Raw genomic sequence first — 221,720 nt, forward strand, 5'->3', positions numbered from 1 at the left:
TCAGCATTCTTATCCATAAATATCTTATTTAATTGACTACCAGATGCTCTTTTACTAAATCATTGCAATTTTCACACTCTCTTGTGAAACCGAGGACAATTTATTTATTTGCTCTTAATCTTCCGTAAGATCTCATTTTTTTGTTTGCTAGAGACTTTTCTTAAATTTTTATATATTTTTTTAAACTCTATGATCTCCTTGAGTATCATTTAAATAAAGTGAGCCAGGAAAAGCTGATGGTACAAAGACCAGGGATACACATTTGAGGTTTTCAACAAGAGATGTGAAAGAACATTTTTAAACAGCAAGTGGTGAAGAGGAGGTTTTGTGGCACAATGGGTAACATCCCTGTCTTTGAGCTAAAAGCTCTGGGTTTGAGTTCCACCCCAGGACTTGATAGCCGAGGAAAGTGTGTTCATAACTCAGTCAAACAGGTTGAGGATCAACCTGCAAATCCTTCCAAACACACCAGTGGCTGATAGTCAGGGAAGGAGAGGCTTTTAGTTAGCCACACTTGATGTGGAGTGGCACCCTTCAAGCTATAAACCACTGGCAACAGACTGGCGACCTGTTCTGGGAATTACTAACTATAGAAGCAGATGAATGTCTGCCTTAGTGCAGCACCAGGTGCAGAAAAAGAATTGGAAGTGGTAATGACCTGGAACTTGCTGCCCCCAGGTTGATGGAAGTGGAAACAATCAACGATTCCAAAACGAAATTGGATTGGAATTTGAAGAAAATTTGTAGAGCTACAGGAATTGAGGAAGGAATTGGGACTGACTGCATTGCACTGATGTGGCGTTGCCAGCGTTGCACTGGGGTAAACACAGTGAGAAGTCTGACAACACCAGGCTAGAGTCCAACCAATTTATTTGATAGTAAACTCACAAGCTTTCAGGGTTTGCCCTTTGTCAGGTGAATGGAGAGGGCAAACCCCGAAAGCTTGAGTTTACTATCAAATAAATTGGTTGGACTTAAACCTGGTGTTGTTAGACTTCTTACTGCATTGCACTGCACAGAGCAGACATGGATTAAATGGGCTGAATGGCCTCTTGTTTTACCATAAATGACTGTTTGACTTTTTTGCAGCCAACTAAACTCTTTCAATATTCTATCTCATCTGTTTTATTTTCCCTTTATACTCTACTTCAGTCATTAGCCCTCGAATTTTAATGTGCATGTTTTCTTTTAAGTCTCACTTGAGCTTCTCTGCTCATCCAAGGAACCTCATGCTTCACCAGCTTGAACTTCTCTCATTATTAATTCACTGCCTTCCTTGGTGGCACTTTTTTTCCAATTTATCTAGATTATTTGTCTTATTCTGCTGGAAATTTTATTTTTCAGTCAAGTGCTTTTATTTTTGATCACTCTATCTCGCTTTCAATTTTCTCATAAAATGAACCTAATTATGCTGTGATTGAACTGCTAATGACATCTCTCGTCTTGGTCTATGTTGTGATCTGTGCTTGTTAAGTTGTTAACCTTCAGACTTTGCTAAGTCAATCCTCTTGATGAAACAATATGTTCAAAGAAAGACAGTGAACTTTTTAAAAAGTCAAAAATTGAGTCATGGCTATTTTTACATATATTGTCTTGTGTTTTGCCAATTCATGTAACATTAGCTTTCAATTTAGAATGTAGTTTAGAATAAGCTCTTAAAACATAATTACTGCTGAAAATAAATATTAAAAGAGATTGTGGCTCAAAACTGGTAGCTTCTCTCAAGGCTTTCAGGCTGTTTAGCATAACTGTGGACCCTGAAGATAGTTTTTCTGATTTTAAGGATATTGATCTCTGTCAGTTATGATTTACATATTATAATACTTAGCAAGTGAAAATACCAGAAGTGACCCAGAAAGCATAATGCCCAAGAGGGTCAGTAAATCATGTGCAATGCTGAGTGTTAATCAAGGACTCTTAACAGCCAAGGTTTTAAAACATATATAATTGCTAGTCTCACAAGACTCCAATTGAGTTAACCATTTACCTAAATATGAGGTACTGTAAAGGTACTATGCAATTAGTTCAGCCAATATTTTTTGTGCCTTCATTTTAGAAATGATTGCAGGTTAACATAAAATACATTTTTCAATTCCAATATGTTCATTTAAGTTCCCATATTTTAATGAGCAGCACAGGGAATACAGATAAAAGCAAAATACTGTGGATGCTGAAATCTGAAACCAAAACAGAAAACGTTTCAAATCAGGATCATCCAAACTTGAAACGTTGGCTCTATTCTCTCTCCACAGATGCTGTCAGACCTGCTGAGATTTCCTGTGACAGTGAGTACAGATCTGGAAGACCACCTTAATAATTTACAATCCCATTCATCTCAACAATCTCAAGTGATTTCAATACTTCTCCTTCCATGGTCCTACCAAAAGTTTATTCTGTGCTCATGTAAAAAAAATCCTCAAATTATTCTTTCTCTTTATATCAAGGTTTAACCTGAAATTAGTGTTCGGGATTCACCCCTTAATCCTCTTTTCATGCTGCTTCTTCAATTTCAATCTTTAATGGCATAAAAGCTCAAACGTAAGCATTTCCTTTCTGCAGATACCCACATTCTTCCTCCCACAAACTACCCACCCAACCAAAAGCTTTCTCCCAGGGTGAAGAGTCAGGGGGCATAGGTTTCAGGTGTGAGGAGATGTATGAGGCAATTTGTTTTACACAGAGAGTAGTGGATGCCTGGAACTCACTGCTGGGGGAGATAGTGGAAGCAGATACGGCAGTGACTTTTAAGGGGCGTCTGGACAAATACATGAATAGGAGGGGAATGGAGGGATATGGTCCCTGGAAGGGTAGGGGGTTTTAGTTCAGATGGGCATCATAATTGCTGTAGGCTTGGAGGGCCAAAGGGCCTGTTCCTGTGCTGTAATTTTCTTTGTTTTTCGTAAACTAATCAAGTGCCCTGAGCAAACTCTAGGATCTGGTGCAGCTTCCTGGATAGGCCATATCATTTTAACGTTGGGGAAAATATGGTACTAGATTTGCCTGTCTGCCATGCATGGTCACCCAGATCAATAATTTATAGCTAAAAGGCCTCATGTGCCTGGAATCAGCTACTGTGATAAAAAGAACCAAGACGAGCTAAAACTTCCCTTTGTGTCTTCCCCAGGGCACCTGCGATTCCTCTGCTTCATGGGGAAATCGGAAAAAGAGTCTTGATCCAAAGCTTTCCCAGGCAGCCCTTCACAGGAACTGTCAAATATGGGAAAATTAAGCTTCTGCTACATTTGACTATCACCACTGATCTTCTGCCTACTATACTTTAAAGTTTATTTATTAGTGTCACAAGTAAGGCTCACATTAACACTGCAATGAAGTTACTGTGAAAATCCCCTAGTTGTCACACTCCGACACCTGTTCGGGTACACCGAGGGGGAATTTAGCATCGCCAATGCACCTATCCAGCACATCTTTCAAACTTTGAGGAAACCGGATTACCCGAAAGACATACAGATACAGGGGGAATGTGCAGATTTTGCACAGATAGTGACCCAAGGTTGGAATTGAACCTGGGTCCCTGGCGCTGTGAGGCAGCTGTGCTAACCACTGTGCACTGTCACTCACCGGGAGAAGCCACAAAGCTAAAACCATTACCATCAAACCAGGACGTCAACCCTGGTTCAATGGAGAGTGCAGGAGCAGCACCTGGCATACCTAAAAATGAGGTGTTAACCTGGTGAAGCTACCAAACAGGATTACTTACATGCCAAATGGCAAAAACAGCAAGTGATAGATAGAGTAAGCAATCCTACAACCAACGGAGCAGATCCAAGCTCTGCAGTCCTTCCACATCCGGTCATGGATGGTGATGGACAATCAAACAACTTACTGGAGGAGGAGGCTCCACAAATATCCCCATCCTCAATGATGGAGGAGCCCAGCACATCAGTGCAAAAGATAAGCAGCAATCTTTATCCACAAATGCCGAGTGGATGATCCATCTTGGCCTCCTCCAGTGGCCCCCAGTATCTCAGATGCCAGTCTCCAGCCGATTTGATTCACTTTACATGATGTCAAGAAACGGTTGGAGGCACTGGATACTGCAAAGGCAACGGGCCCTGAAAATATCCCGGCAATAGTACTGAAGATTTGTACTCCAGCACTTGCTGCTCCCCTAGCCAAGCTCTTCCAGTACAGTTACAACACTACCCAGCAATGTGGAAAATTGCCCAGGTATGTCCTGTACACAAAAAGCAGGACAAATTCAACCCAGCCAATTACTGCCCAATCAGTAAAGTGATGGAAGAGGTCATCAACAGTGCTATTAAGCAGCATCTGCTCAGCAATAACCTGCTCAGTGACGCCCAGTTTGGGTTTCGCCAGAGTCACTCAGCACCTGACTTCAAATATGGACCAAACAGTTAAATTCCAGAGGTGAGGTGAGAGTTTCAGCCCTTGACTTCAAGGCCGCATTCGACTGAGTGTGGCATCAAGGAGCCCTGGTGAAACTGGACTCAATGGGTATCAACGGACAAACTCTTTGTTGGTTGGAGTCATACCTGGTACATAGGAAGATGGTTGTGGTTGTGGAGGGTCAGTCATCTCAGCTCCAGGACATCTCTGCAGGAGTCGCTCAGGGTAGAGTCCTAGACCCAACAATCTTCAGCTGCTTCATCCATGACTTTCTCTCTATCATAAGGTCAGAAGTGGGGACGTTCGCTGATGATTGCACAAGTTCACCACCATCTGCGACTCCTCAGATACTGAAGCAGTCCATATTCAAATACAACAAGAACTGGACAATATCCAGGCTTGGGCTGACAAGTGGCAAGTAACATTCACATCACACAAATGCCAAGCAATGGCCATCAACAATAAGAGACACTCTAACCACTGCCCCTTAACATTCAATGGTGGAATCATCACTGAATCCCCCACTGTCAACATCCTTGGAATTACCATTGGCCAGAAACTCAACTGGACTCACCCATGTAACTACAATGGCTACAAGAGCAGGTCAGAGGCTAGGAATACTGTGGTGAATACCTCATCTCCCAAAGTCTATTCACCATCTACAAGGCACAAGTCAGGAGTGTGATGGAATACTCCCCATTTGCCTGAATGGGTGCAGCACCAACAACATTCAAGAAGGTTGACACCATCCAGGACAAAGCAGCCCGCTTGATTGGCACCGCATCTACAAACATACAAATTCTGCACCACCGATGCTCAGTAGCAGCAGTGTGTCCAATCTACAAGATGCACTGCAGCAATTCACCAAATACCCTTAGACAGCACCTTCCAAACCCATGACACTTCCATCTAGAACAAGGGTCTCAAACGATGGCCCACAGGCCACATCCAGCCTGCAGCGGGCCACATCTGGATTGGAGCTTGGAGACTGCTGATCTCGAAGGACAAGGGCAGCAGATAAATGGGAACACTACCACCTGCAAGTTCCTCTCCAAGCTACTCACCATCCTGACTTGGAAACACATCACCTTTCCTTCGCAGTTGCAGGGTCAAAATCATGGAATGCCCTCCCTAATGGCATTGTGGGTCAACCCACAGCACATGGACTGCAGCAATTCAAGGCCATGGCTCATCACCACCTTCTCAAGGGCAACTAAGGATGAGCAATAAATGCCAGCCAACCAGCGACACACATGTCCAATGAATGAAAAATAGGAGATCTCAATGGAATTAAGGTCAAGATCTGAAGTAGCAGGTCTCCAGATTTTCATCCATGTGTCTGGGTTTGTGTAGATTCCACATTCTAATTACTTCGTACAAAATGCTTGCCCCGGCCTTTCCCTTTTAATTCTTTTCATGATTTTCTTAAATTTGAGCCCCCTTGTTGCTGCCTTAGCAATCAGCGGAACCGTCTATCACTTCTTACCAGATCATAACCTTTCATAACCTTTAAATGCCATTTTCACTTCAATTCCTATTTAGGAGTGTATTATTTATTCAGTTGGCGCATTTACGTGATGATTCCTTAATCTAGTCATATCTTGAAAGAAAATTGAAACTGTTCCATGCTGAACAGTCACACTAAACAATTAGAGTGTTTAATTTCTACCTACCTGACATTGGGCTGCAAAAGACACGCTTTAGTTGGGGATTGTAACTTTCCTTTATTCAGGCAAGCTGAAGATACCGGCTAATAATAATGCTGAACTTCACATTTTGGGATTTTTTAAAACTTGTTAAGGTTTGAAACGTTGGGTGGAATTTTTCACTAATACCATCAACAGAAATCATAGCAAGCGTGTGCGCAAAATTTAGAGTTTTGGTGGAAGGAAATTAATTTGGAATTTTGTTCTCCCAAATTTGATGGTGGGTTAAAGGCAGTGTGACCACTGTCCCCACACCACCCCACTCCCCGCCCCACCACACTGTGATACCATCCTGTGATTCCTCTTCCCCTTCCCCCTAGTCAAATTTGCACAAATTACATGAATGTATCAGAGCACAAAGAGCTAACTGAACACAAGCTGTTAAATTTAGGATGGTCGTGATGTGGAGGTGCCGGTGTTGGACTGGGGTAAACACAGTAAGAAGTCCAACAGGTTTATTTGGTAGCAAACGCCACTAGCTTTCAGAGACCTTCTGCTTCGTCCGGTGAGTGAGAGCTCTGTTCACAAACAGGGCAAATAAAGGCACAAACTCAATTTACAGAATAATGATTGGAACGTGAGTCTTTACAGCTAATCAAGTCTTAAAGGTACGGGCAATGTGAGTGGAGTGACCATTAAGCACAGGTTAAAGAGATGTGTATTGTCTTAGTTAGTGAGATTTTGCAAGTCCAGGCAAGTCGTGGGGGTTACAGATAGTGTGACATGACCCCAAGATTCCGGTTGAGACTGTCCTCATGTCTGCGTAACTTGGCTATTAAGTTCCGCACACGTGAGGACAGCCTCAATTGGGATCTTGGGTTCATGTCACACTATCTGTAACCCCCACGACTTGCCTGGATTTGCAAAATCTCACTAATTGTCCTATCTGGAGACAGTACACATCTCTTTAACTTGTGCTTAATGCTCTCTCCACTCATAATGTCTGTACCTTTAAGACTTGATTAGCTGTAAAGACTTGCATTCCAATCATTACTTTGTAAATTGAGTTTGTGTTTTTATATGCCCTGTTTGTGAACAGAACTCCCACTCGCCTGACAAAGGAGCAGTGCTCTGAAAGCTAGTGGCGTTTGCTACCAAATAAACCTGTTGGACTTTAACCTGGTGTTGTGAGACTTCTTACTAAACTTAGCATGGCACAGTGGTTCGCACTGCTGCCTCATAATGCCAGAGACCCGGGTTCAATTCCCCGCTTGGGTTACTGTCTGTGTGGAGTTTGCATGTCCTCCCCGTGTCTGTGGGTTTTCTCCGAGTCCAAAAATGTGCTAATTAGGTGGATTAGCCATGATAAATTGCCCTTTAGTGTCAGGGGGACTAACCAGGGTAAGTGCATGGGGTTACGAGGATAGGTTGAGGTGGGATTGTGGTTGATGCTGATGCACTGGGCCGAGTGGCCTCCTTCTACACAGTAGGGATTCTATGTGACTTTCCCACTGATCTATGTTGAGCATCATATTTGCATTTACTTGCATATTATGAAAGCTCATTTAAAGGCCAACTTGTGGCATTATATTCCCCCTCCTAATAAATTGTTCTGCTAGGGGGGATATCAGAGGAAAGGGGGAGACCAAAGCAGGCCTAGGAGTAGTGTAAGGATGGAGGGGTCAGAAAAGACAGAGGACTGGCTGGGGTGAGGGATTGCAGTGGAACATTCATGGGAAAGAGGAAGAAGATAAAGGCAGAGGCATGACTTTGAGAATAGTTGGTGGAACACAGGAGGCAAGGGGTAAGATAGGCAGCACTAGGGGTTGGTCAATAAATAGAGTTTACTTATGAAAATCTGTCCTGGTGCAAAGAAGAGTAAGAGAATGTCTTACAGCCGAGACTACATTGTCAGAGGCATATTGAACACTCCTCTAGGCTGGGGATATACTTTCAGAGGCATATTGAACAGACTGACCTGGGGCTAAGGCCACACTGTTGGGAGGATATTGTAAGAAATCTCACAACACCATGTTAAAATCCAACAAGTTTATTCAGTAGCACAAGCTTTCGGAGCACTGCCCCTTCATCAGGTGAGTGGGAGTTGTGTTCACAAGCAGGTCATATACAGACACAAACTCAATTTATAAGATAATGGTGGGACTATGAGTCTTTACAGGTAATCAAGTCTTAAAGGTACAGACGTGAGTGGAGAGAGGGTTAAGCACAGGTTAAAGAGATGTGTATTGTCTCCAGCCAGGACAGTTAGTGAGATTTTGCAAGCCCAGGCAAGTCGTGTGACATGAACCCAAGACCCCGGTTGAGGCCATCTTCATGTTTGGCTATCAGTTTCTGCTCAGCAATTCTGCGTTATTGGGTATCGTGAAGGCCACCTTGGAGAATGCTTGCCCAAAGATCAGAGGCTGAATGCCTCTGACTGCTGAAGTGTTCCCCAACAGGAAGAGAACACTCCTGCCTGGTGATTGTTGAGTGGTGTTTGTTCATCCTTTGGGGAATCATCTGTTGATGTATAGTTCAAAGGCTTTTTGGGGGATGCTAATCATGCCTTTCACATGGAAAGGATCCTCATTAGCTCTGCAGCCTGCTTTTCATGGGATAAGAACATCCTTAGCTCCAAGGTGCCCCTCCAGTTTTGGCTCTCCCCTGCCAATTATGGGTGATCTTGTCCCAAATAAAGACAGATGGATTGACTGTAACCACAACGGATGAAAGAGCATTTCAGGATCATACAGCTGTATGAAGTTAGAGAAAAGAAATGGAACTAACTAGATCACTCGAGAGAAAGCTAGCATGGACATGATGAATGACCTCCTTCTGTACTGTTATGACTATATCTTGCCGTTCTTCCAAAAGTATTGATGCTTATCCCCATAGATAGTAAATATATTAGACATGTAAAAAAAAAACATTGGTTTCTGCAAATCTTTGTTCTCTGCCTCATCTGGGTTCTTGTTGTCTTGAATACTAGGTCTGGAGCAAGTTGGACAAATACCCCTTGCTCCTTTTTGATATAGTGTCTTTAATTCACACTCCAGCTCAGTGGAGTGTAAGAACAGAATGCATAAAGTACTAAAGGTGGCAATGCAGGTTAAGAAAGAGGTTAAAAAAGAGGATTGAATTACTCTCCTTAGGGAAAGTTGAAAGGAGGTTGAATAGAGATGTTCAAAATCATGATGGATCTAGACTGAGTGGAGAGCAAAGAACTGTTCCCATTATTGGAAGGGTTATGAACAAGAGGACACTGATTCAAAGTGATTCCAGAAGGAGCAATGGCAACGTGAGAAAAAAATATCTTTAAGCAACAAGTTGTTATGATCAAAAATACAATAGCCTTAAAGTGTTAAGGCTTTCAATGGGAAAATAGATAAGCAAAATTGCAGGGCTTTGGGAAAAGGCTAGGGAAGTAGCACTCACAAAATTGCCCTTGCAGCAAGCTAGCATGGACTCAACAAACTTTCCTGTGCCATAACCATTTGATGATTCTACCTTTGTCTCAATCAATTCTGGAAAAAAAAGCATGTTGAAGCTTTTTGTCTTGCACTAATCAGGACACTTTTGCAAGAATACCGAGATAAGAGGGAACAGCATGAGAAGAAAGTGCTGATTGGTTGGCAACCAGAATCTGATTGGTAGAGGCATTATCATGGAGAATGCACCAGGTGACTTACAGCTAACTGCCAAGCATAGTTTGACATTTAAACCAGGCAGTTTGATCCTGTAGCCCAAGACCCTGGGGAATGAATCAGCGAATATCTGTCACTTATTTGGTTTTGCTGAAACAGGCACAATGGCCAGAACTCTACCACCTCACCCGCCATTTAATCAGTGCGGACGAGGGTCTGACAATACAGATCTCAATTGATCTCGGGCAAGAATTTCTGGTCTCACCCAAGCAAGGCCATAAAATCCCGTCCATGATACGTACAAATTCTTTCTGTCTGCAAAGAACAGGTGTCTATGTATTAATGTATGTAGCTTCCAGTACACGCAACTGTGCCACACTGCAAGCCTGATTAACAATCTGAATTTGGTTGTCGGCATAATTCTTAGCACAGAGGATTATTTAGCAAATGTTGTCCAATCACAGAATCGCATCTAATGTTGGACATGGTTTTGAATTTCACAAGCTCAGGCTGGTTGGATATGGTCTGTACTTTGTCCATTGTGAACAGCGGCTGGGACATGCTGTTTGATACGACGCACTGATCTTTGGGACGTACAGCCTACATATCTAGCATCACGCTAGCTCTGAAAGTCACATTACTAATGTACGTGATAGGCAGAACACCTTTTTGGCTTCACAGCAGCCCCCAGTAAGTGGTGAATGCCACTCACATTTGCTATTACATAGTCACCTGTTGCTCAAAGTTTTGAGATACCTTAACCTTCCAAGGTTATCTGAGGTAGACTGGGCACTTTTTGGGGCTAAAAGTGACAGCCTTCAGCCCATTCATGGGTTTGAGTAATACTCCATGTGAAATGATCTGCAGCCATTATTCTGCCAGATGCCTTTGATGTGCCCTATGTCATCATCAAGCTTGCATGTTGAACAAATGACTCAGGCCCTATTTACCAATAAGGCCAATCTATCAGCTTGTGAAACAGTAAGAGTCCCAATGTATGCACTGACCAAGTTCTATACTACTAAATGACTATTTGTCTAGATTATTTCTTTTATATTGTTTTAAGTTTTTCTTAAAACCAAAGTATTTTTTCCTAAATAAAAAACACCAAAAATTTTGGATAAACATTTTGAATACTTCTGCCTTAAGTTTAAACCAGCCTTTCAGGCATAGGAAGCAAAAAACCCTTTCTGTCTGTGCACCAAATTCTCACTCTAACCAAATTCACTATTTTTACATTGCCTACGCTGCACTCCATTCACAACCTCTGCACGCATTCCAAAAGAAAGGGCTCAGTATTTCTAGGATGGTAATCATGATGCCAACTTTCTATGTGCATGTCACTGGTATCTATATTACTCCCATTGGTCGAATTAAGTTAAACTGGTGTCACTACTGCGGTTATGAAATAAACAAGAAAGCTAAAATTTACTGCTGTATTAAAATGAAGTCTAGGATCCCTCATGAGCCTCAGTGCTATAAAACGTCATAAATTTAAAGCTGTACAAAAATTTGAGTCAAAAAGTATCATCACTTGTGAGAGAATAAAAACCTTTCTTTTTCCACACATCAGCTCTTTAAATACTTTAAACATTTATTAAATGTTTAAACTTTGATGAGATTACAGCTGACAAATTTTACTATCAACGACAGCAGCAAGACATGCCCTAGGAACGTAACAAGACAATGGCTACATTTTTTTCATGCCATTAAAGTCTACACCAAAGAAAACATGTTAAAAAAGTACAAAATTTTTATTGGACTAAACACACAAGATATAAAAGCCTCAAAAAAATATGATGAGAAGCTCAGATTTGCATGACGGGCAATTTACAACCGTAAAACAGAAGAGCGCTTTTCCCTGTATCATATCTGCATATTTGCAGCCTGGTTGAAAATGTCACTTATGTTACCTGCTGGTAAAATGCAGAACCTGTCTGGAATTGAACTCCTTAGAGTATTCATTGATGTTGCTAATATAACTGATGTCATGGTGCTGCTAAACACTCCAGCCTGCTTCACCCAACTCCCAACATTCCTCCTCTCTTGAGTCCCACTCAGCCACAGTTTTTAAAAATACAGCAATTCACCAAAGTTTTGTTTAAATAGGAACACTCGGGTTCCAATTGAAAGGCCCGTCACATAATTAGGGCATCGGTTAATTAAAATAAAAATTATAAAGGAGAGCTTTCTGCTACTGTGTGAAGTCCAGGGCAGTTAATTAACTAAAGCTGCAACAGATCTCACACAAAAATCAAAGGGTATGGACAAAGACAAGTAATAACAAATAATGAACAATGGACTTCTATCTGTGCTGGACTGGGTATGATAGGTAGAATAATGTATGCTGTGTGTAATTAATTCCCTGGTATATTGCTACATTATTTTTTTAAAAATGGGGAATATACTCCAGGTGTGGGCACTTGCTTATTTAAAGTAAAACATTTTGGAATTCTAAAGTTGAGAACAAGTAAAATACAAAAATATAAAATAAATAAAAGCAAATTACTGTGGATGCTGGAAGCTGAAACCAAAAGAGAAAACGCTGGAAAATCTCAGTAGGTCTGGCAGCATCTGTAAGGAGAGAAAAGAACTGATGTTTCAAGTCCAGGTGACCTTCTGTCAAAGCTTTGACAAAGGGTCATCTGGACTCGAAGTGTCAGCTCTACAAATATATAATCTTCATCTATTCGGCACCAAATCCCCCCAGTTGATGGAATCCAATTTTATCATTAATTAGGGAAAAAAAGACATCTCGAGTAAAGTCCTGTGTAAGGCTGGCTGCAATTCCACTCTAATTTCAATTAAAGTTACAGGGTCACCGCTAACCAGATTGTCCAGGATAACCAAATGGATCTGGAAGCTACAGTTTAAAAACAAAACAAAATTCAGGTAATTCTCGGAGGCTGATTGACACTTACAAAAACGAAAAGGGCCTTATCAATGCTTTCTTGACAAAACTGCTCTGAAAATATTGGTGTTCTGATTCCGTTGCTTGGAGAAGCTTGCACTATGCAGCAGATGAGAAACCTCCAAATCTTCATTTTAAAAGATTGAATTTAACAAAATCCATGGCAGGGGTTCCCCCAGGCAGTGGAGATGGTGGCAGGATTTTCCAGTGTTGCCGCAGTCAATGGCAATTTGCGTTGCTCACTGACGATACTGCTGGGGAACCCACACGCCAATGACAACCTGCCTCTGCCACCAAAACCCCACCACGGGCTCTGTGTGTGTGTGGGGCGGGGGGAGACGAAAAGCCCCAGCCTTTGCGTCTGCGGATTTTTCAATCTGTTACATTACACTCTCTGTTGTTACTTTACCACCTAGATTTCTGCTCTTTTTTAAACTCAGCAATGAGAATCCTACAGCAAGAGACACTTTCCCACCTAGTTCAGCACCAAATACTCCGAAAGTGCAACTGAGTGAATTAGATGCCGAGTTGGTCTTCCTCTAATTTCTATGACTGTGTGCTTTTATCCCAGCTTGGAGAAGTATCTCCTACCACATCAATGTGCTGTTCCATTTATCACCACGTGGCACTAATTAGAAATCGCAGTCATCTGACTGGAATTGTCAATTTAATGCCAATTAGAAGAGACCACTCAGAACTGCACTTAAAATCATAGAATGTCTATGGTACAGAATGAGGTGATTTGGCCCACTGAACCTGCACTGACTCTCCAATAAAGCATCTTACTCATGCCCTCGCCCTATCCCTGTAACCGTGCGCATTTGCCATGGCTGATCCAACCAGCCAGCAAATCTTTAGACTCTGGGAGAAAACTGCAGCACTCAGAAGAAACCCAGGTAGACATGGGGAGAACATGCAAACTCCACACAGACAGCCACCCAAGGCCGGAATTGAACTCGGGTCCCTGCAGCTGTGCTAATTTCACCTAGGACTTTTACAGGTAACAAAGAAAACCGGCAAATCCATCAGTGCAGGCTACACTTGAACATGGCCTCACCAGTGCTGAGAAAGCATGTTGGAAACCCCCCGCACCCCAACCTTTCCAGTACTCTATCAAAGCTGGGAGAAAAACAGCATTTGAATCAGGCATGATGCTCCTCAGTGCACTGTCTTCCACTTACTAACATAAAAGAGCACTCTATAAGGTAAGTTAACAATATGGCAGCACCCTTTACAGAGTAAATATATCTTGGTTCTTTTGCAGGTAGTCATGGTCTACCATGAAATCGTTATTGTGTCTCCCCACCTCCCCCCCCCCCTCCCCACCCTCACAGTATGGATTCACGGTGCTTATTAGAAGTTTACAACAGAGAAAAAAATAGCTTTACTGGACATAGGGTAAAGCCACATTACCATTCCATCAATCTAGGCATAGTAAATAGTCTCACAATGCCAGGTTAAAGTCCAACAGGATCTTGTGAGACTACTTACTGTGCCTACCCTGTCCAACTCCAGCAACTCCACATCATCAATCTAGAAAAGACCTCGGACTCACTTAGGAGTGGGAATCAACAATTACAATTGGCTCCCTGTGGAAATTAGATAAGACAAAGAAATTGCTGCAGCAAAGCAATCTTGTCAGACTTGATAGGAATTTAGTCAAACCAATCTATTGTTAAAAGTTTTGTCAGTCATTAAAGAAACCCCCAAACTGCACAACTGGAAGATAAATCAAGACATTAGTTAAACAAGAAGAAAATTACCACCTTATAGTCATTTCATTTCCTATTGTCTATCAAACTTGATTCTTAGAATAGGACTTTTCTAAACAAAATATTGACTTTACCAGGCCAAGCCAAATATTAAGGTTTACTCTTCAGCAGAGAAAGGCTATCAGGAACATTTCTACCATTCGTGAAAGCTCGGTTTTGCAGGATTCAAGTGCGCTCTGAAAAATATCAGTCTTAACTGCGGTATTTTAAATCTGCCCCTTTAACCTTTGTTTCTCAACCTTTGGCAGTGCAATTTTCAAAACCTTGTATTATTGTTCAACATTACTGGCTATTTAAACAAATAGCATTAGCTGTATTTCTGAACTTCCACCACTGGGTGCCACCATAATCCTGTAAGAGCCCCTAGAGGGAGCAAGTAGTTCCTACAATAAATCCAAACAAAAGGTGTTCAAGATTTTTTTTGGGGACATTTGAGTGCATTTGATGGAGTTTTGCATGCCACATATAAAATATTCAATTAATATTATGCTGGCACAGTGGTTAGCATTGCTGCCTCACAGTGCCAGTGACCTGGGTTCAATTCCAGCCTTGGGCGGGGGTCTGTGTGGAGTTTGCACGTTCTCCCTTTGTTCTCTGGGTTGCTCTCGTTTCCTCTCACAGTCCAAAAGCGTGCAGGTTTGGTGGATTGATCAAGGTAAATACTGGGATTATGGTCATGGGAGGGTGGTACGATGCTCTTTTGGAGAATCGGTGCAGACTCAGTGGGCCAAATGGCCTCTTTCTGCACTGTAGGATCCTAATGCTCTATGGTCTATGTAGCTCAAGCTATTGGACTGGCTGGATGATTGGTCTGCAATGGTGCTTCATGGTCTTCTCCACTTCTAAGCAAACAGACAGATCCTGGGTGCTCTGGTTTAGTGAGAATTTTTCTGACAGTGAGTCAGTAAATTTAAGAATGGCCATTTGAAAATGTAAGCTGCATGTGATCCATACACTATTGTTCTGGACACAATCGTCTAATGCAATATCTCCATTATATCTGATTTCCAAGATGTAATTTTCTTCTGGGTGACTTGATTTGAAGGTTATTGGTGTGAGTCTAGTTCAGTTCATGCTGCCTGTGTAAACACATCAGGGACTTGGTAAGATGCTGTAAGAAAACATTATAAGGGCACCAGGGAAAACAAACAGAATGTGGACTAATTATCCGGCAATACAATAGCACTCTGCCAAATTCGTATGGCTGTAGTTCAATTCCTATAACTTATAAAAACCAAAGTCTGAAATGGCAACCAGTTTCTGTTTATTAATCCAGGTTTACAATTATCCTATTTCTGCATTGGACAAAAAAAGTCACCTCTCAGACACCTACTCATTAGCACACACGTGCGAATACTCACATGAACATACATACACGCGCACACACACGCGCACACACACACACAAACGTACATACACCAGCAAGCAAACCAATTTCCCTCAGGCCTTCACGGTTAATTCCAAGGAGACCAGCACTTGTCAACCTTTTAAAAAATAAATACTCAGTTGCCTATAAACATTCATGGTTTTCAGACTTGAACACAAACACACACATACCTATTGGGGGTGGGGCGGGGGGGTAATTTTCCTGAAACCTTTTTTTTCCTTCAATCAATGCACCACATATTTGAACATCTAATCAAGTTATCAAAGTACAATGATGATGCAATATACATCCGTTTAATTTGGTCCATCTGATGCGAACTCCTATTCAAAAAAGACAAGTGTTCAGATAAAGCAGCTTAAGGTGAGTAAACAACATTTCAACAAAATCTGGTTAATTGAAATTCAATTCCCCTGTTTTTTTTTCTATAAATAAACTCAAAGAATACCATTAATTTTTCAAGGCTCAAGACCAATTCACTACATGGTGACCAAACGTAAGCAAGGTTTGTGATGACAAGAAAACTCCGTTTTGTCGCATTTTTTAAAAAAATGAATATATATTTCAACTGTACAAAAAAAAGTATGCTTCTTCAAAGTGTTGAGTTTTTCTTTTAATCAAAACGACAGCTTAGAAGAGACGCTGGCCATGACAACAGATCCAGTCTGTACAGGTTAAGGTGTCTGAGAGGTTAACATGATGTTCCAGTAAAAGCTGCAACAGGGATGAAGTTTGTCCCAGTCAAAGTGGTCCCTCCTGTTTGAAGTCACCTCCACTGTTTGTTAACTGAATGTCATTCTGAGAGAACTGCGCCTCATTTTTCTGACGCGCACAACCGCTTGGATTTTATGAAGGCCATGCCATGTGTCCGCATGTGTGTGTTCAAGGCAGCTTCACTTTCAAAAGTTTTGGAGCAAACTTTGCATTTTTTGTCCGCCAGCATCATTTCCGCCTGACTGTCCTCCAGGCTCATTTTGCTATCTGCCGGGTTCTCCTCCCTGGCCCCGTTTTGTCTGGCGACTTGCTGGGCATTTTTCATCTTGTGGACAATGAACAAATGTCTGGTTAGAGACTGGAGGGAGGTATAACAGAGGCCGCACTCCCTGCACTGGAAGGTTGAGCCGTCAGTCTTATGCTGGGGTAGGTGTTCCTGGAACTGAGTTACATTCTCTGTGGTGAAGCCACACACGGCACACTTGTTGAGTTTGATGACGTTGATTTTCAGCTTCTTCAAAGGCTGCGTGATGGCCCCTCTGGGAGGAGGTCGAAGTTCCACCACCGCATCCTCCAACTTCCTCTTCGGTGGTGACGGCATCTGCGGGAGACAACAAGGTTCCAAGTAAAATACGTCTTGCCAATCTCAGGAAAATTCCAGTAGCATTGCATTTCTCACCACTAAAGAAACTGCATCTCTTCAGAATCTACAATGGGTTTTAAATTGCATATTTTAAAGTAAAGTTTAATTATTAGTCACAAGCAAGGCTTACGTTAACACTGCAATGAAGTTACTAAGTAATTGCCCTTGTCGCAACACTTCGGCGCCTGTTCGGGTCAACGCACCTAACCAGCACGTCTTTCAGACTGTGGAAGGAAACCGGAGCACCCGGAGGAAACCCGCACACACACGGGGAGAACATGCGAACTCCACACAGACAGTGACCCAAGCCGGGAATCGAACCTGGGTCCCTGATGCTGTGAGGTAGCATTGCTAACCACTGTGCCATCCATGTTTTGTCTTGCATATTAGCGATTGGTACAATACAAAATCAAACTAAGATTTGGCAATGATAATAAGAATATATCTTAACGGAGGGATTCAAGCATTTGCAATGCCAAATAGTGACAACATACCTCTCGTGGTTTGTAACCATTGGCTGAACCCAATATTGAAAACAATCCATGCTATGGGCAGCACAGTAGCACAATGGTTAGCACTGCTGCTTCACAGCTCCAGGGACCTGGGTTCAATTCCCAGCTTGGGCCACTGTCTGTGTGGAGTTTGCACATTCTCCTCGTGTCTGCATGGGTTTCCTCTGGGTGCTCCGGTTTCCTCCCACACTCCAAAGATGTGCTGGTTAAGTTGACTGGCCATACTAAAATTGCCCCTTAGATGCTTAGGTTAGAGGGATTAGTGGGTAAAATATGTAGGGATATGGGGTCGGTGCAGACTCGATGGGCCAAAGGGCCTCTTTCTGCACTGTAGGGTTCTATGATTCTATTACTCATGTAAGAGGTACTATTATGTTTGTCAGGACTGCAGATTCTGTGTATCTTCTTTCACCCCACAGTTTTTCTATTGAAAGGGCTAAGGGTGGTAAATTTGTGCTCAGATACTGGAAAATGGAACACATGTTTAATTCATTAATCAAGTATTCTCTGATCTCTCATGCTAGCCTTCGTTTCTTTCTTTGGTAAAAATTCTCTGGCCGGTCACGCGAGCGTGTTTCTCTGGTCCCACTGTAGTGAGGGAGGTTTGGTTAATCGTCAAATTCTTCATCCTTGCTTGTAGCAGGGCATGAACCACTGGAGAATTCAAGCCATTGTCTCCCCTGGTGCAGCACAGGGGAGTTTCCACCCACCTGCTTGATGCATGTTGGACCTCTGAGAGTTTCCTAGGATCAGCCTAATTTGCTATTTTCAAGAAGGTTCCTGATTGAACTCCCACCTACCCATGTGAGTGTGCATGTGACAGCGGGGAGGCAGCGGGCCGGAGAATTGCTGCAGGCTTCAGTAGCTGTGGTAACACAGCAGAATGGGCTATCTGGCACGAGGCACAGGGGAAACAACTTGTGCCGTAACTTTTTTTTTATTAATCGAGGACTAACGTCAGAAATCTCCGACCTTGTTCACGGCTGGGATTATCTGGTGCCGCTGCAGTGAATGGAGTTTTGGCTGAATACCGAATTCTCCGTTCTCACTGGCAGCGTCGGTGGGACAAACTAAATCAGCCAATCCTGTCCTGAAGCCGAAAACCAATTACCCTGTAATCAATTCTGCTCTTGGAGACGGGGGGTGAATTGTAAAATTTTGATCTTTGCCAAGATACTATAGCAAGGAAGGGAAACTTCCATTGCCATTCTCAAGTCCTACAACTGCCAGGAATCGGTGGCAATCAAAATAATGGCTCTTTTATGGCCCTTTAATAGTGCAATTAAACCAAAAATGTGTTTGATCTGTTGCAGAATGAGGAACACTTGACTTCAGCTGTCTTTGCATCTTTTCTACATCTGGGAAAGCGAGTATTAGAGCGTTTTTACATTATCCCTGCAGTCATGTCCGAACTTCTGAAAGATAGGGTCAGGATGTTATCAACCAGGGCTGAAGACAAAAAGGTCTGCATTTTTTTGTGATGAGGAACCAAACACACACACTATAACACAAAATCATTGTGGTGTGACGGATTGGAAATTGTAGAACTTTTATGATCTGTAGTGAAATGCAAATGCTTCTCGGTCACTTCTAATGGGTAAAATTGTTCACGACTTCAAGTGGGTAGGAACATTAACTTTCCTTTTTAGTCCATCAAGAACGTGGACCAATGCAATTGTACAAAATCACCAAAGTGTCCTCTATATTTCAATGTCAGTTTTTCATGCAGTTTATACATGTAACCCACAGGCTGAAAGTCCATACTAACAACGCAGCACGACTGGGCTGGTTTATGCATATCACAGACAGGGAAGCTTCAGTGAGGGGGCAAGGTGTCACCACCCATGAGGTAAGGTTGCCATCTGAAAAATCTCCGTTCATCGCCTGTGAAGACAAGGTGATTCAGCCCCAGGTCATTCAAATCCATTAACGTGAGGAGTTCAGGATACCGCTCTTCCTTAGTTCCTCGGTATTTTTTCTCAAATTTGATTTTTAATTCAATTCACAATTTACAATGATAAGCAAAGATCAGATTCAACTATCCAATGCAATGAAATACAAATCACAGGCACAGGAAGCACTTCATTTTGGTTGGTAACAGACCATAAATTTCTGCATTTTAGTCATTTTATCTCGCCTCTCCACCCAGCACCATGGGTTTATTTACTTAAGGGTGGCAGTCAAGATGCAGAAAGCCTAGCAACCTATCCACCAGTCTCACAATTCAGCAAGTCCCCAGGTTCAATCGCTTATCCCCACTGAACTGATTGATCTTGACTGATTCAGTGGGACGATGCTGCAGCCACGAACCAACACATTCAAGTTTGATACCACACTGTGGGACTGAATAAGGGTGGCCATACTGTCCAGCAGTATATCAACCCTCTCTCACAAATTTAATAACCTCTAGGCCCATCACTGCCCCATGTGCAGAAGAATCATAGAATCCCTACAGATGCAGAAGGAGGCCATTCAGCCCACCAAGTCTGCACTGAACATAATCCCACCCAGGCCCTATTCCCATAAGCCCACATATTTACCTCCTGACACTAGGGTCACTCAACCAACTGTGGGAGGAAACATGAGCACCCAGAGGAAACCCACTCAGGCATGGGGAGAATGTGCAGACTCCACACAGTGACCCAAGCTGGGAACCGAACCCAGCTCTCTGGCACTGTGAGGCAGCAGTGCTAACCACTATGCCAATGCACAGGATCGTCTTAAATTGAGAGGAGGGTCTCAGGGTGTTAAGAACATAAGAACATAAGAAATAGGAGCAGGAGTAGGCCATCTGGCCCTTCGAGCCTGCCCCGCCATTCAATAAGATCATGGCTGATCTGTCGTGGCTCAGTTCCACTTTCCCGCCCTCTCCCCATAACCCTTAATCCCCTCTCTTATCAAAAACCCATCAACCCGCTTCTTAAAAGTATTTAGCGAGGCAGCCTCCACCACTTCAACGGGCAGAGAATTCCAGAGATTCACCACCCTTTGAGTGAAGAAGTTCCTCCTCAACTCCGTTCTAAACCGCCCCCCCTTTATCTTGAGGCTGTGCCCCCTAGTCCTACTGTCTTTTTTGAGCGGGAAGAGTCTCTCCACCTCTATCCTATCCATCCCATTCATCATCTTATACGTCTCAATGAGATCTCCCCTCATTCTTCTAAACTCTAACGAGTACAAGCCTAGTTTATTCAGCCTCTCCTCATAGCTCAACCCCCTCAACTCCGGTATCAGCCTAGTAAACCTCCTCTGCACTCCCTCCAAGGCCAAAATATCCTTGCGCAGGTGCGGCGCCCAAAACTGCACACAGTACTCCAGCTGCGGCCTCACCAATGCCCTATACAGCTGCAGCAAGACCTCCCTACTTTTATATTCAATCCCCCTCGCTATGAAGGCCAGCATCCCATTCGCCTTCCTGATCACCTGCTGCACCTGCAAGCTGGGTTTTTGCGACTCGTGCACAAGGACCCCGAGGTCCCTCTGCACCGTCACCTGCTGCAGTTTTTTGCCCTGTAAGTAATAGTCCTTCCTACCATTATTCCTACCAAAGTGGACCACCTCACACTTGCCAACATTAAATTCCATTTGCCATTTCCTGGCCCATTCGCCCAGCCTATCTAGATCCTTCTGCAGACTCTCCACACCCTCCGAACAATTTGCCATAACAATCTTGGGCTAACGCACTCTTGCACACAAGAGAGCACTGTGCATCCACAGCAACAGCTGATGCAATATTGACCACCTCACCCCAGCCTGGCACAGGCTCCCATTCCCACCCTACTCTGGGTTTTTGGCCCCCTGTTTGCTTCCTCTTTGCTCTTATTCAGCTTCTTTGCTTCAATGTCATGGAGAACGTTGAATGGGTTGGATTGATCATTGTGCATCTAAGCAGCTTGGTGGTACAGTGGTTAGCACTGCTGCCTCACAGCACCAGGGACCCGGGTTCAATTCCCAGCTTGGGTCACTGTTGGTGTGGAGTTTGCACATTCTCCCCGAGTCTGCGTGCATTTCCTCCAGGTGCTCCGATTTCCTCCCATAGTCCAAAGGTGTGCGGTGTTAGGTGGATTGGGCAATGCTAAATTGGCCCTTAGTGTCACGGGGACTAATGGATAGGGTTATGGGGGTAGGGCCTGGGTGCGGCTGTTGTCTGTGCAGACTCGATGGACTGAATACCCTCCTCCTGCACTGTAGGGATTCTGTGGTTCTAAAGTTATGGCTACACGTGGAGCTGAAAGCCTACTCCAAGCCGGCAGCAGGACCGACCAGAGCAACTCCCTGATCCACCTCCATTGAGAGGTTCCCTCCCTCCTGCCCTTGCTGCTCCTCCAATCATTGATTCTGTCTCTGCAAAAGCAGGAAGTAATTATAGGGAGAACATATGTTGACAGGAAGGCAGATTATTATCTGAATGGCTATAATTTAAGAGAGGGGAATGTGCAACAAGACCTGGGTGTCAAAGGATATGGGGGAAGGCAAGATCGAGTTGGATGATCAGCCATGATCATCATGAATGGTGGAGCAGGTTCAAAGGGACGAATGATTTCCTCCTACTCTTATTTTCTATCAATGTTTCCAAGTATGATAGGAGCCCTCAGTCCTCAGAGTTAATCATGAGCAGGGAATGGGACACAATACCTAATCACTCACCTTGTTTTCTTCTTTCTTTGGGGATTCCACATTTGTCGTCTCCGTCATTTGTGCCACATCTGGATTTTTAATGCCATGCATGAGTCGAATGTGTTTCTCTAGCATAAACCGTTTGGTAAATGTGCGTTTCGAATCTGGGCAGTTCCTGGAAATAAGCAGACATGGGCACGTAAGCAAGATGGATAGCACAGCAAATTGACCAATCTCTGTCTCATCATTGGCACGCTCAGTTTCTAGACAAATAACAGAGAAAATTGTCCTCATTAACCATTGGAGACTTGATGTAATGATTCTAACTTGATCTTTTGGCCACACAAGCAGTTCTGATCACTTGATCATTAACAACGTTACAGCCCTTGAGTGGGTGCAGACAGTAATAAGATATAGGCAGCTCTGACAAAGGGTCAGCCAGACTCGAAACATTGGCTCTAGTCTCTCTCCATAGATGCTGTCAGACCTGTTGAGATTTTCCAGCATTTTCTGTTTTCGTTTCAGTAATAAGATACCTTTGATTTGCCTCCTTTGGATGATGGAAACTTCAAGATGACATAACAAAATATTCAAGACAAAATAAAGGTCGAACCAAATTTCTAAAGACAAATTGATCACAATGGTGCAGAATTCCAATAATAGGGACACAAGTTAAAAGTCAGGAAGTTAGGAGCAAAGATACTTTTCCATCTAAAAGGTAACAAAATTGTGGAATACATTATAAAACAGGTTAGATAAGTACTTTTGATAAACAGTTTGATGCATTCCCGGAGAGGAAAGGAATGGAGAGATTTTTAAAACAGGAACTTGAGATCGGTCATAAAAATGCATAAATTCCACCATCCACTTCCAGTATCAGCCCTTCACCTTCGCTACCTCATATGGTCTCTTAATTTCATTCAGTATACATCAGGTTGGATTGCATAATGAATGTTGAATGTAGTCGCACTATGTGCATTAAGTGTGGGACATTTTATTAGTATCAAGTATAATTTTAACAACATGTACATGGACATAACTGTGGGGATATGTGCGTGGGGGGAGGGAGGTCTTGTGTCCAACCTCTTGTTCTGGGCCACGCAATACATCTCAGGCAGAGGTGAAGTGGTTTTCCATTATCAGTAATGATTCTTCGATATGAAGATACCTGGATCATCAATCCTTTGTGATCTAATGACATTGCATCCAATTCACACGATGTTTTTTATGCCATGCCAGCGGTCAAAACAGCAAGGAAGAGAGTGGCCGAAGGTCTGAAAAGTTTTTGCGAAAAGGAATTATGTAATTAGAGCACTTAGAAACCGTAATGCTGCTTGGCCATTTCAAAACGGTGAAAGAATTAAGACTTCAGGCCAACAGAAAGATTAGTTAGTTTTGTTTACCTTCTTTTACTGTTAAAAATGGTGGACCAATGCATTTGTGTCAAATCATCAAGGTGACCTCAACATCATGCACTGCAGCTGGTGTGTGTAATAGAGGACAAAGTCCATTCCAACAACAGCTTGTGACCTTTTTAAACAATGTACGTGTGACGCAAAGCAAAGAACTGTTGCCCGATGTGACCCCATTTTAACTCGGCACTGCCTTCTCAACAGCAATTAGTAATGGGCATCAACCTTGCCCAGGGATACCCTTATCCCATTGACAAATATATTTTAAAAGCTCTTAAAAATTAATGTGATCCCAGACGCCAGCAAAAACAAGGGATAAAGCAGCACTGCCACATTCTGAACATAATTATTAAAGTTTGTATATCACATAATGTATTGCATGAATATGAAAGTCTTTTTAAAGAATTTCTAAAAAATGTTACTATCTAATTAAGTTATAGCAGCAGTGGGTGGGAACCAGAACAGCAGGCCAATAAGTGTAGGGTCTGGGGAGAAGGCGAGAGTGAGATAAACATAGTGCGGAGGAAGAGCAGGCAGAGGGAAGTTGCAGGGCTCGGCTGGACTGGAGGTCTGGAGTGCATTTGCTTCAATTCAAGGGGTGTAACGGGTAAGACAGATGAACTGAGAGCCTGGATTACTGCATGGAATTATGATGGATGTTATTGCAATTACGGAGACATGGTTAAAGGAGGGACAGGACCGGCAGCTTAAAATTCCTGGATATTGTTGTTTTAAACAGGAGAGAAAGGGAAATAAATGGAGAGTGGGAGTTGTATGCTGATTAGAGAGCACATTCACAGCTGTGTTGAGGGAGGACACATTGGAGGGATCTTGTAGTGAGGCATTACGGGTGGAGCTCAGGAATAGGAAGGGTGAAATCATGATGTTAGGAATCATAGAGTCATAGAGGTTTACAGCATGGAAACAGGCCCTTTGGCCCAACTTGTCCACACCGCCCTTTTTTTTAAAACTCCAGCTAATCTCAGTTGCCTGCATTTGGCCCATATCCCTCCAAACACATTATAGCCATGTAACTATCTAAATGCTTATTAAAAGACAAAACTGTACCCACCTCTACTACTACCTCTGGCACCTTGTCCCAAACCAGTGCGAGTTCAGAGAGTGAAACTAACTCCTGTTCCCAATCACAGGACAATGTGTCTTCAGAGTGAAAATGACTCCCATTCCAAACCCGAGACAGTGTCAGTTCCGAGGGTGAAACTAACTCCCGTTCCCAAATCCAGGATAGGGTGAGTTCAGAGAGTGAAACTAATTCCCGTTCCCAATCCCAGGACAATGTGAGTTCAGAAAGTGAAATAACTCCTGTTCCCAAACCCGGGACAGTGTGAGTTCAGACAGGGAAACTAATTCCCATTCCAACCTAGGACAGTGCAAATTCACAGTGAAACTAACTCCCGTTCCAAATCTAGGACAGTGTGAGTTCAGAAAGTGAAATTAATTCCCATTCCCAAACCTGAGACAGTGCAAGTTCAGAGAGTGAAACTAACTCCTGATCCTAAACCTGGGACAGTGTGAGTTCTGAGAGTGAAACTAACTCCAGTTCCCAAACTTGTGGCAGTGCAGGTTCAGAAAGTGGAACTAACTCCTGTTCCCAAATCCGGTACAGTGCAAGTTCAGAAACTGAAACTAACCCCCGTTCCCAATCCCGGGACAGTGTGAGTTCAACGATTGAAAGTAACTCCCATTCCCAATTTCCAGTACAGTGCGAGTTCAGAGAGTGAAACTAACTCCTGTTCCCAATCCCAGGACAGTGCGAGTTCTGAGAGTGAAACTAACTCCTGTTACCAAACTTGGGACAGTGCGAGTTCATAAAGTGAAACTAACTCCTGTTCCCAAGCCTGGGAATGTGTGAGTTCAGAGTGAAACTAACTCCCATTCCCAAATCCAGGACAGTGTGAGTTCAGAGAGTGAAACTAACTCCCATTCCCAATCGGGACATTATGAGTTCAGAAAGTGAAATAACACTAGTTCCCAAACCCAGGGCAGTGCATGTTCAGAAAGTGAAATTAACTCCCGTCCACAATCCCAGACAGTGCAAGTTCGGAGAGTGAACCTAACTCCTATTCCCAAAACCGGGACAGTACAAGTTCAGGGAGTGAAAATAACTCGCATTCCCAAATCCAGGTAGTGTGAGTTCAGAGAGTGAAACTAACTCCCGTACCCAACCCCAGGACAATGTTGGTTCAGAAAGTGAAATAACTCCCCTTCCCAATCTCGGACAGTGTGAATTCAGAGAGTGAAACTAACACCCGTTCCCAAACCTGGGACAGTGTGAGTTCAAACAAGGAAACTAACTCCCATTCCATCCTAGGACAGCGCGAGTTCAGAGTGAAACTAACTCCCCTTCCAAATCTGGGACAGTGTGAGCTCAGAAAGTGAAACTAATTCCTGTTCCCAAACCTGAGACAGTGTGAGTTCAGAGAGTGAAACTAACTCCCATTCCCAATTTCTGGTACAGTGCGAGTTCAGAGAGTGAAACTAACTCCCGGACTGACAGAACTGACTTGGTCATAGAAGACAGAGAGTTAACGGTGGAAGGGAGTTTTTGGCATCTGTAGATAGTGGTGTTCATAGGGATCAGTGCTGGAACCTCTATTGTTTGTAATATATATAAATGATCAGGAAAAAAAATGTGGGTGGTATGATTAGTAAACTCGGGGATGACATGAAAATTGGTGGAGTTGCTGATGGTGCTGGGGATTGTCAAAAGATACAACAGGATGTTGATAGATTAGAGACTTGGGCACAGAAACAGCAGACTTAGTTTAATCTGGATAAATGCAAGGTGATGCATGTTGGAGGGTCAAATTTTAGGTGTGGATTACACTGTAAATGGCAGAATTCTTAGGAACATTAGCACGCAGAGGAATCTGGGTATGCAGGTCCACAGTTCCCTAAAAGTGGCATTCCAGGATTTAGCTGCTTCATAAGAACATAAGAACATAAGAAATAGGAGCAGGAGTAGGCCATCTGGCCCTTCGAGCCTGCCCCGCCATTCAATAAGATCATGGCTGATCTGTCGTGGCTCAGTTCCACTTTCCCGCCCTCTCCCCATAACCCTTAATCCCCTCTCTTATCAAAAACCCATCAACCCGCTTCTTAAAAATATTTAGCGAGGCAGCCTCCACCACTTCAACGGGCATAGAATTCCAGAGATTCACCACCCTTTGAGTGAAGAAGTTCCTCCTCAACTCCGTTCTGAACCGCCCCCCCTTTATCTTGAGGCTGTGCCCCCTAGTCCTACTGTCTTTTTTGAGCGGGAAGAGTCTTTCCACCTCTATCCTATCCATCCCATTCATCATCTTATACGTCTCAATGAGATCTCCCCTCATTCTTCTAAACTCTAACGAGTACAAGCCTAGTTTATTCAGCCTCTCCTCATAGCTCAACCCCCTCAACTCCGGTATCAGCCTAGTAAACCTCCTCTGCACTCCCTCCAGGGCCAAAATATCCTTGCGCAGGTGCGGCGCCCAAAACTGCACACAGTACTCCAGCTGCGGCCTCACCAATGCCCTATACAGCTGCAGCAAGACCTCCCTACTTTTATATTCAATCCCCCTCGCTATGAAGGCCAGCATCCCATTCGCCTTCCTGACCACCTGCTGCACTTGCAGGCTGGGTTTTTGCGACTCATGCACAAGGACCCCGAGGTCCCTCTGCACCGTCGCCTGCTGCAGTTTTTCGCCACGTAAGTAATAGTCCTTCCTACCATTCTTCCTACCAAAGTGGACCACCTCACACTTGCCAACATTAAATTCCATTTGCCATTTCCTGGCCCATTCGCCCAGCCTATCTAGATCCTTCTGCAGACTCTCCACACCCTCCGCACAATTTGCCTTTCCCCCAATCTTAGTGTCATCAGCAAATTTCGACACCCTACACTCGGTTCCCTCCTCCAGATCATCTATATAAATGGTAAATAGCTGAGGCCCCAGCACCGACCCCTGGGGCACCCCACTAGTCACCAACCGCCAATCCGAATAGCACCCATTGACCCCCACTCTCTGCCTCCTATTTGACAACCAATCCTCTATCCACGCTAACACCCTACCCCCAACTCCATGTCCTCTGACCTTCTGCAGTAACCTCTTGTGAGGTACCTTATCAAACGCCTTCTGAAAATCCAGAAAGACCACATCCACCGGCTCTCCTCTATCCACCGCCCTAGACACATCCTCATAGAACTCCAGTAAATTTGTCAGACACGACTTCCCTTTAATGAAACCGTGTTGCGTCTGCCCTATCAAGCAATTCCCTTCAAGATGCCTCGCAATTTCCTCCTTAATGACGGATTCTAACATTTTACCTACCACAGACGTTAAACTAACCGGCCTGTAATTCCCCGCCTTTTGCCTGGCACCCTTCTTAAACAACGGCGTAACATTAGCCGTTTTCCAATCCTCCGGCACTTCCCCGGAATCCAGCGACGTCTGGAAAATAACCACCAAGGCATCCACTATCACCTCCGCCATTTCTTTCAGAACCCTCGGATGCATTCCATCCGGTCCTGGGGACTTGTCCACAATCAGCCCCTCCAGTCTGTCGCGCACCACCTCTCTAGTAACAGTAATGTCATTAAGACCCTCCAGTCCTACCACCTTTCCATCGCTAACACCCGGCAAATTATTCACGTCCTCCTCCGTGAAGACAGAAACAAAAAAGTTATTCAAGACCTTAGCCATATCCCCATCCCCTACCACTAGGTCCCCTTTCTCATCCTCTAAAGGACCAACGTTCACCCTAGCCAGCCTCTTCCTTTTTATATATTTATAAAAACTCTTGCTATCCTTTTTTATATTAAGCGCTAGCCCAGCTTCATAGCTTCTTCTACCCTCCTTTATCAACTTTTTTGTCAATCTTTGTTGACATTTAAACCTTTCCCAATCCTCTTCTCGCCCACTGCTCTTAGCTACTCTAAATTCCTCCGCTTTTAATTTAACACTTTCCTTCACCTCCTTCGTTATCCACGGCTTATTACCTCTCTTCCTACTGTCCTTTTTAACCATCGGAATAAATTTCTGCTGAGCACCAAGAAAGATCTCCTTAAAGATCCTCCACTGCTCCTCAGCAGACCTACCTTCCAACGCGCTCCCCCAGTCCACATTCGCCAATTCTTCTCTCATCCTACCATACTCCCCTCTATTCAAACAAAGGACACGTGTCCGGGAACCCACTTTCTCCTCCTCCATCTGCAACAGAAACTCCACCATACAATGATCACTCTCTCCAAGAGGATCCTTCACCTCAAGGTCCCTAATTCTACCCGCCTCATTACATAGCACCAGATCCAAGATAGCTCGCTCCCTCGTCGGCTCCAACACACACTGTTCCAGGAAACTATCCCGGCAGCATTCCAAGAACTCCTCCTCGAGCCCACCTCGTCCAACATGGGTCGACCAATCAATATGCAGATTGAAATCCCCCATAACTACTGCCGTCCCATTCCTGCACGCCGCACTTATTTGCGCGTTAACAGCCCGCCCCACCTCCAGATCATTATTCGGGGGCCTATAGACGACACCCACCAGCGTCTTCCTCCCTTTGCTGTTCCTAATCTCCACCCACAACGATTCCACTTTCTGCTCTTTGGCTCCGATATCATCCCTTGCTACCACCTTGATGCTGTCCTTAATCAGCAGAGCTACGCCACCCCCTCTTTCCTCCTGCCTATCCTTCCTAAACACTTGATAGCCCTGTACATTCATCTCCCAGTCCCTGTCACCTTGCAGCCACGTCTCTGTAATGGCCACCAGATCGTATCCATTTGTGTCGATCTGCGCCACCAGCTCATCCACTTTATTCCGAATGCTTCGTGCATTCAGATAAAGCGCTTTCATCCCAGCCTTCTTCTGGACCCTATTTGCCATAACGCCACCACTTGGGACATCCTCAGCCTCTTCCCTTACCTGTACCCTATCCTTAACTGTAGACCTCCTAACATCACCTACCCTCGCACCCTCCCCCCCCCTAATTAGTTTAAAGCCCTGTCTACAGTCCTCTTTACTCGATTCGCCAGCACTCTGGTCCCAGCACGATTCAGACCAACCCCATCCCGCCCGAACAAGTCCCACCTACCCCAATACTGGTGCCAATGCCCCATAAATTCGATCCCATTCCTCCCACACCAATCTCTGAGCCACCCATTCACTTCCTTTATCCTGTCAACCCTACGCCCGTCTGCACTCGGTTCAGGCAGTAGCCCAGAGAAGACCACCTTGTCGGTTCTACTTTTTAATTCCATTCCCAGCTTCTCATACTCCCTCCCCAGATCCTCAGTCCGCACTTTGCCTACGTCGCTGGCACCCACATGTACCACCACAACTGGGTTCTCACCCTCCCACTCCAGATTCCTCTGCAGCCCAGCTGCGACATCCTGTACCCGAGCACCAGGCAGACAACACACCCTTCTGTGCACTTTGTCATTGTGACAAAGGACAGTGTCAATACCCTTCACCCCACTATCTCCAATCACTACTACGTTCCTTTTCCCCTTCTCTTTGCCTATGTCCTGCTGCATCACTGTACCGTGTGCAGTTTGCTCACCAACCTCACCTGCCTCGTCCTCTTCCAGAGTGGAAGCAAGAACCTCAAACCTGTTATGCAGATTAAGAGGCTGAGGCCTCCGCTCCTCACCCCCCTTCCTCCTCCCAGCAGCCCCCTTTTGTTCCTGACCCTTAGATTTAGACAGTCTAGAGGGGGTGGATGTCACTTGCACCCCATTGACAATGGCACCCTCTCTCCCCCTGATGAGCCTCAGTGTCTGTAGCTCAGAGGCCAGCTCATCCACCTTGAGCTGGAGCTCCTCCAGCAACCTGCACTTACTGCAGACATGGTCACTGGGAAGGACCCTGGGGTCCACCAGTTCCCACATCATACAGGAACCGCACATCACATGCCCCTCCATTATTCAATATAATTTGTTGTGGGAAAAAATTTTTTCCTTGTTTCTTGCTGTAGTAGTTTTGAAAAAAAAATTTTTTTTTTTCCTTGTTCTTTCAACCTGGCCTTTTTACCTTCAAGCCCTTTTTGATATTAAGCCCTAATAGCTCACTCTGCTTCCCTCTCACTCCGCTGCCCGCTCCGACGCTGCCCGCTATCTACACCAGGCCTCCTTTTAAACTTGGCGCTGATTTAAAGCTGATGGGCCACAACTGCCTGATAATCACTCCCTCACAATTCTTAAAGCAGTAAATACAATAAGTAAATGCTTTAAACAGTTCTACAAAGAACAAAGTGCTTTAAACTTATTTTAAACAGGTTTTTAACAGGTAAAGTCTTAGCTTTCTCTCTGATGCTCCTTCCTCGTCTGCTCCAGGTGAGATAGAATTCATCTAGGTAGAACTCAGGAACAGGAGCGGTGCAATCACATCATTGGGATTATACTGTAAACCTCCCAACAGCCAGTGTGAAGTGGAGGAACTGATATGTCAGCGGATTAAGGGAAGGTGTATAAACAATAGGGTTGTTGTGATGGGCAATTTTAATTTCCCCAACATGGAGTAGAATTCCTTTAGTGCCAGGGGCTTAGACAGGGCAGTTTGTTCAATGTGTCCCAGAGTGCTCCTTGAGGCAGTATGTAGATATTCCAACCTGGAAGGGGCTGTCTTAGACCTGCTTCTGGGAAACAAGGTGATTGCTGTCTCAATGAGAGACCATTTTGGAAATAGTGATTCCAAATCTTTAGTTTCAAGATACTTGTGGAAAAGGATAGTAGTAGTCCCAGAGTGAAGGTACTAAACTGGGGGAAGGCTAACTCCCACAGTATTAGGCAGGAGCTAAGGAATGTAGACTGGGGGTGACTGAGGGTAAGTCCACATCTGATATGTGGGAGACTTTCAAAAAGTCAGTTGTTAACAATTCAGGACAAGTATGTTCCTGTAAAAATGAAGGATAAAGATAGCATGATTTGGGGAACTCTGGATGACCAGACAGATTGTGAGCTTACTGAAAAAGAAGAAGGAAGAATACAAAATTTCAGGAAATTGAAAATGGATAAGGCTCTTGAGGGATACAAAGATAGCAGGAAAGAGCTTAAACAGAGACTTAGGAGGGCAAAAAGAGGCCATGAAGTGTCCTTGGCAGGCAGGATTAAGGAGAATCCCAAGGCTTTTTATGCTTATATAAGGAGGAAGAGGGTAACTAAGAAAAGGGTGGGTCCACTCAAGGACAGTTAAGTGAACACACGTGTGGAGCCAGATGAGGTGGATGAGGTCCTTAACAAGTACTTTGCATCAGTATTCACAAGGGAAAACATAAGAACATAAGAAATAGGAGCAGGAGTAGGCCATCTAGCCCCTCGAGCCTGCCCCACCATTCAATAAGATCATGGCTGATCTGAAGTGGATCAGTTCCACTTTCCCGCTTTCTCCCCATAACCCTTAATTCTCTCACCTACCAAAAACCTATCTACCTGTGTCTTAAATATATTTAACGGGCAGAGAATTCCAGAGACTCACCACCCTTTGAGTGAAGAAGTTCCTCCTCAACTCCGTTCTAAACTGCTCCCCCCTTATCTTGAGGCTGTGCCCTCTAATCCTGCTGTCCTTTCTGAGTGGGAAGAATCTCTCAACCTCTACCCTATCCATCCCCTTCATTATCTTATATGTCTCTATAAGATCCCCCCTCATCCTTCTAAACTCCAACGAGTACAGACCCAGTCTATTCAGCCTCCCTTCATAGTCCAACCCCCTCATCTCCGGTATCAGCCTAGTGAACCTCCTCTGCACTCCCTCCAAGGCCAAAATATCCTTACGCAAGTGCGGCGACCAAAACTGCACACAGTACTCCAGCTGCGGCCTCACCAGTGCCTTGTACACTTGCAACAAGACCTCCCTGCTTTTATATTCTATCCCCCTCACTATAAAGGCCAGCATCCCATTCGCCTTCTTGATCACCTGCTGCACCTGCAGACTGCGTTTTTGTGACTCATGCACAAGGACCCCCAGGTCCCTCTGCACCGTAGCATGCTGCAGCTTTTCGCCCTTTAAATAGTAATCCCTCCTACTATTATTCCTGCCAAAGTGGATAACCTCACACTTGCTAACATTGTATTCCATCTGCCAGGTCCTCGCCCACTCGCTCAGCCTACCTAGATCCCTCTGCAGACTTTCCACACCCTCCGCACAATTTGCTTTTCCACTTATCTTCGTGTCATCAGCAAATTTCGACACCCTACATTCAGCCCCCTCCTCCAGATCATCTATATAAATGGTAAATAGCTGAGGCCCCAGCACCGATCCCTGGGGCACTCCACTAGTCACCAACCGCTAATCCGAATAGCACCCATTGATACCAACTCTCTGCCTCCTATTAGACAGCCAACTCCTACCATATCTTTAATACCCGGCAAACTATTCGCGTCCTCCTCCGTGAAGACCGAGGCAAAAAACTTATTTAAGGCCTCAACCATTTCCTCATCCCCCACCACTAAATCCCTCCTCTCATCCTCTAAGGGTCCAACATTCACTCTAGCCAGCCTCCTCCTCTTTATATATTTGTAAAAACTCTTACTGTCCTTTTTTATATTTAGTGCTAGTTTAGCTTCATAGTCTATCCTTCCTTTCTTTATCAACTTCTTAGTCAATCTTTGTTGATTTTTAAACCTCTCCCAATCTTCTACTCACCCACTACTTTTAGGATGTGGTGGATGATGAGTGCAGAAAGGAGGATGGTGACATTCTAGGTAATGTTGGGATAAAAAGGGAGGAGGTGTTGGAGGTTCTGAAAAACATTAAGATGGACAGGTCCTCAGGGCCAGATACGGTCTATCCCGGAATACTGAGAGAGGTGAGGAAAGAATTTGCTGAGGCCTTGGCTGAAGTCTTTGTATCCTCTTTATCATGGGCAAGGTATCAGAGGATTGGAGAGTAGTTAATATTGTTCCTCTGTTTAAGAAGGGCAGAAGAGACATTCCAGGAAATTACAGGCCTGTGAGATTTACATCAGTGGTGGGGAAATTATTGGAGAAGATTTTTAGGCACAGGATGTACTCACATCTGGAAAAGGTTTATTTGAAATAGACAGCATGGTTTTGTGAAGGGAAGGCCTTGACTCACAAACTTGATTAAGTTATTTGAGGAAGAGGCAAGAAAAATTGACCAGGGTAGGGTAGGGCAGTGGGTGTTGTATACATGGACTTTAATAAAGCCTTCGATAAGGTTCCTCATGGCTGGCAGATACAGAAGGTGAAGTCATATGGAATCAGAGGTGAGCTGATAAGGTGGATACAAAAATGGCTTGGGCATACAAAGCAGAGAGTAGCAGTGAAAGAGTACCTTTCTAACCGGAGCTCTGTGACAAGCAGTGTTCCACAAGGATCAGTGCTGGGGCATCTGTTGTTTGTAATATATATAAATGACATGGCAGAAAATATAGGTGGTCTGATTAGTAAATTTGCAGATGATTCAAAATTTGGGGGTGTAGCGAATAGTGAGGAGGATTGTCAGAGGATACAGCAGCATATAAATCAGCTGGAGACCTGGGCCGAAAGATGGCAGATGGGATTTATCCTGGACAAATGTGAGGCGATGTAATTTGGGAGATCTACTGCAGAAGACAAGTATACAGTAAATGGTGGAGCCCTTAGAAATATTGGCATACAGAGGGATCTAGGCATGCAGATCCACAGTTCCCTGAAGTTGGCAGCTCAGGTGGACAAGGTGGGCAAGAAGGTGTGTGGCATGCTGTCATTCATTGGTCAGGGTGTTGAGTATAGGAATTGGAAAATCATGTTGTAGCTGTATAAGACTTTGGTTAGGCCACATTTGGAGTATTATGTACAATTCTGGTCACCACACTACCAGAAGGATGTTGATGCGTTGGAAAGGGTGCAGATGGGATTTACCAGCATGTTGCCCAAGCTTCAATTATTTTCATTGGAGCGTCAGAGGATGAGGGAGGACCTGATAGAGATTTACAAGATTATGACAGTCTTGGATAGAGTGGATAGTCAGTCTTTTTCCCAGCATCGAAGGGTCAATTACTCGGGGACATAGGTTGAAGGGCCTGTTCCTGTGCTGCACTGTTCTTTGTTCTCTTTACATTGCAAGGTTGAAGGCACATGTGACCAACAGCAGGTGGCTATTGGGGAAAAAAATTAAAAGGGCACAATTCCGTTATCCAAAAGTCAGAACTTCTCATCCCTAAAACTGCCTAAATGCAAACAGAAGACGGAGCTCCTACTCTCCGCCTGGAGAGCATGCTGAAAATAGCACACAATTGTCCTTACTTAGAGATAAGTACCATTTATTGTGCTGGTACTGTCATTGAACCTATTTAGTGTGTACACTGTCCTTGTCGATAACACTTCCATTTCTTTATCCAGAGGTGAGCAGCAATTATTGTGATAATACTGGCATTAAATCCAATTAGGCTGCCGACTATGCCAACAAATCTTTAAAACATGAGAGGCCATCAAGTGCTCATACTCCTGCTCTGTTCATGGAAGCATGCTACTGTTTGATGTGATCATAAGTTTTAGTTAAGAATAATTACAATATTGATAACATTTAGTGATAACATGGGTGGTTAGGGGAAAATAACTTTTTTTTATTCATTCACAGGATGATGGCATCATTGGCTGAGCCAGCATTTATTGCCCATCCCTAATTGCCCTTGAAATGAATGGTATGTTAAGTCATTTCAGAGGGCACTTTCTTAAACCAAGTTGCTATGGCTCTGGAACCACATGTAGGCCAGACCGGGTAAGAACAGGAGATTTCCTTCCCTAAAGGGCATTAGTGAGCCAGATGAGTTTTTCCGACAATCGACAATGGTTTCATGGTCATCAGTAGATTCTTGATTCTAGATATTTTTTATTGAATACACATTTCACCATCTGCTGTGGTGGGATTCGAACCCGGGTCCCAAGGACATTAGTTGAATCTCTGGATTAATAGTCTAGTGATAATACCACTTATGGCCATCACCTCCCCAAATTGCATTTTTGGGGTGCCTCAACAGCACAGCCTCTGGAGCAGTATAGAATCACTGACAGAAACTTCTGGTTTTCCGTGTAATTCTGCCCACATGCAGAGTCCAGGGGCCAGATTTTAAAGGCAGGATTTGGGAACTGACAGCTGGATGAATTCTGGGTCCTGACCCTAAAGTTAAAGTTCACTTATTTATAGTTACGAGTAAGGCTTACATTAAAATGAAGCAAAGAAGTTACTATGAAATTCCCCCAGTCGCCACATTCCGGCGCCTGTTCAGGCCAATCCACCTAACCTGCACATCTTTCGGACTGTGGGAGGTAACTAGAGCACCCGGAGGAAAACCACACAGACACAGGGAGAACATGCAAGCTCCATACAGACAGTGGAATCGAACATTGGTCCCTGATGCTGTAGGGCAGCTGTGCTAACCACAGTGCCACCGTGCCACCCTGAACCTTAACTGCCATGGTTAATACCACTTTTAATTGTAAATGGGCTAACTGGGTTGGTGGTGAACTCAAAAGAAGCAGGAATTGCCTACTTAGCAGTAATAGCAAAGGAAAGCAGCAGTTACGATGGAGACTGGCACAGTCTTGTCAAGTACAACAGACAAGTCATTAGAAGGCTAGGTGCTGGAGTATACAGGAAAGGGGCTACGTAAACATAGAAAGAGGTACAGTGCTGGACCCGGGACTAGTTAGCACAACAAAATTCAATCTTTTGTCAAATCACCTTTCCAATACGCCCAGAACAATGTGCGTTCTCATCAGACAAGCCCTTTAACAAGCTTCTTATGGAGCTTAATGGGACGTTAATTGCAAGCAAGTAGATTTTCTGTTTCTTCCCCATGCCAGCCCTGAGAAAATTCCAAACTGTCCCAGAGGCATGGGGACCTGGGACAAACTCTGGGACCATGATTTTCAAATTGTGCCAGCACTGTGTCCTCACCCCAGGTATTGTGGCCTCAGTATTTGCTGCCAGATTCAGTGGAATAATGACGATGAATGGTGGCAGTTTCAAATCATTATCATTGTAACAACCTGACCAATATTCAGAAATGATTTACTCCAGGATTGCACAGCTCATTTGGAGAGCAATGGAACGGAACAACAATGAATGTTCTCTATGAACGGTATGCTGCCTGCATAGCGTGCAAGAAACAATACTTTATACTGTTTCTAAAACATGTGACAATAATAAATCAAATCAAATCAAAGAATTAAATCCATAGAATCCCCACAGTGCAGAAAGACCATTCAGCCCATTGAGCCTGCCCCTACAACAATCCCACCCAGGTCCTGTCCCCATAACCCCACATATTTACCCAGCTAATCCCCCTGAAACTAAGAGGCAATTTGGCATGACCAATGAACCTAACCCGCACAACTTTGGAGTGTCAGAGAAAACCAAAGCACCCAGAGGAAGTCTACACAGACACGGCGAGAACGTGCAGCATCCACACAGACAGACACCACAAGCCAGAATCGAACCCTGGTCCCTGATACTGTGAGGCAGCAGTGCTAATCACAGTGCCACAACAGTGGCCCCATGCAACTGAAAATCTGGTTTCATTTCTGAGCACTGCTTCATTCTCAGAACTCAGTATTGATCCTTCAATACATTGTCCTGTGGAGATGCACAAAGATGATTAAATGGATTTTTGCTACTTCCTTAGATGACGCCAGAAAGACAAACACAAAGTGTGTTACCTTGAGTCAGTCCTACACAATGCATCGTGACAAAACCAACAACTTGGAAACAATGTCTACCCTTTCTGTTCTGATTCTTCTTATTCTGCCTGCACGTTCCTGAATAAGGGTCATCGACCTGAAATGTTAATTCTGTTTCTCTCTCTCCGGGGGGTGCCATCTGACCTGCTGAGTATTTCCATCATTTCCTGCTTTTATTCCTATCCTGCCTTTGGGGTCAGAAATGACGAGATGAATGAGAAAAAAAGAAGCAAAGATAAATTTATAGCCAAATGGTGGCAAAAACAAAAGTGTGCTCAGAACTTTAGGTCATTTAGGTGATAGTGAGCAGCATGGTGGCACAGTGGTTAGCACAGCTGCCTCGCAGCATCAGAGACCCGGGTTCGGTTCCCGGCTCGGGTCGCTGTCTGTGTGCAATTTGCACATTCTCCCCATGTCTGCGTGGGTTTTGTCCGGGTGCTCCAGTTTCTTCCCACAATCTGGAAGAAATGCTGGTTAGGTGCATTGACCTGAACAGCCACCAGAGTGTGGTGACTCAGGGAATTTCACAGTAACTTCATTGCAGTGTTAATGTAAGCCTTACTTGTGACAAATAAATAAAACTTTAAATAAACAATCTGTTTAATAGGGGAAGTTCATGTTGTTCAAATGACACAAGGATGATCGAAAAGTCTGAATTCAGTCAGTTAAATGGTATTTCTTCATTAATATAGTGTAATAGCATGGTGAATATGGACAGGTCACTTTTCGAAGCCTCCAAAAATGGTGTTTTAGCAATATGCCAGCTATAAAAGTAAATGAATGGCATCGGTATGGGTGGTCTTTGTCATTCGCCACGTGGGTTGATAAGATAATGCCCACGCACTTTTATAACGCAGTCCAAAAGCCTGCTACATCCCTTGAGATTGTGATAAGTAAATAATCTCTTATTTGTGAAGAGGCTGACTACTAATGCAAGTTCATCATGTCGTGGCTGAAATGCAACTTGGCTTAAATGGCAAGTATATTCAAAAACCTGAGTTTGAGGGGCTGGAAAATGGGGTTGCCTTATACGTCACCATATATTTAACACAGCATGAAAACTGAGAGTCAATGTTCAACAGCTTTGTGACAGAGAGCCTTCCAATAAACATTGAGAATCTGGTGAAGAGTGACACACATTCCTCTGTTGTCAGGTGTAGATGGCTCATGCCCTCACTGACAGTGCCAAATGTCAAAATGCAGACTTCTGATACATGAAACAACCTAACACAATGGGAAACGTACATCGCTGGAATGTTGTGCAAATTAAACTACCAGTGTGCAATGATTTTACTTCCAAATAGAAACGATTTGAAGGACAACTTAATTCATCTTGTGCAATTATGCAGGACCAACCGTTCTCAAGGTTTGCTTTGCACAAAGGGCCAATCAGCAGTGTCTAATCAAATCTGAATTATTTAGTAGAATATTAGGGCTGATTTGGAAGGCTGAGGCATTGTACATTGGAGCAGAAAGGACTACAGATAATTAATAGAAGATTTTTTAAATGATGAAATGTTTCATCAGAGACTATTTCTTCTCATCGGTGACTAAATGACGAGGAATAATCCACTCCAAATTTTCACTTGGGAGTGGGCAGTGAGGTGAGGGAGACTCTTTTCACAGAGAGAGTTGTTGGGGAATGATTTGCCATGGCAAATAGCTGAAGGAAGCACCATGTTTGGCCATAGGTTGTAGTTGAAATAAGGATCATTCTCTCGCTTATGGTAATATTTGATAATTACTTTAAACAAATGAATTTGATGGATTGAGGAAGTCGTTATGGAAATGCGTATGAAATCCTGGGTTTCATAAATATACATGTCAAATCTAAATGTAAAAAGGTAACAGTGAACTTAGACAAATCATTGGTTAGGTTGCAATTATATTATGCCCGATTTCAAACACATCATTTTCAGAAGGATGTCAAGATTATGGAGATGTTGCAGAAGATAGTTATTACGAAAGAAAGATAGGTGTATGTTATGTGAGACAAACTAGGATTCTTTCTATTCCAATTGGGAAAATTATTAAGAAATCTCAGAGTGGTTCAAAATTATCAGGGGCTTTCATAAGATAAATAGCAAAATATTATTTTCTACTAAATAATAAAAAGGAAGAAGTTGTCTTACATAGTTACAGCTGTACCAGAAACAATGATATCATAGTAAATAGTAAATATTTCAATGAGTAAATACCGAAAACTAAAAACTTAAGAAAGAGGTTTAAAGTTTATTTATTAGTGTCACAAGTAGTCTTACTTTAACGCTGCAGTGAAGTTACTGGGAAAATCCCCTAGTCACCATACTATGGCACCTGTTCGGGTCCATGATTTCTTTCCTGTTTTCCTCATATCATTCCTATAGCCTTTTGCTAGGTCCTCTATCGTCTGTTTGTCTTTTGCCCTCGGATATCATATCACTCCAAAACTGCCCTTTTATAAACTGAAACATGTAGGTCGGAATTCTCTGTCCTCAACCACAGCTGGGATTCTCTGGTCCTGCAGCAGTTAATAGAGTTTTGGCTGAGCGCCAAATTCTCCGTTCTCGCTGGCAGCAGTGGTGGGGCGAACGTGATCAGAGAATCCTGGCCGGGGCACTTGTTACAAGTGTATAGCGTGCACTGGACTACTTCCGTTCTTAACTTTTGCACTTGCTGGCTGGTCAGTGATAAACTGCACTGTATATATATATATATATATATATATATGCTGGCACTGCTCGGAATTGTTTTGGCAAATACCTTTTAATAACTAAAAATGATTGCAGTCATTTAAAAATGGATGGTGCAATACTATGTAAATAATTTATCAAGATCCATGGCAGTTAGCTATTAAAGTCTCGAAAGAACAGAGTGTTTATTATTTATGGTTAATTGAACTCAATTACTTCATTTCTCTCTGATCAATAAATCAAATCACAAAGACACAAAAAAAAATAAACGGACGCAGCACAAAATGTGGGTGCACAATGACATTTGGATCAGTAGGAGAGTTTTCTAGTGAATTATTCCAGTAAATGTTCCAGTTAGATTTTGGACCCCATCCCAAAATTTATGGACATGTTTCCCACCAGTGGCAGGTGGCGCGTTTTTTGCTAGCGGCAGGATTCCTTGGTCCTGCCACTGTCAATGGAAATTCCTATCGATGTCACCCCATGGGAAATCCGTGAGCGGGGGTATGCTGCCGGCAGGACTGGAGAATCCCATCGGCGTGAACGAGAATTCTGGTCTTTGTTGCTTGCCCACGCCAAAAGTCTGTTCACACAATCAAAATGGCGTGTCCTACGAGCAGAAACCTGCAACCATTGTACTTGCTATGAGTGCGACAGTGTGACACAGGACAACTATCTTTTCATGATGAAGGGAAGGCACATGTTTTTCTGTCTAATCAAAACACAGTGATGTGCCGTTACAATCGGGCTACGAGTAATCAAATGGATTTATTTAGTACAACTCCACTGAAACAATATGAGAGATACAATACTTCAAATGAAAATAAATGCATCCTGTCCATGAAGGACAAAATACTCTTTTCTGGGACAGATCACTGAGATGAGGTTTTTGGATGCCCTTAATGGTTCATTGATTTATGTGAGCAACATGATTCTTATGTTGGCTCAAGTGCAAGGGTCAGTTCCAGAAACTAAACTAAATATATCTGTACTATACGTGCTAAGCCAAGAGGCTTTTGAATAAAAAGCTATCAATCAAGTTCAAGCCCACAGACATGGGCGTTCATATTGCAAATTAAACGTTCATAATATGCAGGATTTCTCAATGCTTCCAGCCTGAACCTGACTCACTTCTTAATCTTGTCTAGTGTTTGCTGAGCTCCAATATTTGATCCTTCCCACTATTAGAAACAGCTAATTTCCTAAGACTTATGAGAATTTTAAAAACATTCTGTAGACTGCAGAGGATTGACAGGTAGCACCTGCTCACAGGAGGACTGCTCCCTCCTCCTCTCATCACATTTTCACATGACTGCAAGTCCCAACTGAAAGGGGAGCAGAATGTCCATCTACTGCATCTCAGCTGACCAAGCTGATAGGGGCTGCCTGTCTTGCTTTTCTAAATTGTGACAAACCCATCTACGGGTCAGAATTTTTCAGGGGTGAACACTTTCACTTTATTTATCCATAGCTTTTAATTGGGAGGAAGTGAATAGTTCAACTTTGAACATCTGATAGACCCAGGCACCTAAGGATTAAAGTGTCACCTTATACAGGCCTTATCCCAAAGCCTGTCAATCTCAACTCTTCCAGACTCTCTCCTACCACTTCCGTTTATTCATCACCACTTACATTCCCTTAACCTAGCTTCTTCTGGATCCACATCTGGAGACCCAACCTCTGAAAGTCACTACAATGGCACTCTTGAACCCTGCTGTACTTAACCTTTGACCTTTCTTTCACCACAGACTTTGATTTGCTTTTCAACTCCAGCAAACCCTCCATTTTGCAACAACATTAATTTCCTCTGTTACATAGGTGTCCAGATCATCAACAACCTGTTCTGATCCCCCCATGCCAACACTATAGTTAAGAAAGCCCACCAACATCTGTACTTTCTCAGAAGACTAAGGAAATTTGGCAGGTCAGCTACGACTCTCACCAACTTTTACAGATGTACCATAGAAAGCATTCTTTCTGTTTGTATCACAGCTTGGTACGGTTCCTGCTCTGCAAAAGACTGCAATGAACTACAAAAGGTTGTGAATGTAGCCCAATCTATCACGCAAACTAGCCCCCCCAACCATTGAGTCTGTCTATTCTTCCCACTGCCTCAGCAAAGCAGCCAGCGTAACTAAGGACCCCACGTACCCAGGACCTTTTCTTTTCCACCTTCTCCTGTCAAGAAAAGAATACAAAAGTATGAGGTCATGTGCCATCTGACTCAAAAACAGCTTCTTCCATGCTGCCATCAGACTTTTGAATGGACCTACCTTGCATTAAGTTTATCTTTCTCTACACCCTAGCTATGACTGTAACACTATATTCTGCACTCTCTCATTTCCTTCTCTATGACTGGTATGCTTTGTCTGTATAGCACGCAAGAAACAAATTCTTTTCACTGTATGCTAATGCATGTGACAATAATAAATCAAATCAAATCAAATACAGCCCCAACCTTTGCTCCCTCCAGTTTCTGGACAGTAAACTGGAAAATGCCTCACACCAACATCCATCCCCAGATCTCTAGGAGGGCTTTACTCTCCTCTACAATGCAGTTCATAGAATCATCATAAAAGTCATAGAATCTCTACAGTGCAGAAGGAGGCCATTCGGCCCACCAAATTTGCATCAACAACAATCCCACCCTTGGCCCTTTCCCCACAACCCCACACATTTACCCCACTAATCACACTGAGCTATGCATCCCAGGACATTAAGGGGCAATTAAGCATATCCAATCAACCTAACCTGCACATCTTTGGACTGTGGAAGGAAATAGAGCACCCGGAGGAAACCCACGCTGACAGGGCGAGAATGTGCAAACACAACACAGATAGTGACCCAAGCCAGGAATCGAACCCAGGTCCCTGGAGTTGTGAGGCAGCAGCGCTAACTACTGTGCCACCCAAAAGATTAATTACTCCAGGACCACTAAGTAGGGTAAAGCTCATCCAAGCTCTTTTTCTCTTCTATGAGTATTCTGCTTAAGCTGTTCATGTCTCCTCCTTCTGCCCTCAATTGATGAAATATGAGTAATTTATGGATTTCTTCAGCTCTAAGAAAGGGACCACCCGATCAGCACACTTCACAACTGTACTTACCAGCATGTGTACACTTTCCTGATTCCTTTATGCTTGATGCGATTGTGCCGACAGAGACTGTGCGAAGAGCTGAAGGATTTCTCACACTGGCGACATGGGTGCTTCTTCATTTGCTGTTATCAAAAGGAAATATCGCACCATCGTAAGCATTGTTATCCATTTTCCTTATAAACTGAGTAAGAGGCAAGCCAACCTTTTGAGCAGAGCACCAGCATTTTCAAAGGTAGAAACAAGCATTCAACAGTGTAAGTACCAACACATAACCTAACCAATGGTCATAACTGGGGAGACAGTGGCAAGAAATCAGAGGCTTAGGCTGATGCTCAGCTGAGTTCAAATTCCCCCATGGTAGGTGGCGGAATTTAAAATTCAATGAAATGCAAAGATGGTCTCAGTAACTGTGACCATAGTAACTACCATTGATTACTGTAAAACCCCATCTGGTTCACTAATAACCCTAAGGGAAGAAATCTGCTGTCCTTACCTGGTCTGGCGTCCATGTATCTCCAGACCCACAGCAATTTGGCTCATTCTTAGCTGTTCTCTGAAATATTCCCAATATTTTAACCCTCCCAAAGTATTGGCCGGAATTTTACCGGCATGCCAGCCCCGATTCCGGGGGGGGGGGGGGGCTTGGCTCAGAGAACGGCATTCTCCGTTGGCCTCGGGTGGGATCAGGCGAAACGTGGGCAGACATGCCGGTAAAATTCCGCCCACTGTTTCTTCTTCTCCCTTAGCTGCACAAAATTTCCTAACTGAGGGAGTCAAGGAAAAATCTAATCCAAGACCTTGGCTAATGCCACTTAGAGATTTATTAAATCGTTTCTCTGAGCAAAGCCATTATCAGGCAACCTGTTACATGTTCTAGTCCCCAGCATCTCAGATGCCAGTCTCCAGCCAATTTAATTCACTCCACATGATATCAAGAAACAGTTGGAGGCACTGGACACTGCAAAGGCAATGGGCCCTGATAACATTCTAGCAATAGTACGAAAGACTTGTGCTCCAGAACTTGCCGCTCCCCTAGCCAAACTCTTCCAGTACAGTTACAACACTGGTCTCTACCCAACAATGTGGAAAATTGCCCAGGTACGTTCAGTACACAAAAAGCAGGACAAATCCAACCCAGCCAATTACCAAATGACCTTGATCATCAGTAAAGTCATCGACAGTGCTAGCAAGCAGCACCCGCTCAGCATTAACCTGCTCAGTGACGCCCAGTTTGGGTTTCGCCAGAGTCACCCAGCTCCTGACCTCATTACAGCCTTGGTTCAAACATGGACAAAAAGAGTTGAATTCCAGAGGTGAGGTGGGATTGACAGCCGTTGACATCAAGACCGCATTTGACCAAGTGAACAAAGAACAGTACAGCACAGGAACAGACCCTTCGTCTCTCCAAGCCTGCGCCGATCATGTTTACCTACCTAAACCAACCACTTATATTCCTCAATTCCCTGTTTGTTCATATACTATGATGTGGATGTGCTGGCGTTGGACTGGGGTAAACACAGTAAAAAGTCTGACAACACCAGGTTTTAGTCCAACTGATTTATTTGATAGTAAACGCACAAGCTTTCGGGTTAGTCCCTTCGTCAGGTGAATGGAGAGTTCTGGCCTCAGACAAAGCATATAAAGCACAGACAGTTTACAGATTACTGATCAGAATGCGAATCTTTACACCTAACCTGCTGTTCAAGTCTTGAAGTGGCTGACAATGTGAGTGGAAGGAGCACTGATCACAGGTTAAAGAGATGTGTATTGTCTCCAGACAGTACAGTGAGTGAGGTTTTGCAAACCCAGGCAAGTGTTGGGGGTTACAGATAGTGCGACATGAACCCAAGATCCTTGTTGAGACCGTCCTCATGTTCCACACACATGGACTGCAGTGATTCAAGAAGGCGGCTCACCACCACCTTCTCAAAGGCAATCAGGGATGAGCAATAAAATGCTGGCCAGCCAGCGATGCCTATGTCCTACAAATAAATAAAAACAAGTTTAAACTTTTTTCATTAGTGTCACAAGTAGGGTTACATTAATACTGCATTGAAGTTATTGTGATAAACCCCTAGTCGCCACACTCCGGCACCTGTTCGGGTACATTGAGGGAAGACTTAGCATGGCCAATGCATCTAGCCAATATGTCTTTGGACTGTGGGAGGAAACCAGAGCAACCAGAGGAAACCCATGCAGACACGGGGAAAATGTGCAGACTCAGCACAGACAGTGACCAAGCCAGGAATCGAACCTGGGTCTCTGGACTCTGAGGCAGCAGTGCTAACCACTGTGTCACCAATTTGTACAATTCAAGAGGAAGCTTAGGATTTTTGTATGCTATGTATCTTTCCAGTAGAATATTGTAGAGTTCAGCCCATTGTGCCCATGAATGGCCTCATCTGTGCTGTACTGTCCTTTGATTCGTTGCGGTGAATTTTCCCATTCCAGGAATCGTAGCGGGCAAGGGACGGACCATGGAAAGGATCGTTGACCTCAGGCGGGATTTTCCGGTTTCAGGGCGAGCACGGCCGGAAAATCCTGTCTTTTACGTCATGTTGGAGCCCAGACTCCTCTCATCAGAAAAATAATTAAAGTCATCGCGGAACTATGGAACATGGCAGGGCAGGTTTCCATTAGGGGTAGGAAATCTGACTCTTTTTAAAACTGGCAAGGAATATCATACATGTATTTTCTTTATTTGGGGAAGTTCTTTAGTGAAAGAGCGTTTCAAAGATTTTCTGTCTCCTTGAAGGGCTTTGAAACCCCAAATAATAAAACAGCACATAAAACACTCTCGCCACCTAATAACATTTTTCAAAGTATGGTACAGAAAAATTAATTTGTGTTAACTAATAAATCAGAAATACAAGCTTACTGACAAACAGAACTAAGCTAATAGAAGTATTAATGTGGAGAAAATACTGCATCTATGTCAGGGTTGTTAACAAGATATTCCACATCTACCACAAGCACATATAAACAAGGTTTGGGGAGTTGCTGGGGTGGGGGACAGTATGTGGGGTGATAGGTCAGATAGCAGGTTTCCTTCCTATGGCAAGAGGAAGTAAAATAATTTTTAAAAAAGATGTATTTTTCTTAAATTGGTATTCTTCACCCCACGTCATTAGGATTTGACAGGGTAGACTCAGAAACAATGTTCCCAGTGATGGGGTAGTCCAGAACTAGGAGTCATAGTTTGAGGATAAGGGGGTAAACCACTTAAGACTGAGGTGAGGAAAAATTTCCTCACCCAGAGAGTGGTAAATTCACTGCCACAGAAAGTAGTTGAGGCCAAAATGTTGTCTGATTTCAAGAAGAAATTGGAAATAGCTCTTGAGGCTGAAGGGATCAAGGTAAATGGGGGAGGGGGGAATTGATTTTGATGATCAACCATGATCAAAATGAATGGCGGAGCAGACACGAAGGGCCGAATGGCCTAGTCTGCTTCCAATTTCTATGTTTCCATGTTTAATTGCTTCATTTTCACCATGTTAGGTAACATGCCCCAAGAATTCCACTTGGTTTGCGCAGCCTTCCTCAACTTGAACACTTAGCGCCAACACAAAATTTCAATTACAACCAGAAGTAGTTGCCCACAACTGACAGATGAATAGTCCACTCATTTGAGAGGAATGTGATACAACTGAAGAAGTGATGAACTTAGTGTCAACAGCAAATAAAAACTAACTGCTGCTGTGCATTAATAACCAAGATAATGATGTGCTCCAAAAGCAGAAACATAAGGTGGCAGACTAATAGATCCACCTACATACTGATGATATGTGGGTGCTTGGAAACCAAACAGCACAGTAATTACTCGTTGCTGAAAATCCAATAAGAAAGTGAAATCTGTGACCAGTTCCCTTAAATTTACTAATTATTGCGGTGAAACATTTGTGCTGACAAAAGCACCATCTGATTTGCTCTACCAATAAATTCACCTAAAATTTCTCCAAACTTTGTGAGTTTCCTGAAGGCTAACTAGGAAACGGGAAGATTATGAGCTCAAGTACCATGCAAATTGGAAAGATTCCAGGTTCATTCTTGCTGTGTTCATAATCAAATAATAGCCAAAGAGATGATGCAGCATTACAGTGGGTCTCCTCAGTGCCACTGAGCAAGAGAGGGGAAATACTGGCCTCGGATCTTGCATCTGAGCAACATGAAGTGCTCCCTGCTTAAAGGTGTGTCTTAGTGAACAGCGGGCAACGTTAACCAGGCGGCTGGATTCACTGTCTACGCTCACAGAATAACATAGAATCCCTACAGTGCAGAAGGAGACCTTTCAGCCCATCAAGTCTGCACCAATTCACTGACAGAATATCTTACCACCCTATCCCCGTTGTCCCACACATTTACCATGGCTATTATTCTAATCTACACATCTCGGGACAACGAGGGGCAACTTCGCATGGCCAATCCACCTAAGCTGCACATCTTTGGAGTGGGGGAGGAAACCGGAGCACTTGGAGGAAACCCACACAGACACAGACAGAATGTGCAAACTCCACATAGACAGTCATCCAAGGCCAGAATTGAAACTGGGTCCCTGCAGACTTGAGGCAACAGTGCTAACCAGTGCACCTCCCGTTCATATGTAGAGCAATCTCAAGTCTTGTGAAAGTGTACTTGCATATAAATAACCACATTCAAAGTGAAGGGCATTGGGAAGGCAAGAACAGGAGTAGACCATTCAGCCCATCAAGCCCATAATACCCTCTATTATGGAGAGACAGTGACACAGTGGAAGAGTGCACCCCAATTTCATTCCAAAACGGCCCAGCATTAATTAAGAACATAAGAACATAAGAAACAGGAGCAGGAGTAGGCCAACTAGCCCTTCGAGCCTGCCCCGCCATTCAATAAGATCATGGCTGATCTGTCGTGGCTCAGTTCCACTTTCCCGCCCTCTCCCCATAACCCTTAATCCCCTCTCTTATCAAAAACCCATCAACCCGCGTCTTAAAAATTTTTTTTATCGCCTCCACCACTTCAACGGGCAGAGAATTCCAGAGATTCACCACCCTTTGAGTGAAGAAGTTCCTCCTCAACTCCGTTCTAAACCGCCCCCCCTTTATCTTGAGGCTGTGCCCCCTAGTCCTACTGTCCTTTCTGAGCGGGAAGAGTCTCTCCACCTCTATCCTATCCATCCCATTCATCATCTTATACGTCTCAATGAGATCTCCCCTCATTCTTCTAAACTCTAACGAGTACAAGCCTAATTTATTCAGCCTCTCCTCATAGCTCAACCCCCTCAACTCCAGCATCAGCCTAGTAAACCTCCTCTGCACTCCCTCCAAGGCCAAAATATCCTTGCGTAAGTACGGCGCCCAAAACTGCACACAGTACTCCAGTTGCGGCCTCACCAATGCCCTATACAGCTGCAGCCAGACCTCCCTACTTTTATATTCAATCCCCCTTGCTATGGAGGCCAGCATCCCATTAGCCTTCCTGACCACCTGCTGCACCTGCAGGCTGGGTTTTTGCGACTCATGCACAAGGACCCCGAGGTCCCTCTGCACCGTCGCCTGCTGCAGTTTTTTGCCACGTAAGTAATAATCCTTCCTACCATTATTCCTACCAAAGTGGACCACCTCGCACTTGCCAACATTAAATTCCATTTGCCATTTGCTGGCCCATTCGCCCAGCCTATCTAGATCCTTCTGTAGACTCTCACCACCCTCCGCGCAATTTGCCTTTCCACCAATTTTGGTGTCATCAGCAAAGATTAGTTTAACGAGATGGGAGTTGGGGGAATGTTTCAGTGCCACTTGTGCGCTAATTCACCAAAATACTCTTCAATCAAGGTCAGGTGTTGAAAAGTTATAAGGAATAATCATTTTACGGCAAGCACAGTTGAGTGTACTTGCTTTCCAATTTCAGTTTGAAAGAAGAGAGAGCAAATAAACTAAGCAATTGGCATGAAGCTATGAGTGGCCATTGAGGGTGGCTAGAGAGAACATGAACAGTATGAGGGGCCAGTGGGAGCAGTTGGAGAGGCAGATGTTGACATGGAGAATATGAGGGACCATTGGGGGTGGATGAGGGTATGAGTTGGCATGGAGAAGGCATGGGGAGTGTGTGGGAATGTGGGAGGTGAGGAGGTGAGGGCTAGTTTCACTGATGTTATTGTAACTGTGATGAAGACCTACAGCACCAAGGTGGACCTTTTAAACAGCCTGCCTCTATATCCGGCTGCCACTGTGGCTGCCTCTACACTGCTTGAAACACCATAGGCCCCAATCCCACTAACAACTGCCACTCTGAAACCAAATTCCCGCTATGCAGGAACTTTCTCCTAAGGTGGGTGCACCGTACCAGGAAATTTCCCAACTCCTGCTGGCCATCTCAAGAATGAAAATTCAGCCCCATATCTTCTTATGTAGCTCAGTGTGATACTTTGTTTGATAATATGCCTGGGAAGTGCCTTGGGATGTTTTATTAAGTTAGAGGTGCAATGTAAATATATGGTCTGCATAAAAATGTCAGCACAAAAAGGGAGGCTGGAAGCAGTAGGGAAAGGCCAGGAGGGAGAGCAGTGTAAAGGAGATTGGAAGGGTGGGCAATACAAAGGGGAGGATGAGAAAGGGAACGGATGGAGGCAGTGTAAAGGAGGAAGCTGGTGGTGGTGTCAGTGTAAAGGAAGAGATCGGCAGCATGGGGACCCTACAAACACTGTCAATCACGGTATAATTACAAAAGCAGAAAAGTAATGTTGGCGATGTATAGAGCTTTGGTGAGGCCACAGCTAGAGTACTGTGTGCCGTTCTGGTCTCCACATTATAAGGAGAATGTGATTACACTTGAGAGGTTGCAGAGGAGATTCGCCAGGATGCTGCCTGGGAGGGAGCATTTAAGTAATGAAGAGAAGTTGGATAGACTTGGTTTGTTTTCATTGGAGCAGAGAAGACTGAGTGACGACCTGATCGAGGTGTACAAGATTATGAGGGACATGGACACACTGGATAAGGGGCAGCTATTCCCCATAACTGAAGAGTCAGTCATAAGGGGACATAGGTTCAAGTTGAGGTTTGAGAGGATGTGAGGGAAAACCTTTTTACCCAGAAGGTGGCGACTGCCTGGAATGCGCTCCCTGGGAGGATGGTAGAAGCTGGTTACCTCAAATAATTTAAAAAGTACCTGCTTGAGCACTTGGCAGGTCATAACATTCAAGGCTATGGACTAAGTGCTGGGGGATGGGATTAGGTGCGAGTTCAGGTGTTTCTCGTGTGTCATTTCAGATGGGCCGAAGTGCCTCTTCGACACTGTATGATTCTATGACCCATCTCTCTGATTCCTCTAAGTCACTCACCGTCCTGACTTTGAACTATATCTTTGTTCCTTCATTGTTGCTAGGTGAAAATCCTGGAACTCTTACCCTAACAGCACTGCAAGCGCACATATAGCACATGGATTGCAGCGATTCAAGAAGGCAGCTCACTACTACCTTCTCAAGAGCCCTAGAGAGAGCAATAGTGCTGGCCTAGTCAGCAAAGCCCACATCCCACAAATGAATTAAAAATGCAATCCCTTTGAACCATGCAAGGGGAAAAAAGTTGCAAAATGACGCCACAGTTCAAGGAGTATCAGCAGTTGAGTACACTGGTAAACTCGTGATTTAATTTTAATTCAATTCAAATTAATCAATTGTATGGAAAGATGCGAAAAAAATAATTAGTTTAAAGACTAAAACCAATTGGATAATTTATCATATAATTACAATTGGTGTTCAATTAATTAATCAGATCTAGGGGATAAAGTTAAAATTAAACAAGGATAGATAGTAATAGTAAATGATTCAAATTTTACAATAAATTTAAACATTTCCTCCCTACAAAATAAAGGCAGCATGAGGAAAACAGTTGACAGCTAAGGAACTCAGAGAATTTAGTTTAATCTTAAATGTGAAGTGAAACATTTTGGTAGAAAGAACAACAAGAGACAATATTAAATAAGGGTTGAAATGCTAAAAGGGGTGTAGAAGCCGAGAGCATTTGCAGACATTTGCACACAAATCACTGCTGGTGGCAGGACAGGTTGAGAAATTGGATAATAAAGCATAAGGGATCCTCAGTTTTATAAACCAAGGCATAGAAAACAAAAGCAAGGAAGTTTTATGATAAATCAGTATAAAACTTGGCCTCAACTGCAGTATTATGTTAACTTCTGGTCCCCTTATTTGCAAAAGGATATATTGGCCTTGGATGGAGTGCAGATACTGGAGATGAGGGGGTTAGCTTATGAGGAGAGATTGAGTAAATTGGGCCTGTACTCGTTAGAGTTTAGAAGGCTGAGGGGGGATCTTATAGAGCCATGTAAGATAATGAAGGGGCTATATCGGGTAGAGGCAGAGAGATTATTTCCACTTAGAAAGGAAACAAAAACTAGGGGACACAGCCTCAAAATAAGGGGGAGTCAATTTAGAACAGAGTTGAGGAGGAACTTCTTCTCTCAGAGGGTAGTGAATCTCTGGAATTCACTGCCCATTGAAGCAGTGGAGGCTACCTCGTTAAATGCGTTTAAGTCACAGGCAGATAGATTTCTGATCAATAAGGGAATTGAGGGTTACGGGGAGCAGGCGGGTAAGTGGAACTGAACCACTATCAGATCAGTCACGATCTTATTGAATGGTGGGGCAGGCTCGAGGGGCTAGATGGCCTACTCCCGCTCCTATTTCTTATGTTCTACACACCACACATTTGGAAGGATTTGAAGAACACTAAGATGGGGTGCAAAAAGGATTTTCAAGCATGGTTCTGGGAATGAGGGACTTTGGTTTAGCAGATAAATTGGAGAAACTGGTTCCTCTGGTTCTTGATCCCTCTGCCAATGGATCAGTTCTTCTCTAACTCTGTCCAGACCCCTCATGACTTTGAGCACCTCTGTCAAATCTCCTCTCAACCTTCAGGGACTACAGTTATGTGAATAGATTGAAATTATGGGCAGCATGGTGGCACTGTGGTTAGCACTGCTGCCTCACAGTGCCAGCAACCTGGGTTCGATTCCCGGCTTGGGTCACTGTCAGTACAGAGTCTGCACATTCTCCCCATGTCTGCATGGGCTTCCTCCAGGTGCTCCAGTTTCCTCCCACAGTGGGAAAGATGTGCTGTTTAGGTGCATTGGCCATGCTAAATTCTCCCTTGATGTACCCAAACATGCGCTGGAATACACAGTAACTTCATCGCAGTGTTAATGCAAGCTACTTGTGACAATAATAAATAAACTTAAACTTGTTCTCCTTGAAAGTGGACAAGGTTAAGAGGATGCAACCATTGCTGATAAGAAACATTTGACATAAGGTTGGGGGATGGGGGCAGGGGGGTGGTGATGGGAGCTGCAATGCAAAGGAAAGGAGGAATAAGAAGTAAACATTCCACCACTCATTGAAACCATAGCAGATCTGTATCTTAACACCATTTACCCAACTTGATTCTTTAACCCATAATGCTCTGGGAGGAATACAGACAAAGGAGGGAACTTATTCTTCTTGTAGTTTTTAAGTTGTTTCATTCTTTTCCTGTTCTCACCCAGCTAGATGGTTACTGGCTCTCAAACAAGCTCGCCATGGAAAGGAAACTAAACCACATCCATTTTCAAATCAAAGGTCAAAGCACAAGAAGTGAGGACATTTCCTCCAGACCCCTTGCCCTCCACGATTCTGATCCAAAAAAAATCACGCAGTGTTCTAATTAACAAGGGATATTGTCGACCTGGTGGGTCAACCCAAAAAATATTGTCTGCTGTTTTCATTTTTTTGTGTGTTTGTTAGTTAATAAAGTATTGGAAATAGGAGTGGAAAGTGTTGTTCGACTGTTCAGGGCAATTGGGTGGCAGGAGTTAAGAACATAAGAACATAAGAAATAGGAGCAGGAGTAGGCCATCTAGCCCTTCGAGCCTGCCCCGCCATTCAATAAGATCATGGCTGATCTGTTGTGGCTCAGTTCCACTTTCCCGCCCTCTCCCCATAACCCTTAATCCCCTCTCTTATCAAGAACCCATCAACCCGCTTCTTAAAAATATTTAGCGAGGCAGCCTCCACCACTTCAACGGGCAGAGAATTCCAGAGATTCACCACCCTTTGAGTGAAGAAGTTCCTCCTCAACTCCGTTCTAAACCGCCTCCCCTTTATCTTGAGGCTGTGCCCCCTAGTCCTACTGTCTTTTTTGAGCGGGAAGAGTCTCTCCACCTCTATCCTATCCATCCCATTCATCATCTTATACGTCTCAATGAGATCTCCCCTCATTCTTCTAAACTCTAACGAGTACAAGCCTAGTTTATTCAGCCTCTCCTCATAGCTCAATCCCCTCAACTCCGGTATCAGCCTAGTAAACCTCCTCTGCACTCCCTCCAGGGCCAAAATATCCTTGCGCAGGGAGGGAGTTGGGAGGGAGGTCATCTAATGAAATGTCTAGGACTACATCAACTTAACTATCCCTAACCAACTATCAACATTTACATTGTACATCCAGATACTGCAGACTTTATTGGAATGCCACAAAAGAAGACCAAGCTAAACTTCATGCAGTGTATTTGGTAAGAAGCTAGGCTCAGTAAGTTCTATTAAATGGAAGAAAAGATTTAAAACGTGGCACACAAAATGATTTACCAGCCCTTCGCAAGCCACATTTAACTGTAGTCCTTGAGGGAATGTAATAATTTTTATCAAAAATATTAACTTTCTAAAACATAAAGCTGAAAGGATGTAGGTAATGTTCTCACCATTTATTGACTTGAGCTGCCTCTTAATCAGGTTTTTAGTCATTATTTGATGCTGCAGCAAGAATCAAAAACTTGCCAATGCTTGGTTACCCAATGAGACAACCTTCCCAACTGAGGCCAGTTCCTGAGCTGGGAAAACCTGTGGTAGCAGCACGTGTTGGTGACAACATCATGAAACCATCAAACACATGGAGGGCCTGCTGACTGCTGGTGAGAACAGCAATGGCCCAGAGGATAGGGCTTGTGGCAAAAATTGGATTTGGGGTCCATTGTCATATTCCTGGCCAGTCCCGCCGGTGTCGAGTGGGTTCCTACTGATAGCAGGCGGCAACCTGACAATTACACAAATCCGTGGATTGTAAAACAATTACCGGGTTTGAAGGTCTATTCTCTGGTATGTCGCCATTCACCCTTGTGGTCCAAAGTGTCAAGCCTTGGTGCCAGTGCCAGGGTGCCACAGACCAGTGCACCCACTGGCATTACCAAAGTGTGGGCCTAATAGGATTCTGAGTGAGGAAGGGGGGCTGAGTGGAGAGCGGGGAGGAGTGGGAGGGGGTGAGTTTGGGGGTGGGACACCGTCATACCTGCTTGTTGTGGGGGGAGGGAGGGGTGACCTGTTATTTGTGGGTTGTGGGGGGGGAGGCTGCCCCTCTTTGGTAAGGGGGTTGGAGATGCTCCCCTGGTCACTATTCCAATTTTAGGGGCGGGGGACCAGTTTCCGAGCATGGAAATCAGGGTGCCCTTTTTCTGAACAACAGAGCAGGCCAGTAGCTTTCCCGGATGCACTTATTTGCATCTATCAGGTGGGTATATCCCAACTAATAAACATTGCCAACACTGGCAGGAAACTCTCCCATTTTCCCGCTGACATGGTCACTTAGCCTCAATTCAGGAGAATTTCAGCCCATGTTCTTTATAGTTACATCATGACACCAATACACAGGGAAAAGTGTCACATCCAGTCTGCAAATGCTCAAAATGCAGGAGCAGCACAATTAGTTCATTCTCCCAAAATGTACACAGCAACAATAGAAATCTGCTTTGGTGATGATTTTCATGAGAACTCAGCACTGTTCAATTGAACTGAAAAAAAAAGGCTTGAAAGGTGACAAACTTAAAAATATTCCATTTTCTAAATTCTCAGATGTGATTGTGGTTGGCAAGGCCCAGTGAAGATGCTGGTGAACCTTCTTAAATCACTGCCAGCAGTGATACAATTGTGTGGCTCGCTACGCTTCAGTGAGAATCTCCCCAGGCTCCAAAATAATGTGGCTGAAATGCGAACTCAGTTTCACTGGCCCTCCCAGCAGGAATCTCACCGGTTTTCCCGCTGGGGACAACATTTAAAAGTGTTCTGGGAGAATTGCCCCCAGTGTTTTTGATGTGGTTTCTTGTCTGTTGGCACGGAGAATTTTCACAGTAACTTCATTGCAGTGTTAATGTAAGCTTTACCTGTGACTAATAAATAAACTTGAACTTTAACTGTTTACAAACTTGCTAAGTGCTTGAAAGATTTCAGCTTCTTTTCCCTTGGGCTTTTAGGTTTTCCAATGATTTTTACACAATTCCTATCTGCTGTTGCACAACCTCTGAGAACTTGATACTTAGGACTATGTGGTCAGAACATTGGATACAGGAGTTGGGACATCTTGTTGAAGTTATACGAGACATTGGTAATGCCACATTTGGAATACTGTGCGCAATTCTGGTCACCCTATTATAAAAAGGATATTATTAAACTAGAAGGAGTGCAGAAAAGATTTACTATGGTGCTACCGGGACTTGATGGATTGAGTTATAAGGAGAGGCTGAATAGACTGGGACTTTTTTCTCTGGAGCGTAGGAGGCTGAGGGGTGATCTTATAGAGGTCTATCAAATAATGAGGGGCACAGATCAGCTAGACTGTCAATATCTTTTCCCAAAGGTAGGGGAATCTAAAACTAGAGGGCATAGGTTTAAGTGAGAGGGGACAGATTCAAAAGTATCCAGAGGAGCAATTTTTTCACACAGAGGGCGGTGAGTGTCTGGAACAAGTTGCCAGAGGTAGTAGTAGAGGCGGGTACAATTTTGTCTTTTAAAAAGCATTTAGACAGTTACATGGGTAAGATGGGTATAGAGAAATAGGGGCCAAATGCGGGCAATTGGGATTAGCTTAGGGGTTTAAAAAAAAAGGCAGCATGGACAAGTTGGGCCAGAGGGCTTGTTTCCATGCTGTAAACATCTATGACTCTATGTGGTGATGGAGGATACTTGGGGGCATTGAGGTGGCACAAGGAATGTGAAATGGCACAGGGGAATTAAGGTGGTATGGGGATCGGTGGGAAGGGCGAGGGGCAAAGTTTATTTGGCTTTTAAATGATGTTGAGAGTTGGGCTGCTGTGGTGGAGAACCAAAGTAGGCATTCTAACTAGCCCGCCTGCGTATTCACACTCCTTACTCTATTGCAAAAAGCAGTGACCCAACCCATGTGAAAAAAATCCCTTGTAAAGTCACACATGGGTCAGGCATTGCATTTTCCAAGCTGTGAAATTGCACAGGTCCAGGGCTCAGATGCAAATTTGGCTTAAACTTTTTATTTCTTTTTTTTTTAAACTGAATTCAAATTTTCTGACTTCCATATTGGAATTCTAATTCACATCCTTTAGACTATTAGTCCAGGCCTTCAGATCACTGATCCAGTAATGATAATGTTGTAAGTTTTTTTAAAATATCATTTACATGCATATTAACATAGCTCTTTTGTGTGAACCCCAGTTGCGCTGTTTCATTATGCAAACATTGTTGTTAATATGCTGCGATAAAGTAAAGTAAAAGTTTAATTATTAGTCACAAGTAGGTTTATATTCACACTGCAATGAAGTTACTGTGAAAATCTGTTATTGTGATAATGCCAACAAAAGGGAATTTATGGCCCTACTACTAGTAAGCCATTAACCAAATCCTGCAAGTGCCAGGAAAGATGCAGGAAACTCTCAGCAGGTCAGACAACATCTGTGGACATAACTGAAAAGTCAGCATTTATGGTTTGATACAAAATCTCCTTCAATTTTGATCAAGAACTTGTCTTTTCACTCTGAGACACTGCTTTGTCTGGCTATGGCTTCTGGAAGTTTCTATTTTACTGCATATCGCATTTCATTTAGAGACAACTATCACAAACGACAAAAACTACATTTCAGATTTTGGGTTTCAACACCCACACCTTTTTTCGCTCTGTCAAGATACCCTTTGATCTTCTGTGTATCTCTAGTGTTTTCTGTTGTAATTCAGACTTCTAATAATTGCTATTATAAGTATGAGCTCTAGTGAAGGGTAATATCTGAAGTGTGGCTTTGTTTCTTTTCTCTGGAAGATTGTGCTAGTTTTACTAGTTCCTTTTAAGTGACCAGTGTAAAACTGGCAGAGTGAGAAAAATTAAGAGGAAGAAGCTACATAGATGAAGGTCATCCTGACACTAAAGATTGGCTCTATTCTCTCTCCCACAGATGCTGTCAGGTCTGCTGAGATTTTCCAGCATTTTCTGTTTGTGTTGTGTGGAATAATAGGAAAAGCAGGGACAAAACATAGGCCAGCAATTTGACAAAGTTAAATTAATATCTGACTCAAGATCCACAATATTCACTACTGCAGAAAGATGTTAAAACATTTCTCAATTCTTCTGAACTTCAACTCTTCAGAATTTCCAAATTCCAAACAAAAAAGAAAAATGTCGAAATCCCAAAGAAAAAAAAATTAATTCCCAGCAACGAACGGTCTTCAATATTTAAATTAAAATATTCCAAGACCTGTGATATTCTGTATTACAACTTATTTGTGATTCAACTTAATAAACTATTGGAACAATAATAACTTGCTTTTATTTTAATCAATGCTAATGCGGTCAGTGCTTCTCTGAATGTTCCCAGTTGTCAGCTTGACTCATGTGGCAGAAATCCAGAGCATGACTCAGAAAGTTATCAATTCAAGCCCTACTCCAGGACATAATCTAATTTGAAACTTCAGTGTTAGACAGAGAGTGGACTGGCTTTCAAAGATGCTGCTTCTCTGCTGAGATGTCAAACTGAGACCCCGCCTGCTGGTTTACATGGCCATAGAAAATCTCACAGCGCTATTCAAAACAAAATTAGTAATTTCATGGTATCTCGGGCAACCAGCACCAGCAAGTTAATTGATCACCTGAGCTCCAGTTTTAACCAGGAATGGAAACTGGGCAGGTGGAGCGCAGGCTCCAAACAGTTTCTACCTAAAGTGGCAATCAGTGAATCACCTGAATGAGGTAGGTACTTTAGATACTGGCCAATAGGCTCCTTTCAAAATAGAGGCAGTCGCATCATTGGTATTAACTGTGAGACCATTACCGTCCGAATAATACCAGACAAAGGCACTCAAAATTAACCTTTTTGTGTCAAGAAGAGAGTTCTTGACGTCAGCCCAAAATTTACTTTTCATTCCTTTGTTTAAAATGGAAGCAGAGATAACCCAGCAAATTATAGGCCGGTGAACCTGATGTCAGTCATGGGGAAGCTTTTGGAGAAGATACCGAGGGACAGGATAAATGCACATTTGAAAGAAAATGGACTAGTTAGTGGCAAGCAGCAAGGTTTTGTACAGGAAAGGTCATGTCTCACCACTTGATTGAGTATTTTGAAGAGGTGACAACAATAATTGATGAGGGAAGGGCTAGGATATAGTTTATGTGGACTTTAGTGACGCATTTGACAGGATCCTACGTGGCAGACTGGTACAAAAACTAAAATCACATGGGATTCAGAGTGGGTGGGTTAGATGGATACAGAACTGGCTTGGTTATAGGACACACAGAGCGGCAGAAGAGTGTTTTTCAGAGTGAACATCTGTAGCCAGTGGTTCTGCAGGGATCAGTGCTGGGACCGCTATTGTTTGTAGTATACATAATTGATTCGGAGGAAAATGTAGGCCGTCTAATTAGTAAGTTTGCAAATGACACAAAGAATGGTGGAGTTGCTGATAATGCCAGGGATTATCGCAGGATATAAATAAGTTGGAGGCATGGGCTCAGAAATGGAAGATGGAGTTTAATCCAAACAAATGCGAGGTGGTGCATCTGGGAGGATCAAATTTAGGTGCGAATTATATTGTAAATGGCAGAACCCTTAGGAACATTAACATAGAGGGATTTGGGCGCACATGTCCACAGTTCCCTAACAGTGGCAATACAGGTGGCTAAGGGGATTAAGATGACATATGGCATGCCTGCCTTCATCAGCCTTTATTGAGTGCAAGAGTTAGGAAATCATGTTGCAGTTTAGAGGGATTATTTAATCATTTGTCCCCAAGATTCTTTGGGTCTGCGAAATTGCTGCCTGATTCCCATGTTATTTGGTTCATACCTTTCCATGGTCCTTCTTCATGTGAGAAATGTAGTCCTCTCGTTCAGGAAACCATTCCTCGCAGTCTTGACACATCCAACCAGGGTTATTTGCTTTTGATCGGCTCCCAGTTTTTCTCATAACCACCGAAGGTTTCTTCCCAAGCCGGTCAGTGCCATTAACAGCATTCCCATCAGTTTTGTTTTGTCCTGATGTAGTTACAGGCTTAGTAACCAATGGCTGCTGGGGCCCCAGATTGGGAGGACCCTCAATGCTCTTGAGCGTGCCATGCATAGACTGAAAAATGAAAGAATGAGGGATGTTGGTCACCATCATTACATTCAATCCTTCGGAAAAGATTTTTAAGCAGAAGTCGTTTAAAGTTAAAACATTTTAACATTCACTCATTGAAACCACAACTCCATGTCAAGAAAAACTGTCTCTGGTTCAAAACAACTAATGATCCAATATAGAGAATGAAAACTCAGACAAATTTAACAAGTTTTTTTTATTCATTAATTAGACATGGGTGTCGTTGGCCGGCCAGCATTTATTGCCCATCCCCTAGCTGTCCTTGTACTGAATGGCTTGCTAGGCCACTTCAGAGGGCACTTGAAAGTCAGCCACATTGCTGTGGCGCTGGAGTCACACATAAGCCAGACCAGATAAGGGTGGCAGACTTGAATTTCCTTCCCTAAAAGACATTAGGGCAGCACGGTGGTTAGCACTGCTGCCTCATAGTGCCAGAGACCTGGGTTCGATTCCTGGCTTCAGCTACCATCTGTGCAGATTCTGCACATTCTCACTGTGTCTGCGTGCATTTCCACTGGGGGCTCCAGTTTCCTTCCATGAAAGATGTGCTGGTTCGGTGCATTCACCATGCTAAATTCTGTCTCAGTGTACCCAAACAGGTGCTGGAATGTGGCAATTAGGGGATTTTCACACTAACTTCATTGCCGTGTTAATGTAAACCTACTTGTGACTAATAAGTAAACAAACTTTAACTTTAGTTAACCTAAGGCAAAGAGAGTCACGGTTAACATTCTGACCCTTACACCTGTCACCCTTAGTCAACATTCACTCTGTTAATTAGCACTTATGGTGATGGCCTAGTGGTATTATTCTCAGCTAATGTTCTGGGAACCCAGGTTCAAATCCCGCCATGGCAGATGGTGGAATCTGAATTCAATAAAGGACATCTGGAATTAAGAATCCACTGATGACCGTGAATCCATTGTCGATTGTCAGAAAAATCCATCTGGCTCACTAATACCCCCTAGGGAAGGAAATCTGCTGTCCTTACCTGGTTTGGCCTACATGTGACTTCAGAGCCACAGCAGTGTAGCTGATTCTCAACTGCCCTCCAAGGGCAACTAGGGATGGACAATAAATGCTGGCCAGCCAGCGATACCCATGTCCTACGAAAATATTATAACACGACCGACTACAATGTACCTTAATGTGTTCCACCATGAGCTGCTTCTGTGCATACAACAATGCACAATCCGGACACTTGAAGACTGAAACTTTCTGTTTGGCAACATGTTGATCAAAGTGGCTGCATAGCAAGGTTTGCTGGGTAAAGACTGTGTCGCACATGGAGCATTTATAGATAATTCTAAAAACAGGGAGAAAGTTAGCACATTTTAAACAACTTAAAGACCTGGGGCAGTATGTGCAGTCATTTTACGTCCACTTCTTGTGAAACAAGAATTATTAGATATTTTTACCAGCTACAGATTGGAAACAGTATTTTACAGCCTGTTCTGCTCTTTAATCCAATTGTCGAATTGCTCTGCTGACCATACCAGCCAAAAGCTACATTCAAATGAGACTAAACTTTGGGAAGAAAAGCCTTTTAAAATCTTGTGACTTTGCCGCATACAGCAGCCCTACAATGAACTGCATCAGCAATGAATCAAACTTTATTTATTTCCGCTTATCAAATTTCCATCTAAATCTGGTCCTTGCTTGGCAAACATGATACTTCTTTCCTGCTGCTTTCTGGGTTATTTAGTTTAAGTAACTACAGTCCCAGGTCACTAACACTCTGATGGTAGCCAATACACATAATTTAGTCTCAATAGCCCAGAGTCCAATTTAATTTCTTGGTGTTCAGCTTTTACTTTGAATGTTATCAACAATCAAGAGAAGCACTGGATGCATTTGAGTGAATGTTGAATGAACATTTATCTAAAGAATCTATACAGTGTAGAAGGAGGCCATTTGGCCCATCAAGTCTGCACCAACCACAATCCCATTCAGGCCCTATTCCCATAATCCCACATATTTACCCTGCTAATCCCCTGACACTAGGGTCAATTTAGCATGGCCAATCAACATAACCTACACATTTTTGGACTGTGGGAGGAAACTGGAGTACCCAGAGAAAAGCCACGCAGACACGGAGAGAACATGCAAACTCCGCACACAGGAACCCAAGACAAGAATTGAACCTGCGTCCTCGGCGCTGTGAGGCAGTATTGCTAACCACTATCACACTGTGCCGCCCAATGGATTATACAATTAAAGCTGATTAAGCAAGATAACGTGGGTGAAAAGTTTACCTTGCCGCCTGGTCAGGAAATAGTAAATTTGCCAGTCACCAATAAATTGGCTGCCTGAGCTACAAGCAACTACACTTTAAAAATATTGCCTTGGCTGTGAAACACTCTGAGGTCATGAGTGATTCCATATAAATGGAGATTCCTCTTTTCCTGATGGAACTTATCAAGGGAAGGTGTCCATTCAAAAATAATATGCAATCAGCTCTCAATAGTCTTAACATTGTTTCATGTTTCAGTCAATTATGTCACAAAGGACATATGCTGAAAAACACAGGTCTTAATTCCTAACCAAGAAACAAACCTCAGCTCAAAAACTTTGGCCCCTCCAGTAACAAACTATTTTCAATATTACACACCGCTGATCCCAAACAAAACAAAAGAATGAAAATTTACATAAACACTTTTCCAAATTTCTTCATTCATAAGCAAACACATCAAAGAAAACCATAATATGAGAACAGCTCTAAAACCCAAGACCACAAACCGTTCTAATTGCTTTAATCTGAGGATCTATTTATTTCGAATTTTCATGTGTCATTGGCAACACGTTTCCTGGGACCGACAACTTAAACAGACATTTAAATTACCATTCTGGCTTTAGATCTTAGATTCAATAAAAATTAGAGTGGTGGGGGGGAGCAAAAACAGTTGTGGATATTTTAAACCGCAGACACCTTGGCATGGACATTCCCGTCTCGATCGCCGAGGAATGGGAAATTCCCACACAAAGTCAACAGACCAATGTCTGCTCTATCCCATCAAAATTTCCATCCTGCCTGCAATGTTCTCACCACGGATGGGACTGGAAAAACCCAGCCACTGACCAAAAAAATGCACTGATTCAGTTTAAGAGCAAATCTTTGTTTTCCAGCGTTCAAAAACACTGGCAGCCAAATTCAAGCCCAATTCAAATTGAATGCACTAATGTAATTGTCAATAGCAAGTCACCAAACCTCTCCAATTTTTATTTCAATTCAGATATGCTATCACCCTTTTCACTTTATCACTAAAAAGTCAATATCTACCCTGGTTAAACTCTTTTAAGGGGAGTGAGCAGCCACGATTTTTATTTCAATTCACCTAGCTATAAAAATTCCAGGAGTGATAATTTTACTTGCTAAAGAAAGAACATAAGAACATAAGAAATGGGAGCAGAAGTAGGCCATCTGGCCCTTCGAGCCTGCCCCGCCATTCAATAAGATCATGGCTGATCTGTCGTGGCTCAGTTCCACTTTCCCGCCCTCTCCCCATAACCCTTAATCCCTTCTCTTATCAAAAACAGTTTGTTGTATGTGACACTCAAATAAATGCTTTATTTTACATAAATATCCAACATTTGGGAGTGGTTTTAGATCATAGACTCAGGAGAGGTATCAGTGAGATGTTTCACTCAAGAGTGATAGAATCATAGAACCCTACAGTGCAGAAAGAGGCCCTTCAGCCCACCGAGTCTGCACTGAACACAATCCTATCCAGGACCTACCCCCATATCCCTACATATTATACCCACTAATCCCTCTAACCTACGCATCCCTAGACACTAAGGGGCAATTTCTTAGCATGGCCAATCAACCTAACCCGCATATCTTTGGAGTGCAGGAGGAAACCGGAGTACCCAGAGGAAACCCATACAGACATGAGGAGAATGTGCAAACTCCACACAGACAGTGACCGGAGTCAGGAATCGAACCCAGGACCCTAGAGCTGTGAAGCAGCAGTGCTAACCACTGTGCTACCGTGCCACCCTGATGGGGAAGGAGAGATCAATGCACACTTACGTATGAGGTTTATGGACAATTGAAGCTTGCCAATGAATTGCCTGCTCTATTTCTCGAGATTATTTTTTTCAAGCATTGAAGGAGAGAAAGGATCAACGTGCAAGAGTTCAGCAAGAAACTAACATATAGGGATCGTAGTAGCAAAGTAGGTGGAGAAGGGTAAGAGTACTGCGAGTGTTTTCAGGAGAATTTCTTTCAGCAGTATGTTTCAATCGAATGAGGAAGGAGGGCACGGAAACTTGGTAAAGTCGGGCGTGAGGAGAGCAGCGAGATCCACTTGCCTCCACCCAGACTCCCACTTTACCAAGGCCCGAACATGGCCACAATCAGGACTGCGCCCGAAAAGGGGGCAACAGCCATTTAAATGCATTTGGACACATTTAAATGGACTTAACGGGCTGCTTAACTGGAGAGTGTGGGCGGTGGGGTGCGGATGGGTCCGACGGCTCTCTGCTTGAGATCGGTTTGGGGGGGTGGGGATTAGGGTTAGGGTCCGCTGCCACTCTGCCTGAGATCAGTGAGGTGGAAGGGTGGGGGTCCACTATCACTCTGTCCGAGATCGGTTTGATGGCGGTGGTTTGTTTCAGACTCCAGCATCCGCAGTATTTTGCGTTCATCTTAAAAAGAAAGGCGGGTTAGGTTGGGCTGTTCTCCTTGGAACATTGAGGTTGAGTGGTGAGAGGAACATAATCAAGGTGTACAAAATTATGAGGGACATAAATATGGCAGATAGGAAGAAATGTCTCCTCTTCGTAGAGGAATCAATAACCAGGAGCACAGAATTACAAAAAGGGGCAGGAGAGATAGAGGGGATTTGAGGAACAACTTCTCCACCCAGAAGGTGGTGGGAATCTTGAGCACCCCATTCAGTAAGTCATGGAAAAATGCTGAGTAAAAATGTCTGTTCCAGAAACATCTCAGAGGAACATCCTCTTCTGCACAAGTATGACACACTGTAATCACGTTAGTTTTTTCTTTGTAAGCTTAGGTTAACCAATCTCGGTCTTCTCCAGTGCCACATTCCCTCGGTGAGGCACGAGACAGATAAGTTCATAGCTAAGCTCCAGCTGTTCATGTAACCTTTCAGAACAAGATTGTTAATTTAGATAATCTCTGATGTGATTTTCTCTGCATGATATTCCCACTGCAAACTGAATTAAGGTTGCTTAAATTCTATTCACATAAGATTCTTAGACAACAATGACATTTTGACATAATAGAAGTGCTTTCTCTCAGTGAGAATTATTTTTATCTATAATCCAGTGGCAGGCATGCTTACACAACTTACTTAGCTTCTCCTATTTTGATGCCTGGGTGCTGTGTGTAGGCATGTGAATGAGTACTTGGTGCTGACTTGAAAGCCATGGGGCAGATAGGACATTTATAGAAGATCTCACAGTGAGCACCTTGGATATGAGACTTGAGCGCTGCAAGGTCAGCATAGACAACGCCGCAGTGTATACAACTGCAAGAAAAAGAAAATCAGTCAGAAATAACCTACACAGAACATCCTTACAGCAAGCTGAAAATGAATTCTTGTACGTAAACAGTTCAAGTCTTGAATTTTCCCATGCATTTATTCACGTTATGATGTGGGTATGCCGGCGTTGGACTGGCGTAAACACAGTAAAAAGTCTGACAACACCAGGTTTTAGTCCAACCTATTTATTTGATAATATTCTCACTAGCTTTCGAGGGGACAGCCTGTTCGTCAGGTGAATGGAGAGTTCTGGCCTCAGACAGAGCATATAAAGCACAGACAGTTTAGAGATTAATTAGATCAGTAATCTCTAAACTGTCTGTGCTTTATATGCTCTGTCTGAGGCCAGAACTCTCCATTCACCTGACGAAGAGGCTGTCCCCTCGAAAGCTAGTGAGAATATTATCAAATAAATAGGTTGGACTAAAACCTGGTGTTGTCAGACTTTTTACTTTATTCACGTTGCCAGAGGTATGGTTCAAAGCCATTTCCCATTGGGATTTTTTTATTTTCACTCTTGGGTTGTGGGCATCGCAGGCTAGGCCAGCACTTATTGCTCATCCTCTAAGAGTCAACCACATTGCTGTGGATCTGGAGTCACAAGTAGGCCAGGTCAGGTAAGGACGGCAGATTTCCTTCCCTAAAGGACATTCGTGACCCAGGTGGGTTTTTACGACAGTTGACAATGGTTTCATGGTTCGATTTTTAGTTGAATTCAAATGCCACCATCTGTCAAGGTGGGAGTTGAACCTGGGTCTCTGGATTACTAGTCCAACAACAATACCACTATGCCACAGTCTCCCCTCTGCTGGCAATTTCTCTTATCTCATTTTCTCCTCCCTCATTTTGTGCCAGATTCTGAGCTAGATTCAAAATTGAAGGAGATTTGCAATCAACACGTTATCCCAGTTACCCAATCGAATAGGAGCGATAGATTGGCGGACTGGACAACAGTACAAGAGGGATAAATTAAAAGGCAAAATAAACAGCGAATTTCAACCTCAGGTAGGTTAATTTTTTAGAAATACAGTCACTACGGTTGTCAACTGTGATTAAATGTCTCCCTGGAGACTTCATCACATGACTTGCCCTTGCATTCCAGCCATTTTGTCAGGCAACACTTCCACCCTCGTGATGTGCAGCCTTCCTCTGTCAACTGGAATGTAAAAAGACTCATTACCCAACTGGATGGTGTTTGTCAGCCAAAGTGTCCTTTTCCTCGCCAACCCCACCTCCCCCCCCCCCCCCCCCCCCCCCCCCGCAACCCCCACCATTTTATGTCTGGTTACAGCAATCTTTAAAGAAAATTTTAAAATAACAACTTTTTTTACTCCAGGATTGCACACAGCAGTATCCTGGAAATCCATAGGATGGGGATTGATCTTCAATTCCCGGAGACTTTAGCCCAATCCCAACTCTAACTAGTATTAAACTAACTAACTAGCACAAACACACAACTGACCGGTATCCAACTTTACGGGTGTAGTGCAGGCAATTCCTGGTGACGTGAGTCTGAAAGTGAGAGGACCTGCATATCGCTCCACATTCCGGACATGTGTATGGAGATTTGTGTTGATGTATTCGTAAGTGCGAGGAAAAACTGCACTTGTTGGGAAGTAACATCTGGCATATCTGACATGTCTGTATTGTGGATAACACACAAACATTTGCAATTAATAACATAATATGCCCGCCACATGACAGATCATGGCAAATCACAAGAACAACAACTTGCAACTATATATTGCCCTTACATGAGAAATAGGAGCAGGAGTAGGCCACCTAGCCCTTCGAGCCTGCCCTGCCATTCAATAAGATCATGGCTGATCTGAAGTGGCTCAGTTCCACTTTCCCGCTTTCTCCCCATGACCCTTAATTCCCTTGCCTACCAAAAACCTATCTGCCCGTGTCTTAAATATGTTTAGCGAGGTAGCCTCCTCCACTTCAATGGGCAGAGAATTCCAGAGATTCATCACCCTTTGAGTGAAGAAGTTCCTCCTCAACTCCGTTCTAAACTGCTCCCCCCTTATCTTGAGGCTGTGCCCTCTAGTCCTCTAGCCCTTATAGAAAAGCTTCCAAAAGAGCTTCACAGCACAGTGGCACACCCTGCCGCCTCACTGAGCCAGGGATCTGGGTTCAATTCCGGCCTCAGGTGAGTATGTGGAGTTTGCACACTCACCCCACATCTGCATGGGTTTCCTCCAGGTGCTCCGGTTTCCTCCCACAGTCCAAAGATGTGCAGGGTTAGATGGATTGGCCATGCTAAATTACCCCTTAGTGTCCAAAAACATGTAAATTAGATGGATTAAACTTGGGGAGTGTGTACAGGGATAGGGCAGGGTGGTAGGCCTGGGTAAGTTACTCTGTCACTGAGTCAGTGAGAATTGATGGGCCGAATGGCCTCTTCTACCCTGTAGGGATTCTATGATCCTATGATTCACGGATGCTAACCTAGAGAAGGAGCTATTGAGATGGATGACCAAATGCTTGGTCAAAGGGTGGAGTTTAAAGCGGGTGCCTGAAAGAAGGGGAGGCAAGGAAAATAAGGGAGAACATTTCAAACAATAGGCCTGAGAAGATTGAGGGCACAGCCAGCCCGAATAGTGGAGCAGAGGGAAGGGGAATGCACGAGGCTAGAATCAGAGGAGTGACTTATGGGAGGAATGTTGCAGAGCATGGATAGAGGATAGAGATAAAACAAGGCAATGATGGGAGTTAAATTTTTTTTTAAAATGAGAATTTTAAAGATGAGGCTTTAGGGAGGGGAGCGGAAATTAATAGAACCAACACAGATCAGGAAGAACAGTGGATGTGCAGAACATGTGATTTAGGATGAGAAAAAGTTGGCAGAGCATGGAGGATGGGGTGCCTGCTCAAAATTACTGAGTCAGGATAAAATCATGAAAAGGAATTTTAGCAGCCAATAGGTGAGGTGGAAAGAGGTGGGCAGTATTACAGGGGTTTAAATAACTAGCCTTTATAATAATAGAGGAGATGGCACCTGAATCGCAACTCTGGGCAAAGAAAATACTGATGTTGAAAACAGCCTAGTTTACGCAGAGCCTCTAGCTGACAAAGGGAATTGAATCTCTATCAAGTGTACTTATGGCAAGGACTGAACATAATGCCTTGATATTCTTTCTCTGCATCCTAGCTGTGACTGAAACATTACATTCTGCACTCTCTCCTTTCCTTCTGTATAAAAATTGTATGCTTTGTCTCTATTGTGCACAAGAAACACTACTTTTCACTGCATACTAATACACTTGACAATAATAAACCAAATCAAAGTTTTACTGGAGGAAACCAAAGCTCATTGAAGACTGCATGTCAGTCAAAATGCAATTGAGGGGTCAAACAAAGCTGAATGTCATCAGCATACATGTGGAACCTAATTCCCTGTTATGTGAGGAATAGAAGAGGGCTAAGGACAGATCCCTGAGCACTGCACACTACAGGAGTGGATATAGATAGACTGGAAAATTGAGTGGAGAAATGGCAGATGGAATTTAATCCAGATAAATGCGAAGTGATGCATTTTGGTAGGACTAATGTAGGGGAGAGCTATACAATAAATGGCAGAACCAAAAGTATAGACACACTGAGGAACCTGGGTGTGCAAGTCCACAGATCCTTGAAGGTAGCAGCGCAGGTGGAGAAGGTGGTGAAGAAGGCACATGGCATGCTTGCCTTTATAGGACGAGGTATAGAGTATAAAAATTGGCGTCTGATGTTACAGCTGTATAGAATGTTGTTTTGGCCACATTTGGAGTACTGCGTCCAGTCCTGGTCTCCACACTATCAGAAGGATGTGGAGCCTTTGGAGAGAATGCAGAGGAGGTTTACCAGGATGTTGCCTGGTATGGAGGGTCTTAGCTATGAGGAGAGATTGGGTAAACTGGGGTTGTTCTCCCTGGAAAGACGGAGAATGAGGGGAGACCTAATAGAGGTGTATAAAATTATGAGGGGTATGGATAGGGTGAACAGTGGGAAGCCTTTTCCCAGGTCAGAGGTGACAAACACAAGGGGTCACAGGTTCAAGGTGCAGGGGGCGAGGTTTAACTCAGATATCAGACGGATGTATTTTACACAGAGGGTGGTGGGGGCCTGGAATGCACTGCCAAGCAGGGTGGTGGAGGCAGACACGCTGGGATCGTTTAAGACTTATCTGGATAGTCACATGAGCAGACTGGGAATGGAGGGATACAGAAGAATGGACCAATGAGCGGCGCAGACTTGGAGGGCTGAAGGGCCTGTTTCCTGTGCTATATTGTTCTTTGTTCTTTGGAAAGTGAAGTAATTTTTAGTTACTAACCACTGAAAACAGGTATAGTAATCATGATGTGCATTTTAATTGTGCTTGTTACTTCTGATGCAGACAGTTCAAAACTCTGTGCCGTTTACTCAGCAGTTCAGCACTAAGTGAACTATGAAGTGGCTGCGCATTATAATAGACAGCCCAAGTGAGTTTAAGATTAGCACCACTTAAAGCTAGCCTGGAGCCCAGGGAGCAGGATCCTGGCGGCAGTAGGTGCTGGAAGTGGCTATGGAAGAGAGACTAATAGCATAACAGTGAAGGGAGTAGGCTCCAAGGTTCTTTCACACTGAACTGGAGGCCTTGGTGGAGAAGAGGAGAGATGTCAAATATTTACAGGGGGGCCAAGAGACCCTCTGCAGAGACAACGAATAGGCAGTGGCATCAGATAGCTATCATGATAAATATCACCCATCGTGCCCCAAGGACCTGGGTGCAGAACCACAAGACGTTTAATGGTGTCACACAAGTAGTCAAGGTCAGTGAGTTTATCTTTTAAATGCAATTTCCTCACAACTGAGCTATTATTCTCAGAGTGCTCAATTCACCACACTGCCATTACTCACCCACCAACAATCAATCACAACTCATACCTCGTAGCCTTACAGACTTACAATGCTGTCACTTCACACCTACATCTTATAGCTCATACACAATGCCAGCTATTTAACGTCACCAACTACATTATGCAACCTTACTGAAACATTTCTCTCCCTCATGCAGGACCAAGTGCTGTGTAACCAGAACTGGCAGAATCAAGCCAGTGGGAGACAGGCATGGATGTATGTCCTCAATGCTATGCAGTGGCAGCAGTGTGTACCATCTACAAGATGCAAATGGCCTCCTGTAAGATTCTTTGACTCTTTGCTGTAGTGCTTCAACACCTGAGATTTTAAATTTAAAGACAGTCTGATTTGAATTTGACTTGATTTGTTATTGTGTATTAACATACAGTGATAAAGTATTGTTTCTTGTGCGCTATACAGACAAGCATAGCATTCATAAAGAAGGAAACGAGAGAGTGCAGAATGTAATGTTACAGTCATAGCTAGGGTGGGGAGAAAGATCAACTTAATGTCCATTCAAAAGTCTGACAGCAGCAGGGAAGAAACTAGTCTCGAGTCGGTTGGTACATGACCTCAGCAGCAGGAAGTGTACACAGAATCAATGGATGGGAGGCTGGTTTGCGTGATGGATTGGGCTACATTCACAACCTTTTGTAGTTCCTTGCAATCTTGGGCAGAACAGAAGCCATACCAAGCTGCGAAAGAACCAGAAAGAATGCTTTCTATGGTGCAACTCTAAAAGTTGGTGAGAGTTGAAGCTGACATGCCAAATTTCCTTAGTTTTTTGAGAAAGCGGAGGCGTTGGTGGGCTTTCTTAACTATAAGCTTTCTTAACTTCAGCATGGAGGGGGCCAGGTCAGGTTTTGGTAATCTGGACACCTAAAAACTTGAAGCACTCGACCCTTTTTACTTCTTCCCCGTTGATGTAGACAGGGGACATGTCCTCCTCTATGCTTCCTGAAGTCAATGACAATCTCCTTCGCTTTGTTGACATTAAGGGAGAGATGATTGTCGTCACTCCAGTTCCCCAGATTCTCTATCTCATTCCTATCTCATCATTGTTTAGATCCGACCCACTACGGTGGTATCGTCAGCAAACTTGAAAAGTTGTTCTCAAGAACTTTCCACACGGGAATTTCACAGTAACTTCATTGCAGTGTTAATGTAAGCCTTACTTGTGACTAATAAATAAACTTTACTTTACTTGAACCATGGAATGTCAGCTCCCTTCTTTCTGGAGTGAGGACGTTACAATCGATTACTGCATCATGTGAACAGTTTCTGAAATATGTAATTTATTTTTGTGATTGGATTTCATTGGGCACAGTAAATGTCATTTACTATACAACTTACACATTAATCGATACATCAAAAATCCTTCCTGATCATCTGGGGTGAAACAATTGCAAATTGAGCTACATTAGATAATTGTGCACAGAACATGCATTTCACATGTCTGGTTATCTTGGAGCTGAAATTCTAACCAAAAAAAAACCATTTCAAAGTCATAAAATTGTTACAAGTACTTCATTTTTTTGGGAATCCCTTGCTTAAAAGAAGTTAATAGAGATGTTTTAAATTGTTTTTGTCTTGGCATTCGATAGTCAACACTATAGCACAGTGGTTAGCACTGCTGCTTCACACCTCCAGGGACCTGGGTTCGATTCCCAGCTTGAGTTTGCACATTCTCCTCGTGTCTGTGTGGGTTTCCTTTGGGTGCTCCGGTTTCCTCCCAGAGTCCAAAGATGTGCAGGTTAGGTTGATTGGCTGTGCTAAAATTGCCCCTTAGTGCCCTGAGATGCATAGGTTAGAGAGATTAGCAGGTAAATATATAGTGATATGGGAATAATGCCTGGGTGCGATAGTGGTTGGTGCAGACTCGATGGGCCAAATGGCCACTTCCTGCACTGTAGGGTTTCTATGATTCTATGACACCAGAACATTTGTGAACATGGCTTTGAGTTAACACAATCTTCTAACAACTCACGCGTATCTTGGATCTATTGACTAATAATTCTCAATGCTGTGGTATGGGAGGGAGCTCAAGAAACTTAGATTCATACCTTTCAAAACTCCTGGGTTCATGCATGCTCCACAACTATCTCCTGTCCTGCCATTAGCTTTTAGATTGCTCAAAGCTACTTTCAGCTTGTCTACAAGGCAACTTCATCACTGGACATCAAACTTTTAACTTTGGTCTCTCACAATATGTGGTTCCTTACCTCTGCTAAAGACCAGAATATGGGTCCACTAATCGCTGCCATGCCAACGTAATTAAATTCCCTCTAGACCCATTTATGTTTACAGTTTGGCTCTTGCTGCAGACCAAAGTCCAATCACACCTACTGCCTTATTTTTCTCTTGATGATTCTCTTTTCCTTCTTGGGACCCAGGCATGATACTTTTCATTTCTGCTCTCCCGTCTTCATTCTTCCTTTATTTCTCTTTCTCTCCCCAAATTTCTTTCTACAATTTCATTCGGGATCATCACTTCTTTCCCTGCTTCTGTTTCCTTTCTGGGACATGTGCAATTTGATGCTTTTAGTTTAAACCAAGTCTCCCCTTGCCTCTAGTCTGGGAATGGACACTTTTAAAATTGCTGTTTATTCGAACAAGCACAAATTATATTAAGAAAATGAGATGCTGCAAACTCCGCAATATTTTTTCTCTCCTCCTTCATTCAATGTTGCATTACAACTGCTTTCTTCTTGGAGATTGTCAACTAATGGCCACTTAAGGACTCAGTTTTCAGCCTGGTGGGAGGAGTTCAGGGGCTGGGTGAGAAGCCTGGAACGTGAACTTGCTCAGGCCTAGAAGAGGTATGGGGGGGAAGAGGGGACCAATCGGGGTCCATCATCAGCCTCCTTTCAATGTTTGGCTCCCTTCCCCTGCCTTCTCCACCGACACCCCTACCACATGGGCCTCAGCTCCTCTTTCTGCCCTCAGTCTCTCAGGGCTTCCATGTGGCCAAATTGGCAATCCTAGTTGCATTTCTAATTTGTAAAATAAAACAGCAAGAATATCCTGAAAAATGCTAAGTAAACTCAGTAGGTCTAGCAGCACCAGAGGAGGGAAAAATACAGTTAATGTTCCGAGTCTGTCGGAATTTTCTTCAGAGCTGAAGAAAGGGAAAAATATGATGGATTGTGTTTGGAAAGTGGAGAGGGGGTGGCACGGTGGAGAAGGTGAAGCAGAGTAGAAAGTTATGGATAAGTCGGAGCTAAGGAGAACTTGACAACGAAGTCATGGACACAAGACAAAGGGAGTGTTAACAGACTCAAAATGTTTATTCTGTTTCTCCTACAGATGCTGCCAGAACTGCTAAACTTATCCAGCATTTTATTTTGGACTTCCAGTTTCCTCAGTATTTTGCTTTTATGATATGGAGTAGGTAACATTGTTGACTTGCGATTGCAACATTCATTGCATGTGTACAAGACTTCAGACTTTGTACGCATTTGTTAGTAGAATGGCAAGAAGAAAAAGAGAGTCTGAGTTTTTAAAAATATAATTGAGCGCTCTACTTCTATGGTTACTGAATGGTGTTGGACCTTTCTAAGGTAAATGAAATAAATTTACCTTTATTGTGTGCGTGCGTTTGTTTGTAAGACATTTTCTATTAAAATGAGTGATGTAGCCACATCTGTAGCTAGTTAGTGATTTCTCCTGGATAAGATTGCAACCTCTGTTGATTTTGTGATCTGTCCATGTCCTTTCTGAACATTAAGGGACTCAGCATTCACCCTGTTTTGTCAATATCCAGGTAAAATTAATAACTGCTTGAGTTTCACATTTTTGGTGCAATCTTAACTCCTTCGCTACATTTGAGATCCACCACATAAAATTACCTTCCACTCATATATTCAGACCGCACAACAGTCTCCATAAAGTTTCCCAATGTTAGATGTATTTCTTTCTAATTACAGTGGGAGAAAACAATAAGGATGTTTTTTCTGTCGTACAGATACTCCTGGGTTACAGGGAACATAGAAACACAAAGAGATTTTTCAAATCTGCCAAAGGGCAACTGGCTTATGGATTCACTATCACAGGAGGTTGTGGAGGCCAAGTCACTGCTGAATATATTTAAGAAAGAAATAGGTAAGATTTCTAGACTCAAAGGGCCAATTTTACCATCGCCTTGCACCCATTTTTTGGTGGTGAAAACTTGGTAAAATCGGGTTTGAGGCAAGTAGCGTGATCCACGCCCTCTCCCCCTTTACCAAGGCCGGAAAACGTCCGTGATCAGGACTGCATTTAAAATGACTTAATGGGCTACACGCCCAACCTTATCGGCACTTCCCCTTTACCAGCTCGTTCGCCTATCCAGAATCAGGGCTCCACAAAAATCCAACTCAGGCGCTCCAGATAGTGAGGAAATAAGTGCCGAACATCTGAAGGCTCTATACTTGAGATCTGGTGGGAGGGTGGGAATGGAGGAATGAGTTTGCTGCGACTCTGCCTGAGATCAGTGAGGGGGAGGGGTCTGCGATCGGTCTGATAAGAGGATCAGTAATGTTTAGGAGTGGGACAATGTCTGTGGGAGCCAGGGGGAGGCATTATCCAGCCTGGGAGCAATGTGGCAGGGGAACTGCATTCTATCTTTTTTTAGCACATGCACAGTTGAAGGCGCTGATCAGAGCTATAGGGTTTTGGGCACATTAAGCCCTGTCCACAAGCTTGTTCAGTGCAATTTGGAATCGTTGACAGTTTTGCAGGCAGAGTGTGCATGGGAGCACCTCAGAACAGGTCTAAAAGTCGGATCTGAAGCATTCCAAGTTTCAAGTCCGCCCAGCACTTGGAATCTAAATGGTAAAATAGAGCCCAAAGTGTCAAGTGGTATGAGGAGAAAGTGGAAAGTATGGTGTTGAAATAGAAGATCATCTATGATCATATTGAGTGGAGGAGCAAGTTCAAAGAGCCAAATGGCCAACTCCTGCTTCCATTTTCTATGTTTGTATGAAACCACAGTGGTACAGGGTCCAGGTAATGGTGTAATATGGAAGGAACACCCAGGGTCAGAAAAAACAGTCAATTTTAACTCGTGAAGCTAACAGAGAGCGGGCTGAAAATGGTGTTGATAGCCTTAATGCCTCCTCAATGCTGCCCATCAGTGTCTTGCCAGTTTTACAGGAGACAATCACTGAACACATCAAGGGCCTGCCTATTCAGGTAACTGACCTTCTTTGGCATGGAAGTTGGGCTCCTATGATGTGCAAGTTGCCACATTAGGCTAGAACTGATGGGGGCATGTGCGATGCACTCACCCAACAGTGGGTTTCATTGGTGAAAAGACCAAAGGGGCCCTAGAAAGGTCGTTTTTAATTATTGTTGTGGGATTAGGAGAAGCGGGTCCTGATCCCTGAAATATAATCTGGGCACAGCTGCTCCAGCCTCTCAACTGACCACCCCCTTGACCACTCCACCCATCCTTGATTCCCTTCAGCACACAGTCCTTTAAACATTTTGCTTGGAAGATCACAAGCAGCAGTTGCCACAGAACAAGGCCTGCATGGGGCCTTCCCGGCTGCTGTTGGTGCAGTTTAGCACGAGCCTTGCCTACTGCCCGTTGAGCCAAGAGTTTGGCAAACCTTCTATTCTGGCTTCTTCCACATCCTTGTTTTCTTTTACTCCACCCTAGGCGCCGTGCCTTACGCTGCCTGGACTCTAAACCACCTGAGTCCCAAGCTGCCTGGACCCCAAGCCGCGGATTTCTCTCCCTAATCCGCTCCACCTCATTCTTTTCAACTGAGACGTTCCTTCAAAGCTGCCTTTTCACCAACTTTTGATGGTCAGTCCAACAGTCTCCTTTTTGGTCTGAGTGCCACACTTTCTCTGATAATGTCTCGTGAAGGTATTTTTTTTAAACACATGTTAAAGCTACTGTACAAATCTAAGTTTTTGTTGGTGTTATTTTGATTTAAATCAGGCCGGAGTGTCAATATGACTCCATTCCTTCATCCTGGGTCAGATAGGCTGCCAGTGTGTTCGGATAGTCAGCCACCCATAATAAGTTAATACTACTCCCAGCACGTGACATTTCACCCCCGGTAAACTGCGCTTTGGGCCAACATTAAACTCTCGAGGTTAAACACCAGCAGCTGTCGTGGCTTAGTATAAATACGCAAGGCTGGCTTACAAGCTCCTGGAGCGCTGCTCGCAACAGCCTGGTGCATCAAATAAACGAAGCCTAGATGTGGCATGGGGGGTGGGGGGGTGTTGACAAAAATCAGCAATTCTTATGGAGCTACCATACTCTAGTAGCAATGGCTACCATGACAACACTGCTCAGATCACAGGAATAAAGATTTACAAAAAGAATATCACAGGGCAGTTAAGTGCACTTCTCAGTATGGTACATAGCAAGACAAAGCAGAAAATTTTTACTTCAATTCCTCATTGTCTAATCCCAGCTGAGATGGTGATAAGCTTCCTATACATCAAATAAACAGAGTGATAACCCTATCAGGATATAAAACTTCCAAACAGTGGGTTGTGCAAAATAACCCATTATCGTTTCTGTCAGAATTACAAATGATTGGGAATAAGCAATGAGGGCGAAGTTTAACTGGCAGAAGCTGAACCTGAAGTAGCTTTTAAGATGTCACCTGCACTCTTGTTATTTTACAGCTTCCTACTCTGCATTGTTTATAATTTCAAAAATATTGCATCAATAAAGGAGCAGACCTGAGCTAAGATCTTCTGTGAATTGAGGACTTATTGTAATATCATCACAACAGAATACCAAGGAGAATAATTCACAACATCGTGAAATACAGGAATCGTGTCGAGGATCTAAACCTTTATAAAACACCTGTTCAGCCTCAGCTGTGGTACTCTGTCCCATTCTGGGTGGCATGCTTTTCAAAGGATGGCAATGTCTTGACAAAGATGCAGAGCAGATCATAGAATCATAGGTTCCCTACAGCGCAGGAGGCAGTCTTTTGGTCCATCAAATTTGCACCAATCCCACCCAGGCCCTACTCCCTTAACCCATGAATTTAACTTGCTAGTCCCCCTAAAACTAAAGGGCAATTTACCACGGCCAATCAACCTAACTTGCAGATCTTTGGCATGTGGGAGAAAACCGGAGCACTCGGAGAAACCAACACAGGCACAGAGAGAACTGGAAAACTCCACCCAACCACCCAAGGCTAGAATTGAACCATGGTCCCTGGAGCTGTGAGGTAGCAGTGCTAACCAATGTGCCACCGCGCTGCCCGTGTGAGGGACTTCAGTTACGTGCACGGGCTAGAGAAGCCGAGATTGTTCTCTTAAGAACAAAGGTGGTGATGGGGAGATTTAATAGAGACATTCAAAATCATGAAATGCTTTGATAGAATACATAAAGAGAAACTGTTTCCCAGTGGGTTAGCAGCCAGAGGGTGTAGGTTTAATTAAGATTATTTAAAACAAAAGAGGTGAGATTAGAATTATTATTTTTCAAACATAACTAAGTTATTGTGATTTGAAATACACTTGCCTCAAAGGGTTGCAATAGTAACTTACAAATGGGAATTGGATGAACACTTACAGCTGTGAAAATGGCAGCATTATCAGTCCGACCCACCCATTTTCACTTGCCAACATGAAAAAATTCACCAAGATCAACAGGAAGTTTGCTTTTGATGAGACACTAATGTAGGGGTCAGTTAGCTCATTGATTAGAAGGCAGGTTTGTGATGTAGAGTGACATCAGCAATGCGGATTCATTTCCTGTGTCAACTGAGGTTATTCATGAAGGACCTGACTTCTCAACTTTGCCCTTCACCTGAGGTGTGGTGACCTTCACGTTAAATCACTACCAGCCTACGGTCGTTTTGGGACTATAGAATTATTCAGTGCAGAAAAGACCTTTCGGCCCATCGAGTCTGCACCCAACACACAAGAAACACCTGACCTCCCAATTAATCCCAATTACCTGCACTTGAATATTATGATGTGGCAAGTGCTCATCCAGTGACTTCTTAAATAATGTGAGACAATTTGCCTCCAACACTCTCCCGGGCAATTCATTCCAGACTATCACCACCCTCTGAGTAAAAAAAGTCTTCCTCATATCCACCCTAAACCTCCTGCCCCTCACCTCAAAACTATATCTTCTCATGACTGACCCTTCAATTCAGGGAAACAGCTGCTCCTTATTCACTCTGTCCGTGCCTCTCATAATCTTGTACGCCTCAAATTGGGCCAAAAGGCCTGTTTCCATGCTGTAAACTTCCGTGACCCTGATTAGGTCACCCCTCAGTCTTCTTTGCTCCAACAAAAACAACCCAAGCCTATTCAACCTCTCTTCATAACATAAATATTCCATCCTAAGCAGCAGCCTGGGCAATCTCCTCTGCACCCTCTCCAGTGCAATCACATCCTTCCAATAATGTGGCGACCAGAACCACACACAGTACTGTAGCTGTGTCCTCACCAAAGTTCTCCATACTCCAACGTGAGGTCCCAGCTTTTGTAATATGTCTTGATTGATAAAGGCAAGTGTCCCATATGCCTTTTTTACCATCTGACTAACATGCCCTTCCGCTTTCAGAGATCTGTGGACAAGCACGCCAACGTCCCTTTATTCCTCCGATCTTCCTAGTGTCATGTGACTATGGCGACTTGCCCTTTTAGCTGACATCTCGTTCCAAGCTGGAGAGATTCAGCCAGTTCCTCTTCATTTGCAGCCACTTACGTGTTGAAAATCTAACAACGCAGTTGCAATAGCTACATAAAGCTTGCTTATAAACCAACACTCCTGTTGCCCATACTTATGATGGCTTGTGCCGAGCTGATCTGGTTGCGCGAGTGGCAGAGATGAGGGTTCCAGCCTGCTGTCCTGTATGGTGTCAGCTATGGCATTACGTATCAATAATTGCATTTTAGATAAGCCCATGGACCACCTGGAAGACTCTCACTGAACACTGGTGGCCTCCAGATCACACTTTGGAGAAGCACTTATTTAAACTCTGTCCTTTAACATGTTACAAACTAGCATCACATCCCTTTCAATTTGATTTGATTTATTGTTGTCACATGTATTGATACATGGTGAAAAGTATTGTTTCTTGCGCACTGTACAAAGCAAACCATTCATGGTGTACACAGGGGAGAAGGAAAGGAGAGGCTGCAGGATATGGTGTTACAGTCACAATTATCTCCACTGAAAAGTGATTCCGTTCTACACCTATTGATAAACCCGCAGCCCCTGAAGCTTGCTCTTCTTCTTAATTCCTTATTAATGCAACAATGTCTTGTTTTTAAAATCTGTGCTTTTAGAACTATACATAACATTGAAATGTGTTGCTGCAAACAAGAGTCAAAAAATCCTGTTTTAATTTCTACATATAAAGACTCATCTTCAAAACCAACCAGACTTTCAATGCACAAATTTACTTTGCAGTCATCACCTTGGTCAATATATAATCTTGACTTCATTCACTGTTGCATTTTTAATTGTTCAGTTTACTAATTATTGTTCCCATGGAGCATGTATTAAATACCTTTTACAGATGAATAGTTTGTTGAAGATTACATGTATCAAATTAAACATTTCAATCTAGGTTCAGCTGTGGCAAAAGCAATAAGTCTCAAGATTAAAATGTATACACCTCATTAGGTCTAACCCAGCATTTTAAAAATTACTTTGTTTAAATAACAAGTGTAGATGCCACCACGCATAACGGGAGATAATTAGATGTCTGATTTGAAGGAGTCAGCGTCAGCCGTTGTAGATAATAACAATCTGAGTCGGAAGTTTGTTGGTGTGACAAAAAAAATGCTTTTGAATCTTTCGTCTGCTTTTTTTCTTTGTTGCCTTTCACATAGAGTTCAAAAGCAGATTCATTCATGGATGAAGGCCCAACATAGTATCAAACAAAAAGAAAAGACTTCATTGTTTAGGTCAGACAGGGACCAATCCTTGTAATTATGGGACAGTGGCACAGTGGTTAGCACTGTTGCCTCACAGCTCCAGGGACTCAGGTTCGATTCTGGCCTCGGGTCACTATTTGTGCAGAGTTTGCATGTTCTCCCCAAGGGTTTCCTCCGGATGCTCTGGTTTCCTCCCACAGTCCAACGATACGTGGGTTAGGTAGATAAGCCATGCCAAATTGCCGCTTGGTGTCAGGGGAACTAGCAGGGTAAATATGTGGGGCTACAGGGATAGGGTGGGATTGTTGTCAGTGCAGGCCTGTTGGGCCAAGTGGCTTCCTGCAGGGATTCTATTCTAATTCAATTCAAATACAAATATCTAATATCTTTTTTAATATCCAATTGACTTTTTTTGCATTTAACAAGTATGTGTTCAAACTTGCTTCCTCCTCATCATGTTGAAGCCTTTCTCAGGCTATTGTGTAAAATTAGGTTGTCAGTCTGAAGCTACCAAAGGTAGATTAATGTTTAAATTTCCATTAAATACATCATGCTCAATCATTTGTTAGTCGTACTAATTTGAAGATGGACAGTTTAACTTGGAACCTCTGTGCCATTGCTGTTTCTCACTTACCTAATTGTTGTTTGGCAGTTCTAAACACATTTGTTAAGTTTTTAAACTACCATTTTAGAAGCCAAGGATGTTTACAACTGCATAGTATAACTGATATGCCAGAACTGATATGCCATGGTCCTGTCTGAAAATGTGGCGAGATGTCTAAATGTCCATTGACTTCGGTGGCACCTACTAAGTCTGTCATTAGGTGGGACCGGAAGACTCCATCATTAGTGTCTGAGACCACTCCCACAACTGAGACCTTGCTCCCTACAGCTCAAAATATGATTTTATCTCCCCAGCCGCTAAATCATTTGCAGATTGCCCAATTATCAAATTAAGAAAATATAATTCGACCTTGAACATATCAAACTTCATATCTTTAACAATTCATATTTACATAAAGCACACAAAGAATGTTTACTTCCACCTCCTACATCTGTCCTAGCCCTTTTAGCTGTTATCATTAAATGACAGCATAGTGATTAGCACTGCTGCCTCACAGCGCCAAGGACCCGGGTTCAATTCCAGCCTCGGGTCACAGTCTGTGTGGAGTTCGCACGTTCTCCCTGTGCTCCGGTTTCTTCCCACAGTCCAAAGACTTGCAGGTTAGGTAAACTGGCCATGCTAAGTTGTTCTTTACTGTCCCGAGATGTGTAGGTTGTTTGGAATAGGCAGGGCAAATAGATGTGGTTACAGGGATAGGGAAGGGTTAGGGTCTAGATAAGATATTTTGTCATTGTATGAGTCAGACTCGATGGCCAAATGGGCTCCTTCTTCACTATACGGATTCAATGATTCTGTCATCTCAAAACTCAACTAGCTGAAATTTTGTAACTGCGTCCGCTTTCCATTGTTGGGAGGAAATTCAGGTCGAGAACCCACAAATGTTGAGGCAAGGACTCTAGAGAGTGATTCTGAAGGAGGAGGCTAGTTAATTGATTACCTATGGGAACCCTATCCAGTTACATTGAGCGAACAAGCTCCTGAGTCTGGTGGATCAATAGGACATCGAGCATTGTGCGTTTGGTAGCCCCACCATCAGAGGTGGAAGCTACTGAAGTACATAGGGAGGTTGTGAGGGCACTTCCATCCCTGGTCACCAACCACTAAGTAGGTGGATAGGAGGGTCCAGAATGTTTGGGCCTTCAGATGTCATGGCGAATGCACCCACATTAACGCCTCCCATTTCGACCCGTGCTGCCTCTGGGAGCCATAATTTCATGGTCAGCCTCCTGATGGGATGGGTCCCCATTGCCTCAGATTAAAAATTCAGTTAGTAGAGTGCCCTTAATTAATGGGCTTAACTGATAACCCACCAAATTTGAACTACTGCCTCTTCCAAAGTCACTGAAAGCCAGAGACATGTTAGAAAGCCACTCGGGGATGTGGAATTACTGCTTCGTTCACACCAGCAGTGTCTTTTCAGCCAAAGGGAAATCCAGCCCAATGGCTCCAATGTTATTCGTGTCGGCCTCTCTTTCTCCATCTTTTGTCAATTGCTCAAATCAAGTGGGTTGTACCAGCATCCCATCCTGCCAGTGCCAAGATGCCACGTCCTTTCCTGCACTAAATGGCAGATAGTCACCATCCACTTCACAGCTGACCAACCCCAGTTCCAACCACCAAATGCATCAAAATCAATATCCTCATCAAACATAAAAACTAAAACAGGAAACACAGCAAATATTTAGTAGATCAGGCAACATCTGTGCAGAGAGCTAACAGAGTTAACATTTCAGGACGACCTTTCACTAGAACATTGCAATTATCATCAACCTGATAAAGCTAATCCTTTCTCCCTTTAGAAATACTGCTTGATCTGCTGAGAATTTCCAGCACTTTCTGTTCTTATTTCAGATTCTCCATGTCTTTTATTCACATCTTTGTGGTCAAATTGTTCAATGGGCTGGAATTTTCCAGCCGTTCAGGCCAGTGGGACTTTCTTGTCCCGCCGAGGCGTACACCCCAGCCACGGGTTTTCCAATGGTGTGGGGTGCAGTCAGTGGGAAATCCCATTAACAATGGCATGATCTTTTGATCCCACGCAGGTGAATGGCACGCTGCCTTCCACCCTGAGAAACACACTGCAGTAGGGCCAGGAAATCACCCCCTTAACCCCACCCCAACCCTATTTTCCACCATTTTCCCCAATCCTGAATCCTCCTCTGTTCAAACATAGCTAACCTCTGTTTCCGGCTCTTTGTCCATAGAATCCCTACAGTGCAGCAGAAGGTCATTTGGCCCATCATGTCTGCACTGACTCTTCAAAAGAGCATCTTACCCAGTCATCTCCCCTTCAACCCTGTATCCCTGTAACCCTGCATTCCACGGCTAATCCAGCTAACCTTGGACTGTGGGAGGAAACCAGAGCACCTGCAGGAAACCAACGCAGAAACAGTAAGAACATGCAAGCTCCACACAAGCACCCAAGGCCGGAATCGAACCTGATTCCCTGGTGCTGTGAAGCAGCAATGCTAGCCATTGTGCCACCATGCTGCCCACATTCCATTCGTTGGAGACAGAACATCCACCCGTTCTTTGGCATTCCCTTCCAAAATCTCTCTTCCTCTCCACTATCCTCTCCTAAAGTCCAGCTCTGCAGCCATTTATACAGCCCCTTTCCATGAACAAAATGGCCCAAAGCACATGGAATTCTTTTAATGTTGGGAATTATGCTCAACAAAGTCCCACAAAGGACAATTGAATAACTGGCCAAGTAATTGGATTTTAGTGATGTTGGCCGAGGAATAACATTACCCAGCACCAAGCTTCTAATCAGCATTCTTAATCTCCCTCATTTTAATTCAGCACTGCTCTCCTCACAACATTCATGGAATGTTTTGGGACATTCTTTACGTTAAAGATACTGCACAAAAGTAAGTCATAGATAGCCAGAAGATGTAGAAATTCAGCTAGCTGCTCTGTGTAATTTACGAAGTTCCACAGTGCTATCAGTCACTCTCAGTCTCTCCTCCCTACTTGCATCATTAGGTTCTGACGTCAATAAACAAAACTACTTCCACTAAAAGAGAACAGAAATGAGCAGAAATAAAAACTCAGAAGATAATATTGTAATTCTTTCTCATGGGTCTACTTATTTCAAATAGCCCCCCTGGAGTCAAGGAGAGAAGTAAAATGAGCGGTTGACTTACTTATCTATACATTTTGCAGTATTTCTCAAAGCCAATAGCTACCCAACTGTTTTGATTGCTATCTCAAGTTGCCGTTACCCAACGCATCTTGATGTTCTGATCGAGAATTCATTCACCACCGAAATAACAGCTTCAAGGATATCCCTTTACAAACCTCAGGCTCGCCAAATCCAAACCGCACAGACCAATAAGAAATAATGTAAAATATTCTGCTTAATTTTTCTTGTGCTGGGTCACCAGGGTTCGTAGACAGTGAATCTGAACATAAACAGTCCCACTGCAGTAGAAACACAGTAGGAGGAGTATCCTAGAAAGATGTGTCAAACATACAAGCGAAAGAACAAGGAGCAGGAGTAGGACATTCAGCCCCTCAAGCCTAAGATCATGGCTGATTTTAACAATACCTTCAAATCTGCATCCTGCTTTCACCCAATAACCTAGCACTCCCCACTTATAAAAATATTCAAGGATTCTACTTCCAACATTTTTTCAGAGTAAGTTCCAAGGACTCGCGACCCTCTGAATGAAAAAGTTTGACGTCATCTCTGCTTTAAATGGACAACTCCTTATGTTTAAACAATCACAGAATACCTACAATGCAGAAAGGGGCGATTGGGCCCACTGAGTTTGTGCCAACAATACCAGCCAACCACCTCAACATCCCATCTAACCCCGTAACTCCACATATTTAGTCTACTAATCTCTCTTAACCTACGCATCCTGGGACACTAAAGATAATTTAGCATGGTCAATCCACCTAACCTGCACATCTTGGAGTGTGCGAGGGAACTGGAGCACCCAGAGGAAACCCACACTGACACGGAGACAATGTGCAAACTCCACACAAGATACCCGAGGCTGGAATTGAACCCAGACCTCTGGTGCTTTGAGACAGCAGTGCTAACCACCGTGCCATCCAATCACCCCTAGTTCTAGATTCTCCCACAAGAGGAAACATCCTCTCCACATTCACCCTGTCAAGACCCCTCCAGACTTGATATACTTCAATCAAATTGTCTCTTTCTCTCTTCCTTTTTAAAACTCCAGCAGATACAAGTCTATGTTACCCAACCTTTCCTCATAAAGCAACACTCCCATTCAGGTATTCATCTGCTAAACATTCTCTGAACTGAAACACATTCATATCCTTACTTAAATAAGGTGACCAACACTGTGCATAGTACTCCAAACAAGGTCTTTCTAGTGTCCTGTATAGCTGAAACATAACCTCTCTGCTTTTGTATTCAATTCCTCTTGCAATAAATAATAACATTCTATTAGCTTTCCTAATTACTTGATGTCCCTGCATACTCGCCTCTTGTGATTCATGCACAAGAACATTCCTCAGAGCTCTGCAATCTTCCACCATTTAGTAATGTGCTTCTTTTTCATTCTTCCTGCCAAAATGGACAATTTCACATTTGCCCACATGACACTCCATTTGCCAGGTCTTTGCCCATTCGCCTGACCTTTCTGTATATTTTTGTAGCCTCCATATGTCCTCTTCACAATATACTTTCTCACCTATCTTTCTGCCAACAGGAAATTTATGTCCAAAGGCCTTCTTCATCTGAAGCTATCTTGTATCACTATAAATGGGGCATATTGTGCCATAATAAAAATCAAAGGATTAATTTTACGAATCAATCATATATATTTTGTGAGGAGCCATGCTAACTGAGTACAAAACAATTCAGAATCAGTCCACATAGCTGTCGCCAGCTTTAACATTTTGCTTCGTAATTCTCTCTGTAGAATTTCTTCAGCCATGATTAAGACATTCCCCATCTCAGGAATTTATTGCTTTTATTATCTCCAGACCTGTATTCAACTATTTTTCTTGTCCAGCCTTCCATCTTGCATAATCTCCGCAGTTTGTGATATATATTCTAATTGGCATTAACTGGCTATTTCATAGAAAATCATAGAAACTCTCCAAGTGCAGAAGGTGGCCATTTGGCCCATCAAGTCTGCATTAACAACAATCTCACCTTGGCCCTATCCCCGTAATCCCAGTATTTACCCTGCTAATCCCGCTAACCTACACATCCTGGGACACCAAGGGACAATTTAGCATGGCCAATGCACATCACCTGCGCATCTTTGGACAGTGGGAGGAAACCGGAGCACCTGCAGGAAACCCACATAGAAACAGGGTGAGCTTCATACAGACAGTGACCCAAACCAGGAATCGAACCCAGGTCCCTGGGTGGGCAGCTGCTGTGCCAACTGCTTATCATGCTTCTGTTTGCAGAACCACATTGGCTCCTCGTCCACTGTCACCTTAATTTTAAAATTCTCATTCTCATGGCAAATCCCTCCATTGTTTTGTCCCTCCCTCTCGCTGTAATCTCCTCCAGCCTACAATCCTCCAATATCTCCAACATGTACTCAAGTCACTTGCACGTCCCAACTTTGTTCACCCCCATCACTGGCAGTCATGCATTCACTGGTGCAGGCTACAAGCTCCATAATTTCTTCCCTGCACCTCTCCATCTCTCTATTTCCTCATTTAAGACACTCCTTAAACCTATCTCTTCACTCAATTTTTAGGTCATCTGCCCCCAATATCTCCTTTGCTCATTCGGTGTTAATTTTTATTTGACTATGCTCCTAAGAAGTACAGTAGGACATTTTCAACTACAGTAAAGGTATTATATGAATGCAAGTTGTTGTTGTCTGATTGCAGACAGAATTAAATAAGTGTTTTCAGGAAGAGTATTATTCATTGTCTGGGTGTATTTAGGTGATCAGACAAGCCATTACTGCGGTACTGACAAAAAACAATATTAACTAAAGGCAACTAGAAAACAACTACCAACTCACTTGACACAACTTGATTTACCTGTCCTCCTGCTTCTGCAGCATGTTGGAAATGTGTGGCCAGCAAAATCTCATCCAGAAATGTCTCACTGCACTCCAAACACTTCATGCCATGACGGGAAAGCTTTGACGGGTCCTCATCGAGGGGCATTGCGGGGAGGATGGGAGCGTTGGCAGGTGCAGAGATCACTGCACTGGGTATGCCCACGACAGTTTTTGCAACAGCACTCGCAATGCCACCCGCAGACGTCGAGACCGGTGCAGATACAGTCGTGGAGGAAACGGCATTGCTGGAACTGGGAATGATCATCTGGTCTGCAGGAATGGGCTTCATAATCAGATGGGAGCACTGCATGACCACACCCTTGTCCTTGTGCCCGCGAGCATGAGAAAGAAGGCTGCACTTGTTGAAGAAGACCAAGTTCTTTGCACAGTGGTTGCACGTGACTTCAATCCTCACACTCCTCCGGTCGTAATGCTGTGCCAAACTTTTCTCCAAAGCAAATGAGTCACCACATTCTAAGCATTTGTACCCACGGAGTGGAATAGTGATATTAGCATTAGTTGGAGGATTGAGGTTAGGTGTGTAGATAGGGACCGGGTTCACACTGCTCAGCACCTTGTTGAATGTCTCAACCACTGCATTCTGGGAATGGGCCACCACGTGAACTCGAGATACCTTTTTAGCAGGCTGGGCGGAAGCAGCGGTGATCAGAGCCTGCTTTATGGGCTGTTGTGCTTTGGAAAGCACTTGACGGAGTTCAGAAGTCGCTTGGGCAGTTTGAGGCAGAAGGTTAAGGTTAGCGAGGTGGACCGTCTTTGGCACGAGTTTGGCATTGGCAAGGCTGGCTGCTGGTACCACCACTGTTTGCTGCTGCATAGCATTGGCAGCCTTCAGGATGGCACTGCTGGCACTCTGAACTGAGGCAGCAGAAATGACGGTGGCTTTGACTGTAGTGTTGTTCGCAAACTTCAGGTTGATCACCTGCGATCCTGCCGTCTTCACAGCAGACACTGGAAGAAAAGCAGTGGCAACAGGTTTAATTGTAACCTGTTTCTGAGCAACCTCAGGAGACATTACTGCATTAGAAGTTGTAACAAGTGCCGTTTGCATTGGTGTGGTAGGAGGCGAAGACACAGCGGACTCAGCAGGTGGAGACGACAAAAGTGATGAGACAACCATGGAGTTTGCCTGTTCTGGTCCTCTTCTACCAAGCTCTTGCTCAACATCTGGCATGATTCTGGTCACGGTTCTGGTGATTTCACCAGATGATGTTTTGATGGTCTTGATGCGGACCTTGGGGATTGCCGGGGGTGAGCTTGCAGGAGAGGAAGGGGACCCTTTCATGCTACTTTCACTTGACACGCTGCGGGGGCTGTCGGGCTGTTTGATGGCGACTTTCTTCACCACTTCCATTGGGCTCTGAGGGCCCTCTGGAGATTGTTCAGTGACTCGCGGGCTTTCTCTAGATTGTTTTAAAACCGGAGAAGGCCCCCTCGAGACAGACTGAGGTTCCTTACTCACATCTGCTGCAGCCTTTTTGGCGTTCAAAGCGGCAATTGCTGCAATGCACGAGGAAAGCTTGGAGGAGGACTTAGCCCTAAGATTTGAAGAACAAGTAACATTCACTCCGGTTTTCTCACCACTTTTGCCATCGAGGACTCTGTTATCAGGCTGCTTTTCAGAGGAATTTTTAAAACTCTTTTCAGCGTCCTCGTCAGACAATTTCTCATCCACATCTCGGACTTTAAACGTCTCAAGAATCCCTGCATTCACACTGGGGCTTTCACTCTCCCTGCTGCTTTTCAATATCTTACCCTTTTCTTCAGCATCTGGGCTGGACACTTCCTGCTTGACCGCGTTCTCTCCTCCTGGTTTCCTCACCTTCTCACATTCACGCTCAGCAGTCGGACCCGGTAGTGCATTTGCTTGGAAAACTGGCTGGCTCTCCTCTTTGACGTGCGGAGGGTCATCCACCTCAATCTTATCGTCATCCTCAAACTCCTCCGCGCTGGAAATAGGGCTGAACTGGTTAAACGCAGAATCCTTGAGCCCGCTACCAGGGCCATCGACCGTCTCGGCTCTTGACAAGTCTAGCTTGGCTTCGGTGCCTGGTGGGCCTTCACACCTGACCGGCTTGCTGTCCGATTCTTTCGAGTACCCATCGAGGGCCGCCACGCTGAGGAAGCCATTGTGTAGGCCGTTGCCCGAAGAATGATGATTTTCTTTGTCCAGGGCTGAGGTTTCCGTCGCTGTGGCCGCGGTCTCGCACGAATCAAGAGTTCGGATGTTTTTGACAATCACACTCACTACCCCGTCGGGTGCTGAGGGGACCTGAGCATCCTCATCCACAGGGATGCTCTGCTTCAGTTGTCCTTCATTCTCATCGTGCGCAGATTCAATTGCTGCTTTCGGGTCGACCTGCATATCGGGGATGTCAAAAGCAGCAAGCAGGTCATCGAAATCTGGGGTTTTCATATCCCCCATGATCGTCAATTTATAGGTGTGCAAAGCTGCAAGCAGAACAAAAAAAAAATTAAAGTTACATCTTTCGACGTCAATCATGCAGTTTTCTCGTCATTTACAAACATTCCTTTCCCAGAGCAGCTTCTTATATTGCTGAAATTACCATTACGTACACTAGATAGCAAAGGGGCAAAAGAAAATGTAGGAAGCATGTCTGAAAAATATCACTTTCACTCAAAGCAAAGCTAATATGAATCTATAAATGTAACTCGAAATGTCAAATTTCATTTCCGAGATCAATAATTGTACTTAAAGAGTAAATGTTAGTTCAAGTCTCAAACGTTTACTCTTTGAATTTTTTTTATTCAGTCATGGGATATGGATGTCTATCCCTAGTTGCCCTTGGACTGAGTGGTTTGCTAGGCCATTTCTGAGGGCAGATGAGAGTCAACCACGTTATTGTGGCTCTGGAGTCATATGTAGGCCAGACCAGGTAAGGACAGCAGATTTCCTTCTCTAAAGGACATTAGTGAACCAGGTGGGCTTTTCCAACAATTGGTAATGACTTCATGATCATTCTTGATTCCAGGTATTTTTTATTGAATTCACATTCCACCAGCTGGCGGGATTTGAACCCGAGTCTCCAGAACATTAGCTGAGTTCCTGGATTTATAATGTAGCGATAATACCACTTGGCCATCGTCTCCCATCGAAGTTAGAAAAACAGAAAATAGATGCAGGAGTAGGCCATTCAGCCCTTCAAGTCTGCACCACCATCCAATATGAACGCAGCTGATCATGCACTTTCAGAATCCCATTGTTCTTGTAAAAGCATGTCACGTATACAGTAACTTTTAAAGAATAAAAGTGCATTCATATATTTTAATTAGCTCAGCACATCCCAAAGCACTATGTAGTGAAAGGAATGAAGTCATGGTTATAATGTTGGGAAATGCAGCAATCAATCTGAGCGTAGCAAAGGTAACCAGGTGACACAGTACACTGCTGCCTCACCGTGCCAGGGACCCGGGTTCGATTCCCAGCTTGGATCACTTTCTGTGTGGAGTTTGCACATTTTCCCTGCATCTGTGCGCGTTTCCTCCAGGTGCTCTGGTTTCCTCCCACAGTCCAAAAGAAATGCTGGTTAGGTGCATTGGCCATGCTAAATTCTCCCTCAATGTACCCAAACCAGTGCTGGAGTGTGGCAACTGGGGGATTTTCACAGTAAGTTCAATGCAGTGCTAATGTAAAGCTACTTGTGACCAATAAATTTTTTAAAATTATTTTAAAAATCTGTTACAGTGATGCTGTTTGAGCGATGAATCTTGACTGGGACACTGATTTAAATATTGTCCTTTTACTTCAATCTCAAAGCAGGGAGAATCTCATTCAACAGCTCATTTGAAAGATAGGTCCTCTAATAATGCTGCGTTAACTAATTACTGTCGCACCAAAGTGTTCACCTTGATTAAATGCCCAGGTCTCAGGAGTGGAACTAAAGAATTTTGATTTAAAAGAAAATAAACTTCACTAAAAAGCACAATAATCAAGGATTCAGATAATACAGCAGTACCAATAGATCACAAACTAGTACAACATAGAGTGCAATGTCTCAAAAAATACTGGAATTAGCAACTGGCCTTTTTAGACATCCCTTCTTCACCCTCCAATAGGAAGGCAATGTCTGGAGTAAATATCCATTGCAGCAACCACTAATGCAACATTAAACTAGGGGAGTGCCACAAGTCATAAATAGGACTTTCTCTCCCAAATAATTACAAGGACTAAGGGTGCTGACACCAAGCCTTGAACTGTGTACAAAATACAGAGTGCCCTGCTCACCCAGATTGGATTAAACACAATGCGGGCAGGATCACAACTAAGCAACAAATGTTTCCTTCATTTTTGACTGAAAAACAGCATTGCAAAAGCTGAAAAAATTCTGCACAATGTCAGCATGTTACTATTGGATAAAGAGGTAATATCAGCAACAAAACAACAATAGTTGATTCGATTCATAGAAGCATTGAAAATAGGTACAGGAGTAGGCCATTCGGCCCTTCAAGCCTGCACCACCATCCAATATGATCATGGCTGCTCAAGTGCTTTTAGTGTCCCACTCCTGCTTTCTCTCCATACCCCTTAATCTCTTTAGCCACAAGAGTCATTATTATTGTCACATGAATTGGGATGCAGTGAAAAGTATTGTTTCCTGCTCACTATACCATTCATAGAGTATGTAGGGGCAAATGAAGGGGGGGGGCAGAATACAGTGTAATAGTCACAGATAGGGTGTAATATAAGGTAGGTCCAATAAAAGTCAAATGGCAGCAGGGAAGAAGCTGATTTTAAATTGGTCGGTATGTGCTATGCTAGGAACGAAGGGTGGATTTCATGTCACCAGTTAAAAAGCAATTCTGACAAAGGAAAACTTGTACTTCCAGATTAGCTCTTGCCCAACTGTGAAATATTTTCATAAGAAACTCACATTGACAATTGTCTCTCAAAACCAGCACTTGGATGCATAATGTCTTTCAATATTTCACTTAAAACCATCATCCCCAATTTTAAACCAAGTTCAACATCTTTTTTCTTGAATCTTTCATATCGAAGGGGAGGCGATGGTCTAGAGGTGTTATCACTGGAGTATAAATCCAGAAACTCAGTTAATTTTCTGGGGCCTGGGTTCAAATCATGCCATGGTAGATGGTGGAATTTAAATTCAATAAAAAAAAATCTGGAACTAAGAGCCTACTGATGACCATGAAACCATTTTCGATTGCCAAAGAAACCCATCTGGTTCATTGCAGCTTTACTGCTTTACTTCACTTTAATTTGATTTGATTTATTATTGTCACACATATTAATATACAATAAAAAGTATTGTTTCTTGCACACGTTATGGACAAAGCATACTGTACATAGAGAAGGAAAGGAGACAGTTCAAAATGTAGTGTTACTGTCATAGCTAGGGTATAGAGAAAGATCAACTTAATACGAGGTAGGTCCATTCAAAAGTCTGAGCGCAGCAGAGAAGAAACTCTTTGAGTCACTTGGTACATGACCTCAGACCTTTGTATCTTTTTCTGGATGGAAGAAAGTGAAAGAGATGTCCGGGGTGTATGAGGTCCTTGATTATACTGGCTGCTTTTCTGAGGCAGTGGGAAGTAAAGACAGTGTCAATGGATGGGAGGCTGGTTTGAGTGGTGAACTGATCTTCATTCATGACCCCTTGTGATTTATTGCTTTATGGTCTTGGACAGAGCATGAGCCATACCAAGCTGTGTTGCAACCAGAAATAATGCTTTCTGTGGCGCACCTGTAGAGGTTGGTGAGAGTTTTAGCGGACATGCCAAATTTCTTTGGTCTCCTGAGAAAGTAGAGGCGTTGATGGGCTTCTTAACTATAGTGTCCACATGGAGGGACCAGGCCAGTTATTGGTAATCTGGACACCTAAAAACCTGAAGTTCTTGACCATTTCTACTTCGTCCCCATTGATGTGGACAGGGGCATACCCTCCACTATGCTTCCTGAAGTCAATAATTAGCTCCTCCATTTTGTTGACATTGGAGGGGTGCCATCTGATTTGCCAATCCTGCCAGCAGCTTGGACAATCGATGATCTGGGATGCCATTTTTAAAGATCGTCACATCACACAGCGAGCAAACCACTTCATCCAGGTGCACACCTGGCACTCCCCCCCAGCACCCTGTCCAGCTACAATCCCCACCTGCACCAACCCTGACACCACCCAGGCATGACAATCTCCCCCCACCCTCTGAGCACTGCGCTGTTTTAGGAGGTCTGCTCACTAGATGCATACCTTCAGAGACCAGCTGTGCTTTGTACCATTCTACCACCACTCCACCATGATGGTTTTTTTGACATAGGGAGATGATTCCTGTGTATGTGCCTAATCTGATAATGATATGTGAATTTATTGTAGTGACATCTCCGATGTTTAGTGTCAGGAAACATGGTCGATCACTGTTGGGAAGAAGGGACAATTGCATCAGGCTTTCAGGCTGACATAAAACTTCTTGCAATATTTTCCATTCCTGTTTGCACTTTTCAAAGCAGCTGGCCTTTTAAAAAAATTGCAGGAATTCTATTTCAGCAACGGGGTATGGAGAGAATAGCAGTGGCAGCTTTTTCCACCATATGGTGCAGCACTTTGGGAGAAAAAAGTTCAAGTCACAGGTCCCACAATTTCAAAGAGAATTAAATAAATACTTGAAGGGAAAATATACAAAGTTCCAGGGAAAGAGCAGGAGAATCGGACCGGTCTATCAAAGAGGCAGCAAAGGGTCAATGGGTCACATGGTCAGTTTCTGTACTGTATGGTTATATATGATTATGATGCTGTACAGAGGCTTATTTATTATTCTTACTGCAATTGCATAGGTAACAGGTAACTCCACACCTGGAGTACTGTGTGCAGCTTTCATCATCTTTCTCAAGGGATGGCAAACTTGCCGTGGGATCAAGATGGGTTCACTGGACTGCTTCCAGGGGTGAGGTGGATTGTACGTTGTCCGATGAGGAAAATTTGAGTAGAATTGCCCTATATATATTCCCTGGAGTTTAACAGAATGAAAGGTGAATTCATAGGGGTATTGACAGTGCCTTTTTTCATTCATTCATGGAACATGGGCTTCACTACTGGCCAGCATTTATTGCCATTCCTAGTTGTCCTTGTTCAGAGGACAGTTGAGAGTAAACAACATTAATTTATATTAATGATGTGGATGAGAATTTAGGAAGCTTGGTTGATAAGTTTGCAGATGACATCAAGACTGGTGGCATAGTGGACAGTGAAGAAGGTTATCCAGGATGGCAACGGGATCTTAATCAATTGGGCCAGTGGGCTGGCGAATGGCAGATTGAGTTTAATTTAGATAACTGCGCGGTGATGCATTTTGATAGATCAAACCATGGCAGGACTTACTCAGTTAATGGTAGGGTGTTGGGGAGAATTATAGAACAAAAAATCTAGGAGTATAGGTTCATAGCTTCCTGAAAGTGGAGTCACAGGTGGACAGGATGGTGAAGACGACATTCGGCATGCTTGGTTTCATTGGTCAGAACACTGAATGCAGGAGTTGGGATATCTTGTTGAAGTTGTACAAGACATTGGTACGGCCACATTGGGAATGCAGTTTGGTCAGCCTAATATAGAAAGGATATCATTAAACTAGAAAGAACATAGAAAAGATTTATAGGATGCTACCGGGACTTGATAGTTTGAGTTATAAGGAGAGCCTGGATAGACTGAGACTTTTTCCCCTGGAGCATAGGAGGCTTAGGCGTGATCTTTTAATGGTCTATTAAATAATGAGGGGCTTAGATGAGGTAAATAGTCAGCATCTTTTTCCAAAGGTAGGGAAGTCTAAAACCAAAGGGCATAGGTTTAGGGTGAGAGGGGAAAGATACAAAAGTATCCAGAGGTGCAATTTTTTCCACACAGAAAGTGGTGAGTTTCTGGAATGAGCTGCCAGAGGTAGTGGTAGAGGCGGTTACAATTTTGTCTTTTAAAAAGCATAGGCAAGATTGGTATTGGGGGTATGGGCCAAGTTTGGGCAATTGGGACCAGCTTAATGGTAAAAACTTGGCAACATGGACAAGTTGGGCTGAAGGACCTGTTTGTGTGCTGTAAACCTATATGACTCTATTGCTGTAGCTCTGAAGTCACATGTAGGCCAGACCAGGTAAGGACAACAGATTCGCTCCCCTAAAGAAAATAAATGAGCCAGATGGACCTTTCTGACAATCGACAATGATTTCCTGGTCATCAGTAGATTTATAATTCCAGGTTGAATTTAAATTCCACCATCTGCCGTGGCGCGATTCAAACCCAGATCCCCAGAATATTAGTGGAGTTACTGAATTAATAGTTTAGCAATAATACCACTGGACCATCACCTTCCCTGTAGACGCTGAGAAATTATTTCAGCTGGCTGGGGAATCTGGGACACAGGGCGGGATATTCCGGCAGCTCTCGCCCCGAAACCAGAAAATCCCACCCGACGTCAATGGAGCTTTCCACGGTCCACCCCTCGCCTGTTTCATTCTCGTGGCAGGCGGAATGGGAAAAATCATCCCAGTCTCAGAATATTGAGCCAGGCATTTAGGACTAAGAAGAGAAATTTCTACACTCAAAGGATTGTGAACCTTGGGAACCTTAGCACATTGGGAATGAGAAATCATTGAGTATATTCAAGTCAATTGATTGCAAGGTATTGCGGCAATTAGTGAAGAAGAGTTGAGGGGGAAGATCAACCATGATCTCATTGAGTGATGAAGCAGGTTCAAAGAGCCTACTGGCCTACTTCTGCTCTAATTTCTTATGTAGATCCTATATCATATCACTGTTGCTGAGGTAATGTTTTAGCCTTCGTGAAGACGTTGGTGACGCAGCAGAGACATGTCTCTCATTACAGTTGTCGTCCACTTCGCTGCGTCAACGGCGCCATTGAATTCCTTATGCACAGTATAACAGAATTGTGTAGCAGCTGTGCCGCTACCCTCTTGTACAATCTTTTATCATGTGGAGATTCTGTTAGCAACTTCATGCTAATCTTTTAAATATTCAGGTATCTACAATCTACCCAGCCATAAAATGCAACATTGTTGGTAATGTCATTTCTGTTTTAAATTTTAAAAAATACTCTCTGTATCTCAAGCCATTTTAAACGTTGCACATGCTATCATTCAAATTTTAAATTGGTGATTTGACATTTTGCTCAAACTTGCTATTAAAATACTTTGTGTTCACAAGTTGATAGTCTGACATTAAATAACATTGCTATTCTTGATTCAACACTTCAAGCAGTTTAACTATTCTGCCTTCAATTGGCACAGGGCCACATCATTATATATCCCCATCAAAAGTCATAATTTACAGCATAAAATTTCTTCACCAGTCAACGTGGATCCTGCTAATCAAAATTTGATTGGGTAAACATTCCAGCAATAACATTCATAAATAAAATTAAGTGGGTCTATATTTATAGTGTGTACCTCCACCTATTTTGACTAAAAGGGACTTTGGGGCAGCACTGTAGCACAGTGGTTAGCACTGCTGCCTCAGAGCACCAGGGACCTGGGTTCAATTCCAGCCTCGAGTCACTGTCTGTGTGGAGTTTGAACATTCACCTTGTGTCTGCATGGGTTTCCTTGGGTGCCCCGGTTTCCTCCCACAGTCCGGGTTAGATGGACAGGCCATGGAAAATTGCCCCCTAGTACAGGGAGACTAACAGAGTAGATAGGTGGTGTTATGGGGATAGGGCCTGGGTGGGATTGTGGTCGGTGCAGACTCAATGGGCCATGGCCGCTTTCTGCGCTTTGGGGATTCTATGAATTTGGTAACAATCTGAACGAGCGTCTTTAAACTGAATGTACTATGCAGTATGATGCTTTGCAGCACATGAGAACATTTGATCATTGTTCAGGGCTGGAAGAACTACAATTAGACTCAGAACTGCTAGAAACATGCAAGAGTGAGAGAGAAAATAAAGCCAACTTCTCCAATCTTCCACGTCACAGGCCGGGGGGTGGGGGTGGGGGTGGGGGGTGACAGTATTAAGAACTTTGACAGTTCAAGGGGTCAACACCTTCCTGGCATTGCATGGGCATTGGTGACATGGGCAAGACTGTCTGGACTCTAACTGAGCACCAAGAAAGGTGCGGCTGGAAATGGTGCTGCACCCTCAGAAATCGAGGAAACCAGGGATGAAGAGCACTAGCCAGCACAAGAATGGTAAAGCGTCAGGAAGGGAATGAAGTGCAGGAAGGAGAAGGAGAAGGAGACAGTACAGGCTACAGGCAAAGATACCTGAAGAAAGCTGAGAACCAGTGTCAAAGAAGGCTAGAATTTGGAGACAGTTGGTCAGAGATATCTGTACTCTGGTCAATGTGGAACTCTGCAACATCTCACTCTGCATTATCCAATGTTAAAAGTCATTGTTCATATATTCAGGAAAGGATGAATCTGGCGCCAGTCTTTTCCTTATTCTAGGTTTACTCACAAGACCACACGTTACATGCCACAGGCTCTCATTTTCCTTCCTTACACCCAGTGTCAACTTTTTTGTACACTTAGGAGTAATTTATTAATCTTTCTCCAATTAGTGGCAGTTCTCATATATAAACTGAAAGTACGCACTCCATTAGCACAATTCCAATATTAATACCTCATTAACAAGGCTGGACAACATGTCAGAATGACATGTCTGCCCTGCAATACAGTTCTGCAAGAATCATGGTCAATGTGGTGGTCTCCATAACACTGACCTCCGAAGACGGCCTGGAAGGGGACAGTTTGCTGCTGGAAGAGACGTGGAGGAACTGGATGCAGGGAGATGAGGCTGAACACAGCAGTGTCCCTGCTGCACAACAAAGCGGCCTGTTCCTGCCACCCTTCAGGAAGACCTCTCCTCTCTCTCTCTCATGGATACCAGATTTCTAGCTCCCCTGCATCATCTCTTTTCCCTGGAGTGCGGTGACAGGCTTTGGAACAATTTCTCCATCTCAGAACAATTAGCTGCCTTGAGTGTCTGAGACCCACCTCCATTTCTGTTCCCACCAGCTGTAATTGGAAAGGAAAGTGTCTCTATATCAAATAAATGCTTGCACCTGCCAAAATCCAAACTTCAACTCAGTTTTCCACTAGAGGTGGATCTCTGACACAGAAACTGCTCCAGTTCCTGTTTTCCGTCTCCAAAGGGAAAATTCAGCTCGTCACTGTTCAGTCACACGTGACATGACGTGGCTGCTTCAATGACATGCAAGAGGTTCATTGATATCCAAGGAACTTCCCACTATTAGTAACCTCTTTCAAATCAGAAAGGAAATGGAAAGCAAAGTGGGAAAATTGGAGGAATATAAAGTTTTTGTCATTTTAATTTCAATAAATGAGTTTAGAGTTTAATTTAGATAAATGCAAGATGATGCATTTTGGTAGATCAAACCCGGGCCAGACTTACTTAGTTAATGGTTAGGTGTTGGGGAGAGTTTTAGAACAGAGACCCTTGAAAATGGAGTCACAGGTGGACAGAGTGGTGAAGAAGGCATTCAGCATGCTTGGTTTCATTAGTCAGAACACTGAATACAGGAGTTGGGATATCTTTTGAAGTTGTACAAGGCATTAATAAGACCACATTTGGAATACTATGTACAGTTCTGGTCATCCTATTATAGAAAGGATATTATTAAACTAGAAAGAGTGCGAGAAAAGATTTACTGGGATGCTACCCAGATTTGATGATTAGAGTTATAAAGAGAAGTTGGATAGACTGGAACTTTTTTCCCCTGGAGCATAGGCTGAGGGGTGATCTTATAGAAGTCTATAAAATAATGAGGGGTTTGGAGGAGGGAGATAATCAACATCTTTTTCCAAAGATAGGGGAGTCTATAAATAGAGGGCGTAGGTTTAAGGTGAGAGGGGAGAAATACAAGAGGGTCCAGAGGGGCAATTTTTTTTCCACACAGAGGGTAGTGAATGTCTGGAACAAGCTGCCAGAGGTAGCAGTAGAGGTGGGTATAATTTTGTCTTTTAAAAAATATTTAGACAGTTACATGGGTAAGATGGGTATAGAGGGATATGGGCCAAATGTGGGCAATTGGGACTAGTTTAGTGATTAAAAAACGGGCGGGATGGACAAGTTGGGCCAAAAGACCTGTTTCACTACTGTAACCTCTATGACCTCTATTGTCGTGGAACATCTTCACCTAAACTGAAATTAGTGTATATCAAGAGAAGCCTAGCTTGTGAAGAAATAAAAGTCATTTTCTTGATATTTCCACATAAAGTTGATACTTTGAAGGACATCTTCTACATACGCACTTCCAGTGATATAGAGATTAGCAATTGGCACAGATATTTGCTTTGATGATTCATCTACTGCTAATACAATCTACTACTCTCTCTCCAAAGTGTTGACCTTCCTCAAAACGGGACCAGGTCATTACATTTATTACAGACTTAAATATCAGGTCTCTTCATATTTATTCTACCCTTATTTAGCTGAGCTGCAAAACTGCATGCCTGATTGTTGTGTTTCGAGTATCATGCAATTGCTAATCAAATCTAAACAACAAGTGTGTGACTTGCATTATCAGCTTACGCACTATATCATTCATTAGCCTCAGCTTGAGGGAAGCCAGTGCTGCAATCACAAAGCAAAGGTTGATACAAAGCTCTTTCAGCATTCCAAAAGTACAGCGCATTTTCTGTTTAAACACAGGCTGTTTGTCCACTCTCCCAGCTCAAGACTGGCACAGTGCTCATTTTGATACACATTTTGAAGAAATAAGCTCCAGGTTCCATTTGAGCTAATCAGAAAGTAATGCTGAGGTATGTCTATAACTCCGTTTGCCACTTCTGAAATAAAGGCTTTTTTTTAAAAAGTGCATGCAAGTCCCACCTTTATTTAGTACCAGCTTTATGTACACATCAAAGTTACACTCAAAATGAATGGATGATTTGTAATAACTTTTCTTTCATGAAGGCAAACTAATGCTCCTTTTAATCATAGAATCATGCAGTGCAGAAGGAGGCTGTGTGGCCCAATGAGCCTGCACCGACCACAATCCCACCCAGACCCTATCCCCATGTATTTACCCTAACTAGTCCCCCTGACAATTTGGCGTGGCCAATCAACCTAACCTTTGGCGAGTGGGAGGAAACCGGAGCACCCAGAGGACACCCACGCAGACACGGGGAGATTTTGTTTTCAAATCTCTTTTCACACAGGAACTGACAGTCTACACTAACAGGCCAAACAGAGATAACAGAGTTTACAATTCACAGGCAGCGTTGTCTATACTATAATCGACACTATAGTTAAGAAAGCCCACTAATGCCTCTACTTTCTCAGAAGGCTAAGGAAATTTGGCATGTCAGTTACAACCGTCAGATTGTAACTTTTACAGATGCACCACAGAAAGCATTCTTTCTGGTTGTATCACAGCTTGACGTGGCCAAACGGGCCATCTAAAATGGCAATTTATAAAGCACTCAGGGACAATTGGGCTAGAACTGAAAAAGAAGGCTGCAGCTTAAAAGACAGAGATAAACAGGCTGCACCCAAACGAGTAAATACAGAGGATATGGGTCATCTCCAGGACAAATGAGACTTTCTGGTCAAATTGGGTTGTTTACCACACATTAGGGTGCCGTAGCCCCTTAGCTAGGAGGGAGGTGTGAACCCTCCGTGCCCCCAGCACCTGCAGACATGGCCGTTGAGGACACACCAGAGATTGGTATGGCAGCACCCGATCGGACTTTAATCAATCAGGGTGATCAAGTCCTGATCGATTGATTGGCAATGGCCAAAAGGACCGTGAAACCCAACAGGATATAAAGGGTGCTTCACAACCAAAAATCTCTCTCTCTCCCTCTCTGACCCCACAGATGAGCTACAACACCGGTGACCATCGCCAGCGACAACCAGCACGAGGACAGACACCACACCTGAGAAGGAAGGAAGACCACAGCCAGAGTGCCAGACCAGACAAAAGGACCTGACTACGCAGAAGACGACCGAGACAAGCGAACAGATAAAGGCCACTATCTGCTTGGGTACTTGCCAATCACGCAAAGTTAAATCAAGGTCTTGTATTGGACTTGAACTCTAGTATTTTCTGTAAGATAACTTATTGTTGGTTGTGTGGGTGATTATTGATTGTGTGTCTTAAATAAATATTGTTTGATCTAACAAGACGTCTTCTCGCAGTTATTTGTCCACCGTATAAAGATTAAAACAGACTGTGCAGCAGGCATAACATTGGTATGGCTCCTGCTCTGCCCGAGACCACAAGGAACCACAAAAGGTCGTGAATGTAGCCCAGTCCATCACGCAAACCAGCCTCCCATCCACTGACTCTGTCTACATTTCCCGCTGCCTCAGCGAAGCAGCCAGCATAATTAAGGACATCACGCGCCCCAGACATTCTCTCTTCCAACTTCTTCAGTCGAGAAAAAGATACAAAAGTCTGAGGTCACGTACCAACCAACTCAAGAACAGCTTCTTTCCTGCTGCTGTCAGACTTCTGAATGGACCTACCTTGCATTAAGTTGATCTTTCTCAACACCCTAGCTATGATTGGAACACTACATTCTGCGCTTCTCGTTTCCATCTCTATGAATGGTATGCTGTGTCTGTATAGTGCGCAAGAAACAATACTTTTCACTGTATATTAATACATGTGACAATAATAAGTCACATGCACTTCAAATGTACTTATAAAGATGATGCTGGGGCAGTGGGGTATGGGAACAATGAGAAACAAAAGGTACCTGATAATATTTGCGCGGGTACTGGATGACCTTGGTAGAAGTGTAAGGGCAGATAGTTGCTGGGACTAGTGATTCTCAATTCATAATTATCCAGCTCTTTTCTGGAAAGTTTAAATCTTTTTTTTACTCATCTGTGTTTCCATTTCTTGAAGCACATCTATTTTGAAATCTGCTTTAATAGGTCCTTAGACTCCATGGAAACTCAATTTGGAACCTGCCAGTGAAACACTGCTTCCACCAAACAAATCAATTTTATGAAACAAATTGCAAATTTTGCCTGGATTATTTTCCAATCAGCAGAGATTACAAATTTAAAATATACTTGTTCAATTGTAAGAATCAGTAATTACATGGACATTACAGCACACATGCGGATCATTTGCCCAACAGGTCTATGCCAGTGCTTGTGCTACAAACCAGCTTCCTTCCACCTTACTTAATTTTATTCTTTTCTCCTTCATGTATTTAGCAGACCTTCCCTGAAACATATTTATGCTAAGCGCACACACGTGCCTTATTGTAAACCTTTTCACATCCTTGCCAGTCTTATGGTAAAGAAGCTTCTCCTGGATTTACTAAAGTAAAGTTTATTTATTTGTTACAAGTAAGGCTTACATTAACACTGCAAAGAAGTTACTGTGAAATTCCCCTAGTCGCCATATTCCGGCACCTGTTCGGGTCGGTGCATCTAACCAGCACATCTTTCAGACTGTGGGAGGAAACTGGAGCACCCAGAGGAAACCTATGCAGACACAGGAACAATGTCCAATGACCCAAGCCAGGAATCGAACCTTGGTACTGTGAGGCAGTAGTGCTAACCACTGTGCCACTGTGTCGCCCCAACATAAGAAATAGGAGCAGGTGTCAACTGTCCCGTTGTGACTGTTGGTAAGATTATAGTTAAGCTCCTTCCTCAGTTACACCTTCCCGTTAAAGAAAATCCCTCAATTCCCTCACTCTCTAACAATCTTTCCATCTCTATCTTGAATTTACTCATCTACTGAGCATCTATCCCTTGGATAGAGAATTCCAAAGATTCATAAACCCTTTGAATGAAGAAATTTCTTCTGATCTCAGTCCTAAATGCCCAGCCCCTATCAGAAGACTATGAGCTTAGTCCTGGGCTCCCCATCAGTGGAAATATCCTCCTAGCATCTGCCCTGTCAACTCTTATCAGAATATTATGTTTCATTGAGATAACTTTCATTTTTCTCAGGGCAAGTGAATATAGGTCTCGTCTACTTAATCTCCCCTCAAAGGACTACCTCCTCATCCCACGTATCAGTCCAGTCAACCTCTGTTCCACTGCTAAGGCAAATATATTCTTCCCTGGGTAAGGAGACCAAAACTGCATACGGTATTCCAGATGTGGTCTCACTAAGGCCTTGGGCGGGATCATACAAACTTCGGGCTAATGTACTGGTAAAATTCTACCCTTTGTGTTAAAAAAAAAAGAGTGTTTTGTGATGTTATTCTGGCAGTGTCTCATGGAAAGCCTTTTTTTAAAGGACACCCCAATCATAAAGTAAAGATGCAGACCCCCACTGCACACCGCCCCTCCCCCACACTGCTTCGTTCATCTCATGGACAATTCAGTAAATGCTTACACTTATACGGTGTAAAAGTCCTTTATCAGCCCAAGCCTGAATGTCTAGGTCTTGCTACAAGTCAGTACAGACTGCTTTAACTCATACTCCATCCCTTTGTCCTAAAGGCTGGCATAAAAATTCCTTTCCTAATTACTTGCTGTATCTGTATGCTAACTTGCTGTGAATATCTACATTTCCCAGTCTCTCACCATTTTACAATATTTTGCTTTTCCCTTATTTCTACTAAAATGAGAAACTTTCCATTTTCCACATTATATTTTTCTGCATTATTGGTCACTCACCAAATCTGTCTATATCCTTTTTCAGCTTCTTTGTGTCCTGTCCCTATTAACCTTGTATCATCAGCAAACTCAAGATATGTTGCAATTTAGATTCAAGGGAAAACGTTCCATCAGCTGGAGCCAAACCCGAGCATAAAGGAAGATGGTAGTGGTTGTTGGAGGCCAATCGTCTCAGCCCCGGAACATCGCTGCAGGCGTTCGTCGGGGTAGTGTTTCAGGTCCAATTACTTTTAGCTGCTTCTCAATTATCTTCCTTCCATCAGAAGGTCAGTAGTGGGGATATTTGCTGATGATTGACAGTGTTCAGCACATTGGCAACTTCTCAGAAACTAAAGCAGTCCATACTCACATGCAGCAAGACCTGGACATTCAGGCTTGGGCTGTTAAAGGACAAGTAACTTTTACACCACATTAGTGTAAGCAGTTACTAAAATGAGGGGAACGATGCAGTGTGGGGGAGGGGTGGCAGGGCGGGTGTGCAGTGGGAGTCTGCATCTTTACTTTATGATTGGGGTGTCCTTTAAAAAAAGGCTTTCCATGAGACCCTGCCAGAATAACATCACAAAACACACTCTTTTTTTTACACAAAGGGTGGAATTTTACCTGCACATCAGCCCAAGGTTCATATGATCCCGCCCAAGGCCAAAGGAGAATGCCATTCTCTGAGCCTCACCCACCCCCGGTATTGAGGCGGGGATGCCGGTAAAATTCCAGCCGAAGTGTCAGAAGATTTGGAGTCTTTGGAAAATATCATCTTATATGTGCAATGCATTTTGTGTCTTCAACTGCAAAGATTGATACAAATGTTAATTATTCCCGATTTCAATTTCTCCTGTCTCTGCCTGGGAGGCTCCCACATTTACTTGAACTATTTTCTTCCCTTTTCCATATCTTTAGAAGCTTTTACAACCTATATTTGTGTCTGTGTATTCTTATATTCTATTTTCTCTCTCAATTTCTTAGGTCTAGATTTCATAGGAAATAGGAGCAGAAGCAAGCCATTTGGCCCCATGAGTCTGCTGCACCATTTCAATTAGCTCATGGTTGACCTGACTCAACATCATTTCCCATACCACGCCCATGTCCCTTGATGTCTTTACAATCCAGAAATCCATGGATCTCCATCTTGAATATCTTCAGTGAAAATCTCTGGACGAAAGAATTCCAGAGATTTACCATCCTCTGAATTAAGAAATTCCGTCTTACCTCATGCCCTCCAAGTGTCTCAGGATAAACAGACTGGACTCTCCCAATGGTGGGGGAGTCCAGAACTAGGGGTCACAGTTCGAGAATAAGGTGTCAACCTTTTAGAACTAAGGTGAGGAGAAATTTCTTCACCCAGAGGGTGGTGAATGTATGGAATTTACTACCACAGAATGTAGTTGAGGCCAAAACATTGTGTAAATTCAAGAAGAAATTAGATATAGGTCTTGGAGCTAAAGGGATCAAGGGATTATGGGAGTGTGGGGGAAAGGTAGGGAGGGGAGGATCAGGATTCGATGATCAGCCATGATCAAAATGAATGGCAGAACAGGCACGAAGGTCCAAATGGCCTACTCCTACTTCTGGTTTCTATGAAGGTGGAAGCACTTCACAAATAGCAAACAGAACCCAATTCCAAAATTCCCAGTTGCATTCCCGTTTCTGGCAATTATTGCCACTGTAGGATCAGGGCAAGGGTATAGCCAGTATTTTTAACAATCAAAGTGTGCCTGACTGCGCTTAGGGCACACCTTACATATCACAAAGAGTGCCTTGCCTCTCCCAAAGATGTCCCAGGACCATTTACCTCTTGGCCATCTAAGCACATCTACCAAGTTCAGGTATCGTCTTACTTAGTCTAATTTGCACAATCCAGGTTTCATACTCCTTACCTTCCAAAGCCCCACTTCACTGGAGGCAACTGGGGGTTCAACGGCTAACTGCCTCTGTAATTCGCAAAATTGTGAATCCTGCCCCTTCTCTAGTCCCTCTCCCCTGAAAGTAGGAACTGTTTAGAAGCTTTCCATTGTAATCAATATCTGGATATTCGAGTTATCGAGCTGGATTTTGATAGATTTTGGAGGTGGACAGGCCATCAATTTCCTGAGTTATGCTTTGCCTGACACTACAACTGTTTTAAGCAGGCCTGTAAACTACTCCCACCCAATGTTTTCAAAGAACAAGGAACAAAAACAGCCCGGGAAACAGGCCCTTCGGCCCAACGAGCCCGCGCCGCCATCTCAACACCACCAGTCCCCCTCTCCACCCACGACCCTTGTCTAATGTTTTATGGCCATCCAGATTGAGGGAAACTGATTTAGGGACAATTTATTCCTGCCAATCAGCCTAACAGCACATCTTTGGTGTGTGGGAGGAAACCAGAGCACCCGGAGAAAACCCACGCAAGCACGGGGAGAATGCGCAAACTCCCACAGACACCGGCCCAAATCCATGTGTCTGCGCAGCAATTAGCGATAGTCACTGAGCTGTCGTCTTGCCCAGTATCTGGTCCAGTTTAGGCACACTAACGACATGAAGCACTAGGCCAATCTCGAACAACCAAGAGCAGCCCCAGTATGACCCATCACGTGTATGCCCCTCGTTGGACACAAGGCGGACCGACTTAAAACCTTCAGCATCTTGCTGTTTCTCAACTCCACCTAAACTGATCCTGCATCTTGATTTTCTAAGCTGAGATCTTTTCTGTTCACCGGGGTACTTATTTGCAAATCCCTGAAGGTGGCAGAGTGTTTGAGTAGGATAGTTAAGAAGGTATAATGGACACTTGCTTTTATCAATCATGATATAGAGTATAAGAGCAAGGAGGTGATGTTAAAGTTGTAGAGCATTGGTTAGCCCATAGCTGGAGTACTGTGTGCAGTTCTGATCACCTCACTATCGTAAGGATGTGATAGCACTAGACGGAATGCAGAGAAGATTCACCAGGGTGTTGACTGGAATGGACCATTTGAGCCACGGGGAGAGTTTAGATTATTTTCCCTGGAGCAGAGAAGGCTGAGGGGAGACATGATTGAGGTGTATAAGATTATGAAAGGTATGAACAGGGCAAATATGAAGCAAATGTACCCCATGGTTGAAGGGGTACAGTTTAGGGTGAGGAGCAGGAGATTCAGCGGAGAATTTAGGGTGGTGGGGATCTGGAATGCACTGTCGAGGTGGGTGGTAAAGGCCGGAAACCTTACAATCTCTAAGCACTTGAAATATCATATCATTCAAGGATTGCTGGAAAAAGCAATTAGTGCAACTTTAGTGTTAGATAGTGTCGATACATACTTGATGGGCCAAATGGGCCTTTTCTGTGCTTGAATAAAGATTCAATGACTATCTTTATTTCCATCCTTATCAGGGCTATACCTCCTCCTTTACCATCTTGCCTATTTCTTTCAAAAATCAAGTATACTGGAATATTTCATTCCCAACCTTGGGCATTCCAACCATATCTCCATAATTTTTATTGGATCAAATCCATTTGTTTCCATCTGCTCTATTAATTCATTTATTCTGTTGTAAATATCAGTCCGTCATGCAAACCAGCCACGCATCCGTTAACTTTATCTACACTTCCTGCTGCTTCAGAAAAACAGCCGCATCATCAAAGATCCCACGCGCCCTGGACATTCTCTCTTCCACCTTTTTTCCCGTTAGGAAAAAGATACAAAAGACTGAGGTCACATATCAACCAACGCAAGAACAGATTCTTCCCTGCTGCCATCAGACTTTTGAATGGGCCTACCTTATATCAACTTAATATAAGTTTTTCTGCCCTAGTCATGACAGTAACACGATATTCTGCACCCTCATTTTTCCTTCTCTATGAACGGTATGCTTTGTCTGCATAGCGCACAAGAAACAGTACTTTTTGCTGCATACTAATACACGTGACAATAATAAATCAAATATCAAATCAAATTCTTTGTACATTCAGATAGAACCTCTTTAGCTTTAGCTTTTTTCCCAGAATTCCATCTTATTCATGAGCAATTAGCCATAGTCTATAAAAAAACCATTGGTGTGTATCTCCATTAGAGCAAGACAACTCATCATATGTACCTTGAGTAGCATCGCTCTATAAACATGAGATAAGGCGAGAAGGTAGGCCTTTATGAACTACCACAACCTACTAACTTTGTAAAATCTCTGCTCCTCCCTGATCTAATTTTTGCCAAAATTCCTACTCTGCTGTACAGCTTTGAAATTTCCCAAACAGTGTTTGACACAAACTAAGGGAATTATTGGAAAATATACAGACAAAAAAGCTGAAAGCTCCACTCCCAAAGGCAAATTTGAAGCGCATAGGGATTAGGGATGCTGGTGGGGGCGATTAGGTAAGAGATGCTAGGGGGTCATAAGTAACTAATGGTGCAGAAGTAAAATCAAGCAAGGGTGTAGCAGAATTTGTAAGTTAAGATGAGGTTGTTGCTTCCATGGCATTGTGGGCTAGGAAGTCAATTGAGGTCTGCCAGGATTGAAATAATATTGATTTGATTTGATTCACTGTTGTCACACGTATTGGTATACGTATTGGAAAAGTATTTATGATCAGGGGGCCTGGGACTGAAATCTCCAGACCTGCTCGCGTCTCCTCTGTCCCACACTTCCCCCATGTCCCCCGACAGGAGTATTTCACTCTCAGCAGTAACAGAGGGAGTGAGGTCAGAAATCAGGGTAGGGTGACACCTACCAGTGGGGGTGGAGGCGTAAGTGGGGGGGGGGGGGGGGGTGGAGGGCGAGATCAGAACTGTGCAGGGCTGTGCAATTTCAGTGATAACAGCTCGGTGAATGCATTGTGGTATGCTGCTAGCCTCTCCAGCTGGAACAGACAGACCCCATCCACTGATTTTTAATGAGATTCCCGGCATTTCAAAATTCTCACTGAAACCATCCTCCCCGGGAGGCAGACTGCTCCCTCCCCTTCCCTCCTGGCAGAACACTACTCCCCCAGTCCACCCCAATCTCTGGCCTCCCTCTAGCCCTGCTCGATCCCAATGCAGAGTGGCAGCAGGAACACCACCCCCCCCAACCCCCACCCCCACTGATCGCCCCCTTGACCCCATCCACATAGGCCCTCCCCGAGGCCCCACCCCTTCATCCCCAAGACCACACCTCCATGCTATCCAGGCCCTTCCCCCAGGCCCCACTCCATTGGCACTGTTCGATGCCAGCCAAAAAAGGTGCGCTTCGGGATGGAAGAATCACTCCCATTGCTTCTTGCGCACTGCACAGACAAAGCATACCGTTCATAGAGTACATAGGACAGGAGGAAAGGAGAGGGTGCAGAATACAGTGTTACAGTCATAGCTAGGGTGTAGAGAAAGATCAACTTAATGTAAAAAGTAGATTCATTCAATTTTGTGAAAGACAAATCAGAACATTTCCTAATTGTGCAATAAGGGGATTCAGCTGTCTATTTCCACCAAACTCAGAATCTCATACACGGATCCAAAAAGGTGATCACATAAAATAGCAAATGTTGGTCTTAATCTCAAGGGGATTAGAATTCAAAAGTAAGGAGGTGACACTTCATTCTTCAGGGCTCTGGTCAGGCCTACGTAGAATACGATGTTCAGTTTTGGGCACTAAATTATATTTGGAGGCAGCATAGATTCCCCAGAATGGTGAAGGGTTAAAGTACGAGGGCAGGTAGCACAAACATGATTTCTATTTCCTCGAGCTTAGACAGCCGTGGGGTAATCAAATCAAGCTGTTAAAAGATGATTCAGGGCGTTGATCCAGAAGATGCAGAAAAGCCATTTCCTTTGCTGGAGAATCCAAAACAAGGAAACTTCATTTAACAATTAGAATTGAGCCATTTAGGAGTGAAAGGAGGAAGCATTTTTCATGCGTTGGATAGTGGAAATCTGAAACCCTCAAAAGGTTGTGAATGTTACCTCAATTGACATTTTCCAGACTGAAATCTTTGTTGCATAGGGCTATCAAGGAGTGTGGCACAAAAACAGTTAAATGGAGCTGAGCTGTGATCTAACTGGACAGGAGGCAGGACCAAGAGGCTGAAAGAACAATGCTCCTGATAATTATTAGTATCTAGCACTTATAATTTTAACCATTGCAAACTATTCCTGCTGAACTCAGTTTTGAGGGGGCGGGGGAGGGGGGGGGGGGTGCGCAGGTGGTGTTACTCTATTTGATCAAGCATTGCCTTGACATCAATATTGTCTACTCTCACTCTTCTCCTGTATTCAGTGCTTGTGCCACATGTGGGTCAGGCACCTCAGACATTCTCTCTTCCATCTTCTCTCAACAGGAAAAAGATACAAAAGTCTGAGGTCACGTACCAACCGACTCAAGAACAACTTCTTCCCTGCTACCATCAGACTTTTGAACAGACCGCCCTTGCTCTACACCCTAGCTTTGACTGTAACACTACATTCTGCACTCTTTCGTTTCCTTCTCCATGAACAGTATGCTATGTCTGTATAGCACATAAGAAACAATACTTTTCACTGTATGTTAATACTTGTGACAATAATTAATCAAATCAAAATTTTCTTTTTTTACCCTCTCCTACTTTTACTGATTCAGTTCATAAGCTTGTTTAGTTGTTATTTTTCAGTTCTGAGAAAGGGCCCAGCTTGGAATCTCAACTTAATTTTAATTTGATGGGCGTCAAACTATATTTGGAGGTAGCATAGCGACCGGAAACTGAATTGGTCTTGCCATGTAAATACTGTGGCTACCAGAGCAGGTCAAACAGAGGCTGGGAATCTTGCAGCAAGTAACTCACCTCTTCACTCCCCAAAGTCTGTCCACCATCTACAAGGCACAAACCAGGAGTGTGATGGAATACTCTCCACTTGCCTGGATGAGTGCAGTTCCAATATTATTCAAGAAACTCCAGGACCAAAATGTTCACTTGATTGGTATCCTGTCCACAAACATTCAAATCCTCAATCACTGGCCAACAGTAGCAGCCGTGTGCACCATCTACAAAAAACACTGCAGGAACTCAGCAACTTCCAAACCCATAACCACTACCATCTAGGACAAGAGCAGCAGATACCTGGGAACACTACCATCTGGTGGTTCCTCTTGAAGTCACTCACCATCCTGACTCGGAACTTTATTGCCATTTGTTCACTGTCACTGGGTCAAAATCCTGGAACCCCCTCCCTAAAACCACTACAGGTGTACCAACACATCAGGGACTACAATAGTTCACAAAGGCAGCTCACCATCACCTTCTCAAGGGCAGCTGGAAACAGACAATAAATGCTGATGCCGTGCTAGCAGTGATGCCGACATCTCATAAATGAATAAAGGAGAAAAGCTGTCAGAGCTCTCCTCACACAAGGATGTTTAGTTTATAATCCTGTAGTATTGGTGTGTCTTGAATGGTCACTAATGAATCATGAATGTAAAGTATCCATGGATCATAGATTTAATTTCCCACTTTACTTCAGTCTTATATAATACTGAGAGACCTAGATAGAGTGGACGTGGAGAGGATGTTTCCACTAATGGGAGTGACTAGAACTCAAGGGCACAACCACAGTGTGAAGGGACGCTCCTTTAAAACTGAGATGAGGAGGAATTTCTTCAGCCAGAAGATAGAACTCATTGCCACAGAGGGCTGTGGAGGCCAGGTCATTGAGTGTCTTTAAGATAGAGATAGATAAGTTCTTGATCAACAAGGGGATCAAGGGGCACAGGGAGAAGGCAGAAGAATAGGGATGAGAATCATATCGCCATGATTGAATGGCAAAGCAGACTCGATGGGCCAAATTACCTAAATCTGCTCTTATATCTTATGGTCTAATAGATAGATACCTGGGAAATACACTATTGTAATGTGATCCAAGTGGAAGCCTTCAGGCTACTTTCCCCAGTCTTGGTCTCAGATGACAAGCACTGGCATGAAAGATAATGAATGGAAACTACAACCCGCTATCTGATGTGGCGTACACAGTAAAGTCTATTCATTGCTAGCAAAAATGAGAAGCTTTGGCTCCATACTTTCTAACCTTGGGCCTTGCCAACTTTGCCTGCCACATTTTTAAGCAATTTGTGAAAAATAATGGAAAGAGGGGGAGCGGGTCTCACATGAAGCTGGCAGGGCAGGCTTAGCAACTTAGGTTTTTGAAAATTCGAGGCACCTTTTCAAAAAAAGGATGCCTCAATTTAAAAGAAAACCCCATGGAACCCCAGCCCACAGAACTTCCCCACCTCAGCACTCTCCTGGCACTGTCCCCTGAGGCAGTGCCAGTGAGCAGTGCCAGAATACTCTCAGGACATGACACCCTCCGCCCAGGGTATGTACTCACTTGCGCATTTCCAGTGAAGTTATGTTCACCAGGTGCACATTGCGGGGGACCTGTTGAGACTCATATGGGTGTGAATGGAGTATGGAGTAATGTGGGAAGGGAGTATCTAGAGTACATGCCTGATGTGCATAACAAATAGATGTAAAGGGGGATCCCAAATTTTAAAGTCGGGATTCCCATTGCATTATGGGGAGTGGGGGATGGGGGGAGGGGGGGGGGGGAAATCAGGCGGAAAATCCGGCCGGCATAACAGCCGTTTTGTGACTCCTAACTGATTTTCCTCCCTCTCCCCACCGCCTTGTATGTGTTTGAAAATAATTTTTTTTTAGACGTTACTGTATTTTAAAACAATAAGAATCACATCTTAAAGAATATTCTAACACCCTTGAAATTAAATCTATTTTTGATTATTAGTTAAAAACAAAATTTGTGTACACAAAACTGAACACCACTGAAGTACATAAAAGTTGTCAAAGCAAGCCACTGTTTGAGTAGTCTGATGACAGAAAGTGTCTGTTACAAAAAAAAACTTCCACATTACTAAACTGACAAATTAAGCAGACTGACTGGTATATAATTGCAGCCTTGAACACAGGCATTTTCAAAAAGAAAGGCCTATAAGAAGCACACTCCTCTTTTTCACGTCAGCTGTAATTCTCTCCGAAAATGCATTTACCAGAGCGAAATAATTAACGTCAGAGGAAGTGGAGCTCAAAACTGTATTAAATTAACATAGTTCTCGACATGTCAAACTTTGAAACGCTGCCAGGTTTATTGACAGGAAGGCAAACATTCAGGTCTCAAGTTTAAATGGGTGGATACACTATGCAGCATGACAACGACGATTTCTCTGCTGAGAATGACCAGTAGGAATGCAGATAGTGTTCTGGATTTATCCAGCAGTAAATATGCATTAGATCACTCTAATATATGTAAAGGTAGAGATCCATGTGGTGGTTAGCACTGTGGCCTCACAGCACCAGGGACCCGGGTTCAATATTGCAACGCTTTGCCAAGCATAATGGTGGATCGATCCAATCATGGTTGAAAATGTCCTCTTAGGGCATGGTACCCAAAGTAGGAGAAGTATATGTATGGGTGCGTATCACTGGAGTAAAACCACCAAAAACAGCAGAATGTTCATTCATCTTCCTCTTTTTGTTGTTTACGGGATCTTGTCTAGTGTGTGTCAGCTATTGGACTTGCCTACTTAATAGTACTATTATTAACTGTATTTTGAGAGGCACTGAAAGCTGTGATCAGATGCATTATATATCCAAGTGTCTCCACAAGTCTATTGGTGCATTAATATATGGGGATTTCAGGAGTACATAACTGAAACCAGACCTTAATTATACATGTAAAGTGGCACATTTTATGCAATTTTTGAATAACTATTGAACTGTTACGATAATACTGCTTTCCATTGCTGTATTATAATAGGCCTATAATGCAACATAAAGTTGCTATACCTTGAGTTATTACTCAACCTTTCGTTAAGTAACCCTGTCATGTGCAACCCTGGCCTGACATCACGCTAACAAAAACATTCTTCTCATCAGATCCCACAGATCGATGGGAAAATTGATTAATATGAAATACAGATTTAAGCTCAAGGACCAAAGTCCAAAAATGTCAAATAATAGCTACATAAAATGAAACATTTTGCATCTGATGCATGTCTGTAGTGTACAAAGTACTGATTGGTTGAAATGCCCCATCACAAAAGAGTCCTCCACCAAAAATCGTGATTGTAAAAAGCAATCCATTTAATTTCTGATTAAGAAATATTCAATTCACAAAATAATCAGCCAACAACTCCAAAACATACAGCCAATAAAATCTCTCAGAAAAACTTACAATGTACTATCCCTATTGGTTCCCCAAATGCTCCACTCTGTACGTCAGAAAACAGCATTTCTAACAAACAGCTAAACAATTCTGCAAAACAATCTTACCCATCGACATTGTAAATACATCCCACAACCTCTCTGCTTCCCTATACGTGCTTTAGGTGCACATGGACTACACACTGCATCCAGGTGGCCAAAAAGCAAGATCTCCTAGTCACCACACTCTGGCGCTTGTTCGGGTACACTAAGGGAGAATTTAGCATGGCCATTGTGCCTAATCAGCATATCTTCCAGACGGTGGGAGAAAACCACAGATGCGGGGAGAATGTGCAAGCGTGACCCAAGGTCGGAATTGAACTCAGGTCCCTGGCACTGTGAGGCAGCAGTGCTAATCACTGCGCCACCGTGTCATCCCCAAAGTTCTGCAGATCGGAAATCGGCTGGATGAATCATAAGAAACCCATCGAAAAATCTTGCAACTCTGAGCAGATATTATCCTTGAATGAAGAGGTAGATGACAAAAATAGGCATTAGATTTGCTTTATGTTCAAAGCTCAGATCCTTCAGTTGACTTTGGACCTTGTGAATTGATGAGAGTGTAACGGTATAAACCTTGTGTACTTAAATGGAAGTGAAATGATGGAGAGGATTAGAGAAAAATAAGGTTCTTTCTAAAATGGAGTTTGGAGTTAGGAGGAAAGAGAGCAACTGAGCTGGGTGAGAATGCCTAGAGGAGAAGAGGGCCATGCAAGGAGGGACATCACTAAAAATGTAAGAACGTAAGAAATAGGAACAGGAATAGGCCATACGGACTCTCAAACCTGCTCCATCATTCAATACGATCATGGCTGATCTTCGACTTCAACTCCATTTTCCTAGGGCTTTCCATATTGCTAGAATCTCTGAGTGACCAAAATCTGTCTCTCTCAGCCTTAAGTATGTTCAATTGAGCATCCACAACCTTCTGGGGCACAGAATTCCAAAGATTCATAAACTTTGAGTGACAACATTTCTCCTCATTTCAGTTCTAAATGGTCATTCCTTTATCTCCTTCACCCCTTATCCTGAGACTCTTATTCCCCTATCCGGAGACATCCAGTCTAGTTGGGAAACCTCCTAACTCGGTAAATCCAACCTGGGGCACAAATCTGGACTAACATGCCTTTTGCCTTCATAACTGCTTACTGTACCTACACGTTAACTTTATCTTCCTTTTATGACCAGAACCAAATCCCTCTCAATACCAATGTTTTACTGCTCTTAAAAACATTCTGCTTTCCTATTCTGACAACCACAGTGGATAACCTTCCCTACATTATAGTCCATCTGCCATCTTGTTGCCAATGTACGAACACAAGAGGTCATCACTTAAGGGTGAGGGGGGGGAGGTATAATTTGGAGGTAAGAGGAAGGTTCTTTACACAGAGAGTTGTGGGGGTCTGGAATGCGCTACCGAGTAGGGTGGTGGAGGCAGGCACGTTGGACTCGTTTAAGATGCAGTTAGATAGGCATATGAGTGAAACGGGAATGGAGGGATATGGTAGGGGCTATTAAATAGGGTTAAACCTCGGGAGACACCGGAAGGGCAGGCTGTATAACTAATATGTTTTGTCTTTATTCCACAGGTGGAGGTCCACCTCGTGTCAAGCGAGGGGCATGCACACGGCGGGTTGTGCGTGGGCTGCTCTTGGAAGTCCAGGAGTGGCCTAGTACTTCATGTCGGTGTGTGTGCTTGATCCTGGACCGATAGACGGGCTCCACAACAGCTCAGTGACTAGCACTGCTAGCTGTGCAGATACATGGATTTGGGCCTGTGTCTGTGGGAGTTTGCGCATTCTCCCTGTGGATGCGTGGGTTTCCTCCGGGCGCTCCGGTTTCCTCCCACACCCCAAAGATGTGCTCTTAGGCTAATTGGTTTCCACCAAATTGACACTATTTCTTCCCTGAATCTGACTGAGTAGGGTCCCATTCGTAGACATGCAGGGTAGAATAGGTGTAGGGCGATGTGGCGGCGCGGGCTCGTTGGGCCGAAGGGCCTGTTTCCCGTGCTGGGTTGTTCTTTGTATCTTTGTATCTTGAAGCAGCCTCTGTGTCCTCCTCATATCTTGCATTCCAGATAGGTTCAGAGAGGTTTAGGAAAGGAATTAATTATTTTGATGCATGTCATTGTAATAAGTCCTCGGAGGCAGAAGTCTCTTCGCCAAAATCCCCTTAGTTACAAGTCTGACAACAGTATGAAGAGTGCTTTCAGTTAACAATTTATACTTAGAGTCCCAGAGGAACTGACACTCCTGGATAAGTACAAAGCAAGAAGCTTCCTGATTGGCCTTCAATTTGGCCCTTAATCAAGGACCTCTTTTAGTATCCAACCAAATAAACAAAATCAACTTAACTTAGGGACAACTCAAAAGGGGCAGCTCCCTAAAAGGAGGGGAACTGCCCGAAACAAAAACAAAGCCAAGAGGAAACTTAGAACATCAAATTGAAATGTGATTAAGGAGGTCAATAATATACTCCAGTCCCTGCAGTGCCCAATGGGCACTGAAGGCGTCAACTGTGCCTTCAGACACCATATGCTTCCCTTCCAGAGGCACCTGGCCATGAATATAGCCGCAGTAGAGGGGCAGATAATCAGGTCAGACAACCCCTTGATTGTCCGCTGCCTGGAGCTGTAGATAGCATGCCTTGCCAGGCTCAGGAGCAGGTTCACAAGGAGGTCCTCCTCCTGACCCACCCCCCTACCCCACGCCAGGTGTCCGTAGATCAGAAGTGTGGGAAGGAAGTGCAAACAAAACATCAACAAAAGGTTTTGAGGAAATTGAAAAAGGTTGTGCAGCCTATAACATGAAACACAGCCATGGTTCATGGACTCCACAGGTTGCAAAAAGAGCACGCTTGGGAGCCCGTGAACCGGTACAACCTACAACTGTCTGGTACAGATGCGTACAGCACCCTCCACCGCAGGTCCCCAAGATAGCGGGGGGAAGATCCCTTCATAGAGGGACCTCCACCACCCAACAGCAACAAGGTGTATCGAAGCGACAGGCAAAGATGCAGTAGTAGAAGGTGGGGAGCAGCAGCTCTTACAGGAAATACGCGATAGCAAAGGAAAGGGAGGGTATTTCCACGAGGTGCATCAAGCTGTGGGGCACCCGACCCGGGGTGGGGTGGGGGTGTCTAGGTTAGAGCTAAATGTGAAATTCCATCGGAGCAGGGGTATGCTTGGGCAGTCTTTAAATCAGGGAGTTTCTATTCTAACAGGCCCGCCTCAATTCCTGATTAAAGCTATTACAGTCATGGAAACCTGGAATAACACAGCAGAGAAGGAGGTCACTCAGCCTATTGTGCCTGTGTCAGATAAACCCAAGTCATTTGTTATTCCTATCAATCATTAAACACCAAGGCTGGAATTTTCCGGCCTTTCAAGCCAGCAGGATTCTCTGGCTCCACCAAATTCTTGACCTCATTTGCAGTGGTGGCGGGACGCAAACAGCTGGAAAATTCAAGCCGAAGTATTTCACAATGAATCAGATTGCACAACACTGAAACTTCCTGGGGAGCCATTGCCCAAACTCCCTCAAAAGTGGACATGCGATTGAGAGTATGGTAACACTTGGTAAAAGCGTGCACTTTTAAAAATTTACTGCCACTGACCTTGTCTGTGACTTTCTACTTTCTTTGTTGCCTCCACAAATTTCAGAATCTGCTTAATAGCCACCTTAAGACATGGGCCGGGATTTTCCGTTCCGCCTTGCATTGGGCAGGTTCAGCAACAACAGCATAAAATATCAAAAAAGGCCAAATCATCCCCCCACCCCCCATCCACAACCACCCCTTCAGAAGATTCATCCATGTAGACATAACAGTGGAACGGCGTGAAAGCCAACAGGTCTCCCAAGGTATGCATCTGGTGAGCAGATCTCCCAGAGGAGCTCAGTTGAGTGCAACACTCAAGGAGGTAGAAGATATTGCCGAGCAACACTGCCAGTACTGCAGTGCCAGGGGTGCAGGGAGAGGTTCTAGGGCAAACTCCTGTGTGCTGAGGCAGTCTTTAAAAATGGCAGCCAATCCTCAAGTGGACTAAGGCGAGTAGGTGAATCAAAGGACACTCACACAGCGATAAGTCTTGGGACGTGTCCCTTTAAGTGGTTCCTTACAAGTCTGGGACTATATGGTGGAGAAAGCTGCTGTGGCTATTGGTTCCTGCCTGTCCTGGGCCTTTGCCGGTTTCTAGGAAAATCTAAACCATAATGTGTGCTTCAGAATTCCTGACACCACAGCATATCTGTTTCAACCTGGGGCTCCAATCTGCTTTCAGGGCTACCTATACACAACTGGGACGAGTATGGAGTGGCCATAACATCAAGACAGGTTAGGTGCGGAATCTTACACCCAGAAAATCTGCAGACACAATAGGCCAAATGTCTAAGGTGGCTGTTGAGCAGATTCTGAAATTTGTGGAGGCAACAAAGAAAATAGAGAGTCCCAGGCAAGGTCAGCGGCAGTAAATTTTTAAAAGTGCACGCTTTTATCAAATGTTACCATACTCTCAATTGCATGTCCACTGTTGAAGGAGTTTGGGCAATGGAAATTTAAGTGTTGTGCAATCTGATTCATTGTGAAACACGTCTGCTTGAAATTTTCCAGCTGGTCGTGTCCTGCCACCTTCTGCGCCATTGCAATTCTGAGAAACAGGTGTGCATTACGCCTGGTTTGTATTCAAAAAACAAGAGCAGCAGTTACTGCCTCAACGTATCCAACTAATTTCTGCAGAACGTAGCTCATTTTGGGTGCCAAGCACTCCAATTCAAATGAATTCAAAAATGCCCTCGCATTAACCGGCACTTTTTTCATTGAGAAGATTGCCAGACCTGACATTTTGCTTTCGATTCATATTTTCAGCAATTACATTTTCTTTTGAAATCTACGAAATGGTGCCTGGATGTTCCGCGATAACTGAAACAGAGACAAATGTTTCACAAAAAACTTACCTTGCTAGTAACAGAACGCAGTGGGCACAAAGTATTTGCACTCGGCATTGAAGGCTAGAGCGAGAGCTTTCCAAAGGATTTTAATACTTCAATAAGCCATGTTCAGAGACACATTACCTCTCGGCTGAATTTCTGAAATGAGAGTTCCTTTTTTATAGCCAATGAAATATATATATATATATATACAACTTTTTCCACATCTTAATACAAGTATGTCAAGGATTATGTGCAGCAGCTCTCATGTTCTTGGCCTAACAGAGGAACTGGGATAATAATTCTATTTATGAGCCCCTGCAGGATAACCAGTCCTTTCGGAACTTATGGCAGATAGCATTTTACCTAAACCAAAGTCTTAATGGCCTCAGGATAAACTGAGCCCAAGAGGAAAAGGTAAGATTTTCTCTGCAATCAGCCAGCAAGGAACTCCAGGTAAAGGGTTGGGAGAACAGTAGAGCTGCCAGCTGAACTAGAAAACTGATCTTTCACACATCTTCTAATCTTCTTCCTACTTTGGCACTTGTTGGACCCATCAATGACCGGATAACAATTGCCAAGTCCAGATCTGAATGGATTTAGCTGATGAGAATTTGGCAGCTTTGCAGAGGATGTCAGCAGTTAACTTTCTGATGAGGTTTTCTTCAGTGTTACTAAATTGATCATCCCATTGCTAAAGACAGCAGACTATGATAGGCCTACCATCCCGTGCTATAAACATTTGCTACTTGGCAGCACATCTCTTGCGAAAGTCAGAGACCATAAAAGGGACATATCTCATGACTGAAACATGAGATCAATCTCTCTCCATATTTGTTTTTTATTCACCACATTAGTGCCTTGGCTTGTCGGAACACAGGAATTAGGAACGGGAGTAGGCAATTCAGCCCTTCGAGCCCACACTTCGCCATTTAAGATCTTATCCTGGTCTCAACTCCATTTTCCTGCCTGCTCCCCAGAGCCCTTTATCCTTTTCATAAAATCAAGAACATATCTATTTCTTTCTTGAATCTGTTGATTGATTCTACTTCCACTGCACTTAGGGGAAATGAGTTCCACAGGTTCACAGCCGTCTAAGAGAGGTAATTTCTCCTCACCTCAGTTTTGAACCTACCTCCTCACACTCTATATCTATGACCTGATACCTTGTACCTAGCACTGAGTCATTTGTACGAACAAGAAAGCAGATTTGCTTCCAGGGGCTGGATTTTCATGTCACAAGCGGGAATTGGGCGACAGGAACTAATCCCATTTTCATGGTCCCACCTCTGTCTCAAACCTGCCAGTCGGATTCTCCGGGTATCCAAGCCCAAAGCGACTTCAGGGTGAACTGGTCACTGGAAAATGAAGGGGAACTAAGAACAGGGGCGGCAGATTACGAAGCCAGTCTTCATTACCAAAAATGCATCCCTGGTGCTTCTAAAGTATTCAGTGGCTCACCAATTTACCATTGAACCTTCTGACCACTTATTACCCTAGCACCTCCCCCGATCACGCATTATCCAATTTATGAACAGAATTCACCAGCTAGAACATAACAGTTGGAAACTCTGGAATAAAACTCCGAGTAAAAACCAGACTTTGAAACAGCCATCACAACACATGTCTAGGCCTTTTACATAAATGGGAAAAGAAATTCCCACATTTGACTCTCCCTTTTAATAGTGTGAAATGTACTCCACATTTTAATCCAACAGATGGACATATTTTTGACTGTTCGCCAGTCGGCAGAAGTAATAATTTACAAACACATTTGCTTTAGGGTTAGTTGCATCTTCCAGGCACAGTATTGTCATAGCTAACCTTAATAAACATAGTTACAACTCATCCTGCAGCATTTACTGATGAACTGTAAAGGCGGCAAAAACCATTGTATCTACCCATTAAACTCTTCCCATTTCCAGTCCATAGTTCATGCCTTTGTGCTGCTTATGTAAAATCTAAACGCTGCTAAGGCCTGTCGCCTCCAAAAGGGGCGGGGTCTCAATGAGCCCACAATACTGTCACCTTCATACTGCAGAGGAAAGGGAACACCCTCCCGCACCCTCATGAAAATGGACCAGGGGAAGAACAGTGGCAAGACTCCCAGCAATTCCACTCAGTAGCCATTTTCTTTGGCCCTGCCGTCATTTGGTTCCGAGCAGGACCATGGTGACTTACTGTGGTGCAGCTCACAGGAAGAGAGGTCCAGAAAAGAGAAAAATAAAGATTAGCCAGGCTTTTTTTTTAATTTTTTTCATGGAATGGGGTCATTCTAGCAAGCATTTGTGGGCCATCCCTAATTGCCCTTGAGCTAAGTGGCATGCTGGGCTATTTCAGAGTGCAGTTAGGAATCAAACACATTGCTATGAGTCTGGAGGCACATGTAGAGCAGATATAAGGAGAGCATATTTTCTTCCATAATAAACATTAATGCACCAAATGGGTTTTTACAACAATAAGAAATATAAGAAATAAGAAATAGGAGCAGGAGTAGGCCATCTAGCCCTTCGAGCCTGCCCCACCATTCAATAAGATCATGGCTGATCTGTCGCGGCTCAGTTCTACTTTCCCGCCCTCTCCCCATAGCCCTTAATCCCCTCTCTTATCAAAAACCCATCAACCCGCGTCTTAAAAATATTTAGCGAGGCAGCCTCCACCACTTCAACGGGCAGAGAATTCCAGAGATTCACCACCCTTTGAGTGAAGAAGTTCCTCCTCAACTCCGTTCTAAACCGCCCCCCCTTTATCTTGAGGCTGTGCCCCCTAGTCCTACTGTCTTTTTTGAGCGGGAAGAGTCTCTCCACCTCTATCCTATCCATCCCATTCATCATCTTATACGTCTCAATGAGATCTCCCCTCATTCTTCTAAACTCTAACGAGTACAAGCCTAATTTATTCAGCTGGTCACCATTACTGAGACTAGATTGATATTCTAGATTTTGTCAAAGGAATTTAAATTCTACCAACTGCCATGATGGGGAGGGGGGGGCAGGATTTGAACCCACATCCCCAGAAGTCTAGTAACATTACCACTAAGCCTCAGTTCCCCACTACATATTGCATTTCCTATTCACTAACTTCTGGAAATATAACATAAATGCCAATAATACACAAGGGACTCATGGGATAAATGGAACTAACGAAAATGTCATTCCATGGATTGAGAGATAATTGGAGGGCAGGATGCAAAAGGTAGGGATTTTTTTAAAAAAAAGGTTTCTCAGACCAGAAAGAGTGGTTTGTGATGTTTCCACAGGGGACTTTGTTGGTGCCACTCCTATTTATTCGACACATAAGTAATCTGTTTTCAAGAATTAAGAACGTTGAATTAATTTGATACCAAATTACACACTATGCCAATGTGTGATCAGAACTATGAAAGAGCAGGAGGGTATGCAAATCGGAGACAACCAGCTTTGCTGTATAAAATATAAAAAAAAGTTTTTTTTAAATTTGTTCATGGGATGTGGGTGGCGCTGCTGGGCCAACATTTATTGCACATCCCTAATTGCCCTTGAACCAAATGGCTTACTAGGCCAGAGACCCAGTTTTAATTCCAGGCTTGGGTCACTGTCTGTGTGGTGTTTGCACATTCTCCTTGTGTCTGCATGGGTTTCCTCCAGGTGCTCCGATTTCCTCCCCCAGTCTAACAAGTGCAGTTAGGTGAATTGGCCATGCTAAATTCTCCTTCAGTGTATCCAAGAGGTGCCAGAATGTGACGACGGGGGCCTCAGCTATTTACCATTTATATAGATGATCTAGAGGAGGGAACCGAGTGTAGGGTGTCGAAATTTGCTGATGACACCAAGATTGGGGGAACGGCAAATTGTGCGGAGGGTGTGGAGAGTCTGCAGAAGGATCTAGATAGGCTGGGCGAATGGGCCAGGAAATGGCAAATGGAATTTAATGTTGGCAAGTGTGAGGTGGTCCACTTTGGTAGGAATAATGGTAGGAAGGACTATTACTTACATGGCGAAAAACTGCAGCAGGTGACGGTGCAGAGGGACCTCGGGGTCCTTGTGCATGAGTCGCAAAAACCCAGCTTGCAGGTGCAGCAGGTGGTCAGGAAGGCGAATGGGATGCTGGCCTTCATAGCGAGGGGGATTGAATATAAAAGTAGGGAGGTCTTGCTGCAGCTGTATAGGGCATTGGTGAGGCCGCAGCTGGAGTACTGTGTGCAGTTTTAGGCGCCGTACCTGCGCAAAGATACTTTGGCCTTGGAGGGAGTGCAGAGGAGGTTTACTAGGCTGATACCGGAGTTGAGGGGGTTGAGCTATGAGGAGAGGCTGAATAAACTAGGCTTGTACTCGTTAGAGTTTAGAAGAATGAGGGGAGATCTCATTGAGACGTATAAGATGATGAATGGGATAGATAGGATAGAGGTGGAGAGACTCTTCCCGCTCAAAAAAGACAGTAGGACTAGGGGGCACAGCCTCAAGATAAAAGGGGGGCGGTTTAGAACGGAGTTGAGGAGGAACTTCTTCACTCAAAGGGTGGTGAATCTCTGGAATTCTCTGCCCGTTGAAGTGGTGGAGGCTGCCTCGCTAAATATTTTTAAGAAGCGGGTTGATGGGTTTTTGATAAGAGAGGGGATTAAGGGTTATGGGGAGAGGGCGGGAAAGTGGAACTGAGCAGCGACAGATCAGCCATGATCTTATTGAATGGCGGGGCAGGCTCGAAGGGCTAGATGGCCTACTCCTGCTCCTATTTCTTATGTTCTTATGACTAGGGGATTTTCACAGTAACTTCATTGCAGTGTGAATGTAAGCCTCCTTGTGACTAATAAATAAACTTTAAAAAAAAACCTCCTGAGGGCATTTGAGAGTCAACCACATTGCTGTTCCTCAGGAGTCACATGTAAGCCAGACCAGGTAAGGACATCAGATTTCCTTCCCTAAAGGACATTAGTGAACCAGATGGATTTTTCCAACAATCGACAATGGTTTCATGGTCATCAGTACATTCTTAATTCCAGATTTTTGTTTTATATTGAATTCAAATTCTATCTGCCGTGGGGGAACTCGAACCCGTGTCCCCAGAACATTAGCTGAGTTTCTGGATTAATAGGCTAGTGACAGTATCACTAGGCCAGCGTGCTCTGGGTTCCGGTTCAAATCCCGCCATAGCTGATGGTGGAATACAAATTCAATAGAAAAAATTAAAAAGATGTTAGAATAAGTCAAGGAAAGAATATACAAGATAAAGATGATACATGAAGTTGAGGCCAATATGCCAGAATATGATTAAAAACATGCATTTTACAATCTCAGGATGACGGAAATTGCTTTTCAAGCAAATGAAATACTGTTAAGTGTAATCACTGTTGTAATGTAGGAAATGCAGGCTAATTTGCAGACAGCAAGGTTCTACAAAGTGCAGTGTAGTAATGACTAGTAAATCTGTTTTGGTCATGCTAGTTGAGGGATACGTATTGGCCCGGGCACGGGGGAAAAGTCCCTGGAAATTCAGGATAATGCCCTGCTATCTTTTACATCCACCTGAAAGGTCAGTTTGAGGCCTTCATTTGACATCTCGTCTGAAAGAAACAACCTTCAACAGTGCATTCTCAGGAGAATATAAAAGCAATGGAAAAAATGTATCCATTGCAAGGGATAGAGTGCTACTGCTCTAAGCAATTCTCATGAGCAATGGGACTTCTTTTTCAACTGCATAGGTTAAAGAGGTCTTCCAGATTATGAAGGGTAATATTAGAGTAAATGGTATTTTCGATGGTCAATGAAATGATACAAATTTTTAAAAAGCACAGAATGATTTCAAGGAGCTATTTTACAGCGGTTAAAAGCTGGAACTCTCTGACACAGATCCTGGTTCAAGAGGAGTCAATAAGTTGTTTCCAGGAAGAAATTAGATAGCTACTTGAAAATAGGAAATATCCAAAGGGTAACATGAGCACTTGAATAAAAACATAGCATTAGTGGCTCGTGTGAAGGAAAACATCTTTGTCGACCTACTGGGCCGAAAATTGCTTTCTGTACTTCTTTGTTTCGACAATTGGTGACATTTTAGATCTCTTTATTTACAATTGGTCAATTCCAACATATTAACAACTGCTTGCATCTAAGCAGCCGAGTCACTCGCAGATAAATCAATGGGATCAAACAGTAGCAGCGAGATATTGCCCCCAATGTTCTGGCCACTTCGCATCCAGCATAGAATACAGGGCTGAAGAATCGCGGGTCAGGGGTTCAGCACATGCTGCGCCAGCATCTTCCCACTCTCCATTCCAGAACATAATCTAGTTCCCTAGATCAGCATATTCAAATGAGTATTTAAATACGCTGAGTCCATTCAAGACTGGATCTTCCCTGCTCCCAGGATTTTCTGACCTTCGGGCACAGTGAGAACCTGGCAAGAGTCACTGGTCTACACAGAGAGCTGCATGATGGTCACGCATGGGGGTTTGGTGGGGTGGGGGTGGGGGGAGGGTGGTGGCGGCCTGGTGGTGGAACCTGAGTGACTGGGGCGTGAGGTGGGGGAGGTGTGGAGAGTCATGAATATGGGGCATGAAGCGAGAGGGGCTCAAGAAGGGAGTCATGAAGGGAGGCATGAAGTGGGAAGAAGGGAGGTTGGGAGAGGGGTCATGAGGGCCCCAGTGCCAGCAATCTTCACTGGGGAGAGGAGTGGGTAAACATCACTTCAATGGGTGTGGTGAAGTGTAGTCCATAATGTCCATGGGAGGACAGAGGGCGTCCTCAATCTCATTGTGCGATCGGGGCACCCTTTAAAAAGGATGCCAGACTTACCAACATGTTTAGGCCCTGTCCCTCTCAAAACCAATCAAAACTCATCCCTCTCCCAAAAAATAACCAAGCGTGGGAAAATTGAGATCTGATTCAAGCCATCCTATCCGGCACAAAGTGACATCTAATTTTTTTTTGAGAAAATCCCACTCATTAAAGTCATCCTAAATAATACAACAGGCACGATTCTCCCATGCTGCTGTGCTAATGTTTTAACACGGTGGGCCAGGACAATCTCATGTTGGCCGATTCGCGGTTCCCAGACCTGGATTTCCAGTGGTGGATATCGACTGGGAGGTGAGGCCAATATTTAAATAGCCTTTAAAATACAATGTAAATGTAATTAGGGGGCTCAGGACTGAATTCTCCAGGCCCACTCGCATCTCCCAGCCCGCCAGGAGTATTTCACTCCAGCGGAGTTCAAACTAGCTTCCCACTTTTGGGGAACTAGCAGGATGATCTCGCCGGAGTGAAGGTGGGAACAATCAGGGCCCCATAGAAGGTCAGGCTGTGGAGGTGGGCGGGGTGGGGGGGGGTGCCATGGGTACGGACACTCTGACAGTGTGTAAGGGGCAAAATGCCCCATGCCCAGGGGACACCTTGTATGTCACTGCCCACCAGCACGGGGCAGTACCAAGAGGATGGGGCCAGCTGGGGGTGATTGGTGGGGGTGGGGGTGTCCCGCTGACACTCTGCATGGGGGTCACTTAGGGCTGGAGAGAGGCCAGCGATCGGGACAGCCTGGGGAGTGGGGATCGGCCGGAGATCAGAGCGCTCCAAGAGAGGACATCGGGGGGAGCTAGCTGGCGATTAAGTTGGCCAGCAAACTGGAGACTGACGGATTGGGGAAACTGCGCACGTAGAGAGTTCTGGAACTGTCAAACTCTGGCGCAAATAGGCCTTTTGATGATATTAATGATTGTGACCTCTGCACTGCACAGAGTGTGGGAGATTCGAGTCTGAACTCCCACTGAAGTAACAATGATTAATACAAGTTTTCCTATGAATTCGACACTTAGAACTTTTTTGGGAGAATTGCGGCCAACAGCTTTGAACCAGCTCATGAAGGGTTAAGCAGTCAAAACCCCATCAGAGAGTTACTTTGGCCAGCTTTAACTGCAAATCTCTCTCTTTCTCACACAAACACCTGATACTACTACAGTCATGATCGAAACCATGCAGGCATTCCCAGAATTGCATCTTGAATACAGAACAGATGCTCAAGGATATTGCTGTGAAGCCATGTTGCAATCTCTCAAAATAACACACTTCTGCACTAAGAAACGTCAGGTTGTTGCAATAATGAAGGTCAGGATCTCTCTCCCCAGTCTTGCCTCATGTGTCCGCATGAGGCATTAGTCTCTGCTGAAGCCTTTCAATTTTCTTTAACCGCTGGGGACGGCACGATGGCACAGTGGTTAGCACTGCTACCTCACAGTGCCAGGGATCCAGGGTCGATTCCCGGCTTGGGTCACTATCTGTGTGGAATTTGCACATTCTCCATGTGTCTGTGTGCGTCTCGTCCGGGTGCTCCAGTTTCCTCCTACAGTCCAAAGATGTTTTGGTTAGGTGCGTTGGTCAAGCTAAATTCTCCCTCAGTGTACCCAAACAGGCGCCAGAGTGTGGCGACTCGGGGATTATCACAGTAACTTCATCGCAGTGTGAACGTAAGCCTGATTGTGACTAATAAATAAACCTTAATTTGTCCTCTTAAGTCACGAGGAGGCACAGTTTTGGGGTAAGGGGCAGGAGATTCAGAGGGGATTTGAGAAAAAGAATTTTCACTCAGGGTGGCAGAAATCTGGAATGTGCTGCCTGGGGAGGTAATGGAGGCCGGAAACCTTATAACCTTTCAAAAAATATTTGAATGAGCACTTGGAATGTCATAACATTCAAGGATATGGAACAAGTGCCGGAAAATGGGATTCGCGTGCCCTCAGTGACAGTTATTGTTGGTGCAGACTCGATGGGCCAAAGGGCCTTTCCTGTGCTATATGACTCTATAAATGCCTGACCACCAACTGCTGGTGCCACATCAATGGCCCCAATGCAGCAGCACCAGGTCATTGTGGTCAGGCACTGGCAGCTTCTTGCTCTCACTGGCAGGAATCTCACCGGGAGTCTACCATGCTTCACTAATGAGCTTTCACTCATACTTCAGGGTTTCAGCAGAGTCGGAAAACAGGAGTGCTACCCATCCCAATATCAAGGAGGGAGAAGAGGTGCCTGCTGAGAGCCACTTCCTGCCTTCTTGTTGTCGACACTCCCACCCAACCCCACTCTCACGCGAAACCTCTCCACCCATCATTCACCTGTATGTGCATCCAGGACACAGAGCCTCAGGTACCACTTGTATGGAAAGCAGCCACTGCCTTCCTAACGTTGCTGTCTTTCAATAGAACTGCCGCCAACTCTTGGCTGGTGGAACTTGTACCCCTGGGGTCCTTGATCCCGATGCAAGGTCCATCATTAGCTTGTCAAATTTCTGGTTGGCACTTAACTAATGCTCCTTTCGGCAGATGAGATACCCATTAAAGCCAGCCCAAGGTTTCAGGTCAGTGGCCTTTCATCAGAACTCTGGGGTTAAATGGGAGTGCCAGTACAACCATCTGTATGGCTTCCTTCTGTGTTGTGTTATTCTATGATAAGGTATTTCGTAAGAACATATGTCAGACAAAAATCAAACAGTGAGTAACTGGGTTAGAAATGCAGAGGCCACAAGTTCAAATCCCACCAAAGAAGTTGCGAAGCTAAACCTGCACCAGGTAAAAATGTCAAGTGTCATTAAAACCTTGGCTCATTGATGTTTTTCAGTCTGGGGGACTTTGCCACCTTTTAGTTGGTCTGGTCTACACATGACTCCAGTCATATACAATGTCATTGACTCTTAAGCCTGTGAGGAATGAGCAATAAATGCGAATATTGCCCACATTCCAAGAACAAATAAAAGCATGCTGTTATCTCTGCAGTGGTATCCAGAATGCAATTAGCACAAAAATACAACCACCTCAACACCCCGACAATTTACAGATGATTTCACAAGAGTGAAATGCATATGTCAACTCACAAACCACCTGGGGTATACCGGAGCTGACAGAGATTTTAGTTTTGATCAATTATAGAATCACATGTTTGGGAGGCAATAGCTGTGAAGATATTAAGGCTGGTCAAATGCCAGGTCTTTGGTGCTCTTTGAAAACCCTTCCTTTCCCAGTGTCCATTTGTTCCCCCTCAAATGTAAGGGACCCAAACTTGAGTGTGCCTATTGCCAAATCTGGCTCTAAATAGCCGCAAGGCCACCCATATTGGGGTCAAGGCCATTGAGAATGCACAAGAGAATAAGAACAATGAGTTTCCAGGAGGTTGTTGGCCGGATGCAGGATGGAACAGAGGTGGGAGGGAAACAGCCGTGGAAGGGTTTGAGTACAAGAATGAGAATTAAGACAGAAGGGTTTGGGGGTCAACATCCACATTGGTGATCAAACGGGGCCCATGCAAATTAGGATACCAGCAGATTTCTAGATGAACTCACACTTATGGAGGGTGCAAGCTGTGAAGCCAGCCAAAAGATCATTGCCATCGTCAAGTCTGCAGGAAGCATCGGCACGAATGAATCCAGAATCACTGATGATTAACTGTTCTCTAGCCCAGGGCCTAAGATCAGTTTAGCATCCTTAGCAACAGCCCTTAGCTAACTGCTCAACACAAGCCACGGATCAAACTTCGGAAATCGTAGTTGTATGGCTCAGTCACCTATATGCAACAACTGACATTTGTCTTAGGAAATATGGAAGACAATATCCCATTCTGAGCAATGTCATTCTTTAACCCAAAAGCAGACCCATTAGTGTGGGGTGACGTGATGACAATAATTCCTTCCTTCCTGTGTGAGGAAGCACACAGCTGAGTTCATCCTGCAAGGAACTGTGCCACGTTGGCCCATGGTCAATTTTAATTCGAATGTAAGCTTATGTCTTCTTAAAAAAAAGCCCGATTTAATTTCTAACAAAACACGTTCACAACGTTCTGACTGTGACAGTCAGAACTATAGGCCCCAGGACCCCGACTGTTGTTGTTTGACTTTTGTGCCGACCCTAGCAGGCCATGGATCCTAATACCCCTCCAAGGCCAGGGCCCATTTTTGAAAACACTGGAGAGACGGTGAAAGCAGACAGAGGATATTTAAGGAAATAAAATTATCTGTTTAAACCATCACAAGTTACTTACCCTGAACTAGGCCACCACCACCACTGAGGCATATCCAAACACTGTCGGCATTTTCTCTTTTCCAGGATTCTTCAAAACGAGGTGAAAACCCTGTTGAAAATCTTGGTAGCTACATAGATCTCATTTTTAATGAGAATACCAATGTTTTTCTTACACAATAAAAGGGCCTGCCTGGACTACTGGCAGCAAAAGTTAAAATACTGTAATACAGAAAGGAAGGAAGGAGGGAGGGTATATAAAAAAAATCATTGGGCGACAGGCCTGAATGCTTCAGCTCAGGGAAAAGTTTCCAATTTGGGAATAAAAATGCCTGAATTTAGCCACCTTTAATGATGTGTGCATGTTCTGTACATTATTTTCAATTCAGATTTGCTGTGTGGAGAAAACTGGTGGCCGTAGCTGAAGAAACCTCTCCAGAGAATTGCTTAAAAACAAAGAACATTTCCTTCTTTTTAAAGCTTTGAGGGTGCAGCGTCTGTGGCTTTTAAAGGGAGGTGCCAATCAGTAGCCCCAGAAGGCTTTGTGCTGATACTCAAGTTATAAAAACAGATGCACACATACATCATTTAAAATATATATATTAACACGCACACACATACACACCTCACTGTCAGCTAAAACACACAGATCAAGAATCCTTTTTTTTAATATTTCACAATAATTGATAAATTCAACTGGTTAAATTCATGACCATAATTCTCCTGGCATGGTGACTTGCAAAATGTAGGACACCGTCCATGTAGTCTGCTGTGTGATAGTACAAGACTGTGGCTTTCCACCACCACCCCCCCCCCACCTCCCTCCAAAATTCAAAGATTTCCTAGCCAAATATACATTTTCTTTAACTGAAAAAAGAGCAGCACCATAGGAAAATAAAACCTCCATCTTCTCTGCTAGCAAGCCAGCAAAGCATGTCTTTCCTGCCCCAATGTTATGCACAAAAAGTCCAACTTGCAGCATTCTAATCTTGCACAGCAACAGAAATTTGGTTGCAGATTTAAATAGACACTCCTGATTCATATACACTTCGTCTCTCAGAAAGTAACAGATTACCCCAATCCACCATTTTTTTTTGTAAAAGGGAGCACACAATCCCTTCTTCATGCTTGAATCCTCTGCCTCCCAGACAGTGAAACAACCTCTCTCTTTTTTTTCTCTCCCCAAAGATACCACAAACATACCCATTTATAAAGTATTTAGCATACTATCCACATACCAGAATAATGTGTCTAGGGTGCAATCATGCTGTTTTGGATGGTACCTTTCTGCAAGCTTCTTGTATTGCTGCCATGAAGAAGGAAGCAATGTAGCTCAGTGGCTGCATTGTTCATGAAGCTGATCTGCTTCAAACCAGTTCCAGCCGGTTCCAGCCACCCCACACACAGCCATGGAAACCTGTACTGCAGCACATATTGCCCAGTGTTTCCCTCTGCTTATGCCACATTATTGCAAATCTTTTCGCCCCAAAAACACATTTTAAAACTTCTTTTGCAACACCGCGTCTGTAGAATCACGTCTAAATAAAACCTGACAGTTCCCCTACCTTTATTTTTCCCAGCATGTTGCTGTGATCTCTGGGAAAGTCAATATTGTAATAAAGGTTTGTGACAGTACAGTATGAAATGGCTGCGGTGTCCCTAGCAGAAATAAAAAAAAAATCACTGAGAAATTGTTGTGCTAAAATTATCTGCTCATATTTTTGAACGTTCACCGGCAGTGCAGCCAACAGGATTAGATTTTACTTAAATGCGAAAAAAAATTAGAAGGTGCCACAAAAAAATCTGTTTTCTTTAAAGCTGCCAGATCCCAGATCAGATGCTCGCTGTTAAACCAGTAAATCAAACTCCTTTACTACTTTTAGCCAGGAAGAGTCAGAGATTTTTATTGGGATTTATGGGATCTGACGTGCCACAGCACAGAGAATGCAGATCAGAAAATACCAGTCGTTTCTGCTGTTTTTAACCACACCCTTTAAAAGAAGCCATTTTAGAAACAAAACGTATTCTGCTAATTGTCTCGCTCTCTTTCTCCAGGGCCTAGACCTTCAATTTAGCAGTTCAGACACCTAACAGTCAGTGATCATGGGTGTGTGGGATCATTTTTTAATTTTTTTTAAACGTTCCTAGTTTACCTTTTATCACTTATGGAAAAACTACTGCAAACATTACGCATCAGTAAGAAACCAAACAGATTTTCGATTCAAAGAGATGATATTACAAAAAAGTTTCACTGACGAGACAGTTGGAAGCCTAGAAAGTTCCGTGAAAGGGATAAAGCAAGTTTCACCATGAGCTTGGATAAAGCATAAGAAAGAATGGGAAGGGGGAGGGGTGTTATCACTGCAGACGGCTTCCCAGTTTGGGCCACTGCAAATTAACTGTTTGATGTTCAATGGCTCAAACTCGCAGTATTTCAACAACAACAACGTACAGCCATATCGCACCTTTATTTCTTGCAGTGGGTCAAGAAGGTGATTCAAACTGTTGAATACTTTTTCTCCCAACCACACCACCTCGAGCTAGTTAAGGTAGTCCCGATATGTAATGAAATGGATGGGCCGCACCAGCAAAAAGCAAGGCACTGATGACAGCTGAGTGGCTAATCAAGTCTGCCTAATTGAAAGTCGCCTGCGTTGAGCTCACATCTCTCGTCAGCTGATTAAAGAGTTACGTTGACAGTGGTCCTTTAAATTCATTGCTCAAATTCTCTGCATTCATCCGTCTACGGGGCCTGTGTTTGCAAGTAATCTCCAAGAAGAGCTTTATTTTCTTAAAAATAGTAAATGAATGGTTATAATGGGTTACAAATGAATACTAATTCCTTTAACTAAAGTGAATAAAAACAATACACTATCAAGGAGTATCTCTGAGCAGAGTTCTTCCATTTTAAGACTAAGTCCTTAAATAAAGCACTTTGGTATGTTTAACCGCTTCGACAGCCAATGGTTAAACATGCCAAATCTTCCAGCCCCCTGACCTTATTACTTAATACCTTGGGTTTTTTTATGCCATATTCAGTTGAGGGGGGGAGAAGGCCTGGATGACTCGTAGTCTGCCATTGTGCCTGGGTGCCATATTGAAAATACGCAAAACATCACTGACCCACTGTTGCAAAAAGGTGAAACTCCTGAAAAATGAAGGTAGAATTCCGGGAGCACTCCAAGACTAGAAGACGGACCTCCTGTGAAAGAAGATGGATCACAGGAACAATCCCAGAATGTTTCCTCCAGGTGTTCCAGTTTCCTCCCACAGTCCAAAGATGTGCTAGTTAGGTGCATTGGCCATGCTAAATTCTCCCTCAGTATACCCGATCAGGCACCGGAGTGTGGCCACTAGGGGATTTTCACAGTAACTTCATTGCAGTGTGAATGTAAGCCTACTTGTGACACTAATAAATAAACTTTAAACTTTACTTTTCATACTCATTTCATCCCTTATTATCCTACACTCTTTCCAGAACAGCAAAGCAAATGTTGAATATTACTAGTTGTACTCATTCAACTTTGTTTTGTAACTACAAAAGGTACGAGATTTTTAATACCTAACTCTAAGAGCTCCATTAAACCACATCCACCACATGATCTCTTGGGACAACGTGACACTCTGAATCAGGAAAGGCTTGTGAACTTCTAATTATAACCCAACAGTGTATCGATATAACTCACAAAGGTGGTGGCAGAAAAAACTCACACGGTTATAAGTGGATTGGGAGGCTAAGGAAGGTAGTTCAAGCTAAGGAGGTTATGTACCCATGGCTATCAGACACAACAGCTTCTACGAAAGTCCAAAGCATCTAAAATAGGTATACCTCCCATCCAAACTGCCAAAGCTCTGGTAGCACAACCATAAGGCATGGGCACAAGCACAACAGCTCACATTAAAATCACTAGCACTCCCTGAAGTGTCCGCTAATGAAACACCTCACTAAAGCTACAATACACGCTATCATTTGCAGTCCATATCACAAACACACACATGCTGCTGTCAAACAAGAAAGGCAATTTTTAAAAAAACTACTGCATAGGTCAGTTTGTCTGAACAGATTTACCAGTCCCAAATGGATTTCTCAGAATAAAGGCCTGTTGTACATACATTGTCCAGCAAGCCTACCCAGTCAGTCAGCAAAAATATTGATCCAGAGGCTGAAAGTGCAGGGGATAAATGCACCATGTGATATGGCACAAACATAAAGAGATCCTTAGGTTTGACCCCTGACCTCAGCTGTGCTGAGTCAGGTGATCTCACCTGGGACATTTCGTTTGATGTTAAACCAAGCTCAGTTGGGCATAAATGATCCTGTGGCGCTATTTAGTGTAGAGCATTACTCTGGGTATCATAACCTATACACAGCTGAAAAAGTATTTCAAACTGAACACTAAGTCACTTATCTCACTGCAGTATGTGGGAGTTTCCTGTGCACAACTTGGCTATCGCATTTCCTACATCACTGCAGCAACTCCCTTTCAAAACATACTTCATTGTTTGTCAGATATGACAAAGGGCCATCCAGACCCAAACGTTGGCTCTATTCTTTCCCCACAGATGCCGTCAGACCTGCTGAGATTTTCCAGCATTACCTATTTTTGTTATTGAATAGCAGAACAGGCTGGAGAAGGGGCTTTAGAGAAGAGAATCATAGAATTTCTTCATGGCTGACTCCTTCTGTTACTTCTGATGTTCTCTAAGCACTTCAGAAAATCTTGAGGGTGTGAAAAGTACCATATGAATGCCTACCTTTCTTTCCTTTCAATATCATAACATTAAGGACAGGGATGGAAACAAAGACATCACAGTCAGGGGTCTCATATATAACCCAGAAACATCTACTATCAAGAAGCATCGGTGAAAAACAGATGAGGAAAGGATTACAGTTGAATACCCTGTGCGAGAACCTCTCCAGCTATGTCAAGGGCATCCTGAAACCCATTGTACGTAGAACCCCAACTTTTGTCACGACACTACGGACTTCCTACAGAAACTCAGCACACATGGAGCAGTTGAACCAGGAGCATTCCTCGTCACAATGGACGTCTCGGCGCTCTATACCAGCATCCCCCACAATGGTGGTATTGCTGCAACTGCCTCAGTACTCAACGCCGACAACTGACAGTTTCCAGATGCAATTTTACAACTCATCCGCTTGATCCTGGACCACAATGTCTTCACCTTCAACGACCAGTTCTTCATCCAGACATACGGAACAGCCACGGAGACTAAATTCGCACCTCAATATGCCAACATCGTCACGCACAGGTTCGAACAAGACTTCTTCACCGCGCAGGACCTTCAACCAATGCTATAGACTAGATACATTGATGACATTTTCTTCCTTTGGACTCATGGTGGACAATCACTGAAACAACTATATGATGACATCAACAAGTTCCATCCCCCTATCAGACTCACCATGGACTACTCTCCGGAATCAGTTGCATTCTTGGACACACGCATCTCCATTAAGCTCGGTCAACTCAGCACTTCACTGTACCACAAGCCCACAGATAACCTCACGATGCTCCACTTCTCCAGCTTCCACCCTAAACACATTAAAGAAGCCATCCCCTGAGGACAAGCCCTCCATATACTCAGGATTTGCTCAGATGAGGAGGATCGCAACAGACACCACCAGGCACTGAAAGATGCCCTCATAAGAACAGGATATGGCGCTCAACTCATCGATCAACAGTTCTGACACACCACAGCGAAAAACCACAGAAGACAAACATGGGACACGGTGGACAGAGTACCCTCTGTTGCCCAGTATTTCCCTGGGACAGAGAAGCTATGACATCTCCTCCGGAGCCTTCAACATGTCATTGATGAAGACAAACATCTCACCAAGGCCATCCTCACACCCTCCCTTCTCGCTTTCAAACAACCACACAACCTCAAACAGACCACTGTGCAGCAAACTACGCAGTCTTCAGGAGAACAGTGACCACGACACCACGCAAACCTGTCACAGCAACCTCTGCAAGACATGCCTGGTCATCGACACAGATGCCATCATCTCATGTGAGAACACCATCCACCAGGTTCACAGTACATACTCTTGCAACTCGGCCAACGTTGTCTACCTAATATGCTGCAGGAAATGATATCCCAAGGCATGGTATATTGGGGAGACTATGCAAATGCTACGATAACTGGTGAATGAACACCGCTGAACAATCACCAGGCAAGACTGTTCTCTTCCTGCTGGGAAATGCTTCAGCGGTCACAAGCATTCGGCCTCTCATCTTCGGGTAAGCGTTCTCCAAGGCAGCCTTCACAACACACGACAACGCAGAGTCGCTGAGCAGAGACTGATAGCCAAGTTCCGCACACATGAGGACGGCCTCAACCAGGATCTTGGGTTTACGTCACACTATCTGTAACCACCACGACTTGCCTGGACTTGCAAAATCTCACTAACTATCCTGGCTGGAAACAATACACATTTCTTTAACCTGTGCTTAATGCTCTCTCCACTCACATTGTCTGTACCTTTAAGATTTGATTAGCTGTAAAGACTCGCATTCCAACCATTATTTTGTAAATTGAGTTTGTCTCTTTATTTGCCCTGTTTGTGATCAGATCTCCCTCCCACTCACCTGACGAAGGAGCAGCGCTCCAAAAGCTAGTGACATTTGCTACCAAATAAACCTGTTGGACTTTAACCTGGTGTTGTGAGACTTCTAACTGTGTTTACCCCAGTCTAACGCCGGCATCTCCACATCATGACTACCAGCAAGTGCTGTATACCAGGAACTCACTGAACATGACAGCCTGGATTTTCCTGTCTTCATAGGATTTGGGAGCAGGAGTTGGCCATTCAGCCCTTCAAGCCTGGTCTGCCATTCGATAAGATCATGCAGATCAGACTGTGTCCATTTTCCTTTCTGCTCCCTCCATAACCCTTGACTCCCTTATCAATCAGAAACCTGTCTAGTTTTGCCTTGACCCAAGCTCCACTGCTTTAACATGGTTTTAGAGTCGGCTTTAGAAATGGCAGGTGGGATCCAGACACACGATCCCCACCCCTATTTCCACTGCTGGCAATTTTGGTCAGCGTGAGAGATGGGGTGGAATGGGAGCCCATATGCCATTGTCCTAACATTGTCAGGACCATTGTGAAAGTGGGGCATTTTTGAACTTTTGATGGCGGGTGGGTCTTTTTTTTGTTCATTTGTAGGACATGGGCGTCACTGGCTGGCCAGCATTTATTGTCCATTGAAAGTTTCCCGCAGGCAGTTGAGAGTCAACCACATTGCTATGCTCTGGAGCCACATATACGTCAGATTTCCTTCCCTAAAGGACATTAGTGACCCAAATGGGTTTTTCGACAATTGACAACAATTTCATGGCCATCAGTAGATTCTTAATTCCAAATATTTATCATTGAATTCAAATTCCACCATCTGCCATGGCAGGATTCGAACCCGGGTCCCCAGAATATTAGCTAAGTTCCTGGTTTAATAGTCTGGCGATAGTACCATTAGGCCATCGCCTCCCCTTTCTATTGGGCGATATGAATCACAACAGCACAAGGGGTCTTGTGAACAATGGGTGAAGCATGGTTTAGATATGGGAACCATATGAAAGGTCACTTCAAAAGATATTGGCCTATTTCACATGTCATTATGAAATGCTGTTGCAGAAGTTCTCTTTGTTTATACGACACTGAGTGATGATAATGCTTTGATTTGAAAGCGTAAGTGGCCATGAAATAATGTAGTTGCCAGGTTGTTACTTCTGGTGGTTAACAAGCCATGTTTTTCTTGACTTGATCTGACAAATTCCACCCGTCTTGGAGTGCTCCTTGACACCACCCCTCCTCCCCACTAACTTAGCATCGCCACCCCCGAAAGCTGCTGAAAAGACTGAGAATCGAGGGAACATCATCAACAAGTTCCCCGGGACAAGCTCGGGTAGAAAAAGCCCACCATTCTTCATACTCCAGCTGTAGCTGTGACCTTCTCAACAGCCGAGTATTGTGCACATATGAGTCTTAAGTCATCACACCAAACGCACAATTACACTCTATAATGAGAACATCTCAGAAACTCAGAGATCAACTCCCAGTCAGTGGTTTGCAGTCCTCTCAAATATCATTTCCCCCACTTCCCATTCGATGGGATGCAGCAACACACAGAGAAATTATTCTTATTAGCAACAGCTTAGATCTGCCCATCTATGGGGGACCTTCAAGACACCCCACCAGTTAGGAAATTTGACATTAAATTGAAACAACAGCCTTTTCACATAAAGCCATACAAAGGAAGGTAACTGGCAAACCTATCAAGCATCATGGAAATTGAAAATTCTTCAGAGATTTTTATCTACCACATAAAGTGCTATCCTAAGCTGAACAATGTTGGCTAGCCTGTTTTAAAATCCAGTTCCGATTGTGTTTTCTTCTTCATGAAATGTTTGTGTCTCTGGCTGGGCCAGCATTTATTACCCACCCCTTATTCCCTTTGAGGGGTCATTTTAGAGACAACCACATTGTTGTGAATCTGGAGTCACAAGGAGGCCAGACCAACGAAGTAAACTAAATAGGTTTTTGTGACAATCAACAGTAGTTTGTTTAATGGCTATCATTAGACTTTCAATTTCAGATTTCTTTATTTTTAATTGAATTCAAATTTCACCAATGGCCATGGTGGGATTTAAGCCCAGGTTCCTACAGCATTACTCTAGACTTTTGGATTACTAGTCCAGAGACAATACCACTCACTACACCACTGCCTCCTCATTGCTTTCGTGTTTTCCTTTAAGTTCAGCTAAGCCATCTGTTTTGCTGTTTCAAAACTTTGATAGATGGCTAGGCTTTCACAAGGCTTTGAACTTCAGCTCAGCAATCTAGCCATTTGAATGGCTCTGATCAGGAGAGTTTGTTTACACAGTTTTCCAGGGGAACATCAATTTGAATGCACCATATTTTTAAAGTGTAGACTTGCGGACCATAAAGATACAAACAACCAAAAGCTTTATTAGAAAGGTGTTTACTCTACAGGCTATTAGGATAGACTGCCTGTGCAAAAGGCCAATGACATAATCAGAACATCACGTGATTGATCCCTTAAAATGCCTTTGTTCCAACAGGAACAACTTGAATACATAACAGAACGCTTTATCTGTTTGTGACTTTAACTCCATTTTTATATCTGTCCACATTAACCCTGGACTCCCTTGTAGGTCAGCAATCTGTCTAATTCAGCCTTGAATGATTTCAATGACCCAGCTACCCTACTCTCTGTGGAAAAGAATTACAAAGGCTAATGACTGCCTGAGACAAGAATTTGCTCCTCATCTCCATCTTAAATGGGAGACCCTCATTTTAAATTGTACCCCCTAGTTATAGATTCCCTTACGAAAATAAACATCATGTTTCAATAAAATCACTGCTGATTCTTCTAAACTCCAAATGTGTACAGGTCCAACCTGCTCAATGGGTCTCTAGAAGACAATGCCTTCACCCCAGAAATCAACTTCGTACACCTTGTCTGAACTGCTTCCAATGCAAATATCCCATCCTTAATTAAGACTAAAACTTTATACAATACTCTGGGTCTAATCTCACTAATGTGCTGCACTCACTGACAAAAATCCTTACTTTTATAGTCCATCCACCCTGCACCAAACGCCAAGTGGCTTTCCTGTTAACTTGCTGTAACTCTATGCTAAGGTTTTGTACAGACACCCAAATTCCTCTGCACTGCAGCATTCTGCAGTTTCTCTCCATTTAACAATATTTTGTGTTTCTTTTCTTCCTGCCAAAATGGACAATGTCACAATCACCCACATTGTACTCCATTTTCCATACATTTGCACTTAACCCATGCATATCCCTCTGCAAATTCTTTTGGCTGGGTTTTTCTGATTTGGGATGCCTAAGAGGCCCTTTAAGAAATGGTGAGCAATTTTCAGGAGTGTTTTATAGGGCGTGGGCTAATTTGGGTTGACAGCCCAGACTCAGCATTCCTGATCTGGTCAGCCCCATTTTGGAGGGTGCCAGTTTGTGCCACCCAGGTTGTAAGAATGCAGGGTATCAACTGCTTTCTGGTGTGAATATTAGGAGTGGCACAGTGGTTAGCAATGCTGCCTCATGGTGTCAGGGACCCACGTTCAATTCTAGCCTTGGGTGACTGTCTGTGTGGAGTTTGCATGTTCTCGCTGTGTCTGTGTTGGTTTCCCCTGGGTGCTCCGGTTTCCTCCCACAGTCCAAAGAAGCGCAGGTTAGATGGATTAGCCATGATAAATATGAGAGGGTTACAAGAATCAGGTGGGGTGGTGGGCCTGGGTAAGATGCTATGTCGGAGGGTCAGTCCAGAGTCAATGGGCTGAATTGCTCTCCCTGAACTGTGGAGATCCTATGATTCCATTGAAGTGCCACCTGAATGGAAAACTGTTTAACCTCAGTCACCTCAATGCCAAAACTAAACTGACACCCTTAGACATACATGATCTACAGTTTGTGAATGACTGCAGTGTCATTGCCCACTCAGCAGTAGATTTGCAAGCCATGCTTGATACCTTCAATTCCACATACAAGACAGTCCTTCAAAATGGAGAGAACTTGCCCCTCAAGCTGCATCACACTATGATTCCAAATGTGTGAGGCAGAGCAGAGATGGAAAGAAAAGGAAGCAAATCCTGCATTCTCAATCCAACTTACCTCATGCAACATTCTGCACCATGTGCTCAAATATCTGCTGGTTGAGAATCAGCCTGTACAGTATCATGAAGCCCCATGGCAGAACCTCCCAAACCTGAATGGACATTGTCATACCCAGTACTGGCATGTCATACTCTGAACGTCAAACTAAATTTTATATTTAAAATATGATTCAAAAATGCTGAGAAAGAAGGCCACCCAACGTCACCTCAATTCTTTTGTGGATTAGCAATAGTCCACTGTCTCAAGAGGGGACAAGAAACTGAAGTGAGTCGATGCCCATTCCTGAAGTGACTCAGAGGATCTTATCTGGCTTGAATGGGTCATTCTAAAACTAGACAGCGACTCCCCAAACCTGAGGTGTTAACCCACAACACAGGACATGGAATCAACATGAATATCATACCTTGAACTTGTGGGAAAAAAAACATATGGAGTCAGCCATTTTTCTTAATTTGTCAGTTTGGAGCTATGTCCAGAAAGTTCCACTAAAGCCATTAGCAGCATCAGTTCAGCCAGTTTGTGAACTAAACTCAGAAACAAGCTGCAGCCAGATTTCAAAATCTGTTCCAGTTTCAAGCTCACCTGAGAACCAACCGCCTAACTATTCAACTACAAGAAACCTCACAGTTTGCTGTAAACCTTTTGTTTTGCAAGGCCCTTATTCCAATAACAATCTTATTCATTTTAAGCTCACCAAAGCTTGCTGCTGAACTATTTAACTGGGATACAAGGTCCAGAACTAAGATAAGACACAGCTCCTTCTATATGAAACATACTGATTACGGGCAATGAAAGAGCAACTGCATTCTGTCCATGATAACATCTTCGTCAAATTAAGGAACAACCAATGATAAGTGAATAGATACCTCAGGGTGAAATAACTCCACCACCAGGTTGCCTTTATTTACAATCTCCATTCCACTCCTAGAGTGCTTCAGGTACACAGTCAAAATCAGGAGTGCCAGAAGACCTGACACTCCCATATATACGTACAGGTGAGCTCCCTGATTGAGCAGGCAATTACGACCTCCATCAGGGAGCTCATACTCCAAGAGGCCAACCTCATCAAGGCTGTTACACTTGGATAGTCTGCCGAGTGCTGATGACTTGCACCAGAACTGCACCAGAGCTAGAATCGGATTTCTCCATACATGAAGAAGCAGTAACACTTAGGCAGGGTGCTTGGAATGAATGGTTAGAGTGAATAGCTATGCCATTTTGCAAAGATGGTCACCTTGAGTGTGTGCAACAGGATTCAATTAATGGGATGGGCCTGCTTTTTTTGCAAGAAAGGTGGGTTGCAAAATGGCCCATCAGCTCCACTGCAATGTGGCACCAGTTGCAAAGTGGTGTGAATGCTTGAGGCAAAAGAAAAGATACAAGACATACGCAGGAACCCTGTTGTGATTGATGATCATCCACAACAATGTGCACCAATCTATACAGAACGTGTAATGGAATAGAATACCCCAAGGCACTTGGTAAGAGCATTATGAAACAAAGTCACAGAGATCATAGATTATAGAACCCTACAGTGCAGAAAAAGGCCCTTCAGCCCTTCGAGTCTGCACTGAACACAATCCCACGTAGACCCTACATATTTTACCCACTAATCCCTCTAACCTACGCACCTCAGAACACTAAGGAGCAATTTTTTAGCATGGCCAATCAACCTAACCCGCACATCTTTGACTTGTGGGAGGAAACCAGAGAACCCGAAGGAAACCCACGCAGAAACGAGGAGAGTGTGCAAACTCCACACAGGCAGTGATCCAAGCCAGGAATCGAACTCAGGTCCCTGGAGCTATGAAGCAGCAGTGCTAACCACTGTGCTACCATTCCACCGTGACACTGATCCATATAAAAGAGATATCAAGCAGGATTTTCCGGCCACAATCACTCTGAAACCGGAAAATCCCACCTGAGGTCAACAGACCTTTCCACAGTCCGCCCCTTGCCCATTCCGATTCCCATTGGAGATGGCACGTTAATATTCGCCCTATTAGATCAAATAACCAGAAATCTGGCCAAAGAGAAATGTTTTAAAGATAGGTTTACAGAGGCAATGCCAGGACATAGACAATTGAAGGCATGGCCACCAATAGTCAAGCAATTAAAATTGAAGATACTCAAGAGGTGAGAATTCAAGGAATGCCCATAACTCGGAAAGTTGTAGGCTTGGAGATAGTGAGGGACCAGACCGTAGAAGGATTTGAAAGCAAGAAAGAGAATTTTAAAATTGTGATATCACTTAAGCAAGGTCAATGTTGGTCAGCAAGTACATGGATGATGATGGATGAACACAATTTGGTGTGCGTTAGGCAATTTTATAAGCACTTTGATGTTACATTTAGTGTCAGCCTTTAGAAATATTCTGAGTATTGAGTCATCTGTCCAAGCACTTGAATTTTTTTTAGTTTAGAGGCTGTAATCAGGGAGAAGCGACAAAGAGGGAAAGAGAGAGGGGGCAGACATGAGGCAATGGAAAGACAAAAAAGGAGAGAGGAACAGACAGAAAGCAGAAGTATAAAAATGAAAACAGATAGAGAAGACAAAATAATGAAGAGTACACAAAAAGCTGAAGAGAAAAATACATTTTGATTTTCTTGACCAGGAAAATCAAAGCACAACTTCCAAAGGATGACGAAATCTGGGTCAAGTGGCTCACTAATTTGCAATTGTTCTAAACATGCAAATCACATGATTGTCACAAAAATGATAATCATTCATTCATTAAGATGCAAAAGACTTCCCACAACAGCATTTCAATAGTTTTTTAATAAATCCATGGATTTGACCTCCATCACTATATGGAAGTTCATTTCATGCATTAACCACTCCATGTTATGAAGAACCTTCCACATCAACAGCACCTTTGACTAGCTTGAAGATATGGGACTTGATTTTCACCCCCAAGACAAAAAGCTAAGCTTTGAATAAGAGGTGTAGCTTGTGGTGTACCTCCCAGTTGTAATCCACTGTCATTCCTATTCAATGGTATTTTAGTAATGGCAACTTCGATGCTTAAATATTAATTGCATTAATTAATGAGAAGTGGTGGACAAAGGTTTAAAAGGGTTTAAAGGCCCATAAGTTGCAAAGGAAGGGTTGGCAGGCATGTGGAATGGGAAGGCAGCTAGCAAAGATAGTATTCCCCAGGTTTTCTTCAATAAATCTCTTTCCAAAAGCATGGTGGAAGATGTGTCCAGAGGCAACTTGACCAGTGCAGCCATCACAGGCCTGTCATCAACCAATGGCACAGTCTAGATTAAAAACCTGATACTGAAACTCTCAAGGATTATCCCCTGCCCCAAAATACTATGCAATAGATGGTTATGTGCCCACCTTGGCAACAAAGTCAGCTCACCTTGATCCCTCAACAATGGACTGCCTCACGGCTCAGAACTTTAAGCTTACTGGCGCCCATGCTTTGCAACATCCACAAGAACGACACATTGCCAACAAAGTCACACAAACTGGCATATGTGAACTATCTTGCTCTGACAACACAAGCAGCCACCTTCGGCAATATCAAGTTCACTTGAACAGGGGCCTTGACAGCATGGGGATGATTCTCCAGCCGTGTTGCGCCTGATGCCAAGCAGGGTCAGAGAATCATGAGGGAGGGGCCAAATGCGTTACTCATCAGCAGGAATCTGCTTTGGGGTTCTCTCTGAGTCCTGTAATCTGATTCCTACCCAGCAAGGGCAGGAACCAGAGTAGCTTATATAAGTCTTCATGTAAATATGCTTGGTCAATTTCAGGCCTGATTCTCCATGCTTCCAGGGTTTACTGACTCCCTTGGGCACAGTGTGAACCCATTGTGAATCATTACTGGTCCGCACAAAGGGAGGCTAGATGTAATGGCCACACCAGGAGTGGTTGGGATGCTCAGATGCCATTGAAACCCATTGGGTGGTACGGTAGCACAGTAGTTAGTGCTGCTGCTTCACAGTGCCAAGGACCCGGATTCAATTCCCGGCTTGGGTCACTGTGTGAAGTTTGCATGTTCTCCCCGTATCTGCATGGGTTTCCTCTGGGTGCTTCAGTTTCCTCCCACAGTCTGAAAGACGTGTCGGCTAGGTGCATTGACCCAAGCAGGGACCGGAGTGTGGTGACTAGGTGAATTTCACATTCCACTGCTAATGTAAGCCTTACTTGTGACTAATAAATAAACTTTTAAAACTAAAAAAAACCCTTGGGTGGTTGGAATATGGCTGGCCAGTGCCCACCTGAAACCATCAAGTTGACTCCAACACTCTGGCTACCCATGTTGGCAGACATGTCCCCACCCCTACTGATCCACATCCCTCCTCCCCAGCCAAACCTCCTCCTCCCCCCCCCAGCCAACCCCCTCCCCAGGCACTCCCATTCCTCCTCCCACTCCAGCCACCCTCCCTCCCCCCTCCAGCCTCACACGCTCTCCCCGCCCAGCCACACCACCTCCCCCCTCCAGCCACACCCCCTCCCCCCTAGCCACCCCCCACCTGCCCCCCAGCCACCCCCCACCTGCCCCCAGCCACCATCCTCCCCTGCCAACCATTCCCCCTCTTCAGCCACAACCCCAGCCACACACCCCCTCCCCCCATCCTCACTGCCACCACCACTGATGCACCATGAAGTTCAACAAATTGAGGAAGATGGATGTCTCTCCATTGGCCAGGAGTTCAATGTCCTTCACCTCTGCTTGAAGTCGTTTAAGCCCTTTTGGACTGATGCACTCAACCTCATGCATTGTGATTTCAACCCTGAAGAAACTTGAGGAATTATCGATGGAGTGAGACATGAACCCACAACCTTCTGAGTGCTAACACTGAACCATACCTGACACCCATATTCCAGTTGCATTTATGCTGCATGATTGCATTGCAAATCAGCTTTATGTTTGTCATCAGGATTTCATAATATTACAGGAAAAGAGAAATTAAAATCTACTGAAATGCATTCTAATATCCCAATCTATTGTTGGTGAAATTGAAATTCAGAAACCCTCTGTGAAAAACAGCCTGAACAGATTTCACTTCAGCAATACTGCTTGTACCCAGGCCTCCAAAAGAATAGCAGGGCGATCATTCTCAACTTAAAAAGAAAAGCATTCATCTCCATTTCCTGTGGAGCTGCTACTCAGATCAAGTCTTTAAAGTACTGCCAAGTGCATTCATTTTAATGTTGTTAGGGGCCTGCAGTCAGGCTTCAGTGGGGGAGTTGGAATGTGCCTGTCACCATAGTCCCAGGCGACCACAGGCTGCTCTCCCCTATCGAGGGGGAAAGCTGACTGGTGGTGATTTTAACCTGAGGATCACCACACCTCGGGCAAGGGGCGAGTTTGAGAAGGCAGGACTTCATGAATAACCTCAGCTGGTATTAGAATTTAACCCACGTTATTGGCATCGCTCTGTGTCACAAACTAGCTGTCCAGCCATCTTAACTAACCGACCCTATTAGATGGAAATAACAGGCAGTATTGGTGATGGGTTAAACTACGGGTTCAGTAGGACAGCTCAGCATTAAACAGGATGTTAAGGTTACGAACGGTCAGTTGCCGATACTGGCTGGGGGAGGTGGGGGGAGAAACGAAGGTAAATTGTGTGTGACAATTGGGCCCAGCATCTTCTGCCTGTACAGTTTGCCAAAAGCCAAACATTGCCTCCCAGCAAAGATTTACACATTTGAGCTGTTAGCAACAAATTAAGTTTATTGTCTTAAACACAGTTTTTGCACTGAATTACTATGGTTCACAAAGGGTTAATGCATATAATGCACTAACGTACAACACAGATCTAAAATCTCAAAGCAAAATTAACCTTAAACACCAATGAATGGCCATAAATACCAAGCATAATTTCTCCTTACCCCCTCCTTCAAAAGAGAGTAAAGCATCCAAAAGATAAATTTGTCTCAAGTCTTTCTAGTTCAGTAAGAAAGTTGACTCCTTTGTTATGTAAGCAGTTGTTCATGGATGGGGGAGGGGCACCCATCTGAAAGGAAAACGGTTATGGTTTTAGGAAATAATTAGATATTGCGGTGCAGTATGCGTTTGCAGTACAAGGCAGTAAGAAACAGCAGTGCAATTCCACACATAGGACTCACATTTTAAAGAAAGACTGCATTCAGGCAATCTTTGGCCAGCTAAATAGCTTTCAGCCATGATAGCATTAAGGCACGTCACAGCCCTGGTTACATTGCACACCACAGCTTCGGCAGTCCTGTCTGGCAGCCCTCATGAAGATATATGTTGAACCAGAATTATTTGCTCGCAGAAGCATGGCAAAGAACCTCATGAAACAGTCACAACCTGATGAAAATACTACAAAACACCGTCATTGCTTCATTTTCACTTTCAGTTAAACATGAGCACATTTAGAGGCAGAATAAAGAAACGGTAGGTGAACTATTCTGCCAGAATTTCATCAGGCCTACTGATATCAGGCCTCTATATTTTTAAACATGCCCAATAGGTAAAAATTTGCACTTACAAGGTTCAGCAGTGGACAAAAACTGCTGAATAGCATAATATCACTTGCTTTCATCTTTTTAAAAAGTAACTAGCTGACAGTACAATGCAGCACCCGTGGCAGCTCCTTTCAATACTTATTAAGATGAAACAGATTTTAATAAAGTCCAACCCTCAGGCGAAAGTGAGAATCGTGTTGCACCCGAGTCACCATTGTTTAAAGGTGACGTGCGGCAGTCAGTTTTCTGCAGGTCAGTGTTTTCCATGTTGAATTCTGCGGCTCAAGGTACATGGGGGAGGGAGTGGTGGGGAAAGCAGGAGAACGGCAATTTACGTGGAAGCCTGGGACCCAGGAGAGCAAGTCAGTGGTGACGGCGGGGAGGGGGTGCTGTGGAGTGGAATTGGTCAAAGAGGGATCGCGGGAAGGAAGGAGGGGGTTGGGAAGGCAAGGAGGTGAGAAGTGGGAAAGGCCAAGTGTCTTGGTTAGGGGGTGGATTGGGGTGATGGGAACAGCTGGTACAGGTAACAAAATGAAGGACATAAAGGCTGTCTCAATGTGTACCCAACTGGCAGAGTCTTTCAAGGGTTTTGATTATACCTGCAACATTACAATTATCCCCACTGGAAGTGAGCTGGGATAATGTGCTCTACGCTGTACAGATGGGAGGGCCTGCTGAGCTTGCGAGCTTACGTCCCAGAATGCGGCAAGTACAACACTGGACACGGATAAAGAATAAAGAAAAACACAATATTGTTTCTTTAGAATAAATTAGTACTGCTGCATCTCAGTGCCAGGGACCTGGTTCAATGTCTGTGTGGAGTTTTTACAACTAACCTGCTATTCAAGTCTTAAAGATGCCGACAATGTGAGTGGAGAGAGCATTATGCATTGGTTAAAGAGATATGTATTGTCTCCAGACAATACAGTAAGTGAGGTTTTGCAAACTCAGGCAAGCCATAGGGGTTACACATCATGTGTGGAGTTTGCACATTCTCCCAGCGTCTGCATGGGTTTCCTCTAGGCGTTCTAGTTTCCTCTCAGTCTGAAAGACGTGCTGGTTGGGTGCACTGACCCAAACAGGTGCCAAACTGTGGCGACTAGGGGAATTTGACAGTAACTTCATTGCAATGTTTATGTAAGCCTTACTTGTGATTAATAAATAAACTTTAACTTTATTCTCCTTTGTATGTGTGCCAAGCATGCAGCACACCAGCACATTTAGCTCTGACTTTTAAGCTAGTTTCATCCAGTGCCAATGTCATGCAAAATTTAACTTTGATAAACACCAATGCGACATTTGTGTTGTCAAGTCTTATGTTAATGAAAAAGTAGTTGAGCAGGAATGTGGCAACCGTGATGCAGAATCCCCCTCAAAAACAGCATTTTTGATATTTAAAAATAAAATCATTTTTCAGCTATTTCAAAGAAAGCATTCTTACTGAAGGGAAATTTTAGTTAAAATTGTTGCAAAACAAAGGCAAGAGTACCTAACCTAAAATTGGAGTGACATATCTATAGATAAAGTGTAATTTTATCCCTCAGTATTTTAACAGAATATAATCGTGCTGGAGCACATATTTGAATAAGATTGCATCCAGATTATTAATGCCTAATACCTGTCACAGGCTACTGTGTGGAACACACTAATTATTAACTCCACAAATCACTCTTCTCCCATCCATAGGATGTAAAGCTTTGGTTTATAGGCTTGTACGAAGCTAAAGCCTGTAAACCATGTTAATATGGGATGACAAAGCCCTGTTTAACATTAATACCACTGAATTGAAAATTGAACGAAGTATTTTTTATCTAGACTGGAGAAGTATGGGACTGCACTCTGAACCGGAGGCAATTTACCTTTGTAAAGTACCCAGGGCCACTCTGCTCATGAACTTATTCCAATTTTGGTCCAAATATGGGCAAAACAGCTGAACTCAAGAGGTGAGGTGAGAGTGACTGCCTTTGAAAACATGGCAGAATTTGACCAAGTGAGGCATCAAGGAACTTTCACAAAACTGGAGTCAATGGGGATCAAGGGGAAACTTTCCCCTGGTTGGAGTCATACCTAGCACAAATTAAAATTGTTGTTGTTGGAGGTTAATCACCTCAGTTCTGGGACACCACTGCAGGAGTTCTTCAGGGTAGTATCCTAGGCCCAACCATCTTCAGCTGCTTCATCAATTGTGTTCCTTCCATCACAAGGTCAGAAGTGGGGATGTTCAACACCCACCTTGAGTCCTCGGATATTACAGCAGTCCGTGCCCATATGCAGCAAGACCTGGATATCATTCAGGTTTGGGCTGAGAGGTAGTAGGTTATGCATTGTGCATCACACAAGTGCCAGGCATGAACCATCTCCAAAAGGAGAGAATCTCACTACCTCCTCTTGACATTCAATGGCATTACCATGACTGAATTCTCCACTATCAATATCTTAGGTGTTACCATTGACCAATCTGAACTGGACAAACCATATAAATATAGTGGTTACAAGAGCAGCTCAGAGGCTGGGAAAAGTGCAGTGTAACTCATCTCCTGACTCCCCTAAGCCTATCCACTATTTACAAGCTCAAGTCAGGAATGGAATGGAATATTCTTCACTTGCCTGGATGAGTGCAGCTCCCTTGACATTCAGGAAGCTCAAAACCTTTCAGCACAAAGCAACCAGTTGGTTGGCACCCCATTCACCACGTTCAACATTCACTCCCTCCACCAATGTTAGCAGTGTACTGAGATGCATTGCAGTAACTCACCAAGGCTCCTTCAACAGCACCTTCCAAACCTCTCACCACTATCTCCAAGAAGGATAACAGCAGTAGAAACACGGGAACACCACCACCTGAAAGTTCCTTTTCAAACCACACACCATCCTGACTTGGAAATATATCACCATCCCTTCACTGTCACTGGGACAGAGGGTCATGCCCAGGCAGGGCCAGGTTACAATGCCAAGGAGGGTTCTGCATGTGGTGTTCTATGGGGGAGTAGATTGTTGTGGGTGGGGGATATGTTGAGTGAGGAAAGGCAGTTTGTATTTTTAATTTCTTGTACCGGGGTGACTTTTCTTTAATAAGGCAAGGCCGTCCCGCATGACATGGTGGACCGCCCCCTTCATTCTTTCCGGCTGTGAGCCAAATGGTATGGTGGGAAAAGTTGCCTTTGGGGCTGGCGGTTTCCTCGCTTTTTCTCCAGCCCACTGAGTCACTCTGCCTATTTTTGGCATTTTGCAAAAACTACAAGGCAACAAAACCTCCATGCAATCCAAACCACTTGTAATAATCACCTTACCCTGGAACACAGAAGACTCATGTATTAGGTAGGCCAACAAAACCTGTCTGAGTTAAACTGAATTAGATCTTAGCGAGGGTAGAATGGGGGGGGGGGAAGCAGAATGGAACAGGCTTGCACCCCACTACTGGAACTGTCAGGCCAGAACTACTAGACTGACACATGTTTGCTCGCCAGGTAAGGAAAGGATTTAGGCCAATGATGCCTTCCATGGGTAACAGCCTTTGCTGACAGGCAGCAGTCAGGTTCACATAAGAATGGGCACTTACTGGCTTGGTATACACATGAAGAATGTCGTGATCCCGCAGGGCGAACAGCATCTGTAGAATTGTAATCAAGCAAGACTCAGTGCCTTTGGGGAGAGCTGGGGAAACAGACAAAAAAAAACAAATGTAAGCCCATTTTACACAAATTTCCTGTAGCTATCCAGAAAATGGGGTTTAAAGACTGCTGGACTGGACTCTAGCTCTGTGCAAGAAGCACATATAAACACACACGTCAATTCCCCTCCACTGCATACTTTCCAAAAATAAACCATTCTTATGCAACATCCTCAGTGAGTGGTTGAGCAACCCAAGGGCGAAAGTTGGGCAGCAGCAAGTACTCTTTGAGCAAGCATTATTGAAGGAAGAATCTAAATCAAACAATTTTCCTTTAAAAGTAGGTACATGCTAACTGTAATTTTCTTCCTGTACTTTCCACTAAGGCCCACACAGGTCAACAACAAGCACTAAAGCATTAGCTGCTTCACTTACTCAGGACACAGATAGCATATGTTGCATCAGAATAAAACCAAAACCTACATTTTCAATTGGAAATCTTTTATTGCCAGCTGCAGTAAAGATGTTAGGGAATGATAAACAGACATGCATTTATATAGCACCTTTTACGAACATCAGACATCCCAAAGCACTTTACAGCCTATTAAGTTTTTTTTTATGATGTTGATGTACAGTCAGTATTGTAATGTAGTAATCATGGCAGCCAATTTGCAGATCGCAAACTCACACAAACAGCAGCAGATAACGAGGAGATAATGGGGGTGACCTTCCAACCTCGTGGATGGCACAGATTGCACAGATCCCAGAAAATAGCATACAAGCCTAAAAATGGGTTCTATGCCCATTGCCAAACAGTTTGCCCTTTCTAATGGCACCAATCGGATCGCATCGAGAAAGGGCATGAAGCTGATTAGCATGAGGTTGACTGGATTTCAATCTCATTTGCAAGTTTGGCATGCAATCGCTCCCCCTCCCCGAGTGTTCCTCTCCGCTGGGACATCACACAGACAAGGCTCACTACTGGTATCCACTTGTGGAGACCTGGTGCGATGATCACAACGAGGGACTTGGAGGCCATAGAAGCCCCTGGGTTGTCAGGGGCATGACCACATAGTGCCCATCACCACTGCTCATCTGGCACTACCCACCTGGCACACTGGCCTTGCCCACTTGGCACAGGGACAGTGTCTATTGGGCAGTACCAAGCGGGTGGGGCCCGAGTGGGGGCTATGCATGATGGGTTGTGAAGGAGGGGTCATGCAGGAAGGACACACAATGATGAGGGTTAGGTGAGGGTACCCTCGGGACAGCTCCGATGCCAACGATCCTTGTCAAGGTCAACATGGCATCGATGTGGTGCAGGTGGGGTGGATGTCAGTAGGTGGAGGAAGGGGGTCTCCTAGCGTACTGCAAGACTGGGACACCTGAGCGCACTGCAGCCAGGCTCACTTAAAGCACCAACCCCACAGTGCCAGCGCACAACTCATCATTCTCCCAAAAAGCGACTGAGTGTGGGATAAATTGGGGGCAGGGGGGGTTGGGAACCGACACAGGAAGTCAGAGAGAAGTAAAGTGGAGACAGAAACAAAAGGCAGTAAGGGGAAAAGTGGAAGGCAAAGAAATGAAAAGACAAAAATCAAAAAGGGCCACAGTTCAGAGTATAGAGACTGAAGAGCTCAGTGAATGGCGCCAGTAAGGCTAAGAGAAATAAAACACAGGGAGAGTGTACAAAACATGACAGGACAGATGGTCTAAGGTGTGTTTGTTTTAACGCTCCGAGAATGACAGGTAAGACAGATGGACTTAAAACTTGGATTACTATATGGAACTATGATGTTGCAGCAATTATGGAGATTTGGATGAAAGAAAGACAATTTAGCATTCCAGGGTTTAGATGCTTCAGGCAAGATAGGGAGGGTGACAAAAGAGGTGGGGGTGTTGCTTTACTGATGAGGGAGAATGTCACAGCTACACAGACGGAAGACTCCCTGGTAGGATCATGCAGTGAGGCCATATGGATAGAACTCAGGAACAGGAGCAGTGCAATCACATCCAACAGTCAGTATGAAGTGGAGGAATTGATATATCAGTGGATTAAGGGAAGATGCAAAAACAACAGGGTTTTGGGATGGGTAATCTTAACTTCCCCAGCATAGACTGGGGTTCCTTAGTGCCAGGGGCTTAGATGGGGCAGAGTTTGTTCAGTGTATCCAAGAATGCTTCTGGTTAGAATATGCAGATAGTCCAACTTGGAAAGGGGTTGACTCAGACCTGGGGTTCTGGGAAAACAACCCAGACAGGTAATTGCTGTCTCAGTGAGGGACCATTTTGGGAATAGTAATCATAATTCTATAAGTTTCAAAATACTTGTAGAAAAGGATTGAAGTAGTCCCAGAGTGAAGGTACTAAACTGGAGTAAGGCTAACTACGACGGTATTAGACAGCAGCAAGGGAATGTAGATTGGGGGCAGCTGGTTGAGGGTTAATCCACATCCGACATGTGAGATTCTTTTAACAGTCAATTGTTAGCAATTCAAGACAAGTATATCCCTGTAAAAGTGAGGATAAAGATGGCAAGATTTGAGAACCCTGGAGGACAAGAGAGATTGTGAGCTTAGTGAAAAAGAAGAAGGCGGCATACATGTATTTCAGGAAATTGAAAAGAGGTAAGGCTCTTGAGGAACACAAAGATAAGAAAGAACTTAAACAGAAACTTAGGAGGGTAAAAAGGGGCCTTGAAATATCCTTGGCAGGTAGGATTAAGGAGAATCCCAAGGCTTTTAATGTGTATATGAGGGGAAGAGGAAGAGGACTGGAATGTCCTGACTCAGAAAAGAGGGCTTCCAATTGATCTACAGCAGACACAAGGGATGGAGATCCATTATGTCAAGTCTCTCCCTCACGAGTCCAGAATTTCCTGGTCATATCAAACACTCTCTCACTGGGCCTGTACCCCAGTTTATTTGCTAATCCACTGGGCACCCAAGAGCATTGCACTCAGACTTGTGAGCTAAGGGTTTTTAAAACCATCAAGTTTATTTATTAGTGTCACAAGTAGGCTTACATTGACACTGCAGTTAAGTTACTGTGAAAATCCCTGAGTCGCCACACTCCAGCGCCTGTTCAGATTCACTGAGGGAGAATTTAGCATGGCCAATGCACCGACTAGGGAAGGAAACTGGAGCACCTGGAGGAAACCCACGCAGACACGGGAAGAATGTACAGACTCCGCATAGAAAGTGATCCAATCGAATCTCACCCAGGTCCCTGGTGCTGTGAGGCAGCAGTGCTAACGACTGTGCCACCGTGCCATCAGGAATCCTAGGAGCCCTACTGAAAGTGAGCAAGAAGGTCTAATTTTAATTATTTTTCTTCAACCCGCAACTCCGCACCTATGCCCCGAACGTAAATTCTTGAGGCCATCTGGCTGTTACTTTTCCAGCATAAATCCTAAAGGACGCAAATTCCGGCATCCGGATCCAGTCGTCTACAGTCTGCAGCTACTCTCTTGGTCTCATCTAATTCCATGAGAAGCAATGAAGAGAAGCTTCACTGGGCTGATTCCTGGAATGAAGGCGTTGTCCTCTGGGGAAGGTTGGACGGGCTGGCCTGTATCTAACGGAATTCAGAAGAATGAGAAATGATCTTATTGAAACAACAATGAATGATCTGAGGGCACTTAACAGGTGGATGCTGAAAGGATGTTTTCTTTTGTAGGAGAGACTAGAACTTGAGAGCACAGTTTAAAAACAATGTGTCTCTGGTTAAGATGGAGATGAGAAGTTTTTTTTCTCTCTCAGATAGTCCTGAGTCTGTGGGACTCTCTTCCAATACAAGTAATGGAGGCAGAGTCATTGACTACTTTTAAGGCTGAATTGGATAGCTTCCTGATGACAAGGGAGTTAAAGGGTACAGGGGATAAGAAGGAAAGTGGAGTTGAGGCCACAATCAGATCAGCCATGATCTTATTGAATGGCGTTGCAGGTCCAAGAAGCCGCATAGCCTCCTGCTCCTAATTCTTATCCTTCTCTAACCTGAATCCCATGTGAGATCCTGCCAGAATATAAAGGAACAGGCAAATGGCATGAGGAAGGAAATATGAGCACTAAATCCTTACAGATGCTTATCATAGGATGCTGCATCTGTTGGGTATTCAAAGAGGTACATTTCTTGATGCTCTGATGAAGGGTGAGTCACGCTCAAAACGTTGGCTCTATTTTCCCTATTTTCTTGCACACCAAGAACAGGAAACTTGAAAAACTTGACATCACCATCAGCAGCAACCAAGCCTCTCCTGGTACCACAGTAGAAAACAGTACCTCTGCAGGAAAGTCCATTGTCAACTTGTCGGACTACACACTTCAACCAGATGAAATCAAAGTTCTCAGCCGAGGGCTCAATTTTTGCCCCACACCAAAATAGACCCTATCAGTCTTGCAGCCACAGAGGAATTAATCAAGTGAATGAGGCTGCGGGAGTTCTTCTACAAACCCCAAGAGGCCAACAGCAAACACAATGAGACAACCAATAAACCGGAACAGCCGACAGAGAGATCTGCAGTGCAGCAGCCAAAAGGAAAGAGTCGAATTGGACTCCTCCGGAAGGCCGCTGCCCTCAACTTCACATCTCTGCCCAAGCCACCAGAAGGTGTGTCAACACCAGATTCATCAGGCGCACTCACAAGACAGTCCCGAACGTCACCCAAGCACAACGCCATCCTCGCTCTCAAGACCAACTGCAACATTGTCATCAAACCAGCAGATAAAGGAGGGGCCATCATCATACTGAACAGAACGGATTACTGCAAAGAAGTGTACCGACAACTGAACAACGGGAAACACTACACAGAGTTACCCGCAGATCCAACTGTAACCCCCACGACTTGCCTGGACTTGCAAAATCTCACTAACTATCCTGGCTGGAGACAATACACATCTCTTTATCCTGTGCTTAACGCTCTCCCCACTCACATTGTCTGTATCTTTAAGACTTGATTGCCTGTGAAGACTCGCATTCCAATCATTATTTTGGAAATGGAGATAGTGTCTGTATATGCCCTGTTTGTGAATAGAACTCCCACTCACCTGACGAAGGGGGCAGCGCTCCAAAAGCTAATGGCTTTTGCTATCAAAGAAACCTGTTGGACTTTAACCTGGTGTTGTGAGACTTCTTCCTCTATTTTCCCTCCATAGAGGCTGTCAGACCCACTGAGCTTTTCCAGCATTTTCTGTTTTTGTTTCAGATTCCAGCATCCACAGCATTTTGCCTTTACTTTTTTGATGTTGTGACTGACTGCAGCACCAATAATACTACTTTCATTTACTCTGCTGGTTTGCAATGTAAACTGAGAACAAGCATCATAGTTTATTTACACAACGTCTACTGATGAGGCTTGTCCATCCAAAGGATTTCACCCGATCAGCTACTGTCCTGACTTGAGGCAAAGAATTCTGTCATGTTAAGACATAGACAAATCGATGACTTGTCATTCATTATTACCGCCGTTACATAATATTCCATTCAATCATACTTTTCTTAAGATTGAATGTTTCCAAAAATAATCAAAAATAAACCTAATGATGATCACACGTCTAGTGGGACAAGAAGCACATGGAGATCACTCATAATCCTTTATCATTGAGCATCATGGTTTTTCAAATTGTTCAGTAAAGAAAAATAAAAGACTGAGGAAAAAACTTCTGTCTGAGTCTCTAGGAAACATAACATTACACAATATCCATCATTCCACCTTATCGAATCTTTCTCTAGATATTCATTCAGGGTGGCACATTGGTTAGCACTGCTGCCTCACAGTGCCAGGGGCCTGGGTTTGATTCCCAGCTTGGGTGACTGCACGTTCTCCCTGTATCTATGTGGGTTTCCTCCCACAGTCCACAGATGTGCAGGTTAGCTGAATTGGCCATGCTAAATTCTCCCTCAGTGTACCCAGCAAACACCAGAGTATGACAGCTAGGGGATTCTTACAGTAACTTCATTGCAGTGTTAATTAAGCCTATTTATGACTCGTAAATAAAATTTACTTTACCTTTTTATTCAACTCTTCTCTGTTGAATTTTCCCTGTTCTTACTGCGAGATGGATTTAGAAACCAACTCTTGCAACATAAAAAAAACACTTATGCACAATTACTCAATTCTTCAGGTTCGAAATATTCCAGTTCTGACTGGGGAATTTTCTGACACTGCTGAAGGCTTAAATGACCAACAAATGCCAACTGCGGTTACAGTTGTTGCCTCTATGCAGGGAGGAAAAACTACCTCAAATTCCTGAGGATATGAGAAGTGCTCTATAAACCTAAATCTTTCCAGGGACATGTATGCTATTTTACTGTAGCATGGAATGAGGGACATTCTGAATGAAGATACATGAGGATCTTGCAACACTGAACGCCCAATTACAAAATTACTAGGGCGTTTTTCATTATTTCTCTCAAGGTATGGGTGATGCAGATTAAATCTGTTTGACCCCTAACTCCCGTTTCTGAAGGTAACCTCACAGTATGCTGTTTCAAACAAAAAGAAATCTGATTGTTCTAAAGTTTATATTTGTGTCAGAAGTAGGCTTACATTAACACTGCAATGAAGTTACTGTGAAAATCCCCCCCTAGTCGCCACAATCCAGTGCCTATTCAGGTACACTGGGGGACAACATAGCATAACCAATGCACATAATCAGCATGTCTTTTGTCCTGTAGGAGGAAACCTACGCAGACATGGGGAGAACATGCAGACTCCACGCAGACAGTGGCTGTTCTCTGGCTGTTGAATACCTGAAAAAGGATCAAATAATAGGTGCAAGATTTGTTTTTACCCCGTTTCCGAGGAAGGCTAATGAATTACTTCAAAGTAGCTCATTAGTATCTTAACTACCTATTATCTCAAATGTTTTTGCAAACAAGTCTGTGCTTTTAAAAATAATCTCCAAATGTAACCATGCACCATTCTTATCAAACATTTTTGTTCTCACGCTGTCCATAAATTTTAATGTAGAAATGCTGGTGTTGGACTGCGGCGGACAAGATAAGAGGTCATATGACAACAGGTTATAGTCCAACAGGTTCATTTGAAATCACTGTTGCTTCATAGTGCCAGGGACCCGGGTTCGATTCCCAGCTTGGGTCACTGTCTGTGTGGAATTTGCACATTCTCCCTGTGTCTGGGAGCTCCGATTTCCTCCCACATCCTGAAAGAGGTGCTGGTTAGTGCACTGACCCGAACAGGCACTGGACTGAGGCAAAGTCACAGTAACTTCATTGCAGTTTATTTATTTATTAGTCACAGTAAGGCTTACATTAACAATGAAGTTACTGTGAAATTCCCCTAGTCGCCACACTCCAGCACCTGTTCGGGTCAATGCACCTAACCAGGGCATCTTTCAAACTGTGGGAGGAAACCAGAGCCACCCAGAGGAAACCCACGCAGACACGGGGAGGACATGCAAACTCCACACAGACAGTGACCCAAGCTGGTAATCAAATTTGAGTCCCTGGTGCTGTGAGACTGCAGTGTTAACCACTGTGCTGCTGTGTTAATGTAAGCCTTGTCACTAATAAATAAACTTTACTTTTTTGAAATCCTCCCTCCATAATGTCTCCTACTAGTCCATTTATCCTTAAGACATGCCCCACACAAACTAATTTCAGTCAGCAAATTTCTTTGTCTGCTCACTCTCTTCATCACGGGTCACTTCTTCAGTCCAGTTCATCCTTTTCATTCTTCTCCAAACCCACCATTCCCAAGGTGCCATTTTTTAAAATGGGAGTTACTCAACATCGTGGGCAATCGATAGAACTATTGCCGTTCGATTCTTGCTAGTCCGTATAACATATGACTTTTGTTAGTAAATGCTCCCTCCACCAACAAACATTTGTAATCAAAAGTTTGAAGTGCAGACATCCTGTATAATTATTTGACAAATTGTGACATTAGGGTTAACCCTAATAATAATGCAGTCTTTCCTGAGACACCTATCAAACAAGGTATTAAGTACCCAAGTACGGCAATTAAATTTCCCTTGCTAGTATTTATACATATTGTCTAATTAAGCTTCTTATTGCTGCACAAAGATTGATAATTCCAGCAAGGGAAAACTAGTACTCCCCTTGGAGTTTAATTACTGGTTGGGAATTCACCAGGAAATGTGGCTGATTGGAGAACCTACCTTGTTGTATGGCTCACAACTGTCTGTCTGAAAATACAAGTTAAACAGAATATCAGTTTGATAACCTTCAATTTACTCAATTAGTTATTCTTTCTTTACTACATCAGCCAAATGAAACCAGGGATTAAGAATGATAACTACCACATCGAATCTTATTCATCAGATTAATTCTGTCTTTTGGACCATGTAGTTAAAGTACCAAGATGTCGCCACCATTCGGCAAGGTGGCACAGTTGTTAGCACAGCTGCCTCAGTGACCTGGGTTCAATTCTGGCCATGGGTGGCTGTCTGTGTGGCGTTTGCATAATCTCCCTGTATCTGTGTGGGTTTCCTCTGGATGGTCCAGCTCCCTCCCACAGTGCAAAGATATGCAGGTTACATTGATTGACCATGCTAAATTGCCCTTTAGTGTCCACGAAATTAACAGCATAAACATGTGGAGTTATGGGGGTAGGGTTTGGGTGGGCTTGTTGTCTCAATGGGCTGAATGGCCTCCTTCTGTACTCTAGGGATTATATGATTCAAAAGAAATTGCAGAGAACTGTATCAACAGTTCAACCTTATACTCTTTACATCCTTATACCCAAACAACAACTTTGTCACTGTGTCCTGATGTATCACAACAACAAGTTCATATAGCACCTTTAATAAAGCAAACAATGCAAAATGCTATACAGGGAGTGGGGAACAGACAATAAGATATGGAGGGCAAGATTCATAGGTGTGATTGCAAGCTGAATCAAAAAGATGAGCCTTGAGAAGGTTTTCAATGCTTCAGAAAAAGAAAGATTTAGGTTTATAGAGCACTTCTCATATCCCCAGGAATTTAAGAGTGCCTCGCAGACACTTTTGAAGTGTAATTACGGTTGTAAAGTAGGAACAGAGGCAAAGACATTTAGGGAGGGAGGTTGGAAAATGGAACTGAGGCACCAAAAGGCTTTAGACCTGTGGGGGTGGGGAAGGGGTCAACAGTATAAAGAGTAGAAACTGGAAGACAAAAATATGCAGGAGTGGACAAAATGCTGGGACAACTTGTAGCAAAGAGGATAGTTTGAGGCTGTGGAGGGAACTGAAAGTGAGGACTTTGATTTAATATATTGAAAGACTGGGGAACAAAGTATGCCAATGTGAATGGAAAGTTTAGAATGCAGACAAGGAGAAAAGCTGCAGTTGGTTCAGTTAAGAGTACAGGTAGGCGAAGGATGGGAAACTAATGTAGGGAATATTAGAAAAGTTCGCTAAAGGTGACAAACAGATGAGTAAGGATCATCTTCATTTTTACTGATGGTGGTGGTTCATTACAGAACAGGCTTTAGTGCTCGCTCCATCTAGTTTGCTCATGAAAAAAACTTGAAATATATTTATCTATATAAAACCTTAAAATTCCCATTTTACCACCCACGTTCTTTTGAAATGGGCTTATGGAGGGAGGAGGTGTTTAAAGTCACAAGCATTTTCTGCTTCTCAAAATCCTATGCAACCTTAACTTATCCGTTTAGGGCAGCACTGAAGGATTTGGCTCTGTGACAAGTGATGGGAAACCCAGGGTCAGATGGGATTAGGTGGGGTTAGACACTGAAATAAAAACAAACAATGTTGGAAATGCCCAGGAGATCAGGCTGCATCTGTGGAGAGACATTTCGAGTAGAAATGACATCCATCCATCTCTTTGGCCACTGTCCAAGGCTGAATCAGATGTTTTGCAACCTTGGTTTCGTATTTGACTGTGAGGTGAGGTTGCAGCTACATGTTCAAGCTATCAATAAGACCTCCTGTTTTTCCCTCCATTACATCACCCGGCTGTGTCCCTGCCTCAATCCATCTGCCACTGAAATTCAATTCCTGCCTTTGTTACCTCTAGATTTGACTATTTCAACATACTCTTGGCACTTTTAATCAATAAACCTGACTTATTTAAGACTATGTTGCCTGTGACCAATTTGCACCGAGTCCCATCCAGCCATCATGTCAGGCTCGTTGGCCTGCACCAAGCAACAACTGGATTTTAAAATTCCCATGCTTCTTGCCCTCACCCTTCCCCATCACTGCATCTCTTCCAGACACACAAAACACTGAGATACCTGTGCTCACCTGAAGCTGTCCTCTTGCATATATCTGACGTTAATCCTTCTTATCTTTAGTGGCTGAGGCTGCAGCTGCCAAAGCCCTTGGCTCTGGACTTCCCTTTCTACATCTTTCTTTCTCTCTAAATCACTTTCTGGGGCTGAATCCCATCCCTGCTGTTTAACAGGTAGAAGTTAAGATATATCCAAGGTTAAATAAGTAGTTTAACGTTACACGATCAGTGGCGGTTAAACGTGTTCAATTGAAAAGGTGCTGTGCAAATGCAATTGTTTTACTGCATGTAAATTAGTTTCTGTCCATGTAATAATAAAGTCTTTATTCACAGGTTCCAGGCAAGGAAGTAATGTACATTCAAAACTGGATATTAAAATGAAAGAAAATCCTGATGACTCCCTGCTTTATTTTGTTTAACATACAATACAAAAGTGGAAAGGAGATTGCCGTTGCCTGTATAGCAGAACTTTTTCACTTTTCTTTAGTTATATATGATGTGGCGATGTTGGCATTGGACTGGTGTAGGCACAGTAAGAAGTCTCCCGACACCGGGGTAAAGTCCAACAGGTTTATTTGGTAGCACGAGCTTTTGGAGCGCTGCTCCCTCATCCGGTGAATGGCCTGATGAAGGAAGTGTTCTCCCTCTGTCTGTGCGCGTTTCCTCCAGGTGCCCTGGTTTCCTCCCACAGTCTGAAAGACGTGCTGGTTAGGTGCATTGACCCGAACAGGTGCCGGAGTGTGGCAACTTGGGGAATTTCACAGTAACTTCATTGCACTGTTAATTTAAGCCTTACTTGTGACTAATAAACAAACTTTAAACTTTTTCCAGTTCTGATGACAGATGTGAAAGTTTAACTGTTTTTCATTTCACATGCCAAAGTGGCTGAGCTGTTCCAATATTTTCTATTTTTTTTAAATCAGTATAGGGTGATACTGAAGTTGCCAATTTCTTCCTAAATAATGGCAGTTTGCCAATTCTTTGAAGTGCTAAGTCAACTAGAGCAAGAAAAATGAGCAGATCTCTCTCTGTTTTGATCCAAATAGCATCAACTAGATTTCCTGAAGCTTTCTGTTCCATCTGCACAATAGCAGGAATGTTTGGCCTTTGGTTCATCGGAAAAAGGGCAAATCAGTGGAAACAAATCTCTTGATCTAGGATCCACCTGTTGACATGCATAAGGAGAATGTGGAGGAAATCCACATTCTGCTTTATCAAGCAACTCAGTGAGCAAAATGCGCAATCCACTGGGTTTTCGAACAGGGTTAAACCCCACAGAATCTCCTGAGAATTCATTACCTCAATGGAAATAATGATGGTTATAGGAAAGAAAACATGCTGAAAGGAGCATTCTGAAAGGATTAGAGGAAAGAACTAGTTTTATCAGCTAATTCACAAACTTGAGTCGCTGGATTCTTCAGAGAATTTTCAAATTGATTTATGAGATGAGGGCGGTCACTGGCCAAGCCAGTGTTGATTGCCAATCCCTCATTCCCCTTGAGAAGGTGGTGGTGAGCTGCCTTTATAAACTGCTAGTCTCTGAGGTGTAGGTAGACCTGCAGTACTGTTAAGGAAAGAGTTCCAGGATTTTGACCCAATGACAGTAAAGGAATGACAATATATTTCCAAATCAGGATGGTGAACGACATGGACAGGAACATCCAGCCACTGATGTTCCCAGATATTTGCTGGAAAGGTCCTGCTGCATGGACATACTTGGGAAAGGCCTGTGAAGTTTAAACTTCTGAAGGACAATTCCCTACTGCCCGAACCCTCCATGAATGTCACCGATTCTGAGCTTAGGGCTGGATAAGCATTACTTACCTTGGTATTTACACAGGAAAGGTAGACATATTTAAACCTGGTCTAACAGCTGGGTAACTTCACAACTGACTGTACCACACCCCCACACCTACCATCCATGCCAAATTAGTTTTTGACCTCTCCCTAACTAGCCCTTAAAAACTGAATACCACCCCAACCACCAGACTACTCCCTACTCAATCTGATTATCCAACCTGGCAAACCCCCGACACCCACTAACCTACCAGCTATCCAACTACACCCCTGATCACCCAATACCAACCCAACCTGATTCAACTGATCCCAACTTCCTGTACACCCCCCAAACTGACCCTACTATACCACCACCCAGTACCCCCACCCATCCCCCACAACTAGGTGTCTACTCCCTCAACCACCTGATTCCTCCCACCCCGACTATTCCCTCACTCAACTACATCACTGCCCACACACTCACTGACCCACATATCCACCTAGCCATGTACCAACCTACCCGACTATCCACTCACCCACACTCATTCACTAAAGGATTGTTCCTTATTTACCAGGACTCTCTGGAGTTAGACAGGAGATACTGCACTACACATTTGTTTGTGCACCCTGGGAGAAATGGACAGTAGCATCAGGTTGAGAAAATCTTTGTGGACGATGTCAATCCATCCATTCATTGGCCACAATAAGAATGGCCATGAAACTACCATCAATTATCACGAAAAATCCATCTGGTTCACTAATGTCCTTTTGGGAAGGAAATCTGCCCTCCTTACCAAGTCGGACTTACTTGTGACTCTGGACACACAGCAATGTGTTGATTCTTAACTGCCCTCTCAGCCGTGCTAGCAAGCCACTCAGTTATAGCAATTCGGCCTTGCCACTGATGCCCAGATCCCACGAAAGAATAAAAAATTAAGAACTCATTAACGGGGGAGATTAAGATCTTCATGCTATGGGGGAGGGACACAGTCACCATTTGTTGTCTTAGGAAGAGCAGTTGAAGGGAGGTGGCCACACAGTGGGAAGCCAGTCCTGGTCACCCCCAAGAATTAGCCAGACCCCATAAAATAATAAATGGTTGAGAGAGGGATTCAGTCATTGATGGACAAGCGCCCTTGGTGAAGCACAGGTGATGAGAAGAGCAGCAGTAAGCACACAGGCAGTGCTGGGGAACATCACTTCTCCTAGCAGCAGGTTGGGGGTGGGGGTGGCAGGGGGAGTAATAAGAGCAGAGGACAATGATGCCAATCAGGACTGAGCACCCAGCGGGCAGAGAGAAGGTCTGTGGCATTGCTGAGTTACTTGTAAATCAAGTGTTCTCGGGCCTCTCAGTGTACTGTCAGTACTCAAACTGCAGCCACTGATCAATTTAAATTAGGACTGCACTTGGGTTGTCCCACTTCCATTCCTGCCCTCGCAGGAATTAATCGGGTATCAAACCCGTCTCTACATTAATTAAGGGGTCTCACCATTGAAACTCAGACTCATTTTTGTTTCCCTTCAGGGATTGTGTTCAGAACAAGAGAAAGAGTCCCGACCTTCAATTTCTGCCTCCCCCCTCCCACAACCCCCATACCACAAATCCAGCCCAGAGTGTAGCCTCTAATTTGGCAGAAATCCGATTGAAGAAAGGAGAAAGATCTCATTCTTTTAAGTTCAAGATAACAAACAAGAGATTGCAAATGCCCTGATTCCCTTCTCCTCATCTGCAACCCCCACAGTATACAATGACTAGTTTGGAAAATATGTGAAGCTGGTTCAGTAGATAAACAATAATTCCTCATCCTGTTTGCAAAGAGTTGACCTGACAAGGTTCAGAAATGCAGTATTATAACTTGAGTAATGTCAGCTTTTACCATATGAAAACCATACAGAAGTAACATGGACTGGCCATGATCTTTTATGTGTCACCTTTAACTGTCAAGGCCTGTAAGCTGATGAATACTTGCAGCCAGGGAAGGGCTGGCATGGCCGATGCAAACTCTGAGCCTAATATTCCCTCCTACATGTTTCCACTGCCAGAAAGTGTGAAGCTTTAAACAAAATGCTTCTTCCTTGACAAATGCCCATTTCACGTCAAATAGACAAAATGTTTTCTCCTGAAAATGAATGATTTGAGTTGGCCTGAAAGATCCATTTTTTTTCTTACAGGGAGTACTGGGCACATTTTGCTTTGCACCTCAGTGAAGGGTGGATACATTTTTAGCACCTGTGGCACCTCGGTGCATGTTGTAAAACTCACCTAGCAGGAGGAAGGGAGGGAGGTGAGTGGTGACAATTGAGACCAGATGCTCCCACCTTCCCCCCACCCCCCCTCCCCCACACAACCTGGCAAACAACAGAAGCAGCGTCATCCTGGGTCAAGAATTCAGAGTAGATCATTAGCAGGGAGCTCAGAGCCTGCCTGCTGGCCCTGTGGTCAGTAGCAGAGAAAAAAGGAGACTCACCCTCTTCACTGTCCACAACAGCAAGGTATTTTAAAGGGCAGTCAGTCAGTCACACACAGCAAACAAGCCAGTGAGGTGCGATACCTAACAAGAGGGACAACTTTACAAAATCACAGTTTTGTACCCAGCAGAAATTTAAGAACCTGTTCAGCTTTATGTCAGAAACTCACCGAGTAATCAGTTCTGTCCATGTTCTGATCCAAAATGATCAGTGCATTCTGAAAAGGAAATTCAGTACTCAAACAGTTAAGGTACACATCTTTTTTTTAAAGACTAAAACGAGCTGCAGAAATGAACTGCAAAGGTTTGTGGGCAGTCACCGCAGAGAGTGTGCATGTCATCATGGCTGATAGCATTACAGGACCCAATTTAGGTATCCTCACAAGCTGCCAGAGTGAGAGAAATTAATTCTCATCATGTGACTTGCACTCGAGCCAATTATGCTTCTGATTGTAGTCTAAGGGTAAAATAATAAACACAGCACTAACTCCCAAATGTGGCTGCACTGTGTGCGCAACCTACTATGCTAGCTGTGAATTACAGAAGCAGCCTCTTAAGCTATCATTGTACTGACACTGGCAGTCTCTCCTGGGAATCGTGCAGTGGTCAAGGTTTAACCCTGCCGCAAATCACCTTGCCTTCACGCGGACTGACACTCACTCACTTTGATTGAAAATTCTGATTATTTCACCTTTCCTTAAAAAAATGCTCATGAGTTTGCCCGTTTAATTAGCCTTGATCTGTCTTTTTAGTGCCATATCTCAGTCTTAGTCTAACTCCCATGGTGCGATGCATGCAGAGTTGTGATTAAATGTCGTCCACAGATGTAAGAAAGGAGGGGATAGGTGCTGAGGCAGCAGTGAGAAGATAGGATGGGGAGGGACAGAGGAGAGTTAGAGCTGAACTGGAGGATGGTGGGGGGGGAGAGGTTGGATGTAGAGCACATTTTGAGAGGGATGATTTAAAGCAGTCGTTCCTACAGTGTGCCATGGCCCACTGATGTGCCGTGAAGACACCCAAGAGCACCCTGAGAAAGAGATTCAAAATGATTCAAAATTCATGTAACTCACCTAAAACTAAACTTCGTCTTCAGCTGTGTGATTGGCATCTCCAAGACCCGAAGCATCTTGGGCCTCCCACGCATGTGCCAGCTGGGAAAGAGCCGCACATGAACAGTTTAGATTTCTTACGCTGGTCAGACTTGTGCACATGACCAATGGGGACTGAAGACGGGGATCCAGGCACTCATGCAAAAAGCAAAATCTCAAAAACACTGCTTTAAATCATCCCTCTCAAAATGTACTCCCTCCTCTCCCATTCTCCAGTTCAGCTCTAACTCTCCTCTGTGCCTCCCCACCCTATCTTCTCAGTGCTGCCTCAGCACCTATCCTCTCCTTTCTTCTGTAGACAACATTTAATGACAACTCTGCATGCATTACACCATGGGAGGTAGACCAAGACTGAGATATGCCACTAAAATCCCTGGGAGAGCTGAGAGGGGTAGGGAGAGGTTACAAAAAAAAAATGAGAGGATAGGAAGTAGATAAGAAGAAAATTCCCACTAAGGGAAGAAGTCAGAGAAAATAGGAGGTGTGTGTCAATTTTTTTATATAGTTTGGAGTCGTGCCATGATATATAAAAGGTTGAGAAACACTGATGCAGAGTAAAGTTAATGGTTGGATGAGCCTTGGGGAAAAAGAGACGGAGAGTGAGGCATTGTAAGATGCCCAGGGAAGAAGGTCAAAGGTTACCACAGTGGAGTCAAAGCCTAAAGGAACCTGTACAGTAAATGAAGCTGTAGCACAGTCAGGAAGGGAGGGGGTGGCCCAAATGTAGTCATGTCTGACATGAAGGTAGAGAAGGGGTAAAGGCCAGAGAGGGGAAGAAGTCGGTGGAGGTAAATGAAACATTCCAACACATTTGATCAACAGGAGTGTTATGAAGCAAAATTTAACACTGAGCCAAATAAGGAAATTAGTGCGTGCCGCACAGTCTGTTTTAACCGTTATACAATGGACAAAGAATTGTGAGTAGGCTTCTTGTTAGTACAATAATATTTATTTACACACAATTAATAATCACCCACCCAATCAACAATAAGTTACCTTACAGAATGCTAAAGTTCAAGTCCAATACTAGACCTTGACTTAACTTTTGCTCGACTGGCAAGTACCCAGGCAGATATTGGCCTTTATCCGCATGTTGGTCTGCGTAATCCTCTGTGTAATCTGATCCTTTGGTCTGGTCAGACACTCTGGCTCTGGTCTTCCTTCCTTCTTGGGTGTGGTGGCTGTCCACATGCTGGTTATTCTGGTGGTGGTCACCATTGTTGTCACTCGTTTTAAAAGGTTTAGAAGAATGAGGAGAGATCTCATTGAGGCGTATAAGATGATGAAAGGGATGGATAGGGTAGAGCTGGAGAGGCTCTTCCCACTCAGAAAGGACAGCAGGACTAGAGGGCACAGCCTCAAGATAAGGGGGGTGCAGTTTAGAACAGAGTTGAGGAGGAACTTCTTCACTCAAAGGGTGGTGAACCTCTGGAATTCTCTGCCCGTTGAAGTGGTGGAGGCTGCCTCGCTAAATATTTTTAAGAAGCGGGTTGATGGGTTTTTGATAAGCGAGGGGATTAAGGGTTATGGGGAGAGGGCGAGAAAGTGGAACTGAGCCATGACAGATCAGCCATGATCTTATTGAATGGCGGGGCAGGCTCGAAGGGCTAGATGGCCTACTCCTGCTCCTATTTCTTGTGTTCTTATGTCCGTGAAGTCAGAGAGAGAGAGAGAGATTCTTCTGTTGCGCAACACCTTTTATACCCAGTTGGGTTTCGCACTATTTTGGCCATTGCCAAACAATCAATCAGGACTTGATCACACTGATTGATAAGGTCCAATCAGGTGCTGCCACACCAATCTTTGGACGTGTCTCAGATGGCCATGTCTGTAGGTGCTGGAGGCACATAGGACACACACCTGCCTCCCAAATAAGGGGTTGAGGTGCCCCCATGTCTGGTAAACAACCCAGTTTGACCCAAAAGTGTCCTTTGTCCTGGAGATGGCTCATATCCTGTGTATTCTAACTCCTGCAGCTGCAGCCTTTTTACTCTGTCCAATTTATTTTGCGGCTGTCAGCCTGTCTCTTTCAGTGCTTGTCCAATTATCCCAGCGTGCTTTTACAAACCAGCATCTTAGGTGGCCCATTTGGCTGATGGTACGCAAGTTCAGTTTTTTCATACTTGAGGCCTCCTGCCAGCTTCATATAAAGGTCTTCTATCCTTGGGATTGGATATCTACCTATTTGGATAGTCCTGTTCATGGTCAACGTGAAATTGCCATAAATCCCCACTGTACGGTCTGGTTTTAACACTGGGTCTATTGGTGCCACCCATTCAAGAATTGCTTCTTACAAGGTGATATGCTTGTGGGTTACAAACTGTAAGTAAAATAACTTTCTGTTTTTCTTCTGAAGTTATCTCATGGGCATCTAATAAGTATCAAAATCTTTTGATGCACTGGCCCCAATTTCCAACCTCCAATCAAATGGATCAATTTTCCTGAATCATGGCATAACTAATTAACCATGGTTGTGACTGATGCCTCCTCCCTCATAGGTTTTCAAGGGCCCCTCCTCCTCACCCCTCCCTGGCAAATGACAAATTTTCTGACTGTGGACTAATCCCATTCTTGTCACCAATGTTGTAGAGCAAAGTAACATGACGAGGAAGCTTTAAATCACGGTGATTAAATAACAGCAGCAAAACAGTACACATAAGCTCAACACTGATACAGTTCATGTTACTCTGACTCCCTAGTTTGCAATGCGGGTTCCCCTCCCTGCACCTATGCTCTACCACTCCATAGGTCGGGGTTCACATGCTCCATTGCAATAGGTCCTGAGTAGGTCACATGACCCACGAACAATCGCCCCTTAGAAGGGCCGTTCGATCACAATTTGTAATGGCAAGTTGGATCGCTTTGCCATTTGAAAGAGAGGACCAGAGACAATAATAGCTGATAAATCTACTGGACAGGATCTCATATCCGAATCTGCCAGAGAAAATGTTAGCTGCTCCACAAGACAGAGCAGCACTAATACTAACTATAAACAGGGCACCAGGACCTAAGGTGAGCAACCTGCAAATTATTGGTTTGTGTGGGTGTATCATTTGGTTAAAGAGGGTCATCAAAAAAAATTGGAAAATCACTGGTGAAGATGGACAAGGCAGCAGATACCTGGGAACACCACCACCTGCAGGTTACTCTCCAAGCCATTCACCATCCTGACTTGGAAATATATTCCTTCAACTGTCTCTGGGTCAAAACACTGAAACTCGCTCCTTAACAGCACTGTGGATGCACCTGCACCTCATAAACAGTAGCAGTTCAAGAAAGCAGCTCACCACTGCCTTCTCAAGAGCAATTTGGATGGAAAATAAGTGGCAAGCGACGCCCATATCCTATCCTTGTGCGTTTCCTTACTAAAAATAGATTTTAAGGTTTACTTAAATTTTGTGCAGAAATGAGCTGACAATTCAGGGCAGCGCAGTGGTTAACATTGCTGCCTCACAGCACCAGGGATCCAGGTTCAAATCCTGCCTCTGGTCACTGTCTGTGTGGAGTTTGTACACTCTCTCCTGTATCTGTGTGCATTTCCTCAGGCGCTTCAGCTTCCTCCCACACTGCAAAGATGTGTGGGTTACATTGATTGCCTTAGTGTCAGAGGGATTGGCAGGATAAATATATGGGTTGACAGGAATAGAGCCTGGGTGGGTTTGTTCTCGGTGCAGGCTCGATGGGCCAAATGGCCTATGGAGCTTCTATGATTCTATGAATTCTTGGAACACCTTACCACAAACTCTTAGAAACCAGTCAGAGACTGCCAACTGAGTGCCTCAGAGGGATTGACCATGTGAGTGTTACCATGCAGCCAAAGTATAAAATGAAGCTGAAAGCCCTCATCAAGACAATGCTGTCAGGATCAAAAATTTTAACAGGATATGGCTCTATGGAAGCAAATCGATTCTGGATCCAACTGGGCTGCACTCACTCATCCTAATCTGACTTTCTAAGCAGTAAATGTATGCTTTAAATCACTCTCGGTATTGTTTTCAAATTTACCTTTTTATAGTTGTTGGATTTGTGGTTAAATTGTGTCAGTTGTGATCCTCAGGGGGCAATCTTACCAGCTCGTCCTGCTGGTTGAGCGGTGTGGCGAGTCGGTAAGATCAGACAGGAGGCAAAAGCTTGGGTTTTTGCCTCTCACGATGTTACCGGTCCCATTCTGCCAGCACAAAGTGGATTTCAATACTCACTGGGTGATTTAAATATCTTTAATGAGACCTGGATGCTGATGGGGGTGCAGGGCCATGATGGGGAGGCAGCGGGCCGGGAGCTCCAAATGGCAGAGTGAAAGTAAGTGTTAAAGCTGAGCAAGAATGACAGTAAGGAGAAGTCTACAGCATCCAGGCTTAAAGTCAAACTTGGCAATGGAGCTGATACATTTCAAATAAAAATGATGAGACTTGGAAAGGAATCAAATGAACGTCAGTTGTAGGAGAGAGAGTTTAAGATTCAGCTGATGGTATTTGTTTTTTTGAAACATTGGTCTAAATGCTGCTTCCTGCTGCAGATTACTGCAGCATCAGTTTTAGAAGGTTGCACTGAAAGTAGTAACTCCCTCCCTGACAGCACTGTGGTTGTACCTCCATAAGAAGAAGTCTGACAACACCTCCATTACAGGGACTACAGTGCTTCAAGATGTCTGCTTACCATCAGCTTCTCCGAGGGCAATTAGGGATGGGTATTGATGTAGGGGGCTAATTAGACCATTAAAAACATATAACCATGGGTTTCAGAATGCAATACTGTCTTAAGAGGGAATGATCTTAAGCTATAGAGAGCACTGACAAAGGCTGTTGCTATAGGAGACAGCTCTATATGAACAACAAGTATTTCTCATTTAAAACATGTATTTTGAGTTTATAAAGTGGGTGCAGTTTGCTTATAGTGACATTTTGTGAAAACTTCAGCCAACAGCAAAACACAGCAGGGCTTGATGGATGAGGCAGGTGATAAGGCCTGCATTCCAGAGGACAATAGTTCAACTGAAAGCAGACTACGTTATCAGCAGTTGTCAGGAACAAGGTGGCTACTAATGCCAATCTGATGAATAGAGCTCTACAGCCCAGAGCTGATAACACAGATGGTGGGCTGATATAGGAGATTTCTCAGGGTCGGATGAGAGTCACGTGGGTTAAATTTGGTGGGAACCATTCTCACATCTCACTATCCAGCATTCTCCATTGTTGGACAACAGATGGGAGGTGTGTCCGTAATTAATAACAAATGAAATCCCATGATGTCAAGATGTGTATTATTATTAGCTAGAGTTAATGACAGGATGTTTATTGACTGATTTATATTAATGTTTATTGGATAATGCCCACCGGAAAGGTTGGCAATATGATTTAATAAATGTATAATTGTCCTTGTGAGGACTTTATATCTTAGAATGACATTGAGCTGCCTGCATTCTGTACCTCGAATGCTGGGCTACCTTATAGCATTCTCCCATTCAATCGTCTTTAAATCAGATCAGTTGTTTCACGAGTCTCTGTATTGGTTTAACTTTAGCAATACATAGCCTCAAAAGGAAAACCCCATCAACAGGTATTAACTGCTGGCCTAGCCAGTGACACCTCGCAAAACTGTAACTAATACATTTCCTCCCTTCCTGTAAGAGAACATATGAACATACAAATCATGAACAGGAGTAGGCTGTTATCAAGCCTGCCGCACCATCCAATAATGCCAAACATGTCTGCACCTTAACCCATTGAAAAACTGCAGGATGCGAATGATTAAATAGACCTAAAAGTTCCAAATACATGGGCCCAGAAATCTGGTTGCACTCAGAACAAAGACTGTGGATGTATTGCAGACTCTGATCTCAGAGACCACATTAAATTTGTGCATGAACTTCATTAATATGAGGTTGAATAATAGAATGAGTTCTATTTGCATGCTAATCATCTTAATGAGATTGTGAGGCAGGGTTGGCAAGGCTGCTCACCTAAATCAGGCTCAGTATGAGCCTTGTTAAGAGAGCTTAAAAGAGGTCCACTGGGATTTTCCAGCTGGCCTCCTGCTTCACAACACAATGGGAGGGCAGTTTGTCTGCCTGGAGTCAGGCATCCAGCAACAACCAGGGAACCAATTCTTCAGCCAGGTGAGCAGTCCCTTAGTGCCTACCTGGTGTGGGTGCAGCCAAAGACCACACTGAAAAATCATACCATCATAAAGCCACACTGCCAATTTCCATAACAGCTCACACTGCTGCCACGGGAGGTCTAATGGCTGCCACCTTGACTCTGGGGCAAGAACTAGTAGAGTTTTCAGAGCGGTGCATCACTCATGCATCCTGTTCTCATACAGTCATAGAAACTTGAGGCACAGTCCCAGGAGGGTGACCTTAGCTTCCCATGAGAGCCACTTTCAATACCCATCGGTTGTAAAGTGGGACAAGAAACTCCCACCAACTTACTGATAACCATATAGGAGTTAGATCCATGTAGAAATAAGATCATTGGCAACTCAGAAAATATCTCTCCTAATTCTCGTGTACTTTACAATATGTTTTACACACATACTCATTTTTTTTAGCATGTTTTAATAGAATACGTGTAATGCATTTGTATGCAATAGACTTGCGTATGTGTGCACAATACTCTGGAGGAACTTGCTTTGTATTAAACTTTGATTAGGCCAGGTTTACATCATAGAGGCCCAGAAGGATTTGCGATTGTTTGCCTCAAGTGGATATGTTATTGTGCAAACACCAAAATACAATTCAGTGCCAAGGCTTCCTGCACCTGTAGCCTAATACCAAGTACTAAGAGAGTCCCGGCAGTATTACTGTATACTTGAATTATGTTGGGCACATTGGCAATCCTACTTTCTTATAACTGAAACAAGTTTGACCCCCAAGCATGCTAGCTACTTAGATAATGCGGAGAAAATTCAGAAAGGTCAACCCAGGGAGTCATGGCTGAAAATTTTAAAATGGAGAAATTGCGAATGTCATTACTGCGGGAGAGCACACAATTCCCAATCCTGCCAAAGCAACTAATACCAGAGTCAGCAGCCAAAGGTTGCCAAAGCATCCAGGACCAAGAACAGTCCTACAGGCTTTAGTTTGGCCGATACAAGATGTATTGCACCAGGCAGCTATCACATTTACACATGGACGACAGATTCTGGATCCAGGACCTTGATAGAAAGAGCATTATTGTCTAGAAAAATGATGGCCAGCCGCGATCTTGCCTTGTCTGTACTCAAGAAGGTACAGTCAGGAGAATAGGAACACCCTCCTCTTCATTCATAGAGGTTATACATTGGAGAGAAACTGAATAAGATGACCAAACACATCCAACTCAATCCCCTATTCATCAAGTCTACCCAATGCAACAGAGTCCATCACTCCCTCGGAATGATTCAGAAGAATGATAAATCTCCAGATTGCCTGAACCTGTAATTACAGAGACTTATAAAGGGTGAAGCACGAAAGAAAGGGTAATAGAAGTAATAGAAAATATTTGGGGTAATAAGAACATAAGAACATAAGAAATAGGAGCAGGAATGTAAATACATTGGATAAAGACTCAGCTGAGAGGTGAAGTTTAAGGGTCTGTAATAAAAAGGGCTAATGTGGGACTGAGTAAAGTATGACCAATACTGTGATGTAAAGGAGCACATGAGTTAAGAAGACAGTCTTTTACTGAATAGGGAAGTGTGTAGAGGTAAGCATGGAGACAGTTCTTAGTTTAGACCTTATACTGTTGAAGTGAGCTGCAAATACTCCTAAACTGAGCAGCATGGTTCTCAGGATATCATCTAAATGTTGCCTGCTCACTTAATCACCTGAAACTAGCTGGCGGTAGCTGGCCACTCCTGAATGATAGGAGATTAGAGGTTACTGAAAATCAAAGGGACAGTAAGTAGAATGCAAGGTTTCGAAGGGAAGGGTTGGTGACATGTTGGGGCCCGTATTTAGGGCAGGAGAGGCCTCAACTGTTCTAGTGTGGTTTGCAGAAGCATTTCTGCTTTTCGTGGCCTCATAAAGAAAGTAGGAAAATGTAAGAAGACTAAACATTTTAAAATAGAAAACTCAAATTTATATAATGGGCAGGAATGTAGCAGTGCAGGAAATGTCAGCAGGAGGCCAAAAATGGGAATAGCGACTGATGTCCGGCCAGTCACAATCTTCCCAGGCCATTTTTTTCGACATAATCAATCTCGCGCTGGGGAATAGCCTGAGGCTGATTACAATATGCAGATTTACATCTTTTTAGTGAATCTGGAAAGGTATCCTTTCCAGCCCTGCTGGTGGAGGTCCACACCAGCAGGGATTACATGTCCCCAGCAATGGGGACCAGGCATAATGGCTTTGCTGGTGCAACTGGAGGCCATTGAGATCCCCTGGGAGGTCAGGGGAACGGGGGGATGGAGTGCCCCTTAGGCAATGTCAGCTGGCAGTGCCAGCCTAACATCCTGGCAGTGACTACTGGGCAGTGCCAAGGAGTGCAGGGCCTCACGGGGCAGGGAGGAATGGGGGGGGAGGTGAAACCAAACCATGTGGGGGAGGTAGGAGGTGAGGGAAGAGGGGAGCTCTGCACAGAGGGTGGGGGCTAGTGGTGGGGCCAGTGATCAGAGGCTGGGGCTAGAGATCAGGAGGTCAGCAATCGGGAGTGGAGGTGGTGTGGCAGGGGGTGGGGGGGGTGGGTGAGGTTGGGGGGGAGCAGGATGTCAAGCTCCACACAAACAATCACCCAAGGCCAGAGTTAAACCTGAGTCTCGGGCACTGCGAAGCAGCCTACCCATTGTGCCACCATGTCACCGATGGGACGCAAACATGTACCTCCTCCAGTGAACTCCCTGGATCTTCATTTGCATTAATCTTCACCATAGTGAGTAACCTTTATGTCTACATCTGTGACTTCACCAAACATACATCATGTGACACTAATGACTGGACAGTACACCTCTCACCGTCAGATCTCAGGCAAACATTGTTTGAACTCATGGTAATTACTCATCAAGGTTAGTGGTATTCTCCAACAGCTATACTGATGTTTGTTGTTTGTAGATTGCACAATTATTTGTCACACCTAACGCCAATTTTTCAATGTGTACCTTGCAATAGTTTACATTATGAGAGTGAAGGTTTGGAAAAAGTAATATCAAACGCCAAGCACCATAGTCTGCCATGCCTCTCCACAGTTTGATCTTGTCTCTATTCTTAAGGCTGAATGTCATTCCATGCTGAATTCCCACTCTCCCCATGCATGACACTACGGAAATAAGGATCAACAGGGAAAATTACAAATGTCTGCAAGAGGGGTTTGATGTCAGAGATATGTGTTCATGTTGATGAAGCCATGAGTATCCTGCGAGGATCTTCCATTGCTCCTGGATGGCTGACCCTTGTGAAAAAGTACACAGCTCAGTATGGAATTGATTGCATAACAGTGCCCTCATTGACTTTGAGTATATGCAAAGGATTGGTCTTTGTGAATCAAACCACATCAAGGACTGTCATGCTGTGAAGATGATGCTTTTGCATACCTTCTACGTCCTCAGCAGGGTCAATGAGGACAGGAAGCTGATGTTGATTGCTGCGTTAATATTTAGTCTCACAACACCAGGTTAAAGTCCAACAGGTTTATTTGGTAGCACAAGTTTTCGGAGTGCCGCTCACCTGATGAAGAAGCAGCGCTCTGAAAGCTTGTGCTACCAAATAAACCTGTTGGACTTTAACCTGGTGCCCACCCAGTCCAACACCGGCAACTCCACATCATGTGTCAATACTGACTGGCCCTCATTTCTCCCTAATGCAAATGTCATCATAAACTTGTCAGGCTTCTGATGATTGCAGGGTTCTGAATGTTTCCAACTAATCAAACCATTGCCTTGGTGAGGCACTCTCTGTGAGGATAATGCAAAAAAAAACCTGACAGTTCTGGGTGCATGGTGTGGAGTCAAATGTCACCGTGTCCTGAAGTGCGAAGGGCAAGTGGAGGTGAATTGCAGGATGGTACCTCTGCATTTTGCATTAGTGAGGTCTGATATTGGGGGAAATTGAGTTATCCAGATGCTGCTCTTCCTTGAGATGTCTAAGCACAAACAAATGATTTTTGTGTTAAGCCTCCCCTTAGTAAGCTGGTGTCATACAATTATGTGCAACTGGCTTCAGCTACTTGAAAGCTACCATGCTCACCGACTTGGCAATGCCATGGTTGAAGGGCTATATATGTATTCATTGTTTAAAGACTTGCACTACTTGTCACATTCTGCTGCGATCACATTTTGTAAAGACATGGAGAAACTGGCATTGGACTGGGGTGGGCACAGTAAGAAGCCTCACAATACCAGGTTAAAGTCCAACAGGCTTATCTGGAATCATAAGCTTTCGAAGTGCTGCTCCTTCATCAGGTGAGTGAATGAGTGAATTGATCAGGTGGCACTCACTTGATGAAGGAGCAGTGCTCTGAAAGCTTGTGATTACAAATAAACCTGTTGAACTTTAACCTGGTGTTGTGTGACACTTTGCAAAGGCTTCTATGTCTTCCAAGGCTAACCCCATTGTTAAGGCAGAAGGTGAATTTTTTTTTAAATTGCCCATCCCTAAATGCCCTTGAGGGGGGCATTTGAGAGTCAATCACATTCCTATGGATCTGGAATTGAGTGTAGGCTGACCAGGTATGGCCGGCAGATTTTCTCCCCTGAAGGCATTAGTGAACCAGATGGGTTTGTATCACGATTGACAATGTTTTCATGGTCATCATTAGACTTTTGATTCCAGATTATTTTTGAATTCAAATCTCACCATCTGCTGTGGGATTTGCACCTAGATCTCCAGGGCATTATCCTGAGTCTCTGGATTAACTGCCCAGTGACAATACCACTGCGCTACTGTGTGCCTTGACCACTGGTTCCATGATCACTTTAATGACAATACATTCCCTTTTGTAGCAGAAGGTTGTACAGGGCAGAACAAATAATGATAATGTGTGGTTAGTATTGAAGAACCCCACCTGACTGGTCCAAGCATCAGAAGCCCAGCCTCAGGAAATCAATAGTTTGCTCTATTAAGGACCTTGTGGAAAAATGTGAAGATGTACACTGTGGTCAATGAATAGGCTTCATTAGCCATGTGTTTAGTGGGTAAGGTTCCTCAAAGATCTATGGCACCCATGAGTGACTCAAGTTTAAGAGTTGTTAGACCTCCCTGGATACCTAGCACAAACATGCTGGTTCTGCGTTTTGCAATCATAAATGAACTGCATGTACTGAGTGAAACCTTTTTCTATTAATTAATCTCACAGGCTGCTGCAGGAAGCTTTTAAGGCCAAATTTATGCAATCAGTGACACCCTGCACTTGCAGGAAACCAGAGATTACAGCGATAGCCACAGCTCTGGCAGTCTGGCTTGTGTCATCCATGTGGAACTGCACGTAATGGTAGGTTTCAGTGAAAATGACAATGCTCACCTCCCTTATGCATATGTGTGTCACTGACTCTGAGATTCTGCAAAGGTCCCCAGTGGAGCCCTGGAATGATTTACTGGCAAAAAAGTGGTAGAAATCTTCAAAGCAACCAGCATGGGATGCCCTCCAATGCCTTGTGGCATGAGTTCCTCATAGAGAAGATGGCAAATGTGAATTACCATATCCTTGGCAAGGGAAGGAACGCACAGCATTGATTTTCTGTCTTTATATATGAGCTGTATCATCCTTAGGCCCTTGGTCATGCCAAAATTGTTTGTTGACTTTGTCCTTCTTCAGGATCATCTGTGATTCCTAGAGCCCTGCTGACGCTTTCTCCTCAGAGTTGTGTCAATCAGCAACAGACCTTTCTTCTTGTTGTTCTAATCAAAACTATCAAGAAAGTAGCATTGCCTACATCCTGCATTCTCCATTCCTATTTGTATCTTGTATACATTTGTATCTGTGAATGGATACAATAAGCCTACCATTATAGATGTTGATATTCATATTCCCCTCCCTGAACTCTTCAATACCGATGACTCCATGCCGTTTTTCAACCTAACCTCTCCCCTTCTCAAGGCCACATCCACAGTTATTGTTTGGGAGCTCGCCAGGCCCCAGCTGCTGTTACTATTCAATACCCTCCCATCCTTTTCCAGCTATGACATACAGAATACTGGTGCCTCCTCTGAAAATGACTATGCCCAGACTCCCAATACCCAGTTTCCCAATACTGAGACCCTCAGGACCAAATGCCTTAGCTGACTGACCACACCCTTCATACAATTCTGTGCCCACAATGGCCTTGCCCTGTCCCAAGACTGGTACCCACACATGCATGCCATGCAGACCCCTCCAACATGGCCCATATTGCCCCAGGTGAGTCTTTGAAATATGCCCCTGGCAGCATTGTCTCAGCCTCAGAACCACCTTTGAATCTTTCCTTGACAGTTTTTTAACTCTGGCTCGTGGACAGTCTTTTATCCTTCCACAGACAGACTTGTAACTCTTGCCGCAGACAGTCTTTTACTCTTCCACTAGATTTCTTGACCACACCCCACACCTTCCAGTCCTGTCTCCATCTCACACTCCCCTCTTATGTCTCCCATGTCCTGTCTCCATTTCACAATCTTAACTTGTATCCCCCTTGTCCTGTCCCTGTCTCACCCTCCCCCTTCCTCTATCATATTCCTCCTGCCCCCAAACATCATGCCTCTGTCCCACCCCTTCTCACTGTAGAATAAGGGTTAGGTACATAAATGGTTAACCCAGGGGACTGTGTATAATATTGCCCACATAGTGTTGTAAGAGATTACCTGACCCACGGCTAGAGATCAGTGTTGGACAGGGCCATGTGTAGAAACAAGCATGGAGGCAGCTTCTAGCATGGACCATTCTGTACCTATGTGTATAGATTCTGGTGGTTAATAAATTTTTAATGTTGAACTACCTATCATTACAAATATTTTAATAAGACCTATCAACACCTCATAACAACCACTGCTCATGCCTCCTGTGCCCAGTCTTGGCACAGTTTTGCTACTAGTATCCCATATTTGGCAATTAATGGAAGGCAAACACAAAGTCTACTGACCTTCAAGTTGTGGATGAAATGAAGTTCACCAGGTGGGCACTGTCATGTTGTCATTGTGGTAAAGGCACCAATCAGTCATAAGGGAATGTGTAACCATGTTGTGGGTTCATTTATTTAGACTAGGCACATGTGGACATTTATAAAAAGGTAGGAAGTTTGAAGCCATCAGCAGCAGAGGTGTGTGTGTGTGTGCTTGTGCGCTCTGCTGAAAAACAAAAGTGAAATTAAAACTGGATCACATGAAACATTTCCCTTCTAGTGATGGCGTGCTGCTATTCCTATTATAATATGTGCCACGTACATACAACCATAATACAGACCATTCCAATTTTCCTTTGCTGGAGCATTTAATTTGGCGGGGGAGCATAATTCCAGTGAGTTGTTATTTTAATGAATATTAATGAGATGGTAAAATGCCAGCCGAGTCGGAAATATATCCTTAACTGGCAACTCAAGTGGCTTGATGGACTCTGTGCAGGCCAACTGCAATCTTTCCCACCAGTGGCAAAATGCCATGGTAGCAGGAAGACTTGAAAGACCCTTACCCATACCAGTTTTCCCATCTCTGACCCCAATGTCCCCGTAAAGTTCAACCCATTCTTCCAAGACAATAATATTCCATTGAAACGTTCGATTCACTTTTTATCTTCTATTGTCTATAGGTCTCCAGTCATTTTTCAATTTGTATTTTTCTGTTCTTGTGTTTTCACCAGTTGACATAAAACTCATAATTGTGTCCCAGTAAAATGATTGCAGATGGGAAATATTAGTCAAGGCACTTGATTACCCAGAATTTCTCCTTTTAAACGATAATGAAGGACTAACCTGGCTTGTATCTCCCAAATGGTTATTTTATAATATTTCACAAGCATGCACAATCAAGAAGACATTGAACTTCATTTTACTGATACACATTAATACATTTGCTGAACATTTCTCCTGATAATGCAATTTATGATAGTATATATCTAATTTATAAAGTGAAAATACACATGTCACGAGCCACAAATTAAAACTGTATGAAATCTTGAGTGACATATCATTTAGAATGTCCTGGACAACATGAGATTAACAATGTTTTAGTTTAAACATCGAAACATCCACTTGTTACAGATGCTGCCTAATCTCCTGAATGCTTTGAGAACATCTGTGAGTGAACACTTTCTTTTCTCCTGCTTTCCATTACCTAAAAGAGGCCTGAATGCTTTAAGCAACTGAACTTTTTTTGTGCGGTTTAATATTGCTCTCCCTCGGTGAGGTTGCTGTGAGTCGGATTCATAACAAAACTGTGGCTAACCTCATTGTGAGGGAAGGGTAGTATATTGCCTCACCTTTTTTTGGTTAGAATTATAAAACAAGTATTGCATTTCTGTTTAAATAACATATTCTGAATTATCTGTAGACTAATTTCAATTTCTGTTTCACAATTTAGTTTTTGTAGAGACTTTGGAGTGAAAGCAATGATCTGACAGCAGCTCTAAGATTCAGCAGATTCCATCCATTTTATGAAATGTCACAGGCTGACTAGCCTCTCAGGTTAAGTTGAATGTTCCGTGACAACACGTTATTCAAAGTGAAAGTGGCGGACAAAGTATGTGGCTATCACTGACAAAGTAGGCACTATAATTTAGCCATCTTTTAGACATTAATTGTGGTGCAAATCAGAATTTAACTGACAGATGGAAGCACTGAAGCTAGCGACTGGCATATCCACCTCTTTGTCCTCATAGCACTGTCATTTGTAGGAATTATTATTATTATGAAACTTAGGTAAAAGGTCAATTCCTATGCAGCACTGGCAGGGAAAAAGAGATCACGAAAAAAGAAGTGGTAGCATGATGCCAAACTTTGAGTTTTTAAAAACTACAGATTGGAGGAAAAAGGGGTGATAGTGTGGTGTGTGATCCCACTCCACCCCCCCATCTCCACACCCCCCCCCCACCCCACCGGCTGAAGATTCAGGCAAGAGGGGCTGGTCCACAATCCCAATGGATTGTGTGGCAAATAGCACTGTGGTTAGCACTGCTCTCTCACATCGCCAGGGACCCAGGTTTGATTCCCAGCTTGGGTCACTGTCTGCGTGGAGTTTGCACATTCTCCCTGTGTCTGCGTAGGTTTCTTCTGGGTGCTCCGGTTTCCTCCAAAAACGTGTGGATTAGGTTGATTGACCATAATAAATTAACGCTACTGTCGGGGGGATTAGCAGGGTAAATATGAGGGATTACAGGAATGGGGCCTGGGTGGGAGTGGGGTCGGTGCAGACTCAGTGTGCCGAATGGCCTCCTTCTGCACAGTAAATGCTATGATTCCCGGCCCTAATTTAATACAGGGAGCAGTTTTGATTGGTTTAAGGCAATACTCCCACCGGGGCAACATTATCTCTGAGGCGAAACTACCTCCAAGGTGAAAGGAAGCAGTGCTGCCTTAGAGAGATGTCAGCCCCACTGCTTAACCAGCAGCCCCAAAATCCTAGCAGCATCATCTGCTGTACTACAGGCAGTTCCTTCATGCCAAGTATCCTAGGTAATGGGATATGGGAGCCTGAGGTTCAGAGGCCGGGGAGAAAGGTTAAAGGTGGATGCTTTTGAGTGGGGAGTGCCTCCAATGGGATCAAATGATCTGCAAAGGAGTTCCCTTTGCTTGCCCAACATTAGTTAATGAAGCGAAAGATGCTTATTACATGGTATGTTCCTCCCCACCACTGTGGACAAAATACTAATGACTGTGGGATGAGGCCCTTAAGTAAATGCAGCAACTCCCCAAAGTTCTTATGACAGCATCTTCCAAACCCATGGCCTCTATCACTCAAAAGAACAAGGGAAGCAGATTACAACACCACCACCTGCAAACTCCCCTCCAGGCCACTCACCATCCTGACTTGGAAATATATCGCCATTCCTTCTCAGTCGCTGGGTCAAAATCCTGGGACTCCCTCCCTAATGGCACTGTTTTACACAGGAACTGCAACAGTTCAAGAAGACAGTTCACCACTGCCTTCTCAAGGGCACTTAGGGATAAATACTAGCTTAGCCAGCGATGCCCACATCCATGAACAGATAAATTACACCTTAAGGGTCTCAATAGGTCCAAGGGCAAGCAGCCAACCAACTCCAATCCCAAAACATTCCAGATGGATCGTGTGGGCCACACACTGGATTTTACATGCCACACCCACCTTCAATACCATAAAATCTAACCCATTGTGTGATTTATCTTGACCTCAGTGCAGGAGGATAAGGAATATATATTATGAATCACAGGAAAAACAAGAGGGTCAGGGGAGCAGTGATTGCAGGTGAGGGAAAAAACAATGTGCAGGCAGGTCACTGGGTCACTTCATTTTAAATGGTCTCAATAGAAAAATAGATATTGGTATTAATGCAATTCTCCTTTTGATAAGCTAGGTAATTAAATTCACCCACTTCTTAAATGCTCTCTTGCATTTTAACATTTTACATCTGTTCTCTTTTCCCATTAATATCTTTCATGCAGTATTCCACTGATTCTGCAGCCATCCTCCGATGCTATGGAATCGTTGTCAGTCAGCATGCTCTCTGCTGGATTTTCACAGCTGTCCATCAATATCACATTTGCAAATAAAATGCTGAGTGTTTTCAGGACCCTGTGCAGCCAGTGAAAGATAATGGAATCAGGCAGTAAGTACCTGCAGCTGGCGCTGTGAGGTTAGTTAGTTGGAATTGAATGTCAGAAAGTCAAGTGGAAAATGGCACAAAGAAAATGTCAATTTCAGATATTAAGAAAAGGGGAGACATTTGATCCATTTTAGGATAGCATTGAATCATAAGATCAAAGCATAAAAAGTCATACAGCACATAAGGAGGCTGTTTGGCCCATTGTACTTGTGCTAGATCTTCAGGACTTTCTAATTTGCCCAGTCCCCTGGTGTTTCCCCATTGTGTTGCAAGTCCTTCCCCTTTTAAGTACAAATCCTTTAGAAAGTTACTATTGAACCTACTCCCATCATTCTTTTATGCAATGGATGCCAGATCATACTTGTTGCATTCTAAATGTTCCTTCTAATATCCTTAGCTCTTTTGATAATTATCTTAAATTTTTATCCTCTGGTTATTGATTCTCCTGCCAATGGAAACAAATAGTCAAGCACTAATTGTACAGAAAGTGTCAGTGATTTAATCCCAACAGCACAATAACTTACTAAATATCTATATTAAAAATAAAAAATGTCACATTTCTTACTAATGCCTCTAGAATTTATCACTGACTAACAATAATGAGAAGGAAATAACACATCTTGGTTAATCTCCCTATAATTATTTATGGTTTTAGTTTTTTCAGTGACAATTGAAAAGACAAGTGGAAGCTCTTCTAATGTTTCATAATTGTCATTCTTGCAAAGGAACTGGAAATCGTGAATCTATTAATTCAGTATACAAACAAAACTGGTTTCTACGGGGTAGGAGAGGGGTTTAAGTGTCATATTTTGTTCTTCCATTCCCATTCCGCATTTCTCCTTTCTCTCCTTGGGATAATGAGCAAAAGGAAAAAGATCCACACAACACTTGGAAAAAAATCAATTTTGGACTCTTCTATATTATTTTTTCCCTGACGACTTTGGATGAGCAGAGCACATCTGCTGTAGTTTATGTCATGCTTACATAATCTTAATTCCATCTGTTTATTTGTGTAGGTATTCTGGCAACAGATCTGCTCCAGATCTGAGCCCATTGTTCTATTTCTCATTCCTTCCTCTCAGTCCTTTATGTAGTCTCAGCCCCACTGATCCCCTTTTGGTCTGTATCATCCCTCTCAGGAATTAAACCAACCCGTTACTGTCTGTCTGCCTCCCTGCTTTCTGACTGCCTTGGCTTGAGATCACCTTAATTAAGCCTGCTGCTAACAGTCTGCCCCCTTGATAGTGTCCAGAGGACCAATGCTACCTTCTTATGAGCAGCAGCCCCAACCGACCCATCCATTTCTCCTGTTCAGTGCACCAACCAAATGGAAACCAACTTTCTTTTTGTCCTGTTCTCCCACTAGCCACTAATCTCTTGAACACTGTCACAGGGTCAACAATCACTCTTTCTCTCTTTGTACTTTTGTCCAGAAAGTCCATTCACTCGCAAAGAAGGTCCTTGCCATCCACAGTTCATAGACAATTGCATTATTGCCCCAGCCTTGAATGGGCTTGGGTGACAGCTTGCTACAGAAGCCTTCCCACTTGCTTATATTTTCCACCACCCATCTCATCCAAAATTCCATTGTGATAACATGGCCCTTATCATCAAGGGCACAGCTTGCTGGTCTCTTCTTTTTTCAGCGACAACTTTTCCATCACTGCCATCTCTCCCTTAAAACCTTAATTGCCCCATGCCCAACCCTGCACCCCCTCCCCCAATCCCTCCCCATGTCTCTCACTAAGATCTCTGCCCTCAGCTTCTCTACTGAGCAACTTCACAACTTTGTTGCCAACTTCTCAAAGGCAATCAGGGACAACAGATGCTAGCCTTGCCAGCGACACTCATATTCCATAAAAGAATAAAAAGGCAGTGGGGGCAAAATAGGTCTGTTCCAATAACTTAAAACAAACTCTCAGAAAATTGTCAACACATTTTCATTAACTTCAATGGGAAAGGAAATTTGGTGCAACATGAAATAAACTGCTGATTCAGTGTGAGCCAGATTCACTGTACAGTCCAGAAACTAATTTGAACCATCAATAGTCCGAATGTTCTATCGGAGTTCAACTGATCTTCTGACTGTACCGCAGTGATATCATCCACTTATTTCCCTGCAAGTTGTTTCCCGAGGGCAATACGGTGGCACAGTGTTAACATTGCTGCCTCACATGCCAGGAACCCGGGTTCAATTCTTGGCCTGTCTACGTGGAGTTTACACATTTCCGCGTGTCTGCATGTGTTTCCTCTGGGTGTTCCAGTTTCCTCTCGCAGTATAAAGATGGTTGTGTTAGGTGGATTGGCCATACTAAATTATCATTAGTGTCAAGGGGATTAACAGGGTCAATATAAGGGATTACAGAGAAAGGGCCTGGATGGGATTGTTTTTGGTGCAGACTCAATGGGCCAAATGGCCTCCTTCTGCACAAGGGGAATTTTGTGATTCTATGATTCTATTCTGAGTTCCACTGGTCAACATTACAATGGGAGATCAGTAAAATCCCCAAAGAAAATATGGGTCATTGATTTATTATTGTCACACATATTGGGATACAGTGAAAAGTGTTGTTTTTGCACACTATACAAACAAAACATACCATTCATAGAGTACATCGGGGAGAAGGAAAGGATAGGGTGCAGAATAAAGTGTTACAGTCATAGCTAGGGTGGAGAAAAAGATTGGCTTAATATATGGTAGGCCCATTCAAATTGGGCTAAAAGTATCTTTCTCAGGATGGCAGCTAGAGACTAGTGGTGTGCCTCAGGAGTCTGTGCTGGGACCACAACTTTTCACAATATACATTAACAATTTGGAAAAAGGAGCTGAAGGCACTATTGATAAGTTTGCAGATTATACAAAGATAAATAGAGGGACAGTTAGCATTGAGGAAGCGGGGGGAGGGGAGCTGCAGAAGGACTTGGACAGGTTAAGGGAGTGGGCAAAGAACTGGAAGATGGAATACGTTGTGGAAAAGCGTGAGGTTATTCACTTTGGAAGGAGGAATGAAGGCATAGACTATTTTCTAAATGGGAAAATGCTTAGGAAATCAGAAACATAAAGGGACTTGGAAGTCATTGTTCAAGATTCTGTTAAGGTTAATGTGCAGGTTCAGTCGGCAATGAGAACGACAAATGCAATGTTAGCATTCATGTCAGGAGGGCTGGAATACAAGAGCAGGGATGTACTTCTGAGGCTGTGTAAGGCTCTGGTCAGACCCCATTTTGAGTATTATGAGTAGCTGAATGTGTTGGCCTTGGAAAGGGTCCACAGGAGGTTCACAAGAATGATCCCTGGAATGAAGAGCTTGTCGTATGAGGAACAGTTGAGGACACTGGGTCTGTACTCGTTGGAGTTTGGAAGGGTGGGATCTTACTGAAACTTACAGGATACTGCGAGGCCTGGATAGAGTGGACTTGGATTGGATGTTTCCGCTATAGGAAAAACTCGAACAAGAGGGCACAGCCTCAGGCTAAAGGGATGATCCTTTAAAACAGAGATGAGGAAGAATTTCTTTAGCCAGACAGTGGTGAATCTGTGGAACTCTTTGCTGCAGATGGCTGTGGGGGCCAAGTCATTGAGTGTCTTTAAGACAGAGATAGATGTGTTCTTAATTAATAAGGGGATCTAGGAATTAATAATGGGGAAATGGCAGGAGAATGGTGATGAGAAACAAAATCAGCCATGACTGAATGGCAGAGCAGACTTGATGGGCCGAGTGGCTTAATTCATCTCCCGTATCGTATGGCCTTATGATCTAAAAGTTTGATAGCAGCAGAGAAGAAACTGTTCTTGAGTTGGTTGGTATGTGAGCTCAGACTTTTGTATCTTTTTCCTGATGGAAGAAGGTGGAAGAGAATATGTTAAAGGTGTGTAGGGTCCTTGATTATGGTGGCTTCTTTTCCAAGGCAGCAAAATGTGCAGGTGGAGTTAATGTTTGGGAGGCTGGTTAGCGTGATGGACGATGCTATATTCACAACTCGTTGTAATTTCTTGCTGTCTTGATCAGAGCAGGAGCCATGCCAAGCCAAGCGGTGATATATCTGGAAAAGATGCTTTCTATTATACATCTGTAAAATGGCAGAAGTGCCAAATTTCCTTAGCCTCCTGGTGGTGAGGGGCTTTCTTAACTATAGTGTCAGCATGGAGGGGAAGCTGACAGCAAAACGGTGCCACCCTTGAAGGTCCCTTCAGCCATATTCTCCAAGGACTCGTCCGAGCTGTCTGGGGCAGGATAGGCAGGAGCTGCAGTGGTAGCCACGATGCCAGATGGGATGGCCCCAGGGCATTTAAATCTGTTGCTGCAACGCAGGACACAAGGGAGGGAGAGGAATCCAGGATGTAAAAAGTTTGATTGACATTTCACCAGTGAACATAGAACAAAGCACAAAGAAGATTACATCAAGGAACAGGCCCTGCGGCCCTCCAAGCCAGCAGCGACCAGGCTACCCATCTGAATTGTAATCCCCCTACCCTTCCAGGCACCATATGTCTCTATTTCCACCCCATTCACATAGCTGTAAAGGCGCACCTTAAAGCTCACAAGGAGGACATGCCCTTGTCTACATCAATGGGGATGAAGTAGAAAGGGCCAAGATGTCCAAATCACCAACAACCTGTCCTGGTCCCCCCATGCCGACACTATAGTTAAGAAAGCCCACCAACGCCTCTACTTTCTCAGAAGACTAAAGAAATTTGGCCTGTCAGCTCTGACTCTCAGCAATTTTTACAGATGCACCATAGAAAGCATTCTTTCTGGTTATATAAGAACATAAGAACATAAGAAATAGGAGCAGGAGTAGGCCATCTAGCCCTTCAAGCCTGCCCCGCCATTCAATAAGATCATGGCTGATCTGTCGTGGCTCAGTTCCACATTCCCGCCCTCTCCCCATAACCCTTAATCCCCTCTCTTATCAAAAACCCATCAACCCGTGTCTTAAAAATATTTAGCGAGGTAGCCTCCACCACTTCAACAGGCAGAGAATTCCAGAGATTCACCACCCTTTGAGTGAAGAAGTTCCTCCTCAACTCCGTTCTAAACCGTCCCCTCTCTATCTTGAGGCTGTGCCCCCTAGTTCTACTATCCTTTCTGAGCGGGAAGAGTCTCTCCACCTCTATCCTATCCATCCCATTCATCATCTTATGCGTCTCAATGAGATCTCCCCTCATTCTTCTAAACTCTAACGAGTACAAGCCTAGTTTATTCAGCCTCTCCTCATAGCTCAACCCCCTCAACTCCGGCATCAGCCTAGTAAACCTCCTCTGCACTCCCTCCAAGGCCAAAATATCCTTGCGTAAGTACGGCGCCCAAAACTGCACACAGTACTCCAGCTGCGGCTTCACCAATGCCCTATACAGCCGCAGCAAGACCTCCCTACTTTTATATTCAATCCCCCTATGGCTCCTGCTCTACCCAAGACTGCAAGGAACTACAAAAGGTCATGAATGTAGCCCAATTCATCATGCAAACCAGCCTCCCATCCATTGACTCTGTCTACACTTCCCGCTGCCATGGCAAAGCAGCCAGCATAATTAAGGACCCCACACACCTCAGACATTCTCTCTTCCAACTTCTTCCTTCTGGAAAAAGACACAAAAATCTGAGGTCACATACCAAGCATGTGGCAGGGGAGCAGCGTTTTATCATTTTCTCCGTGCATGCACAGTCGGAGGGTTTCGGGCATGCTAAGACCTGCCCACAGGCTTGTGCAGCGTGATTCAGAATTACTAATACTTTTGCAGGCAGAGTACGCATAGCAGTGCCTGAGAATGGGTCTAAAAGTCGGATCTGAAACACTCCCAGTTTCAAGTAGCCCAGCACTTAGAATCAAAATGGTAAAATAGGGCCCGATCTGTTGTGCTAAAATACAGGAAGAGATCGTTGTCTTGTCTTTAGTTAAAAGAGGGTCTCAGTGCTCAAGTTCTATCATTACAGATAATTGACATCATCCGGGCTCAATAATCAGCTCAACAAATTTAATCATAAACTCTGCCCCATTTTCAGAATCACAGGATCAAATTGTGGTTATGAAACAGAAAACATGCTGTGTCTACACCTGCTGTCTGAAGGAGAAATTCAGCTAAAGGCATTTATCCTTCCCTCTGTAGCCTTGAACAATTTTCCCTTTCAGATAATAATCTAATTCCTTCTTGAATGCCTTAATTGAACTTTCTTCTACCATTCCGTTAGTTCATTGCAGGTCCTAATCACTTGCTGTGTGAAAAAGTTTTTCCTTTCTTTTGTTAATTTCTTTAAATCTGTGCCCTGCTGGTCTCAGTCCTTCCAATCATGGGAACAGTTTCTTCATATCCACTCTCTCTAGAATATCTTGACCAAATCCTCTCTCAACCTTCTCTTCTCCAAGGAAAACAGTCTGAACTTCTCCAATCTATCTGCATGACTGAAGTTCCTCATTCTTGAACCATTCTAGTGCATCTTTTCTGCATTCCCTCTTTCCTAAATTGTGGCTACCAGTACTAGAAACAACACTCCAACTGAGGCTGAACCAGTGTTTTATACATGTTTAACATAACTTTATTACTTTTGTACTCCGTGCCCCTTTTTATAAAGCCTAAGCCGCTGTATGCTTTATTAACCATTCTCTCATCCTGTCTTTTTATCTTCTTTATTCTTTCAAGGAATGGGGTGTCATGGGCAAGGCCAATATTTGTTGCCCATTGCTGTTCAACTGAGCGGCTTGTAGGGCCATTTCAGGGGGCAATTAAGCACCAACCACATTGCTGTGGATCTGGAGTCACACATAAGCCAGATTGGATAAGAATGGCAGATTTTTTCCCCTAAAGGGCATTAATGAAATAGATTGATTTTAAAACAGTTGATGGTAGTTTCAAGGTTAAAAATTTTATATTTGGCATTTATTAATGGAATGCAAAATCTACCAGATGCCATGATTGAATTTAAACCCAGGTCCAAGAGTATTTAGATTACTAGTCCAGTGATGTAACTACTATGCAACAACTTTGAAACCACCTTCAATAATTTATGTACATTCACCCAGGTCCCTCTGCTTCCTTCTCATCCCCTTCTCATGTAGAATTGAATTCTTTTTAATATTCTCTCTGTATCTTTTCTACCAAGTTGAATCACTTCACAGTTCTCTTAAATTTCACCTGTCACTTGTGCACCCATTTCACTAATTTATCCATGTCCTTTTGAATCTCTACACTATTTCCCTCGCAGTTAAAAATACTTCCAAACATACAGTAAATGGTAGAATCTTAGGAGGATTGACAGGCAGAGAGATCAGGGCGTACATATCCACCGATCACTGAAAGTGGCAATGCAGGTGGATAAGATAGTCAAGAAAGCATACAACATGCTTGCCGTCATCGGTCGGGGCATTGAATATAAAAATTGGCGGATCGTGCTGCAGCTGCACAGAACCTTAGTTAAGCCTCCATTTAAAATATTGTGTACAATTTTGGTCACCTCACTACCAGAAGGATCTGGATGTTTGGAGAGGGTACAGAAAAGGTTTACCAGAATATTGCCTGGTCTGGAGGGTATTAGCTATGAGGAAAGGTTGGATAAACTTGGTTTGTTCTCACTGGAATGATGGAGGTTGAGGAGTGACCTGATAGAGGTCTACAAGATTATGGCATGGACAGAGTGGATAGTCAGATGATCTTTCCTACAGTCAAAAAGTCAAGTACTGGGGGACATAGGTTTGATGTAGATGTGCCGGCGTTGGACTGGGGTAAACACAGTAAAAAGTCTGACAACACCAGGTTTTAGTCCAACCAATTTATTTGATAGTAAACTCACAAGCTTTCGAGGGGACTCCCTCTTCGAAAGCTTGTGAGTTTACTATCAAATAAATCGGTTGGACTAAAACCTGGTGTTGTCAGACTTTTTACTGGACATAGGTTTAACATGCGTGAGGAAAAGTTTAGAGGAGATGTGCGAGGCAAGTTTTTAACACATAGGGTGGCAAATGTCTGGAACGCACTGCCTGGGGAGATGGTGGGAGCAGGTACAATAGTGGCATTCAAGGGACAACAAGATGAGTATGTGAATAGGATGGGAATGGAAGGATACGGGCTCCGTAAGTGCATACGGTTTTAGTTTAGGCAGGCATCATATTGGCACAGGCTTGTTCTTTGTTCTTTTGTATCATCTGCCAATTTTGAAATTGTACCCTGACACCAAGTCATTAACATATATCAGGAAGAGCAGGGATTTCTGCTGGAGCACTGACCCCTGGCGAACTCCATTTTAAATTTTCCTTCAGTTAAAAAGCTTCCATTAATGATTACTCTGTGTTTTCTGTCACTCAGCCAATTTTGTATCCATGTTGCTACTGTCCTTTTAATTCCATGAGTTCTAATTATGCTTACAAAGTCCATTGTGCGATATATCAAATGTCTTTTGGAAGTCCACTTACACCAGCTCAACAACATTACCTTCATTAACACTTGCTGTTGCCTCATCAAAAATCTCAAGAAAGTTAGTTAAACGTGAGTTACTCTTAACACATTGATACTGGCTTTCCTGAATTAACCTGTTAACCTGCATTTGCTCAAGTGAGTATTGATTTTGTCCAAATTATTTTTCGAAGTTTCTCTGTCATCGAGGTTAAACACGCAGATGGGCTTATCTTTACACACTCATCTCTGTATGACATTTTAAATTCTCTATTTCCCTTCAATCTAAAAAAGACTGAAAAATTATGGCCAATACTTCTGCAATTTCAACTCTTACTTTCCTCAGTATCCTTGAATATATCTCATCTGATCAATTTTAAATACAGACAGCTTGCCCAATATTTAGCTTGCCTCCAGCTTGCCTCCTCCTTATTTATTTGGCTTTTTTCCTCTTTCACCATGAACAGAGCAACATCTTCTTCTTTGGTAAGGTCAAATGCAAAGTATTAAATGCTTCACAATCCTCACTGCCTCCATGGACAAATCACCTTTGTTTTCTCGCTTCTCCTCTAAATTTTCTATATTCAGCCTCATTCTCAGTTGTATTATCCATCTGACATAAGTTCACTTTTCTTCTTCATCTAAATTCTAATCTCATCTTGTCATCCAGACAGCTCTAGATTTTATTGCCTTACCTCTCCGCAATGTGGGAATCTACCTTGACTGTCTGATCTACGCTTTCTGTAAAGCAGCCCATTGCTGAGTTGGTTTTTCTTGCCAAGTTTTGATACCATTTTTGTTTAGGTCAGATCCATTATTGCCTCATTAAAATGCTTACTGTCCCCTAAACCTTCCTGTATTGAAGCTTGATTCACGAGGCCCACTTCATTCCCAAAACTAACTCCAGCAAGGTCTCATTTCTTGTTCAATTGGAAATATTCTGCTATAGAAAATTATCCTGAACACACTGTGAAGACTCTTCCACCCTCTGCCCTGCAGACCACTTCACATAGGAACATAGGAATTGGGAGCAGAATGAGGCAATTCTGTCCTTCGAGTCTGTTCCGCTATTTAATCAGACTATGGCTGATCTCTCCCAATCTATATGTGGATAATTAAAGTCGCTAATTGTAATTGCTCTACAATTTGATTTGATTCAATTTGATTTATTATTGTCACATGTATTAACATACAGTGAAAAGTATTATTTCTTGTGCGGTGTACAGACAAAAGCATACCATACATAGAGAAGGAAAGGAGAGAGTACAGAATATAATGTTACAGTCATAGCTAGGGTGTAGAGAAAGATCAAGTTAGTGCAAGGTAGGTTCATTCAAAAGTCTAATGGAAGCAGGGAAGAAGCTGATCTTAAGTCGGTTGGTATGTGAGCCGAGACTTTTTTATCTTTTTCCCAACTGAAAAAGTTGGAAGGGAGAATGTCTGGGGTGTGTAGGGTCCTGCTTTGCCGAGACAGCAGAAAATGTAGACAGGGTCAATGGATGGGAGATTGGTTTGCGTGATGGATTGGGCTACATTCGCGACCTTTTGTAGTATCTTGCAGTCTTGGGCAGAGCAGCAGCTACACCAAGCATGACACTACCAGAAATAATGCTTTTTATGATGCACTTACAAAAGTTGATGAGAGTTGTATTGACATGCCAAATTTTCTTAGTCTTCTGAGAAAATAGAGGCGATGGTGGGTTTTCTTAACTATAGTGTCGGCATGGGGGGACCAGGACATGTTGTTGGTAATCAGGACACCTAAAAACTTGAAGCTCTCAACCCTTTCTACTTCATCCCCATTGATGTACATTGATGTAGATCTACACTGATGTATATGCAGGGATATGTTCTCCACTACACTTTCTGAAGTCGATGACAATCTCTCTGTTTTGTTGACATTGAAGGAGAGATTATTATCTCCTCATTAGTTCACTAGATTCTCTATCTCATTCATGTACTCTGTCTCTTCATTGTTTGAGATCTGATCTACTATAGTGTTTTTGCAGCTCTCTATTTCCTTGCAGATTTGTTCCTCTGCACCTTTCCCATTAGTTGGCTATCTATAGACAATGTAATTGCATTTGAGAATTGTAAATTGAGAATTGTCTATCTGTTTTTTGGTTGTATGTAGTTTTATGAATCTCTGGCACTCTGCACATAGACACCACATCTGCACAAAACTCCACATAGACAGTGACCCAAGCCAGGAATCAAACCTGGGTTCCTGGTGCTATGAGGCAGCAGTGCTACCACTGTGCCATGTGTTGCCTATTTTCTGCTTTTATTTCAGATTTCTGCAGTTTTTTTTGCTTTTGTAATTGGTGCCTTTGATGCCTTCAGGAAGCCAAGTGCAGAAAAGGCAGATAACAAATAGAGCAGTTAAATTGACTTTAACAGAAATACCAGAGCCGGAATGAATTCATTATCTTCCGGGAGCCAAGGCGTGACACAGGAGACATTTGTTTGAGAGCAACAATACTTCATTCAAGTCAACATGACTTCAAGCAGGTTTATTACTTTCTTGTAAATGTGCTATTGGAAGATACAAAAGAGTTAATAAACGTTATAATCCTCCAACATAAAGCAAAGAAAACCATGTTTCCTTTTCAAACAGCAATAACCCAGTATGTTGAAATTACTCTGTAGTGGGGAGCAGGGAGATGGAAGAAACTTAATTCATAAGAACCAATTATATTGCAAATGAGAACCCGTGAAGACGTTCAAAATTTAGAGAACGAATTCAACAATATTTGCTGAAAGAATCTGACCATGCATGAACTGGAAGAATGCTTTTCTAAAATTGGCTATTTTCTAATGATAATTAACATGTGCATATTCTGATTTTTTTGGAGAGATTGGAGATAATTCTGTGCCAAAAGATAAAAGGCAACGAAAGCGGGTAGTAATAAAACAAACCTAGATGTTGTTTGCAGTGCTAGCTCTCCGAAGGAATGGTGAAATAACTGCAATATTATCTCTTCAATCTGAGGAAATTGGATTGACCTTTCTAAACAGTCACTTACTCTATGTAGACTTCCTTCAGAATATTAGAAAATGCTGAATAAAAACAGGCAAATGGATTCTGACTCAGTCACTGATAAATACTAGGACCTGTATTTGCATTTAAATCAATACATTAGATTGTCACTTCATCATAGTCTGCGAATTAAATCTGTTATTGGACAAAGTATTTGATAAAAGAAATGTCGCCATGCACAATTCAGTGAATCATTGGCGTGGAAAATTGTCGAACCAAAGTTTATTTTTCTAAACAAACTGTTATAAAATGGAAACTATTTAGCTTGGAGTAGGTACTTTTTTTCTTAAAGCGATAGGGAAAGTAGTCTAGGCCTCAGCTTGGATTTGTCTTAGTGTCCATGTGCACAAACTTAAATTGAACCTCTGCAAAATGTACCAGTTGGGTAGTTTCAAAACCATGGTTTCCGTCTTTCCCAGCAAAAACGTTTGAGAGAAAAGCTGATTGCTGGAGACTTTATGAAGAAAAGACCGTCACCATTTTGGGGAAGGTGGGCTTATTGATTTGATTTGATTTATTATTGGCACATATATTGGTATGTGGTGAAAAGTACTGTCTCTTGCACACTAAACAAAGAATACTGTTCATAGAGTACATAAGGGAGAAGGAAAGGAGAGGATGCTGAATATAGTGTTGCAGTCTGAAGGCAGCAGGGACGAAGTTCTTCTTGAGTAGGTTGGTACGTGATGTTGGAAATTGCTTTCAATCTCTATCTCTGATCTCATAGCACTTTCTTCTCAGCCTTTACTGCCCCTTCTTGTTCTCCCAATTTCTCCCTCCTGATGATCTCAAATTTCTTTCCTACTTTATCTCATCCATTTTATCTCAACTCAATTCCTGTTTCCTTGACCCATTCCCACGAAAGTGCTCACTGCCTAATTTTTTTTCTTTGTCTTGTAATACCATGATCACTGGCCACCCCCCTTTCAAAACCGTTATATTGCTTCCTCTTCTCAAAACCCATGCTCAAGCCTCTGTCTTTGCCAACTACTTTAATAGCTTACTTTTCCTTTCCTTTCAAAAGTGCAGAATTTTCCATCCAGGAATCTAAGTCCACTGCTGGGTGGGGCCATCAACATGATTTCCTCTGGATTGCAGGGCAGATAAACATGTGCAATCATCCACTTTCCAGCTCATTAATTATGTATCAGTAAGTATCTTGGTGAATCTCATGATAGACTTAGGAATTTTACCTGCCCCACACTTACCACATGGGGTCCTATTTTACCATTTTGATTCGAAGTGCTGGGCGGACTTGAAACTGGGAGTGTTTCAGATCTGACATTTAGGCTCGTTCTCAGGTACCCCCATACACACTCTGCCTGAAAAAATATCAGCGATTCTGAATCACATTGTACAAGCCAGGGGGGTGGGGCTTAATGCACACAAATCCCTGCAGCTCCAATCACTGCCTCTGACTGCACATGCGCAGAAAAAAAAGATAGAATGCAGCTTCCCTGCCACATTGCTCACGGGCCGGATAATGCCTCACCCTGACCCCCACAGTCATTGCCCCCACCCCCACAACATTACTGACCCCCTTATCCCCAACACCCCCCCCCCCACCCAGGCCTCGTGGCCTCCTCTCCTCCCACTGATCACAGGCAGAGTTGCAGTGGACCCCCCTTTCCCTCCCATTGATCCCAGGCAGAGTAGCAGCAGACTCCCTTTCACCTCCTGTTCACCAATCTGAAGCAGAGAGCCATCAGATGCTTGGTACTTACCTCCTCACTAAGTGTGAGGGACTTGATGGATTGAGTTATAAGGAGAGAGGGATAGACTGGGACTTTTTTCCTCTGGAGTGTAGGAGGCTGAGGGGTGATCTTATAGTGGTCTATAATATAATGAGGGGCACAGATCAGCTAGATAGTCAATATCTTTTCCCAAAGGTAGAGGAGTCTAAAACTAGAGGGCATAGGTTTAAAGTGAGAGGGGAGAGATACAAAAGTATCCAGAGGGGGCAACTTTTTCACACAGAGGGTGGTGAGTGTCTGGAACAAACGGTCAGAGGTAGCAGTAGAGGTGAGTATAATTTTGTCTTTTAAAAAGCATTTAGATAGTTATGTGGGTACGATGGGTATAGAGGGATATGGGCCAAATGCGGGCAATTGGGATCAGCTTAGGGATTTATAAAAAAGGGCAGCATGGACAAGTTGGACTGAAGTGCTTGTTTCCATGCTGTAAATCTTTATGACTCTATGACTCTAACTGGAGTGCCCAAATTGGACTTTTATGGAGCATGTCGGTTTCACAGCGATTCTGGATGGGCAAACGGTAAAGGGGGAAGTGCCGGTAAAGTTGGGTGTGCAGCTCATTAAGTCAATTTAAATGCATGCAAATACATTTAAATGGCCATTGTGCCCATTTTGGGTGCAGTCCTGACCATGGCCATTTTTGGCCCTTAGTAAAGGGGGGACCAGTGTGGACATGAGCGCAGATCACGTGACTCGCCTCATGCCTGACTTTACCAGGTTTTTGCATGCAAAAACAGGCGCACCGCGATGATAAAATTGGGCCCGTGGTGTCAAAAGAAATTACCAAGCCTTCAGGAGAACAGTGATCATGACAACATACAACCCTGCGCAGCAACCTCTGCAAGATGTACCGGATCATCGACACAGATGCCATCATCTCACGTGAGAACACAATCCACCAGGTATACGGTACATACAATTGCAACTAGGCCAACATTGTCTACTTGATACAGCAGGAAAGGATGTCCAGAGGCATGGTACATTGGGGAGACCATGCAGACGCTACGGCAACGGATGAACAAACACTGCTTGACAATCACCAGGCAAGAGTGTTCGCTTCATGTTGGGGAACACTTCAGTGGTCAAAGGCATTTGGCCTCTGATCTTTGGGTAAGCGTTCTCCGAGGCGGCCTTCATGACACACAACAATGCAGAGTTGCTTAGCAGAGACAGATAGCCAAGTTCTGCACACACGAACCAGGATCTTAGGTTCATGTCACACTATCTGTAACCCCCACAGTTGACTGGGCTTGCAAGACCTCACGAACTGTCTTGGCTGGAGACAATACACATCTTTTTAACCTATGGTTAACCTTCTTTCCAATCACATTGTCTGTACCTTCAAGACTCGATTACCTGTAAAGACTTGCATTCCAATCATTATTTTGTAAACTGAGTTTGTGTCTTTATATGCCCTGTGTGTGAACAGAACTCCCACTCACCTGATAAAGGGGCAACGCTCTAAAAGCTAGTGGCTTATACTACCAAATAAACCTGTTGGACTTTAACCTGGTGTTGTGAGACTTCTTACTGTGTTTACCCCAGTCCAACGCCGGCATCTTCACATTATGGTCAAAAGTCCTGGCAGCATACTTAAAGCCTGCCCTGAAACACATTGACTTACTGCAAGCACTACTCCTCCTAGTGGCTACAACTCATACTGGAGATGTGAACAACCACATCCTAAGGCTTATGAGGGTGTCTTTCACTTATCTCTAGGCAACAGCACTGCCAGCAGTGTATCTGATGGTCGGACCAATGCTGACCATTGCAGTATTTCATGTTCACCAAACTCAAGACTTTTAGAGGACTTGCTGCAAAGGCCCTTGCTCTTTATTGCCCTGTGTCAACTGATGACAGACCCTTCTTTTCATAAGAACATAAGAACATAAGAAATAGGAGCAGGAGTAGGCCATCTAGCCCTTCGAGCCTGCCCCGCCATTCAATAAGATCATGGCTGATCTGTCGTGGCTCAGTTCCACCTTCCCGCCCTCTCCCCATAACCCTTAATCCCCTCTCTTATCAAAAACCCATCAACCCGCATCTTAAAAATATTTAGTGAGGTAGCCTCCACCACTTCAACGGGCAGAGAATTCCAGAGATTCACCACCCTTTGAGCGAAGAAGTTCCTCCTCAACTCCGTTCTAAACCGCCCCCGCTTTATCTTGAGGCTGTGCCCCCTAGTCCTACTATCCTTTCTGAGTGGGACAGTAGGACTAGGGGGCACAGCCTCAAGATAAAGCGGGGGCGGTTTAGAATGGACCTGGATGTGAACCATTAGCAAGGCAGGGTTGCCCAGAACCTGCATCACTGATACCTCGGTATCACCAACCTGCCTGATGCTATCCTCGAGGGTGTCCCAACTTGGCACACTGGTGCATGGTGATGTATAATTTTGAATCCAGGAATGGTGTGAGGAATAACCAACCCAGTCAACTCATTAAAGACCATTTATTACAATAGAGAAAAGGCACATATACACAAACAGAACTATAATGACCTAAAACAGTTACGTATAGGACTTACGAAACACACCCAGTGTTTATGTAGAAATTATTCTTTTTGATCCAAAGCACATTTAAGAGATCTGAATTCTGTCAGGATTTCCCTCTTCGCAAACAACATCCAATTCAATAGATCTGTAAGTAAAGGACAGCTTATAATTACCACACTGTAATGATTGAGATGTTATTTTGGGAGATGTCTCTCCTTCGTTCAGTGAAGCTATGGTTTTAATTGCCTCCATGGGGGTTCCTGCACTCTCGCTTCTTGCCTGCTAGTTAGAATTGTCTTCCAGATTACTCAGTGGAATCGTGCCATGACCATTCACCCAGGAGGATGGAAGTTTTGGAGTTGTGAGATGGTTGCAGTCCACCAGCTTAGCCTCTTGGAGGCATTCCACCTCCTTCCCTCCCTTCAGCCCTGCCTCTGATTGCAGCCAATGGCACAGAATGAACGGCAGCTCCACATCTCTCTGGCATCTCGATGTGATGAAACCCAGTTACTGGGAAAAAGCCTGCTGCTATGTATGCTTCACTATAGACAGAACACAACTAAGCACCATTGTCAACCAATTGCTTCACAATCAGAGCGTGCTTTCCTTGGCCATGAGTGCTAACCTTGAATTCCACTCACCCGAAAGACCATCACCCTACTTTTAAGAGTCTAACTGACTGCCTGGTGATGGGTGATTTGAAAAAATAAATACATGTCGCCTTTGAAACATTCTCCACACTTTCTACCTTTTTTGTCACCCACCATCTTCCCTCCCATCACCACAGAATCGCACTCAACCACAATCTGTAACCTTATGGCCCCACATATCCCCTCTCTGCCATTATCACCAAGACAGGGGATCAATCCTGGTTCACTGAAGAGTGCAGGACAGCAGATTAGGAGCAGCACCAGGCATACCTAAAAATGGTGAAGCTACAACATAGGACAACTTGCATTTTAAACAGCACAAGGAGCAAATAATAGAGATTCCACAACCAATGGATCAGACAGACTTAAGATCCTAGGTAATTTTTAAAAAAGGTACAATGATTGAAACATCTTCCTGTTGTTTGCATAGAATGGGTCGCTGTGTATGCATATGTGTAATTCCTTGCAAATGTAAACGAGCCACATTACGGGCTTAATGATCATCTTAAATTAATTGTTAGTGTAACTATTAGCACACTCAGCATTATTCAACATGTACTTCCCAATCTTTTACCTTCCTGGGAAACCATCCTCTAATCTCCTGTAATCACTCACATCAGTGGATGTGTAGGTGAGGGTATGGCAACATTTGTTAAAAATGCATATTCTTCCAGATCTTACTGCTTCTGCCCTTGCCTGTATCTCCTCATGCTCCACACATTCCAGAATCCACTCTGCAGCCATCTCAGTCACATTGGGCAGGATTCTCCGGCCACGCTTGCCTCAAAACCAGAGAATCCTGCCCGAGTTCAATAGACCTTTGCATGGTCCACCCCCTGCCTGCCACAATTCCCATGGCAGCAGTGATGGGAGATTTCTAGCCAGAGTCTCAGACAAGCACAATGCATCTGTTATAACCTGACTGCATATTCTAGGATTTTAAAAAATCTCCAGGTCAAAGTAAACTCTTATGGTAACAATCATGTACAAATATTAGGAATAACACAAAAGAATGAGGAAACATGAGCAGAGACGTACAGACATTGATAAGAGCACATCTGGAGTACTGTGTAGTTATTTGTCTCTTTACTTAAAAGAACAAAGAACAACCCAGCACGGGAAACCGGCCCTTTGGCCCAACGAGCCCGCGCCGCCCCTTCAACAAAGCATTTTCCTACACCTACCCTGCTCTGTGTGTATGTGAATGAAACCCCTAATTTAGCCAGATTCAGGGGAGAATAGTGTCAATTTGGTACACCAATCAGCCTAAGAGCACATCTTTGGGGTGTGGGAGGAAACTGGAGCACCCGGAGGAAACCGGAGCAACCACAGGAAGAATGCGCAAACTCCCACAGACACAGGCCCAAATCCATGTATCTGCACAGCTAGCAGTGATAGTCACTGAGCTGTTGCAGCGCCCGTCTACCGGTCCAGGATCAAGCATACACAACGACATGAAGTACTAGGCCACTCTCGAAACCTTCAAGAGCAGCCCACGCACGACCCACCATATGCATGCCCCTCGTTTGTCAACAAGGTGGACCGACACCTGTGGATTAAAAGAGACAAAACATTAACATGTAATATTACATTTCCAGTGTCGTCCCGAGGCTCTGACCCTTTTAAATACCGTCTTCTATAACCCTCCATCCCTGTTTCACTCATGTGTCTATCTAAGTAAACCTTAAACAAGTCCAACGTGTCTGCCTCCACCACCTTACTTGGTAGCGCGTTCCATACCCCCACGACCCTCTGCGTGAAAAACCTTTCTCTAGTATCCAAATTATACCTCTCCCCCCTCACCCTTAGATCGTGACCTCTTGTAATTGTCCCCAATCTAGGGAAAAGCCTACCACTGTTGACTCTATCTATTCCCTTCATTATTTTATACACCTCTATCAGATCCCCCCTTAATCTCCGTCTTTCTAAGGAGAAGAGCCCCAGTTTACCCAATCTTTCCTTGTAACTCAGTCCTCCCATACCAGGCAGCATCCTGGTAAACCTCCTCTGCACCCTCTCCAGGGTCTCCACGTCCTTCCGGTAGTAAGGTGACCAGAACTGGACGCAGTACTCCAAATGTGGCCTAACCAACGTTCTGTACAACTGAAGCATTACACGACAGCTCTTATACTCTATACCCCTTCCTATAAAGGCTAGCATTCCGTAAGCTTTCTTCACAACCTTCTCTACCTGTGTTGACACCTTCAGAGACTTGTGCACCTGCACTCCCAGGTCTCTCTGTATTTCTATACTCTTAATCGGTCTACCTTTTATCATGTAACTCCTCCCTGCATTATTCCTTCCAAAATGCATCACCTCGCATTTGTCAGGATTAAATTCCATCTGCCATCTATCTGCCCAGTATACCAACCTATCTATATCCTGCTGTGTCACCTGACAGTCCTCCTCAGTATCTGCCACTCCTGCCACCTTGGTGTCATCTGCAAACTTGCTGATCACACCACGTACGCCCTCTTCCAAGTCGTTTATATATACTACAAAGAGGAGAGGTCCCAGTACTGAGCCCTGCGGCACACCACTGGTGACTGACCTCCAGCCAGAAAAGGGCCCTTCCACTACTACTCTCTGTTTCCTATTGCCCAGCCAGTTCTCAATCCACCTAGCTACCTGTCCTTGTATCCCATGTGCCTTAACCTTTTCTACCAGCCTACCGTGAGGGACTTTGTCAAACGCCTTACTGAAATCCATATAGATGACATCAACGGCTCGCCCATCGTCAACCGTTTTTGTCACCTCCTCAAAAAATTCTACCAGATTCGTGAGGCAATGTAAATGTATTGCAAACATTTTAGAGAAAATTTACTAAACTAGTATTGGAATGGGAGTGGTGCTGTCTTAAGAGGAATGTTGGACAGGCTAGGCTTGTATCTATTGGAGTTTAGAAGAGTAAGCCATGACTTCTCCATGCTTCTGCACCCCAACTCTAAATGGACTTTGCACACATAAAGTTTATTATTTAAACATCCTGCCAAATTTGCTGACCCACAAGAAATCCATGGCAGAATTTAAAACCAACTCTAATTTCTTATTGTGCCACAGCATGCCAATTTAATTATGTTTTTATCCATTCCCACCTCTCTATCACAGAACATACATTGGATCTGCTGGCAGCCAACAGAAAAGTTGCATTGACATCAGGTTGGGTACTAATTGGCAATTTTCACATTCTGATCCTCTCCCACCAGTTGGTGGAGACAGGCAGTAGTGTCAAGGCCAATGTATCAGGCACGAGTGCAAGTCCAAATGGAGAAATACCTCACACCTTCTGCAACCTATCATGCCAGCTGTTTTTTCAAGCAAGTTGCACTGACCAGTTCATGGAATCCCTACAGTGCAGAAGGAGGTCATTTGGCCCATTGAGTCCAACAAAAATCCCACCCAGACTCTATCCCCGCAACCCCATGTATTTACCCTACTAATCCCCCTGATACTAAGGGACAATTTAGCATGGTCAATCAACCTAACCCACATATGTTTGGACTGTGGGAGGAAACTGGAGTACCTGGAGGAAACCCACTCGACATGAGGAGAATGTACAGACTCCACACAGGCAGATTCTCGAGGCCAGAATTGAACCCGGGTCCCTGGCACTGTGGGGCAGCAGTGCTAACCACTGTGTCCCACAGTGCCACTTGTTACCACTGGAGTCAATTGCAGAGGCACCTCAAAAACACATTAGGCAGATCAGCCATCAGGCGTTCTTCTTTATGCTTCGTTGATTCATTGTGTAATATTTACTGTTGAACGATATTTAGTTGTCCTCCATGATGAGGCTGCAGGGTCTCTCAGTGCTGCAAAGTGTCCCTCTCATGAGTTTCCTTTACTGTCAAACTCTCCCATTTCGGCTGAGATTCTCTGGCATCCCAACCAAAGCTCTCCGACCTCCCATTACCATTGATGTCACCCCACACCAGCAGGAAATCTGTGAGGGGGTGTGCCGACAGTGGGACTGTCCTTGCTACAGTGGGAGTACAGCAAAGATTTACTAGGCTGATTCCTGGAATAGTAGGGCTGTCATATGAGGAGATTATATTCACTGGAGTGAGAGGGGATCACAAAAAAACTTACAAAATTCTAACAGGGTTAGACAGGGTAGATTGACAACGAATATTCCCAGTGGTGGGACAGTCCAGAACTAGGGGTCATAGTTTGGGGATAAGTGGTAAACCTTTTAGAACTGAGAAATTTCTTCACCCAGAGGGTGGTGTTTGTGTGGAATTCACTTCCACAAAATATAGTTGAGGCCAAAACATTGTCTGATGTCAGGAAGAAATTAGATATAGCTCTTGGGGCGAAAGGGATCAAGTGATATGAGAGGAAGGGTGGGAGGGGGTCAGGATATTGAATTCAGTGATCAGCCATGATCAAAATGAATGACTGAGCAGCCTCGAAGGGCTGAACGGCCTATCCCTGCCTCTAGTTTCTATGACCAGAGAATCCTACCAGTGTGAACGGCTGGAGAATTCCAGCCGCTATTTTGCTGGTAGATTGCTAGGCCTGTGCAACAACAAATTTCATTTGTATGACACTCCTAATATCGTAAAAGATCCCAGGGCACTTTGCAGACAAATATTGATATCTAGCCAAATAAGGAGATATTAGGAGAAGTGACCAAACATCTAGCCAGAGATTCTGTTCCACTTAGTTCTGCTAATTTGAGAATGATTTGATTATTCTCAATAACGTGAACCATTTTATCGTTTTAAAAGCTGCAAGTAGGAGAAGTAATTTCCTGAGTTACACTAAAAATGTGGAAATTGAGCTGATGATGAATTTTTAAAAGTCCATTAATTATATCAGTGATAGTAGCAATCAAAGTTACATTAATTCAGGAAATTTGTGATTACCATTGACAATGGAGCTATGATAATTGACTTCCCACTGTCTCAGAAAGGCATTGATAGACTGATGCCAAAGTGCCAGGTTATAATGACACAGTGTAAACTATGATGTTCCAAACCACTCTGTACTATGGAAAAGGTGCTATGTAAATGCAAGTTACAGCTATTTATTTACACATTAAAAATAGCTCTAGGAAATCTGCTGGAAGTTCCTGCCTATTCATTCTGAGGTTGGCAGACTAGCAATAAGCGTGGCCCAGTAAAATTGGTTACTTCACATTTAGGGGTGAAACACTGAGGAAACTGGAAGTCGAAGTAAATTACCTAATATGCTCATCATAACTGGTTCCAGCATTTAAAAAAGAAATTGCTTGAGTGTTATCACCTTCCATCCAAATTGGTTATTTCTGGACTTCCTGCATTTTCATTATAGCCATCTTAATGTCATACCCCATAGGGGATAGCTTTGACAGTACAAAGTCTGTCAACAGACAACACCGGAAACATTGCAGAAAGCACAATCAGACAGACAGTACAATTCCATTTCAGGATTCCTGGTAGTTCTGAATTAGTGGAGGCATTGAATTATCCATAAACAAATTACCAGTAGTAATTATGTAAAGGATAGAACCAAGATAACTTCAATGCAAAGAGTGGAGATTTCTCATGAACTGGTACAAAGTAACCTGCTAAGAATAATTTGGAGTCTCTACGACATGCAGGCAGCAGTCAGGTCAGACTAAAATTGCATTCCCCGTGACAAAATAATCAATTGTGCACAGGACGGTTTTGAAAAACATCATTAAAGTAGGTATTTCAGCAAATGTGCGTCAGAGGTGGCCTTAATCTCCAATTCATGCTTTTTGGACCCAACGTCATGTAATAAGTGTATTAATAGCAGTAATTATGATTGATAACATTAGTATTGTTTGGTAATCTCAACTCCTTACCTCTCCACCTGAATTTTTTTTAAACTGAAGCCAGTAAAATGCCATTGGTATTGAAGTCTGTGACAATCTAAATTACATCTATTTCCTTTTTGGTCAGTTCTCAGCAAAATTGATACACACAAACATTGTTTTCTCTCCATAATGGCATTAGTTTTCTTTAAACAACATTGTAACCTTATTGTAGGATTATTTCACAAGGAGTGAAGTAGTCAAGAAGGCGTACTGCATGCTTGCCTCCATCAGCTGGAGCATTGAGTTTTAAAATTGGCAAGACATGTTGCAGTTTTATAGAATCTTTATGGTTAGGTAGCACATGGAATATAGTGTTCAATTCTGGTCGCCACACTACCAGAAGGATGTGGAAGCTTTGGAGAAGGTACAGAAAAGATTTACCAGGATGTTGTCTGGTATGGAGGGCATTAGCTATGAGGAGAGGTTGGAGAAACTTGGTTTGTTCTCACTGGAGCGACGGAGGTTGAGGGGTGACCTGATAGAAGTCTACAAGATTGAGAGAGGCATGGACAGAGTGGATAGTCAGAAGCTTTTTCCCAGGGTGGAAGAGTCAACTACTAGGGGGCACAGGTTTAAGGTGTGAGGAGGAAGGTTTAAAGGAGATGTACAAGGCAGATTTTTACACTAAGGGTGGTGGGTACCTGGAACTCACTGCTGGTGGAGGTAGTGGAAGCAGATGCGATAGTGAGTTTTGAAGGGCGTCGGGATAAATACGTGAATAGGATGGGAATAGAGGGATATGGTCCCTGGAAGGGTAGGGGGTTTTTGTTAAGCCAGGCAGCATGGTCCATACAAGCTTGGAGAGCCATTCCTGTGCTGTAATTTTCTTTGTTCTTTGAGTGAGCGCTCTTTCCTCAGCTTCTGCATTGGAACCCTCTTTAAGTAAAAAGGCCGTTATCGCAGTCAAAGCAGGAATACTTTACAATTACAAATCGCACGGTCAGATTATTCGGCACAGTGCCACAGTGGTTAGCACTGCTGCCTCACAGTGCCAGGGACCCAGGTTCAATTCTGGCCTTGGGTCACTGTCTATGTGTGGAGCTTGTAAGTTTTCCCTGTGTCTGCGTGGATTTCCTCTGGGTGCTCTGGTTTCCTCCCACAGTCCAATGATAGGCAGGTTAGGTGCAAAGGCCATGCTAAATTGAGATATGTGGGGTTATGGGAATAGGGCCTGGATGGGATTGTGGTCGGTGCAGATTCGATGGGCCAAATGGCCTCCTTCTGCATTGTAGAGTTTCTATGATTCTATGACTGTAATCTGACCATGCACTTTGTAATTGTAAAGTATTCTTGCTTTGATTGCGATAGCAGCCTTTTTACGCAAACAGGATTCCAATGCAGAAGCTGAGGAAAGAGCACTCTCACTTTGTGAAATAATCCTACAATATGGTTACAGTGTTGTTAAAAAAAACTAATGTAATCAGTGTCATTATAGAGAGAAAACAAGAAGTTTGACAGTTAAATGAGTGAAAAAAATCTAGAAATTGAAAAATCAAAACATATGTATTTATATAATTATGAGTTGAAATCTGCTGCCAGAGAATTGTGGTTTTATGTAACTAGACCAGTACTTCAGAGGCTTGGAAATAAAAAAAACTCATTTCAGTAAAAGCAACCTGGCTCACTAGTGTCATGGAGCAAAGGAAATCTATGGTCCTTACTTGGTTTGGTCTATATGTGAGCTCAAGTTTATGAAGGATGGGAGTTGGGAGATTGGTCAAGAGATAATTAGCATAATGTAATCTTCAACTGACAAAAGTTTGGTTGAAGTTTTCAAGGAGTTACACTCAATCCAGCCATTCTACGTTGCTTCATCAATGATCTCCCCATCTTCCCTCCATCATAAGGTCAGAAGTGGGGATGTTTGCTGAGGATTGCACAATGTTCAGCACCATTTGCGAATCATCAGTTGTGGAAGTTTTACTACATGCAAACATACATCTATGTTTGCATGTAGTAAGTAAGATTCATGCCACACAAGTGCCATGCAATGACTCTTCAACAGGGAGAATCTAACCATTGTTCGTTGTGACTTACTGTTGCAGACTGGTCCTTCACAACAAACTGCCACTGTCAGTAAACATAGATTTTGGGTTTGTCCATGCCTGCAATATCATTGATGATGTATATGGATCCAGGAATTTTTTTTTAGTTCTGTCCCATATGCTGCTGCATTAACAGACCCTGACTGAGGGTAATCTCTGGAAGCAGTACCTTCTGAGTGCTGTCCTGAAAGTTGTGATTTCTGGAGATCCCTCTGCCACAAAAACATGTCCCAGTGAATTTGGGACTCAGTTGCTCTGATGTTTAACTTGCATGGGCACCTCTTTCGAGCAACATCTAGATACCCGGATTATGCCTTTTTTTTACTCCAGTTCTGGGATCGATCTGACTCAGGCAAACTCGCAGATGTAGTAGACATGCCAACTCCTCAGGACTAAGATAACTTGCGGAGATGTCTCAGATTTTTCAACGTTCTAGTTTCATATATACCCAACCATGCCAATAAAGAGTAATCGCTTAGAAAGCTCTTAAGGAAAGATGTTCCACATTTATGACAAGAGGACCATCAACACGTGTTTGACTCAGTTGCGCAGGCATTGTTAGAAGAGATACATGTTCTATAATACTACAATCCCAGGAAAGAGATGGTTTTACAGGTCAATGCATTTCAAAAAAGGAAAAGTTGTGTGAGACAGCAAACCAATAGCATTTGGCTCCAGAAGTCTATTGCAAATCCAACATAATCCAATGCTTTGAACGTACTTGGTGCCGCTAGAGTCCACACACACCTATTTAGCAAATGATTAATTGTGGAATCTGATCACAGACCATTGGAAATGATCTTATGAAGCCACTGACAAGTGCACAGCCCAGACTATAACAACCTGTGATAAAATTACAGGGGTATGACTTGGACGTCTTTACAAACCAGGTAGCAAAATGATTATTTCAGACACAGTGGGCAGGTTATCAAATCTGAAGAAGACAGTGGATGTTTTGCAGGATCTGCAAAGAGATGACGTAGGTATTGAAGTAGAAGATGTACTCAATAAGTTTTGGTAAACACAAATGCAATATACTTCAGGAGGAGACAGCAAATGATCCATTATTGAAAGCATTATGGAGTTTTATTGTACAAGGTTGGCCTGATAGAGGACAAGAAGTTCCAAACACACTTGAATGTTTTTGGCCATACAGAGATAAGTTAGATATTTCAAGAGGTTTCTACGTTTTCTAAGTTTATTTATTAGTGTCACAAGTGAGCTTATATTAACACTGCAATCAGGTTGCTGTGACAGTCGCCACACTCCAGCACCTATTCGGGTAGAAAATAAGCTCCTAGTGGCTATGTCCAAGGTAAAGACTGAATCAGTTAGATAAAGACAACACAATGTTAATCTCTGAAGAAATGCGTCAGTGTCATGTGAAGTTGGGCTACCAAAGGAAGTTCCTCTCCAAGCCACTCACCATCCTGACGTGGAAATATGTCCCATTCCTTCACTGTCGCTGGGTCATTGTCCTGGAACTCCCTTCACAACAGCACTGTGGGTGTACCTGCACCTTAAGGTGTGCAACGGTTGAAGAAGGCAGCTCATCCTCACCTTCTCAAGGACAATTAAGGAGCGGCAATAAATGCTGACCTAGACAGTGATTCCAATATCCTGTTTATAAATACAAATAAAAGGACTAATTTTAATTTGTTCAGTGTTAGTAGCACAGTAACATTGGAACAGGATAATTCACCCACAATGCAGTCATGGTGTGGTCAGCTTTACATGTCCGTTAAGAAAAGTTATACTCACTCCAGTGATTCACAGCATCATATTCTTCACACTGCGATTAGAGAATCAAGATTCAAAGGTGTTTCAATACTCTTTGGTATCATTTCATTGGGAATTGTTGCTTTGTGAGTGATCATATTCTGAAGTTAGTTGAAGGTGTCTGACTGCTTGACTCTCAAACACATATTTCTATCTTTACCTCAACAGCACCATCACCTCTACTTCAGCAGAGGGACAGAGCAACAATAAAAAAGAACCACCATGACCTCTGAGTTCTCCAACTAATCTCAAATCATCCAGCCTTGAACACCATTCCTTTAAGAATATCCTGGAATTGGTCTCTGGCGTAATTGTGGGAGTAACATTATCACAAGGAGGAGGTCCACTTCTCTTCAAAACTAAGGCCAGGAAATAAACAGGGCCAACATAGTGTGAATAAATGGGAATGCATTACTAATAGTGAAGAACAAATATCCGAGAATTATATCAGAGACTTAATAAAAATTACTATTCCCTGATTCATGTCAATCAAGAATATCGTTCATCTACGCCTGACATTCCAACCCTGCTAGCCAAACCTTAGAATCCGAAGATAAAAACTTTCCTGACTGTTTCATGTGATTCCACTCTGAACATGAATCATTCTAATTCACTGAAAGGTAACCATTTTATTTATACATAATGCTATTTGATCACTATCTAATTCTATTTATTGGTGCTCTTTTCTGTGGACGATGTGAGCTTAACTAAACATGAGCATAACTAAACATGCCGTTTCCGTTCAGTCACTCATTTATTTTGCAAATTAAAAGTTATTTTGTATGAGTGCTGTAAAAAGGGAGGGAAAAACCATTAAAGTGGAAAAGGGTGTGTAATGTAAATAACTGGCATGTATAGGCAGAGTTACAATGGACAGAATTTTCCAGCTGTTCACGCCAGCAGGATTTTCTTGACCCCACTGTGGTGGACATAGATTTGGCTGATTGGTAAGATCACGCCCATTATAATGTGTTTGGTTTCACACAGAAATTGTTTGAAAACCTGCAAAAATCAATGGATCGATAAGGTGGCTGATCACATTTTCTGCTAATCTTCTTGCTATGGTCTGTTGTGTAAACACTCCTCCTTCAATAGATTTAAGAAAGAATCAGTTATACTTGATATTTTTTGAATGCCATTCTGAACCCTGCTGTCCTTCGTGTGGTTTCAGTACTGCACAATATAGGATCCTTTCGAATTAAATTTGGATCAGTCCAGGGTACAGAATATGATGGAGGCAATGTAGGAAGCCTACCAGGAAAAAGTGTCTGTCCCTTTTTATCCTCAAGATTCAATAATGTATTTTTAAATCTGTAAACTTTCAAAAGATCATTGTTTGACTCAGTTTTGGCACATTGCTGCCACCTAGTGGCTGGTGAGATGCCAAATTTTACAGCAAGAACATGTTCCAATGATTATTGAGCACTTGTTACTAAACACCTCATGGATTACTGAGAAAGACTTATACAAAAAGTGTTTACTGTCAAGTTACCTCTGATCCACATTTGGAATCCAATATCTTAACATTACTGTGGACTGAGCTTCACCACAGATTGCAACAAAGTGGTTCAACATTACCTTCTCAGAAGGGCTCCTCTTCAGTGAGACACAGATGAACAGGATATTCCAACAGCTGCCTCTTCATGTCTCGACATGTAAAAACATATTGGAGATTACCTTGGCCACATCTGTAGCTTTGAGTGATGTGTACGTTCGAGGGATGGTTCACAGCAGGGTCAGAAAATGATACGCAGTTTAAAATAGCTTAGTGGTTCAGATAGATTTAAAAATCATTACTTCAGAAAAAGGGAGTTGAGGAATTTATAAGAGATGTTTAAAACAATAAAAGGGGTGCTCGCTCTCTCTGCATGTAGTGCCCTCGTTGTACAAAGATTATTCATGCCATGATATAACTACAGGGAAATTCAACATTATAGGCCACAAAATCTACCACAGCTGCTGCAGGGAGTGGACCTATCCTGCACCACACTCTAGCCATCTAGCTAACTTGACTAGAAAGGAATTGAGAAATAAAATCTTGGCATTTATTGCTGAAGGAATAGAATATAAAAGTAGTGAAGTGTTGGTACTACTGTATAAAGCATTTGTGAGACCACAATTAGAATATTGTGTACAGTGTTGGTCCATTTACTTGAGGAGGGGATGTACTTGCACTGGAGGTGATTCAAAGGAGGTTCACTCAATTGATCCCAGAGGTGAGGGTTTGACTTATGAAGGGAGGTCAAGCAGTTTAGGACTATATCCCTGGAATTTAGAATAATGAGAGGAGATTTTTAAAAAAACTTTATTCCAATCCAATCAAGTCAAATTAAAGCCAATTCAGAGTCCCAACAAGTTGGGACATTCCCGATCCAAGCTGACAAGACAGGGCTCTCACCACCTGTCTTGGGCTTGACCTACATGATCCAAGCTGACCGGAGCAGGTGTAGCTCCTCCTCCAAGGCTTGATCTCATTTGCATCTTAGCCAAATGGCCAAGATGCCGCTTTAAAAAATTGCTTCAAGTGAAGCTGAAATGTAACCTAATGACTTCAACCAAGTGCAGCATGTCAATACTACACTTGATCTTAGCCAAAAGGCTGAGAAGAATAATGAGAGGAGATATAATTAAGGTGTACAAGATGAGGAAGTGTGTGAAATTCACTACCCCAGAGGGTGGTGGGTGTTGGGACATTGAGTGACATTGGCCTTTATAGCAAGGGGGATAGAATATAAAAGCAGGGAGGTCTTGCTGCAACTGTACAGGGTACTGGTGAGGCCATAGCTGGAGTACTGCGTGCAGTTTTGGTCACCGCACTTGCGGAAGGATATATTGGCCTTGGAGGGAGTGCAGAGAAGGTTCACTGGGCTGATACCGGAGATGAGGGGGTTGGACTATGAAAAGAGAATGAATAGACTGGGTCTGTTCTCATTAGAGTTTAGAAGGCTGAGGGGGGATTTTATAAAGACATATAAGATAATGAAGGGGATAGATAGAGTAGAGGTAGAGAGATTCTTCCTGCTTAAAAGGGATAGCAGAACTAGAGGGCACAGCCTCAAGATAAGGGGGGGTGCAGTTTAGATCAGAGTTGAGGAGGAACTTCTTCACTCAAAGGGTGGTGAATCTCTGGAATTCTCTGCCTGTTGAAGTGGTGGAGGCTACCTCGCTAAATATATTTAAGTCACGGGTAAATAGGTTTCTGATAGACAAGGGAATTAAGAGTTATGGGGAGTAAGCGGGAAAGTGGAACTGATCCACTTCAGATCAGCCACGATCTTATTGAATGGCGGGGCAGGCTTGAGGGGCTAGATGGCCTACTCCTGCTCCTAATTCTTATGCTCTTATGTAACTTTGAGGAAGAGGTGGATAGATTTTTAATTAGTAATGAATTTGAATGGGCAGGTAAGTGGAATTGAGGCTGAAATGAGATCAGCTGTGATTGTATTGAACGGCGGAACAGGCTCGAGGGGCTGATTTGCCTACTCCTGCTCCTAGTTCTTATCATTGGCTGTCAGGGAAATGTGGGCTTGGCAGAAGCAATATGGTGATTAGGATTGACATTGAGAGAGGCAAAACTAAGAAGGGATAAGAGTAAAGTCCTGTGACTACTCTTTGGGTAGTGCAAGATAGAGAATGAGGCAGCAGGGATAAAGACCAAGGAATCTCTTTGAAGAACAATGGGAGAAGGATGAATGATTCTTGAACTGACGGCTATGACACCGCAATGATTTATCATAGGTTGCTACCAAGGGAGAAGCTAGTACATTTGTAAAGTAAAAGAATAAATATTTGAAAAGGTGGAATAAAAAGGATTCCAGGGGGATGGGGTACAGAAGAGAGAACAGAGCGCTCCATGGGATAGACCCAGATGGCCTCTTCCTCTGCTACATTGTCCATCATTCTACAAAAACTCTCTTTTAGTGAGCCAATGCAAGAACATCCCAGAAGTTATAAAAAGCACTGCTTAGTTTTTGATATCACCATATTCTTAAACATTCATTTACAGGATGTGGGTGTCACTGGCTAGATCAGCATTTATTGCCCATCTCTACTTGCCCTTTAGAAAGTGATGGTGAGCAGCCTTCTTGAAGTGCTACAGTTCCTGGAGTGTAGATGCATACACAGTGCTACTAGGGAGTGACTTCCAGGACTTTGACCCAGCAACAGTGAAGGAATGGTGATATATTTCCAAGTCAGGATGGTGAGTGATTTGGAGTGAAATATCCAGGTGGTGTTCCTAAGTCTCTGCTGCTCTTGTCCTTCTAGATGGCTGTATTTGTGGGTTTGAAAGGTGCTGCCTAAGGAACCTTAATGAGTTCCTTTCACTTTATTCTTCATGGGTTATGAATGTTGCTGGCTGGGCCTTGTCGTCCTGTAGTGCATCTTGTAGATGGTGCACATGGTTGCCATTGTTCATTGGTGGTGGAGGAATTGAATACTCATGGAAAGGGTAACAATGAAGAGGGCTGCTTTGTCCCAGGATGGTGTCAAGCTTTCTGAATGTTGTTGGATCTGCACCCATCCGGGCAAGTGGTGAGAATGTCATTATACTCCTCTCTTGTGCCTTGTAGTTGGTGGAGACTTTAGGGAGTCAGGAGGTGAGCTACTCGCTGCAGGATTTTCAGCCTTTGAGCTGACCTGGTAGCCAAAGTGTTTATTTGGGTAGTCCAGTTCAGTTTCTGGTCAATGATAATCCATAGAATGTTGATAGTGGGGCACTGGGTGATTGGAATGCCATTGAATATTAAGGGGCAATTGTTGGAGATGGTCCTTGCTTGGCACTTGTGTTATTTGTCACTTGTCAGCCCAAAGCAGGATAATGTCTAATTCTTGCTACATGTGAACATAGAGAGTTTCAGTATCTAAGGAGTCATAAATGGTGTTGAACATTGTACAATCATCAGCGAACATCCCCCCCTTCTGACCTTATGTTGGAAGGAAGGTCATTAATGAAGCAGCTGGTGATTGGGACTAGAACACTACACTGAGGAACTCCTGCAGTGGTGATATAGAGCTGAGATGATTGACCTCCAACCACTACAACCATCATCCTTTGTGCCAGGTATGAGTCCAACTAGAGGAGGGGTTTCCTCCTGATTCCCATCGACTCCAGTTTTGCCAGGGCTCCTCGATATCACATTCGATCAAATGCTGCCTTGATGTCAAAGGCAGTCACTCTCACCTCGCCTCTGGAATTTAGTTCTTTTGCCTGCAACTGAATCAAGGCTATAGTAATGTCAGGAGTGATCCTGGCAGGATCCAAACTGAGTGTCTGTGAGCAGGTTATTTCTCGGTAAGTGCCAGTTGATAGCATTGTTGATGGCCCCTTCCATCAATTTACTAATGATCGAGAGTAGACTGATAGGATGGTAATTGTCTGGTTTGGATATGTTCCATTTCGAGTGTGCAGGACATACCTGCGCAATTTTCTGCATTGCCGGGTAGATGCCAGTGGTGTAGCTGTACTGAAACAGCTTGGCTAGGGGCATGGCAAGTTCTGGAAATCAAGTCTACAGTACTATTTCTGAAATATTGTCAGGGCCCATTGCCTTTGCAGTATCCTGTGCCCTCACCTATTTCTTGATATCACGTGGGATGAATCAAATTGGCTGAAGACTGACATCCAAGATGCTGGTGACCTCTGGAAGAGGCCAAGAAGGATCATGCACTTGGCACTTTTGGCTGAAGATTGCTTCAGCTTTATCTTTTGCATTGAAGTGCTGAGCTCTTCCATCAGTGAGGATGGAGATATTTGTGGAGCCTCCACCTCCAGTGAGTTGTATCATTGTCCACCACCATTCATGACTGAATGTGTCAGGTCTCTGGAGCTTAAATCTGATCTGTTAGTTGTGGAATTGTTTATCTCTGCCTATTACTTGTTGCTTGTGTTGTTTGGTACACAAGCCGTCCTGTGTTGGAGTTTCACCAGGTTGAGATTTCATTTTCAGCTACGCTGGGTGCTGGTCCTGGCATGTGCTCCTATACTCTTCATTAGTAGAGGGGGCAATATGCCAGGCCATGAGGTTACAGATTATGGTTGAATGCAATTCTTCTGCTGCTGATTGCCCGCAGTGCCTCATTGATGCCCAATCTTGAATTGCTAGATCTGTTTGGAGTCTATCCTATTTAGCATGTTGGTAGTGCCACACGACTCAGTGGAGGGTATCCTTCCACAAGGACTGTTGCAGCAGTCACTCTTACCAATACTGTCATGGACAGATGCATCTGCGGCAGGCAGGTTGGTGAGAATGAAACCATGTATGGTTTCCCCTCTTCTTGGTTCCCTCGCTACCTGCTGCAGGATCAGTCCATTAAGACCCAGCCATCTCGATCTGTGCTGGTATTCCTGGCCACCCTTGGTGATGGACATTCAAGTCCCCCACCCAGAACATGCTGTGTATTCTGGTCGCCCTTAATGCTTCCTCCAGGTGATGCTCAATGTGGAAGTGTCTTGATTCATCAGCTGAGAGGGGAAGGTATACGCTGTGTTTCAAAAATTAAAGTAAATCTGTAACCATATTTTTATGATCATAATGTCACAACTCACAGCAGTACCACTACGTTCTTGTTGATGTCAGTGTTGAGCTATTGGAAGTTACTGTTCCTAATATTACAATCTTATTAATCTTCAGTTAATTCAGACACAGCACCAGAATTTACATCACCAGTATATAGTTCATTACCAAGAGATGGCATTACCACCTGAATTTGAGTCCTAAAGGTAAGCTGGCAGGAAGTGGAAAGTCAAACAACATGAATATGGCAGGGAGATGGGAAACATTGCAAGGACTCAGAGCAGAGGGGAATTAGGAACAAGAGGAAAAGAAGGAGAATAAGGAACATTGTAGGCAGAGAATCAGATAAGTCAGAGTAAAAAATAGTCAGAAAGGGAAAAAAAAGTTAAAAATGCTGACATTAAGGTTTTATACCTGAATGCTCAGAGCATTCGAAACAAAATGGATGAATTAGTTGCACAAACAGAGGTAAAGGGGTATGATATAGTTGGCACTATGGCGATATGGCTCCAAGGTGAGCAAGGATAGAAACTAAACATTCAGGGCTATTCGAATGTTTAGGAAGAAAAAGATGGTGAAGTTCTTGATTTTTGATTAAAGATGATATTGATATGATATTGAAAAAGGTATTAGCAAAGATAAAAGCAAATTTCTGCAGATGCTGGAATCTGAAACCAAAAGAGAAAATGGTCAGCAGGTCTGGCAGCATCTGTAAGGAGAAAAAAGAGTTGATGTTTCAAGTCCAGATGACCCTTTGTCAAAGCTAAAAGGCATAGGAAGTGGGGGATATTTATACTGTGAGGGAGGGAATGAAAGATGAGTCATAGCAAAGCTATGATTTAATCTCTCCTTCTATGACTGACCTGTTATCCCAGGAATCAGCCTGGTAAACCTTCGTTGTACTCCTTCTATAGCAAGGGCATCCTTCCTTGGCAAAGGACACCAAAACTGCACACAATACTCCAGATGTGGCCTCACCAACGACCTGTACAATTACAGCAAAACATCTCTATCCCTATACTCAAATTCTTTTGTTATGAAGGCCAACATGCCATCTGCCTTCTTTACTGCCTGCTGTATCTGCACACTTACTTTCAGTGATTGATGCGTGAGGACACCAAGGTCTTGTTGAGTATCCACCTCTCTCAATTTACACCCATTCAAGTAATAATCTGTCTTCCTATTATCTTCCAAAATGGATAACTTCACATTTATCCACATTGTACTGCATCTGCCCACACACTCAGCCTGATCAAATTACACTGAAGCATCTTTGCATTCTCCTCACAGCTTACTCTTCCACCCAACTTTCTATCATCTGCAAATTTGGAAGTACGCATTTCCTCTTCCATGTCATTAATAAGCTAGGTGGATTGACCCAAACAGGTGCCAGAGTGCGGTGACTAGGGGAATTTCACAGTTACTTCATTGCAATGTTAATGTAAGCCTTACTTGTGACTAATAAATAAACTTTAGCTTTTAATATATAATGTGCACAGATCCCTGCGGAAATCGACTAGTCACTGTGATTTCATTAGCACTGGTTACTCACAACAGAAACATTGAATCCCTACAGAGCAACAGGCCATTCGGTCCATCATATCTGCACCAACTCTCTGACAGTGTCTTATCTAGGCCCACTCCCACGCCCTTTCTCCATAACCTCACAAATTTACCATGGCTAATCCATCTGACCTATACATCTTGGAACACTAAGGGGCAAATTAGCATGGCCAATCCACCTAGCCTGCACATCTTTGATTGTGCGAGCAAGCCAGAGTACCCAGGGGAAGCCCTCACAGATCCAGGGAGAGTGTGTAAACTCCAGAGTCACCCGAGGCTGGAATCAAACCCGGGTCCATAGTGCTGTGAGGAAGCAGTGCTAACCACTGTGAGACTCAGTGGCCAATCTATATTGGGGGCGGCACGGTAGCACAGAAGTAAGCGCTGCTGCTTCACAGTGCCAGGGACCAGAATTCAATTCCTGGCTTGGGTCACTTTCTGTATGGAGTTTACATGTTCTCCCCGTGTCTGTGTGGGCTTCCTCCCACAGTCTGAAAGACGTGCTGGTTAGGAGCACTGACCTGAACAGGCGCCAGAGTGTGGCGACCAGAAGAATTTCACAGTAACTTCATTGAAGTGTTTATGCAAGTGTTACTTGTGACTTGAATAGTGTGTGGAAAGGGTTGCTACCACTTTTGGATAGCATAAACCATATTAGATAGTCATTTATTTTAAAATAAAAATAGTAATTTTTAATAGCAAGAATATGGAAAATTGATGACAACCCCACATTGCTTGTTTAGATCTTAAATATAAGTTTAAAGGAATGGGACAGGAGATGGAAAGAAAAATACGAATCTTGACAGCTTTATTAACTATGGTGAAGGTAAATAACATAGTATAAAGGCTTAATAGTTAATATGTATTAGCTGATATGCATCACCAGTAGTGTCTGATCACATGCATCCAAATTGTAGAAAGAGATGCTACTGGAATAAGCTATGTACTTATCTATCCATGCGTATGTTAATAGAAAGTTTGAACGTTTCTAGAGACCTTGTTTCCAGCAGTTTGCATTAAATACACATAGAAACATAGAACATTACAGCACAGTATAGGCCCTTCGGCCCTCAATGTTGTGCCGAGTTATGTCCAATCCCAAGATCAAGCTATCCCCTCCGCATAATTCTGGAGTGCTCCATGTGCCTATCAATAACCGCTTGAAAGTTCCTGAAGTGTCCGACTCCACTATCACAGCAGGCAGTCTATTCCACACCCCAACCACTCTCTCAGTAAAGAATCTACCTTGGACATCCCTCCTGTATCTCCCACCATGAACCTTATAGTTATGGCCCCTAGTAACAACTACATCCGCCTGAGGAAATACTCTCTGCACGTCCACTTTATCAATCCCTCTCATCATCTTGTAAACCTCTATTAAGTTGCTTCTCATTCTTCTCTGCTCCAAAGAGAAAAGCCCCAGCGCCCTCAACCTTTCCTCATAAGACCGACCCTCCAAACCAGGCAGCATCCTGGTAAATATCCTCTGCACTCTCTCCAATGCTTCCACATCCTTCTTATAATGAGGTGACCAGAACTGAACACAATATTCCAAATGTGGTCTCACCAATGTCCGGTATAGTTGCAGCATAACCCCACGGCTCTTAAACTCAAACCCCCTGTTAATAAACATTAACACACTATAAGCCTTCTTCACGGCTCTATCCACTTGACTGGCAACCTTCAGAGATTTGTGGATATGAACCCCAAGATCTCTCTGTTCCTCCACATTCCTTAGAACCCTGCCTTTGACCCTGTAATCTGCATTCAAGTTTGTCCTACCAAAATGAATCACCTCACACTTATCAGGGTTAAACTCCATCTGCCACTTTTCGGCCCAGCTCTGCATCTATCAATGTCTCTTTGCAGCCTGCAAGAGCCCTCCACCTCATCCACTACTCCACCAATCTTGGTGTCGTCAGCAAATTTACTAACCCACCCTTCAGCCCCTTCTTCCAAGTCATTGATAAAAATCACAAAAAGCAGAGGACCCAGCACTGACCCCTGTGGTACACCGCTGGTAACTGGCCTCCAGTCTGAAAATTTTCCTTCCACCACCACCCTCTGTCTTCTATGATACAGCCAGTTACTTATCCAATCGGCCAAACTTCCTTCTATCCCACACCTCCTTATCTTCTTCATGAGCCTACCATGGGGAACCTTATCAAACGTCTTAGTAAAATCCACGTATTCAACATCAACTGCTCTACCTTCGTCGACATACTAAGTTACCTCCTCAAAGAATTCAATCAAATTTGTGAGGAAAGACTTACCCCTCACGAAACCATGCCGACTATGCCAGATTAAACTGAATCTTTCCAAATGGTCATAAATCCTATCTCTCAGGACCCTTTCCATTAACTTACCGACCATCGAAGTAAGACTAACTGGCCTATAATTACCAGGATCATTCCTATTTCCTGTCTTGAAAAGAGGAACAATGTTTGCCATTCTCCAGTTCTCTGCCACTATGCCTGTTGACAGTGAGGATCCAAAGATCAAAGCTAAAGGCTCCGCAATCTCATCCCTTACCTCTCAAAGTATCCTAGGATGTATCCCATCTGGCCCAGGGGACTTATCCACCCTCAGGTTTTTCAAAATTGCTAATACATCTTCCCTCAGAACATCTACCTCCTCCATCCTATCAGCCTGTATCACACACACCTCGTCAAAAACATGGCCCCTCTCCTTAGTAAACACTGAAGAAAAGTATTCATTCAATGCCTCACCTATCTCTTCTAACTCCATGCACAAGTTCCCACCACTATCCTTGACCAGCCCTAACCTCACCCTGGTCATTCTTTTATTTCTCACATTAGAGTAAAAAGCCTTGGGGGGTTTCTTTTATCCAACCCACCAAGGACTTCTCATGCCCTCTCCTAGCTCTCGTAAGCCTTTTCTTTAACTTGAGTGTTATAACCTTATAACACTCAAGCGACCCAACCGAACCTTGCTTTTTCATCCTTACATACGCTTCCTTTTTCCTCTTGACAAGACATTCAACCTCCTTTGTGAATCATGGTTCCCTCACTTGGCCATTTCCTCCCTGCCCGCCAGGGTCATACCTATCAAGGACACGCAGTATTTGTTCCTTGAAAAAGCTCCACTTTCCGTTTGTGCCCATATCAGATAGTTTCTGCTCCCATCTTATGCTCCCTAATTCTTGCCTAATTGCATTATAATTACCCCTGCCCCAGTTATAAATCTTGCCCTGTCATGTGACCCTATCCCTCTCCATTGCAATAATGAAGGACACCGAATTGTGGTCACTATCTCCAAAGTGCTCTCCCACAAACAAATCTAACACTTGGCCCGGTTCACTACCCAGTACCAAGTCCAATGTGGCCCCACCTCTTGTTGGCTTATTCACATATTGTGTCAGGAAACTCTCCTGCACACACTGTGCAAAAAGTGTCCCATCCAAACTATTCGACCTATAAAGGTTCCAATCAATATTTGGAAAGTTAAAGTTGCCCATGATAACTACCCTGCAACCGCCACACCTATCCATAATCTGCTTTGTCATTTCCTCCTTCATATCTCTATTACTATTTGGGGGCCTATAGAAAACTCCTAACAATGTGACTGATCCTTACCTCTTTCTAACTTCAGCCCATATTACCTCAGTAGGCAGATCGCCCTCAAAATGCCTTTTAGCAGCCGTTAAACTATCCTTGATTAACAATGCTATTCCTCCACCTCTTTTACCAGAACTGCCAACAACCATTCTTGTTCCTGTTCTAACCATGTCTTCGTAATGGCCACAACATCATAATCCCAAGTACCAATCCATGCTCCAAGTTCACCTACCTTATTCCTGATGCTCCTTGCATTGAAGTAGATACCCTTCCATCCACCATCCTGTCTGCCTGTACACTCCTGCGACCTTGGTACCTTCCTCAGTACCTCGCGATCCTCAACACTGGCTTTTGGACTACATCTCATTTTCCCAACTCCCTGACAAATTAGTTTAAATGCCCCCCCACCCCCAAAGAGCAGATGCAAATTTTCCTCCCAGGATATTAGTGACCCTCTGGTTCAGGTGCAAACCATCCTGTTTGTACAGGTCGCACCTTCCCCAGAATGTGCTCCAATTATCCAAGCAAATGAAACCCTCTCTCCTACACCATCCCAGCAGCCACATATTAATCTGCTCTCTCTCCCTATTCCTCAACTCACTAGCACGTGGTACCGGCAACAAACCAGAGATGACAATATGCTTTGTCCTTGCTTTCAGCTTCCAGCCTAGCTCCCTAAATTCCTGTTTTAAATCCCCATCTTTCTTTCTACCTACATCGTTGGTACCAATGTGCGCCACGATCTGCGACTGATCCTCCTCCTCTTTAAGGATCTTGAAAACACGGTCACAGACATCACAGACTCTTGCACCCGGGAGGCAGCATACCATCTGTGAGTCTCTTGCTGCCACAGAACCTCCTATCTGTCTAACCATCGTGTCCTCAATTACTATTGCTCTCCTGCTCTCCTCCCTTCCCTTCTGAGGCACAGGGATGGACTCAGTACACCTGGAACTGTTGGTGAAAATAGATAAGTAAGTGTTAAATATCTTGATGCTCAAATTCTTTTATGCTAATAAAGCATAATTTTGGATTTAGCAGCAACAAGTCAAAGCTAGCACAAGTCATAACAGGCACCACAAGTCAAATCTAGAGCTTTAATTGAACAAATCATACCTCAGTCAAACTGATCTGCATCGCAAGGAAAATAAGAAACCTGTAAAATGAGAAATGGCATTCAATATCAAAAACCGCTAAGTCATCTGCATTAGCCCAACAGCAGCCATCTGCCAACAGGTAAAACTTGGAACCAAATTCTTCAACACAACCATACTTGGGGGTTTATTTTAAAAGCAATCTTCAGTGATGATTGCTTAATCAGCCAATAACTGCCAAAGCAAACATTGGGCGAGTTTCCAGCCCTTCTAGTGGCTCTTTCCAGTCCTGCCAAAGTCTTGCCCTGCAATGGAGAGTTGAGCAAACTGTGTACAAGCCCACAGATTTTGACAGCATCAGAAGTTCCCACCGATAGCCAATGGCTCACTGCATCTGCCGTGGAAAACCCATGCAGCTGAGGGGTTGGGGGGTGGTGTGGTGGTTGCGGGGCGGGGGGGGGGGGCAATCAAAATCACAAAGTTTTTGGATTTCTGAGGGTGAATTTTTGGTCTTGCAACAAAAATTTCAGTGTTATAGCTTATTAGACATTTGTTCATTCAATCCTAGAGTGTACAAGTTCTGCATGGGATCCTTATATAGCGAAAGACATAAATAAAATTGAAGCGATTGACATGTTGTAGGATTTTGCACCAACCAGTATAGGAAATATACCAGTGTCAATTCTTTGATCAAAGATTTGGAATGGGAATCACTGCAGCAACCGAGAGAGAATAATGGACTGACCATGTTCTATAAAGAATGGAATGGACTGGTGGGAATTGACTGGGACAAGAACTTGGCACCTCCAGCAATGACAAAACACTTACACAAAATACAAAGATCATTTGTTTCCAAGACAGTGTGCCAACAATCTTTCTTCCCAAGGACAATCCCACAATAGAACAAGCTGACAAAGGAAACAGTCACAGTCCCCACAGCCCCCAGAAACCTTCACGACCCATTTTTTGATGAT

General features: G+C 43.6%; 1 protein-coding gene across 7 annotated transcripts; it reads right to left on the reverse strand.

Annotated features, from left to right (window-relative positions):
* Positions 1 to 13,913: 13,913 nt before the first annotated feature.
* On the reverse strand, positions 13,914 to 164,542 carry znf532 (zinc finger protein 532). 7 transcript variants are annotated; one of them, XM_080218749.1, is made up of 12 exons: positions 164,407 to 164,542; positions 164,237 to 164,320; positions 149,724 to 149,818; positions 118,086 to 118,217; positions 86,326 to 88,817; positions 66,430 to 66,608; positions 64,776 to 64,952; positions 60,598 to 60,760; positions 59,164 to 59,439; positions 43,081 to 43,193; positions 22,239 to 22,383; positions 13,914 to 17,040 (listed from the first exon to the last, which is right to left on the reverse strand). In XM_080218749.1, exons 5-12 carry the CDS (start codon positions 88,789 to 88,791, stop codon positions 16,540 to 16,542), a joined length of 4,020 nt encoding a protein of 1,339 aa, XP_080074875.1. In that variant the 5' UTR covers positions 88,792 to 88,817; positions 118,086 to 118,217; positions 149,724 to 149,818; positions 164,237 to 164,320; positions 164,407 to 164,542; the 3' UTR covers positions 13,914 to 16,539. The 7 variants fall into 7 exon arrangements, with proteins under 7 accessions (XP_080074875.1, XP_080075021.1, XP_080074941.1 ...); XM_080218895.1 differs by lacking the exon at positions 118,086 to 118,217 and adding an exon at positions 145,565 to 145,689; XM_080218815.1 differs by lacking the exon at positions 164,237 to 164,320.
* Between the last annotated feature and the right edge of the window lie 57,178 nt (positions 164,543 to 221,720).

This window comes from Carcharhinus amblyrhynchos, chromosome 1, assembly GCF_965287045.1.
Source record: "Carcharhinus amblyrhynchos chromosome 1, sCarAmb.v2.hapA, whole genome shotgun sequence".
Taxonomy (NCBI): domain Eukaryota; kingdom Metazoa; phylum Chordata; class Chondrichthyes; order Carcharhiniformes; family Carcharhinidae; genus Carcharhinus; species Carcharhinus amblyrhynchos.

Bases quoted from the DNA above. Each gene is read 5' to 3' on its own strand.
- znf532 (XM_080218815.1), bottom strand. From the start codon at position 88,791: ATGGGGGATATGAAAACCCCAGATTTCGATGACCTGCTTGCTGCTTTT. The intron at 60,761-64,775 runs GTAAGTTGTGTA...CCCTGTTTTTAG, and splicing joins ATCAAAATAGGAGAAGCTAA to AATTATCTATAAATGCTCCA. The intron at 43,194-59,163 runs GTATGAACCAAA...TTTTGATAACAG, and splicing joins TGAAGAAGGACCATGGAAAG to CAAATGAAGAAGCACCCATG.